General features: G+C 37.1%; 2 protein-coding genes across 8 annotated transcripts; one reads left to right on the plus strand and one right to left on the minus strand.

Annotated features, from left to right (window-relative positions):
• Positions 1 to 1,386: 1,386 nt before the first annotated feature.
• On the minus strand, positions 1,387 to 107,142 carry SDCCAG8 (SHH signaling and ciliogenesis regulator SDCCAG8). The gene is made up of 19 exons (XM_066315968.1): positions 106,590 to 107,142; positions 99,234 to 99,398; positions 99,043 to 99,125; positions 95,425 to 95,538; positions 94,895 to 95,020; positions 94,458 to 94,598; positions 93,037 to 93,101; positions 91,143 to 91,331; positions 88,957 to 89,095; positions 86,187 to 86,339; positions 83,697 to 83,831; positions 80,596 to 80,712; positions 68,574 to 68,716; positions 49,207 to 49,334; positions 47,014 to 47,122; positions 40,137 to 40,268; positions 7,766 to 7,892; positions 5,613 to 5,695; positions 1,387 to 1,728 (listed from the first exon to the last, which is right to left on the minus strand). Exons 1-18 carry the CDS (start codon positions 107,140 to 107,142, stop codon positions 5,645 to 5,647), a joined length of 2,670 nt encoding a protein of 889 aa, XP_066172065.1. The 3' UTR covers positions 1,387 to 1,728; positions 5,613 to 5,644.
• Positions 107,143 to 107,280: 138 nt separating this feature from the next.
• CEP170 (centrosomal protein 170) lies at positions 107,281 to 201,252 on the plus strand. 7 transcript variants are annotated; one of them, XM_066315972.1, is made up of 19 exons: positions 107,281 to 107,418; positions 131,718 to 131,863; positions 136,714 to 136,803; positions 140,977 to 141,055; positions 141,616 to 141,674; positions 141,791 to 141,953; positions 144,568 to 144,702; positions 152,906 to 153,382; positions 156,027 to 156,670; positions 169,429 to 169,578; positions 173,709 to 173,835; positions 176,645 to 178,453; positions 183,687 to 183,921; positions 188,467 to 188,644; positions 190,076 to 190,243; positions 190,526 to 190,614; positions 195,000 to 195,093; positions 197,889 to 197,940; positions 198,880 to 201,252. In XM_066315972.1, the coding sequence occupies exons 2-19, from the start codon at positions 131,759 to 131,761 to the stop codon at positions 199,164 to 199,166; spliced, it is 4,941 nt and encodes a 1,646-aa protein (XP_066172069.1). In that variant the 5' UTR covers positions 107,281 to 107,418; positions 131,718 to 131,758; the 3' UTR covers positions 199,167 to 201,252. The 7 variants fall into 7 exon arrangements, with proteins under 7 accessions (XP_066172069.1, XP_066172070.1, XP_066172071.1 ...); XM_066315973.1 differs by having other exon boundaries at positions 188,467 to 188,614; XM_066315974.1 differs by having other exon boundaries at positions 188,467 to 188,563.
• The last annotated feature ends 87,106 nt before the right edge of the window (positions 201,253 to 288,358 follow it).

Below are 288,358 nucleotides of genomic sequence, written 5' to 3' on the forward strand. Positions count from 1 at the left end.
GCACCTATGCCTGGGATGAGTATGAAAAACCTACTTCGAACTATCTCTACTGGCAGCCCAGGACCCTTTGTTGAAATCAGACTCGTACATGCACGGGGGTGGCTGGCAGCGTGGCCCTGCATGTGGCCACCAGAAGTCACCTGGTAGGTGAGGCAAGTCCAGAAAGGTTGAGGGTCCCACTGTGCTCCCGGGTCTCAGTGAAGCCTGAGTGTGAGGAATAGGTGCCTGAGTTCCTTTGCACGCGTAGCCTATAGGCACTGTCTCTTATTTAAACACAGATTTATGCTGTGGAATAATAAAAAAAAATGTTGAAGTTTGCATTTTCCTACATTTATAAATGTATATTCTTAACTGTGTAACCATTGACAAAGTAGTGACACTTAAAAAGCTGTCAGCCTGCTTACTGTGAAAAATCCCGAGTTTGACTACAGAGGGCTTGCTTTCAGCAGCCTTTCTTCTCCCTAAAGACCTGAGGCCTTTTTCAGCACGCTCAGTGTCATATCCGTGGAGCTGTTCAGGGAGGCAGTCAGATGTGTTTGGCAGTTTTATATGGCAGGAAATTGAAATAGGGAAGAAAAATCACTTTGATGTTAGGGCTGTACCACTAATAATTCTTAAAATATAAGAGAAGGAAGGATTGTGTTCCACACCCAATGGTAATTTATTGCACGTGTTGTTACTCTTATTTTTGTTACATTTTCTGTGTTCATGCTGGCTGAAGTAGCTTTAATGCTGGGGAACTGTTCTTTGTGCTTTTTTCACCCCCTTTACCAACTACATTGAAAAAAATAGATGTAGAAAGTTTTCTCTTGTGTGTGTAGCTTATCCTACACTAGATAGCAAAATACTCAGATAAATTCTTTCTCAAAAAGCTGGGTATTTGAAAAATAACCTTGAAAAACATGAGTGCACAGTTAACCAGAAAAAAGCCCTCCATCTCTAGCCTCCAAAGGTTCTGAGTTCAGTAATTTGAAGCCAGGTTCAGCTGGTGTCCTGAATATGTGCTGGTGGAAAAGTCCAGTTTCACCACCTCAGCTTGGAGCCCAGCACCTCTTGTCATGGCTCCTCTGCAAGGGCTCCTTTTTCTTAAAAGGCCTTGTTCAATGAATGTTTTAAAGGGGAACCTGACCCATGAAAATTCCTCCACATTAGGTGGAATATTTCTCAATCTTCTTACATTTTTCTGGTTAGTAAGCAGTTGTCAGGGCTCTCACTTTTTATTTAAAAGTGACAAATATCCTATAGAATAAAGTTCCCAGGTAAATTCTGGTACTGAGTTTGTAAAAAGGAGGGCAGTGTACATGTGCAGCACTTGCAAATAGCCCCCTACTCCCTCTTCCCCTGCACATGCTTTCCCTTGAATTCAGAAGGACAGAACAAGGAACCTAGAGATCCTATTAGGTTTATTGATATTTCAGTCTGTAAATAATATAGACATGTATGTTCAATTATGAAAATAGACAAAAACATTTTATAAAAATTGTACAAATTATTGACATCCACACAACATAACAGCTATTAAAACTGGCTTGCAAGCCTGGTTTTTTCAGAAGAGTCTCAGCTGTCGTCCTAGAAAGTTTGGTAGGCTGGTAAGGCTTCAAAATATTTGTGATTCTGTAGTTAAAACCAAATAGAAACCAGCTGAAATTAGCTAGCAAGTGTGCCTGTTTTCTGCAGAGGTGTCTTTGGGTGAGCCTCAGACAAGTTTCAGCCAGGTGCTGAGCAGACCTGAAAGATAAAAGGAAGAGATGGGTAGTCTGTATGGCAGTGCCTGTGTTTCTCATTTGTGTCATGTCAGCCTGCAGGCAAGTTCTTAGAAGAGAAATAAAAACTAGTTAAGACTGCAGTAAGGCAGAATAAACATGTAGAGTTTCAAAGCCTGCACTTCCTGTGGGCCTGCTGTCCTCACCTCTTTCTAAGCTCAGAAGTCTTACAGGTAGCAAGAACAAGAGGTATCTGATTTCTGAAAAACAGGATCTCCATGAGCTTTTGACATGGTGCCTATTTAGCAGTAAATAAGTGAGCTCTTGTTTTGGGGCACGTCTAAGATCCTGCCCCTTCTCCCTTCCAAGAAGAAGATGGCAGGGTTTTGCCAGAGGGTGTTTACTGTGCAGGGTTCAGCATGTGTCTGGGGTGGGCAGCTGTAGCAAAACAGGACACTGTTGCCTTGGTGCCGGTAGGAAACCTCTGGTGGGAGGGCTAATTCGCAGTTTTGAAGCTCTTGCATAGCTGTTGTTTGTGCTTCCTCGGTAGCACTTGAGGACTGAACTGAACAAGACATCAAACTATTACTGGAGCTGGGGGAGCTACCTCGAATTAAGCCACTGCAGTGCTAAAAATTGAATTTAAGAGATGTACATGACCTCAGAAATAAAAATAAACTTTCTACTTTGGCTGGTTTTGCATTAGAAGACTGAAGGGTTTTGTGCTTTTTTCCTTCCCTCCTTGGTTGGTTAGGCTGAATTAAAGAAAATTCATGAAGCTGCAGGTCACTAAAGAATTAAAAACAGTAACATGGTATTTTTTCCCCCCAAAATATGTGCACCAACACCAACTGCTACAATTGTGTCTGCAATCAGTGCAAGGATCTATGGCAACAGAAAGCCTTGGGGCTTAAATACCATGTCAGTGCCTGGGTAGTGACCCTCAGCATCAGAGTATGGGCAGAAGCTTAAAAGGACCTCAAACACTCAACTCCTGAAGAAGCCACTTGGAAATTTAATTTGTGGGTGTCTTTCCACATCAGGTACCCAGTGTTAGTTAATGCTTTGTATGATGCAGAACCTCAGCCTGATTGACAAAGTGGGCAAATCTCCTGACTCCAGCCTGGCCTGGACCTCTGCACAAGGCAAGCACCAATCCTGTCAGAGTGTTTGTACCCCACTGTCCAAGGGTCCAAGTATTAAAGCTGTCATTTAAGGTGTGCTGTTCTCTAACAAAATGGGCACAACTGTCACTGTCACATTCAGGTAATTGGTAAAGAAGTTGGTTACTGGATCAGGGGTAGGGGCCTTTCCAGTCTTAGTTTCTCCTCCTCCCAAGAATATTTTGGTTTTCAGTGCATAGAGCTCTGCAGCACAGAGCAGCACAATGCCCAGTTTCCTCTGGACACTCCCTCCTTACCTCAGTGGCATCTGCTTTAATGGGTTTGGTTTGGTATCAGATGTACAAGTTGGAAGGAGAGGAACCACAGACTGGTTTATTTTACTGCTGCCACCTATACTGGGAGGAGGGAAGAGCAACTGACTTCCTGTTTGATTAGAAAGCACTCAGGTGACTTTAGTGCCTCAATCCTCCATTGCATGGCTGTAAAACCCAAGGTGGAGCTCTCAGGAGGGCCAGGCTTAACTCCGCAGCTGGTGCCCAGCTTTTTCCAGTAGCCAGACACTGGATGGGATGTACAGGACTTCCACAGCTGCAGATTCACAAACACTGAGAAACCAAATACTTGAAGCCTCATGTCAGGGCAGTCAGACATCAAACAGAGGTCTATCTTTATCCCTTCCTCTCATAGTTTAAGTTGCATCACTTCTGATTAAATTCCATCCAAGTAGAAGTAAAGATTTTCATCTGCTTAAAAAATCCCACAACAATATCCACCATCTCCTATCTGTGGACTGTCACTGGCTGCTACAAACACCTGGCAGAGGCACCATCTTTGTGCATTAGGACTACACTAAAACAAAAACTCTCTCTCAATTACAAAAGCAATCTTGAGGTCTCCTGAGGTTGAGGGCCATGTAAGGATCAGCTCGAATCACTTTTGACAGCAGAGATGGATGACCTACCTGTTTGCTGGAAATAAGGCTCCCCTTCTGTGATATATAATAAAAAATAAAAAGCTAACAGGGCACTTGGGAGCACTGCTGCATTAACTGCTGGGACCTCACTGAGAATGTGAGCTGACACAAGAAAGGAAAGAAAACCCCTGCTCCAGAAAAGCTGCAATTTTGACAGTGCCTCCCACTGAGCGATGGGTGAGGACAGGAACACAGGCACGGGTGAGTGTACTTAACTTCCTTTAGAAGAAGGGTGATCAGCTCACAGACACACTCACTGTGACAAAGACATCTGTAAGGAGGGAGGGAGAGCTTTAGTGGCTCAGCCATACGGAGAGCACAGGGAGAGTGTGGGTTCCTGGCCAGGGAGGGGCTGCCTTGCAGGAGGAGATCTTCATGGGGAAGTCAGAGCAGCAGCACAGGATGACAGCCCTCGCTGGAAGTAATCCTCAAGGTCCAAATCCTGCCCGTCTGCTCTCACTAGCTCAGCTGGCCAGCAACCCCTTCTGGCAGCCGGGGTCTGTGAAGGGATTATCCACCGGGACAAATACTGATTTCTGTCAAACTGATGGACACCAAGGCAGATGCTGCAAGAGACAGGCGTCCCAGCTCTCACAAATACACTCGTGCCTGGTGGGGGGTGCTGAGGTTTCCAGCAATCTCTGTTTAGATGTTTGTTTGCTTTCTGTGCACATTTATTTAGTATTCTGTATTTCATGCTTATGTAGCGCAATTAAATATCTCTTACCCTCCTGCCTTTGGGTGAGTTGCAATACACAAGAGACTTTCAAAGGTAGAAATTCCAAACCTGAGTGTTCCAAAAATTTTCAAAACGAGAGGTGTAAATCCCATAATTAAAATTTGGTTACCTTTAAAAGGTCCTGAATATACTTATGTGGCCTGTAAAGGAATGCAGCGTTAACAGCAGGATCAGGTACTTCTTTTATGATTTCTTTTCCTTCACTTTAAAACCCTGAATTTTCCTTACAGTGTCAAATGAGTTTTCCAAGAAAAACAGGCTCTCAACACACCTGAATTTGAAGACTTTTTTTTCCTTTCTGCTGTCTTCCCCCCCTCAATACAACAAACATGTAACACTAGAAATAAAACCTAGAGTGGAATTAACCTGACTTTTGAAAACAAATCCTATCAAGACTCAGGGCTTGTTAGGGTTTGCTGACTAGGTCAGCTAGATTCAAGTAAATGATGCAATTTTAAATTCTTTAAAAGTTCAGTAACTCTTACAAGGCAGTAGGAACAGCTATAGCTATGTTGCATTACTGTAACTTGGACAGCTCTGCTCCCAATACAAATATTTAAATAATGTTTCTTTCAATGTGACACTAATTGCTATGATTTATTACAAAACCAGTTGCAGCCTTTCTAAAGAGAGAGGGATGACTCAAGCTTCCTCTAACAGAAAATACTGGAAGCAACAAAACTAAGTATTCCAAATTAAAAGGCAAACACCTATCCACACAAAAAGTACATGGATTAAATCTGCGATCATCCAGAAGTTCCCACCTAGCTAGAGTTGTACATCCCCCCTTTCCCTTCAACTTACGTAGTTAAGATTTTTTTTAAAATTCTATTAGGTAAACTTGTCTTCGCTATGGAGTGCTTGTCCTTAAATTTTAAGTACTTGAAAAGAAAAAATCAAAGCACCAAAAGCTTCAACAGTTTCCAACCCAAAAATGTTTCAAACACTTCCTTCTTCCTTTTGTCTTTAAGTGTTTGCCAGATTCAACTCACATCTGCAAATAGTTTTAGTTGTGCTCTCCTTTCCTCTCCCCCCCACTCTATATATAGGATATGGAAAAAAAAAATACCTACTTCTGCTCATTTCTCTTTATCCATCCAGGTTTTTACTTCATTCCATCTGTGTCCTGTTTGAGATCTGCATCCCATTTTTTCCCCTGAAATATGCAACTGCAGTTAGTGGAGGCTTATGTTCCAATATACAATAACACATTTAGGTTAGCATATTTTACATTGTCTTTAAAAAATTAGGTAATGGTTGGTTGCTTCCACCTCCCTCCCTCCCCCCCAAAAGAATCTCCAAAAACTTGGTTAATTATAAAGGAGAACTGTTGGACAATACAGTAAAATGTGGAATATGAGGTCACTTTAACCTTTGATCAACACTAACTCTGCAATTGTTTGGTTTTAATAGTTATTTCTATACTAATTACAGGCATCTTTCTGCAACGAGCTTCCATTTATGGTGAAATGTTCTTCAGTTTCCTTAAAACAATCGTCTGATATTCCAAGCAGCTCTTTTGGGCTGAATTCCAGTTTCCAGAGAACCACCATTGCTTTAAATAGCTGCAAATAGTTTTTCAGGGCTCATTTTGTAATAATTTTTTATATCATTCTTCTTTCCTGAGTGTTCTCAACTTAAAAAGGGTCCTCTGGAGCACAGTTAACTTGTAATGAACATAAAGAAGGCAGCTTTTGCCAGTCAAGTTTTGATAGAAGTGTAATATTTGAACGATTTTTTTTCCCTTTTGTATGATTTTTGTACTTCTGCCCAACTCCATAAAAACACAATCGCTTCCAGATAAAATAGATTATCAATAACAAAATCCCTGTGGACCATGTAAAGGCTGTTCTCATTACCAAGAGTGCTTTTCTTAAAGTAAAAATTTTAATTTAGTTTGGGAACGAACACCTCCTTAACCTCTCTTACAGAGAGAACACTATGGCTGCCCTAAAATTTGCCAGTAGTTACTACATGCTGATAACCTTACACTGTCATAAGCCACCGAGTTTGTCTACTAGAACAGGAAGTCCTGTAAAACCGAACACATGGACATGATTAGGGGCTTAACAAAGTATGGATTTTATTCTCCTAGGTTAAACATTTACTGACTTCTACAGATAAAAAGCCTACAAAAATAGTATGATTTAAGTACTTGAAAGTTCTAAGCCAATTCATGTTGTGTTTACTGCTAGGTGTGCTACTAGAATAAATTCCCTACACTGAATGTCCTTTGTTACTATGTTAAGGGAGCTCCAGCTATCCTGGGCAAACTCATGAGTTTGAAGGTTAGAAAGCATTCTAATTTGCTTTGTGCCTGAGTAAATACACTAATTCAACCTTGAATTTGATTATCTGATAGTTTTACTGAAAACATCATTCTGTGCTTGTTAGTTCTCTTCCTTTTTCTGAACAAAAATGAAAGAAGGAAAAAGAAAAAAACCCAGCCCTGCAGTCTTCTCCTTTATTTCCAAAGCACTTAGTGGCTGAAGAACAGTGGCCAAAACAAAAAAAGCCAGAACTGCCCATAAGAAGCCACAGCTTTCTAGGGACCACTGGAAGCAACAAACAGACCTGCTGGAGGAAGCAGTGCCATGATTAATGATCAGGCAAGATCGATTGGACATTCACCATCTCATACTTGGGTGCATGAATCACAGAGTATCTCAAGCTGAAAGAGACCCATTGGGATCATCAAAGCTGAACTAGTGGCTCTGCACAGGACAATCCCAGAAATCTCACCATGAGAGGTCACTGAGCAGCAAAAAAGATAAACTACTTTTGAAAATAAAGAGGAAAAAAAATCACAAAGTGATAGAAGGACTTTAGTCTCACAAATGGCAGCAAAACTTCTAAGCAATTATGAACATCAAGTTAACTGTTTAAACATTAATGATGTTAAAGAACAAATTTCCCTTTTCTCTGAAAAAGCAACACAAAAATCTTCAGATAAGAAAGCTAGGAACTGTCACTGAGAATAACTTCTGCTTTTTTATTGTCACTTCAAAACACTTTTTTCATTTAGTTGAGATTTAAGTGAGAGTCAGGTTCATCTACCTGTCTCTTTTCAGCTGCATGAATTTTTATTTTATTTTTTATAAGGTAATGCTGCATTTAAAAGAATAACAGCAACAAAATCCAGCAGTGGAAATCAGACTGCTGGCAGATTTCTCTGCTAAAGCTGCAGAATATTCCCCTCAGACATTCTTTTCTTTTGGCACAGTACCTGTGTTCGCAGAAACCGCACCTCCTCTGTAAGCAGGTGCTTCTCTTTGAAGAGCTGATTCTGTTTGTTGAGCAACTCCACTAACTGCTGGGCAGTGGCCTGGCAGTGCTTGTCAAGCTGCTGTAACCTGGAAAAGAAACAGATAAAAGGGTTGCAGAGCATCTGAAGTGGGAGTTCATGGAAGAAGCTTTGATGTTTGCACTGGTGGTGGCAGTGCCCAGAGCCCAGAGTTCAGGCTGCTGGTTGGGCTGAGACTAAAGTATTACTCCTAAGATGGGCATGAAATGTATTTTCACACTTTAAATTAGCACTTTTAAAGGCTTGCACTTTTGATTTAGAAGCTTTATGAGGACATGACAGCAAATCTGCTTTGCTGTGACATCAGTAAAGACTGCAGGACTGCATCTGTAGCTAAGCAAGCTGCACTCTCCATAGCTGCTTCAGTAACTGTCTTCCTGAAACACATACTGTAGCCCAGATTATAAAACCAAATACCCAAATTCCCTGACAAACTGGACCCCAAGTGACAAAAGCTTCTGTTTTCTGTCCACTGCTCTTTGCAAGCTGGTCAATGTCCAAAACTCATTATAGAACATAGCCCTTATTTCAAGTAAACCTAGTGTTAATTAAGCATGTCAGCATAGATCCTTTAACAGTGTAACAGGGATTCCTGGGGAAAGATGGAAAGAGCCCATCATTCCAAAGGTCCTCCTCATCAGGGGCTGCAAAACAGAGGGAAGAAGCTGGCAGGTATCAGAAGAAACATCCAGAGGCCTTCTGCTTACACCAGAGAACAAGTGCCTGAGTTGAGACAACAGTGCTGTAAGACAGGTCAACTGCACATCTTTTCCTTGATCATGAAAACAGGTATCAGTTGTTATTTCTCCAGTGAGTGTTTATTACTCCTGGCATCCAGTCAGAAGCCATTTCCAACTCATGTGAATTTTACATCAGAACAATATTTTTTAGTAATCACAGGTAGCCCATGCAAATTTCAAAAAATATTACTGGACACAAGCCCTAGTGTGCTCCACTGTGAAGCTCTATGTTCTTTCAAATAAACTGTAGTAAATGAAAAAATCTTTAATTATGGAAATACTCAGTTACACTTTCCTGCTTGTAACTTCACTATCCAGTGTTAGATTTAGACTAAAATGTCTCCTTGAGCAGAGGGAGAAAGATGACACAGGCACTGCGCGGGGTTTGACCAGCAGGCCACAACTTTTCCTTTATCATCTCTATCTCCAGTGCCTGACTACAGGTTTAATAACATTCCAATCTACAATTCTGGGCAACAATGGATGAAAAGGGTGCAGTTCTAGTCAGTGCTGATCTGGATCTATGAATTCCCAATTTCTGTCTGCCAGTCTGCTCTCCCAAAACTGCTGCCAAGCTGGCCCTTGGTCCACACACTGGGACTCCCAGCCTGCTCTGGTGCATTTAGCTCCTGAGGACAGGCTCTGGGCCCTCTCACAGTATCTGCTATTATGTGTGACATGTGCAGCACAGCCACACATTCCCATATGCATTGTATCTGGCCTGCCTGCTGATCTCGTAAATGATTCAAGATGAGAAATGAACAGCTCCACCCACATTCACTGTACTTCCCATATGTTACAACTGCACATCGATGCCTGCCATCATTTTTACAACTGGGTGACAGAACCTTCTGCACATTTTGCTAATACGAGTGAGGGAGGTTGCACGGTCGCCACGTTCACTTTGGCAACACCACCTACCAGGCAAATGTCCTGAGCATCTGAGTGACCACTGTGTCCTCAGTCTCCTGTCTAAACAAGATCATTTTCCCACCAAAGTGGCAAGATCTGTCCAGTTGGGATGGCATACCACTGCTCCCCCTTGGCCTGGCCATGTTGCAGGACAGAAACTGACTCCATGCTCTGTCACCTTACTTCGAGGCACAAGGTGAAAATGTAGCTCTTGAACCATGTTACATTTGGGCTACCCACAGGACAACCTGGCGCTAAGGAGAAAGCTCCCAGGGCAGCAGTAATAACAATACCCTTCAAATAATTTCCCATTACCCACTTTAAAGCAAAATCCCTATTTCTATATGTGGGCAAGAAAGAGACAGTTTCATGAGATGAGTAGTTCCACAGAAGGAGAACACAACCGAGGCATCACAAGCTGCAATGAAAGCTTCTGATTCTTTTGCTCTGATTCTCAGTACTGGGAACCCATAGGCAGCTTTATGTTAAAATGGCTCCAACCTACTTTGCTTTTTTGAGTAGTTACAACATGCAGAAGCCCTCACATGGCAATGAAATTTGGATCTAAGACTAGGCTATACCCCAGGCTGTCTAGAAATGAAGTGAAAAGGGTTAGATAAGGTTTTGTTACATTTTGACAGCTATGGCTAGACAATCACTGCAAGGCCCTGCAGAACTGAGGTGAAACATCAAACACAAAGCAGAGCTTTGGCACCAAGGTGAATTCCACCTGCAGAATAAACTTCCATTGCATCCAACAGCACAAAGCTGTACTAGCACCCACCATATTACACTCCTCCTTATGTGTGACCTACAGATAAAAGCTGCTTTCTGTTCTATAACAACACATTGCTAAACCAGGGGGCACCCACAGGACTCTGGCTGCAAGCTCCCTGCCCTGGGGGACTCAGGCCCATTAATCCACAGGCAATCCGCAATGAAGGTAAAAGCTGATATAACCTGTCAGCCCTCCTTTGGGTTTCAATGTTGATTTGAAGGAAATTAATATGCAAAGATCTGTGGGCAGTACCCATTCACCCTGCAGTGGGTATCGGTCAGTCCTTGACATAGTAGAGGCATTAAAAGGCTATTTACTCTTTCAGCATAGTCAGGTTACTGATGTAAAACGTTTTCACTTTACTCCACGGAGCTGGATTTGCTGAAATGGCGTGATTGGATTGCAGCAACCTGCAGCAGCTAAATCACCAAATCCAATAATCATGCTGCATTTACTGGCACACATCTTAATTAGGTTTTAATACAAGTAATCTGATAACTACTTCTGGCCAGCCAGAGCGGAGCTGTCAGTGCTGAAAGGGCTGTTGTTGAGCAGCTCGGCCAGCACACTGCCGCGGCTGCCTCCCCGCTGCCCCTGTTGAAGCCCCCCATCTGCCAGTTGCCACGGCAACACAAGCCAGCCCATCACCCCAGCAGTGGGTGCCACCACCCTCCGGCACCCCATGGCAAGGGCTGGGCCACCAGCCACCCAGGGGGGCCACCAGCACCAGGGCCACACCTCTGTGGGTGAGGGGTGCTGGGCCTGGCTCCTGCTGCACCCCCAAAATGACCAAAACCCAACACCATGAGCACAGGTCACTGTGCAGCAAACTGCCTTTAAAATGCATTTGTTCTGTCAGGGCAAGAGTGTTAAGCTATGAGTTTCTAAGGTTGCTCCTGCACTGCTCGTTTGCCTGTGGGGGATACAATGATCAGAGGTGGTTCCTGGTTCTGAGTGCGAGAACCAAAGACCACGCTGGAGACCTCTCCCATGCTGCAGAGGTGCAGCTGAAGGGTGATCACTACGGTGATCAGGCACTATCCAAGGTCATCCTGCTGAATACAAATCAGCGATCAGGCTTGCTTTGACTATATGATGATCTTGGTGCCAGACTTGCTGCCATCAAAGAGTTAAGGTGTATGGCTGATGGTCATGGTGAGCTTGTGTTTGCGGCCACAACTGCTCCAGCTGCTCTCCCCACTCCTCTCGTGGGCGTAGTAGGACAGGTCTCCTCTGCATTCTTTCCACTTCAACTCTGCTATGTTTCTGTCTTCCCTTTTCACAGCAGAAGTGACATTGTTGTTTTCATTAAGGCAGAAAAATTGAAGTTCACTACCTCTTTGTATCTTGAATCAGCTCTGTGAACAACTAGGATGTTGAAACCAGCAATAAAATTAGTACTCATGTGAGAAAATTGCATCTTCGCTGTGGTTTACAGCACTGACAAATTCACACAGTAACTTCTGAGGTAAAAAAATTAGAGTCTATGAATTTAGAAAGGCAGACAAATAGTAAATAAAACCCCCAAAGTTTCACTACTGTCCTAAATTACTGTTTACTTAGGATCTTGACCCATAAATCAGTGCCTGGAAACAACCTTAAGTGATGAGCGTCTCAGAGAAGCCCCTACATGCTCCCAAAATTTAAACAGGAATATCTATACATATGACCTATTCTTTAACTGAACTGCATTCTCCCATCTGGCTTCAAAAGCAAAATACTATGAAGCACCTTTTTCATGTTAATGAAATTTAAAAAAAGCGTAAGAGGAAAAACACATAGACCAAAGCACCACCCTGTAACAGTGAGTAGGAATTAAGGGTAGTGAATAAGCCTCCTCATTTCTGTCAAACTGGAAGTCCTGACTTCTAATAGGACACATGGAGGCAGTTCAGGGCATATTAAAAAAGCTTCCATGGAATTTCCCACCCTCTGGAATCCCTATCAGACTTCTGCTGCCACAAAAAGGCCAAGACTGTCATTTGCTCAGGCAGAGCAGATCTATACCACTTCTAGCTTAGTAAGGTAAGCACTTGCCCACGCTACATGCAGAACAAACTCATCCAACTGATGTTAATAGATGGTAACTAGAAGGTAATATCCCTTGCACAGTTTGGAATCGGACACCTAAGAAGCAAATGTCCACATTTCACCATGAACCCCTTGACCCAGGTGGCTTTGTATCATTTAATCATCTTTTTTTTTTTTTTTTTTTTTTTTTTTTTTTTTTTTTTTTTTAATTTATATCTATTGGGTAATATCTAAATTCCCTTTTACTAAAGATACTCTCAATTTTTCCACATACTTTTAAAGTGTCTACAGTATATCATCTCCAATAAGATAACAATGTTTACATTCCACAACAACACTTGCAAATAGGGTTGAATTAAAAGTTTACATAGGAGCTTCCCCTTTGTTTCAGATGTCACCACTGACTACTATTCGAATATGTCTTCACTTCCACAGCTGGCCAACCAGGTTAAACAAATAGATCATGTAGGAAACCTGAGCCTGGATCTATTCCTGGGCTTCCAATAGCTCATGTCTAACATCCTGAAGAGAACATTATCAGCCTGCTCTCCAGTAGGAGGGTGCAGCAGCTGGGCTTCGCTGCTGTGATGGCCACTTTTAGCCCCACTGGGTTTTGACAGGAAGGAAACAATGAAAGAGAGTGTACAGCAGGCTGGAAAAGATATGGGTGAAAGCTTCACTAATGTCTATTTGTGTCCGAATCCCCCGGCTGAAGATGAGGCTGTTCCTCCTTTAAAGGAATACAAAATGTAAGACCTTTGACAGGAATATGAACTCTGGATCAGGTTTGCTCTAGAGAAGAAATAGTTCTGCTTACTATTTTATGCTTTTAGTTGACAAGTATGAAGTGAAACAATTCTCCAGATCATTCAGGCTAGTAATTTAGAGTGCTGTAAAATACCTCAGAAAACAAACAAACAAACAAAAAAGGAGGCAGGGTTCAAAGCAGACAATATTAAAGAAATATACTGAATTGTCAGACTCTACGTTTCTTTTGTTTTTTAAAGATATTCGGCTCTCTGATTTTGTTATGTGCCAGACAGAACAGATTTTGCCCAATTTCTCAATCATAATGGTAGGAGACATATATCCCACTAAGGTTTCAAAAGTGGTCTCCTTATGTTTGTAAGATATATATTTGTATTACTGAAATAATTTTCCTGTGCTTGTGTCACTAGTTGCAACAATTTTTGTGGCTGGTTTCTTTTTATAAACGTGTGCTCAATTTCCCCTACTGCTTACTCCAGTTCCTCTTATTTCGTTTATTACCAGACAAACCTGAACCTGTACAAACTGCTAGCTACTGTCTACCTAAAGAATTCATTGTATTCAAGCTGGAGACACTGAGAATTTTTAATGCAATCTGCCCAATCTGAACTCTTTCCTTCACAAATACTTTGCCTTTAAAAAGAAATTCCCAGCATGAACCTCATCAGAAGCGACATGTAACAGACAGTACATGTGGTGTCTGGGCAGGCAGCAGAGAATTGAAAAAGAAGTCTTCACTTTTTCTATCCCATGGCATGTGCAGAATGTACATGTGGCCCAAGCTGACATCAGGCATTTGAAGCAAAAACCTGCTAAAAGCATCAGCTTCTGTTAATTTACTTTGTCAGATATTGTCTTAATTAAAAAAAACCAACAAAACCTTACCGCAAGAAAGGGCAGTGCAGCTGAGCTGCAACTGCTTCAGTTGTTCTGACAGTCGCAACTGCGGGAGAACAGAACAGCTTTGGGTTCAGCCCTGCTGTCCTCACTGAGCCCAGATCCTGGATGCAGCCAGCAAGGGCTGCAGGCACTGAGCTACTGAGCATAAAGCTTCTGTTTATGTCTCTCGCTATCAGTACCTGTGTTTGAAAGGTAAAATGTTTCTCACTAGTGACCACACAGGTGAGAGGCCAATAGTGCTGGATACAGTCCTTCTCATTTGCTTATCTGCAAGGGAGTCTTTCCAAGTTTAAGGACTATGTATTACAGTCCTTCAAAACTGTTCTGCAGCACAACCCCAAGGCTGCTATAGTGCATAGTTCGACCACTATGAAGAGAAACTCTAAAAATACCAAACACCAAGTGTTAAATATCTATGGAGGTGTCACTTGTTAGTTTTGTTGCACAATCCCCATTTCCCTTATTCTCCACTCTAGAGGTGCCCCTCCTTCCAGCTCATTTCAAAGAAAGGATTTTGCCTTTACGCTCTAGCAGGCAACACACATTTGCTTATTTTTCCGGGTTCACAGTGTAGTTTGCATAAATCATAGTCAAACTAATCATAGTTGTACGATTTGTACAGAGATAGATGAATTCCACACAAGGGCCCGTTGCTCTCCCTCCACACAGAGCAGATTGCTTCCATTTGAGAGCTTACCCCAAGCTTGGCCTATTGCCCTTCTATTACAGCTCTAACTTACTCTTCCTAGGAAACAAAAGGGAAAAGAGGGGCACATACACAGTAAGGATCTAAGGAATGTCTGGGAAGGAGGTCAAGGTGGGCAGAGGAGCCTAGGATGTGCGTGAGAGGTAAGAAAGATCTGTGCTCAAGACATGCATGGATACACCCAAGGGGCTTGAGGAGGGTTGGGTTGCTGCTTGCACTGGCTGGCCAAGCAAGCGTGCTCCCACCTCCCAGGGAGCTGCTGCTGGCACGCAACATTGCACTTTGGAGCAGGCCTGTAGCACTTGGGGCCAGCCCCATCTCCCCACACTCCCCAGTACACCCATAAACCAGTTCTGCCAAGACTGCTGGAGGGAGTCACAGCATGGCGGGTGTAACACAAGACTAAAGGTAGGGAAAATGGTAAGGTAATTTTGCATTGAAAAGGGCTCAGAGGAAAGCAGTTTCATCCCAAGAAACCACAGATTTTTAGAAAAAAGAGAAAAGCTGGAGAATCTGAGCAGTATTGTCAGCCCACCTTCATGAAGCTCAGCTCTTGTGAATAGAGTCCACTTGGTGTTTTGTTTAGGACTGTATTTTAAACAGTGAAACTACATGTGAAGTGAAACCTGGAGCTGCTTAGCAGCACTGCATTTCACAGAAAATACATCTTAAAAATGTATTAGTACATTATAGATAGTATTACACTCTCTGTAAGAGAGTGGCTATTTTGTAATTTATATGTGCACTAGTCCAACTGTGCTTTAATTTACTGCAAGGTGAACTTATTCACTGCTGTGAAATAAGAGAATTTCATTGTTGTTTTAGAGGCAAGTATCATTACAGTTATCTTTAGGAAAACCATTAACCCCCCCACAATAAAGAATATGACTGCAACCAGGCGTTTGGACATGAGTATCAACACACTCAGATCACAACCAGTGCAAAGGGTCAATTATGCCTTTCTGGTGATCGCAGCTTAGCTTGTGGATAAGAATAGGAGCTCTACAGTCCGTGCAATAGCAGCCCAGGGCTGTCAGCAATACCAGACAAAATGAACACAAAAGTGTCTCCAGGCCGGCTCTCCCATGTCACAGTTGAGCACATCAGTCAGTGGTCACTGGACCCTGCACAGACACCCCAGCTTGGTAACACCACCAGCACCCTCCAGCAGAAGGATTCCTTCTGTCCACAACTGTGTGTGTGCATGCACAGACTCCTCTGTTGCCACTGTATTTTAATTATAGTGAAAAATTCTAGCAAAACTATCAGCTTTTTCTTTGCTACAAGTTGAAATAAGTGTTAATAACTTTTCTGACACGTGTTCAATGTAACTATATGAGAAGAATACTTTTCCCCTTGGATTACATCAAAAGGTCTTCTTAGTTTTGTTAGGTAAATTATGCTTTTCTCATACTACGTCCCCGTGTCCTCATCTTTCAGTGGTAACTTTTATGAAGCAAAGACTTAAATAAGCAAGCTTAGAAAGTCTTGATATGCTTTGGAAACTGAACATTGTCAATTACATAAATGAAAATTAACTGCCTTAAATCACTAGTAGTAAATTAAGAAAACAAACCTGTGTCTCTTTGTTCAAAAATAAACCATGGGGTTTGTTCTTTTAAGTAGGGATAGAGAAGACAAACACATGCAAAATGAGAACAAGAGATCCACCTGCTATCAGTCAATTACTGTTTCTGTAGACGTGGCAACCTCCGATACTGTTGCTGCAGCACAAATATATCATTGCTGAAAATTTCTTATAAAAGAAGCCCAGAGAAAATGCACATTTCTCTGTTGGTGAACTCACACATGAACATGGGGCAGAAAGCAGCCCGGGTTTCTGAAAGGCAGTGAAAGCTCAGCAGGTCCCCCAAGAGAGCCCAAGGTCGCCGCTGGGGCTCACTGCTCCTCCTCAGCAGCCACAGCAAGAGCCTTCCAGGGAGATGCTGGTGGTCTTGGCACCACTCCTGGTGGACAACTGTCCACCTCACACCTGGCTCAGCTGAGGCGAGTAAATGAACAGGCCGACAAAATGAACCCAAGCCTCTCTCCCGAGGGAGGCTACTTTTGATCAGTGTTGAGCAACATATGCAGGCTTGAGCAGGGGGGCACGCAGGCAGCTCAGGAAAAAGCATGCTCTGCTGTAAGTAAACTGCAGATTAAGCTGAGTACTGCTGTTTCCTAAGCTCCAGATAAGGAGCCTTCTGGAGAGTATGAAAAAATTAAAGAGAAAAGAGAGCGGTAATTGTAATTTTACTTTTAAATTATTGTGAATCTAGCCTATATTAGAGCAGCATTTGTCCCAGTTGAAGATAGTGTATTTTTCAGCAAAGATTCTCAGTAGGGAAGATGTTTCTGTAGTTAATGGTTTGTTTCTAATGTCTCTGAAACCATAACATTACCTGCTCAGCAAGTATTTACCTACAAATGAAGGTCTGGGTGTCCCTCATGTTATCTCCTTACATAAAAATCATGATATTAGGATCATAATGTACTTAAAATCTCTTCAAATAAAATAATCTGAACTACTGAACTTCTGTGCTGCAGCATCACGGCTCAATTTCCTTTGAAGCAAATGTTAACAGGGAGAAAAACCTGCATTTACAGGTCTACTAAGAGACCTGATTTCATTGAAGCATACAGAGGAATTTAGAGTTCTATTGTGTGACAGTAGAGAAATGACTAAAATCTATTTCTGTTACAGATCTGGATACAAAAGCTTTCATCCTGATCCAGAATAACTCCTATGAGCTGTAACGTGAACTACAGACTCATGTAAGGCATACAAAACCCCATGAAATGACCAATCCTGTGTTGCTAAAAATTAAAGGAGTTCTGCCTTTAATAGAAGCAGGCCCCTTGTTTGCATAAAGAGCACCTTGTCAAATAGAATACAAATGCCAAGCTGGTACATTATAGCCACAAGCACAATAGCCCCACTCTTTTTAACTAAGCAAATCCTAGAGAGAGCAGTTGTCCCCCAAAATCTGGGCATCAGCTACAAATCCAGTGAACTGATGTCTCAAAGTATTCACGAAAGATGTGGGAAATTTGCAGAGGGACATGAGCTTTTCATTTCAAAGAGAAGGGAACTGTATGTTTTCATTATAAAAAATGAGAGTGTGAAAAAATCCTAAGCACACAATAGCTCTCTTTCAAGTATAAAGTTCAGAATTATATCTCCCAAGTTTCCTGTATGTTAAAAGAAGAACACATAATAACGATCTAAAAATCCTTCACAAAAAACCAACAAGCAAGGATGAAGCAGTACTCGCCTGGGGGCCAATTGCCTCTCCAGCAGCGGTAAGGCTGTTACTAGGCTTGCAGTACCATTTGTTCCATTACACAATCTCCTGAAGCCTTTTACAGAGAGCTAAAACAACTGCCTGTACCAACACGACACATGGCTTTCCATCCCGACTCTTTGCTAATCCAGACGCTCCAACCATCTTTCTTTAAGATGCCATATGGTTGGCAGAAGCCTGTAGATCTAGCAGCACATCTGCTTGTATGTTACTTCTCCCCTCCAACTCCCCCCTCCACACCACAAAAGAGAGAGCAAATAATTATTTTACATGTAACCAATTAAACTGCATTTAAAGAGGACGGGGATTATTTAGCTCTAGATATTTTAAAAATATAGATTGTCGCAGAAGATCATTTGTCTCTCAGTGATTTGGGAAATACAGAGAAACAAAACAAAGAAATGAAAGGCACATGGGCAAAATGATCGCTGCATTTGAATTATTTAAATGACTGCCATTCAGACCTTATGCCCGAAGATTTATTTCCCACATTAGTGTGCCACCGAAGAAGGGACTGAATTCGCTCCCTGCTTTTGTCAGAGGTGAATCAGACAAGCAGACTAGGAAACTATAATACACCATACCATGCTTTGTTAAGCAAGCAAGAGTGAGTCTGTATGCTAATGACTCTGCAGGAATACACTGAAACACTGATTTTTTTGGTGTGATGAGCAAAGATTATTGACACCATAAAAATCCTGGTTGCACTGGCATGCAGGCATCCAGGTTATCTCTCTAGAATCCAGACGCCAAGGAAGGCACGCTGCAAAAATAATTTTGCTTGTGATGAGTTATCATTTGTCCATTTATGACACAAAGGACTATAACAGAAAAGAAAATATACACTTTAGAGCCTGAAATTAAAAAAAAAAATTAAAAAAAAAGGAACCTAGAAATTATAAATAAGTGTTCCTATAAAACTCCCACTGACCACTCTGTGACGAATAACCATCTTAGCTAATGAAGGACAGGCAGAGATAGAAATATATAAGGACAGACTGCACAGTTCTGCAGTTCTGTCTGCTGACAATTTGCAGCACCTTTTGTTCAAAAACACTATTCCCTCGAACTTTTCCTGCATCACTAAAAGAAGAGATCAAAGAGATAAAAGATACCATTTCTACCTCAAATGCTGCTCACATGTATAGTTCGTGCAATTATCTGTGAAGCACTGTGGAGCACAGGAACATGCAGCACATGTGTCTGTCCTAGCAATTTTCCAGAAGTACAGAAACTAAACATGCATTTTGCTCCAAACAGTCTCCCTACACCAAGTCTCCATTGCAATGTGCACAGAACGTTCCTTTCCCTTCACAAAAACAGTTTTCCCTACAATATGGGAATGCTTGTGTTCAACTACACAGTGAACAAACTGTTTTTCCCCTCAGCTATTTAGGAGTTAGAGTTCCTACACAAATGATGAGGAGACTCCATCCTACCCTCAGAGAAAGAGCCAACAAATGTTGAAGGTATGGTAGAAACCAGCATTTTTGAGGACAATACTAGGTTTGCAAACTGTTTAAGGATAGTGCTTTCCTTTCCCCCACTACTCTCTGTCTCAAGGCTATTGAAAATTTCATCAACATTGCTTTGAACAGTTTTATACAAAACCAAAATTAAAAAGACATTTTCTCCTCCAATAATTACATTTTTTACTCTCTTTTTCTGAAGAAAAAGATGACAGAAGTTCAAAACATGCTTGTATTTCAAAATTTAAAATGTGGCAATGTATTCAATGACGTAGCATTTTAGCTCAGTTTAAATTCGATAGGGCTTGATTTTCCAGTTATAATAAAGAACTGTATAAAGGGTATTTACAGTAACAAGAAATATTTATAATTACAGATTAAGATTTCCATTAGTTCTATGCATAATATTCAAAACTTACAAACTATGAAATTATGCCAAAATATATATAATAAAAATTAAAAAAAACCAACCTCCCCAGCCTCTTGAGTTACTCTTTTCAGACCTTCTATGTTTCACCCATATTTCTGATCACCAACCAATTTTCATTTCAGGTATAAATGCTCAGGCTTGGTCCACTTGTCCCAATCCTAGAGGACTCTGGGAGATGAGAGAGAAAATTATTTCCAATTATCTGATTGTATATATTCACTTCCTTTGTTTTCCTAGATGAGGAGTGGCTGTGTATGTCTTTGCATTTTCCAGAAAGATTCTAGGTGACTCAGTAGCACTTAGGGTTGAAGGATGCCTATTTTACCCACTGTGTTGTTCTGGATAGCAAAGCAACAATCAATCCAGCAGGATGTCTCCTGTACTGATCAGGTTAAAACCAACTGTCTGTGAACACATTTGGTATCTCTGTGCACATCAGCTGTGACTGAAGTTCCAGAGGCAGCGTGCTTGGAGAGCTGTCACATCGACTCCCTTGCCCCATCCCAATCCCTCACCAGCAACATCCAGTGCTGCCCTCCTCTCAGTAAGAGTCTGCACAAACAGCAGATACAGAATTTCAGAAATAGAAGGAAGGCCTGGCCAACAGAAGTCCTTTGCACATGTGAAATGTGTATTTGATTAGGCACTCCAGAATTTCAATTTACTATTTAGGCAGAAAGTAGATATGAGAGAGAAAATTAAGTTTCTATATGTGCTATGACTTCTTGTCCAAGAACAGGTGAAAAGGAACCATGTGTGAAGTCTTCACCAAGACCTACTTCAAACTGACTTCCGTAGAAATAATGAAAATGCTGCACACTTTCTAACTGCTTGCAGGCTAAGAAAAAAAAAAAAAAAAAAAAAGATATATAGATATATAGTTTATTCTCTTGACAAGCAAGGGAAAATCATGAAGGTACAGTGTATGTCAAAAGCTTCTCCCTTGACTGCAGAGTGTAACTGAACTGCTGCTTACCCATGGCCACCATTAATGATTTCCAGTAGAAAGTGCCAACAGGTTCACTGGATTGCAGTTTGGAACACTTAAGAAGCAGGCTCGGTCTGATGAAGATTCTGCTACTGTATCTCGATCAGAGCTTTTTGGGCTTGGTTGGGAGGGGCTTTTTGCAATGTGGGGCATAGAGTGAGGTTTTTTTAAAGTTTGTAAAGAAATGACAGTTCTTATTATATGGAATAATAATAATAATTATAAAAATAAGTTTAAAGCTTTCTGTATTCATGTTCTAGGTATACCTGAAATGTTTGATATAATAACTGCAAATCATCTACCAAGTTTTATTGGATACTTCATTTCTAAGTTTTAGAAGCAATAGAATTTCTACAATGATTTGGAGAAATAACAGAATGCTTTTCCTCTTTTTGAGACAAAGAGAAACAGGGAATTGAATACAAAACCCCTTCAATTTGAAAAGGACACATAAGGATATTAGCAAGGGAATTGATTTCTTCATGAAATAACCACACGAACATCCTTAGATATCCATTATCAAAACAGAAAACATAGAATGACTACATTGAAAAATTTCACCCTGGCATTTTAATTTTGTGGCTCCTGTTTTTATATAATTTCTAGTTCTTGATGGTGACTTCATGCACTTAAGCTTAAGAGTAAAATAAGAAAATGTACCTTAAAGGGAAAATAAGCAAGATTTCAATTAAAATTTTGATGAGTTTCATGGTATGCAAACTACTCTAATGTAATCAGATTTTAGTAATTTAACTCCTTGAATATGAGAAAGCAAATAAATTACAAAAACATCCAAGATGCTCTGCAGTACTTAAGTTCCAAACTTCTACAAGTGTCAGCTCTGGAACCATTTTTTTGGCTCCTAAACTTTGCCTTCCTCATCTGACACACACAGATTCTGGAAGTATTCAGCCTCCACACTGCAGCTTGTAACACACCATGTGCACATGAACAATACATGCCTTGATGAATTATTTCTTATTCAATAATGACACGTATTTTACCATATACAACTATTGTGACCTATTAGTGCAAGTTGCACTTGCATTTATTTCTACAGTGTTTTGATTTCTGAAATTTTACTTGCAATCTGATGTCTCTGCCACCACAGCAATTTATAATCAAAATTAATAGGCCAAGATAGTTTTCTAAAAATAAATTCTGATCTGAAAGGTACATTTGATCATTTGGGGATCTCTCTTCAGATGCTGTCAGGGAGACAACTGAGCGGATGTAGAGAGAATCTGGATATATGGTTCACATATGGGCCTAACAAGAGCAATCTCTTCATATAAAGACACTATATCTCACGCTAAGTCTACCTTGTTTTCTAATCTCAGCTGAAAGGAATGTTGGAATCTGGGACAGTTTTCCACATCAGAGTCTGTTATTTAACTGTCTGATGTCAGAATTATTATATTTCACAGAACCTCTGTAGTTTGGGGTTGTTGTTTTGCTGTATTTTGGAGGGTGGGTTGGTTAAGACTATCAACACTACACCCTCAGGAAATCTTATTCTTCTTGGTTATTCTTCCGCTCAAGCACCCTGAAATTCAGGTACCCCAACTGATGCAGTATTTTTAATTTTGGGTGTTTTTTTTAGTGTTGTACTAGAACTAGGAGATTACCCCTGATTCAAGAAACCTGGTATTTGGTATTGCCAAGTACTGGATGTATTTAAGCACAAGTCCTTCATCTGAGTCTAGATCCAAAAATACAGGTCCCAAGCACTATGCTACACAAGTTGTCATCCAGGGTTTCCTTTTGTACAGCACAGAATCCAGTATGTCAGCATAAGACAAAAGCACTGAGTAGGAAGAAGAAAACAAATCTTGGTTGCTAAGTTAGCCTGTCACGTAGCAAACGTCTGTGTGAAGCCACACACCATATGACCCAAAGGCTCAGAAAGCTACAGCTAGGTTAAAAAAATAAAAGAACAGTACAAAGGAAATCCAGTTGCAAATATGAAGTAAGTAGGATGTGGACCATTTCTCACTGTGGGGAAATCTTTCACTTTACTCTGATCAACACACAGCCGCATCCTGAAATACCTGAGGTACAGAACTTTACTCAAGCAGATTTGGAAAGAAAAACCCCAACATTCATTGATGCCTATAACTCATAACAAACAATAATTTCATAGCTTTATCTTAGAAGATGTTAGAAAATATCAGTTCAGTACTAAATCCACACAGCACAGAGAAGCCCTGAATCCACCAATGTCAGGATCTATAGCACAGCATGGGTAAAACTGAAACACAACACTTAGAGAAAAACAGCCACAGCTCCCAACAAAGTGCTGAGAAGTCTCTGTTAGCTGCCACAGCTCAAAGCATTCATAGGATGGGGAAATGACCAGAACTCATGTTTAATGGATTTAAATAGCTGAGTAAAACCAAACACAGCAGCACCTCCAAGCTGTGCAATCCCAAACAACAACTTAAAGAAAAACTACTGGAACATAGAATAGGACATGTGAATGTGCGAGGTAATGTCCAAGCTTACCTCAATTTAAGGAAAGCCCTCAGAAGGGGAGGTTAAAGGCAAAAGTTGCCTCTTATGCTGCAAAATTATTTTGCAGCTAAGTCATTACAGCAACAAAGGGGCTTGAAGGTTTGCAGGTACCTGTAAGTCACAGGGTTCACAGACCATTCTTCATTTAGCTTCCCATGCCCAAAAGAAATGAAAAATTCTTTTTAATTCAGGGTCCTAATTAGGATGACAATTGGAAGGAGTCCCAAAGCATCCCACTTCACAATAAGAATCTATGTGTTTACATCCAGACTCTTTTGTAGCATATTATAAGGAGAAAACTAAGTAAACTGAACAAAGTATTCTACCTCACCTAGCTTGGGTCTGAACTTGATTCCAAGTTTTGAAGGAGTCCAAGCCTTTTGAGGGAACTCAGCCAGCAATTCAGGCAAAGATTTCTTCAAAGGAAAAAAGAGGCTTGATTTTTTTTTTCCTTTTCTTTGTCCTCCTCTTTTTAAATAAAAGCAACATCTCCAATTTGTGAGCACAGTTTTTTGAGAAAGGAAGGGAGAAAACACCATTCCACATAGCAAGCAAAGCTTTCAGTTTATGAATCTACTAATTCATCCATGAAATATCCAGGTTGCCTTCATCATCATTTCCAAAACACCATATTATATAAGGTAACAATGGAATACTAGGCTGGTCTGTTTCCCATATTTTCGGTTGGCTCAGCTGGAAAAGTGAATACAGGCTGTTGCCCCAGGATGAGTGAATAATTTAACTCAAACGCAATTTTGCACAAAATTACTTTCACAACTGGAGGGAAAAAAAAAGGGGAAAAAAAAAAAAAAAAGGGAAAAAAAAAAAAAAACCATGGCTAGTCAGACTACTTGCTAAACATAAGAAATTGAGTTTCTCCCTCCCTCAACTAAACTAGTATAACTCACAAAGTTTAGTTCACAGTGTTGCTGTTAAATCAGGGAGGTATAAATCTTGACATCAAAGCACCAAGTTTTTCTGTACTAGAGAGGAAATTGCCCCTACACAAAATGCCAAGTCCAAAACTTAGGCATTGCATCTCAGACAGTTCTGCATTGGCCTGGTTGAAATCTCTGCTCAGGAATAAAATTTATGCTGAAATAGATGCAAGACAAAATCCCAAATTGTAGACCGATAATTTAGAAGAGGTCTGTTGCATGTGGAAATGGTTTTGATCTTCAGATCATAAACTCCTGGAGGCACAGATCTTCTTTAATTACATGACTACAAAGCACCATGTGTTTCCATTATGCTATTTAAATAATAGATTTAATTTGAATTTACATTTGTTGATGTAAACATTACTGACTGTAACATTACCCTGCAATCTGATGCAGAAAGTCACTGAAGTATTAGAAAAAAAATTCCTTCCCAAAAAGATTACAAAGGAAAGAATCCCCAACTGTGCTATTTGAAAATATGAATAGAAATTAGCTAAATAGAACAGAATAAATTTTAGTGGAACAGAAATTTTAGGATGATATTTTCACACAAACAACACTAACATCTCGAGTAATTCTAATTTTTAATTCTGCTCTACAGTTCTCTGTTGTGTTTATGGGACCAAATGAATTCAGATGTTTCCAGCAACCAAAGTTCCACTGATTATTAAAAGGAAAGAAAGTAGCATGGGAAGGATCACTCATTTATCTTTCAACACTGCTTTAACCTAAGGGCAACTAGGGGACTCTGCTAATGAATTTAACTATCAGGATGCTAATCAGTTCTGTTTTTTACCAAAATTAATTTAACCTCTGTTTTCACATAAATAGTCCCTGTTGTTTAAAACTTTGAGGCTGCTTCTGTACATTGTGGGGAGGGGGGTGGGAGGGGGCTGTGCTCAAATGGAACAGGGTGTGCTGAGTCCAGAGAGAATTCAGTGAAGAACAGCTCAGAAGGAAGCATTTGAACACAGTAATACAGGGTAAGCTTTTCCCTTGCACTGTCAATAGAAAAAAAACCAAACCAAAACACCCTACCCAAAAAACCAGAGCTCACTATTGCTGTATGGAAAGGATTTTAGTTTTGTATAAATGACCTGCAAGCACTTCTAACAGATGCTGTAATTGTCCATTTGAGAGAACCTAGGCTGAAAGATGAAAAACATCCACGTATCACAAAGATGGAATGTATTGGTCATTTGATGCCATGATGCTATTAAAAAAATTGCTTAAGAATTGCTGAATTTGCAGATTACATCTAATCATAATATCAGCAATAATAATAACATTTAAGTCTAAAGTTTGCCAAAACAGGGCCAGTTGAAAGTGGAAGCAGACAGTAAGATAGAGAAAAAGTAATATTCTGTAAAGATTGTACTGGCTATCAGTTCTGAACTGATATATAACTCAAAAGACAACTAAGCAAACAAATAAATTGCATGAAAAATTTTGAACAAGCAGAGGTTTTTGTTCACTATGTTCAATCAAAATATATTTTTTTCAGAAGATCCAGAAATCTTCAGAACTTTTCCAGAAAATATTCTCTCCACATGTACTGTTGAAATATCTAAAATTACCTTAAACATAAGAAAAAAAAAACACAAAATGGTAAAGGAAAAAGAATACAAAACACCATTGCAAAAATATTTTTTGTATTTTGTCTTTGACATTTTTATCTCTTTCCATCTTAGTTGATGGGGTTTTTTGTCTGGTCATATGTGAGCCCTCTAACCCATTCTTTCTTTTCCTTTTGTCCTTGCACTAACCTGCAGAAAGAATGAGCAGAAATATAAGGCCTTCAGTCTGATCTAAAAACTCACAGACAGAAAAAAAAATCCTGGATGTAAGTAAAAAGATGATGGACAGACAAAAACTAAGTATTTCAGTGCTAGGTTTGAAAAAAGACCCCTTATTAGATCCAGATCACCATAAACAGCCCCATCAGTGGGGGAACACTCAACACTGTAGATGAAGGATCAACAGGAATTCACATCATCTTGGGGTTTTGATCACATCTTTAACAAATGCTCGTACTTACAGCAAGATACTCTAGAACGCAAAAATTTAATTTAAAAAATATGAGAAAAGCATAATATTGACAACTTTAATACATTGCAAATTGCAAAGACAGTCACTGTAAGACAGTAATTTTGCTGTTGATGCTGTTCACTTCTCCATCCCCAAATCTCAATTGTGCAACCCCTTAAGAGGGTCAAACTCTTTGTAACAATCTGATTTTCTTCACCTACTTGCAGTTTTGAAATCTTGTTCAGAAAAAATGCAGTGAATCTGTCAAAATTGTTACGCATGAGGGTACAGGCCTCCCACTTCAACTTACAGCAGCTACCAAAATGATTTTAACAGGAACTGACCATTTCCAATATGCAACACATAAACCTCTCCTTTTGGAGAGTGGGGGGAAAATAGCTGAAGGTGCTAGAAAAACTACGTTGGAAAACATACATGTTCCATCAGATGTGTGTTATCAAAACTGGATGACCAAACCATAGGCATTTTTTTTCCAAATATTAGATCAGACATTAACAGGGCTTTAAGGAATTATCACAATTTATTTACCATAAAAGCAGTTATTCCAAGACCTAGTAGATGGATGTTTACTGCAATACTTTGGTGACCTCTAAGAAGCCCATACAACTGCTCTGTCAGTAAGAAGGTGATGGGCCTTTACATTTGATGGTGTCTTTGTAGAACTGGGCTTCCATTAAAAAATAATGGAGCCCTTCTTCATTTAAACTGATACATGTAGGTACCAATTCTGGTCCAGCAGGTGTGTTATCAGCTCATGGATTAGTTACAGGAGTAACTATCAACATTCAGTCTCACAGATTATAATAAAATCATTATTTATGTTTATATAAAATATATATGAACATATATATATATGTGTGTGTATATATATGTAATATATATTAATGCAATAATTTATATTTTTATATAATATTATATATTTATGTTCATATTATAGAACAAAACTAAAAATGGTATTTGGAAATCTTTAAATACTTCAATTTAGTGTATATAGAGAAATTCTTACATTTCTGTTAATATGGAGAAGAAATGGTGTCTTGATCCTTGCCACAGACTATTGATTTTACACATATTTACATGAAAACTACTGTGGGAGCTTTTCTTGTCCCACTACCTTTCTTCATAACAATAAAAAAATACTTTTTTTTTTTTAATACAGTTTAAAAACAGTTCTGTAAATACAGGAGCAGCTAGTGACTTAACATCCTTCTTTTCCCTTTTTCTGCCTCAGTACAGAACACTGAAAACAGTATTTCAGTAGTACTGAATTTCACAAAGTGCTTTTCCCCCAGGAAATTTATGCTCATAAGATTAAGATCAATTTGATATTAAGGTAATTTCACTGTCCACTACAATTAAGTTCATCATCTGCTTCTTTCTTTGTCAACAAGACCATCTTCTAGGTTAGGACAAACATGGCTTTGTTCACCTTTGCCTAAGGCAATACAGATTTGGAAGCACAAGCCTTGAAGAACTAACTTCCACAGAACATGTAACTACCCCAAATACACATCGGGGTTAACCCAGAAACTGCTTCCATCATTCTCCTACAACAGACTTTCAAGCATTTACCAGTCATATTCTTTATCTGAGATGTACCACATAGAACACAGTAACTCAGAGAATGCAAAATAAGTCCAAAAAGTAGTGGTCAAAGCGCTCCTCCTACTAGAGGTGCCATGGGACTTATAACTTCAGAAGAACACAGGATTTTTTTCAAAAGAGTTTTGCCTGAAAGACTCCAAAGTATTGTAGGTTGCAATGTACTCATTTTATCTGAGTCAAACACTTACTGTCACTTGGATCTTCTCTTCCAGGAAACTTGGTATTTCAAACACAATCCTTGGATAACTGACTATCAATCCATTTTAGAACAACAAACTCAGTGAGGAGATCTGTACTCAGCTTTAATATATATTTTTCCATGTCAATCAAAACTGCAAAGAGTAGTAACTGTTGCCTCATTGTGATCATTATGGTGCCCTTTTATTTTCAGAGACAGTGCCACATACAGAAATGATAGATTTAATTTCCAAGTTGAATTATCTCACATAATTACCTACTCCTTGCAAAATGAGCAAAGAACTATGCCTTGGTTAGGAGAGTTCAACAGGGCACTATCACAAATAATTGCCTGCTACAATTACCCTTTCTGACATGAAGTTTAGACTTCAAGTCCTAATTCAGTGACTTCTACTTTTGTTATTCACTACCAATTCCCCTGCACCCAGCAATGTCAAGAGGTCAACAATTAAATTAATTCAGAATACACCATGAACGTAAGAGTGACCCTGTATTATATCTTCATTTTTTTTCCCTTTGATCATCCCTTTATTTGACTGCATTTCAGTAAATTATCCATGTAGTTTTTATTTTGACAGCTCTCTTTACAGCAGTAAAACAAAATGTGTGCATTGCAAATGGCAAAGATTCAAATTTCAGCTATGTTTATCCAAAATAGCACTGAACTGCTTCTGTACTTATGCTATACTGCCTACAGCCTTACGGAAGGGGAGACAGATGGGATGAATTTAGCAGGGAAACAGCTGTGGCTTGAAGAAGAGACAAGCAAAAGTTTTGCTATCAGGCTTCATTATGTATCAAGGTACCAGTAAAATGTGTATCCGTAAGGCAGCCAAAAAAGTGTTTTTCATTTGACTAGTGATAATTACCTTTTCTCAACAGCTGACAATGTTCTAAGCACCATTAAATAGGTATAATAATTAAGCAATAAGATAAGACAGGCAGTGCCTTGCTGGGGATTATTTCTTGCCTCGGGTGTGTTGTGAGGCACAAGGCTGAAGGGTGAGTGACTTCAGCCACCCGAGAAATGTAATAATCCCTCAGAAATGCACTGCCTGGAGTGTCTTCTTGCTATTAAAAATGGAAATTTAAGAAGAACAAAGTGCTAGACACATTTCCTGCGGATTTTATTGAAATGGGTTAACATTGCAGGAAGTCGATGCAGAAACTCCATTTCTGTCCAGTCTATGAAAGTCCTTTCCCAAGAACACATATGCCTCTGCTCAACTTGTTTGTGCATTTTATTCATAAAAATTATTTGAGAAGCACAAATATTTGCACCATCTAACACATGCGTGACAAGGCACAAAAGATTGTAACAGCCTTCACAATGGTAAAAGTTAAAGTCCTTTTAAGTCATGTGCTCCCAAACATTTATTCTGTGCAACTGTCTATATTTGATATCAATTTACAGACAATTTTTTTTTTAGTTCTGAAATGGTGTGTGTGCATATATGTGTGTGTGTATATATATATACACACACATATGTATTTTTAAATATTTGTATAAAAGGTCAGCCACTCAAATGATCCAAGCATTAGGGGAAAAAAAGCCAAACAAAACAACCCGAAAACCCCCTGAAACCCTTTTTGACTACATGCAAGTCACATAGCTAAAACTAGGGCTATATCCCTGATGTGGGAAGTGTAGGAAGTGCTAGAGCAGCACTCAAAAAAAAATTACAACGCTTTACATAAGCCGAGAAAAGTTTACTGTCATTTCAGCTGTGCCACTGAGACAACATTTTGAAACTGGAGACCTGAAACTATTTAGCAACCTTGACTGTAATCAAATCAGAATTCTAAAGACCACTGAGGATCAGGCCCCAAGTAATGAGAAATGTTTGGGACAAGGATCATCTTCCATCTGTATAACTAAAGGCAGTCTCTAAGACTAAAAAGAACTTTTAAAAAGTTTAAAATGTCCTTTCCCCTTTCTTCCACTCCACACATGACTTTAAAGTTCACAAAGAACAAGTTAAACAAACACAGAATAATCTTATTATCCTTTTCCATTTCTTTCATATTTTCCATCATCACTACTTTATTCCAGAACCAGACTGAGAAGCCTTGCTGAGAAGCACACACAACACTGCCTGGAGTACCCTAGAAATACAGATGCTAAGTAGGTGTTATCATACTGTCCTTCCTTATAGACCTTTCAGAATCTCTGCTTCACTAAAACTTTTGCTAGTAGCAGTTAAGGGATAATTCATTTAGGAAACTTAGAAACTAGAAACTAGCCCAGTGCCTGTTACTATTTGACTACTACAAATCAGCACTATCAAAAGGATTAATAATAACAATTATTTTTTAGCATTTAGTTTCTTTTAGGATGGCAATTTTTTTAGAGAGCACTCAGAAACTGACAATGAATATGATTGGAGCTCTGGAAGTTTAAGCTAGACAAGAAACAGGCAAAATAAAGTTCTATCTGTGTTTCAGCTGACAAAAATGCTGGAAAAAATTGGTCCCTGGTCTCATAATGCATAAATTAAGCACTTAGTGAAAGATGGAAACAAACAGCAGAATAAGAAAATATCCCACCTTCAAGTGCAACATTGGCATGGAACTAGTGGCACAAGACACATCAAGGCTAAACAGATTTAAGAACTAAAGGCTAAGGAGATTTAAGAACAGGTTAGATTTATATATGGCAAATGAGAGTATCCACAGTTAGATCAACTTCCAGAGGAACAATATTGGATGCTGCAGAAGCAATCAAAACACTGAAGTTATTGGGAAAATGCAGTCTTCCAATAACCTTGCAAAACTCCATCACTTATGATATTAAAACATAAATTATCATTAGTTTGTGCCTCCTTCTCTTACAATAACCTTGAAAGCAGGCAGGTGCATAGATTTTGTTACAGAGCTGGTAAATTTTCATGACATACTTGCAAAGCTCTTTAAATGTTACTCATCTGTCTTCATTTTCAGTTCTCCACTATATGGGAACAGAGGGTTTTAAATAGCCTTTGTCTGAAAATCTCACAATCATACACAGCGATCAAAACTGGAAGGAAATCTGCTACTGCTTAAAGTAATTTGCCAAATAGATTAATAGTTAAATTTTGCTGTAATTGTGAGTTCACGGAAGGCTTAATAAGAAGATACCAATTACAGTCAAATATCCCAGCTAGGTATTTGCTGCTGAACTACTGCATAGTGGCAGACTCACAGAGGCTGTTTGAAAAGGCTTTGGGTGGGTTTTTTTGTTTGGTTGTTTTTTTCTAATTTTTCTGACACATCACAAGGATATCACAGAAATACAGTATATATAATGAACTTTAAAAAATGCAGATGGAAAACAACATGGAAGAAAGAAAAGAAGGTGAGTATAACAGTCAGAGACTTGAACAATTTAAGTTTTTAGATGGTCTAAAAAAACCAAAACTTGTTAAAGATTGTTAACTGTTTTAGGAGAAATATGGATAGTTAGGGCTGTCCTCCAGAGCTTATACTACATTAGAAAGGCTATTACCCTTTTGGAAAGGTAGAAATCTCTGTTCTGCAGTTCTGGGTACATTGAGCAGGTAACTTAAATAAACTCAAGCTAACTTGAATGCACAAGACAGATACACTTCTTGGTGCCTTCTCTTGCCATTAAACCGCTATGTTTTTATGCACAAGACAGCAAAGGAGCACAGTGACCCAGCTTGCTCACTTCTTATTTCACATCTCTGGGGAAAGTGGTGAGAAAGACTGGTCCATAACTACCACCTTGGGCCAGAGGTGCTACTACCAGGCACTGAAAGCAAAGTGTTTCAAAGAAGATACGGTGGTGGTGGAAGCATAAATTAGTGGATTAACACAATCATGTATCACCACCAGAAGCAAACCCTACTCAAAATTACAATTCTTGCAGGTGTGTAGCAAATGTAGGAGAATAAAATGGGAAACAATGGGTGCACTTCTGTCCAATTATGCACATCTTTTTCAGTGTCGGTTATGATCTGCATAGCGACAAGAATTTCTAGATCTTGCCGAATCAAGGAGAGTCTGAGCTGAGCTGTCAAAGACATCACCTTTATCCACCTCCATTTTAGAGGAATCAAGAATGCTTCGTTAATGCTAAATTAACATTTAAATTTGAAAACCAACAACTGTGCTGACAACAGAAAGTAACAAGAACAGCCTGGAACCTTATGTTGTGCTGTTTTATATCACACATATTTCAGGGCTTTTTACATTCCTGGTAGACAAGAACACAAGCTTACTATTAGTGAGCTGTTAGGCTTTGACTCAGTTCATGATGGCATGAATATGAACTACTCTTTCTGTTTCGGGGAAGGCAGAATACATTAAAGCAGTAGGCTAGAAGATACTCTCAGAAGTGGACAATTACCGGACTTTTAGCAGAGAGGGTGTAAGTCAGAGAGTCGGCAGCTGTTGAACACAGGAATAAGCATACATGGCAGTTTTCTCACCTAACTTTTCTCTGAGACATGGACCAATATAACTTTCCCAGATGCCATCTTGCAGTTCCTCAAACAATTAAATTGTGGTGGCCAGCAGTTTTGATTTGCAAAGTGAACACCGAACCGTGACTTCCCCTCTACACCTTCTTCCTCATATTGACTGTATTGCTATACAATTAAGTCAAGTGCAGCATTAACTATTCCTTAAAGAAGGTAATTCAGATAATTATCAGCTCATTAACATAACCTCAAATACAAAAAAAGACTGCAACAAATTCAGAAATGAAAGGAATCTATAAGGACACGAAGAGGTAACTGGAGCATGAGAAACTGAAAGGTAAGTTATATCAAGCAGATTTGGTCACTCTAAACTCTTTGACAGCTCATTTTTTGATAAAGGAAATGCAATAAATCTTACCAACATTAACTTTAGCAAAAAGTTAAATATCATGCCCATCAGCAATTGTTAACTAAGTTGTTGACAAGTAACTGACTAAAACAAAGAGCACAGCCAACAGGAACAATTGAAAGAAAAGAAGAATTCTCAGAGAATTTCTTCATATTTAAACAGATTTTTGAATATTTTGAATTATGACTCAGCACAAAAAAAAAAAAAAAGGAGGAGTGGGCTGATAAATTTAAGAGATGTTATCAGCTTCTAGAAAGTCTGGGATATTGCACAGAAAGAAATAGATGACTCAGAAGATTGAAACAGCAGACATGAGAAGAAAGTCTTACACTATATACTCAATGCATTCTCAATTCATAGCACAAGTCTCTGCTGAAAACTTGAATTTACTTGGGGGAAACAGATCCTGGATGCACTTCTAAGTGCAGCTGTCAAAAAAGCAAATGTGACTGTAGGATTCATAAGTCAAGGAATTTCTAGTAAATATATCAATTCTATATATACAAATATATTCAAAAGGCCCCATCCAAGACCCAAGACAGTTTTGACTGCCCATACTTGAAAATAGATCAACAATCAGAACACCAAGGTGATGAAGAGCTTATTGCAAAAAGAACAAAGGAAGAAAGCTTTACTTATAATCAGAAGTAGGACATTCTTTTGAACAGCTACTCATCCAAATCTTGGCTCAAAGACAAGTAGGCACAAACCAAACAGAAATTAATTCAGACCAAAAATAAGACGGATTCCAATGAAAGATCAGTGGAAATAGGTGTCCAAATTTGAACAGCGAGGCCTATAGAGGAGCTCAATACATTCTTGAAGAAATATATGCGTGTATAAACTATATATATAGGTACATATATTTTAGATACACACACTTGGAAACAGATGAACACAGTACTCTGTGACCTAGAATACATCTTGCAGAGCATTATTAAGTTCCCTAAATATCTCTCTGGAAATTGGGTAGGATATTCCCCTCTGCTTCTTATTTGCTTCTTAAGGCTGAGAAATTATTTGCACACAATTTTGCTGCATTTTATGAAAATCTTGTATTTCACTCTTTGTATACTTCAATTTTTCAAACAACTAAGAAAATTTTTATTTTGTATGTCTACTTTTTGGGTAGTTGGGGAATAAATCTTTTTAAATAGTGTTTGGGGTCTTATAAACTTATACAATTTATTAACTATCTTGAATGGGAATATTAGACATATAAAAGCATAAATAATAGATATATTTATACCACACGATATATAGACATCTATTTAAACTGAGAAAGAGAAACAATAGTAAAAAGATACATAGCAAATAGACAAATGCTGAACGGCAGAGGAATAGGGAGGGAGAGATTCTGAACATCCAGTTTCTATTCCAGAGAATTTCAACGGTGAGCAAACACCTCAGTATTCAACAAAGGCCAAATACACATTCAGACTCTGACAGGATTTGCAACTTATATATGTGTGTATTGTCTATGCATTAGTCATTAATTATTTCCTAATAGCAGATCTCTGAAGTATACACTTCTCAATCTACAATATGAGTCTATTAAATAGTAATAACTGAATTAAGTAATAGCGGCAACCCCAACGTCTGGACAGAGCTGAGAGTTTTATCTGTCAGCACCACAGTGCTGACACATGGTGACCACAAAGCTTTTAACAAACTCCTTGCATGAAGGGCTGCACAAACCATTATGTATCTCCAATTGCTACAGCCATCCTGTTACACCAAAACCACGCCAAAAATATATGGATGTGAGTTAAAATGCTGAGGAAAAAGTGCAGCACACTGCTCTTTAGACATTGAGACAACATGAGTATCTTTAATATCAAAGGTTCTATAGACACTATGTATGTTAATCTCTATTTTCAATTTAAAAATTAATGCATTTTAAACTAAAAAGACACGATATAGTGCATTTTTAATCTATGATTGCATTGCAAAACAGCTGATTGGTCTAATAGAATATAGGAACAATTACCTCACTTTCACTTAAAAATATATACTAATCTATCAGTAGAATAAGGAAGACAATGTATTTAACTGAGAATGAACTGGACTGAAAAAAAATAAAAGGTCTTACAGGAAATGACATAACCTTAGTTCTTCCATCCATCATTATTTTTTGCAAACACACATACACACAAAAAGGTAGTAGAGTTTTAGGGAGAAAATGTAACATTTCAAATGCAACTTGATTACTCCAGTTATCAAAAAATAATTTGAATTAGTTGTTCCACTAAAGATTTGCCAAGAAATCTAAAATTTCTATTCAGCAGTGTAATAGTGACAGCAAAATTGCTATTGTGATTTTACATAGCAGATATTTGAAAATGCTGGTCTATTCTCCCTAGAAATGTCTCAATTCTCATAGATATGTGTTCTCTCAAGCATACATGATCTTGCATACACTATGACTTAGTAACAAAATAAAACAAAAAAAATTTAATGGCGGAAAAAAGCCTTTAAAATCCTTGTCAAATGGAGTATCACATTTTCACTTGAGTGGTCTGTTAAAAGATCCATTTTAGCTACCCTTCCAGATAAGCTTATCCATAAGAATCATACATTTTGCCATAGGTAGAAAACAAATATAATTTGTCACATGTTGTGCTATACAGACATTTCTGCACAGTTGCTGCACTACACTAGAATGTCTGAAGGGGAAGACACCCCAGGTAGTTGGCTGCAGACACATCTCAGCAACATGGCACGTAGCTACAATTTGACACATAGAGTCTTTATAAATCCAATGTCTATGAAGTCAAACAAATCTCCTTCTTATTTATAGTAACAGGCGAGAGCAGATCTCTGCCGTCTTGTTACACAGATGGTTGTAACATTTTTATAGTTAACTTACAACCACTGATGCCTAAGGAATAGACACACATCTGCCCCAAACTGCCAGTCCTGTAGGCTCTTCTTTTTAACTTTAGCTAGCAAAAATACAGTCGAAATACATCTAACAGTGTCACCTCCAAAAAGCTACCACAACAAAAAAGCCCCCCACAAATTTGCATAAAATGTATTGTTACTGTTACTGTTATACAGCTTGGACATTGATCACACACATTACGGCACAAATTACAGTAATATCAACTGTAACCACAAAATCGGAGAGAAAATTCACAGCCCTAAATTCCATATGTTTAACTTTGGAAAAATGTTTGGAAAGAATCTCATTAGAAGCTTCTAAATTTATGTTTTATTAAAAAGATTTTAAAAGAGCCTTATATTTCATATAAACAACTGTTCAAATGCCTTTTTTTTCCCCTTTAACTTCTTGATAAAAAGTAAAGGCATGTCTGGCTCATCTTGAAAAAAGAAATAAATTGCCTAGGATTTTCTTCTCCTGCTTGAAGATACTATACCATGTTTGCTGTATTTCCACATTTCACCTGGGTCTTCAGCAGGAAATGTACAGAAAAAGAGCTAAGCTACACAACTAAATGCTTCCAATTTTAAACACTGGCTGTCCACAGAAGCAATCCTCTAAATAGCTGACTTACAATCAAATGCTTGTTACACGTGAAGAACAGATGCAGAAAAGTAAAGACATAGTTGAACCTTGTACTATAAGAGTTGTTAAATAAGTTCAGGGAAAGCTTAAACAGCCTGATGAAATCCTAACTCATGACAGCTTGGGCAAATAATACTTATTCATAAATATGTTCAAACAATAATAGATCTAGGCAGGTTCTTGTCTTTTTCTTCTTACTCTTGAATTGGAAGAGAAAAGAGCTTGTGAGAAAGTGGATCTGCATTTACAGAACTGGTCCAACTACAGAGGTGAAAATGCATACCTGGTAATTCAGTTTGAAAACAGATTAAGGAAAGAATGAGCCAATTTTATGCAGACATTTATCCAATTCATTTGGCTTTGAATTTTTCCTTCATCTGGAATCTAATCAAATTATGTAGCGTGGAACACAAACCGCCCCCCCACCAAAACCCCCCCCCCCAAAAAAAACCAAAAAAACCAAAAACCACCCCAAAAGATAGAAACCTTTTCATTTTGCTGCATATTCTTTCTGTTCTTGACTAGTTTCTACCTTTAAAGCTGCCTTATAAGAAATTCTGCACTTTCTACTATCAGCTAATTTCTACTATGAACACCAATCTCCAGAATGGGAATTTGAAGAATTTAATAATAGAGTTTGCTTTGAGTTTGAAAAATCACAAAAATGGACTCTGCTACATAACAGACAAGAACTTATTTCTGGAAGATTCATATCCATGAAGTTACATATGATGACCAACTTCACTTGGACTCTTAACATGTCACCTCAGTCCTGCAAACTGTACATCTTTCTGTTAAATTTGCCTCAGCAGCATGTGGCAACTCTACCATTTAAGATGGACATCTACTTCTTTTAATGCCATACTTCACTGAGTAAAAACACACTGAAAGGATATTTCCATTACACTGAAAAGGCTGATTCCATATCCTGTTTAATGACTGCAACCTATATTAATCTCTTTCTTAGAAATTTGCTTATTTAATTTTGGACTATGTTCATTTGCAGCATATATACACACACAGATAGCAATGGCACTAAAACACTTATCTTGTTCACTTTCAGGAGTGCAGCTATGATGACTGCCAAACTACTTTTGCTCCAAAGAAATTCTACTGATCAATTAGGTATAGCTTCTTCCACAAAACAGTTATATCAGAGCCTGTCCTACTGTCCCTGGATAAAACAAGTACGAACAGAGATTTCTTCTCAAGCAAATATCACAATACCTTATTATGAAAATGCAAATATTAGGTTCCAAGTTTAGCCAAAATCATTTTTAATACAAGAAATTTTCTGAAGATCCAGAAAAACAGCAGCTGGAAAATTAGGTCAGAATGCACTTTGTGGGACTGTGTTGCAAAAAGACCACTGCTATTTGTAGCTGCGTACAAGGGAGAAACAAATGTGTTAAGAAGTAACCATCGTCAACAGTATTTTGCTGTGATTATTAGTATCTAAGTTATGGATGAAAATCTGAGGCAAAATACATTATCATTGTTTGTTGTTCTGCTTTTAATAAGTAGCATAGTCAGATCTCTATTTTCAAAAACAGAAGAGAAAAATTACTGGTTTTATTCAGTGAAAATCTTTCAACATAAATATATGGAACTGGGAGATTTATTTGCTGGAGTAGTTATTCCCTCTGCTTTTCTTCACCTACATTTGTAAACTTCATGACCAATTTACAGTATTTGGAATTCATCCTGAAAATCTACTACAGTTTTCACATGGAAATTAAAATTAGATTACACTGATTTTTTTAAAAGCAGTTTAGAGTATCAGTTTTCTCACTTATTAGTTGGATTTTACATAGAGTGCAAGATGACAATTAAAAATATGTTAAAAGAGTCGTCTCTTAAAATGCTGGTAAAATGTATTGTTCATGTTTAGAACACCTGATAATCTCTGCCATATTTACACATTCTAAAATATTAAATAAGACAAATGCTATTACTGCCCTGTTTTCTCTGTTGTCTGCAAAACAGCAGCAGAAGGTAAGGCATTGCCTGCAGCATGACCACTCTGCTTTCAAACCACTTTTGTGTTCTGGATTAATGCTTTCAGTCTTTTCTAGTGTATAATCATTGCTGCTGCAGCAGAGAATGAGCAACATTTTCCAGTAGATCTATTTTATTTACAAAAATAGATAGAGGAAAGGTTGCAAAGCATTTTAAATTCTACTAGATACTCATAATTCTACAGAGAAGCAGATAGGAGGAAAAAGAGGGGAAAATTTTTTTCTCCTGAAAGTAACCTCGAATCCTCAGTCCTACATACGGTAAGAATCTACCACAACTGAAGAAATCGAAAGGGAGGCAAGACAAATGGAAAGATTGTGTGATTACACAGATTAGGGGTGCAGTTGCAGCATTTTGAATTTCTTTGTTCTCTCAGCTATAAATGATGATGACAATCCAAGGTTACAGAAAAACAGGATGAGGTACAGACAGAAATCTGAAAGGGAAGAGAAAAAAGAAGTGGTTCTGGATGACTGAAATGAAGACATGAAGTGCTTGCAAGAAAGAAGATCACAGTCAGAGAGTAAAGATGGCAGCAAAAAAAAATTAAAAATCAATGCTTTAAAGAAATGAGGATACAGGACTGCCTGCCTTAATACATGCAAGCTCTGCTCCTCTCAGGTGGTCAATGATGAAAAAAAGCAAAGAGAATTTTTCCCAGTAAGGGCTGTCTAGTCCAAATAAAGTTAAACTGCATTTTCCCTTTGACTACTGACTAGAGGGAGCCTGCACAATTGGATTTGCAGAGTTGCCTCTCAGCCTCCTCTTTACTTCATCCTCTACCTCCACAAGCATGTCAAAACTCCCTCCAGTGCCTGTTACACTTAATGTGGAGTGGAAAACAGAACAAGAAAGCGTAGATGAACTTTCTGGAACCAAAAGAAAGGACTCCACAGTGATCTTTGAGGAAGTCTAATCCATATCACAGCACAAGTCATTATCAGTCTGGATACTCTGGCTAGAACAGTTAATTGATACTGGTGGAAATATTTCATACTAGTCTTGCTGCAGCTGCTCCCAGCTCATCCTGAGGAAGTCACTGCTTCTCTGAAAGGCTAGTGGTGCCTGGAAATTGTCAGTATTTCTCTGCTTACTGCTATTTTCAGTAAGATTTGACTGTTTATACAAGTTAAATGATGGTAACCCCCCAAAATACAACTATTACATGGCATAATGGAACCCACATCTGTACTCTAAATTCACATCACTGAATACTGAATTACTTCCTCCCTAGCTTCCCCCTGCTTTTTTTTTTTTTTTTTTTTTTTTTCTTTTAGTATGGTAAGACTATTCATACAAGTTAGAGCAGAGAACAGCCGAAGCAGCCCACACACATATGCACTAGGTTTAAATTCTTTGGAAGACTATGTTGTTCAAGCTTTCCTTTTATTTATCCAAAATGGCACAAGCAAAAGATGTTAAAAAAAAGAACTTGACAGAATGGTTGGGGAGGGGGAAGAGTGGTCATCTGATAAGAAAAGAATATTACTTTCACACAACCCTGTGTCATTTTTATGTTTACACAACACGACTGGTAGAGCTGAGCATATCACATACTGACAGATTAACAGGACCTCCTACCTTGACTTCATTCTCTCATGCATTCTCCCATGCTGGATACATTGTTGGTCCAATTCATCATTCCGTTTCTGCATCTTCTCCAATCTGCCATGGAGATACTCTTTTTCCTGACTAAGCTGGTTGACTTCAGATCTACAGAAGTAAAACAAAGCGATGATGGATGTTGTCAGATTTCATCCTGCAGTGTGCCATCAGTATGTGGCTTCAGCATTTATAAACTTTCATACATATATGTAAGGCATAAGCAAGCTATTACTAGAACTTACAGAAACAAAATGCTGTTTCAGAAAATCTTAAGACAAAAGAATACGATACTGGTGGGTACCTTCTAAATACGCTGGTGGCAAACACTCAGCTATAGGTTGGCTACACTAATTTCAGCCTAATTTAAACAGGCATGCCATTTGGCATTATGCATTGCTGTTAAGTAAGATCAATAAATGTAAGTTCATACTCATTAAGCAAGAATTTGGTTAACATTTTGAAAACACATTTCAATTTTTTTATTAGAAAAAGCTAACATTTAGTTTTAAAAAAAACAGCTACTTGTTCAACCTTTACTCCACTTTATACATTGAACTCTCAACTGTTACAGGTTGAACTCTCAATAGTTGTACTGTTTTAGAAACTTTAGTAACCTCCTATGTCTAAAATGACATTGCACAGATTACAAAAAAAAAAAAATCAACAACAAAACCCCCATTAAGACCTCTCCCACAAAAAACACCCGAGCCCAACCAAAAACCCAAAGCCTCACTAGGAGGAAAACTAACAAAACTTTAAGAAACAAGGGATAAATCATACAGGCACACATTAATCTACATAAAACTCAGCATAGCCTTTAAGAATATTAGTCACTTCTAAGCAATTCTTATTCTTCACGGGTGAGAAGAGACACCAGATCCATGAATGACCTGGGACTGCTACTTGCTACATCTCTAACCATCAGCCCATGGAGAAACAGGCATGAGCTGTTTCTTAATATCAGGAAAAGACCTCAGATTAAATTGTGATAAAATATACATTATGCACTTGTACAACTTTAACTCTTTGGAAAAGGTTAATGAGAACATGTCAGAATCTGCTATACCATCAGAAAGTACGAATCAAAAGCAAGCAAATTTGATTTATGGCATCTGCCACTTCATATCTCAAGGTTAAAAAGCTTCAGATATATCTTTAAATCATAAACTTAAATATGCTGCAATTACAGCAGAAATATACTTTACCTTCCTGGCTGTTATAGAATGCAACAACAACTGACATTCTGAAAAATACAACAAAGTGCAGGGAGGAAGGAATACTCCTCTTTCAAAAACATGTTGTTACATTGACAAGTCAAATCTAGAAATGACAACATGATCTTTTCATGTTTAAATAGAGAACAATGCATCGTATCATCTGTGAATCTAAAAGAACTTAGCAAGGGAAACTTTGGACCAAGACTGTATGTAATTGAATTTAGATTGAGAGTTACAGCTCCATTAAGGAAGATCACACACAAATACATCAAAATTGTGCTGATAGATTTGTATATCAAACTTCAGTGCACAGGAGTTTCCTGGATGGGTACATAATAGTGGGCAGGATGTTATCTGAAGGTAGCAGAAACTGAATTTTTCCACCAATCATTTTACAGAAATACTAGTAACTTAAATGTCAGCATTAACAAAGCCTTGCCAGCTGGACCAACTGTTATCACACAATGTGAATGCAGTCTGTACTCGATACTGATGCTGTAAGACAGACAACCAGTGGATAAAAGAAAAGGTTCACTGCAGAGCAGCTCAAAGAGACCTGACACAGGACTAAAGTCAATTCTGCGTTCCTTTTTTGCTAGCAAAATTCAGCAACAGCATTTGCCATGTAGTAATACTGTAAATTATCACATTTGTAGGGTTTCCCAACTGGGAGATCCTGTTTCTTTTTCTGTATTTATGTGACTGTTTCATTCATGGAAACAGCAGAAGCAACTTTCAAGGTGATAAAAGCCTCAGCTTTACAAGTTATTCATCTTGTTATCCATCACACTTGAAGGTGCCCAAAGTCATTCTGGAAAGATCAAGTAATTCAAATCAACCAAAACTAAAACACTACTGAAAATTAAAATTAATGAAACAAAATTAAGTGATGAATGAATTAAAAGCATGAGTACCATAATCTCCAGTCTCTAAAACAGAGCTCTAAATGCCTGATGCTTTGAAGCACATTACAACTGCTGTCTTTTCCTTAAACACCTTTTGTTAAACATAATCTTTTGTAATTACAGTTAAATACAGAAAAAAAAATTCTAATATGACATTATTTACACAATGTCCTTTCCATGTAACTATCTAAGAGTCTGACCATCAAGACTCATGTATTAAATGACAGTGAAGTTTTGAAGGACAGCACATATGAAGGACAGAATAGTTAGGTCCATGTGAAAAGGTTCATGTGTGCTGGCATTAAAGAGAGAACACCAGTCAAATACAGTACTGCATACTAAGTGTCTTCTATCATCACTTGTCAATGATTCCCTCTGCATCTTTAAACACACCTTTCATCCACCTCAGTTTCCAATCATTAAGATAAGACAGCTAATTCTATGTGATATTTAAGTAACTTCACACATTGATAGGTTAAAAAATATCTCCAAACCACTGTAATTGTAATAAAAGCCTAATAACTTCATTGAATGCTATAGCACATTTATATACGAATAGGAATTCCACCCAGCCAGAGGCAGGAGGAGTCCTGTGTTAATGCTTCTGAACTACTCTGCTCCCAAGGTATCATAGCAGGGAAAGAGAGAGGGGTTAAGTGTCAAAGCACTTGTTCACAGTACTGAACTTCAGAGATAATTCACTCATAATGCCGAAAACAGAGGCAAATTAAAGAAACCTATGCACTAATTACTGTGTCTGATGGATCCTGTGCAACTAAAGGGCACAGCATGGATGTGCTGATGTTGCTCCACCAGAGCTACTCTGGGTCCAACAGTGAGCAATAAGCTGTGGTGGACTCAGTAGAAACTGAAGCATGCAGGCATTTGGAGTGCTGCCATCAGAGCGGAACTCAGCAGGATGGGGCACTTCTGCAGACTCAAGCTGGCCCCACAAGTCAGGCAGTCAGGGGCCTGTGTGTGCTTCTGAGATCTGATACACTCAAATGACCTGTATGAAATCACTATTATTTTGAAATTGCACAGAGCAAAGCTAAAACATCACATGAAAATGTAAAATGTATGCCTGTAACTGGATGCATAATAGACTTTGCCAAATCTCATTTACTTGTCACTAGATCAAAACTAATTGATGGGGGCAAGAGGAACAACAGCAACAAAACTCCCTCTATGCTTCTGGATCCATTTAACTACCCCAACTTCTATTTAAAAATAACTTTATGGTTTGATCTACCATCTTTGCTGGAAGAATCTTGGAATAAACCCCAAAGAAGTTAGCCTCCAAAACACTTAAATACTAAAGGCAAAAAAAGAGGAAATGTTAAATCATCACAATTCAAAGTCAATCTTAGAGTATCTTTAGGATGAGCTGATTTTTGAACACAAAGGTGGCAATGCTGCCTTTACTCCTCTGAACTAGGCTTTGCATAACAGTGCTTTTTAAACATTGCCTTTTCCTGCTCTTAAAACCAATTGTTTACTTGCACAGAAATTAAATACACACTCTAAAATATTTTCTGCTGATGCAGTATTGTTGCATCTAATTTTAATGACTGAACCTTCAGACAGACTGTTCCCCATCTTCATACAGCCACCTTCAACAAACATTTCACTCCTGGTATTGAGTGCAACGACTGCAGTCAACCAAACATGCAGAAAAATAGTTCAGCCGGGTATGTGTTCTTTACTTCAATTAAACTCACACAGTTGGATGCCTACTGTTGCCAAACCAGTAATATAATTTATACATTATAGTCCAAACAGTAAAACTACACTAAAAGTCATTTAACAATATTTATAACACCATAAAATACAGTGTTAAAATATATGAACTGCAATATGTACCAAAATTATAAAATTTGTTTCTCATCATCAGTGATTAAAACCAGGATCATTGCTCTAGCTTCAATACTCACAACCCTGGTGACAGATTAGAATTCAAATCTTAATGATCAATTTACAATTAACAAGATAGAAGTGAAACAAATTAAACCAACCATTATATATAACGAGACCCAATGGACTCCCATTGTTCCCCTTAATTACAAAACGCAAATCACAAATACACAGTGGGTAGTGTTAAGCATTAATCTACAACCTAGAAACTCAGACAGTGACAATCTGAGGGAAAAAAAGAACAAAACAAGAGAGAAACAGAGAAGAAATCAACAAAGGGCTGTATTTTTAAACATGCCTATGCATACGAAAACCTTCACAGACACCATCTTCTTTCTGCACAGCTTGAGGGGTTTATAATTTGTCTGACATTGTCTTACTGACGCCTTTCTGTGTAGGGACTAGCTCAAAAAATGGTTCCAGCTTACATATAAACACAAAAACTTCAGTTTAAATTTCTCAGAAAACCTGCATTAAATATAAAAAATATGTGCCATTCAGATGCATTCCACAGAAATTGCAGAAATATGTAGTTGTCACAGATAAATTTGAAATGTCTCTTATTACAAATGGGTACTTCCTATTAAACCAAATAAAATTTAAATAAACTTACTGCATCTGTTATTAAAAGAGCTTGAGTGTTCCTCAAATTAGGTAATGGTATTGGTAGCATACAGTTATTTCTTAAACCCATGGAAATTAAGGCACAAAAATTCTAGAAGTACAGCAAGAAAATACACATCCAGGTCCAAAATTCAGTTTACAGTAACGTCAAAAATATGGGAAAAAAAAAAAGAAAAATATTTTCTGTGAAAATAGGGCACACTGCTGCTTTGTGATCTGCTTTTATTAATGTACATAAGAACTAAGTAAACTTCCCCAAATTATTGCTTTTTTCCAGAAGACAAAACTACATTATTCTGTCCCAGAATGTGGTTTTACATTACACTGAGCGACAATGAGCTGAAGGTTGCCATTCAGAGAGGTGCTACTGAGAGATACACGCCAATCATGCATTTAGAACTTGGCTAAAATAATCTGATTCTGGATCTTATCTCCCGATGACATCACTTTGTGAAGCCATTTATATTAGTCTGTCATTTTCCACCATCTCCAGTTCCACCTTGCTCTTCTCATTTTTACCTTCCTTATTTTGTCTCTACCTATTTCTCTATCCCTGTTACTGACTGCAGCAGCTCCCACTCCAATGAAGGCAAGCTCAAGCTATTTTAGGACCACTTCTCAGAACCACTTTCATGCATTCTTCCTTACAGTTTCTTTTGTAAAAAAATACCACTTCCTGGAGATGCAAGAGGGCTCCTTTTCCCATTTTCAGGTCCTTGACATAGTCAGCTAATGCTGCTAGGTGGAGAAACACTTGGCAATCTCTAGTATTTATTTTCAGAGAATAATGTGTTTTCACAGTATGTTTTCTGTCTTTCCTTCATCCTTTACAGTTACTAGTCTGTGACTGTGAGCTCTAGCAACAAAGTCTGTGTGCTTTTTTATTGCTGGAATAATAATATGATTTGAATCCATTTAGATTTTGCATTACCGTAGAAGAAGAGCTCTGCTTTTTCAGAGGAAAAATTTTGTTTGCTTCTCTCTGAAGTATCCCTCACAACATCTGCATGAGAAGATTGCTTACAGTCTCTCAAGTTTATCATTTCTTCCCCAAACACTCTGGATGGGATTCATCTCCCAAATTCAGCCACTTAACAGCTAGTCAACACTTTACATTCAGTGGGAAGTAAGATGGGCAGTGGAGGCAGTACCAGTGGGAAGCATCATATATTTATTACAGACATATATATATATATATATTTATGTATATATATGTCTGTCATCTACATAAATCATTCTCCTTTCACCATTCCTAGGAAGAGGGTACTGGGGTAAGTCTCTGAGTGAGTGTTGCCTCTTTTACATTACCTCCAGAAGATGTTTAAATCCACTCAGCAGAAGAAGAATCCTGTCTTGAAAACCAATTTTATCTTTGCTGAGTGTTTTCTTTACTTCCCATCGGCCACAAGATGAATACTAGCCTTAATTACCAAATTCATTTTGCATGCAATTCACAGAACCTACAGAATGCCCAGTCTCCACTGAAGTCCAGTTTACCACCCTAAATATGAACCCAAAAAAAGTTTCAACAGATACTCTTTTCACATTTAAAAATGTAAAATCAAATTATTTGCTACTAAAGAACTACAAAATTCATATTTCCTTTAGAAAATAGTTCTGTCTTATAGAACTTTCAAATAGATACCTCCATGGCTTTGTATTTCTTTATATTATTATTACTTCCAGGTTTTGCCCACTTCCTCAGTTTTTAATAGCTTTGAACTTAGATCTGCTATTGATTGATAACAAGCAGCAGCAGAATCAGAGCATCACGCACAAGAATTTTGATGACAATTATTTTATAGACAATATTCAGTGTGTAGTGTAGTAATGTGAAAAAACCTTAATTAAGTAATTAAAATGACAACAGTTTTGACATCACTGAATCTTTAGCGTTTTTCATACAACTTTAGATGAACTGTAGCTTTTTAAACAGTTTTCTACTCTTCATATTAAGGAAGGAAATACTATGCAATTTTTTACATTGGAATTGTTCAAGAAATTTGAAATAATAGTCAGAAACATAATCTTAAGCGGCATATATTATACTGAATTCTTAAGGGGCACATATTACATTGATATGATATGTAACACCTGGGACAAAATGAAAAACAATAAATATTAAAATACAAATAAAAAATAAAGAAGCATGTCCTAGTAATAAAAAGGTCAAGTTCAGAAAAATATACTAACCTGTATTTTTCTGACATTTGCTCCAACTTCCTTGCCAACACAAAACATTCTTCCTTTAATTTTGCTATGAATGTATTCTGGGAGGTCAGTAAGGAATCCATTTCTTCTACTAGAAACCACAAAATTATGATACTATAAAATTGCAATTATATAAATTTATAGATAACATAGAAACAATTTTATATATTCTTTATTTCTTTCTTCTAGTTCATTCTAGTCTTGAAATGTTATTTAAACTTCATCTACTTGGACATCATCACTTTCCAAATTAAGGCTCTATGTCAAAATTAGCTAAAGTGTTAAAGCAATGTTGCCACTGAATCTGGTCTTGTAAGAGAAGAATCACTGTGAATAGATATCTAATCTGGTGGGCTTGCTTTTTAGCTAGAAGTTCACTGACATTTCTAGGAAGAATAAAATTGGCAAGCCATGCTTTAGCAGACTTTTGCTTGCTCAACTGGTGCAGAGGATACACCAGCAACCCAAATGCTCACACTGTAGACTCATTTCAGTATCTCCTTAAAACAGCAATTCTTTTATTTGCTGTGTCCTGAGCTTACTAGGAATAATGTAATTTTTTATTCTCAAATGACAGGATTTAGACTTACTGCCCAGTGACAATTGAAGCTATTTTATAAAGTAATTTTCAGTTACTATCATTTTGCACTGCACCTAAACTCATGACCTAGAATACAGCTATCTTTATTATTTCAAAAGGAATATACTGCAAAATTATGTTTCTTGATTTCTGCTTTTAAAATCAGTGAAAGCACGACCACTCTTACCCAAATTCCTTGTATGTGTCTAGGGTCATAATAAACAAGGTTTTCTTTATAGACACTATAAATTGCTATAATTTTCTAATCCTACTAGAGGCGTATAAAAACAGACCCAGACATAACATTGTTCCATTTTTGTATACTGGGACAATTTATGCACCAGGAGGGTAAATTACACTTCCCTTGTGCAAAATTACACATGGTCATATGCAGATGTGCTGGCTAAAGGAGGAAAAAATTATTGAGAGCTTCTTTTCCTCTAAGTGTAGACAGTGGCCATAATGTAGCTGTTTGCATTCCCTGAACACATGGAAACGTCCTCTAATACTGTGATAATGCTAAAAAAAGGGGGGAAATTAACAGGAGATATAAACATGCCTGCTACTTACATATTATCCAATAGTCCTTATAATTAATATATGTTGTACAGTTTTCCTAAAAATATTGCATGGCTGGTGGGTAAATACGGTATTTTGTTAAACACATAAGTATATCATGTTCTTTAACAGCTGAAGCTCCTCCTCCTTTCCATGCTCATGGGTTGTGGATTTCATCTCTTAAGAATTCTTTTTTGTTTTGTTTATTTATAATATGCAATTCTACTAATGTTGTTGGCACAGTACTTCATAATACAAAAAAAAAAATCTTTTTTGTTTGTTGGAAAACCCATTTTACCTCCAGATTAAAGTTAGATGTTATTGATGGGCTCAGTCAATGCAATGAAGTCTCCTATTATGAGAACCTGAAGTATGCAAGGGATTAAACATCTTTCTTCTAGATTGAGGATGTTGGGGGGGGCACATGGTAATGCTAAAAATGTTTGAGGCTGCAAAGATTAAATAAAGGAACATATCAATTTGGAGCCAGTGAATTACATCCAGCTGCGACAGTGAATTAAGAACCGATTAATGGCTAAAGCTTTTCTCCAGTTTGGATGCCGAAGCAAACTCATTAAGCTTTTAGAGTAGCTATAATGTGTGTACTGTGGGAACTGTTCAATGCTATTCAGGAGACTTTAACTGTAAGCTCAGAGCATTTCCCGCAGAGCTTCTGATGCTATTTTCTTTATATAACATGTGTGCCTGAAAATCCAGCCAAAAACAAGCCCTTTGTTTTTCTACTTTGTTGTGGTCTCTCTCAGCTTTACGTTTCTTGAACACAGGTAAATAAACTCATAATCCAGATGGTGCAGCAGATGTGAGAGCAGCACTCTGAAATCAACAGACAGTGGGCAATACTTTCCATTTTCTCTTTTAAACGCTAACTAATATGTAATTCGGAATCTCCGGTGTAGTTAGCATCTGCTCCCTTCGGCCAGCCAAAGGTTACAGGTGTTCCTGATGTCATTTCACAGTAAGGCGTGGGCCTGGCTTGTGAGTGAGTGCCCAGGCTCTAATCTTTCCCTACCACCTACCAGTTTTCTCATGCTGGGCCTCCATTTGCTGCATCTTCTGTGTCAGCTCCTGCTCTCTTTGCTGGGCCTGAAGGGCTCGGGCCTTTGCTTCATTGCAAATGCTGTGCTGAATGCTCTCTTTCTCCAATCTACAAAAAAAACAACAAACAAATAGGAAATAAAGAATAATAAAAATCATATACTGAAGAAGATAAATTAAAAGGGTAAAACAGAACATTCAAATAGTAGTAATAACAAAAATCTGGCCAAGCTTTTCACATTAAACATTCTCCTCCCACTTCAGGTTATGCACACTGACCTTTCTTTTACAATGTCAAACATTCTCCAGTGACTAGTAGAAAATGGATAAAAAGTATGATCTATTTCCTGAGAGAATATTGGCCCTGCAGACAAAAATAGGGTTTTATTTTTAAAGAATTTTAACACGACCTCTTTTTCATAAGGAAGCATACCAACATTCACTTTGCACCGAACATATTATTTGCATTTTCTTTTAAATGCTATTTGTTTAATTCTGCGATGAAGCTTAGGGACCTGACCCTGAGATGGACTGGTTCCCAGTGAATCAGCAGGAGATAAGTCAATGGGAGCGACTGCACAGTGCTCGTGATACCGCTACTCTGAAAGCTTAATGAGTTTTCTTAAGCAACCAAACAAGTTTCAACTATTAATTTATGTAAATAGGAGATGAATGCATCCATTACAATAGAGTAGACTGCTAGCACCACACAGGCCCAGCCCCTTGTGGTTCTGCTCAGTGGGGGGTTGTACAGGAAGGTCTAAAGCCCAGGACTATTATTGAAGTATGCAGGCAAGAGAGCAATTTACTTGACCAGATATGCAAGATGAGGCAATCCACTCCTGAGGCAAAACAAATGCTAGACTACCACACTCCATTGAAGCATTTTATTTAATGCAAGCCAAGCAAAAAGAGCATGGAAAATAAAACCCCAAAAAGATACATGCATATAAATTAGAAAAGAGCTTGAACTACAAATTCAGATCTAAACTTTCCCAAAGGTCGTGAATATTTATCTGGTGCATGTTGGGATCCACATTTAAAACGTCAGTGAGTTCACGCATACAAGGACTGATTTCTAGATTTCAAATGACATAAGCAAACACCTTTCAACTGAAATGACATTTAATAGCTTGGGATAGGCTTCAAAAAAGTCTTATAAACATGTTTTATCTAGGGATATTACCTATTTCAGAAGACTACAAAACAGAACACGGGCACAGATCATGTAAGGATAAAGCCACATCTCATGTGGTTGCTGCACTTAACCTTTGGATTGGAGCCTAATAACCCATCCGAGATATTGCAATATCTCAGCATGACACACACAATGTTAAATCTTCTCTCTCAAATTTACCCCAAAGCAATACAAATGGTGGGTCACATTACACTAATTCCTGGTCCTGATGTTTCAAGCCCTACCTTAGGCAAAACTCCCTTGGAAATCACAGGCAGTTTCTTCTGAGGTAAGACAGCAAATATGTTTAGATAGCAAAAATATTAGAGCGTTAAGGAAACAAAGCACATTTTTAAAGGAAATTTCATATATTGAATAGCACTTTATCACATCACTCTCAGAATTGCTTTGTGATCATATTGGGGCTATCCTAAGGAGTGATGCTCCCATCATTTTTTCAGTGCAAGTTCCAAATATGGAAAGCATTACTAAGAATATTTTTCCCGTATTTGTTGGAAACCAGTCTGTGCAAAGCCCTTTATTTTACAAATGTTTTTTGTCTTCAGAAAGTCGTTATAAGCACTGGATTGCTCAAAAAACTAAAGGAAAAAGAAACCACTAGCTACTCTCACATTCCTCTGACACTTTCAGCTAAAGAAAGTGTCAGTAGCACAGTATTTTATTTAATAGTTCTCATGTGAGATGGCTTTGTGCAGTTGGGTGCTGTGCAGTCATCTGGCACACAGCTGGCTGGCTGGCCTTCTGCTGGAGGTAACCTTCAGCATGCAGCAAGCTGCAAAGCTCAAGCTACCAAGGCAAACCTGTGAAGGTCCATTCCTCATCATTAGGGCTCCTCACGATGAACTCATGCTAACCAGCATGAGTCAAAATAAATGGAGAATCTACTGCCACCACAAACACTCTCCTGTGTAGGGGACCCAACCAAAAGAACCACTCACCTGTGTCACTTACTGCATAGAACAAGCTAGCAGGAGCTCAGAAATCATGGAATTGTGGTGAATGCCCTATGGCTGAAGTATGTATGGGGTGGTTGAAGAGGAATTTATACAGTGCATAAAAGCTCAGTTGTAGAACTAGGAAAACACAGATAATTCTTACACAGAAAAGCAGCTTTTTAGAACTTAGAAGATTTTGTAATTAAAACACATCCAGTACCACATAAAGCAATATCTGAGATGCTTAGAACTGCTCAGGAGAAAAAAAAAAAAAAAAAAAAAATCCTGGAGCCAAATCTGTCTAAACAGAGTGGCAAGTCCTTCATCCACACCTTGAGTTGAACCTGCTCTCTAAGTTCAATCTTCCTACTGGAAATTTCCCCAACATATATATGGAGAAAAAAAAAAAGTATAAATTATGCAGAAGGCAGCCAAAGAGATTTCAGGATCTATTGGTAGCTTTCCTGCTACAAACAACAAATACTGCGGGAGTTCTAGAAGCTTTGTCCTGTCTGTCTGCCCAATTGCAATTTCTTAAACCAATTCTTTTACAGTTCAGAGTAAAATAAAATCTATGGACTGCAGACAGAAGGAAACAGTCTTTAGTCCCTCCAGCATTACTGTGACATCAGAGGCTTCCTCCTACAAAAACTTTGGAATTTCTTATATTCAGTAATGGAAAGCACAGAGACAATGTAAAGCAAAGCTACAACTGACTAATTCTGATGACATAGGTAATCAGAATTTTTAGCTATCATTTCTGAATCAGAAATGATAGCTAAAAATTAATTGTTCCAGAACTTTAAAAAACTTCATCTATAGAGGTCAAAAATAGGAGACAAGTGGTTAAATTGCACCAGCCTGTTCTCCACTCAAATTCAAACACTAGCTCCACTGAGTGCAAAACACTAAACACACTGAAATGCACATCTGATTGCTCACAACATGTTTTACTAAAGCAGACACATCAAACTCATGGAAACTTTCACTTCTGCGCAATAAAGTTGGAAGCAATCAAAGACTCAATTGTGGAGAAAGCTCAAGCTCTTCTTGAGCCTTGTTCTGAAGTACAGGTTTTCCACACTGATCTTAGTTCTAAATGCCTGTTTTAAGCCTGCATTGTGACTACCAAGAGCCATAGTTAACTCAAGTGAACTGGTTTGCATATCTCAATGAACTCAGTATTGGTTTGCAGTGCATCAAAGTTATGCTTTTCAAAAGTTCTTGACAAAACAAAAGGCAATGTGAACTGCAGCTTATAGCACAGGAAGAAGAAAATCACCATCTCTGGCAAACTTAAAAAATCCTTGCTGCAACTGAAGGAAAAATTCACTCTGATCTCAAAGCTAACATAAAAGTATGCTGACTGAATTTGAGCCATCAAATTAAAAAAACAAACAAACAAATAAATCCCCAAACCATAATAACCCCCCAAATCAAAACACCTTTCTCACCACTAACAAACAGAAAGTGGATTCACAGATCCATTTACAAGAGAAGTCCACTCTCTGCCAAAGGGTTTTGCAGTAAAGAAAAAGGAAGTATGTAAAGACTAGTGACATAAAAGTAATATTTGACATAACTAAAAGCTAATCTATTTCTGACTAGGGAAAAAAAAAACCAACAGAACTTAGATTGATAAAATTTTGAATTTCACTACACAGCTCAATAGTATGTATTTCTCAAGGAGTCTTTTCAGTTTGGTAACAGTAAAAATACAAAAATAGAAAAAGCAGGATGATTCTTAATGTAGAATCAGGCCTCTGACTAGAGATTGTCAGTAAACCTTCTGGCAAAGCAACTATGATTTGAAGCAACCACGCTTCTTACATTGACTACTTGATTTTTCCATGAGATCAACATGTGGCATTTTTAAAAAAGCTAATGGACCCATTAGTAAGGACTATGAACTTAATTGGACAAATTAAAATACTCTAGCAATCATCTCAGTTCAGTGATATACATGCGGTTATCAAAGCATTATTTTTGACAATTTCATTTAAAATTAATTATAGTTAAAATATAACTATAAAGCATTTTAGCTTTCATATATACTTGCTTTAACCTGAATTTCATAAATCATTAAGGAATAGCCAGAATTTCGTGTCCCAAATGCTTGAGCTATCCAAAATAACAAGACTTGTTAAAATGATGACCAGTCCTAGAACTCTGCACCCACACTCAGACTTGGGCAGCAGGAGGACCAGTCAAGCCTAACACTGATGCTTTTGCCACATGCCTCAGTGGTCCAGAACAGACCTCCTTCCTAGAGAATACGTGGCCAAGTGGGCCAGCCCTGTGAGCCACTGCACAACAAATTACCTCAGAAGAGAGAAAGGACTCAGCTGAAGGCTCCCTTAGCTCTTTCAGAGGAAACGAGATTTCTCGCCCAGTATTTTTGGAAATAAATGTATAGCAGAAGATTCTCTACCAAACTGGAAAAGTTTTGAGGAGTTACCCAAGCATTTTATTCCCAGTATCTTTAGTAAAATCTGTCATGAAATCACTCAAATCAATTAAAACACCTGAAAGTAGGACTTGAAAGACTACATGTATTAGGAGCTCTAAAGACCAAATAACTCTGGATACAAAGGCTCAGCAGTGTTCTATGTAGTCTGCTTTGCAAAATTTCCACAAAACAAGTCTAGTGGACTGCCCATTAGAAGCAGCTTTCTGAATCACCTTCTCATAGGCTATTTTATCTTATTATTTCAGCTCTAAGTGTCAAAGGAAGAACAGAAGATCAGAGCATATCCTTGCTCTTCTCTCAGCTATAGGAGGAGAAAAACCCAACCAAATGAACCACATATTCAAGATAAAAAGAAAAAAAGTATAAAAGCTGAAACAAAATGACACAATACCTGACTTACTCTCTAAGGGGAAACATTAGAAAATTTTTTGCTATCTCTAACTTTATTACCAGACACTATTCAAAACACACAATGATAAAGGTCATAAGAGAAGGTATACAGCATAAGATCACACTTCACAAACTTCATCTCCCTGTATTTTTTATGTATCTTTGCATGTATGTCATACACAGAAGGATAAGGGCTCATTTTCAGGTTAGTAGACAAGTCTAAAGGTTGGTCTACAAACATGGAAAAAACCCCCAATTTACCAAGAACTCATTCTCCCCAGGAATAGTCTTAAATAATTCTCTCTATTAATGTAAAACTTTTGTAACTCCTTTCAGACCAGCCTTTCAATTTAACAGCACTGCAGTACCCCATTCAGCTATTTACAATGGAGAATGTGTTTACTGAGTTTTACCATATGCCATCCAATCTCAGTATTTTCAAACATTTAAGTAAGAAAATGCAACACAGTAAGACCTGCAATTCTGCAGGTAAACAGGTACATGCTGGTTTTAAATGTAGCTACAATTCTAAATTACTGCTTTCCAAACCTTCTAAATCAATAGAGCTCTAGAGCGTGCGCCTTGCTCATATGTTTGCATCAACTCAATAAGGCGGCTCAGGGTCACAAGATTTCTCCCTTTCCTTTAAATCAAGCTTCTAGTAACCTTTCGTTTAGCACTGACTGTTTTGGTTATCCTCCTTTGTAAGGCCTATGAATTTTTATCTAACAGACCTTGTTGATACTCACAGTTGCTCTGAACGAGGAGTTAGCTGGACAGTGTTTAGTGGTTTCCTCTCATTAAACACAAGATATTTTCACCATCTGAAATTTTTCTTGTAAAGGTTTTGATTTTTTCAGTGTTTGCCTAAAACCACACTGGATTGGATTTTATGGCTTTTAGTGCTTTTGCAAGGCAAAAGAAAGGCATGACATAAATGTTCCTATGGCACCAAAAAAATAAAAAAGGGACATAGGAGTACATGCTTCCTCAAGAATTATGTAGAAATATCTTTTAAAAGCATCATGATCAGGTCATTCTTTAAACCTTTCCAAGGAGCTGAAAAATTGCCCTTCCTGTATCCCATTGAGGGAATTACCCACTGAGTTGCTCTTTTTGTCAGTTTCTGGGAGCTGACTGGATGCTGATTCTGGAGTCGGCTGCCAGGTCTTCTCAGCAGAAAGCTCAAGTTTCTGGAAACTGCCCCAGCCAGCACACTGTGTTTGGTGAGCTTCAGTAAAATCTATATTTGCATGGACAAATTTTGAAGAAACCAAAGTTTTAAATGAATTGGTGGATTTGAAGGACTGCATCATTTCTCAGGATACATGTGGGCCTATTCATGAGAACTGAGGCTCAAAAAAACTCAAACAAACAAACAAAACTTAAATCTTGTTTCTTCTGTTAGCTGAGAAATACAATTTCCTAAAATAGTGAAATGTCAGAGCTTTCTCCTCATAACCACGAGAAGAATTGAGAACCATGAGAAGCACTACAAGCAATTAGAAAAGTTATGTAAAGGTCAAGGGGTAAAAAATTCAGCATTCAAATTGGCCCAGCTCTTTAAATATAGATCTAGGAAGTTAGAAAGTGCTACAGAATTAGCTTGAAAGTAGAAATACATTTAAGGTATGTTAATGAAACTAAATGAAACTTCACTACCTTACTTGAGGTGAAAGGCTAGAAAAAATACCTCTTCCGGGCTGCTACTACAATTTCATAAAAACACGTCAAATAAAAAGAAACACTTTCGGGGGGGGCAAAAAAAGAAACTATTAAGCTCTGGACAGATTTCCAACCTCATCAAGAGACTACAATAAGTTGACAAATTAGCTGGAAACAATTTTCACAAAAGTAGGTAACTTGTCACCTGTATCCCCATTCCCAGAATTCAAATAAGGTCAACTTGTTACACTATTTTCTATTTTTTCTAAGAATCTATATTTTGCTGAAATAGAATCAGTGCATATAACCTTCTTGTACCCACTCATGTTTTTCCATATCTCTCTATTTAGAATGCAGCCACACCACCAAAACTGCTTTATAACTTCTATATATATTTCCACTTCATATAATAACAAGAAGTCTACAGAAACAATGAAACACTTTAGCCTAAAATTTCCACTTTGCCCTTTAAGCCCTACCGAGGCATCAGGAGAAAATATACATTAATGGCTGCATGTGAAAAAAATTTCTACTTCTGCTTGCCATACTTGAAATTAACTTAAAAGTTATTTCAACTAACTGGAGATATTAATGGCCATGAGACAGATGAAAAGCTGAAGGAGCACAGGAATAGACAGACACAGTGTTACTCCTATGGAAGTTTCTATGAAATAAAGCATCTTGAACACAGTTAACTTCTACATCTTTATCTGTGAGGTCAGTTAACAAAATGAAAGGACTGATTTCTTACTTTATATTTAACTGAACAGTAAGGATTGGCAAACACCTAGTCTACCACGTGATTTTACTCTTTTAGCATTATAACCTTCAAGATATATCCAGAAAATGACCAGTTCCTCAACAAACTCACTTCAATCTTGATAATCCTCTGCATATCAAGTCATAGCCAAATATTATCATTAGCTTCCCTATATTTCAATGTAAGATAAGACAAAAGTGCCTCTAACAATAATTAACATCTCACAGTAGGTCAAATATACTTACTTGGAGTTAAATTCTGATTTTTTGGGCACATTTATAAGCTTTTCCATCAAGATATGTAGCTTATAAGTAAACATCCATTCTCTCATGACTATTACCATTAGATTGTGAACTATTTGGCCCCGAAGTCCCTATAGACACACACAGTTAAATACAAAATAGAAGCTGCATGTGATTTTTGTGAACTCTTAGTCTGAGCACTTCCAATATTCCACGCGTTTCTCTAGAATATTCTTTGTTCCACCAGCCACTTTTACAAATGACTTTATGTTGAAATAATTGCCTAACACAGAAGATTTTTACAGGTATGTGTTTTTTATACACAAATTACTCTCCCTATATTTAAAATAGAGGAGTAATTTTCTTGATTTACGGTGATTCTTGAATTTGGTACCAGCAGTCTCTTACAATGCAGCTTCAGGACACATTTAAGGCAAACATTGTCAGTATAAGAGGTGTGGTGCTTCTTTTCATCCTCTAACAATGAGCACTCACACAACCTATTCTTCAAGAAATTATTCTTTTTCAATCTGAATAGCTCCCTGAATAACCTGATCGCACAGATGTCTGTCTTCCAGTGTCAGCAGAAGCAAGGACCTGGCAACATGTGGCCAGACATAGCCATATATTGCCACTCTAGGGACTTGCCTTTTCAGCACAGCATAGACCAGGTTCAAATAACTGTGACTGTACTCCAAGGCTCAGCTTGTTAATAAAGTAAATCCAACCACCAGGCTCCTACCATTGAATCAAAAAATGATGCAGCTAAATGATGCAGAGACCTGATCTGCTATGAACTCACTCTGCCAATTTAAATTTGTTCAAAAACCCAATGTTTTTGGTACGTTAATTTTGTACCAGCAAGCTTTATGCTGAATCAGGTATCATCTGTCCTTCCTGCAGCTGGCATAAAGTCAGCACAAACACGGCGTTGCATGCTCTAGCTAATTAAAAAGGAAAGTGCCTGTGTGCTCACACCTGATCCGGATCAGCTCAGCACAGCTGAACGATCCAGTAGATCACAGATGCACTGTGAGTGACTGCTCAACACCTACCTGCATTTTTCACACACCTCAGGTACATACACACAACCTGCACTTAAGGTGCCACAGGCCTTATATGTGGAACTTGACAACGATCCCCAACTATTGCTGAAGTTGAGAAGTCGTTGAGGAATGTTTTTTTCCTGCCTCACAGCAACAGCTTGGGAAGAAGCAGAACCATTTGACAGAACAAAGCATTCCTCAGGATGACAATTTGAAAGACAATATTTGATTTTCAGGGAATTTGATCTAGGGTAAGCTAGATTTCTACCCCATCCTACAGCAAGATACCACACGTTCCAGCAAACTGACAGACTTATGACCAAAAGCAAAAAAGATGAGAAATACTGCGCCAACATTACACTGTACTTGACTGTTGTTGATTTGCTCTAGATCTTACAAAAACATCCTAATGAAAACCATGCTCATCTACCCACATGTCAAAAGAGCTAGATACAAACAGGTAAGCTAAAAAAAAAAAAAAAATCCAGCCTTACATGCCTCTTATTCATTTGTTTAGCTGTGGCATAATTTTTGTATTATCCTGATTGTAACTGCCTGCAGTATTAGAAATAATGGACAGACAGTATAACAGTTGAGGTTTTTGGTGGTGGTTTTTTTTTTTGGACAGGTTATAAATCTCTTCCTTATGCTGTCAAGAGTAAGGGAATAACATATTTCAATAGCAACTTTAAAACGAAACTCACAAATTACTACCATTATGGTAAGTGCTAGATATCCCACTGTGCAGTTTTGCTTTGTGAATTTTTACCTTCTTCCATGCACACTTTTAGCCACTGATCGCACAGCCTTTCAGTGTTTTCTGCCTTTTCCTTTAAATAAACTGGCTCTGGCTCCTTCCATCTGGTTCCCCTTCCGTCAGCAACCCTGCACCTGTTCACACCTCCTCTCCTGTTGGATTCCACTGAACATTTCCTCCTCTGCCAGGGCTATTCTGGCACTCGCAACCTTTCTGTCATTCAATCCATCTGTCAGAAGTGAACTTTGTTTACCGCAAGCTTCTGCTTTCTTCTTCAAGAAGCAAAGCCCCTCAAGGTCATTGTCAAATGAACTGTCGGTGTAGATTTAAATCCACTTCTGCTAACCAGCAGCAGATGAAGTTCTTTACAGTCCTGTATTTGTGAAGATCAGTTCGGGGTATAGGAGAAATAGTAAGAAGCAAAAGAATAGCTTTTAATCATTATTTGTTAACTCCAACAGCTAACGTGTTTTTCTTCAAATACATGCATCCATTCCTTCTTTCTAGGGCTAGCACAGTCTGAGAAGGACTTTGCAGAGCTGTGCAAAGAAGTGAAAAGGCTCACAAACATATTACAAAAAAATAATAAATGAAGAATTTTGACTCTGACTTTAACAGTTGTAACAGAGCTATTGACTAAAAATGCAAAGACAAAATGGAACAGTTGAATGAGTAAGTTTACAATAAAACCTTAAAGTGGCCCACAGCACCCATTTTAAATTATTTAATCTGCAGGGGTTTTTTTTGCCTTACCTACTAATGTTTCAAATGCAACACTATTCAAAGAAAAAAATTTTTTTGTTTGTTTTCAACCCTTGTAAAACACACAAACACAACTCTTTGTTAGAACACTGCCTTCTACATTCAAGCAAATTGTTAAGATTCTTTGTCAGAGCTGAAACTAAATTCTTATTGTCAACAGGATACATTATTTTTAGCAATTCCTGTGTCCATATTTAATTCCATTTTCAGGAATACACTCTGATAACCAAAAGTTCCTGAATTATTAACTAACCTCCTTGACAGTCTTAGTCTTCTAAAATAAGAAATATCTTCAATTTCACTCCATACCTTTACAAAAAAAGATAACCTTTCACCACGATTAAATACAATACTAAAAAATAAAATACATATTTTAAGTTTAGTAAGCAATTATAATGAACTACCCATTTTATTACCCTTTTACCAAAAATGAATTTAAAGTAAAGCTTTCTGGGATCAAGTCCAGGAGGTAATCCAATCTCATTAGCAGAAATGCATTTATACTTATGTTAGGTCTGAATTTGACTTTAATGAAAATTGCATTGACAAATACTGCATAATTTTAGCTGAATAAAAACTTAATACTGGTCTATGCCTTATATGGGGATAAGTCCCTCCATTTCCAAGGAATTATTTTCTTATGCTATGATCTTCCATAGGAAATAAGATGCAGGTGAACAAACGCACTGGAAATAGAAGAGGAACCCTGGTACCAAAAGAGCACACAGCAGTGTCCCACCTGACTACAGAGACACTTTAATTCCCCAGGGATTTAAGCCCTGTAGAGGCCAACTGACCATCAAGGAGGAGCCAACCAAGAAGAGTTGCTCCTATTTCTACAAACTTATAGCTTGACATGCAAACCACCAAAGCCACAGGGGCAACCAAGAGCAGCACACAATTAACCTTGCCCTGCTGCCAGCACAGGCAGGGCAAGGAGCTCAGCCCTGTCAAGTGGCCGACGGCAGCTCATCTGCTCGCTCCGGACGGGCATCTCCCAGCTCAGCCTCTCCTGGCCAATCCCCGGCACAAGGGCTGAGGAAGGAGAGCAGCCAGGCGGCCAAGGCTGGCGTGCTCAGGTGATTTTTTTTTTGTTTTCTTCCTCCCTCCATCCACCAGCTACTTTCTCCAGCAATGACAACCCACAGGCTGATGCTCTTCAAAAGTGAAGTTGGATGAATTCTCCAGCTGAGGAACTTTTGGGTTCTCTGTTGAATTTTTTTTCTAGGCAAGAACTTCAGGAGCAGAAGTTCGCACAGCAAAGAAAAAATACCCATAAATCAACAACCGCTGTGACTGCACAAAATAAACAACTTTGAATATACTTCTGAAAGCACAAGACAGCTTTTAAAATTGTTGAAGTTCACAAATACCAAATGCTGACAGAAAAAGTACATTTTAGCTTATTGTAAAAACAAGCTTTCAATGTACTTGAGAGAAAAGCTTTAGAACAAGTCAGAAATAATGATAAAAATCAGAACCATTTTCCCAGTAGCAAATTCAGCAAAAAATCCAGCAGCCTTGAATACATGTATCTGAAAGACTTCTTTGGTTCAAAAAAATAAATCATTATCCTGTTGTCATTAGTCACACAAATAAAAAACCTAATTTGAATGAGACCAAAGTAAATATTTGATACACACTCATAAACTTATTACTGTTGGTGCTGAATAATAACTGCTCAAAACAAAGACCTTATAAAGATGTTTGTTTTCTACAGCAGTTAGTCTCTTCAGTGTTTCATCTGAATTCACCACTCGCTCCAAAGCGCTTTAAGTATTGTCACTGCTCCTGAACCACACTCTACATGGAGTAGCAATTTGGCTGCCTCAACAACCTGATGTGATCATTGATGTGACCAGTTGCAGTTAAAATGCCGTGAAGAAAAATTTAGATGAATCTAACACTAAAATCAGAAAATGCATTATCGTCTTTTCCTTAAGAAATATTTATTGTGGGACAATAAATACAATTGCTAACCATGCTAAAAAATAGTTTGAAATTAATAATAATTTATAAACAGTTTAATGGTCAAAATCAACATATGATTTTGTATTTATTCTTTAATCTTTCTCTTATAAATTTTATCAGTGGCCATTATATATTTCTACAATAATTTAAATATGTTTAAAATATTAAATAGAACGATATTTAAATAATTGTGTGTTATCTTGACACAAAGTGTATCAGCTTCGAAAATTTTACAACGCATTGCCAGAAGACGACAGAACCGATTTATTCCAAATCACTCAGTATCAGTCTTCATAAAGCAGCATATGGTCTTATCGTGGCAGGTAAAATATTTTACCTTCTATAATAACGCAGAGCAGCTAATTTATCTACATGCTGTATAATCAGATAAACAATTTCAGCTGCACTATGAAAACCTGTAGGCAAGGGAGAAATTTATCCCCCACCACTTTATTCATTTTTCCATATACATTCATATGATTGTTAACAATACAGGCTATTCTTTCTTTCACCTCCCTCTTCAATTGCCTTAAAGCAAGCCCTTCTTTTCAGTAGTGAAAATATTTGCAGTTTCTACAGCTGCAGGACAAAGAACTCAGATTTTCACAGAGTTGCTCAGGGGAAAAGGAAGGGGGAACAAAAAAAAAGCTCTGTAAGATTCAGTTGCAAGCAAAGCAGAGTGAATGACAACTTTCAAAGCTACCACAATCATTTACTAATGTGCTGCTATAGCAAATAAGTCTAATTTTTTTTGACAGCACCAAATTAGATTTATTGCAGAAACTGCCGCATAAATAGCATATGGTTATGTTATACTACCTATTTCAAATCCCTGTAATGTTTCCTCCCCTCCCTGTTTAAAATGGGTAATTGAGCCAAGCTATAAACCTTCTGCAGACAAGATACATACAAGTTCAAAAAGCAAATGCAGGACACGTAGGGTTTTTTTGTTAAAATTGTCTAAAAAAAGTATCACATATCGTGATGAAACAAAACCAGGTAATAAAAGGTCAAATCTTCCTTGCTACACTTCAGGATTTTATTTCCCCCTTTCCTCGATAAAATTTTGTTTTCATTTCTTTTTCAAGCTGACAGTCATCAACGCGGGGCATGACCCCGTAATCCTCTCACACATGACTACCTCTTACTTGCACAAGAAATCTTATTGATCTTTACTTCTTAAGCGAGTCAAATTATTCATGTGACTCAAGATCAGAAGGCTCGGACCTCCATTCATTCCTCTCAAGCTCTCATTTGTGACTAGGGAAGTGCCTCCTCCGAGCAAAAATAAAACATCAGAAAACTGGTTCCATTCATTGGAGGGGCCCAGCCCTGTGGGAAGGTGCCGACCCTACAGCTCTCCCGCCTTTCAACGGGAGCGAACTTTCCTTATCGTTTTCCTGGATCAGTCCCCGGACCCACGTGCTTTCGCATTTCTGTCACTCACTCGCCACATCCTCCGTTCGCTATACCGCTACGGTAAAATGCGAAACCGCGTAACCTTGTCACAGGGCAGGGCGAGAGCAGAGCCCCGCGCTTTTGAGGAGGGAGGGGGCGCGATGCCGCCGCTGCCGGCCCGGGCCCGTCCCCGCAAAGACCTTGGAAGGTGTCGCGTGTGGCCGGCGGGCACACCGCTGCACACATCGCGCACGGCTGCGGCCGCCCCGCCGCTCGCCTGGCGGTGGTCAGTCCTCCCAGCTGCCCTATCCGTTACTGTCTGATTAGCTCTGCGAAGGAGCCCCTCCCCGGCCAGCTTTCCCCGCCATCTGTTCCACACGCCATGGCTGCCGCCCAGCAGCCTCGCGCTGCCCTCCTACCTGGCACCCGGCTCCCGGCCTTACCCCAAAGTGCTAACACAGGTTCTCGCTGCTGGCAGAGTCAGGATTTCATTACTACTACTTTGACAAGTGCAGGGTTGTTTGTAATTTCTCTTTTATCCTGATTTTGATTGTACAACCACCTCCCACTGATTCAGTTTGCTTCAGTTTTGTTGCTCACAGATTTTACTCTCCACATTAATCTCCCTCTGGCATGTTACTGCATCTGTTCCCTTTTTTATTATTAATTTTCAAATTCCCACCATTTTTGACAAAAAGGAGGTAATCTACACTCTGCTTCTGCCCATTTCATTTTCTTTAATTTGGAAGATAAGTATGAAAGCGTGCCAAAGAAGTTAATTCTCCGTTAACAGTTTATTTTCTGGCATCCTGATGCCTTTGTATATGAAAACCAGATAGAAATAAATGTTGACTGAATCACAACAACATAGTCGAAACCGTCCCTAAATTTAATGAAAAGTAAACATATGAAGCAGAAACTAAAAAGTTTATTAGTTACCAGAGTTGTTTCATGTTATCACTCATCCCTGCATTTTAAAATAATGCTTTTGCATGTGATGAGCAGACTATAAAAAAATTAGAAATCAATCACTGGTTACACCTCATTTCTGCTTCCTCCCCCCACACCCCCCATTCTAGTGTTATTGGTCCTTTCATCAGTCAGTCAGTCTGAGAAGATTAAGCATATCTCAGTCATTTAATATTAGTAACAACATTTCTCCAAAACTCTTTCCTAGCATAGATGATGGACTCTAAGGTGCTAAAATTGTTGGAAAAGGCATGGTATTAAGCATGTTGCTAACTAATAGATACAAACAGAAAAAAAAACCCCAAACAATAAATACTAAGTATTGTGCCACTCCCTAGAAGGCTGTGTATAACCACCAGGAAGTTTATGTTTTATCATTTAATAATATAGCTTAAATAGGGAAAACAATGAATGAGGCAGGCTGCAAATTCTAACAAGGAACACTGGTGATGACATACAGCTCAACACCAGAGCTTCAGATATTAAATAATTCCACATTAACCTGGAAAGGTATGTGCTTTATTTATTTATTGTACATGTAATAGAAATTAGTCTTAATGGAGTCACTGAAACTAGCAAGAAGCACCAATGCACAATAGGATGACTGTGGAACTGCTAAAACCCAACTGGCATGTCCTTAGATACGCTGCTTTCTAGAGATCATATCACTGTCAAAAAGAGGGAAGAAGTATCACGTAACAGGGGAAAAACATAATCAAGAAAAACAACACTCACTTACTCACTGTAATATAAACTTTAGTCCTTCAAGAGAGTGACACAGGGATTTAGGGCAGGTTGGTGGCTCACCTGAACATGAAAGCACATGTTCATTTAGTAATTTTTCCTTACTTACCAGCTGACCTTCAGAAGTTCTCACAGTGTTTCATATGAGTGAACAAGAATAATAAAATTTAAACTAAACTAAATCTGCTTCTATTTTAGTTGGTTATATTTCCTAAAAGAATTCAGATGAATTTCAGTAAAAGATATCTTAAGCAATCTATTTATCTATCTTCATACCTGAGAAAATGCACAATGGCATAATAAAATTTCAATTTTGAAATTTGATGATTCCCTTGCTTCTTAGGATTTATTTAACTTGTTTGTTGGCATTTGTGAACAGGAACTGCATCTGGCTGCAACTGAAACAAATAATACCTCCAGATCGGGTTAGAAAAAAAAAAAAAAAGAGGAATTTTTAAAATAATGATTCTGTTACACAAGAACAGTGATTTTTTTTTTTTTTTTTTAATATTAGATGGCACACTAAGATCTGGACAAGCTGTTAACGTCTTGCATCTTTTATATGATCTTTTCCATGAGAATATTGACATGATTTTTAATGACTATTTTCTCATTAACTAAGAACAATAGACCTGTATGTTTTCTACTCTCTGAAGAAGGGTTTCAGCTGAGCTTAATTGCCAAGATCTAACCTTGCCAAAGTAAGAGCAATTTAACATTGACTTAAGAACTGATTTCATAAAATTCTCCTGCTACAATAACCTCAAAGCCGAAACTAGGGTCAAAGAAACCCCCAAGAAAACTTTAAACAATCATGGTCAGTCTCATACCATGGTGACATCTGCAAAGTTACATGACTGACAAGCAAAACTACACAGTAGAAGTTCTGTATTCCCCCAGTCTTTTGAAGATATACAAATTAGAATTACTAACTAGATTCAATAGCAGAAAGTGCATGTTAATAGCAAGTATTTCTAAGCAACATATTGCTCCAGGAAGAAAGGTGACAGGAAAAGGCAATTTTAAACTGTGTGGCAATGGTTTAGAATAGCTAATTGTAACCTTTTTTTCTTCATTTTTAACAAGTACATTTTGTTAACTTAGAAGCTGTTTAGTTGGTAATCAATCAACAGTGTCTGAAAACTAGGATACAGCAAAGAAGTGGGACTCCTGGAGAAGAGTGCTGCTCTGCAGAGTACTTTCTTTTCTTATTATGACACAGATTGCATGTTTTCTCTCATTTATTCCTTTCATATACATTTATCTCATTTTTGTACATTAAAATCCAAAGTGCTTGTATTCATTTTATAATCCTATTAACAATATGCAAACTTTGAATCAGTAGATTAGTGAAGCTTTTCTCCTTAGTAATACAATAATTCATACAAAACAAAGATTTCTTTCTGTATCTCCTCAGCTACCTCTAATATCTGCCAGAACAGCACAGACAGGTCATGCAAGGCAACAGAAAGACCATCCACAATGGTGTAACAGCAGTACAGGCCCTCCTCAACTCCAGTGTTGTGAGAAGACTTGGAGTGAACCAGCTGGCCCTCTCCTGAAAAGAAGAGAATCAGCAAGACGAGGCCAAGGCCAGAATACCCAAGAGATGCACTAAATCAGTGCAATTTCTGCAGCAACCTCCCACAGGCAGGACTCTAGAGCTTAAAATCTGTTTTCCTTGGCAAGCGCCACAGTGAATGAGTCTACAACCCCCATAGGACTGCTATTACCCCTACCCTTCAAGTATTTTCACTGACACAGTTGCCATTTGAGGTGAAGGGAATAAATGAAAGAAGGCAAACTGTAAGTGAATATAATTTACATGCAACAACTATGGATGTACCAATCCACGAAAAACATGCTGAGTTCAAAATGCAAAACTAATGCCACTAGAGACATGTAACTTTTATACCTTCACTAGCACAGAAAACCTGTTATGCCAGGAGGTGAGCTGAGAGGAAGAATAATGGCTAAGGACACGTGTCATTTCAGTAGGGGATATTTTCCTTTGCAAGGCAGGGAAAACAGGCGACACGAGAGCATTTCAAATCTTGCCCTAGGAATTTAAGTTCAAGGGGAAAACAGGTAACAGATCAGGAGCAACGATCACTCATCTCTTTTCCCCCCCTTCTCCAAGCAATGTCACTTAACATATTCCTAGAAAACAGACAGACACTCACAAAAATCTCCAAAATATTATAGAATCTGGGGAATGTCAAGAAAAAAAGATTTGAACCGCTTTCTCATGCCTCAAAATACACACTTTTCCAATAAATATATGTCAGCATAGAAAACATTTCAATTCTTGTAAGATGCCAAGCAGGAATACACAGTTAATACAAAAAAACTCCCAACCCAATCCCAAAAAGAGAAAACAAAACCCAACCAACCAAATACGCCAAACTCGCAAAAAATCCCCAAGCAACCAAAAAAACCCCAAGGAGATCAGGACCTTGCAGAAGAGTGTCTGCACTAGGTGAAAGGAGCCATGGCCGTACAGTATCTGTCTCAAAAAGGCAGATCTGTGAAATTGTATGAGAACAGGGCCAGCACAGAGCATTACTTGCCCAAAATACTGTTCCCAGCCTCTAATGATTCCATCTCAAAAACTTTCCAAGTTGGAGACCATACATCAAAAAACTACCTACATCATCTGTATGTTAGGTATCCAGCTTTAATTACTTTGCTATGTAAAAGCTGGCAATAGTTCTCATTTTTACATTTTGAGTATTTTCACAACAAAAAAAATTTAAAAATTATAAATTTGCTAGTCAGATTTCCTCCAAGATATCCAGAGCTTTATTGCATATAATCAGCCTTTGCTAAAAGGAGCGTGGTAAAGCCATTTGGTTAACTATCACAACAAATCATTATTAATAAAGTTCTGCTAAATCCAAACTTTAGATATCTTAACAACTCACCCAAAACTTTTTTCAAGTTCATTAACCTCTAGCATATTTTTTTCTCTAAATACAGGCTGTTAGAGTGGTACTTTCTTCCATCTGTTAAACAACCGTGCTCTGAATTACACAAAAATTTAGCTGAATAGAAAAATGATTCATTGAATTTAATAGTTTAGACAAGGCTCTATTTTATTTCCATTTACTCAATGGCAGAATTCTCACAAAGCCCAAAAAGTACAAGACTTGGATAAACACACAGACTTCTGTTAAGTGATAAAAATCGGAGCTTTTTTTTCCCCCCATGAAAAATTTAAACTAGCTTAACTTCTTTACTTAAGTACAGAGTAAAAGCTGCCAGATTTGTTTATGGATGTTCATTCTTGAGGGGAGCAAGGCAATGGAACAAAAAACTCACACATAACCAAAAGCCTGCAAACAGTTGGACAATAGCATTTTCCAAGGCAAAAGGAAAAAAGTTCTGCAGTTACCCAAACTCAAGTTGCAATGAATAATTGACATGTCAATCTTCTGGAGTTTTCTAGAAACATGAAATGAATAGTGCAGCAAAAGACATTGGGAACTATATCCAAGGATGGAATATGCTCAGGGGAAGTGAAGTCTCTCATCATACAATGCATTGTACTGTATCTTCACTGAGCAGCAGACTGAAACACCCTCCTCACATACCTGAGCTTACCTCATACAGAAAAAATTACGTTCATTTATACATTTATATACATATTCCTGGTCATTCTGCAGAAGAAATTTCAGGCTATTAATTTGAGAACTCCTATGCTCAAAGGTGCTCTCTACACTACAATCTCAAACAACATTTCAAATATATTTGTCCTACTAAACAGAAAAAAATGTAGCTGTAGCTTTCCTTGCTGTTCTTCCTGCCTAAAACCATGCCACCTCACCACCAGAGTTGAACATTGCCTCTTCTACACACTAATAATTCACTTTTATAAATTATAGTTCATAACTCACTTATTCAAATCTGCACTTCTAACACGACTGAGGGCTGCCCATGTAGCCAATGACTGCAAGTATCTACAACAACTGTGGGGAAGCCTGTGGCAAAAAATTAGCAGAATGAAATTGGTACTACAGCATGTAATAGGATAAGGGGTACCTGGTGAGGTGCAGTTGGTCCTCAGATTTACTCAGCAGTTCTGTCAGTTTTAGGCACTCCTCTCTGGCTCCTGTCACATCCTGCTGGGCTTGTTCCAAACGCTGTTTGTTTCCATTCAGCTCTAATCCCAGTTTTTCTATTTGCTTAGAAAATTATAGAACCAAAGAAAGTATATTTAGGAAATACATAGAGATTAATTTTAAGAAAAAAAAAAAAAGTGATCAAAGCACCTGAAAATAATGCACACTTCTGCTTTTGAAAAAAAAAAGTAGTTACTTGATAAAAACTGCAAAACAAGAAAATTGAAGTATTTGAAATTACATTCTCATGAAAAGCCAAAATGTGTTTCATATTTAAGTACTCTAATATACAATCAATGTTATTGTGTTCATGTGGCCTGAAAGTTTTAAGCATTCAAGCATTTTCCATTTTTCTCATGTGAAGGCTCCATATTTGTGGCCTCAATTCACTGTGCTAGACAGCCAGAAAGGTAGTGGAACAGTGGCCATCTTCAGAAGCTGCTTGACATGGTATTGGTCTTGTGATAATTAATTTATTTTTATCTTTAATGCCTACTACATAACCAGTGACAAGGGGCATTTAGCTTTGTCACCTAATATTACATAAGGGAATAAATGTAGTTTTGTTATTTACCATTATTGAAAAGAAGTATTTATGATTTCTATCTGAACCCTAAATGTACCAGCTGCTGTTAAGCCTATTATTTTGTTAATATCCTTAGTCCTTATATGTCAAAATAGTCACTGAAGTTGATGAGTCTATTAACTTATTTTACAAATAACCATAGTCAAGTTTGAATGACCAGCATCTTCTAGTTCTACATGGCTTGACTTATGTTACCCAATCATATTGTCAGCAATTTAAACATTTTTCATGGAAATTCTCAGAAACTATATATTTTTCTTCAAGTACATATACAACATACAAGTACCTGTAGGAATGCATCTGTAACACAAATACTACACTTTGTCCTAAGGATGCTTTTAAGAAGGCCAGTAGAGTACAGAATAACCTGACAATGTAGTTTTATCATGTAGTAATGGTTCTGCAGTAACTCCCTACGTAAATATTTATTTGTCTTTGGGGCTGGAGGGAACTTGCATGCTTTGCAGTCAACTAAACTGTGAAAGGTCAGTACTAGTGCAGAATAAAATTGTTTATATAAGGAGTTAGTGCTGAATAGCTATTATACTTTAAACTCACACCATAGCTTGTTTTTGATAGCTTCCTCATGTAGACAAGATGCAATATCTTCTTTAATTAATTAATGAAATTATTCATTCAAACATCCTACAAGAATAAATGAAAATAACCTCACCCTAATACAAACATTTGAAGCACCTTCGTAACAGCAGTCTCTTTTCCTCCCATAAAAGTGTTAAGTTAGACTACTTAGAGAAAGTTATGATGTCAGAGAAATAAAATCTCTTCATCCAGAAAAAGAACACCATTTCAGTACTGTTGGGTTTTTTTAAATTTTGCCATTTACTTAACTGTACACTTTTTTTGTCTGCAAAGAGCACTCAAAAAAGGTTCATGGAGGAAATTTTGATTAGAATTTAAATGTCACCTTGCTTTATCACATGCACCTCCTACCAAATTATACTGGGAATTCCAAGTTCACATGCAAAGACAGTAAAACTGTCCACAAAGTCGTTAATAGTCTTCCTTTCTAAAACATATAACAACTTATTACACTGACAGGATATTTTAAAATCAGTTAGTCAAAGATCTTCAGTTACAAATGCTTTGCATTTTCATGTTTCAGACTTTTGTGTATTTTTAATAGACATCTTAGTGGATTCTTTATTCTTCTTAACAGTAGCAGTTCATAAGTGTTATCTCTCCAGTCATAGTACACAGGGACATGAACTCTTCACTGTCTTCACAAGTTAAAGATAGGAAAGTTCTGCAACATTCCCAAAATCTACTTTCAAAGTACATCCATTCAGCACACCTTTAAACAAACCCAAACCACAAATTAGTCCAAAAGCATCAGCTAAGTACTTAAAAAAAGCACAACCACAGCTGAGAATATAAATACACTCTAGATCGCTCCTTCAGGGAAAAGTTTCAAGGAACAGATGGGCTTTACACCATTGCCTCGAGTTAAACAGGCTCAGTCAGGTTTTGACACAGACCCACAGAAGGAAGCAAATTCCAAGTGCAAGAACCTCTGGTGAAAATGTTTCTTTTCCATCAGCCAGATGTTGAACCTTCAGGGCTGAACTCAAGAACACATACATAGATTTTAGTTGTCATGAAAGTGCAGGGGGAAATTCTCAGATAGGGAAGTGTCACTTCATGACAGGATCTTTAAACATTCACAGGTGTCTTACAATTTTCTATTAGAAGTATTGAGAAAACAAAAATGTGGCTTAAAGAACAATTTTACTTGTGCTACTTTCATCAGTAATTCCAAAATCCAGTATCAGCTCCTTTACATTCATGCACACATATGTTTGTGCATGTGTGTAGGTATATACAGATATACATAACCATCTTAAAATATCAGTGTTTGGAGGTGCTCGCAGCATGACCTATATTCTAGAATTCTGGTAATGACCATAGCAGAAACAGCAGATAACCTCATGAGAATGGGATGGCAGAAAAATGCCACCCAGTATAACATGTTAACAGCAACTCAGAAACAGCCAATCCAGGTATATTTAGGCTTATCAACTAAATGATTCTTTTTGAAACACCAAATAATGTTCATTCAGAATAATTCAGTAGGAGCCACACACACCACACCATATTTACAAGCTGAAAACAGATCATACTCTCAACACTATGGGATACTTCGGTTTAAAAACTCAGGTAATAGTTTGAAATATGAACCCTCAGAATCTGAGACATGGTAATATAATTAAAAAAAAACCCCTCTTCTCTTTCCTGTTAACAATAATAGTCTCACAAATACACTCTGTCCTGAATTCTGAAATAGATCAAATCTAGTCCATCATTAGGTCATCACAATGTAATTGGGATTTAATCTACAAAGAAATTACAGAATCAATGAATCTTCTTCACTGTTCCTTCAGGGAATCATATCAGCAGCATTTTTCGCAACTTTTACTCAGAATAATTTGTGTTACTTAAGTTACCATTTCTTCTATCGGGAAGCTGTAAGTAGTTCTGTAGCTCCTATCCAGGCCACAGTGTAATTGTAGGGACAGAAACAGAAACAAGCCACCAACTAAAGCATTTTGCTGACAGCTCTGTTTCTCATGCAGTGTTAATTTGATCCCTCAGTGCCTATCACCTGTGATACAGCTTTTTACCACATGATCAGAAAGTTATTTCTTCAAGGTACTTAACTTTTCAATGTATGTGAGAGACAAGAGATGGAGCACAGAACTGCAAAAAGACAGATGACAATCTTGCATTTAAGAAAATCTGAAACAGATTTTCAGTATAACAAGGAACAGAATTATCATAATGTATACGTACAACAAGACTACATTAAGGTTAGAACAAGCAACTTCTGGTGCTTAACTCTGCAACTTTAATGTTATTACTTCTGCACATAACTTCAAAAGAACTATTTAATATGTCTTGTTCTGCAATTGCCCAAACTCTCAGGAATATCAACAGGCACTTTGCCATGAAAAGATGGCAGGCTAAGCCTCAGTAGGAGAAACACCATTATTAGTAAGCTGAAACACACTACATCATCCTGCATCCATATTCAGCTCAGTCACACAAAAGAAGTTTTCCTTAAACAAAAATGAAGCTTTGGTGAAGTATCACTGCAGTAAAATTTTATTCTAAATCAATTATTCTTTTTTCAGTATTACCACCAACCACCTTTTATATTTTAAGTTTTCCACTTCAGAGCACACAGGACCCTTTTGTATCTTTTCTTGACGCACTTAAGTGTTTCACTTCTCATTCATTAGTTTGTGAGGCATTTAAAAATTATCTTCAGATTTTTAAAATGCATTTTTAGGGGAACAGAGTAGAGATGCTCATTCAGTGACATAAATGCAACTTGCTGGAAAACATAAAAGATGATTTCTATAACACTGAATCAATCCTCAAATATCCTTTTCATAACCTATCTGACATTATCTTCACCTAACAATTCTTATGTATGTTGTAAAAATGCGCTTTTTAATTAACTAGATATCTCTATCTCTGTAAAATCTGATTACATGAAATAATAATTTCATTCAAAACAAGTCAAATTAAACGTTGTTTCTTTTTATACTAATGCTGATTCTATTGTATGCAAAAAATACAACTTTAAATTTTAAACTAGCGGATGTTTTTCACAGAATTTTACATAAGAGCAAACTGACAGAAAAGACATACTTTTTTTAACAAATGAGAATGATTAAGTGGTGATAAAAAAACTTACACTGAAGAAAATGCAAAAAACAACTTCAGAATACTTTTAACAAAATGAAAAATAAACTAAAACCAAATTTATTCTTAAGTCATTTATGACATTCACTCTTGTCTCAGTATGTTCATACATCAGGTAAAAAACCACACAGGATAACCTTAAAAGGAAATTCTGCACTGACTATATCATTGCCCAAATTCTTCAGTAAAATAATTCTGGAGAGTGAAATATTAATGTGAATTTACACTACATTTTTTTTGTTGTTGTTGTTTCATACTTCATTTGCCACCCTTACTAAAAGATTGAAGGGGCATAAAATAGAGCCAAAATTAGAAGAAAAAGTATAGAGTAATAAAAAGTGAAATATAATCACTGTGGTGGTTGTTATTTGAATGTACATCCCCAAAAGGCAATCAACATCTATAAAAATATACAGAGTTCAAATTAATACACTTTTACAGGCCATGATGCTCATAAGCTTAGCCTCATTTACTAAAGTAGTAAAGCAGAGAGAAAAGTGATAATGCTCAGGGCCAAGTCTTTCAAAGAGGCGCCTCCAGTATGGCCTTGCACATACATTTAAATACTATGTGTACCATTGACAGGGAATTTTTGCAGTCTTTCACACTCAATCCATGTTGCCTTCCATACCTAATAATATACTAATTTTTCAGGGACAGAACTAACTGATTTTTTTTTAATTAAAAACCCTCAACAAAAGAAGACTGGTTTTGCAGAAAGATTTCAAGTGTTTTACTTGGATTACTTCAGGCCATATGCAGCAGGGGTCATTTGCAGTCATTTCTATCCTAATCCTGATATCAATCAAGCAACTGTAGGTTCGGAGTGGTCTCTAAACCTCAGACCTCCCAGGCATGGCCATCTGACATAGCATATTGCACCTGAAGAACTATCCAACTTTGTCAAGAGTTAGGGCCATCACAAGGTTAACCCCCACCATATCCCAACAACAGCTCTCTCCCTTTTGCACTCTATTTGAATTACTGCTGCTTCCCATTCAAATCTAAATGAGGACACAAAGCACTCATGGAACCTGCACGTGGTTTCAAAGGGGAAAACTCCACTCTGGAAATAGATTTATTTTAAACTGTGAGAACATACAAATATGCATGTACACACAAGGCTTAAAGGAGTTCACAAAGGCCACCTCTTTCTAAGAGGCTAATTCACAAAACCACACAGGACTACTGCAAATTCTACAAATCATTTAGCCTAAAATCACAATGTGAAAAGCTTTCCTGACAGGAAGGGCAAATAACCTGAGCAGAAACATGAGAAGTAGTCCCGAGAAACACACATGGTTCCTGTGGAAAGTTTTTGGCTCACAAATCCACTGAGATCTGTAAAGACCAGAGGGACAAAAAAGATATAGCCTAGATAAGCAAAGCAGGCTGTGATTTCTTGGATGGCTATTACCCTAACCTGATCTGGTGGGATTGTTCAATTCCTCAAAGTAGTTTTGTAGCCCCTTTGCCACTTGTACTGCAAAGTGTGATGGCACCTGGCAGTACCACATACCTTTGTATGCTCCACTAAAGGGCAGAGCCTTAAGACAAGAGCCATCACCCAAGCAAAGGCCATCAGCCACAAACCCTCTACTGCTAAATTGATGGAGAATTAACAGACAGTTTCCTAGGAGGAGCAGGCGTGCTGGAAGAACTTTATGGGAATAGCATGGAGGATGGATGTGTTTAGAGGAAAACACTTTAAATCTCACTGAAGCAAACTTGTTACCTGGGTTATTAGCTGGGGCAAGAAAAAAAAATCTTGCAAAGTATAGATTTATGAATACACACACAATTTTTAAATTAAGAAATAATCTTTAAGGTCCGTTCTTGTGCAAACTCTTGAAGAGCAACATGGTCCCTGTGGATAAATATCCTGGGAAACGACATAACAGTGAATGGCTGAAACAGATTATACAAGGATTTTACCTCATAATTTCCATGAAAATATTTGCTTTTAATTTGCCAAAATATCTGATCTGCAATACTATTTCAGGAACAAAATTTCCAATCCCATAGAGATTACTATAGTCACATTTTAACAGGGAACATTGCTGTACTGCAGATTAGCTCAGCAGTCACCAGCAGAGATAAGGAAGTGATTTTGTTCACAGTGGAACAAGATGATTTTTCTGTTAATGGATTGCACAGGTGGGAGATGGGGGACAATGAGGTAGTGCGAAATACATGGTTCACTTGCTGATAAAAATGTCAGAAAAGGAAGGATGCATGTAGAAAGAAGGAAGGGGAAGATTACACCTACTTCATTATTGAAAAACAGGAGAGAACAAACCTGTTCCTTTTATCCTTTCAAACACTATTTAAGACTACTGATGTGAGATCGGTTCTGACTTCCTGGACAGCATAAAGGAATAGCTGAAAAGAAAACCTATACAATAACAACTGACAAGTGATATGGACTTTTACACACTTTTTCTTCTGATTGTTGACACAATCAGAAAGAATTGATAAAACAACCTTTTTTTTCTAGTCAGAGAAGACAAAAAAACCCAGCAGAAACCAAGTACTTTTTTAAGTATGTAAACATAGTATATCAAGAGATGTGCAATTCCTTTGCTATTTCAAATCATTTTTATTGCACATAAACAATTTTCTCTTTCCATATACTGTGGGGTGACATCACTGTGGATGACAGAACATGGATCAAGGTCAAACTACACCTATGAACAAACTACATGGGTCAAACTACACCTATGAACAATAAAATCCTGTGATCCTGATCCTGTGTTACTCCTTTTAGCAGGCTAGATGCTTAGGAGAAGCAGGCCTGTACAGAAAATGCAGACAAGTAAAGTCTACTACTGAGAATCCTAGTCCCAAGGATTTTTCTTAAGGAAATAGATAGGACTTCATGAAGGCAGCTCAAGCCACTGATCCTTGAGGAATGGATGGCTAACAGAGGACAGCTATGCCATAGCAGAGCAGCCACAGCCATATTATGATTTTATATATATTGCAGGGTTGTAGGTCAATGTTTCCCTCAAAAATCTTGAGATGAGCTAGTAAGTTCAGCTATTTAAAAAAAAAAAAAAAAAAAAAAGTTCCTTCTGAACAGGCCAGAAAATTCATATCGAAGCAAGGCTTAAAGTACTGCCATTTTACTCCTTATTTACTCATTTTCAAATTAATGTATTGAATGCCCAAAACACAAAATGATTCCTTAGGAAAGGTTCAGTTACAGTAAAGGTTATCACATTTCCTCAATACTTTCTTTTCCAACAGGAATTTGGGTTTGCTACTTTTAAGACGATTGTACTCAAGGCCAAAGAGTCAGGTGAGAAAATTTCATGCCGAAATTTTCAAGCTATCTCCTGAGTTTTGGGGCTTTTCCCCCATGCCAAATATTACTCAATTATAAGTTTACTGATTTAATAGAATTTCTTCTCAAAACAGAATTTCCAGAGCATCTTTATAACTAATGAGGAAACAGAGTATAAGATATAGATACAGACTGTTACAATAATATACATAACACATAATCCTAACCCATCTTCGCCACTTATTAAAACTTGCAAGTTTCAAACATCTGGTGATATGCTGAATGTCACAGCTGTTGAAAACTAGTATTTTAAAGCCTCACTCATGAAAGCTTGATATCTATTCATAAAAAGGCATTTCAGTGAATCAGGGTCTTTAGAAGGTGTTACTGGTCTTGCTTTGGATCTCTGAAGCATTTCCAGGATATATACCCAAATTCTTGGCCTGAACTATTTTTGATGAAGACAGAGTCAGTAATCTCTGCTCTTATAACATCTAAATTAGGTTACTATAAATCACGGATTTATGACAAATGAGATAAACATTCCCAAAATACCCTTTGGCAAAATGCTTTTGGACTGCAATTTTGCCAGATTTTTATTTGTCTGCAAAATTGTCAGTCTATAATGTACAGAGGCATCATTTAGGTTCTGTCATACTGCACAAAAATACTTTGGTATGTAGCTTTTCCTACTTGTATAGGTTATGCATGTCAGTGAGTCTCAATTTCTTTTAATTGGACTTATGAATTGCAATGCAGGCCACTCTTAAAAATCTGTGGGTTTTGGTACAATGTTTCTGGACCTTTTAATTCTCTTGCCTACAAGGTAGGCAATCCCCCCTTCAAACTATATCTGCCCAAATTTAAAGACTTTTTACAGGTTAAGATTACTAGCTTGAATTTATTTCTACACAAAGTATTTATCTGATTCCACAAAACATGATAAAACAAAATTGAAAAGCAGTTAGTTTCTGGAGTTCAATTTAACGTGTCCTATTACTTTATTGCAAGGACACCACAACTTTCAGTGGAGCCATGCTACTGGTAAGAACTATCTAATAAGGAGGATACCCAAATTGGCTTGGACTGTAAAACTCAATATTAAAAACTGTTTTCACTTCTACATGCTGAAGCTTGCAAGATTTTATAAGCCAAATATAAATTATTTCAAACAAACAGAAAGCAAATTATTAACAGAGAACTTCATTTTTATTTTTATAAGGCAGAGCAGAAAAGAGCAAGTGATGTTAATCTGAGGAACAATTTCATAGTGTGTCAGAAGTATGATTTCTGTTAGAAATGCATAAATTATGCCATGCAGTGCCTACAAATTAACAAAAAAAGTATTACAAAAGTGATGCCCTGCTGTGTCAAATATGCCACACAATTTTTGTTCTAATAACAGCAATTTAGGTTAGGGCGTGACTTCTCTCTGATATAGCTGTGCTAGTACAACCCCTAGTGTGGACACAGTTTACTGCCACGTAGGCATTATATTCATATAATTTATAAAGCTTGTTCCTAAGCAGTAAAATTATTAAGTAATGCACTGTTATTTCAGCACTGCTACATCCACAATGGGAGGGCTGGCTGAAAGAGAAAAAGAGAGGGCAGTAGGTTATGCTACTTTACAACATATCGGGCCAGATGAACAGATGTGGGTTTTGTGTAGAGAAAACTGTGTGGTACTTGTCTTTCCCCCACCTCCCTCCGTAATCCTGATGTTAATCAGGATCATGATGGATGATATTACAGAACAGTTATTCAATTTAAATGATAGCATTGCTCCTTGCATCTTAATTTTTAAGAAATATTCATGTTAAATGTTAATAACAGAGAGTTATAATGGATATTGACACGTGGTTATCAGTCCTAACCGAACAATAAATACAGGGAAAAAGTAAAAGGGAGAAAGACCAAAGAGTTATACTCTTTTTAGGTTTCCTAAACAATACAAGTTCAATTTTGAATAACATTTATAAATACCAGCATATGATAAATACCAACCTGTATTTCTTTGACATACAGATATATGTATCTGGTGAGCCTAAATTGCACACGTGGGGCTTTCTCCTTATGTTTACATATCTGAATAATTTTAATCCTTTTTTAAAAGTCATTCCATGTAAAGTAAAAAATATCTTCAAAACTGAAATTTATCTACAGCACAATTAAAAATACAATTATACCTCAAGAAACAGTAAACTTGCTCTCAATATGTTAAAAGGCAATCCAAAACATGATCCTTTTCTTTTAAAAAAGAAAAAAACCATCATTTAATACAGAATAGCATGAAAATACTCATACATTATTGTCTCTCTACTTTAAAAAAATAAATATGTATTTATTATGAACAGATGGTGGCCAAGGAAGGAATCAGCTCTGTCTCTTAGCCAGAAGGTCAGGTCATGGCTGAGAGACCAAAGAACAATTATTATTTGCTATTCAGTGCTACATAGGATAAAACATTTCAAGTTTTCTCTATATATGAAGATAGATGTGATTGAACTGTTTTCATTTTTTAAAACAAAATAATTTGCAATACCTTATTAACATTTGTTAAAATGTTTAAAAATCCCCAGCCAATAAGCAAAGAACAAGGCACTCTAACACTCTTCTTGGGTTGCCATTAATGTGTTAAATAATCCTAGGACCTATACAGAACTTTTTGGGTTACTGGAACCACATCTATAAAACAGCTTCTAGATACTGAGTCTGAAAATTTCAAAATTGTTTGTTTTCATTTTTTTTGAGGAACCAACAGTCATATTTGAACATTATAATTACATAATGATCTAATTATCTAATAATTTTTGTTGATAGGAACCCTCCCTCACATCATTTCACTTTATATCAAATTATAAATCACCACATTTCAGTGCATTCAACCCCACACTGATTAAAATACCAGTATGTCATCACATGAGGTTAAAATATTTTGTTAAATTTTGTAATTTGTTCAAAAGGCAATCCTCAAGCAAGTTGGAGAACAGGATTCAAAATCCAAGATACTTCTTCAAGTATCTTATTAAACACATCCTGTTTTATTTGTATGCCAAGATTATGCCAACTCTTTTATCTGTGATATCTGTCAAGACACAGACGACAAGCCTGTTTTTTGTTTTTCAGTGTCCTTAGGCCTAAAGGATGTAGGAGTGAAAAAAAAAAAAAGCAAACCTTGAGAAAAAGAATACTTTAAGACCTCTCTTCTGCGCTGTATAATTCTGTGCTGGGTTATTTCACCTAATAAGCTCCTCCCTTGGATTTTACATAAATTTTCATTATAACTTGAATTAATATTGCTTCCAGAGGAAGCTTGTACTATTAAGTTTATAAATTTACTCTCCTACATGCACCTTTAGAGGAAATGGTAATTAAAAAATTAATTTTTTAAATACTTTCCCCCTACATTTATTCTTATACAGGGAATGATTTGTTCAGTTATTTAAAAGAAAAAGAATGGTTCAAAACCTCTTGGACAGGCTGCTCAAATAACAAAAATCATATTTAAAAAATCATCCTCACGTGCATCTTATATATCTGTGTATTCAGAAGACTCTTATGTGCAAATCACAACTTAGGAAGGAATACTGAAAGTTTGAAGTCCTAGAGAAAAATGGATAGAACCTCAAGTAAAAGGCCACTTCAAAAGATGCAGATTACACCTGTTCAAGCTGTTTGCCAAGTATGTTGAAGGTTACTCTAATAATCTTTCTTACTGCATGGGATGTTTTCTCACAGACTATCTGTAAGGCATATTCTTTTTTTTTTTGTATTAATATAAAATCCAGTTTTAAATAAGCAGCAGTTAATGCCAAGTGATTTTTTTTTCTATTTTTTTTCTAGAAGGTTACTTTTGTTTTGGTTTTGTTTTCTTTAAACTTTTCTATGAATCCCAGCATTCAGCAACATTGAATTTTTTAAAAAAAATGGAAGATAAATGATTTTCATTTTTTGTATCATTAGGCTATGCTTAGAGTCTTTAATGTTCTGTTAGGCTGGATGTATAGGTAATTATGTGTGGATTTATTTGTGAGAAAAAGTGTATAAACACATGTATACAGTACACAGAATTTAAGTAGCTGGTATGAATAATATGATAGAGTAATTCTATATGAAAGCATGGAATGAGTGATGCGCAAAACTGAACATACTAGGGCTGAAAACAAGATTAAGATAACCAAGAGGTATTTATTTAGCAGTAAAAGCTGGCTTTTTGCCATTAATTTAAACCATTTAACAGTAATAAATGACCACTATTAGAAAAATGAATCATTCGAGCTTCTGAAAAAACCCTACTTAGGCTACTAATAACTGCAAAGTTATAGCAGTATTGTCTCTTACCTGGTCCTTAATTTCAAGCTCCCTTATAGTTTTTGTTCTGTACTCTCTGAGCTCCTTTTCTGCCTCATCCTTCTTCATTTTGGTTTGATTCAACTGATAGCGCATTTCTCCACACACCTGTTAGATTACACAGACAACATGATCTGTTAGCTTGAAGAATCCATAGACCAGGGTTTGCAATTAGATCTTTTGGTGCCCTCTACAGGTCATTGAAATACACCATATTTTTAATTTAGAGATATTTTAGGTCTACAAATGGTAAATGTTTTTACAGAGAAAGGTGGATCTGAATTCTATATTTAGTCACTAACTTTGACACATGCAGTATCTTCTAGATTCAAATATATTCGGATCAAGATTTTGCTAAGTATAAATGCTTATGTTGTAAATATATATCACTACAGTTAAATGACAGTTGCTGGTTTGATACTCTCCTCTCATTCCCTGTAAAATCCCAAGAAAGTCTATGTCAACACTTCCAAAACGTAGAAATAAAGCATCTATCACACTCCTAAATAAAGGTGTATTTTCACTTGCCAATTTGATACTGTTGAGAAAAATTGTTTAAATGTTAACACAATGATCTTCAAAGTTTGATCAGAGCATTACAAACTTATTGCAAACTGAAGATAAATTATTTTTTTAAAAAGTCTAATTTAAATAGATACATGGTCCAGAAGAAATGGATCAAAGCAACATTTCAGGAAATCACTTCAACCCAGAACAATTATTCTCTGCTGTTGGAGTATTTGTTATATTACCCCCTCAATCCTTTCATTTTGGCAGCTCAACTTCAGAGAACATGTGAAGGGGTTAGCAGTGAAAGAAAGAAAGTGAAAGAAAGAAAAAAACAAACCAACAAACAAAAAAAACCCAGAAGATCACTAATTCCTTTCACATAACTCTACTGCTGTGCAGGGTTGTTATTCTTCCAATTTTCAATCTAAGCTGTCCATTTTTGTCCTTATCCTGTGCCATCACCTCCAATTTGTGCCTGTTCATTTCACCTTAATTAACCAACCAAATACATGCACATTCCTTAGTGAGAATGCAAATATGTTTACTCACAGCTCCTCTTAGTCAACTTTCTTTCTAACTCACTCTACTTCCCTGCCTTGCTTATATTCTTTCAGCACTTGCTCCTTAAATGTACACCCTTTTAATTTGCTGCTACAATCCTCTGTGCTTTTCAAAAACGTTCTCACATATTCTACAACGCCAACTAATTTCTGTTTTTCAGTCTTATACCTCTTCTCATTTACACTTTTTTTTCTTCTCCTTAAAAAAAGGTAGGGAAAAAGTAAATATGCATGCTGCAGTGAAATCACTCTAGGAAAAAACTAAACCAACTGTCATAACTTTTATGAAGTAGCATCACTTATGAATTCAAAGGAGAGCTTGTGAATTTAGCCATACCAAATAATGCAAAGCAGCAAATGCTCTGAAAAATGGCAAAGTTCTGAAGCATTTTTTTAAACACTAAAATACTATATGCAGCTAAATAAATCTTGAGATGCAACTGCATAGCCTGAAAACCCTGGATTTCTACCTCCTCTTTCCTTTATCTGAAGGATGTAATAAAATGCAATATGTCACTTCCTCCAAGTGAAATTAAAAAAATACAGCAATCCTTGCCTTCAGCTCCTCCACACACTGCACAAAGGGAATAACACGAAAGAATCAGCAGATGGTGCTGTCCTAATAATGGATCTTTCAGTCTCCTCAAGAATGAAGGAAATAGATCCTTACTCCATATTTTCTTTCCCTGACTTCTCATGCATGAGGAAAAACAGTATTTTGGATAAAACCTCAAAACAAGAAGTGTTGCTATTTGCTGTTTTGAATGGCAAACTGAGTCTGGAAACAAGGAGTCAGATTCACAAGCAAAGATGTCATATAGCCAGTGAAAATGTCACGGTGATGCATGTAGTCCCGTCAGCTCAGTGGTTCCTCCAGGGTTTTCAAGACTTCTCAGTTTAGTACAGGGACACAAATAAAGTTTTCCAGTCTCTCAGGACAGTGCATTTAATAGACTATTGCAAGGTGACCACCTATTCAACTGTGTATTAAGATGAACTGAAGCAGGAACTGGCACCAGAGTATCATCTCCAGGAGGTAACTTCAAATTGGTATGGTACAAAACTATTCTTTTCAGACCAATGAATATTTGTATCTCCTGTCTCTTTCATCATCTCCTCACTCCTGCAAGTGGTGCCAGTCATTTGTGAACCCAGCCAAAAGTTTGTTTCAGAATTGGTAAATCAAACCATTCTGACATTTTTAAAACACTCATTTGTCTTTCAGTTAAAAATAAAATAAACTTTCTAGTAAGTTGGGATGACTTTTTGCTGTGAATTTTTTGCCATAGTTTTGCCTCTTTCTATCAGCCAGGGCAGCAGGAGAAGACAGGAACTGTTGAAAACCTCTCCTGAAATTTCTAAAGCCCAAAGAATAAATTGCTCCTCAAATCCTTGCAGTTAACAACTGGGGAGGTAGGATGAGCCCTGAGATTATTGGTAAGGAATATAGATATTTCAAAAGGCTGTAATAAATTTTTTTTCTTTCTCATGTTATGACCCTCATTAAGGTTCTAATTGACTGAGAAACGTGTAAAAGAAAGCATCCAAGAGCGATACAGCTACATATGATGCATATTAAGCTGTAATTCTTAACTACAAGATGTCTCTGTAAGAGTTCTACTATCAATAGTACTGAATTAAGCAGTATACTAGATGAAAGGTCTAAAGGAAAGAATTTGAAAACCAGTGATTTGATATAGCTTCCTTAATTTTAGCACTGCAAGTCCCACAGGTAGCAATTAAGGACTGTTTGAATATATACTGTTGAATTTTATGTTGTCTCATTCAGAGCAAACTCAATTCTTTACTGAAACACTGGGATAGTGTTTTAAATAGTCTCATAGGCTGCAAAGTAGAAAAGATAGCTTCTGCATGACAAGGTGACTCGGAAATGGAAAAAGTTGGGTTTTTATTCCTGCAATTGGGAAAGGTGTAGGAAAATGGATAAGGTAAAAACTCTCTTCTTTCAGGTTAAAATGATAAGGAAAACGAAGCTCAATACTCCTCTATAAATGTGCTTACTTTATTCATCTCCATTTCATGAGATGCAAGCTGGCACTGTGATTCTTCTAACTGGTTAACCAGAGAATTCTTTTCCCTTGTAATTCTCTCTATTTGAGCCTCCAAAACAGCCACATCCTTAGACAAAGCTGTCACCTGAAAAAGTCCAAGAACACTGTAAAGATGCAATTTGACCAGCCACAGATAAAACTCTTGGGGAACTTTCTCCTCGAAAGCAACTGTATGTAGACAAAATACGTTACATTAAAAATGTAATAAAAAGACCAAGTTTGTACAATAAAAATATATGCTATATTATTAATAACAGAATACAGCAACATTATTTTATTATTAGGTTCACTCTTTTTAATTTATTTATCATACAGTCGTCTATTTGAAACTTTTCATCAACTGCACTAGTCTCCAGGACTTGTTAATATGGACACAAGGTGTCAGAAGCAGCTGGCTACATTAGTTTTGCAATATAAGAGTACTATTTAACGCCACCTTATCCATCCTTATGTAGATTGGTTCAAACCAAATCATGTTCCTCCGGCTAAAGAAAACTGTTGTTGCAAGCACAGATCTTAAATTAATTTCAAGTTCAGAAAACATTTCAACACTATAGAACTATTTTGTTCTATAACTAACAACTATTTTGTTGTGCAAAACTCATACAGAAATAGTATATTAAAAATTCTAATGCAATGAAATTTTGCTGAATGATTAAAAAATGTAACAAAAAAACAGAGACAGTGCACCTTCAGATACTTAGCCCTGAAGCTTACTAATATATAAGTGGAAATAATGGTGTCTGACAGTTCTAGGTTAACTTGCAGAAATTCAAAGCCAAACCTAGAGAATTATATATCTGTAACTATTTTTCGCTCTTTACACATCCACCTGATTCATGTATCATCCCAATTCTCCCCTTCAAACAAACCATTACATAAAGTAAACAATAAAATATTCAGATGAATCATGATTTGATCCCTAGTATACCATTTCTACCTCCTCATAATTGTAAAACATAAAAGTAGTTAATCATATGTAGGTATAAATCATTAACATAGATCATAATTTTCTACAGTCATCCCATATCTTTAATTACCAGGCATGACATCATCATAGTACCACTTTATGTTCTTTAATCTACATGCAGGATTTAAAAAATGACTACAACTACTTCAAGTGGGAATTGGTTCCAGTAAAATACATCTCAGTGGGTGATGAAATACAAACTGATGTGATGACATGGAGTGAAATATTCTACCAAAAAAAAAGCATGAAATGCTTGTCTAATAGGCTGTATTTTGGAGTGAATACATTGCTTTAAAGCAATGCTGTAACAAAACAACTAACTTCTTAAAAGGGATAATTTCTAATAGATAGCAAGGAGTCAAACAAGGAATTGCTTAATGATGTCTCCAGTGAAAGGTTATTTTCTTAATTTCAGTTTCCCTGGCAACAGATCACTGATTATCTATCAGTTCACATACTTAAATATCACTTATTCCCTATCACTGTGCTTAATACCCATTTCTGTATCTGGAACTGGAGTCAAAGAGGTTTTTTTATACACACTTAAATGGTTTATTTTGCTCAGTCTGTGCTCTCCGGATTTTTAGAAGTAAGCCATCCAACTTGTAAAAGAGTCCCAAAAATAAGAAAAAGTCTACAATGAGGAGAGAAATTCACTCTATTGTTTCCAAACTTCCACCAGAAATGGTTGAAGACGTTGCAGATCAAACAAGCGTGAAAACTGCTAATTCATGAAGTATTTATCTCTCTACTTTTCTTCCCATTTCAATCACCTTAGAAATGCCTCCTCTATCACAGGCTTACTGCTGTTAGCTTGAACTTTCCTCTCTAGACTCCATTGGGCAGAAACCACTCATGTTTTATATTCAAATTACAGCAGCATCTAGAAGTCTAAACAAAGGTTATCAAGACTATCACAATGGTCATAGCATAAATGATGAGACAGATTCTGTCTCAGAGAGTTTATAAACATTAGTAAAAGTGAGAAAAGAGATTCCAAAACATTTCTGCAGGTGGGAAAACTAAACATATGATAAGATCACTTTGAAATTATGATATTGTAACATTAATGTATATGTAAGGTCAAAGTAGCAAAGAATCCTAAATTTGACATGTGCTAACTTCTGAATGCTTGCCTTGGCAAACTAAATAATAATTTTTACAAAAGAGCTAGGTACAAACCTTGCATCACATATTACTTAACCCTTTCTTACTCTGACACGGTGCATTAAAATACTATGCTAACTAAAATAAAGTGCATAACATCAACAACCTAGTACATGTCTAGTGACATAGGACAAAACACAGTTGTTCAAGCTCAAAGGATCACTTATCTACCACTGCTCTAAAGAAATGATAGAAGTGACTCAGACTCACATCTAAAACTAAAAATAAAAGACAAGCAAACAGAGTTTCAAGAGGATGATACACTCATTGTAATACACAAAGAGAAAAAGAACCAAATCATACCATTGCTGCCAAGTCCTCCCTTTCCTTCTTCATTTCTTGCCTCAATGCTTCTTTTTCATCAGCCCTCTTATTTAGCTGGGCAGTCAACTCCTTTTCAAGACAATTTTTCTGTCGTTCCATCTCACTTTTCAGTTGCTCGCAGTGGACTAGAGCCTAAAAAACCCCAATTTGCTTAAGTGAAAGAAACCTAAAATTTTTAAGCAAATATGGTATTTATCTAATACCTTCAAAGTAACCAGTTTGCTACTAGAAATGCCTTGCAGTTATTATGATGTTTATACGTATCCTATTGTGTTAACATCTAGAGTAGGACTAACAAAATGAAAATGGATGTGTATGTTTGTAGGTATATACATGCCCTACTGTAACTGAGAAATTTAATTGCTTCTAGTAATCATGGCAATGATGGAAGCATTTTCCTGTGTGTATTTTCCAAATAAATAGCTGTTCTTCTAAAACTATGATTATTTGCCTTACATTTAAAATGGGAAATTTCTGAATGCACATCACTAGAATCAGCCTCCAGTATTTGACTCCTTGCAAATACATTGGTTACTGTCTAACTAAAGAACTGAAGGAAACATTAATAAATGTATGTACACTTCCACTTAGTCCTCTCCTGAGTGAATTACTGAGTGCAGAATGCTAAAAAAACCTGAAAACAGACAGTAAAGATACAAAAAAAAAAAAAAAAGTTAGACAAGTAAGTTTCATGTTTGTCAAAAATTAATTCTATTAAATACCTAATAAAGTACTACTTAACTTCAGATACTAAAACACAGGGTTATAGATGGGTTCTCTATCAAAAAAGAAGAAACATTAGTTCAAGAACACTCTCAAAACAGTGACTTCAGTATCTTCTGAAAATGCTGGGGGAAAAAGAAGATATTTATCCAATTATGCTGCTGTTATCTCTGACAAAGTGTAGAATTTGAGTGTTATGTCAGTTTAAATCAGAAATACACTACTCCATTACAAGTAAATCCAAGTATTCAAAGCACCCTGAGGGGAGCTTTGCTAGTCTACAAGTAAACTAGATTTAATTTCAACATTTCACTGATGTCCGGCATATCCTGTTTCAAAGAAGCTAGAGTAACATCCCTTTAGGAATTCTAACTTATTATCCTTTATTTTCAAATTATTTTTTTAACTGCTTATTTTTCCTTTACTTAAAGCTAATCCCATCTATGTTTTTGGCTTTGGACTGTTCATGAGGGGAGCAAGTTAAACCATGTTTTTTTAGAGAATGTTTTACCAGTCTCCATTAATTTTATGGCAATTATGTGGAACCCTCCTATTCACAAGTTTGTCATGGAGAGAGAATCCCTCTGTTATGGCATTGAAACCTTTTGTGTAGGAAAGAATCATCAACTTCAGCAAACAACTGTCTGCATTAAACTGCTGTAGTTTGGTAGGCATCTAAACCATCTAAATGCCAGTCTAGAAGAAAGTAGTTACATTAGTTGCATTTCAAGAAGAATGTGTATTTTGTTAGCTCCACTGTTCTGACTACACAATGAGCAGTTCAAATGATTTCAATTTTTCTTGATTAATTAATTAATTAAATTATTCTTTTATGACATTTGTGTCGAAAATATATTCTTGATTTTGCTTCAACTATGTAAACTTAAACAATAACAGATCTCCTTCCTGCTCTATGCAAATAAGCAAGAGGCCACAAACAACAGAGACAACCAAAACACAAGAAGAAATGGTGGTTTTAAATGATAAGCACCTGAGGTTAGACCTCGGGTCAACAGGCTGATAAAATTGCAATTATAGTATTTGAAAGCTTAATGTGTTAACTTTTATTTCATGGACTGTGCTATGGGATTCTATGCCAGTTATCAAGAAAAACAGTACTTAAGAGTAGAATAGGACTGGGGGAAAAAAAGAATGGTTTGTACTTACCAAGAGGCATACTTGTAAAAAGGCAAAATTAACGCAGTGTAAGTAAGAACATTTTTTTCCTGTTCCTTCATATTAAAACAGTTTTGGAGCATGAAGAAAACTCAGAGCACTATTCAGCCTTGTAAACAAACAGGTAGCACTTTACACAAGCCTACAAGCATACACTTCTCTTACAGCACTATATTAGTAATACCAATTTTATCAATAGAACAATTATATCAATCTTGTTTGCATTCAATTACAAAAACCAAACCAAAGCAACACTGTCTCAATTCCATAGTAATTCACTAACAGTACAGTAGATGTCACTAACTATCAAGGAAATAATTTAGGTCAATATAGGTTGACTGTGTACAGAACTAGGGCTAACACAAGCATTAGATCAAAACTGGTTTTATCATTATTATTTACATAAAACCAGAAGCTTCCTGCAGGTAGCATTAAACAAGACTTCTGATGTTCAAATTGTTCTGATAGACAATCAGTTCTTGCACTGCTCTCATCTGAGGCAAAAAAGAATTGTTTGTAAGCATTTTAACTGTTCTTTCCAGAGTAGGTCAGAAATGTGATGTCAGAATTATCCTCTTACATACAATGAATATATTTGAAAATTCTACAACCCAATTTGTATCACCTAGCTTGTGAAACTACATCAGTTAAGAAATGCAGCACTCCTCATAGTGTTGATGAGAATTTAAGAATTCATATTACTGCTCAGAAACAGTGCAGTTGTTTTAAATCTACATCATATCAACATATGAAAAAGATCTTATGCATGTGTTCTCTCATTAGCATGAAAACTAATTAACATTTGCATTAGTTCTGAACACTAAAAGCTCTAATTTCATTATGGATTTACCTTTGTTTTTTCAAAATTGGCCTCTTCTGCCATTTGCACAGCATGTTCAACTTGCTTACAAGCATTAGATTCTCTTTGCTGCATCTCTTTCATGCTTTGTCTCACTGAAACAAGTGCATCCATCAAGTCATCTCTTTCTCTGCATATTTAAAAAAAAAAACCCAGATACTTCTATATCTTTTTCTAAGAAAAAAACCCCCAAACAACAGGTATACCAAATATAAAATATAAACAGGTGAAAGAGTTAAGACTGGTAACCAAAGCACGACTAAAACTCATGAGTGAAAGACAGCATGCTGCAAACTTAGCAGATACTGAAAATATCATTTTCTTGACTACCTGTCCTTCATTTCAGCATTTGCCATTAGAGAAGCTGCCAGTAAAGAGTGCTGATCTCAAGTCACTGATATACTGAAGCTGAGTGCATTCTGTTGACATAATAAAAGGGGATCCATGCATAGTAAAAAAAAAAGGGGCAATATGGAATTAAACTATCATTAATAAATGTAAAAGAAGGAAAAAAATAATTAAAACAAAAGGTTAGGCTCAGCAAGTAATCGCTAAATGTACCAAATGACAACGTAAATCCATTTGCTGCAAACTGAAACTAAGCCAAATAATAGGACACCTGGATTCTACAACTCTTCTGAACTTTCGCTAACTAAGACACTAAAATCTGTACGAAATGGTAAAGGAGAGTTGGTAAAACTGTAATAGTTAACTTCACCTTTTCATTATTTTGAAATATTAAAAGCTTTTAAATTAAGTTTAGTTGTCTGTGGTTTAGGTGCAGCTCAAGACTCTGGCTGAAAACTGTAGTGTTGTTAATGTTGTGTGAAATGCTAACACATTTTTTGTTTTAATTTGCCAGAGACCTAGCAGTCAGGAATTTCATTTAAGTTTTGAATTGGAAAAAGTTCCTTTGAAAATTCTTACTGAAATACCCTTGTTTTTAAAAACTGCACCACAAATAGAGGTAGCTTCCAGATTTTTTTCAACCTCCAAATGAAATAACGGTTTAAGATAAAGAGGTCAGTTCAAATCTTTTATTTCAAGCTAAGTATAATATAAGAGGACAAGAATGTACTGATTTACAGTTTGTTCATATTTTCCAACATCTGTGACAGATGATTACTTTAGTTACAAAAGCAGATTTTGAAACATGACTTCTCAGCAAGAGAGCCTTGCCAGAAAATTTTTGGACTAGATAATAGAAAAAAATACATAAATCGTGGCAATAACCATCTAGTGCAGAGGAATAGTGCCCACTTGACTGAGTGCATGTATGTTCTATATCCCTTCAGTCTCCCTGCTTCTAATTCACCCACTAGTATCAGCTCAGGCTGATTCTAATACTTCAGAAATTCTAAGAAGCTTGAGATATCTGACAATAAATAGATGGCTGTTAAACAAACTTAGCGAAAGTTGCAGTATCCTATCATTATTACCAGCAAGTAGAAAGGGAGAGGTTTTTTTAAGATGATTAACTGGCGGGATTACTTAAGAAAAAGCATTTAAAGTTGGGATCCCTGAATTACATATAGTCAGCCTGTATACCTGTGATTTTAAAAAATATTGAAATAAAAGGTAGAATTAAAAAAAAGTTATACCAAATAATTTCATTTCTTTTTATCCAATGGCACTTCTTTTCCCTGTCTCATTGTAGTCAGGTAGGAACTACTAAAGGTGTTTGGGGTAGGAAATGCATCCTACCCTAAGCACATGACCTACTGTTGATATACCTGAAAAGTTCCCCATATGTAAGGAGAATAAAGCGGAGCCAGAAAAACATCCAACTGCAGAAGTATAATAAATTTTTGCAAGAAATAATCAATCAAAATGCATGGACTTGCACAGTATTTGTGTTGACAGAGTGAAGGACTAGTTTGTACAAAAAGTGCAGGAAACAAACTAAATAGTCTCATTATCTGGTCAGCCTAAGGTATCATAATTACATGATAACAACTAAAATTCTTTCCCACTAGAAATAAGTAGCAAAGCTATTGTGGATTTTGAAGTGGTTGGGACCTGTATCCACTGATTTCAGCATTATGACTGCAGCTTGGGAGTGCATTGTTCCATGAATGCACATCTCTCTACAAATGTAACCCAAGACACTGAGACTTCAATGGTTTAATGCAAGCAGCCATAGTTCCACTCACAAAGTACACAGCCCCATAACTTACCTCATCAGCCTCTCGATGGTCTGCACATGAACATTGCAGTGAGTCTGTGCAAGAACAGCCTCGTGCTGGGCACAGTTCAGGCACAGACCACCAACCCGGCTAGAATTTTGGGCTGAAAACAGTGACTTCTGGTGTTTCAGCCTTCCTTCCAAATCTTTGCATGTCTTCTGAGATTCTGACAGGTCTTTTCTAGAAAGAAGAAATAAAAAATATTATTTTTGAAATTATATATTTCTACAAGTCATATTCATGTATCATTTATAACTACAAATGTAACCTAAAGAGAACTGTAAGAATCCCTGTAGTGAACATTATTTTACACATTTCAGTAGGCTAAGGAAGACTTTAGCAGAGAAATAACAGCAGAACTGCTCAATCAAAATTATTAATAGACAAAACAATACTGTGTTAATTTGTTTCTTCCCCCATAGTATCAGAAAATATTGAAGTTAAACAGAAAATTATTAGAGGAAAAACTTGTAGGCTAACATTTTGTCTGAACAGGTTATAAGATTCATTAGCAAAAAACACTATCAGCTGTATAAGTATTTCAATACTCTAACAATTTTTTGTTGTTTTTATTAATATTATCACTAACTTCATATTTATTCTCTACTCCCTAAACAAGAATCCAGATGTAATCAGCACATTCACTCAGATCCAGCAATATACACAACTTGAGGTCAAACACATGTACAGAAAAACAGGCTAAGGTTTTTACTTGTCTCCAAAATTTTTGCCAGGTGCTCGGAAGAATTTTCTCCAGAATTTCCAAGCATGTGTCAGCCTGGGGAGATCGCAAGCCATAGGAATGTTCTCATCAGGAAGTTCCAGACAAATGCACACTGTGCACATATAGATCAATTTGACAAATTGTGCAATGAATCCAAAGCTTTGGGTTTGTTATGCAGGCCATCTGGGCAGCACACACATAGGAAGTCTGACACATTCTGGTTGCATCGGATTTACTGTGCACATGATATATACACTGCATGCATTCTTATTTCCATCTGGAAAATCTTCTGTGCACTTTTTCCAATTTTAGTACTTGGTCTATTACATATAACCCACTATAACCTGAACAGAATTAGCTCTGCATAAATCCTTAGACAGTCCTGGTCCAGCACACCTATTGTTGGCAAGTCTTTGTTAGAAATAAGCAAGTCCTGTGTACATTCATCCTTGAAGTTAAAAGGGAAGACAGTCCCACTGAAAGTGATATAATTTCTCACTTCAATAAAATCTAGCTTTTCAGAACTTCCTGTTTGCAAGGTCATGCGTCTTAGGAGAAATCAGGGGCTGAATAATATGCTTGAGGAGCTTCTAAGCAAGCTTAGCCTCCAAAAATTATTTTGGAGTAAATATAACACTTGAGGCAAAGGGGAAAAAAAGTTAGATTATACAGCTGAAATTAAATATCCTTCTTTATATTCACTAACTGGCTTTGCACATTGCAGGTTTCACCAATGCAGAGAGCTTTCTTTTCACTTGTCTCCCTAGCATTAACTTTTTTTTACACACAGAACACTCTAGCATTTTCAAATATATGAAACCACGATTTATTTAGGAAAAAACATTATTAAACAGTGGTAGAAAGTAGCTAATTATGGAATTTGTCACACAAGTTAAAATTTTAACTTCTCTTTTTTCTTTGACTGGTCTATTTTACATGACCTTTTTTATGGGAAACAGGGTAAAAAAGATGCTTTATATTGCTACTATTTCTATAAAGTAGCAGTACAATCAATTTTGCTACAATTTTATTTGAGAGAACTTAATAGAAAACCAGTTTTCAGGGACACTATCAGGAGACACAACATTCTCTTTGTTAAATTCAGATTAAGAGTGGTTCCTGCTGTTATGCAATGACAATTTATGAAAAAATTCACTTTACCTTAGAGACTGTACTTGAGCATCAAGGATATTGACTTTTTCTTGATAAAGAAGTTTTAGATTCTCCTTTAGAAAAGATGAGAGACAAGATATGTCTTGCTTTCTTCATAACAGTCTTTACAAATAAACCTAGACTTTACTCACATTCTTTTCCCCTGAGGACATAAACCTGTTGATATACTAGTGGCAGAGAAACCTAAATATTTCACATTTCTGGAAGTCTAAAAAGTGAACAACTCTCCCATTTTTTGTTTCTAAATAAGTTTTTTTGCCAGATCCTCATATGGTAAATTGTTTCAATTCCAACTGCAGTCCTCAGTTCTCTACAATGATCCACAGAAACTGATGGTCATGACTTGAGTTTGCTCTTGCTCTGCCACAGACAGCAGATATTAATACAGAATTATTGAGAACTTCAAGTACACAAGGTATTTATTTATAATACAATGAGCTACTCTGATTACCTGGTCAAGATTTAGGTACATGAATCAACCACATCCATGTTAAATACAATGGTGGTAACAAATCAGATAAAGCACTACAAATTTAGCTCACTGTGATGCTTAGAGAGAAGTTACAATCAAGATTATTCTCCTGATTTAAATGTGGCAGATGAAGAGAAGAGCAATTACTGTAAAAAATAGCTTCCAAACAACTGCAGGCATCAGCGACCACTGAGGTCTTCAGCTCTAAAATAACAGCACGAAAAACCCAAAACTATATTTTTCTATGAAAAACCCCAAATTCCATATAATTAAAGAATTAAAGTAACGTATAAATTCCAGAGTACACAAATGCAAATGGATAAAATATATCAAAAATTTTCAACTAGCCAAATGTTTTCCCAAAAGATAGTAACACTACCCCACTACTTCAGAGCACAAGGAAAATTAATATCCTCTGAAACTAAAAGTACAGGAAGAGACAACTTCACCTCTAAATTACTAGGACTCCTTTGTATCTCTAAATACACGAGGTGTGTAATTCAGCTAAGGGAAAGCAGATGGTTCAAAGTTCATTTTGTAGCTTACTGAGCCTGTGCTGCTCCAGGAGCAGAACAACTCATTATGAAAAGAGTTTGTGTGGAGGGCTACATAAATCACACCAGTTAGTTTCCATCTGCTTGGGCCTTGTGTTACTCCTAAGAATCTCCAAAGTACAGTGAAGCCATCATGGTTAAAAAAGAATTATCACTGGGAAGTCATGATCTGCAGATACAACCTGCCATCTGTGTCTAACTGTACAATAATATTAATTAATGAGAAGATGAGGTTTAAGAGAATAAAATTTGAGCTCAGATTAAGGTTCAGTCAACTAAAACTTCTCCTATGTCTGTTACCAAGCTGATCATCAGAACTGGAACAACAACAACACTGAACTGTTTTGCAAAGGTAGGACTCTGTGAAGAAAGGTAATACCAACCAGTTCTAGAGGCCATTTTGCTTTGTCTCCAGAAGCTGCTGTAGCAAAAGCCTGATCTTTGGTATGTGCTGGTGATGAGGTGACAGGCTGGTGCGTGCTACAGTCTTTACCACCTATAGCCCAGGAGTTCTGAGTATTTGCCTAAAATAAAAGTATTAATGCTTCGATTATCGTTATGTAGGCTGGTTTTTTAAACAAATGTACTTACTTAAGTATTGAATCATATAATCTTCAGTAGAATACAAGAACCAATACACAAGTTAAGTAGGCTAGCAACCTACAATAATGATGTTACCCAAGGAAATCTATGTTCACAAATTCTCATTAAATTTTGACTAAAATTCCGTTTGTGGACAACCATTTGTATATTCTTCCATAAAAAAAATGTGACCAGATCCTTCAGCACTGATTGAAGCAACAAAAAAATAAAAACTTACTGAGGCATCTAGAAGAGTTTGTTCTCTCAACATGTATTCTGCAGTTAAGAATTTCAGCTTCTGATGGAGTTCCTCATTTTGAAGTAAAACTGCCTGTTCTCGATCTTTCACCCCACACAACTCCTCCTATAGGATAAAAGAATTGCATTTAAAAGGCTCTTTAAGATGGCCATCAATATTGAAATGTATCTTGAGACCAAGAGTCAAGACTAACATTTTCAAATATTTTAACCCTTTTAGAGATACTAAGAATACTCAAAAGACAGATTTTGTATTTTTGCAGCATAAATTCCCATAAATCTTCTTTTAAAAAAATGCTGATTTATATTTATGATAGGACATAAAAAATTCTTTAAAGACCCTTAAACACCAGATACCAAGACACAGAGTAAGAGATCTACTGAACTGCATTTGGCTCATTTTTGGTCATTACAGCAATCAATCTTAAGTCCAAGTGTAAGCAGCTTTTAATGCAGTTCTTCACATCTGGGGGACCAGGGTTTTAGTAGGTCAAATATGTTGTCTGCTACCTTGTAAAACTTCACTTCTGCTTCCAAATGGTTAATGTACTGTGACTGATCATTGATTATAGGAACAAGATCAGATAGGGCTGGTAAGTCTGCAGGCACAGCTTCTGGGGTTTTCTGAAGAAAGTAAAGAACAGCACATGTTATGTTCTGATTTTCCATTATTGCAGTAAGATGTTGCTTGCACACAGAATACAACCTACAGTTAGTTTTCTGGTAAGGCTTCAAAATGCACACAGTTGTTAGTGGAGTCTTCTCAGAGGAACAACAGATTCATTTCTAGCATTAGTTCACACTTCTGAAGGAAAGTAAGTATCTTTATGCATATCCCTATTTTTGAAACTCGCACAATTTTAACACCTATGATTTTGGGTCAGAAACACACCTTTTTGTGCAAAAAATATTCCATGATATACTTCTGAAATATAACTGAAGTCTAAAAAAGATCAAAGATTCAGAAACCCCACACCTCTGTTTAGAAATATTACTTTTGAAATATTCACCATTCAAAAAAAAACCCATAAAAAAACCAAACAACAAAACAGACCCAAACAAAACCCCCACAAAGCAAAATAAAAAAAAAAAAAAAAAAAAAGGGCAAACCAAGCTCCTAATGGCTAGCTATTACATCTACTAGTTATCTTATCTACAGGTTCTGCCAATAATGCATTAAAATTCCTTGTCCAATCCTTATAAAGGTATAATCCTTCAATTAGGATGAAGTGAAAGTTTCTAGCAACAAAAACCTTTACAGTCCAATTGTACCAAATATAAGTATTGGCTGTTTTAAAGGGGTGGAGGGGTGGACAGTCTTGAAATATCTGGAACCAGGACTGCAGGGACAAATGGAAGATATCCAGAACCATCTGAAAAAAACATTCCTTTAGAGAAGGAATTCCAAATGTGCAACACATTCTGCCTGGCTCAGTAGACATAAGCCCCATGTTCTATTGACTCAGAATTCACCTTGATTTAAATTCTTAATCCTAAATACTTTATAGATTCTTTGAAAAAAGGAACCACACTTGTTAAAATATACATAATATAGCCTTGATAATATTTGTAAGTCATCTGTTGCTCTGGCTCCTATTCATCTGCCCCTCTTCTCTGAAAGCATATTAAACACCTCATAGCTTAGACCTCCAGCTGCCTCCCTCGACAAGATTACACCACAGGAGTGTTAGAAAATGTGGAAAACCTCCATTTCTATTCAAAATTTTTTCACTGAAAACAGTTCTAATGCTTAAACTAAGAAACATCATTGTAATGTAAACAAAGACTAAGGAATTTTTCATTAAAAAGAAAATAACAGGTAGTATATTTTCTCAACACAAAAAAACCAGATGACCTCTGTGACTTCTTTTACCTTTTTAAAAACATAATTGTTATAAATTGATTATAAATTGACATAGGATTTTTTAATTAATGTTCTCACAATATAACATGTAACAAGGTGGAAGAACAGAGGTCAGGAAAGCATGCATTTAAATTAGGCCAAATATTAAAATCGGAACTGAAAGACACATCTGATCAGTACAAATAACCAAATAATTATGCCTGAGTCTCAGAAATGTTGTTCACATTCAAATACTTAATACTACTGAAAAGAATTTATAACATATAAATGCTTAGCAGCTTTAGAAGCCAGCATTCTAAACGGTGACAGTTTTGCCAACATCACAAAAAATATGGCCCAGCTTGTACGTTTCCAAAATGCCTCAAATTTCAAGCATCTAAACCATAGAATGAGAGAAACTTTGCCACCCTATAAACTAGCAGGAAACAATAGGAATCCATCACATCTTCAGCTATAACAACAGTGTTAGGAACAGAGGCTGGGTGCAGCTAGGTAAGCCAAAACCCAGCCTGCAGAACTCCAGTTGTTATATGAAGAAATCTTGCTGGGTCTTGACCTCAGGTGATGAAGTGTAGAGCAAAAGGAAAATTTCTGCCCAGCCATCTGGGTGCAATCAAAGAAAGGATGTACTCATTCCATGTCTATTGCAACTTTAATCAATGGGCAAGAAAAGAGAATTTTGTTGTGACAATATTACTTATATGTACAAAGTGTGGTAAAGGTTACTGAAGAGTATAGTTTTTGTGAGATGTTATACTTAGCTATAGATCCTGCAGTCATTTACTATTCAGCAGTCATCAGGTATTTCAGCATCACTCAAGGCAAAAGGTTAAGGTTACTACTCATAATCTAAGTATGCTTTGCTTGACCTTTGGGAAATTGGATACTTCTTATACAAGAAGCATTTCTGCAGTGTCCAGTAAATCAGCAGACAAGTTTGTGTTTTATGAGGGTTTGGGCTTTTTTTTTGGCATGTGTGCACTTCTGCAGTTCAGCATTTTTTTGAGCTTTACACGTTGTCTGCCTTCAGAACACTTTCATATCTTCAAGCAGATGGAGAACAGCTGCAGAGAATAAAGCCACCACTTCATAGAATGTCTCTCACTGGAAACCTCAAGAGGAAGAAATGGGACAATGCTATACAAACACAGTAAATTCCCATTTTTTCTCTGTTTTTTCCTCCATTCTTTGATCCACTCCCTGAATGCACTATCCCAAGTATCTTAGATAAAAGCGTTCCTTTTTCTAAATTTTCCGCTGTACTAAAACTTCCCAATGTAAGTAGAAAATTGCACCAAAGATGGAATAAAAGATTATTTCCCTCCTTTCCAAAGCTAAATACAAACTGATACTGATACATGTCATGCCAAAGTCAACCAATGAACCAATGATGCATCAATCCCTTGAGCTACAAAACACTAACTCTTTCCTATGACATTAAGAGGCAAAATACCTGGCAGGACAACCACACTAAACTCGTGGATCTTAGAACACTCAAACATGTTAACTTTAAATAAAATTCCTTAACCTCAGGACAGCAGAGCTGCACTCATTACACAGGCTGAAAGTGACACAGTAAGAATACAGGCTTCAGATTGTTCTGCTGTTAACTTTGACAGCAAAGAGCTGCTTTTCTTGCTTAGTATAAATCAAAAATATTCAGTGTAGGCCATCAAAAGACAAAACTGCAACAGTGCCTTTGAATTATTTTCTGTAGAGATTCTAGCAACTGGCAGCTGCTCTGTAACTGAACGGTGTATCACATGTACTTTGGTGCAGTTCTGCTTCAATGAAGCAGCATCTGAGAAGCCCTTGTAAGGGCATAAACAAACTTTGACAGAGACCACTGCATTTTGGCAGAGAACTTCAAAACCTGTTTTTGCTTGAACGCCTCTAACTCTTTCAAGAAAAAGTGTAAAGCATAAGAAGGACACTGAGAATTCTTAATGTACAGTCAAAGGAAAACAGAGGCTGCTTTTTCAGAAATTTTTCCTTGTTGTCCATCCCAAGTGTTTTCAAAACAAAAAGGATGGACAACCACACTGCATGGTCAACAAAAAGAGGACAATAGTCTAAACCCCGTATTATAGATTCCTTTTTCTTCCATTATGGTCTAAGGATACCAAATTCTGGTCATAGCCTCAGAAAGCTCCTGTATTTAAGATTGTAAAAATTATCCATGTTTCTTTTTTTCTCTGTATACTATAAAATCAACATGCATGCCATTTATTCAAACAACACAACTGAAACCAGAAGAAACATACATGGAATGACTTCTTCCTACTTGAGGGAGACTCTTCACTTTGCATTCTTTCTTGGTGTTCCAACAAAATTTTAAGTTGGTTAACTAGGAAGAGATAAAAACCATTATAACCAAGAAATAATTACTTTTTTTCATTGAAATTAGTGTAGTTTCTAACATTGTTTAAACCATTTGCTTTCAGAGTAATCTTACCCGTGTGACTTTGCTGCAGTTCCTGAGCGGCTGTGTTCCCACAGTCAGGACTGGCCCTGTCTGCATTGTCACTGCCCTCATCCACAGAGGACTGGTCAATTCCAGGGCCATCATCACCTTTTGCCAAGGCATGTTTCAGTTGAGAGATGCTTTCACTGGCACGTTCTAAAAAAACACCCAACCACATCATTAGCCACAATAAACAACATAAAAGAAAGGATTTACTGGCTGATATTGTAAATGGGAAAAAACATGAGAGTACTACAAGCATTCAGCATGTGTTTAGCTTGACTACTTGACCTAAACTCAGCACTGGAAGCAATTATCTAATGCAAACAGCCAAAAAAAATGACTATATTTGCAAAATATTTACTAAATATTAGTTTTTCAGAGAAGAGCTATACATAGCATCTTAGCCCCTCAATACATTAGGACACTGAAGGAGCACAAGTAATAATATACTTGACCCTAAAGTATTTCCTAGCATATGCACCTTCCATACTTTTCAATGAACCTAAAGGTCATGCTACATTTTCTACAATAGGCCGGACTGGAAACCAAGAAGAATATTTTTGCATTTTAGTGATGCCACCACACATTATTACAAAGCAACGTGCCACACAATGAGACAAATACCTATGTAAATGAAGTAATAACTCAGCAAACCAAGCCACCATAAATCAATTATTTAATAAAGACCAATGACTTCTGAACAGGTGTGAAAAATAAATAACAACACACAGTATTCTAGGAAAAAAAGACCCAACAAACACAAAAGAAAACCTCTATTCAGAAAAAGATAAATATTTTCAGGAACTGACTTACTGACAGATGATATAGTGAAGGTCTTATATAATGTTAAATATATTTTTCCTTATATTTCTTTCTTTTTTTTTATTTGATTCAGCTGACTTCACAAAAATCATAAACAGCCATCATAACAGTCATATCTCTCTGATAAAGCTGAACATTTTCAATATGCCAAAAAAAAAATGGAGAGATTTGCAGCTAATGGATGACAACCGAATTACAAACCACAAAATATGGGCTTAGTTTTAGATAAGCATAAATCTAGTTTGCACCACTGGACCTCAGATAACTCACTTATTACTTCTTTTAGGTATAAATGCCCACAGAGCAGCAATTTCACTCTTGAGAGCCAAGCTTACAAGGAAACATCTTCTATTGGAGTAACTGCTACAATTAGAAAAATGGTAACCTTTCTAACAGATGTCCTTATGTAATTTTTACATGCTTGTAATTTCTAAATTGATATGTTGCATAAATAACTAAAAATATTTCTTGTCAGTGGCAAAAAAACCCTTTAAATAATAATCACGGTGTTTGCTAGCTAGAATTCAGAAGACATGCCTCAGAGTATAGGTTGCTGTAAAAAAGTTAATAGTTCTTTTTTTCCAAATAGAAACGTAAATAGCAGTTTAAATCAGAAAACAAAGGCTAGATAAGCATTTCTGTCTTCACTTTATGTTTTTCAAGTTCACATCATCTTGACTGAAGATCTGAAATTGATTTTTTCCCATTTTAATGGTTTTCACCATTTTTCCAGTCTTCTCTACTTGGTTGTAATTTACCAACAACTTATAAAATATAAATAACCCCCCCAAAAAAGGATTATATTTAGGAATATGTTCTCAGTCCAGTAACACCCTCTTTTTAACCATGCTAATTTTTAATAATAACTTGGCCCATTTCTGACCTATTAATCTTCTCTCAGCACTTATTTTTAAAGCCCAGTCATCTTAGGGCTCACACTGCTGTTTCTGGTTACTTCATCTTTTAATGAATTTAATGTAAAAGAAGACATAAAAAGCATATTTTAAACAGTTACAATTTAGTAAAACCAACCCAAATACCATTCATAAGGCAATGAATCCAAAAAGAAGGGTTTAGGTCAAATATTTCACTTCTGGCATATTTAGGCTCTTCATCTTTCTTGAGCATTCCAGGATGCTTATGAGGGTGGAAGAACTAATTGAGAAATGGCAGAAGTATCTCACTGATGCAATGGCTTAGTCATTTAGCAAACTATGCTGCAACCATTTGCTGCCAAGAAGTGTTCAATGTCATTTAAGTTGTCATGTGGTGTGTCATCCGATAGCAATAAAGTTCCTTCATTTCCCCATTCCCTGTAGATGTCGGCCAGAGAACCCCAGAGCGCCAGCATCTGCTCCCTAGCCAAGGGACAAACAACAAAACAAACCAGACCACAACCAACCAAGCCCACATATATTGCTTTTCCCAGAACTTGTCTCTCTCTCCTTTGTAGTATTACAGCTTCTGAACTCCAAGCTATTACTTCATCCACAAAGATAACATAGATCTTCTTACACTCTGGCCTCTTTTCCCATAAACATATAGGGCAGTAGTAGCGCAACACATTAAAACCATTATCAATGGCACACTGATGCCAATTTTTTTTTACTACACTTTCCTGCCTCTGAAATAACACCACCACATCCTGGAAAGCATCATCAAGTATTTGCTTAAATTTCTTAAAAGCTTGCCTATTTCCAAATTACTCATGTTGCTGTCATAAGGCAAAACACTCACCACTGGGAAACTGGGAATTAGGAGGTCCCAGTGGTGTGGCTTTACATTCACCAGATACAAAAGATCCAACACTTCAGTAGGGGTTGAACTGGATGCCTAAAAGGGAATAAGTACATTACAGCATTTTGTATTTCCAAAGTAAGGAACATAATTTTGGGTTTTAGGATAAAAGACAATGCACCAATGAGTGAAGAGACTATATTTGTTGTTTCTTAGAGTGTAAAAATATTCTTTTTAAATACAAAAGAAATTTAAAAAACACTCTGGATGCAAACTACAGGACAAGAAAGAACATTCGCATTAAGACAACATGATTAATTTTTTAATTAATTCAGATGCAATTAATTTTTAAGTGCTCTCACATTCAAATTTAACTTTTTCAGTTAAGCTACTCCTGTAGTAGTACATTTTATATAAATGTGGCCTCAGTGAAAACATACTGTAAAAACTGCTCACATGCAGCTCTATGATCTGCGTATCAAAATCAATCAGCGTCTTTCTTTTTGACATCTTAACAAGACTCCACAAATAAAATCCAAACACGTATTCCTGTTCTATGATAAAACATCAGTGAAGTGCTATTTCCTACTGGAAGAGCTCAGGATATAATTGAAATTGGACTCATGTGGATTGAAACTTCAAAAAATAAAATTTACAATTAAGGTCTTTGGTTTTCAGTGTTTAAAGGATCTGAAACGATTATGAAAAATGACAAGCTAACACACAAATCTGATGGATCAAACTCAATACATTAAAAAATCAGTGTAAGAACAATTTGCTATTGAAGTCAAAACAGGAAAAAACCTCAGAAGGCATTGAACCAGGTTAGCATTGCCTGAACAAGAGAGGTTTTCTCAGGCACTGCACAGAACTCTTTTTAAAGAGTACTCCTTTAAATGAAAGCACCAAAGCTACCTCATTCATGGACTCGGAAATGCCATAGAAAATACTCTGGGAGGAAAGAACCAATCATCCAAAACAACAGAATTGCCTGAAAGACATGGAAAATAACTCCAGTTGGTAGAATCATTAAGCTGCATAAATTGAAAAAAACAAATGGTAGCTCTATGAAAAAGTTGTTGTAAGCCTGTCAACCAAACCTGACAGTCCAGTTCTAATAATGTCTACAAGAACATGAAGTTACTGGCTGTAAATTCAACAAACAGCAGCATTTTCTGATATCTCACAGCTCCAAATCAGAAAACAGGCTTAGAAAATTAGAGAAGGAATTAAACTGATTCTTTAGGTCTTAAAAAAACCCAAACCAAACCACTGCAGAATTTTTGTGAAACAGTAACTGACAAAACAGATAGTTAGACACACTAGTGAAAATACAAAGATTATGTCCAACTAAGGAAAACTTTCCTGTCCAAAATTGGATCAACATTTGCTTCTACCAATAGCAAAAAATCTAAAATATTACATCATATACCTCTTCAGTCAAGCAACTGCTGAAAAATACTGAAACTGGGATTTTGGTTATAGGGTTTTTTGTGTTTAGCATATCTTGGAACTTACTTTATTCCCATTCTGACATCCAGCTATTCTTTTTTGGCTGTCAAACACAGGTATGCTACCATGGAAGTAACACACTATATGGCAGTTTTGAGACTAAAAGTATTCTATCACTACCTGTGTTGTTAGGATTTTACATGAAGCATGAGCAATACCAGGCTGTTCAATAGTCAGGCCTCAAAAGATCCCAAGATGTGTGAAATGCTCAGTTGTTTCAAAATGACAAATCCCTCTGAATTGGTTTCTTGGTCTCTTTTTTTGCTTTGCATTATATGAGAAATAAGTAGTTTTCAGCACAACTTTTACCAAGCTATCATCTTTAAAAGCACAGGCTTCTCTGGCGCTGCAACAGTCATTGTCACAAGTTCCTAAAGCAGCCCTTTCTGCAGAGCATAAAGCATTTGCCTAACGTCTAGAAATCCTCACATGTGAAGTTTTTTTTTTTCTAAGTTCTAGAAACCCTCATTGCCCAGTTCCTTTTGACAGATTCTCCACCCTTAGAAGAACATTTTATGTTCTTCTTTTTGAATACCTGGAAACAACTGCCAAATAAAAATAAAAAGGCTAAGTAAAAAAAAAATAAATTAGAATTTAATTCTAAGCTGTTTCAGTGTCACAGCTAACTTGTAGTGATGGAAACTGGGCCACATTTTTCCTAAGATGGCTTTGACTTGCCATCTCTCCTGTTTTATTTTTGGAACCATATGAAACAGCCTCAAAATGCAACTTTCTTTGTAGAAGTCTTAGATTTTCATCTATTTCTCTTAGAGTTTGCATCCCCATTCTTTGAAATTATGTAGGACACTGCACTCAGCAATGCAATGGAATACAGAATATAATTTCCACAATATCCTAAGACAGACTTGAGGCAGACAAGTGTATCAGGTTCCTAAAGAGGATGGTTTGCTCCTCCTTTGCTCCAGCTCCTATACTGTCTCAAGTCCAACAGTGAGCCAGTGCGCTTTACTCAAGAGGCAGAAAACTCAACATAAAAAAAAAGTTCTCTGTTCAAGAAACCAGAAATATGCTAGAAATAAAGAACTGGATAGTAAAATAGTAATAGCCTAAATAGCCTTCTATTAGTCTAAAATAATAATAGTCTAGTCCTCTCAATTTACTGCTGTTAGGAGAAAAGGGGAAAGTCACGGGAAAGCATCAAGCTCTGCTCTAGGCAGTGGTGTAGTTGAAGGCCCATTGGACATTCACATTATGCCTGTCAATTTTCTGTTATTAATATGAATACACCACACCACTTATTCTCCTTTACAAAATACCTCTACTCCCTTGGGAAGAAATTTTTTATCTCCTAAAGTTTTTAAGGTTCATTTGAAATGGCCTCAATTATATGAAGGTTTACACAGTAACCTAATAACCCCAACTGTACAAATACCACCCTCTTAACTTAGTATTACACATAGCACTAAAGACTTTCATTATACAAGGTCAGGAAAAGCTACATTATAGAACCTTTGTTATTTTATCAAAGGCCCTCTGTTTGGCTCTAAGACCAGTTAGGTCTTAATCAGGTTTTTTTGGTCCAGCTTTATGTCCTCTGGCCACCAGACTCAGTTTACTGAACACTCAGGCTCCCTGTCTTCCGAGGGATTTCCCTTTGCAACAAAAGATACTGCACTGAAATAATCAGTTACTCTTTGAGAACTTATTCACCCTTCCATCAAACTGAGTAAGGCTGTAAAGTGATTCTTCTGGTGACCAGCATGGGTGGTGAAAACCTGTTGCCATGAGTTTGCCCAGCCTGCATCCAGATAATGTCAAGCATTAGAGGCAGGTTAAGAATGCTCTACTTCAAAAACATCAAATAATGCACAAAGCATGCCACCTAAAATTGTAGAACCCTGATGACAGGAATGATCTCAATGGGGAGAAAAATTTCAAGCTGTATAACTATATTTTTGAACTATATTATTGAAATAGGTAAAGCATTAGATTTGACAACTTTGAGAGTATTGAGGACCTTAATGTGAATTCCTAACACTGGTAGCAAAGATGTGGAAAATTCTGTACAGCTCAAAGGAGTTTAAAAAATTGTACCTCACTGAGAAATACAGAGCTTCTTCGAGAAATATAATGGAACTTAAGTTATATTGCCCTGTACTGCGGCTGTTTGTGCATCATCATATTGATTTTGACTGAGAGGCACCCCTGGATGTATGAAATCAAAACCACCTTGGCATTTTATGAACAGAAAATTCTTGCTTCCAAGAATGCAAAGGGGAAAGGTTCACCAGAAATTCAGGTCATAAAATTATTTAATAAATATAATGGATTCAGTGTAAGGGGATCTAGTCAGAAAAAAAAATAAAATGGAAGTAAGTTGTATGAAGAGAATACATGCGTCCAATAAATCCATTAGATAGGAGCAGCTCTAACAGTCTTACACACAGCCCTGATATTTGTCATCCTAATTGTTCTGCAACAACTGTTAACAGCAAGTGTCAAGTAGCATTACCATGTCCATCTCCTCTACAGGAAAAGAAATAGAAATTATTCCTCGAAGTTCTATCTTCTGGAACAAAAGAAATCTATTGCTGATGTAAAGAACCGATGCTCTTTTGAGAAGGGAGTAAAAAAATACTTGCTGAGAATCAAGTATCGAGTAGCTATAAGAGCTATTTGAAAATGTTTCCATTGTTTTATCTTTTTTTTTTTTTTATTTTTTTTTTTTTTTTTAGTGCTGTTTCCACAGGAAACATCCCAACAGGCCATATGGGGGTGCTGTGCTCAGAACACAACTTCCCGAACCAAAAGGTTCGCGTACGCACAAGGTATCCACTGGCTTTCTTCAGCATCCGGACATTCACTTTGCCCAGCCAGGGGCAGTGTGAAGGCTGGTACAGCCCAGGTGTCACGGCTGACAGACTCAGGTGCCCTCTGTCAGGCTCTGTACCACGCTTCTTGGACAAGGCGGCAGGTATGAAAACAACTCAAACTACTCTCATCAGAATCCATTTGTACCCTCATCTTTACCACGACTGGAATCCGATGCTTGCAAAGACGGCCAAAACCCTCACACGAACCCAAACCGCACCCGAAGCAGCATCGGTCCTGCCCGAGCCGAGTTACGGAGAGAGAGGCGCGCAAGAACGGCGCCTGCCATCGGCTGCGGGGAGAACCGGGAGCACCTTCCCGGCTGCGCGGCCGTCCCAGCCCGGCCGGGGCGCTCCGCGGGGCGGGGACGGCCGGAGCCCGCCCGCAGACACGGGCGGCGGCTGGGGCGGCCCGTCCTCACTCCGCGCCGGTGCCGCTCACCTCGGAGCCGCCTCCGGTACCGCTCCAGGGACTCCTCCAGGGCGCGCTCCCCACGGGGCGCCCGCATCAGGACGCCGCTGGCTCCCGGGGAGCAGGCGGCGCTGTCCCCCGACACCGGGGACTCCCCGCGGGGAGGCTGGGGGATAGAAGTTCCACCCGTTCTGCCTTCCCGCGTTGGGCTGTCGGAGGAGCCACCCGCGGTGATCCCTCCGTCTCCCGATGGCCGGCTGTTGTGGCCGGCCGCCGCAGCTGAGACTAGCAACGCCAGGGGTCCGTCGCGCTTCCCGAGGGCGGGAATCCCGCCGCCAGGACTACAAGTCCCGGCATGCACGGCGCCGCTGGAGGCAGAGCCCCCGCCCATCGCCCACCCCCGGCAACTGAGGAAGGGTGGTCGCCGCAACCCGTCTCCCCTTTGTTGTGGATCGCGGCCGCAGTCGCGCCTGCGCACAGCACAGCCCGTCCGCCTACGCCCTCGGGCCTGCAGCGGGCTCGGCGCCGGTTCCGTCACGGCCGGGGCGGATCGGGGCGGGAAGCGCGGTTCACCTCCCGCCATCGCCCGCGCGGGGAGCGCCCGCAGCCCGGGGAGCGCTATTGTCTGAGGGCGGCGCAGGCGCAGCGCGGCCCCGCCGCCGCTCGGCCCGGGCGCGTGCGCAGTGCGGCGCGGTGCCGCGGTGCCGTTACCCGCCGCTATGTGCAGGGAATAACGCCGGGGCCGTTGCCAGAGGGACACCGCGCGCTCCGCCCTCGCTCCCGCATCCCGCGGGATGCCGGCTCGCTGAGCACCCGCTAGCGACGGCCCCTCCCCGGCGCGGCGAGCCTCCTCGGAGGGGTGAGTGAGGATGATCCTGCCGTCGCCGCCCTGGGCTGCGGGTCGGGCGGGAGCCGCGACGGGAAGAGGGGCCGCGGTGGCGCCGTGCGTCCACCCGGTGCCTATTGTGTCAGGAGGTGGCCGCCCGTCGGGACCCGGGCGGGCTGCGGCCGGCGGAGGGGGAGGCAGCACGGGCTGGACACAGCCCGCTCCCCCTCCCGTCCCCGCAGGGCCCGTAGCTTACTCCGCGCCCCCGCCTCCCTTTCCCCTCGTCAGCGCGGGGGGATCGATGGTGCCAGGGGGCATCGGCTCAGGCGGGACACGGACGGCATCCCGCATCTGGCATTTGATGCTGCTGGATGCCGCTGTCCGCGTCTCCTGCCCCTTTCCGCCCGCGGGGCGCCCCGGCACACCCACCCATCCACCCAACCCCGGGGCTGCGCAGCCTCCCCTCCCGCCGGCGGATTTCCACGGTTCCAGCGGAGACCTTTCCAGAGGTTCAATTTTTTTTTGGGTGACCCTCTTTCACTGAATGCCCCGGGGCTGGATGTGGCATGTTCCTCCAGATTTAAAAATCAGTGACGCCCTTCGTCTGGGATGCGGCGTCCCCCCCCCCCCCCCCCCTCCCCCCCCTTAAAATAATGTCTTCTGTGAAAGGGTGATGGAGAAAATCTGCGGGTTTCGCCTTTTCTCATATTGCGTTATTTCCACCCGACGAGTCAGGTCCCCTGTTTCCGAAAATATCCTCCCGAAGGCGTGAGCTTTTCCTTTTTCGAGGCGCTTCCCGGGAAAAACATGAAATCGGGGGGTTTTTTTGTCCGCCGTGGCGAGGAGCAGCCCGGGCCCACTGCGTGCCCGCCGCGGGGACGAACGGGTTACTGCGCTAACAAAAACCCGATGGCGATTTTCGAGCAGAAAGCGGCGTCGCAGCGGAGGAAGCGGGCGGGGCGGGGGCGCTCCCCGGGCCCCCTGCGCCCCGCCGGGCAGCGGGGCCGGCAGCCGGGAGCTGCCTGCCGGCGCCTGCCGCCGCCTTCGGAGCGCTGTCTGAGCGGGAGACGGCAATTAGCCCATCGGTGCTCGCGGCTTGATGGAGGAAAATGAGATGGAGATGGTATGCTGATGAGTGGCGGATACATAACGATTGCGTTCTTGTGACAAGAGATTAGATAGCATCCACTGATCTGCACTTGGAGGAAATTATTTTCTTCCCTGTGAAAGCAAAGGTACTCATAAAATATTTACGTACTTTGAAAGAATAAAGCCTGTTCTAGCACTGCGATGATCATCTTTTCTCCTTTGGAATGCCATTCAAGGCATTGTGACAGCGTTCTTGGCCCTAGGCTTGCGTCTGTAAAATGATATGTGGGATGGGACAGTTTTTGTAAAATGAACGGAGACATGATTACATATACTGTGATTTCCTATGATTAATTTCCTCTGGGAATTACTTTATGTCCAGATGCTAAGAAATCTGTCTTGCTAAACTCTGCTGATATGAAAGCTCCTCAACTTTAAGTTCTATTTAACGAAGAAAAAGTTAAACATAAACACTGCTAAGAATGTCCTTTCACTCTTCGATCATCACTTTTTTAAACATTTTTTTCACCTTCGTGTAAATGTTCTGTTCTCATAGGCTTTATTTTTTTCCTTTGTCTGATGGAGGTTAGGAAGGCTGGCTGAATAGAGAGAGTAGTGCAGCTGGGGATACAAAGAATTTTGTCAAAATCTGAAGAATCTAGAAGTTATTTGTAATGGATCAGATTAAAATGCTTATTTTAATTCTTCTGAAGAGAAACCTTCTGACATATGAGCTGTTAACAAACTTTGGCATGACAGTGCATTGTTTCAGGAGTGGTTTTCACATATGGGTATTTCCCATATCTAATCTGACTTATGAAAAAAACAGTGGGTTCTTCCTATATTGAATTTCATCTGCTGTAATGGATTTGACATGCAAAATTTCTTAAAAATTCTGGTAAATAACATACAAGCCAGAAAAGATCTAGGTTATGAAAATGAACTGGAACAGTCTATGTTCAGTTGTAGGTGAGAGCTTGGAAGCTTCCTCATATGCCTGGAATGAAACCTAAGGCATGAGTAGTTGCAGAAATGGATTTTGTGGTACCATTTTCAGTTCTTGGCATTGCAAAGAGAAGGTATTTAATGTATATTGATACCACAGTATCTCCTTGAGACTCCTAACAGGACAGTTTCCATGTTAGCACTGCTTTTCTTAGCTTTGCAAGCAGAATGGATCTGTGATACAACAGATTGTTTTTACTTTAGCTAGAAAGCAAAGGAAAGCTGTGAGATTCTGGTTTTCCTTTACAAAATTCTGAACTGGGGTGTCAGATATGGAATACTAGCAGATAGGAGGTTTTCTACAAGTAAATTCTCTCTGCTTCTAGCACTTTTGAGATTGTAAAGGGACACAATGGCACTTCCCCCTCTTTGAAGAATATGTGTAATGTTGTAAAAATTGATTCTGTTGTGACCAAGGGACTGCAAATTGAGAAAAGGAAGTTGTTGGTGACGGAGGGGTGGAGCTTCATCCAGCTGGAAGCTGGGGTTAGCTCTGTGTGTCTCCTCTAAGGTGCAGAGATTCACTATGCTGATTGAGCCTGTGGAGGCCTTTCATTGTCTCTTAGGTTTGTACTGCTCTCACCAAAATGCCTGCGTATCTTCCCTTCTAGTATTGATCCTTGCATGTATCCGTGCATTTTCGAGGGACAGCTCTACAGAGAGCAGCTTCCTTCAGTGCTCGATGCTAATGTTTCCTTGGATCACAGTCCAGCTAGGGCACTGAACGGGGCAGTTGTCATAGGGAAAAGTAGTATGTGATTAGGTGACTTAAACTGTAACTTCATGCAGGCAAATAGGAGTGGGAAGATAATTGTTCAAACTGTCTTCATGTATGTTTCATGTATGTCTGCTGTACAGTTATACATTCATTAAAATATTTAAAAATACTAAAATAAATTGCAAATGGCTTGTTCTGTCTTGTAGTTTAGTTTCTCTGACTCTATCACCAAAGAGCTGGGAGGCTGTTTTTATTCTACAGGTGCATTTGCGGGTAGAGTGATCTTTTTAGTAAAATTGGTTTTGACCTTCAAAAACCCCTTATATTTTAAATTAGTATATATAATTTTCATCATATGTCAAAACCAGCTTGTCCTAGAGGTTTCAAATAAAAGCCACAATTATATGTTATTAGATTGTTGACGTAATTAGATTTCAGATGGGGAGACCTGTGTTTGGGAATGTACTCAGTGCATCACTGGGATTGAAGTGTGTCCTGCCAGCTCTTACATTGTGGGGGAGAAGTAAGGGAGTGGGGTGGATATTAAAGTGGCTGACTGGACATTCTCGTATATTAATGGCTCAGCATGGAGTATTCCCAGTTACTCCCTCTTCTTTGGGTTTGGTACAGCTTGGCTGCACTGCTTTGTTGCAGTGACTCTGGTAGTTTACGAAGTACATGAGAAGTTAATTCACTCCACTAACCCAGGAGAACACTATTTCTTTTCTTTTTGTTCTGCTCTCTTTTTTTTTGCCTATCGCCCTTGGATTAGCAAATTGAATTATCTTATTGTGTGGCCAGATGAGTGCCAGAGCAAGTACACAGAACGGGGACAGCAGTATCAAGCCAGGAAGAAAGGAAGACTCATTTTTCCAGTAGCAAAGGTAGATTTCATCTACTTTACTGTACTATATGGCTGTCCCCTGCACCAGTGCAGGCTACTGTGGTCAGACTGGAGGTGAGTTATGTAATTAAACAAAGAAAACAAAAAGTTAAGATACTGGGTTTGTTCTGTTAAGTCTTTATTTGAGGTCCTTGATATGTAAAATGTCCATGGCCACAGACTAAACATTCAGAACCTATCACTGGAAGGAAAAAAAGTTTCTCTGGAAAGTAAGTGTGAAAAGAGAGAGGACCAGTAATTCTGTTAAGCATTGTGGCCTTTGTACTAGGATAAGCAGGCTTATGTTGCTGTCTTCTTATTTATGAAATTTAGGGATGTAAATTTTCAAGTATTTTCATAGTTTTTTTCTCTCCTATTTACTAGTTTTGAACTATGTGGGTTTTGTGAATTGTAGGAAGGTGCAAGTAGGTAGGAGTTCAGAGAAATGGTGGGGTTTTTAATTCAAAACAGAGATAAAAACATAGTTTTTCCTTTTTATTCCTTGAAGAGAATATGATAAATTTTTCAGATGTGAACGTAGCAATTCTGTCAGCTTTTTTTCTCCTTCTCTTTTTCTCCTCTGGAAAACTGTTAGTGGAAAAAATGGACCTTTCCTTAGCTAGGTGCTTTTCAGAGCTTCAGCATCATTCACTGGTGGGTCTGGTGGGCTGATTCAGATCCAACAACTGCAACCCTCTTACTGTCTAGCTTTTATGGTTGGTTCTGCTGCTTTTGTTGCAAGGTTTGGTGTTCTTGTAATAGGGTCCTCTGTTTGCATGTTTCCATTCTTTTGAACTAAAATGTTTTATATTCTGATCTAGTCAGTGAAACTTAAGAGGATATTGTCCTTTTCAAACAGCTGAGTCTTCTGAAGTCTGTGTCATGCATTTTCCAGATCTCATTTTGTACTTAATTCCAAATAAAATTCTGTTTCTGCTCATTTTGTTTCTTTCCAGGAAGAACTGCAATTATTGAGCTTTTCAGAGATACAATAACAGAAGTGGTGCCACTCCCTGGCATTTCCAAGATGGTTCTTTGTGCATGGAGTATTTAGTTAGTCTTCAGCTGTGGTATATGAAAAACTTGTAATCAATCCATTAGCAAGTCATTATAGTCTGAAAGTAGTAATAAACTCAGTGCATTAAATCAGATGTACTTGCAACTTTTCCCTCAAAATTACATGCCCGAATAATTTTTGTTGATGATCTTTCTATTCATTTGCAAACACTTGGCCATCTAAATATGCATTCCATTCTGTGTTCAAAACCAAAGCCTTTTCAATTTTGTCTTATTCATCTTTCCAAAGTGGATTGCATTTCAGAATTAGGAAAAAATGCAGGAAGTAGTGTCATGATACCTTTTCAGTTTTCTTATTAACATGCTTATTTCCTGCTTACATTAATCTTACCTTCTCTCCTCTCTACACTGTGACCTAGCTGATTATTTAGTCCTGTGGAACCGTTTCATCACAGGAATCTTGATTATTCTACTTCATAACTTGATTTACTAAACAGATAACATTTAATGATAATATTGTAGTGTTACTTTTTTTTTTTTTCCCCCCTTTGGAATTTTCCTAAAAATGGCCACACAGATGGACTTTTCTTCTGACTTGTACCCCATATCTTTTCTCCAAGAATAGATATAACCTGGTGCCAAGGGAGAGTTGAAAAAGGTGCAAGCAATATTTCTTGCTTTCTGCTGGGGCATTTCTAGCATCCCATCTATTTTCTGCTTCAGACTTTTGAGTCAGGTGTAGTTTCTGTTAAGGATTGTTCCTTCCACTTGTTCTTCATTTCTTCAAAAGAGTCTTGAAAAGGCAATTCAGTAAAAATAACCTAATTTTTTATTCATGTTCAGCAATATATGAAGTTAGTTAAATAATTAAAATCTTGGTTTTCTACTTTTTTTTATTGCAGAAAAGCTGTCCCAGTTTTGTGAGATTAATGATGATTACTCTTCTGGTCATTCATCTCCTCTTTCCTTTAATGGTCGCGTTTTCTTTTTACTGTACTTGGTTTGGTTTGCAGAGGATACAGTCAGGTAAAATTAAGGTAAAATGAAACCCTCCTTGTAGGAACAACTTTTTGAGGTGATTCACCAGTCAGGAAACACAGCTTGAATTTTAGCTTTGACTCTGACGCTAGCTATTACAAATATTTATTTGATTTTAAGCAGAAATTAGTCAGGAAGCCTTTGAGGATCCACTGAGAACTCAGAACTTGTTGTTTAGCTTTTGCACTAGCAAAGAGTTTTGAAGAATGATGTCAACTTGTTGACATAAGAATTATGGAACCTGTACATTTTTTTCGTGTTACAGATAATACTGCCCTTGGTGGTAATTTTGTGCTTGTTTTACTATTACAGTTCTTGCTGATAAACATAATAAAAGGGCTTTTTCAAAAACTGTTTTCCTTCTACATGTTGCTCAGTCATCATGCTCTCATATTCATTTAAGCATCATGCTGGTAATTTTATTGGGCCAGATTGGTGATAATTGGGTAGAGCCTTTATTTTGATGAAGTAATTGTAGACTTGAATCTTTTACAGCCTTAGTAAAATTAATTAGTTCTATGTATGCCATAATTCCTGCCTGTTTGTTTAAATAAAGGTTTTTAGTTCCAATTCTTAGCATTTTCATCACATTTTGTTAGCACATTTTTGATTAATCAAATCTTAATTAATTAGCTTTTAAATTCACCTTGTGAACTCTTTTTAGACAAGCTCCAGTCCTAATATATTACAAGGAATCCTATGCCTAGCTCTTTGTTGGTGATTGCTCTTCTGAGAGGTGCAATTGCGTGCCCACTCTCGGTCCTACAGATACATATTATAGCATGTCAGAAAGAGGCACAAACTCCTCAAGGTCTGAAATGAAGATTGAAAGCATATGGCTGTTTTTCATCAGTCATATCTGAAAACAGATTCCTGATGGAGAGAATTGTCTCCAGTTGTTTTATGGGGAGCTGCAGCAAGGTTTCTGGTGAGCATGCTTGTGTTTTTTGTTTTTTTCTTCTTGTTCTGTAGATAATACTGTGTGGCTTTGTTCTCTCCAGTTTTTGTCCTAGTTGGAGAACAGTAAGAAAGATAATGTTGCTGGCGCAGAACTGGAATTAGTGAAAAGGAATAGTTAGGATATTGTCAGTAGGAGTATTATGGAAAAGAATAAGTGTTTAAAAGAAAAACCCTGCCCAAAACCAGAACAAAACTAAAAAAAAAAAAAAAACCAAAAAAACAAAAAAAAAACAAAAAAAAACAAAAAAAAAAACAACAAGAATGAGCAATGGAAAAATACATTCACACAAAACAAATATCAGGTTGAACTTAAGCTTCATCTTAGATTGAGTCAATCACTTGAAGGCTCAGATACAAGTTTGTGACGTGAAGGTCACAAACCTTTTTTAAATTATTTTTTAAGTTTGGCAATAAAAATATTTGAAATAAGGTAGTCATTGCAGAAAATGTAGCATTGTTTCCATAATCATAGTTTGTCAGTTTGTGCTGAATCTTTATACCCTGTTTGTTTTGTTGGCTCTTTTTCTCATTCAGAATTTTATTTTTGGCTTCCTTGAGCTTGGTAAGTTTCTGTCTGCCCCAGGTCTTAGTGCAGTCAATGCATCTTGAGGTGATATCTGTGTATGACAGGATCTGTTTTTACACAACAATACAGAGCTCAGTATAATTCTGTTGCATTATATTCTTTAGCTTGCTGTAGGAAGTTTATTGCTTGTCATTAACCAATATTGCCTTTTTCTATTTTCCTGAAATAAATACGACTTTCTCTAGCATTTGAAACTTTTCAATAATATGTAGTTGTCGTGCATACTGGATGTGTGTTTTCCTACTGTTCCCAAAAGAAACACACCTTGCCTTTCTCCATTTTTGTGACCTGATTGCATTTGCTTTAGCACATTGGCAACATTTTGCTTTTGCTTCATTGGCAACTTCAGCTGTCAAAGTTAAAAGTGCTAGGTGTCGCCTTGTTGAAGCTGCAAATAGCAACAGTCACTTCCCCCTTAGGGCAGACTGATACTCCAGGGTCTGGTTTGTATTGAACTCTTGGAGGATTGTCGTTGTGCGTGGCTTGTTTCAAAATGCTGCCTGGTTACTGGCTTTGAGGAGGTCGCTGTTTGTAACAGAACTAGGAGCTAAGTTATGCAACAATCACCTTTCAATATCTGCACATAGTTGAAGTGTTTTTAAACAGGCCTAGTTTGTTAAGAAGTGAGATTTTTTTTTTTTTTTCTACCAGAGTTTCTGATGTTGCTTTTGGTCTCAACTTTTACTTTATGTACTCCACTCAAAAACCATTTTCAATTGGTTTGGTTAATATGGCTGGGTATTTACTTGAATGTCTAACAAAATGAATTCCTTTTGATGTTGTCCGGACAAACTACAGAATATAGTTAAGTTTTTTTAAATTGTGGCAATAAAAATAAAGGATGAATCATCACCACATGGAAGTGAACTGGGAAGTGAACCATTCATTGTCCAGTGGAGGCAAATGGAACCCTTTAATTTCATTTCAAAGTATGAATATTATCAAACCTACTATTTTTTAGTATAGTTAATGAAATAAATTCAAAGCGCACTGTGGGACAAGACTGATTTTAAGAGATTAAGATCCTTGAGTTCTTGGATTTTGTGAGTGTTTCCGTTGGTGCAGTTTCATTCCAAAACCAAGGAATGCATTATGCCTTGCTATTTTTATCTGTTGTGGTTTTTGAGGGACAATGCCATTGACTTAAAAAAAACTTACTCAATAATGTCCATGTATTGTTTTATTTATATAGTTACTTCCATAGGAATTCTTCCTTTCCTTCTACTCAATATACTATTCATACTAGGGGTCACTGATCTAAAACATATTTAGGAGACTGACTGCATTAGTGCATCATGAGGTGAGAGACTAAATATTTGATCCATGAGTGGATTAGAAAACATGGTTGAGCAAGTGAAAAAAAGAATAAAATTACGCACTAAAACATTTTACAAAGAATAAAGTTTTAATCTGTAATGGATAAATACAAAAACCTACTTTATATTTGAATAGGAGTTATGGTGAAGCACTGGAGCAGGTTGCCCAGGGAAGTGGTGGATGTCCCATCCCTGGAGGTGTTCAAGGCCAGGTGGGGCCCTGAGCAACCTGGGCTAGTGGAACATGCCCCTGCCCCTGACAGGGGGATTGATGGTATTGAAGATCCCTTCCAACCCAAGCCATTCTGTGATTCTGTATTAATAGTCCTTACAGTTCCTACAGATTTGACTAATTATAAGAAGTCCTGTGTGGCTAAGGGGGATTTGGTGTAATTGCCTTGTGTTCTCGTAGCAGCCTAAGCAGAGCTTGCTACTGGCTGTCCTGGTCCTGCCCTGTTCTTCTCTTTTCTCCCACCCCCACGTGCACAGCCTCACCCCTTTTGCTTTGGTCCAACAGTGGTGTGAAGCTTCTGGGCACTATTCATTTGTTTATGGTGGTGGTGAAGAGCACAGGAGTTACTCTGCTGCGAGTTGAACATTGAAATAGCCCAGCTCGTCTGCAGGGGCACCTGAGGCCGGCAGCCGCCGCGAAGGGCAGAGTCCTGACCTGGTGGCTGGGGCGGGGCGAGAGGATTGGGATCCTGGCAGCAGAGAAACTGGCCTGAGCTAACATGGAACTGCAGCTTCTTCACTTCAGCAGTGTTGTGCTGAGGCTTAAAACTGCCCCTTTGCCTGTCCACTGAATCTTCAACACTAGATTCGAAAATAAATGCATACAGTGACGTTCTGGACTTGCAAGCAGCTTATGATATCTTAATCTGTGTATTAGTGTTGTTACTAGATATTAATTAGGTAGTATATATTAATTTTGCATGGTCTCCTATTCCATGGCAGATGCAGGGAACACAAGGGACTTCACACAAAGTAGGCTGCCTGAGATTTGCTGCAATGCAAGTGTGTATGCAGGAGCTGCTAATAAGGAAGAGGTGCCATGCTATAAATTTCACATGCTGTACTGCTCCTGTATTTACATCTTTAAGTTTAATTAAGCTACCTTCCGCATTTCAGCTAGTAAAATCTAGGCACAGGCTGCTTCACTCTCATAAATTCTGGATACACTGGAATTTTACCAAGTATTAAAAGCTGTTCAGAATCTGAAAATCTGTATTTTCTTTCTAACCAAACCTGCAAAAATATCTGAAAAACACTTTGAAGTTGAGGATAAAATTTGAATAAAAGTCAGTCTTTGGAGCTCTGTTATTCATAGAGGGTTTTTTTATACTTAAAATGAAAATACAAATAATAAAGAATAATGGTTTTGTTGTGATTATTCAGTATTGTTTTATTTTTAGCTGCCTTTCTGTCTGCAAAAGATTTCAAGTTGATAGTTTCTTGTATATTCTAGAACAGCTGTTTTCTAACTGTAGAGTTCAACTTCTGTGGATGTATTTATTGGTGGACAGTTGGACCATTATTAATGAAACATCTCTTTAATCCATTATGGTGCTTGTGTGTTTATCTTGCAGTCCTGTGAGAATGCACTCATTTTGTTAAAAATGCTTGTGTTTCTTGATGGGGTGGCCCTTAACCAGTTCGTCTTAGGGACCAGGTACAGGGAACGTTTGTATTTTTTCTCTACCTCCCTCTAGCTTGCAATAGTACATGGCTTGTATGTTCAAGGCTAAAGGGGAAAAAAAAACTTCTGAAATTTTGGCATCATTGGGTAAGCGCTTTGCCTTTGATTTGAAGTGAAGCAGTCCTATTAAGATAAAATAAAGAAAAACATATGGAGCAGAACAAGTAATGTCTGGTTTCTTAGGGATGTGTCCTGTATCCTATACTGTACTGAATCTCAACATGCTCATGAGCTCACTTTTGTGTGGGGAAAACAGCTTGTTCTGTTCCCCACAATGTTCCGTGGGGAAAATAACTTGAGTGGTAAATGCCCTTCAAAGGGCCATGTGAGCACAGGTCAGCCAGCAGGCTGTCAGGAGCTGGGAATTGTCAAATTTATAGCACAGTGTTTCTAGTGGGATGGACAGTGGACTTGTTCTTTTGAACTTGTTCTGCTCAGCTCTCTGTTTTCCTCAAACTTTTAGGAGCCTTGTAACTCTGAAATTTCCAGCTCTAAAGCTTTCTCTTGGGAGGAGCGACTGGTGCAAACAAAATGTTTGCTTGAGCCTTATTTCCTCAAGTAACTAAAAATGGTTTCATAAGAGTTTTCATTGCTAATGGTGTGGTAGAAAATAATGCATTTTAAAAAGACCTCTGATGCACAGGAACTTCCACCTTAACACAAGGAAGAACTTCTTCATTGTTCAGGTACCTCACACTGGAACAGATTGCCTGGAGAGGTTATGGAGTCTCTGTCACTGGAGGTACCCATGAAGTGTCTGGGCACAATCCTGTGCCATGTGCTTTAGGATCACCCTGCTTGAGCCGGGTGGTTCGACCAGATGACCCGCTCTTAAGTCCTTCCAATCTTACCCATTCCAAGATTCTATGAAACACAGAATAATTTAAATAGCACAGGATATGAATTGTTCCTTTAAAAATGGAACTCATAATGATCTATCTTAATCAAGTTCTTATGCTCTTGACCATATTTAGTTCCATCTTAAAATGTTGTAAAATAATTGTTGGTAAACCAGTAGATTATTTCTCTTTTGCAGAAGGGTGGTCAGTGTTGCTTAACATAGCTTTTTATGCAGCTGAGCTTAACTGAGTTTGAAGTCTAATCTTTTTGTTGGAGACATAAAATGAATGACTTCCATAGTAACTGTGGGTAGTTCTTAAAGTAATCAAAATCCAAGCCTTCAAACTTGTTCACTAAAGTACAAACAAAAAGCATGACTTGATCCCTTTTTGTGGATGGGGTTACAGTACCACTTCCTCTTGTTTGGTTTGGTGCCTGGAGAAGTATGTGTAATTTGAGTTCTTCCCATTTGGCCTTCCCTTTCACATCTCTTCCTCCATTGCTGTTGGGTTTTTTTGTTTGTTTGGGCTTTGTTGTTGTTTTTGTTTGGTTGGTTTTGGTTTCTTTGGTTTTTGTTGGGTTTTTTCGGTGGTTTGTTTTCTTTTTTGGCAAAAAATTACTGAACTTGCAACAGAAAATCTGTATAGGTTTCCTCCTATAGAATGACTTGAATTCCAGATTTCTGTCCATTGAAAGACATACTTGCATTCATTTAATAACCTTAAAAAGTATTTGTAGTATGATAGTAATAAAAGCACTTTCCAAAGGTCTCCAAGTATTCTAAATTTAATCAGATTTTTGTTGTAGCATTCTGCAAAATATATACTAGTGTACTGAATCAAGTTTAATTCCCCAGTCATTGTTAAACCAGCTTATAAAGTCCACATGAAAATAGTCTTCTCTACTTAGCAGTGAAGACTTCTGATTTTGATGTAGTTGAGGGGTTGTAATCTACCTGCTCGAACAAGTTGTTGCATAAAAACGTTCTAAAAAGAGCTCTAAATGCACTCCATGTGTTAATTCTGAAAGTTTATTTTCATAATTCATTCATAACTTTTTAATCATATTTAGGAAATAAGGGAAGAAATGAAGACTTACTAGTAGCTATATTCCTGTTTGTTCACTGCACACAGGAAAGGATTGAGTAGGCATCACAAGCAGATGTGAAATAGCTTCTCTGTGGGGAAGCCATTTAGTAGGTACTAATTACAGACTAGTTGAAAATCTTTGCAATAAGTAGAATTGATCGTTAAAACCACAAGTATTCTTAGCATTTGTGTAAGTGTCTTACCCTGGTTTCTATCATGCTAAATTTCTAATACTGTTGTTATGACAGCTGTTTTCATATGATCACACATTGAGAAAGTCTTACATTTGGTACCTTTCATTTCATGGGAAGGAGAGAGATAGGAGGACACAAACATTAAAGAAATGCCATACTCCAAACTGCAAGATAAGATTTCTTTTGGACTGTTTGGCTTCTGATTAAAGTACCAAACAAAAAATTAAAAAGTAAGACTTTTTAAGCCTTGTTCTAGTCAGTTTTTATATGAATCTCCAGAAAGAGGACTTCCTATCAGGAAAAGATCTAAAAATCGAGTCTAATGTTTTTGTCTGATATTGAAAAATGCTGGGGAAAAAAGTAGACTCTTTACATCAGAGGTACTGTGCTAATTTTTAAATAATTTTGATTTTAAGCTTGTCTTGATGTTAATTGCTTCATAGAGTACCCATGTACCTCAACATAATTATGGCATAAAATTATTTTTATGCCTTGAGCATGCACACATGCTCTGCCTCTCTTCAGAGAGTAAAGATTGCCTAGAGCAAACATCTCTTGCAACTTTAAGGCAAAAGTTTGAGCTTTTGCTTGCTTTGTAGAGTAAGTTCATCCAACTTTTTTTTTCTTTTTTTTTCTTTTTTTTTCTTTTTTTTTTTTTTTAATGTAAGGCTTGTGTTACTGATCTTGGAACAAACAACTCAGTGTATTTCCAAGAAAAATACATCTGTGGACTTGGCTGTTGAGGGTGATTGTAAAAAGCTCCAAAGCATTCAGTAAGGGAGAGGATAGAATGTGTCAAATATTCTGTGTGGAGCATAATAAATGTTTATCATGTTACAATGGAGATATAGCAAAGAATAATAATTGAATACTGCTTTGAAGTTGTATTTCTTTATTGCTATGAACGGATGTGGAGATCAGTAACATAAAGAATTGTCCTCCATCACTTCCACTTTCATATTCTGTGTGCTCATGCATTGTGTCAAGAAGTAAAGTGTAATTGGAAGGAGAAAAGTGGATATTAATAATACTTCAATACATTCTTTTCTTTGGAAAGTAAACTTACCTTCATATCCACAAAATAAATAATTCCTACTGTGAAGGAAGAAAGTAATTGCATTGCCTTGAATATAATTTAATCTTACTAAGTATCTTGAGTCACAAGCTAAACTCCATATATTTCACAATTTTGGGGAAAATGAAATCACCACCCTTGGGAAGTGAAGAGGTCCAGTTTTATTTGCAAAATGCTGTTTGTTTTTTCAGTAGTGCTCAGGGCTGTGGTCAGTACTTGGCCAGTGCAAATAAAACCACCTCATCACACACAGCCTACAGAATCACTTGAAATATGCCACCATGGAGGCACTGAGAATACGAAGTCGAAGAGAAAGACTTGACTGCTTCTTTTAAGATTGCATTGTGCATGGGTGCAATGTCTGATTTGTACTTGTTTGTTTTCCTGTTTGCTTATCTCAGCAGTAGTGTAGTGTGATACTGAATAGAGGGAAAGGAAGGATTTCTGTAGCTTTCATCACAGGGAGCTTTTTCTCAAAGTTGGTTTGGTTATGATTTCTTTGACTGGCTGGCCACAATTGTTTCTGAAGGCTATTTAACAGATATACTGTTTGATTAGCATACTTGGTATGCTAATCTCTCCAGAGATGACCTCTTTTGACCATGTGAAATAGGGAATTTTTAAAATAATTTCTTTTATGCAATTCCTTAATCTGAGTGAGAGTGATGGACGAGAAATGAACTCTTGATTGTTTGAACATAAATTAAGCTACTCTTACAAGCAGTTATTAGCCTTTATTTTAGAAGTTTATTGAAAGCAGCTTTTGAAAAGTATTGCTGTTCAGTGTGGGGAGGCTGCAGAGAAGTACATTCACAAGAAATGATTTTTGTTAATGATTGCAAAGATTGGGAATGCAAAATGAGCTATTCCTTTAAAAAATGAAAAATGTCGTTGTTGTCTGGTATCAAAGAATAAAACAGGATCATTCTTTGAACTTTATCTTAGTGACCAATAATGAAGTAGGTTTTAATGTTTACATAGGATAACTTAAAAGGAAAAATTAAATTTTTAGGTACTTCTCATTACTATAAGAAAATGTATGTATTAAAAGGCTGATGATTGTTGTGTAAGACTGTATTCATGTACAATACCAGTCCTAAGCAAAGTTTTATAATCCGTCTTTTAAGGATTTGCTTGTTTACTGATATTCTCTGTAAAGGGAATCCAGTATTTTTTTTTTTTTTGTCAAGTTGGTACAGGACTTTGTTTCAGTCTGCTGTTCTAAATACAATTTGATCTCTTAGCTTCAACTAGGGATTGTGATACGTTGTTTCTTTTCCTCTTTAATAGCATCACAGTTTTTGGAGGGGGAAGGGGTGGCGACTGTGGATATTTTTTTAGCCACTTCACCTGCCAGTTCCCTCTGGACCTGTGTGTCTCTCATCAGATCCAACAGACTTGTGCACCTTCAGGTTCTTGAGGTGGTTTTGACCCTGATCTCCTACAGTGGATGGTTCTTCCTTCTCCCAGTCTCTGCCTTTGTCCTCTGTGACTTGTGTGGCTGGAGCTTTTGCTGCTGAAGAGCAGGGCAAAAAAGTGGTTGAATGCCTCAGCCTTCTCCATATCCCAGGTAACTAGGTAACTAAGTCACTCTTGTCCTTCTAGAGAGGGCCCACATTTTCTCTAGTATTTCTTTTTTCTCAACATACCCAAAGAAACTTTTCTTGCTGCCCTTGGCATCACTGGCCAGATTATTCTATTTGGGCACCAGCTTTTCTCACTCAATCCATGGCTGTTCATATGGAATTTCTGCCAAGCTACTTGTCCTTGTTTCAGTCCTCTGGAGGCTTCTTTTTTTAACGAGTTTGAGTCTGTCCAGAAGCTATTTTTCATCTATGCAGGCCTCCTGGCAAATCTGCCCAACTTCCTCTCTGTTGGGCGGCATCTCTTCTGAACTTGGAAGATGTGATCCTTTCTTGAATGAGCTTTCTTGAACCCCTCTTCTCTTCAGGGCTCTATCGTAGTGTAAGGAAGAGACTGAAGATCCTTGAAGAGGCCAAAGTCTGCTTTCCTGAAGTCCAGGGCAGTGAGCTTTCTGTCCATCTTTCTTGCTGCCCTAAGGATCTAAAACGCCTCCACGGAGTCACTGCAGCTAAGGTTGTCCTTGAGCTTCATATTCCCCACCAGCCTCTCTCCTTGCTGGTGAGAGCAAGGTCCACCAGCTGCTCTTTGCTAGCTCCTCTAGCACTTGCAGAATGAAGTTATGATCAGTGGGTTCCAGGAACTTCCTGCACTGCATATACCCTGCCGTGTTATCTCTCCAACAGATACTGGGGTGGTTTGAAGTCCTCAATGAGGACATGGACTTCTGAATGTGAGGACACTCCTGGAGTGTCATCAAGGGCCTTTTCTGCTCAGTCTTCACATGTTAAGTGAAGCAGATACCCACTATAATGACACCTGTCCCTGCCCTCCTTTTAATCCTGATCCATAAGCTCTCAGTCAGCTCCTCATCCATCCCCAGCTGGAGCTCCATGCTGGTTACTGATATGGAGGGTGATGCTTTCTGCCTTGCCTGTCATTCCTAAATACCCTGTATTTTTCCATTCCAGCACTCCAGTCACAGAAGCCATCCTACCACATCTCTCTGATGCCTTCTTGGCAACTGAGGTTCAAAGGCCCCTTCACCAGCTTGGCAAACCTCTGTCCCAAGATACTCTTTCCCCTTCTCTCATAGATAAACCCCAGCAGTGCCCCAGCAGACCAGGTTTTTCAAAGTGAGCCCCATGGTCTAAGTAGCCAAACTTCTGCGTGTGCCATACTCCTGTAGCCGTTTATTGATTCTCTAGATTCAACTGGCCCTTTCAAACCCTTCCCCTTTGACTGGGAAGATTGATATGAAAACTGCCTGTATTCCAGAGTGTTTTATCACTGCTCTGTAATCCTTGGTACTCCTCTGGTTGCTCCTGGCTGTACCACTGGTACCCACATGAAATAATAGCAGCAGGCAATTGTCACTGATCCAGATCTTTTTACATACTGTGACATTCAAACGACTGATAGCCATCAGGTAAGCCTTGTGTTTAGTACATTCCTTTGCAGTATTTGTATGTTGATACTGGTGTAATAACAAAGGGTGTGATCTCAGGATTCATGTTTTTTAGTCATTATTATGTAAAAAACAGAGTAGGATATGGTCTTTAGGTCACTGTCCCTCAAAAGCAAAACCCCAAAGCAACTTTGACTGCAGCTGCACTGTTGGCAGAAAAAGAAGTCTATTTCAATGCCGTTCTGACAGCTATTCCTGTGTGTCACAGCAGTAAAGTACACATGGATCTAATTCTGACCTGGACCAGAGGGAGAGGATGCTTGTGCAGTCCCAGAGCTGCAGCACTGTTACAGGACAGCTTTGCTGCGTGACAGAGGGCAACACCCTCCTGAGCTGCTTTCTTGTCCTTATTCCATCAGATGCATGGAGTGACCTGTAGGGCAAGAAGAATATCTGGATCCCTTCTGCAGAGATCTCAAACTCCTTGAATGCAGGAAAAAGATCTCTCTTTATGCGTAGTAATATTCACAGCTGGAAGGCCTTTTTTATTTATTTCTTTTTTTTTTTTTTTTTTTAATAAAATATGAGGAAGAAATGCTTCTTCCCTCAAATGCTGCTGAGGAGTCTGCAGCCTACCTGTGTCAGGGCCAGCCTGTTGCACCATTGTATAGCTGAAGGTGTGGCTGGCTGTCTCTTCTTCCCCACCCTCCCCTTCTCATCTGTTCCTTTTTCCTTTCTCTCCTGGTCAGAGACTGCCTGGGAAATACACTGCTGTTGCTTTATAGATTTGATACAACTCTGTAACTCTTCTTGTTTTAGTTTTTTATGGTCGGCAGTACAGGTAATATGTATATCTACTGATGTAGGATTGTACTAATTAAAGAAGTAAGGGGCATGACTAAGCTTGATGTCCTGATGCTTTATAAAGGCAGTTTCTTATCTGTTCGTTATATTTAACTATATTTTTTTCTTTTTAAAATAGGCTTTAGAAAAAAATTTTTAATAATAGTGGATCTAGCAGATGTTCTCTGTCTTTAAACAAAGATTCTGGGGATTTTTCAGATGTAAGATACAAGGAGGTTTACATATTTTTATTTTGCCTTCTTTCCTCCTCCATCTCTCTGTAGAAGAACATCAACCACAAGACTGAAAGCATGGAGGGCAAAGAAGGTGAAAGAGAATGTGTTGCTGAGTAGTGATTAAGAAGGTTTCTTTGCACTGAGTATTTCTTGTGTACTGTAAAATTTTGTCATGTCTACATCTTTGGGTCCATGCTGGAAATGATGTCTTTTAGACATAGTGTAAGGCTTCAGTATTAATTTTTACATCTGTTTTTCAAGAAATTGTGGCCAAATTCAGGTATTTGAGCTGAGGTGGAACAGGATGAATACTTCAGAAGCAGAATACTCAAGGGTATCATTCCAAGCCCTGTCAGTTACATCTTAATAATTTTAGGAGAGAAGCCAACAGACAAAGAAGGACTGAGATTCTTATGAGATATTCTGATTTAGTAATAAGGCAGTTATCCTAATTGCACTCCTGTTCTCCATTTGAGAGGACAAGTTAAATTGAATGGATTAAGTCCCTTTTCTTTGGCTTGAGTTACCTGTTCTCTTCCAGTTTACCTATTTGTATGCTTGTTATCCAGTTCCACTCTTATGCAATAATTTAATAAAATTTTTATGAACTTTTTAACTAATATCATTATATCATTGAGAATGACAACAGTTTAATGTTCAGGGCTGTATGTAGCATTTGAATGTTTCTAGAGGTATGTGTTCAGGTGAATTTTCCAGTCAGTGAAGTAATTGAAACTAAAAATATTACCTTGTTCAGTTGCTGAAAATTAGGAATTTTTGGTCATTTTTCCTAAGTATGTGAGTTCATCTTCTCATTTTGATGAAGAATTTCAGTGGTTTTAAGCATAAAGTATCTTATTTATGCTTCCTTTACCTTTTATTTTAACAGCCTTTATAAGGAATATTTTGATTAACCTTTATGGCCAACACTTGTGAAGTACACTTGAGTGTACGAAAGGTCCATAAATACTTGGAATACATATTTTTATTGATTTTATTGATCATTGCCCTAAGCCATTTAAATTTAGATGGGTATTTATTTAAGGGTTTTGAGGAGCAACATTACACACTACTGTGGCATGACATATGGCTTCTGTAGATTGAATTCCAGCTCTCAGTGGAAGGTTCTTCAGTCCTGCAACTTTCCTTTTTTGTTTTTGTTTTTCTTTTTTTTTTTTTTTTTTTTTTTTTGTGGGTTTTTTTGTGGCTTGTTTTTTTTTCTTAATTTATTTTTTGTTTTGTTCTGTTTGAGTTTGCTGTTTTTGTTGATTTTTTTCCTGCACAAGATACACCCTTTGTTAACAAAACCCCTTGGTGTACTAGCCTTAGGAACTGATAAGAATAGCTTCAGTGAGGAGGCTGTTGTCTGTGCAGCCCTCTGTCTCCCTTTCTGGGATGACAGCAATGTGAGCAGTGACGGCAGCAGAGAATTACGAAAGCACCAAGGATAGTTTTGTGAGTTTCATGGTCAAACATTTAGAAGCCATCCTAGAGCAGGACTTATTTTCTTGTTTTTATAGTCCCTATGAAGGCAAATGAGCCCTTTGCTTTACTTTGGAAAAGTGGTCTTAATTTTCTAGCCACTCTATGTGTGGCTTTAAGCTTACTTTGTTAAAGAATTAGGCATTCAGAGATGTAACAGAAATAAATGAGACCATTTGAATACCAGAATATTCTGTGAGACTAGGTACTTTACAATGAAGTGCTGATGAGTTTGAAACGTAAATATTCAAGACTAATATATTTCAGTGTTGAAAAAGGCTCTCTACAGCTCCCCATTTACATGAAACCCTCTCTACAACTACTTTAGGAGGTTTACCGTAAGTGTTAATGAATTTCTCATGTGGTAGTGTTGAGCATGGCAGATGAAGTCAGGATGAAGTTAATAATTCAGGAAAGGTTTTTAGTGATGTGCAGTAAATAAGGCATAGGCTTATCAAATGAGGAGAAGAAAAAGAACACTGATTAAATGACTGTTAAGCTCTTTATTTTAACCTGAGGTGGAGTCCTGATTAAAATATGTGGTGATGTAGTTAAAGGTTGTTTTCTAATGCATGTATGTAAGTAGGTTAATTATGATCACCCACAGAACACTTTATGTGTTACCCTACCCCACTTCAGAAGGTTTTACAGAGTAGACAATATTGCTGTGCTGTTTACCACTTACACCTTCCTAGGTTTAAATGAATTCTCTTTGTAGATTTCTTTTAATATCAATTATATGGGTACGATAATCTTCTCAGGGTTGAAGTTACCTTCAGTTTGGTCTTTTCTTTCTTTGGCATAGATTTCTCCATTTCAGTCAAAATTAGGACTGCTGGCACTGGTATTTTTTATTACGTTGAGTAGTCAATAAAGGAGTTATGGGAGGCACTTCTCCAGTGGGTGCTGTTTGCTGACAGCATTTCTTTGTGATTTGGTCACCACCTTCAGCTTCAGTCATTACTGGCTCCATCACTGCACTCATTTCTGATTTCTTTCTTGTCATAGCTTACTTCTGACATTTACCTTTCTTGAGTCCTGATTCCAGAATCTGTCTAGGTCTGATTCAGGTGTCTTATCCTTGTGTGGTGATGTTCTCTCTTCTGTGTCTTGTACCCCTCATGTTTGTTTCAATGTAGGATGAGTTGAAAGTACCAGGAAAAAGATGCCTTATTTTTACTTCTGACTGGCACTATAATACTAAAGGAGCATGCTCCACAAATTTATTTAACTACCTCCGTGCAGACAGATGTGTTGAGAGAATTTATCTCTGTCCTTGTTGAATGAATATACATGACAAAGCTTTTGGAAAGCCTCTTGCTTGTCTTTGTCCATTTGGATGGATTTGCACAGGAGCAATAATACAAGATACAAACTGAAACTCGCACCTCCTGCCACAATTCCATTTCAACTGGTATTTCAATACCAATTTCCATGTATGAGGCGCAGGTAATATTTTTTAAAGGTAGTGGCATAGAATATTCTTCTCTAACTTTGTTTTAGAAATATTTTAATAATTTCTTCAGAAATTTCCCCAGATTTACTAGGCAATTATATGAGAAGGTAAACTTAATTCTAGCAAATACTTCACCAGCTGGAAACAGAAACTTATAAGGGCAAATAATGGGCAACAAAGGGCTTCCGGCTTTGTCAGTACTGTGTCTCAGCTTGGTGCAGGGCTTTTTTTAATGTCATTTTAAAATATTTATAAGTAGAATTTGTTGTGCAGTAATAGGATAATTATATACCATTAAAATTACATTATTTTCAGTCTTAATGTGGAGGACTACAGTGCTTAAAAGTTGGAATTTCAGACATATATTATGTTTAATTTAAAATTTTTAGGTTTAATTTAAAAACATAGCCTTTGTTTCTCTTTAGCATTATTGTCTCAGTGTTCACTAACTTTAATTGGAGCTGTTTCCAGTTACAGGAAAGTACAAAAATGTAGACTGTAAAATGCTCAAATTTCAGATTATTAAAGATTTTTATTTGCAATAACATGACTATCAAAACTAGTCTTGGCAGTGTCTCTTTAGACATTTGCAATTGGTTACATCCATCTTTTGGCTGCATACTACAGGATCTTAGGAGTGAAGTATATTTAAAGGGATGATGCAGCCAATTTCCTTGTTGCTGCATCATCTGTTTCAAATAATTTATTACCCACATGTTCATTCCAACACACTGGTTGCTGCCTTTTTAAAGTCGTAGTCCTTCACCATAAAATGCTGTTTTTTCTGCAGACAAGGAAATATTTTGCAGCTGCCATAGATGTCTCAGCCACTGACTTGCAGGTATCTAGAACAAAGCTTTGAATGATCAAGTCTTGATGAAATGTTTGCTAGTTTGGTTAAAGACTACAACACAATGCTGCCATTTTAGGAAACACTAATAAAACCAAATGCTTCATTAAAGCATTTAGAATTCTTTATTCTAGGGTAGAAATATTTTTGGTAAATATTTCATCTGAAAAGTATAGTCTGTACTGGAGTAAGATGGGTCCACCTGAGGCAATATCCTGTCATGCATAAAGAAAGGCTGGTAAGGAAGAGGGTGTTTTGTGTAGGATAGTGAAACCTCACTAGAGCATCCTCCCAGCCCCTCAAAATGCACAGTGCATGCACTTTCTGAGCTGTAAGTGTCATCAGTCCATGTAACAGGACTGATTGTAGGCATTCATGAAAGAAAAAAACTTATTTTTGAACCCTATGTAACTTTGTAGTATCCATAAATTTCAATGCAAGAATTGTCATGACCTAAATTTACACTCTGTAAAAGAGCCACTTCTGGTGATGATTTTGCACCTGTCATATAGTAATTTAATTTGGTATCTCCTAGGCAGTGAAGCACCTTTCATCCTTGCATTGTTCAGAACACTACCGCCAGAGTACTTGAGACAGCTGTGTATTCAAAACATTGCCAGCTTTCATGAAGCTTTTGGGATGCAATATAATTGTCCACATACTGTCTGTATGACTAATAATTGCAGTTCCATATCCAATTTTGAATGCACTTTTTTTGTTCTAACACTAAACAACTGTTGATATTGGATCCTGTTTTCAGCCAGTTTTGCTATGCAGATTCCAGCATAGCTCTGATCAAAGGCATTGGTTTGTTTATTCTAAAGAATACTTTAAAATAAAATATGTATCTAGGTTGATGGTTTCTTGCAGTTGAGACAGCAACTGTTTCAAAAGAACAACATTATTAAGTTTGATAGAACTGGTGATGGACTTTTAACTACAAATGTGCCGCCAAGCTGTGTGGCAGTGATTGCTTTGTATAATACATTTTTAAAAATTATTTCAGATAGCTTAATTTAATCTGTTTGTTGTCAGGCTTTATCACATGTAGGAAGTTCAGAGTGTTGGGGTTTTTTTTTCTCTAGCTCTAGTTGCTGACCTACTTGTCTGTTTTATAAATAAAAATAGTTTTACTCTTTTACAGTCAGTCTACCTGTGTAAACTGCAACATAGTTTTTACTAAGAAATTTTTCCAATTTTCCAATTTTTTCTGTATCATGGAAATTTTCATATGAATTTCCAGTTAGGGCAGGAAGGCCAAATGGTGCAAATGCAATTAGGATAAACAGATGGGATATTGTAAATGATAGTAAAATATAAATAGAACGAGGAGCTTTGATATTGAACAGCATGTTTGCTGTCAAACATCCAGTTAATTTACCTTTTAAAAGCTGGAATGTAGGCTGGCCATTTATGATACTTTCTTTTCCTCTCATAAAGGGAACGGAAAATGTCATTTGATTGACCCAGTTTATCTTCTCATTTTAAACTAGATTAGATTTGAAATACAAATAATAATTTCCTTCAAAGGTGCTGAATAATCATTTTTAATTATTAAAACATGTATTTAGTACATGTACTTAAAACATATACGTCACTTTAAATTTTAGTTCAGCAAGTTCTTATTGCAGATGTAATTTTTAATCTTTGTAGTTTCTAGGAAGAAAATATGTTAGAGATGCTGTATTACTTCTGTTGAGTCAGATATCATTAAGTGGACATATGTTTCACTTGAATGTGTTGTGATACAGCTGTGGAAAAATAATTCCATTGTAAGTATTACTATAGAGTACTGTTACAATACATACTTACTTTTTTGTTCAGTTTCACTGAACTTAACATACTCACTTTTTTGTTCAATTCATACTTACTTTTGTTTTGTAACTCTTTAGCACATTAAGTCACTCTAAATTCTTCCATATTAATTGCATTACTTTTTTTAAACTGGATTGACATCTCTGCTGCTACAATTTACCACTTGAGAAGGGATGCTTTTGACTAGCTGTTTTGTAAAAATCTGCTTTGCCATTGTCACGTGCAGTTTTGACTTCAACTTAGTTATCTTTACATGTCTTAGTAATTTGTGGTGTCTCCTTGATTGTAATTTGTCTGATGGCATAGTGCTTCCATTGTCATTTTATTCAGTGTTTCCATGTTAGCCCTCATTTTGAGGACCTCACTGAATTCTTGGTATTGTTCAAGAGTATGCTCAAGTCCACTACAGACCTATGTCTACTTACAGTACATTTGCTAACCTTGCAGAAATTCACTAATTGACATATAAATAGAAGAGAAGAGAAATGCCAGCTATTTGGTACTGAGGGAAAAGCTGGCTGGTTGCTATTGATTTTCTTTAGCTTCTCTTTTAATGAATGCAGTGGTTATGAATGAGTGAAATAATTGCTTTGGTTTGCGTTTTTAAGAGAGATTTTGAATGCTCCTAAAGCTTTTTTCAACTGTTAGCCAGTGAATTACTCTAAAGAGAAATTTAGTAAGTTTTTTGTCCAGTTTGAAGTAAATCATGTGATGTGAAGAAGTTCTCCATAGAAGATTTTGCTCTGCTTTGTTTGCAATACTAAATGCAAGTTACTTCCTGTATTTTTTGTGGGTGTTTGCTACATTGTTTTTTGGTTGTGATAGTGAAGCATTATTGTAGCAATTATCTTGATAATAAGTGGTCAAATGCTAAAAGCTTTTTGACAACTTGACATACAACTTTGGCATTAGCTAGCTGCTTGTTCCTTTTGCAGAGGGTTACCAATTAAATCTGCCTAGCTGCATGAAGCAGAGCCTGAGAGTATGCAAATCTGAAGCCTGTCGTTTCCTGTAATTGCTGGATTCAGTACATGCTATTGAGAATGCTGTATTTTCAGAGGCTTTTTATATTCTGCTCACAGTGTTTGCTGAGCAGAAACTGTAGCTAAAAATAACTAAAATGAATTTCTCTGTCTCTCTTTCTTTCTCACTGCAGGATGACGTAGCTTTGCCAAGGATTTATCAGCTAAGCAGAAAATGAGCTTAACATCCTGGTTTTTGGTGAGCAGTGGAGGCACCCGACATAGGCTGCCACGAGAAATGATTTTTGTTGGAAGAGATGACTGTGAGCTGATGTTACAGGTAATTGCTTCAGTCTTCCATATGCATCTGCTCGAATTGTGAACTTAATGCACCAGTTTCAGTCATTCCTTTTGAAAATTAAATTCCCCAGATGAGGGAGGAGCAACTGTTTTGAAGAATCTTTTGTGTCCTTAGGAAAAAAAATAAGTTTAAATGTGTGTCAAACATGCAGTTACTGCTTAAGTACAGAGAACCACATTTTCTTCATATAAGTCAAATGCAGAATGCAAGGATAGAAGATGGAATAAATTTTGCAATATGATTTGCAGTAAAGTAAGCAGACTGTGTTCCATAAAATGTGATAATGTTAGGAGAGCTGGATGGTTTTGAAAGGAGCCTTTTCTTTTTCGGCAGCTTGTAATCTAATTTCATCACATGATTTGATGTAACTCTGTCCCCATGCCCTGATTGTGTTGTACAAAGGAAAATGAAATTAGTAGAGAAGAGTATTTCTTTATCTATAAGGAAGTTGAATGACTCAGTTTCAGTAGAATTGAAAATATGCAAGTCAGAATAGCTTGATCCTTCAGTAACTTCAACTTTGAGGATCACTCTGTGGAGCTCTTAGATGGGTGTAGCTGTGTGGTTATGTGGCCATATTGCATGCATCTTGCCCTGTTAAAGCTGTAGTCCTCTCATCTGCCTTTTTCTATTTTTTTAATGACTATTTTGGGAGTTTCTTTTTAAATTTTTGTCATTTACTGTAGAGCTCTTATGAAGATTGAACTTGAAAACTAATATTCTCAACCCTTCCTACTGTTAAGTAAAACATTTGTTTTGGAGTTTTGTTCCCAAAAGTTGTGTATGTAGCCATTATTGGCCAAGTTAGAACCTTACTTGCAAATGAAGTGCTTAGAGATGTAATCCTACATTTATTACTCAGAATGTAGTATCTCTAATAAACTGCATTTGGTGCTCAGCCTCAGAAGGCACTCAGATATTTTATTTATTGGTGATGTTAGAAAGCAGTTGAAAATACTCTTAATTTCTTTTTAACAACAGCTAGGATGACATCTTGGTAATTTATGGGGGAAGTATTTAAAAGACCCCAAACAAACAACATGCACACAGATGAAATAGCAAAAGAAAAGCAACCAGAAAGCCCCACCCCACTGGTTCCTGCCCAGTAGGTTACAATCAAAAAATGTTTTTCTTTTACTAGTAACTTGTTTTAGAGGATTCTTGTCTGTAAATAAGGGAGTCTTCTTTCTTTGGTATGCCATCCATAGTAGATCAGTCCTTAGAGTGAAGCATTTATTCTTTTGTGTCACAGAACTTCACTTTCAAAGGTAGCTGCCTCTTTGATTAATACTGTGAATAGATTTGAGTTATTTACAAACATTATTTGTTGCATATTTACTCAGAGTTAGTGAAGAAAAATCAAGGGGCCTGGTGATTTTCAAGAACGTTCTTTTTAGCCTGCTGCTGTGTTAGGTCTACATGCCAGCATGACTGTAACACTACATAGTGCTGCAGGGGGAGGAACCCACCAAAAGAGAAGCTAATAATGTGTTCTTGTTCTGTATGTATAGCTCTTTGTGCAAGACCTTCCTTTCCACTCTTGACAACTTGGTTGTTCTCTTATTGCAAAGCATGTGGACAATGCATGAGAAAGAAAGCAGAATTTAATGCTTTTAATCATAATCGCTTGACAGAAAACATATTATAAAGGCCTTAATGAAAAGAATTTTGACTCTGTTTCATGCTTAATAGACTTCAGATCTCTACCTGTAAGCACTGTTGTTCTAAGAGGTTTTGTTCACATCTGGGAATACTGATCTGCAATTTTCGTAATTATGTTCAAACATAATGTGAAGTCTTCCTATGTAGCTAGATGCTCCATTGCATCAGCCTGCTTGTGGATAAATACTACATTTTCCCCTTATTTCACCTTTATGGTTAGAAATCTTTTTGAATGTTGATGAAGAAGTTGGCTCCAAGAAAAAAAAAATTACATTATTCTCAATATCAGAATTATTTGCAAAGAAGAATGCATTTATTTCCTGTATTCTGAATATTTTCTTAGTAGTCTGGATTGAATTGAAGAGTATATATCTAAAATAACACCAATTATGTGGGTTTTTTGTTTGGTTGGTTTTTTTTGTTTGTTTGTTTGTTTTTTTTTTTTTTTTTTACTGAGGATGGAGTCTCCTCTTTATGTTTGTATGGCTCTTACTGCAGTTTTGCTGTGATTCTTACGTCTGTAGTCATGTATAAATCTTTGTACTGGATCTAGCTGATTGGTGGGGGATTTTTTATAGAAGCCATTATGGTACTGTGTTTTGGATTTGTGACCAAAACCCTGTTGATAACACACCACTCTTTGGGCTGTTGTTGAACAGCGTGTGCAGTTTCAAGGCATTCTCTCCTGCTCGGCTCCTCCTACTCACACTTGGCTGAGGGGGTGCACAAAATGTGAAGAGGGAACAGAACCAGGACAGCTGACCCAAAGTGACCAAAGGGATGTTTTTTGACAAATAACGTGTTGTGCTTGGCAATTAAAACTGAGGGAGGGGCTTTGGGGAAGATCCCCAGTGCTCAAAGACTGTCTGGGCACTGGCCTGCTTGTGGGAGATGGGAAGTGATTGCCTTGTCAAAACTTGATTTGTTTTACTTCTTCCTCTTTGCTGCTGAAACTTGACCCATGAGTTCTTTCCTTTTCTCTTCCTGTTCTATCCCACATCCTGCTGGGGCAGCAGAGGGTGAGTGAGCAGCTGTGTGGCGTTTAGCTGCCAGCCAGGGCACTAAAGTCTTACAAGAAGGAGATTTAAATGCCTTTAAATTTGAATGGAAGGCTGCAATAACAAAGCCAAAGGAAAAGAGGCATTCAAAAGACTTCCACAGTCTTTGCACTTGTAAAGATCAGCTGAACTCAATAAAAAGTCCAATTATATGCAAGTTGCAACTCCTGAAGCTGAGGAGAACTGTTATGTTCTGTAGAATTTCAGGTGTTTCTGTAAAAGCCACCGACTTGAGTAATCATTCTTAGAATTTCAGATGATGTGACACAGTGTCATGAAGCTTTGAGGATCTTTTTGCGTCCTTTCTGTTTTAACTTATTTTTAATAGGATGTAGCACATAAAGTTAATTAAATAAATAATTAGTAATACAGTATGTATATGAATAACAACATGAGAGAAGTTCAAAATTTTTTTCAATAGCTTAGGTAAAAATAGGGTAGTTCTTGCTGCAGTGATTCCACTTGAGTGTGGAAAAATGTAATCTGTGCTTGATACTGTAGGCTCAACAGAGCATGCACATCAATGAATTTCATTGTATTGAGATTTTTTTCACTTGAAAGGTTATTAAGTTAGTAGAAAATGAACCGTGTTGCTGTGTCTTCATCTGCCATTAAAAACACTTCGCTGATGTAGTATATTAGTGCAGCTTAGATTGGCAGGGAACTTGTTCATTTTTCTGTCTCTTCCTTATTCTCCACTTTGATATCCTGCCCTCTCTCATTATACGCCTCAAAAATGCAGAGCAAAATAAAATGTCTAAAATAATAAGTATCAGCAGAAGACCACTGATCTCACTTCTTTGAGGTGAAAGCAAAGCAGTCATAAGATTAAATGGAAAGGAAGAATAAGAAAAGAAATTGAAGATAAGGGAAATAATAGTAGTAAGTCTTAAGCAATGGAGAAAGAGTGAGGTGATAACCATGGGATTACAACAGGAGAAAACATTTCCTTAGGAGTACTAGTTGTGTATGCTGATGCCTTGAACTGTCCAGTGCACTTGGTAAGGCAGGACTCTTAGAACTGACAGACTACAAACGCTGGTACACAGAAGTCATGGAAGTCTCAGACAAAAATGTACCATTCCCTGTGCAATATAGTCCTAAAAAATGAGTTGAGTAGCAAGGATAGAAGATGCAAACCTGAAATTAGGAAGAATGCTGGTGGAAGGAATTTGCTACTATGCAGTCGTGTTGTGACAGTGCACTAGCAGAATGACTGGCAAATGTAAGATTGAGTGTGGGCTGATGGAAAAGATGAGCTGTGCTCTCCATTCTCTTGGGAACTCTTGAAGATGTCCAGGTGCTGACCATATGCATGCATGGAGAGACATGAGCCCCATCTCCCTTGCTTGCCATCAGCACCTCAGGCTGCAAACACTTGGCTGGGAGTGCGTGCTGAAAGAGGGACTTGGCTGCTAGGGAGCTGCTGTTCTTGGATGAAATAGTAGCAAGGATTGTTTCTCGTGTGTGGTGATGTTTGGATGTGAAATAAAGAATTCATTAAATAAATAAATGCATGCTGAAGTGCTTAAGGAAGGACCGAGAAAGTCAGAACTGATGGGAATAGTAATTTAGGAACTGCTCAGACATTTAGTGAAGAGGGTATAGCTAATTGGTTCAGGAAATTGAGATCAAGAAGAAACACTTTGACTGCTTGTATACTGTGGTAATTATCCCAGATGTGTGACAGGAAATGGTGTGTTTGAGAGAGAACAGCAACACCCTGGGATCATAGTCATATCTTCAAGATGCATGTAATTAACGGGGGAGAGAGAGAGAGTAAGAAATAAAGTGAAGTTGATGATATTAGATTAAACATCAGTGATACTAAAGTGGACTGACAAAAAAACCCTTTGGATAAGATATATCTGGATCTGACCTATCATATTTAGGGGAACATTAAGAAAATAATAATTTTGAATTAATTTTAGGATTCTGATATGGGTGCCTGGAGTTGGGTTAGAGGTTGTCTTTTTCATATGTGGGACTGTCTTTTTTATATAATTTGAATAAATAAGAAAGAAGATAATCACACTGCTCTAAGAAATAGTCATAATCATTTTATGTGGTTTTCAAATACCTTATTTTATTTTCTTTAATACATTTTAGTCACGGAGTGTGGACAAACAACATGCTGTACTCAACTATGATGCCTCTACAGATGAACACTTGGTGAAGGATTTGGGCAGCTTGAATGGGGTAAGTTAATACCAGATACAGATAGCTCTCCTTAGCATTCTGTGTCTTTGTTTTAGGGTTTCTTCAAGCCATTATTAATTGTACATTATTAATTGTAATTAATAATACCTTTGTAATGCAGGACTGGAAATGAGGAAACATTCAAACGGAAAGTATAGCCTTTGCAGGGGTTTTCCACTGCATGTTTTTTAAAGTACTGTGGTTAGTTCCAGTTGTTAGAGGGCTTTGGCAGTAGGAAAAGTTCAGAACAATAAAAAGGAGTATGTTATACTTATGTATTTCAGGCTTGTACAAAACCATAGAATCTTGCTTATAATGTCTAAAAACCCCGATGTATTTCAATCTGTAAGATGTACAATTATGATAATGGATTTTATTTCACATGCTATTATTTTTTCTGCTGTTATCATAGAGAAAAGAATGTTAAGCTGTACTTCATATGTGGAAGAAACTAATTATGCAACAATCATGTCATATGAAAATCTATTTAGTACCATATTTGCATCTAGTTTTTCAGAATAATTTTTATTAAAATGTCTATGAATAATTTGTGTCAGTAATTGCAAAATAATACAGGAGAAATCCAAAGCTATGGGAAAAGTAAAGTTTCATATGACATTTTATGTTCTAAGGCTTTTCTAGGAGTTGCATATTCAGAAATCTGGCTAAGCATCACTTTTTATAAATTTTTTGATATTACAGCAAATTATTAAAATCTTAATAACTTTGTCTTAATGTAGCGCTTTAGATACTTCTTTATGATTTGTGTATTTGCACTAATTATGGTTGTTATTTTATAACTTTAAATGTTTGGCTCTGTTGTGAATACATACAGAATAAAATCATGAATAATACTTAGAAAGCTACTGATAGTGAATAGTTTTGTCAATTGCTTAAATAAATAGAAGATGAAGAAAAACTCTGAAGTTACTGCGTTTTGATCTTGAAGCGTATTTCAAAATAAAACTCGGTCACTGTCTCTGTTAGCTTTTCTGTATTTTAAGGTGTATTTTAACTGAGCGTTCCAAAGAGTCAGTCTCAACTCCATGTGAAACCACTGAGGGGCTATATCCTTTGAACAATTTTAGACATACAAGGACTTTGGTCCTTAAATATTTAATATACCTCTGTATTTTCAAAGGCAGTGTGCTGTTTCAAGGCAATGATGAAAAATAAGTTCAGCACATAGAATATTTTTGCTGAGACATTTGATTTTATTCCCTGGTTATTCTGTAACTCCTATAGTCCATAGGCATATCTTCAGATTTTGTTGCCTTGTCACGAAACTGGAATTTAATAGAAATGTATGTTAAAAGGCTTTCAATTCCCTTTTTTTTTTTTTTTTTTTTTTTTTTTTTGCCTCTGATAAAGAGCTTTCAGTGATTCGCTTCACTTGATCTAATTCATTCTCAAGTTTGAGGTGAAGCTTCAGTTGCTTTAGAGCTGTTTACTCAGAGACATCAAAGAAACTCTTTCTTCCCACTGTTTTGGGACAAGGAATATTAAGTCTCAGGAGTTCAGTCCTTGCTCTTTGTCTTCACAGTGTTTTTCTTACTATCACTTTCCCACTGTGCTTTTCTTTCGTACCTCTGCTTACCTGGTTTCAGGTAATGGAGAAAACACATGATTTTTTTGTAACAGCATACTTAATGATGTGTAGCAGAACAATGCTTCAGTACCATATGGTGAACTAGGTAATAATTCTTCTAGTTTAGCTGCTGTTTCCAATGAGAACACCACCTCCCTAGCAGCCAAGTGCCTCTTCCAGTGCTTCAGCTTCTACCCTTTCTTGTTTTCCATACTTCATCAAAAGATTTATTTTGCATCTCTCCAGTTGGTCCCATCTCTTTTGAGAACAGATACATACTTTTCTTAGTATAAAGGACTACTCCATTCATGATGTAATGCATTTTAACTACTCAATAGTTCAGAGTTCAAGGGGAGGTGGCTAATACCAGTATTTCGGTTTTGAGTGTTGTGTGTGTTATAATTTCACAACCTGAACTGTAATCGCACCGGATGCCCTAGTGCCTGAGTATTCTTATATGTATGGTTGATTCACATTCATGTCAGTGAAAAGGTTACAGGGGTCTTTTTCCTGGACTTACAAATCTAGCAGTCTTTATTCTGGACATCTAGATTAAAAAAAAAAAAAAAAAGGCAAAAGTGAATTTTAATCTGTTTTGCATGAAGCAAAATTTTATTCTGATAGTCTGTTAGATTCTGGACAGTCCTGTTTTTCTATATAAAAAAGATGAAGGAATTTCTTTTTTCTGAAGGAATTGTGTGCAGTTGCTGGTATGTAATTATTATTTTTCTAATATCAGTAGAATTCAACTGTACTTTCTCCTTTGACTTGTGGACTCAAAAACATACCAGAAGAAGTATTAACAGTCCATGTCCCTGTTGAATAACATTCTTCTCAGGAGTATTTACAGGATAGCAAAGTGCTTTCACACTGATGTTCCAGGACTGGATTTTGAAAAGCTTAGCAAACTTTATGAAGGTTTAAAGACAGTTGACTCTCACTGTTTGAAGAATAAACTTTAGAAATCATGTGAATGGAATGATTTAAAGAGGCAAAGGATTCCTTATTTACATAGTAACTAGCTTTTTCAAGCTAGCTTTGTCTTGCATCCCAAAGCATGTGATGAGATTTTTAAAGCTCCAGTGGCAAAGTAACTAAGACTTGGTTGTTCTATGCCATCACTTCAGTAAAGAACGTGAGACTGTCAGTAGACTGCACACATAGCCTTTGGAGTTCTCTGCACTGGGTGTGCTGTGCGTGCACATGAATTGCAGACCTGGGAGGAAAAATGCATGCATACATATATACATACATGTCTGCAAAGTGGCCTAAATTCTGTTTGCTAAAATTCATATGCCTTGAGGACAGCCTTCACAGAGGTTTTTGCCCTGGACTCTCAAAATGTTAAAGTGTAATAAATATGCCTGAAAGATTACTGAAAGTTTCATTTGTACCTTTTATTCTTGTTGCCCTGGAAGATGTTTTCTACAAAGTAGGTAAACAATTATTTAAATAATGAAATAAACATTCTTTTCCATTAGAAAAATAAAATTAAATGGAAGATCCTCTTACTATTCTGGGGAAGGAGATTGTTTCTCTCTAACCACAGTTCATTTAATACTAGACTCATGAGCAACACAACCATTTGGACTTTTGTCTTATTTATTATTCAAGTTTTTTCAACTTCAGAGTGCTTATAAAATGTCGTATTTCAACTGTTTCTTTCTTTAGAATCATGTAGATGTTGTAGATGTGTTAAGTTAGAAGTAGGACAATCCTGTAGCGTTGCCATATACTGAATTCTTAGCCTTGATTTTTGGTATTATTTAGATGCACTAACTTGGTTCATGTTTTCCTTAAGTTCTTTTACAATGATTAGAAATAGGTTGCCTCAGAACTCTCATATCCAATGGTAAGTGCTGTACAAATATGATGATTAATGAATTCTGACAGTTAATTTGGATTGAAAAAGAGAATCACAAGAAAAATAGTAAGTGGAGGTGCTAATTCAAGGGAACATTAATCAACACTTCCATGAATATTGCTAACAAGATTAAACGTGCAAGGAATTCTTCAAGGCCAGTGTGCTATCATTGTTAGGGCAGACACAACATACAGAGTGACATGATAGAATCTCTGCAGAAGGCTCTTTATTATGGCCACATGCTGTCTTTTATACAGTTTTTACAAACCTCAAGGGCAACTTCTAATTGATTAGTCACTTTCTTGTTAATTATTCTATTGGTTAGTGCGAGGTATTTCACTTGTCCATCAAATCAATGTATTCTTGGATTGTTTATATATTTTCTTTGCCGATTCTCATGGGACAAATCCCTTGTGCACTTACCAGGTGCACTTACTTTTCACCCTCAGAATAGATTGTTGTGTTAAAGGAACTCCTTGCTTGTTAGCTGCACTTAGAAGAAATGACACCTTTCTTACAGTGTGCAACTTAGTTATCAACTGGTGCTTAACCTTCCTTTTGACATAGTTTATTAAATAGCTGGCAGTTTGAGCTTAAGGTTTCCTTGTGAATCATGAGTAGAAAATTCGTGATGCTGAAGACTTCCTTATAGAATTATTTAAATGGTTTAATTTTATTGTTTTGGAATTTAATGGTATTTCTTTCCATTTTGTTTCTGCAGACATTTGTGAATGATGTGAGGATTCCAGAACAGACATACATCACTCTGAAGTTAGAAGATAAATTGAGATTTGGATATGATATCCTTGCCATAAAAATGCAGCATCAGAACGCACTTGCCTTGTTAGAAATATGATTGCGTTAAGTGTTCTTATTGCTACAAAAAATGCCTATATTAGAGAAGATCTCAGGGTTTAGGATATTCTGCCTTGGTCTGAACTACTGATAAAGTACATTTTATTGTCTCTCACTGCAAGAAACCTCAACATTCAATCAGTATTTAGAACATAATGTCTATCTTCCGTGTTGCTAGAAAGTACTACTTTTCTTTCAGGCAAATACACAAATATTTGTGTCATATGCAGTTGTATACTAACAGATAAGATTACAGCAAACTGCTGAATGAAAAAAAATTGTATTATTAAAACACTAAGGTTCTGTTTTATTAAAACACTCAATGTTCTGTTTACAAATAGCTTCATTTGCTTTGATGGGTATGATAGTGCATGGTATCCTAACAGTGACATATTTTGAAAGCTATCACCATTCTAGTGGCATGTTAGGCTGCAAAATTGTCACTTTTCTGTAAAATCTCTTGTGAATTCAGAGATTTTTCAGTATTTTCCTTATAATTTCCTACATACTAATCTTTTTACTGTGGTCAGGGGAGAGATGAGAGTCCCCGAAGAAGCACTTAAGGTAACAATGTGCAGTTCATGGATTTTTTTTGTCATTGTATAATTATTATAGCATAGAATCTTTTTTTCCCACTCTTTGAGGATTTGTGGTTTTTTTCTCTATTTAATGTCATATAGCATGAAAAATTCACAAGCCAACTCCAGTTATCCCAAAAATCTTCGGAGGCAGAAGGATCAAAACAAAGCAGCTCCAAAAGTTCAGAGTCCAAGGTAACAGACTCCACAGCTGAAGTGCACCACAAAACTACAGAAGCACTGAAATCTGAAGAAAAATCAATGGGTAAGGTTTTTCTTTTTTGTTGCAGAAGCACAAAAACTTGGAAAGGATGTTAATTTGCTTCCGTAGGATGATTGTGAAATTCTGTAGACAGTAAAAATTCCACATATATGAGCATTTAACCATAGTTTAGGTGTAAGTAATAATTTTGGCAGGTAATTTCTACCTTTTTTACCGTAACATCCACATGTTAAGAAAACTTTTAAAGAGAGATTTAATTGGAATTTATAAGATTTATGCATGTCTCTTTGCCCAAATCACAAACTTGCAGCATTTGTGGCAGGAAATTGCTTTTTACAGTTCAAGTGAAAGTATTTCTTCAAAAATGGTTTGTACTTTTTGCCATCACCATTACCAAGTGCACTATTTTTCCTTTGGTTGGTTTGGGGTTTTTTCACTTTTTAAATGGCTGGAAGTTTTGTTTGTTTGTTTCATAGTTCCTAGCATTCACTCTTTGATGTGTCAGGGTATAACTTAAGTGTTCTATTGTGGTTTAAATATTTGTAGATACTGTGGTTTCGGGCTTGTTTCTACACCATCATTCATATTTAGTTAATGTGTCATGGTGGCTCTGCTATGGTTGTCTTAATTTCTTATGGGTGGTACTGCACCCAGCTCTGGGCCCCAGATTTGGGGATTTGGACCTGTTGGAGTGAGGCCAGAGGAGGGCCAAAAAGATGTGCAGAGGGTTGGAGCAGACAGGTTGTGAAGTGGAGTTGTTCAGCCTAGAGAAGAAAATGCCCCAGGGAGACCTCATAGCAGCCTTTCAGTACCTAAAGGGAGCTGGTATAAAAAGAGGGAGAGCGTATTTTACGCAAGCAAAGAGTGATAAAACACTAGGTGCAGTGGTTTTAAACTGAGGGAAGAAAGTGTGATCAGATGTTAGGAAGAAATTTTTTACTGTGAGAGTTGTGAGCCACTTGAATGGGTTGTCCAGAGAGTTTGTGGATGTCCCATCCCTGGAAGTGTTCAAGGCTTTGAGCAAACTGGTCCTTTCCCACTCAAACCATTCTCTGATTCTGTGATGAAATTCAGCATGAGGCTTGCTGAAGTGTAGTGGAGATAACCAAAAGAATGAAAAAGAGATCAGGTATTATTGTTTCCTTAATATGGAACTGTCTAAGTCTGATTTCCTCAGGTCAAGGCTCTACAGTTTTGTTTAAGTTTCATCTATTCTTCTGAAAGACTCGCTACAAAGAATTCCCTTCCCACATAGAGGATTCTGTGGTGTACTTAATTAGCCTGTTTTTTTGTTGTCTAATCGAGCATCTTGTTAAGGGTACATAAAGTAACAAAGTGGGGGAGTTTTATGCTCATCGTATCTTTTCCTTTTCACTCTTCCAAAAATAACAGTCAAAGATAGGGATTTGTATTTGAGTGCAACTCTCAGAAGGTTTTTGGAGATTGATTCTTTCGCTGTTGTTATATAAATGCATGTCTGTTCACTATTGCTAGTTCAGTGCACAGGAAGAGTATTATGGAATGGTTTGGGTTGGGACAGAGCTGAAACGTCACTTAGGTTGCACCCCCTTGCCATGGCTAGGGACACCTTTCACCAGACCAGGCTCAAAGCCTCATCCAGCCTGTCCTGGAGCACTTCACGGATGGGGCATCCACAAATTCTGTGTAACCATCAAGTTTTAAAAAACAATTTAGTATTGACTAAGGCATAATGCTGTGAAAAAAGGAAGTACTTAATATCTTAAAATCATGTTCAATCTTTGGCATGGCTATGAAATCATCTTTGAAATGCAAGTGTATAAAATACTGAAAAAAATGTTGATATTCCTAATGGGTAAAGTAACAGACAAGATCCTAAGATAGATTTTAACAGAATTTTTTTTTTATATAAAGACTTTAAAATATATTCAGAACATCTGTATGACACTAGAATAGCTAAATCTCTGTAGGGTGAGGTATTCTTCAAAAAGGTCAGATCAAACCTAACCCAGCCAATTTATCAAGTTAAAAATCTCAACTATATCAGTGGTTTTTTTCTTAATTTTTGCATTTAAATATATTTAACCATATGTATAGCCCTTTCAGTTGCACTATAATTTAACTAATACCTTTTAAAAAATCCCAACCTACAAAATTGATTGTGCTCAGTAATGTTTTACACACAAGGTAACTTTCAGCACTCTGTAGTAGCTGTCAGCAATTTGGAACCTTGGCAACATTGCAAAATTTGATCAGTTTTTCATGCAGTGAGTTCAGATTTCAGTGAAAGGTCAGTGTGGGTAAGAATGAGAATCTTCTCATAGAAATAGCAGCAAACAGCTTTTAGGAATGTACTGCTATCTTGATGACTTCAAGCTGTAAGAAGAAATAATATTTACAGATATATCAGGGTAACAATAAGAGATGCCAGCTGCCTTTGCATAAACATTTGTGCCAGAAGTTTTGATCAGGTCATTAGTAAGCTTTTATATTTAGAACACAGATCAGTTGTCTGGCCTCCAAGTTTGTTTTGTATTTAGGCAAATGCATGCAACCATTTCACTTCAGCTTCCAGGAGAAATGATCCAAGCAAATTACTTTATCTTCATGTGATTTTAACCTAAATATCACAGCTAAACAGAAAAGCTATTTCCTGTGTTTTGGGCTGACTTGATAGATATTTCTGCCATGCCTCGTGGGACACCTTTGTACGGACAGCCAGCCTGGTGGGGTGAAGATGAAGCTGATGAAAAAGGTGGTTGTAAGCCAGATAGCAAGCATGAAGAAAAAATGCCTGAGACAGGGGCTTCAGGTAAGTGTATTGTCTTGTTTTTGTTGGAGGTTTTTGTTTTTCTCACTACTGAACTGCATGTATTCTTAGCTAGGGAACTAAGCAGATATTGTTTGGAGGTTCACAGTTTGCATAAATGAAAGCCTATTAAAAGGTAAAGTAGTTGAAGTATATATTCTTGTGGGAAAGTATGCATTTACAGATACCACTTTCACTTCTAATGTGTCGGTTTTCTAGTATATAACACAATTTTTTATCAGTAAGTATATAGCAAATAACATTACCTGAACCAGTGTGTCTTTTTTTTTCCCAGTTCAATCCATATCTGTCATTTTATATGCATAGGAGTATTTTATTGGAATAATTTCTGAAAATAAATGGTGGTTTTATATATTTGTGTCTGATTTTTAGCTATATAAAGTTATCTGTACTAAAATTCTCTTCTGTAATTCAATAATGCTGTATTAGTGGGAAATTGCATGTCATAGTTCTTGAAGTAAAGATTTGTGTAGTCTAAAGTTAAACTGGTAATGTTTATTATCCCATAATACAGACCTTTTTATTAGTTAGCTTGTCTAGACACACTATGTATTGCCAGAACTTCAATCTCAGTACCTATAATTAGGCTTTTATATCTATCGTCAGGCATATAAATAAAGTGACTGCTATTCTAATAGAGACAGTAACTTAAAACTTACTCAAGTTAGGACAAAATTCAACTATGTTTGTTTAGCTCTTCGGACACACATTAAAGGTCTAACAGTTTTAAATTTGCAGGTTTTTAAAGTACTTTAATTGAGGTCAGAATTTATCTTTTCCTTTCATAGTACTTGCCTTGGTTAACATAAATCATATTTTGCAGGAGCTGGAGTGAAATCTGAAAATGTGTAAGTCAAACTAAATGAACACTTCAGTGTAATGAAAGCAATGTCTTTGGAATTAACTTTTTACCGTAGCCTTTTAATGACCTTTTTCATATTATTCTAAAGTTATCATTATTCAGACAGTAGAGTAGGTCTATTAAGATTTGGACTAGTATAAAAAAACAGATTAAAACATTTTAAATTAGTTTTCCCTCATTAAATATAGGATTATTGAAAAGTAATATGCTAAAGTCTGTGTTTTTGATGCATTGCCATACCATAAACAAGGTGTGACAGTAGATGCCAGCTTATATTTAGTAGTGTGCCAGTTCTTATTTTTTATTATTTTTAATTGCTTTTTCACAAGCATCAAATTGCATCAAATAGTGTACATGCTCTTGCATTTATTTTATCAAGAGATTTTTCAGTAAGTGATCAGTGCTTCTATCTTAGTTCCTGAGTTCCCAGAAAAATATGATTCCAACTTTCACTCAGACTAATCATGGAGATGCCATCTGTTTTGGTAGTAGACAAAAATAAGTTTGTTCTAGACTGAACCTCAGAAATGGGGATATTTTTTACATGATTTGCTTTAGTGAAGTCATCATAAGGTAAATGATGAGTAGAGAAAATAGATAAGTATTTTCTAAATTATTTAAGTTTGTTTGTTTTCCATATATATGCTATACAAAAACTAAATTTGGGCCCAAAGCCTTCTTAGCGAATACATTTTTTCCTTTTTTTTTTTTTTAATATATTACAAATCCTTTTTATCTATGTTGATTCTTTTGTTTAGCCATTAATGTATCTCGTATGAATACTATTGATCTAACAAGAGTGTAAGAATAGCTCTTATTTCCTTAAACTGACTCATAAATCTACAGGAAAGGAATTCAGTTTGAAAAAGTACATACTAAACAAAAGCTTATGTGAAAGGAAGACACTGTTGAGAAAAATCCAAAGCCTGACATTTTTTGCAAAACCATTTAATTTGTGAGGATGTAGAATTAAAATCCCATGTCTAGCCAAATTATTTGTTTACTGTGATCGCCTCATCTCCGAGTAGACATTAATTGTATGTTCTGCTAGTCTAGTTTTTGACTTTTGTAGATAAATTTTGGTAGTGTTGGCAGAGAGTCTGAGAAGACAAACCATATGAGAGTTGACATTTGCTTCTATGGACAGTCACAGAACACTGTGTCTGTGTAAAAGTGTGCAAAAGACATTCTGAATGTTTTCATGCAATTATAAAATCATACGATTTTTGGGCTGCTTTGGCCTACAATTATGCTGTATGAAAAGATGAACTTTTCAACAAGTTTATTATGTATTTTCTTTAAGCATTTAGGTTTTATAATATAGATGAATTTAATAAAAATCAATATAAGTATTTATAATATACTAATATAAACTATTATATTTAATATTATATAATATAGTAACATAATAATACTTTTATTTCATATAATAATGTTTAAGTATATAAATAGAATAATAGGAAATCAATATATATACACTTGTATGAAGGAAAATTGGAAACTTCAGAAGACTGTCATGCTTGGATATTTTTAAAATATAAGCAAACTTTAATAAAAATGTTCAAGATTGGTGCAGCTAATTACTTTTTCATGGGTTAAATTCTATTAAGTGTTTAAAACACTCATCTGGGACATGCTTTTTAATATAAATTACCTAAAAGCAAGTACATTACAGGTGAATTCTTAAACAAACTCAAATCTGTAGTCAGATAGCATTTAAACAAAATAATCCTATTAAAACCTGTGTCATGCTTTATTGATTTGTTACATTATTATTTACTGAATAGAAAAGAAGACTTGGATTCTAAGAGATGGGCTAAGGTTTAATGAGGAGATTGAAGTGGGAGATTTATTTCTGTTAAGCCAACTATAGACAATTAGTCTTTAGAGTCTCAAGTTAATAAGATTATTTCAGTGTTACTGTATTTCTAATAAAACAGAAATTCACTAATGAAAATTATTTACAAACAGAGCAGAATAGCCTGAAAAACTTCTAAAAGAACAATCCTTTCTACATTTTTCAGACATATGTAATGCTTTAATTCAATGATCCATAGATCTACTAGTCTCTATTAAAATGAGCAGTTTTGCATACACCTCTGGCATGACTTTGTGCTGCAGCTGTTAAATGTCCATGTTATTGGCAAGTTTATTGGGTGTGTAATTATTATTACTGCCATATGTTACGTTCTCACTTCCTGGGAAAGCAAAAACTGCATCTGCATTCTCTACTAATCTTAGTAGTAGTTGTAGAATTTTATGTCATCAATGCATTTACCAGAAATCTAAAAAAAGAGAGAAATAAGTTTTTAGGAAGACTTCAGGAATTTGAAGTAATTCTTTCCACTTGGCATGAATTTTAATTCCAGCATTGCATAAGAATATGTCAGAATAAACATTCCTTGGACTTCCAAAACAGTGTCATTTTCAGGTAAAACAGGCTGACAGTTGAGAAATACCAGTGTAATCAGTGTGTGTAGGAGTTTACACACATTGTAATGTGTGATGCTTAATCAGCAGTATTAGCAGTTAAGTTCCTAGAAGTTTGTTCTAGAATTCTGATGAGTTTTTTCATGAAATATGTGCAAGTGCTGTGTATAAGGCTTGCTTTGCAAAGCTCTAGCAGCAGATGTGCACAGTATGTCATGGGGAGCTTACAGAACTCTATAGACCCATCACAGCAATATATTTAAGTAAGATTCATTTTGTCCTTCTTTCACTTTAACTCCTTTAAATCAGGTAGTTTGAGAGATGAGAGATGGGGATTTATATACAGTGCTGGTTTGTACTTTTATTTTGAGAGAGTAAGTCTGATATTTTTTTGTAAGACTGGTTATGAAAGCATTAAAAGACAAAGATCTTCTTTTCTCAATACTAGGTGAATTATTATATGTATTTATTGAAATCTCATCTTTAAATAAAAAATGAAAAGTTTACTTCGGCTAAAAAAAAAAAAAAAGCAGGAAAAACCACCTAAAATGTAAGTGCGAAATAAAAAGTAGGAATATGAAAAGAAAGAGGAAGAAAAAAAAAAGAAATTATATTAAGCATTTGAAAGCACTAAATTCAGCTGCTTTTATTATGCATACCGTTGCACAGTGCCAAATATGGAGCTAACATTAAACATATTTGGGGGTATTGTGTAAATGTGGTATTTTGACTGTTTCTTATACCTACTTAAAATAAATATATTTCTTCAGATTTACAGACTTTTTTTACAGGAAGTTCTTTGTAAATTCCAGATGATTTTCTTTTACACGTTTCATTCTTCAAATTGTGTTTTTAAGACGGAAAGAAAAGAACATTACTAAAAATCTGAAGATTATGCAAAATATTTTCTGAGATTTCTTATCATTGCAGATGATGATATATTAATATACAGAGGCATTTTTTGCATGTCTGAATAGCACAGACACCTATGATTTTTCTTGTCCAGATTAGCAAGTAAAATGTTGAGATTCTGATTATTTGTGTCTGTAACTTGAGAAATAAGACTTTAAAAAGCCCAAAAAGTTGTAGAAAGTGTAATTGATTCTGCCAATGTCACAAAGTCAATGTTGCATTTCTGATGGTCATCTCTGAATAGGATAGGATAGGATAAGATAGGAGAATAGAATAGAATAGAATAGAATAGAATAGAATAGAATAGAATAGAATAGAATAGAATAGAATAGAATAGAAATCAGTGAGGTTGGAAGATACTTTTAAGATCATCCAGTTAAACCATCCACCCAGCACTGTAACCCCTAAATCACTAAAACATCCCCCAGTGCCACATCCAGATGCCTCTTGCACACCTCCAGGGATGGTGACTCCACCATATCCCTGGGCAATCTATTCCAATACTTGACCACCCTGACAGTGAAAAAAATTCTTTCCAGTGTCTAATCTTAATCTCCCTTACCTCAGTTTAAGGCCATTTCCTCTGGTCCTCTCACTGTAGAAGAAACCAGACTCACCTCACTACAGGCTCCTTCCAGGTGATGGTAGAGAGTGATGAGATCCCATCTGAGCTTCCTCTTCTCAAGGCTAAGCAAACCCAGCTCCCCCAATCATTCCTCACAAAGGATATCTCTGAATCTCCCTTTTGTTAAGCCTGTGGTTTCCCAAATATCCCATAGTTTCCCTCCTAGCTGCTCCTAGAATCATTTCAGTAATATTATCCTTACACCTGGGTGGCAGCTACCAATTATTGCTTCCTTGCTTGCCTTGTAGAAACAGTTGCTCTGTTTTTTTGCTCAGCATCTTTGAAGAGTGAGAGCTCCCTTTTTACAGATAATCCTGCTATTTTTTCTGCTTCTTTCCTTTTAGTCTTGCCAGTTATGAAGTCCCTTCAGTCCCTGAAGAGGTTGAAATTCACAACCTACTCGTCCTTTCGTTTTCCCAAAACTCACTTGCAGTTTCCTTTTGTGCTATACATAGACTGTGCTTGTTCAGTTTTAAAAATTACAGAGCAGTGACAACCACTATCTTCAGTATTTGCTTGAAGGTTTTCTCTTAAAGGTGTCTGTATTTAGTCTGATATATAATTTCCTTCATCTTGGCAGATGACATTTTGTAATAGGATTTCAAAGGTAAGACTGTTTTATAGATCACTCTCTGTAATATTTACAAGTGTAAGGGCTTGCGTACAGAGTCTGTGAGAAAAATATTGAAGGGTGGTTCAAATCAAGATCTATTAATTTTTTGCTTCCTGGTTTTCTGTTTCTTATTCTAATCAATTCTGATGCATTTAACTTTTCTAAAAATGCAAATACTTCTGACTGAAAATTCGATTTTTAAAGAATTAAAATTAACTTATACTTTGAATATTTTTATTTATAGAATTGTTCAAGATTTTTCTAGTTTAGTAAAATCTACAATTTAGTTTGTGTTAGTTTCTTGCTTCTTTTGATTAAACTCTTAGTTTAGATTCAAACTATATACAAGCATCTGTTTAATAAAAAATATTGGAATCAAATACTTTGCATATTATTATAATATAAACAGTTGATTTGAAATGTTAAATTTGGTGGAGACAAGTTTCACGCAGAATTTTTTTTTATGGAGTTCTTCATCAACTCTGACAAACCAGTGTGAGAAGTCCTTATTGCTGTACATCTGATGCAATTTGCTTACGGTCTTATTATTTTCAAAAGATGGTGATAAAGCAGCTATACCATAATTACTGAAAAATACTGTGTGCTGTGTAACCAGGAGATTGCTCCTGCCTTGACCAAAATTAGAAATGTTTCTCAAAACTGAGCATTAGCCAGTTACCTTCTTTAAAATAGCGTTGACTGGCGCAATTATTTGCTACAGGAGTTGCATGATGTTGTTAACTTGAAGTTCTGACCAGAACCGTGTGGGGGAGGAAAAGGTTGTCTATGAATTGGCTGTGTGGTGGATTACTCTCCTTTTCAGTGACTGTGTTTCATATTGTAAGCATCCAAGCTCTAGATTTGATCCTACCAGAGCTTGATCCATTCCAGCTTGTTACCTGCATGAAACAAATGGAGTGTGTTGGTAGTTTACCCAAAGTCTAGGACCTGCAAAGTATGATTTTTTAAAAAATTCCTGTACATTTCCTATATAAACAGAGAAGATTTTTAATAACCTTTGCATCACTGATGTAGAATAATTCTGTACTGTGTCTGCGGGCACAAATGTTTTCAGGAAGGGTGTTAAAAAGGCGTTCTGTTTCCCAGGGATGGATGCAGTAAGGTGCTGTTGTAGTACCTGAAAACTCCCCCACAGACATAAGGTAGCTGATAATGGAATGAAAAGCATTAGCTAGGGGATTCTTGGGATCCAACAGCATAAGAGAAAAACCTGTCTGAATTCTAAACATGTTTTGTGTTTGTAGCAGCTACTGGTAGAAAAAATAAATTAGAACTGCTTTGTTACCTGCACTGGAATAATTGTATCCAGTGGATAACCAAACATGGCAAAAATAAAGTATGTGTACTGTTCTCTACTGTTCTTGTTTCCATCTAGTAGCACCTTTCTTTTTTTTTACTTTTCCGTGTATTATTCTTTCCCTTAAATAGTTTATTTCTCTGTATCACACTACCATCGTTTTTCATTTTTTTTTAAACCTTTTCATAAAGCCTCACAAGAAGCATGTGTTTGTGAGGAACAGCATAGGTGCACTGTTTCATTCTGCATCCTTTACCCCTTAAATTCCTAACTTCAGTATAAATGTTTCTGCTGCTATCTTATTGCATAATAGTTTCATACACAAATATTAACTTCCTCAGCTGATGTAGGGTGGCTTTTTTCAGTACCTAAAATCAATTAGTTGCAGTCTTAATTCTTTACTTGGCAACCTGAAATGGTGTGTTAAACATCTTAATATGGTCCATGATAAATTGCTTCGAAACTATTCAGAATTCTTTTGCTGGAATCTAATCTGCCCCTGCTGCTGAGGTCTCAAGCTTCTGTTGCTTTAACACATCTCTGCACCAGGTATTTTGACTGAGTAGTTCATAAAATGCAATCAGAAAGTTTAGCTTCTTAAAGGCATATTGGTAGCTTTGCTGCAACCACAGGAAACCTTAGCCTTCATTTAGGCTGTACAGTGGAACTTGGAATTACTACCATGTGCTTTTACTACTTTCTGCTTTTTTTAGCCAGTGAGAGCATGGCTAATGTTCTGCATGCTTCCAGCTATTGTTCCTTTTTCTGTTCATCTGCAAACTATGACAACAAGTAAAATAAGAGGACGTGACTGTAAGATTTAGCTTGATTCTTTGGTTTTATCTTTTGTAGAAACCTAGTTTTTCCATTCCAAAACACTTTCCAGGGCATAGCGGTGTTTAACTTTTTGAGCCAGAATTAATGTTCATCTTGCATTAACATGTGAATTGTTTTTCTGAAGAATTTGGCCAAACAAAATTATGCTTTCTATCCACTGCAGGAGCTGGAAGATCATTAGCTCTTGATCCGGGAGCACCCTGATTTAATGTTTTTTTCCAGTAGTTTGGAATTGCAATAATGATCATCTCAACAATTTTCACCACTGTGATTTACCTGTTTCTCATGTTCAAATAACTCATCTGACCTTTACGCATTCTAAAAATCCTTCACATGCACTTTGACAAATTCTAAGGGAGCTTTTTTGCTAGTTTACACTTCTCACAGCTGAAGTTCAAACTGCCTTTTCATTAATACTTTTTATATGTAATTCTGGAAGTATTTCTCCAGAAGGTGCTCAGTCTGCTCCACAATATTACTGTTTATTCCAGCAATTACTCAAATAGCCTTTACAGGAGTTCAGAAAATTCTTGAAGAGCCTGAAGTTCCGAAGTATTGTGAAATCTGTTTTTTTATTTTTCCTAATAGGATGCAGCACAGATGCCAAGCAATCTGAGGAGCGATCTGCATCTGCAAGTGAAGAACTTTATCCTTTCTGTAGAGAGCCCAGTTATTTTGAAATCCCTACTAAAGAATGCCAGCAAGCTTCACAGGTAGCAGAGAGCACTATTCATGAAATTCCCACAAAAGATACCCAAAGCTCCCACGCAGCAGCTTCAGGGCACGCTTCCTTTACCATTGAATTTGATGACAACACTCCAGGAAAAGTAAAGATCAAAGATCATGTGACGAAGTTCACATCGGAGCAGCGTCACAAGTCAAAAAAGCCTTCTTCTTCCAGTGGTCAGGACCTGCCGGGGCTTCAGACGGTGATGATGGCTGCAGAGAGCAAAGTAGCAGATTGGCTTGCACAGAACAATCCTCCGAGAATGATCTGGGAACCAACAGAGGAGGATTCCAAAAGTATTAAGAGTGATGTTCCAGTGTACTTGAAGAGACTGAAAGGTAAAGTGAATAATTCCAACTATGCTTAATTCTGAAAGCAGCGATTCCTCCAGTGTGCAGTCAGAGGATCCCTGAGCTGTCACAGAGTTCAAATGAAATCACAGATACTCCACAAGTGTGCTAGGATTTGGGCTGGGAAATTTTATTGCTCAATTAAATCTTAAAAAGAGCGTAAAAAATGTTATGCTGAATCATTTTACAATCAATATGCTAATTGGAAGTGTTCTAGTGTGGCTGAAAACATCAGGTATTTAAACAGTGATCTTAGAAAAGAAAAGGAAAAAACCCGAACTTTAGTTAAATTTTATATATTTTACTTTTTCTCATGAATTACTTTAAAAACTGAATTGCTTTTTAGAATCAAGGCTCTGAAGTTCAATTTATGCTTTTAGCAACTCTTTCAATAGCATATCGTCTGTGAATATTTGTGTTCTTAGAAAATCATTTATGGCAAACAATACATCATATACTCCTTCTTTTTATATGGTTCATGTTTGGTGGAGTCAAGTTTGAGTCAGGAGTCAGAAATAAAGGAAGAGCTTCAATTTTTATACTCAGCTTGTGGGCTATTGTATTCATATGAATACTGCTGTTGAATGGAGTTCCAGGTGATCATGTATGTTCATTTATTGCAGATAGTGACATTTCAAATAAAATTAAAATCAGATGTCACACATGGTAAGTGTACTTTCTCTTGAGTGTCACTTAACTGAATAGAGAGGTAGATAGTCTTGAAGTTCAGATGAAGATTCCAGTACCATTCAAACTTTCAGAATCTGATGAACTTTTTCAAGTCTCTCTTATTTTCCATTTTTAATTTCAACAGGTTAACCCTACAGTTCTCATTTTCCTCGGCTCTGCAACGTTATCATGTCTAGTTCTTAAACCAACTGGGACTGAATACAACATTCTTTGCCTTATTGATCTAGAATCTGCTTTCTAAGGCTGACTCTTTCAAATTAAGCTAAAAATAGAATTCTGAAAGCAGATTAATATGCTAGCATAAAGATACTAGTATATTATTTCTTCCGGTGTAAATCACATTCTTTGGCCTTCATGTAAATTTATTATATTCATTAATCTTCTTAAGGATACTAGCCATGACATTTCGATAAATAGAAGAGACTGTGTTTATAAGACTTTTTCTGGCAGAAACTCCTCAGAGTCTGATTCATTTTCATCTGAAAGAGGTGTAAGTTATGGGATGCATATGGCCATAATAAATATCTGAATTTTGTAGTATTCTATGGCCTGTTTGTATTTTCATTCATTAATTGTACTTTTAGGTAGTAAATATACCTAGTGCTTTAAAAGTTTGATTTTTAAAAAAAAGCTCAAAACTTTTTTTTCTCCTCAGCTTTTTCTTATAATATTGTGTACTAAAGTCTCACTGCTAAAATTAGATTATATGACTTCTATTGTGTTGTTGCTATTGCTTTATTGGTATTTGGAAATATATGAGTCATCACATAATTTTTGTAGGCACTGTTCTAACAAATAGAAGACAGGAATGTAAGTTGGAATTTCAGCTGTGTTTTTAGTGGTATTAGTCTGATAAGTAAGATTAGCCAATATGTAATTACTATTTAACTGAATAGTAGCTGCAGATCCTAGCTATTTAAATGAGAAAACCTTAAAGAAGGTAACCTCTTGAGAATCAAAAATACAGAAATTTTACATTATATATATACATGCACGCGCGCACACACACACATATACATATCTATAGATATAGATATAGATATAGATATAGATATAGATATAGATATATGAGCAAAATTTTATTTAAAAGAGCTCAAAGAGAAAGAAACTGTTCCTTCCCAGGAACTGAGCTAAAACTTGAGAGCATTGACACTTTCCTTGTACATGAAATTGCTCTGTAAATACACTTACTATGTGTAAATATCCAGCCTTCCATACATTTTCAGATATCATTGCAAAGTAGGTGTATGTGTGATTTGTAGGTGTATGTATGATTTATGAAATATGTAATCTTTATTCAGAGTAGTTTGTAGAATGAATAAGTAATAACAGCCATTTCACATGCACACATCAGATGCTGAGTGGAGTGAATTATGGAAAAACTCATTGCTCTTCTTGGAAGAGTAATAAAGAATTCAATCCAATTTTTAGTAGACATTTCTCAAGATAAGCTGTCGTAAATGCGAGCAGAATCCAGCAATATGAACTATGGCTCTCTTTCCACTGTGGAAGGACTTTATTGAAGTTTTCTTTTTCCTCTTAACCCTGCCTGGAATGTGTCAGTAGTCATTTGTAATCAACTGGCTCTCTAACAGAACTAATATAATTCAAAAACATACTATAGTACAGATGGTAAAATAACGGCTTTTGTATGTCACTGGTAAGTATTCACAGATGAGAATATTGGGGAAAAGATACTTCAAATGCCCTGCTGTTACTGATCAGCTTCTAAAATGTTTCATTGTTTGACTTGTCGCAAGTTGATTGCATTTCCAGGACCTGTACCAAATTTGGAGAGCCAGGTACAGTAAGCTGTTGGAGTTTCGACAGAAATCCAGTTTGAAATAATTTTCTTCCTAGTTTGCCACTTGTCTTTTTTGTCTGTTATGTTGGGGTCTTTCTTTGTTTCACTGTGCTATCTATTGTTTTGCTTTGCTTGTAGGGAATAAGCATGATGATGGCACACAAAGCGATTCAGAAAATATTGGCGCACACCGGCATTACAGTAAACGGGCGGCACTTGAAGAACACTTAAGGCATCATCATACAGAGCTGAAGAAGTCACAGCAGAAAGTCCATTCAACCGAAAAACAGCAAGAGCAATCTGGTTTGAGTCAGACTGCCTTTATGATTGAGTTTTTTGATGAAGACCATCCACGCAAGAGACGTTCTTACTCGTTTTCTCAGAACGTAGGAGCTTTATGCCCAGAATCTCCATCTCCAACATCTCACACACGAGCTGAGAGAGTGAAACCTGCATCAGGAGAGAAAGTCCCTTCACCTGTGCAAGCTAGCTCATCACATCACAGAGCAGTACATGGTGTTCATGCCAAACTTCTAAACCAGAAATCGGAAGAAGCCTCTGCTGCAATACCTGCCTTACAAGCTGCGTTGTTAAGGAGTTCAGGAAGCCTTGGCCATAGGCCTAATCAGAACCAGGAGATGGATAAAAAGTTGAAGAGCCAACATATTTCTGCTGCTACTGAAAAGGACAATGAGGATGACCAGAGTGACAAAGGTACTTACACTATTGAGTTGGAAAATCCCAATCCTGAAGAAATAGAAGCCCGCAAAATGATTGACAAGGTGAGAAACCTGATATGCATTCTGTTGTTACAAGCGTTATGGGATGTGTGGGCAGCTGTCCAGCACTTCAGTTCTGCTTATTAAAACTGCTGCAATAACACAAGTTTTTAAAACTGTCTATAATGTTGAAATATGAAATGTCATAAGAGCAGCAGCAGGCATTTGGCTAAACATTATTCCTTGTTTCATGCTGCTGTTCTCTTAAAGTTTGGTAGTTTTAATGTATTTTCAAATTACTTCAATACTGTAAAAATATGAGGCACCAAAAATCATTTGACTGGTATTTTATTGAGGGTGGATTATGTCCCTGTGGAAATACTCATTAGTTCTTGAAAACCTATTGTCTCTAGTTTTCATTATATAAGTTGCTTCGATCCAAATGATCGTATAGATATAGATTGCAAGTGTTTTTTAAAAGTATTAAAAAAGTATATTCACTAACAATAACTTAAATTTCAGTGTCAGCTACAAAGAGTAAGTACAAAAATGCTTTGATATTCCAAAAGTGTTTATATGATAGCAATGTAAATTTCCTAGTTTGCTTGTTGGTAGCTGTAGAACTATCAATAACAATACAAATTGTATTTGCAGTTTAAAAACTTCAATAACTGTTCTTTGGATTCAACAGGAAAATATGGGTAGCAGAAGCGGTGTTTAATAAATTCACTTGACATTACTTGAAATGGATTTTTTTTCTGGTTTTGTTGTGTTTTCTTAGATGATCATGGTAGAATGCCTACATCCAATTCTAGGCTAGGGTTTTCCTAATTTAACAGGAAAATAATCATTTAACTTGCTTTAGAATTATCTAAGGATTCATTTGCATGTCTAAAACTTTTCAGAGCAGAACAAATATATTAATACATTTAGAATTAATTTTGGCTAGTGTTGAAAACTTTTTTTCAATACAAGCTAGCTTCACTGGTTTGATTTTGGAAAAAAAGTCTGAAGTAGTGGGGAAATGGGACATTTTATTATAGATAGCTTTCTTTTTAAAAAAATGTTTATGGAGCATTTGGAGATAGGGATTAAAGGGTGTCACCTTCAATAAAATAATAAAGATAATAGTTTCACCTCATATGGATTCTGTAAAGGAAATTTTTTACTTCCTTGAATCAATATTCAAAAAGCAACTGGGAACTAAAAGCATTCCAAATGAAGCAAGTAAATATTAAGGAACTACATTTCCATGTTTTATTCTTAAATTATAAATCTTCAACTAAATTGCATCAGAAAATTAAGTTGAATTTTAGCTAAATACAGTAGTTCAACAGGGCTTTTTTGGAAACCACGCAAAGTAATAACATTTGAAAATAGACAATTTATGTACTTGATAAAAATGTTAGTACTATCTAATATTTATAATCATAGAATATGCTGAGTTGGAAGGGACCCATTATGATCATTGAGTCAAACCCTTGGCCCTACACAGGACATTCCAAGAATTACACCATGTGCCTGTGAGTTGATAAAATTTCAAGTTTTTTGTGGCCTTCCAGACCCATTCAGATTATCTAAAGTCATTTTTTTGTTTGAAATATATCTCTCCTGCTACACGGGAGACAGGAAGTGAATGGAAGCCTTAAGGATGGTAGTAAAGTACTGCCTAATAATCTTAATTTTGGGTATCATAAATTTCCCTTACTGGTAACTTTAAAGGTGTCACCAGTAGGTATTAAAGATTTACTATGAAGTAAAGCAGAGATGTTTTTTTTCTTCAAGGTCTTCTGTATCATTTCACTTAGCATCTGTGTTGAAATCTTACGAATGCTGTATTTTACACCCAGTTCAAAGAGCCCTGCTATGCAAGGCTTATTTCATTTGGTAATATGAAGTAGTCTGATACTATTTTTATGAAGTGCAGAAAAACAGCCAGTGAAGAAAATCTAAACCAAATGGAAGCCAAAGTTTTGTCTTTGAACTGAGCTTAGCCTTGCTTCCCTTCTCTTTTAAATTGCTAATGCTTTGGATAATCGTACTTTGCCAAAATACGGTAAGTAAGGTATAAGACAAAGACTTTTGTTAGCCTGTGGACTCCTGTGCTACTTTATTGAGGATTTAAGGTATTACTGGTATGCATCTTATAAATTATTTCAGTATAACCACTTTTCATTGTTGCCAAGTCTGTCTTTTTTCTGAGTAGTTACTATGCCTGCTCAATTGAGTCTTAATTTAAGGGTGTCTCTTGGGTCAAAAGTTTAATTGAAATTCAAGAGTTTAATTTGCTAGGATTAGGATGAAAATGCATTACAAATAGCAAGGTTCACTTTCCTAAACATTTGCACAAATAATGCATCCTTGCTAGTAGCAATTTACATTAGAATGGTGCTAAAATCTGTGTGTGGTTTACCTGGAGAATTTCCAATGGAATAAAGTACTTGTTTTGGGTATTTTTTCCCTTTTATTGGAGGAAAGGATAAGAATGGCCCAAATATCCAAAGATAACTCCCAACTGTGACTCATTCTTAGCCTTAGCCTTACTTCTGTTTTCTCTGGAAAGGAACATAAGAGCAAACCACAAATGCAAGAGTAGTATTAACTTGTAAAAAATCAATGTGGGATTATTAATGTTTCTTTGCATTAAAAATCCAGGAGAAACATGCAGGAAGTCAAAATTAAAATTCTTGGGGAAAAAAAAAAAAAAGATAACACCCATTTCTCTATGTAATTCTGAGAAAAGGGGAGCAATAATCTTAATTTTGAGCTGTATTACTACCTTCAAAAGTACTATTTTTGCTTAGTAGCCTTTTACTACAGATTCTAGAAAATAATCTCAAGAAGAATAGTGGCTTGTGTTAAATGATTTTAAAAAGCCAGAAGCTATGCTGTCTTGCTTATTCAGCATCTTTATTTCATTTAGATTGCTATGGATCCCTTTCTTCCTCTGATGCTCTTTCAGCCTCTAAGAAAAACGAATTGTCACTATAGCAGAAAAGGAGTAGAATAGCAAATGACAGAAGCTTTGTTCTCCACCATTTTAAAGCCTGACTTTTGAGAAGAGAATGTGAGAAAAATGCATAATCAGAAAGCAGAAGGAAAACATTTCATAAGTAACAGAGAAAAGCTTTTTAATTTTGATTCTTTCTCTAACAGAGTCATGACTCTCAGAGTGAATGTTTGCCACTTACCTAAAATGCAAATTTTCAAATACATTATGGCTTGTGTCATATACAACTTTCAAATTTGTTTTCAAATAATGTTTTTTAAAAGAAGATTTTATTTTAAGATTGAAAAATAGAGTACATATGCACATAGTTTTCAGTTGTAAATGTTAAAAGAAGATGCAAGTAGAAATTCATAGTTATGTCTTTATGTTCTTTATTAATAGAGAATACTTGAAAAATAGCAATAAACTTTGCTTCCTAAAAGTCCTTTCATTGGCCATTTCTGCATCCGGGTGTTCAAATATCACTTACATTCATAGAGAAGTATGAATTTGTTAGTAGGTGAAGGTTTAGAAAATAAGTATATTAATAACATGAGGAAAAAATAGATGATGGCTCTCTTTTTATACTTGTAGAGCTCTTTTTAAAATCACCATTGTGAGCAATTTGATTAATGGGTCAAGGAAGCAAGCTGCTTTTATACACCACAAAGCCCACCTTGAACATGTGTGACATAAAATATCCTCTACACAAACAGCATCAGAAAGACACAACTTTTTCTAGCAGAATAATGGTCTTATTGTTGTAGCTAACAGATAAGTACAAAATAAAACAAATTTAAGATCTTGATCTAGTTTAGAAATTTATATTTCAGTGTTAAGTTCACCATATAAAACACACAAGTAAATGGGACACAGTTGTAGGATTTGTTTTTGATTTACACCAGCCTTTATGCTCTTTAGATGGGTTCAGTGCTTTCTTCTGTTAACACTTAGCAGTTGCTTTCTTTTTATCTCTGAGTTGTAAATTTTCTGTCCATTTTATGTTTCTTAAATAAATCAAATTTATTAGAAGAAAGTTATTCTCAGCAGTCATATCACATTAAAAAATCTTCATAGGCCACAGAAAAGGTAAGTCTGCCAGTGGATGAAAGAACTCAAAATGATGCTTCTGCAGTTCATCTTCCTTTTTTGTAGATATAAAGAGACCAAATTATCATGCTAATGACTTTCTTTTTTTTCACTAAAGCTAAGTACTGCCAGTAATAAATATTAATAAATGAATGTGCAAATAATTCTGCATGTGTTTGGAATATTAAATACATTGAGGATATTGCAGTAAATAAAAAGCAACTCAGTGGGTTTTTTGCAAGTTCTTTGGGGAATTTCTTGAAGGCTCTCTTTCTGTTTGTTTTGTCTAGGGTTTTTTGCTGTCTTTCTTCTTCAGCCAGCTTCATTTTAGGAAATTTAAAAATTGAAAGATTTTGTAGAACTTACTGTAGTGGGACATAAGCTCTTCTATGCATGTGTGGGAAGGGAAGGGATGGAATAGAGCTGAGACTGTATGGGTGTTTGAAGTCCTGTGAGATAACCAGGAAATCTGGAATGTTACAGGAGTTCATATGCATATGGAAATATTTGGCCTAAAATTCTGTTTGCTCCCCAGATTTTTTACTTGATCCATGTTATTTTCATTTAATTTTCCTAAAAGATAATTGATTTTTTCATCAGCAGAGTAAATTTAGATTGCAAATTCAGCTGATTCATACTGATTCCCAAACAGAAGACTTGAAAAAATGTACCAAAAGCAAATCTCTATCCGTCCTTCTGCCACCTTCAGAAAGACTTAATGTGACCATGTAATGATTTTGTTTTCAGTGCAGTCTCCATATTCTAGATGTTTTAAAGTCCTTATTTATGTAGATAGACGGGCCCTAATAGTAATTATCTTGTTTTTAATGTAAATCTATGACCTTGAATTTTATTTGATTATATACTGTGCAATGAGTATATAATCAAAAAAAATTAAAATCTTACACTATTGACACAATTCTGAGAGAGATTATTTTTTTCTCTTCAAATTTTTGGAATAGTAGTTACGGTAGGAAAACTGAATTGGTGTTCATTGTAGACAACACATTTTCTCAGTTTATTTTCTAGATCTTTCTGCTTATAATGATACTTACTTGTTTGATTTGACTTTTTTTTTGAGTATTGGTATGAATGGGACTCTCTTTTGAAAGATGATTGTTATAAAATGGAACCTCCTTATTCTTTTTACTCCCAGGATATATCTGTTCATACCACGTTATAATATTGGCTAATGTGTTTTTGAAGGACTGTTTACTTTTGAATGATTTAGTGTTGTTGCTTTAAATGTTTATAAATTTGTATACTAGATTTGTCTTCTCTCTTACAAACATTAAAAAATTATCAATAATCTTGCAGATTGTTGCTGTTATAATTCCTTTGTTTGTGGAGTTAATATATATATGTTATGGCACTGCTCTCAGCAATTTTTCAGTATTGTGAATGGAAAAACTACCTGGAAAGAATTGATGGTCAAGGAGTAAGTTAAGAGGAAAAAAAAAAAAAAAGAAACAACTTCAGCATATTTCAGTGACTGTTCAAGGAACTGAGGTAGATGTATCTATTTTCAGAAAATCACCTTCAGGTCTCCTGTGTTTTTACACTCTGTGGGTTTAATTGCTTTTACCATTGCTTCAGCAGTCCCTTTGAGAGAAATACCTTGAGCCCCACAGAGCGTTTTGCTTGCAGAATGACTATTTTATGAGTACAGTGCTGAAAAAGCAGTAGACTACTTGAAGCCTTTCCAATCATCTGAGCTGATAAATTTTGTCAGGAGTTCAGAGGATGTTTATAATCTTTTCTTCTTAAGGGGAGAAGAGCTTTACAACCTCTAAACTTGGTGTTTCCTTTTTAATTCGGAATCCTAAAGAAAATGATTTCACAGTAGCAAACGAGCAAAATATGTAGGCATGTAAATATGTAACTGGTGTCTGGTAAGCTCTTAGACTTGGCACGTTGATCCTTTTCATTTGCTTCTGTGGCTTTTTTTATACCAGAGCATCTTGCATCTGATTCTATATCTTCAGTATAGAGTTAAAATGACGTAAACAGCTTCTGTGAAAATCCATAGCTATTCATGAGACATGCTCTGCACAGAGCACAGTCTGTTTGCCTCGGATGGCTGGGATAACTGCCAAGAACAAGCAAAAACTATTAAAATGAAACTCCTCAGAAGCAGCTTGGTTAAACACAGTTCATGCAGTAGCTAAACACTAAGTGAGCTGAGGTGTTGTAATCTTATCTCACTTTGTGAAAGGTGGGGAAAATGTTTGCCTTTTGTCTTTTCTCTGTGATCAATAACTAACTTTTAATGACCAATTTACTGTGTATTATGAATGTCTGAACTACTTGGTGTGGAAGAATTGTCAGGAGCTCAGTCTGAACACCAAAAGCAGCATTACCAAGATGATCTGAAACCTCTTCCATTTCCTTGCTCTCTGGAATCCTCTCTTGTCATCAATCAGTCATCCTCTGAGTGTGGTTTATTTACAATTTCTTCTTTCTTGGTACACCCAAACTGTGCTTAAATCCCAAAATCCTGCTTGTATTTCCAAAATCATATTTCGGGGTTGGTTTGTTATTTTTTTTTAATCTATTTGGGTTTTGCTGGTCTGACTGTCAGTTCACAACTTAGTTTCTGAAATCTACTTTTGACTTCTGTGACAAACAAGTATGCTCATCATCCTCCTTTCCCCTAAAAGGTTATGAAACAAAATCACTATAATAATTTACATTTCCATCACTTTACAATGTCAAATACCTTATTTCAAATTAAATCATTTGCTCCTAGTTTATTTTTGCATGATCCTCCTTTAATGCCCTGTACAGTGTAGCCCCTTGTTCCTTACCATTGCTCTGCTTTGTTTTTATTTTTTAAACTTCTCATCTTTGAATTCACTTTTGTTTTTCTTGTCACTGAGTTTTATTCTGTTCCTTTTATACAGATTGCCTACACTAAAATTAATAGCATTCAGATCATGATCTTTTAAAAATGTGTTTCTAGATTCCATCCCTGACTGTTGATAGAATCTGAAAAAGAGTTACTGAAATAATTTTGCTTTTCAAATAGCATTGTTAATGAATAGGAATTGCAGCTAGAATTCTTAATTTTTTTTTTGTTTTCTGTTAATTTTATCGATGTTATTTGTAATTACTGTATATTCCTTTCATTAAGACTTCTGCAGTAAGATTACTGGGGAAACTTCATAAATTAAAATTTTAAAACAAGGTAGGATTCTTCAGATTTTACCATTCTAATTTACATAATTTGCTTAAAACTGAGTGAACATGTCTATTAGAAGTCTCAAATTGTACTTTTTTCCATTTATATCAGTATCTTCTGTAATGATTTGGATGAGGAACTAGCTCTGTGGTAATTAAGTAATGAATAATTACAGTATTGTAGAACTGCTGTGTGATCTTACACCATGAAACAATCTAAAGGTAAAGCAAATATAAAGTCCAGATATTATGAACTTTGAAAAGCATCTAAATGAGATACAACTGGAAACACTTCAAGTTTATGAAAAGCACATAAGAACATCAGGTGAGGGTTGTGGGTGTGCAGGAGGAGGTTAGCAAACCATTGTCTTCCTTCTTATTCAGAAAAGAATGGTTCCTGTTGCCATTATTTTTTTTATCAGTTTTTATTTAATTTCTTGAAAGTATTGCATATATCAAGAAATAAAATTGACTTCTATGGTTTTAAAGAATTTCCTAGATAGTTAATTCTAAAGACATTATATTCACCTCTAATACAGTACATTTCTGCTAGAAAAAGTATTAATTCATCTACTTTGGGGCAGGAGATGATCAAGACCAATTTCTGATCACTAAAGCTAGCTTGTGTTAGAGCTGTATTGCAGCTATGGTAATGAGCAGGTGAACTCTGAGTCATGAGCTGTTTTCACAGAAAAGTGTGTATGACCTGCCAAAAAGAGTATTCTGCTTTCTACAAAATTAGCCCTTGCCAAAGAGACCAAGGCGCGGTCTCAAGCTGTCTCCGAAAATATGCCAGTACCCTTTGCAAGATTTCCATCTTTCTTTTATTGTGTTAGATTTTTTTAATTCTTGGATTTGGTTGGATAAAGAATTTTAACAATTACTGGTTGACGTAGATAAGATTATATTCTCAGAATACTGGAAAAACTGCTGCTGCTATCAAGTGATGACATTTGTGAATATTCTCATTAAGCTACAATTTTTTCTCCATTAGTTATTACATATTTTCCTTCTGTATTTTTTCAGGGTGGGTTTGCATTCCAGCAGTTAACATGGTAGTGCTTTGAGACTTGCTATAGTTCTAGCCTGATGTTTTGTCCCTTTGTTTTACTGGGTGAACTGCAGAATGTAAATGGATTATCATAGTAGATCCTTGGAGGACTTACTTCCCTGCTTTGAAATTGAAAAATATGTGCCAGGAGCTCCCCTTTTCCCTGCTCTGAGATACGTGGGGCTTTCTCAGTTCTTTGCACTAGGAGACCTGAGATGCTAAGTTATTATGTAAGATCACTATTATTATGGAACTTAGAATCACATAAGCGGGAAAGAATCTGGAAAGGAGATGTTTAGTCCAGCCCCCTGTTCAAAGAGGCTTTGAGGTCAGCCAGGTTGCTCAGGACTTTATCCGTTTGGTCTTCATGCCCTACATGGGCAGAGACTGGGCAAGCTTGCTTGACTGTCCTCAGAGTGAAAAAGCTTTTCTTCATAACCTGTCTCATCTTAAATGAGTTGTCCCTTGTCCTCCTGCAGTGTAGCACTGTGAAGAGCCTGGCTGTCATCTTGATATGCTCCCCATTGTACTTGAGGGGCTGCTGTTAGGCAACCCCAACCACAAAGCCATCCCAAAGGGATCAAATCCAGCTTCCCCAGACTCAGAGCACTGGTAAAATGCTCTAGTCTTGGCCATCTTGGTGGCCTCTGCTGAGCTACCCAGTTAGACAGTGTCTCTCTTGTATCACCTGTTAATCTATTTGCTTAAGAGGCCAGCTGAATTGCAGGTTGAATAAAATTACGTTAAGAACATTTCTTACACAGGTCTTGACTTTCTACAGCTTCCATGCCTTCATTCCATGCCACTTAAAATGTCCTGAAATTGTTTCATGCTTCATAGCAATAAAATACTTACTTTTAAGCACCACCACCCACCACGGTTTACACCATGTTTATGTCTGTTCTGCCATTACAGCCATGTGGTGTGGAACCTGCAAGAACCCCATGAAATGATGCAGATTGGTGGGGTGTCTAGATTTTTCTCTGTCAATCAACTTTCAGAGTTTCCTGTGAAAATGTTTATCCTGTTTTTTGTTCTGTAACTCCATGAAACTTGAAGCAGTCAGGATGGAGCAATGTAATCTCCCTGCTAAAATATTTCAGAAAAGCAAACAGTAGGACAGAGCAGGGCAAAAAAACTTAAAGCTTTCTGGAATGATTGCTTATATAGGAAGCTGATACTTTGGAAATATCTTTCTTTGTTTTTTTTCAGTTTTAAATTACACCTGTTTTTAAAAATGGATTAGTATTGTTGAGATTTTTTGTATTTCTAGGAATTGTTCTTTATATTTGTTTATTCTTTTTACATTACTCCTCATTCCCCAGATTACCTAAAAAAATTTAAGATGAGAATATTGTGAAAGTCCATGTTGTTTACAGTACTACTAAAAAAGGGAAAATGATTTAGGAAAGTTTTTTTTCATTGACATCTGTTGGTAGATATGTGTGATTTGTGATAGTTAGTCACATAGAATACATAGAATTATTTTACTTACTTTATCAAAAATAAATGCTTGCGTCTCATTTTTCAAACAGCTCAATATGTCCAAATCTGTATTGATTGTGGAACCTAGATTCATCTTTTTCTTCCCCAAAATACAGTTAATCAAAATATGTTGCATAGTTGCTTCTGACAGCTCCAAGCTTTACAGAAATAAACTTCAGTCTTTTTGTCTAAATAGGTGAGAGATGGCAGCAATATGTGTCATCAGCATTTCTTCAGAATTCTCTTGGTTTCATTAAGTTATCTCCTAGACCTCCCTTAAATGGCTGTGCAGTCATGAAGGTATTTAAAGAACAGAGAAGCATCTAAAGAATTGGCAACCTTGAAAAATGTCATCTAGTCTTTGTAGGAAGATGCAAGTCTCTATCCATTCAGACTTCAGTCACAGCAGGCCACTGCTTGCACATGTATCATATTGTAGCAGCCCAGAAAGTACAAAATGCATTCTCTGGATGCTAGAATGTTTCCAGCAGCAATATTCGGGTTGTTTCATGGCTGTTGCTGCTCATTAATTGATAAATGGAGTATGTGCATTGGTTAACCCTGAAATTCTGATAGTATTGCTTTTCTGCAGGTGTGTGACAGGTGTGTAAGTAATGATCTACAATTTGTCAAATACATGAGTTGTTCTGTCTTTTGAAGAGTTTTAATGTTTGAATTCTTAATTATGTGTTAGTAACAGTCTTTTCAAGGGGTTTTATATATCACAAGTCTGACATTTAGTCTTTGGGCTGGACCACAGTTACGTGCATCTCTTCTTTCTTGTGAGAAAAAGAGCTTTGCAGTTGTATAGCTGTGGAACTTAAGACAGGGTCATGCACATATCAACTGTAGAATGACATTGGCATGCAAAAATAGACTTTTATTGAAGATGATGTTTTGCTTTTATTTCTAATAGTACTGTCCCCAAATATTTTGTTTTTCTCTTCTGATATTACCACTGGATAGAGACAAAGAACATTAGGAGTGCTATTGCTTGAGTCCTAGTGATATCCATATTACCTTTCACAGAAAAGAATAGGCAATATTCACATTTGGTTTTGCAGTAATTTTAGTAATAGAAGAAGAAGAACAGAATTTGCCTAAACATGAGTTCAATACTAGAAAAGGTAAGACTGAAAGAAGTATTTCTGATACAAGTAAAGAAATTTGACATGGTAAATTAATGTGCTGTCAGAGAAAATGAAGCAATTTACAGGCAGCAATTTGCTGCTGTAGTTCCAATTAGATATGGAAGTGTGGAATTCATATTTTCCTTCTGGTGCTTATGTGATAGTACCAGAATTTAGTTCCATTTAAAAGAACATGTAAAATTCTTTAATCAGTGAATCTGTGGTACACAAAGAAGAAAGTCTCTGTAGAATAGTGATATTTTCAAAGGAAGGTGTCAGTAGATGGTAGCTAGTTTCTATCTTCAAAAATTGCTACAACTAAACAAAACAAAATTATATCATGAAAGCAAAAAATTAAGTTTCAACACTATTTCTATAAAAAGAAAATAAATATTTTGTAAATACTGTTAAGCAACTTCTAATCCAGAGACTCTATTATTATTATTATCTATATTATTTGTGTATAAATTAAAATTTGGGGAGTACTGCCTGAATTTTAATATGTCAGGAAAGCAGGCATTTCTCCTGCAAGCAAAATACAAATTCAGTGCATTTGAGAAAATTTTCTAAGGTCTAAATGTACTCATACTGTAGCAAGGTCATCCTGTACAGTTAGAAGAGCATAAGGAGTTGAATGACAGGGTGCTTAACTATTGTTTTTTCCTTTGTCTGCTTCTCAGAAGCTGGCAACATTATGGTTTGTGGCCATCTAGTGGTGAATCCATTTTGAAGACACTAACCTTGTTCAGAATTGTAATAAACAAGCCCTCTAGAGTTGCCGTGCAAAACTGAATTACAGCACACTTCTGGAGAAAAAATAATCCTGTACACCTTTTCCTTTTCGATCTAATTAAAAATAATTCTATACACCTTTTCTGCACTAGTAGTGTTTGTTACAGGAGGATAACATTGTGAAGATGACAAAATTTTTGATGTTACTTTCTGGCAGCCAGTTTTAATGTGTGTGGGAGGTTCATTTTATTCTGTAATTTTTTAATATCTAAGTTATAGTAGTAAAGTAGTGAATTTATTTCTTAGGCAGAAATTTGCAAGTTTTATAAATTACATGTTTCCAAGATACAGATATTTTCTAAAATGTCTCTGTTTATACATCAATTCTGAACGCAATTGATATTCCCTGTTTTCTGTGACTCATGAGAAATTTGACAAACAATATAGTGATGCTCCTGCTACAGTTATTATTACTAAATTGCCTTGGTAATAATGTTTTTCTAATATTTTTTTTTCCGAGCAATGTTTTTAAAATGTCATGGGAAAATTGTTCTGGCATAAGCAGAAGAGATTAATATAAGCATCATTAGGAAACAGAGTAGTAAAAGAACTATGCCAAGTCACATCTTGGATGAGATGAGTCTACATGATTTGTGAGACCTGGTGGACTTTCAACATGTGCCAAGTCTCTAACTGTGGAAAAACTGAAATTTTGTTTGTATTAGAGAAATAGTTTGATAAGCATATGAATAGCAAATGCAAGAATTTGTATTTCTTATTCTCATTAGATAATAGCAAAAATCTGAAAATTGGGTGATTCTAGTTAATGGTTTTTTTCCCTTAATTGGTAAAATGCATTTTGAAATGATTTTGCTTTTATTTTCTGTTCCTTTCATCAGTGCCATTTTTTCATATCTGACCATTCCAACTAGCAGTTTTTTAAATTTTCACAATGTTGACGTAGACTTCCCCCTTTTTTTTTTTTTTTTTAATTCCTGTAGATTTTCCTTCTATTTAATTTGTAGATTGCACTAAGGTGACAGATCAGCATAATACACTAAAACCTATACTCGCTATCCAGCATGCTACCATCCATCCATTAACATTGAACATTGTATCAGGATGGTATTGGGTTAATGAATGTAATGGTTTGTTTCATTTTCAGGTATTTGGAGTGGATGACAGCCAGGATTATAATAGGCCTGTTATCAACGAGAACCAGAAAGATTTAGTAAAAGATTGGGCTATAAATTCTGCTACAGTAGTGCTGGAAGAAAAAAGACCACTGAGTACAACTGGATTTCTTGACACAGAGGTAGAATTTAATTTTTGACGGTCTTCTTTTTTCTTCCACTAAAAAGAGAGCACTAAGAACTGACCAGTAAGTGTTAAACAGGAATCAAAACCTTACCTGGAAAATATTAACTCAGATCTATAAGTATTTTATTTCTCCTAGGCCTTTATTGCATTATCAAAGCTTCTTTGTCAGAGACAGGCATAATTCACTGTGGAGGTGTTTTAATACTTGGCTACTTTTCTATGTGCACTGACACCAGTGTATTGGAAATGTAGCAGAAGTTTCCTTACAACAACATAACATTGCATAGTATATAATGTAAGTTCATCATGTGAGTTCTTCAGCAGAACTGAGGAAAAGCTGTTTATGTTTTATAGCCCAAAGCAAGTAACAATATCAAATATCAGAAATAAGATGTGTGCACTTGCATGATATAAAGTCATCTAGGAAAATAATGATGGATAATATTTCTCAGATTTTTCTCTTAAGCCAGAGGACTTCAGGTTTTTACATTTGTGGTTTAAGTTCTCCAGTGAGATGTCACTCATGACAAGTCACTTACATTAGTTTAGTTGATTCAGATGCAGTATAACCTTATCAGTTGGTGAAAGATTAAACAGAGGGAAATGTCTGGCTTTATATATGACTTAGAATATACACACAAGCTAGATATTGATCATATTTCATATTGAAATCTTGGGAGGTATTCTGATACCATCGTGATGGATAAACTAGCTTGAAATGTGTCTGGAACAGAACAGGATCACAATGGAGCAGAATCGACTGGTAACAGTAAGGAAGAACTTAACATGTCTGCTTCCCTTGGCAAACTGTTTCTGAAGTATCTGTAATTAAGCAAACTTGATTTTTTGGGAAGATATCAAGAACTTAAACTATTATTTAGTGCAAATACATGCAAATACATGGATTTTAGTATCTACAAATCTGTTTTTCCTAGAGGTGTGTTTTCTTGTTGTGTTTTAGCTCCTGTGAAGCCTTGAGACACTATGTATGTCACTATGTCTAGATTAGTACCTTTGACTAGTTTTTCAAAGGCTAAACCTTCAAGTGCAGTATTGCCACACAGCATAGGCTTATCCTGTGGAAGGTTTTTCACTTTGCTTCTTTGCACAAATCTGTAACCATGTTCTTTCTCTCTTTTTTTAATGCCTTTTGCAGCACTCAGCATTTTTGTGCCTTGTCAGTTTTCAAGAATATTGATATTTTTCCACTTTTATAATTCCATAAGCAGAACTGATTTATTGATAACAATGATTTATTTTATTAACATAATTGGGCTTTTCAGATGTCAACTTTGCAAATCAAAGGCTTTGTTTCTAGAAGACTGAGACTACTTCTGCAACCATACGGCGGGTTTAAGAAACCTCCTGGCAACAACATACTAAAACTCACTTTGATTTAGGTGGAAATTACAAGAATTATGCTGTTTTATTACTGTGACTGCTTTGCTGCATTAAAAGGTCTTTATATAGTGGGAGAAAATAGGTTATTAGCATAATTTAAAATATTACAAGGCATGATGGGGGAAAAGATGAAAATTATTCAGTAAGTCAGAGCAAAACTGAGGTAAGTAACGTGGATAGAGCAAGGATTAATGTAAGAAGAGTTGAGGAAAGATGAAGGTGGAAGAAAGTTTGCTAGAGAAAGTTAAAAGTAGAAGTTGATTGATAGATATGTAGAAGTAAAAGAGAAGCTAGTTCAGAAAATTAGAAGTGTCTTTTATAGGGAGATGATGGGAAAAGAATCATGAGGATAAACACTGAGAGAAGATTATTCCATTTAGAAGTCTCATTACCAAAACTTGCACTCAGGTTTTTTTGTCAGTAGGAAAGGGAGAGGCAAATGTCTTTGATTTGTAAAATATGTGGGTCATGTTTTCATATACAAACTTTCCTGCTTGTGGGTTTTGGAAGACTTACTGCATTACTGAGCTGCAGATCATAAGTTTATAAACCCTACTGAAGATCTTGGCTGAATAGTCAGGTAACTTCAGGGTAGCTCACTGTTCCAGTTTTACATCCACTCAGATTGCAGGTGGGCCTTTTTTCAGCTGTCCATCACAGTTACTCCTGTACATGATTAGCAGAATGAGGTGAATTCAAATCATGATTGGCATAGAAAAAGCAAAGAATAAAAATCTAAGATATTTCTGTTCAAGAAGACGGAAAAGATGGCCTGGGAAATAATAAAGATTTTATAAAAAGATTGTATAATAAAGATTTTATAAAAATTTTATAGAAATTTTACAGAATTGCAAGCATAATTAGGGTTGGAAGACAATTCTGGAGACCATGCAGTCCAACCCTACTGCCAAGGCAGGAAAGGGTCATGTAGAATCACTTTAGGGGTTGAAAGCTTAATCTGGACTTAAATATCTGAGCTTTACAGGGCTTTTGAAGTATCATTAATAAAATGCTTGGAAATGCTTCTCTTGTTAAAGAAGTTCTCAGCCTTTTCTTTGATACAACAATATTTAAATATTTTTTAATAGTGTGTGTCATAAGTAAAATAAAATGCAGAATGAGTGTCTTGGGCTGAATACAGTGGTTCTTGCCCTTTTCAATGATTACATATAGGTAATGAAAATATTAAATCCATCTATTTAAAATATTTAAATGTTTTTATTTTCTATATTATAAGCTGCCACTTGCCAACCAAGGTAAATGTGATTAAGGAACAAAAACAAAATAAATAGAGAACAAAGAGAATATTGTTATTATTTATTCTTACCCTATGAGTTTCATTAATAAAAATACTGCAGACATTTGGACTATAGTCTATCCATCTTCCATTTAATTTTCAGTGGTCATTTGTCTGTGCTAAACACTATTCTTAAATAATGGTTTATCAGCATTGTGTTCGATATGCTTCGGGTTTCGTTGATTTGGGGTTTGTTTGGAGGTATAGTTTTTTGGGGGGTTTTTTGTAAGACTAAAGCTCTATTAGAAACCTGGTTCTTCATCTGCAGGGTCATCAATGCCATTGATTACATTGTTTCTTTTGCTGTTTTGAGTGCCTACTTTATGCCTTTCCCTCTGAAGATCAGATAAATAATACTACTGACATTCTGAATATTGAATCACTTCATTCATGTAAATATTTGCTATATTGCTTCTTAAAAGAGGAGTATTCAGAGGCTGTATTTCCTTTTGTTTGTCTTCTCAAGTTACTCTAATTTCCTGTCCTGTAGAACAATCCATTTAGTTTGAAGTCTGATACTTACTTTTTCTTTGAATTTAGATGCTATACTGACATGTAGGCTGATGTATCACCAATATCACAGGGTTGTGAATAGGCAAATAGGACCCTTGAACACCCAGGAAATGTATTATCAGCAGAAAAGAGCAGTGTTATTGCCGCTGTGCAGCTTCCCCTGTCATGACAGCACTAGAACTGTTACTATTCTTGGTCAAGAAGGGTGGATACAAGTCTAGAGAAGGTAATAAGTCTACTGAGATTGTTACAGGAATGGAGATTTATCTTAAAAGAACAGATCAGTGCTGTTCAATTAGCCTGGCAGAGTAATAGCTGAGGTGGATGCTATTGCTGGGTTTTCATGTGTAAAGGGAGTAACCATAATAGAAGAGATAAAGAACTGTTTAAGATAGGTGTCAGTGTTGTTCCAGCAATCACTTGAAGACATTGGCTGTAAATAAATCATGTATGGAAATCTGTAAAATGATCAGCAGCACCCCAGAGACATACAGTTGTGAAGCAGATAGAATGAGGAGGGAAGAACTGCTTTCAAGACAGCAATTTATGAAAAGATGAAATAATAAGTTTCTTGTAACTTAAACTGAATGGCGTTATGAGTCTGAAAACATATTCAATTTTTGTATTAATTTTATTTACCTTGTTTATATGGGTTCTGGTGTTTAATAAAAGTTCACTGCACTAGAAACTGTTGTCTATTTGGTATTGATTCAGCAGCTGTATAGATTTTGTTTGTTATTTGCTATTCCACAGCTGAAGACTCTAAAATTTATTGAGGTAAACTATTTTTTCAACTTTCTCCAGGAAAATAGTGTCTGACATACCTATTCAGAAAATACCTGAAAAGATGGCATGCTTTTTATCAAACAATTATAATGTTTCTTCTGCCTTTTTTTTTTTTCTTTCTTTCTTAGGAAGGTTCTACTAACCTTGGAAGTAAACGTTGGGTATCGCAGTGGGCCAGTTTGGCTGCTAATCACACACGTCATGACCAAGATGACATGAGACTGGAGTCCTCTGTGCCTGCTCCATTAGAAAATGGTATTAAAAACTGTTCTTATTGTCATAGTTTATGCTGAAAAACCTGTGAAAGGGAGAAAAGAATGGTTGCATACTGTACTTAATCAGCTTTTTTACTCCTTATACCTCATCTTCACATTAAATTCTTCTGTTTCATAGAGCAGAAGCAGTGTAAAAACAAGCTTAGCAGTAGTGGTGTCTGCATGGCAGTTGAGTGCCAGTATTATACTGAATGTTACTGAAACTGGAGAGTTTATAAACTGTTTAATATTTAGTAGACAACCTTTCACTTAAATACAGTTTGGGTTGGTCTGCAAAGTAAGTTTCTTCCCTACATCTTTCTTAGTCTAAATGGACTTCAGTGTAATGATTATTAAGCAATCCAACCTGAGACACTTCAGCTGAAGCATAGAATTTTCCTTATCTTGGAAATACAGAAGTCCTTTTGTATTTCTTGAAAAACTCTTTAGTCATGAACAACCTTATCTCCCTTTCTTGTGAGTGCCAGATGTTCAGGGTATGTCTCTCCATAGTGCAGTTTTTTCACATTTCTGATTTTGAAAAGATTTATTCTTTAACATCTGCACTCCTAACTATAAATGAGTTACTTGCCTTACTTCTCTTCTGCTTTTTTCTTCATGCCTATTTCACTTTAGCGGTTGTGATCATAATTGGGAGAAGTTTTACAAAGATGTTTTGCTTTTGATGTTGCATAATACATATATCTATAGCAGTGCATGAAAAAATTCTTACCAGTGACTGCTGCTTCTGTTGTAGCTTTTTCTCCTCTCATAAGCATTGAACTTTGCCTAAGATGCTAAAAATCAAAAGAGATGGAAAAGGGAAAAATTAAATTATCTGATACACATAGAATAATGGAAATAAAGAGCAAATTTTGCACCATTTGAAAGGATTTAGTGCATATGTTTTAAGGACACTTAAAATTGTTGTTATTGAGACTGATCATTTGGGTGGGTATTTGAGAGCTTTGGTGGTCTTTCGAGTTCTGAAGTTTTTTAAATGGTCACTTTCAGGTGAGGCACTACCTAGGATTTTCTTTGGTGAGGTAAAGGCTTTTTTTACCATTGTAAGAACTAAGGAAGGAGATAAAATGAAGTAACAACTGTGTAGTGCATACACGTGCTGCAAGAGTTCTAAAATAAGTAAAGGGGAGATAAAGCATTCAAAGCACCTTTAGCGTACCAAATGTGTAATGAAAATAAAATTTAATAGGTCCATGTAAAAGCCAACACATGCCTTGTTGACTTAGCTGCCTGTATCATCTTTAGAAATCTTAGTGTTTAAAATTCACATAACACATATATAGCCAAATATGATGCTGAACAACTCCATACTTTTTTTTTTACTAAAGGTTGTTTGAAATTCACCAAGAAGCAAGCTACATGCTTTTATATATGTATAAAATACCTGTTCTGGTAGGCATATCTGAGAGAAGTCAATCTTCACAGATGGCAATCATACTGATTTTCATTAAACCTTCAATTTGTTTCATAATTTTCAAGAAAAAATAATCCTAGAATTAGAAAACTTTGCTGAGATTTCAGAGGTACTTACGGTTTCTCAAATCAGTGTCTTAACACAGATTATAGAAAAAAATGCTGAGAGTCCTTTTGCATTCTTCATCAAAGGTTTGACACTGCAAAGAGAAAAGATAGATTGAAAAGCATGGATAGAAAGTAGCAGGTATACATACAGCATGAATGTTGATATTCAATTAATTGCTTAGAGGATTCTTGCAGAGAGAGAAACCCTATATTTCAGTTCTTACTCCTGGAGCACCCAATGTTGGTGACAAGCTGTGATCGGAAGGTCCCAACAGAGTATGCAGAGCAGTTGTTTATAGATCTCTCCTGGCAAAAAGGGAATTGACAGATGTGTATATTGCAATAGCAGACAAATGAACTGCATAAAGAACTTTTTCTATCTGAATATTCAAAGTTAGAGCAATCCAGACAGCAATTTCTATCATCTTTGACTAATAAAGGTTTGTTTTTGACAGCACTGTGTTAAATGGGCAATAAGGGCACAGTCACCATCACTGTGGAGAAAAAAAAAAAGTTTGGTTTCTAAAACAGTTATTCTTTGCCACAGTCCATGGGATGGCCATGCTTTTCTGCCGAAGGCATATTCATTCTGTGTACACTAAGAATTCAGTGAAGGTGCTTTAGCACTAGTACTGCATTCTTTAGATGCTTTGTATATATTTTCTATATGTTTTTATGTTACAGTGTCTTGTTTGAGATAAAAACATTCTTTTTGCTTTCTCTGCCATAGTAAGTTCTATGTTCATGAGTGGGGATTTTCAGTATTGCTGAGAAGTGTCTCCCAGCGCTGCAGATTCTTGCCCTGAGTGTGGCGAGGCCTTGCAGGGAGAGGCTGTAGTCTGTCCATGAGACAGACCTCGAGCTGTGGAACAGGCAAGTAGGAAGGGAGAAGGAGGATCTTACTGTTTTTGGTAGTTTAGAAATCTGGTCCTAAAGGTGTTTAGAAATCTGGTCCTAAAGGTGTAAGACTTGCTTTCCACTTCCGGTTGTAATGGTGTTCTGATTGATATAATAGTGATTTCTTACCTATTTTAACCTGCTGTGAGATCACAAAAACTTTGTATATGTGATTCAGCTGTTAAAAACAGTTTGTTAAATGTTTTTCTACTTGTCTAAATATAATAGGTCTTGCCACAGAACAGCTGGATGAACTGATGATTTTCAGTTCTGTTTGATGTTGTATTAGTCTTATGTAGTCTTAAACATTAAATCTATTTGCCTTGCTGTTGAACGTCTTCTCAAATATTTTTTTCACTTATTTTTAGACACAGACATCAGTGAGTCTGGCATTTCTGTTAGAAGTGCTGGTTCAGCTGCTTCTATGACCAGCCAAGGTGAGCGAAAGAGGAGGACACTTCCACAGCTTCCCATAGAGGAGAAGGTGAATGAAAATTCAAAACCAAAAACTGTATCTCATCAGAGGTCAGAAATAGGTGAAAAGCAAGACACCGAACTTCAGGAGAAAGAAACTCCAGCTCGTGCCTCTGATGCTAAGTCAAGCAGAACAATGAATGGCCTTTCACCCAAAGCTACTGGAGACAAAGTTTTTTCTTTTCCCAGCTCTTCTAGTAAAGAGAGAGTTGAAACTGGCAGAGAAACTTCTGTGGTGAAACAAGCTTTAGCAAAAATTCAACAACAAGAAAGAAAGGAGCAAGGTCACTGGACATCCTCAAAATTAGCCTCTACAAAATCAGCTGCAAACCAGGTTGAGAAAGGTAGGGAGGAAATTGTTATGTCACCCAAAACTATGGATAATCAAGACAATGCTCCTGGACATGCTACAGATAGAGCAGAAATTAAGTTGGCGCAGATTGAGGGAAAAAGAAGAAGAAATGAGGAAATCATTAGAGGACAAAGTCCTAAAGTACTTGGAGGAGAAAAAAAGGAATCTTCAAAACCATTAGTGAGGCAAGGTAGCTTTACTATAGATAAGCCTAGCACAAATATACCTATAGAACTTATTCCTCACATTAATAAGCAGAGTGGTTCTGCTGCCCCTTTAATATCTGCAAACAGGTTGCGTGACAGAAGTGATTCAATGGACACTGATTCCAGTATAGATACAACACTCATTTTAAAAGACACAGAAGCTGTAATGGCTTTCCTTGAAGCTAAATTGCGTGAAGAAAATAAAACTGATGAAGGTCCTGACACTCCTAGTTATAACAGAGATAATTCCATATCACCAGAATCAGATGTCGATACAGCCAGCACAATCAGTCTTGTTACTGGTGACACTGAAAGAAAATCCACACAGAAGCGGAAGAGCTTTACAAACTTATATAAAGATAGATGTTCCACTGGTTCCCCTTCAAAGGATGTTTTAAAATCTTCTACAAGTGCCAGAGAAAAGATGGAAAAGAAAACTAAGAGTCGATCTTCAGATGGTGGGTCTAGAGCTGATGCTCGCAAAACTGTGCAATCCAGTGGAAGAATGAGACAACCTTCAGTAGATTTGACAGATGATGACCAAACGTCCAGCGTACCTCATTCTGCCATTTCTGACATCTTGTCATCTGACCAGGAAACCTACTCTGGCAAATCACATGGAAGGGTTCCTTTTGCCTCAGCAGATGAGCTTGTACATTCCAAGATGGAAGGAAAGTCCGCTAAATCAAAATCCTCTCCTGTTGGACTTGGGCAGTCTAGTAAATCTACCACTCTTCCAAGACCTCGTCCCACAAGGACTTCTCTCTTGCGCAGAGCACGCCTTGGGGAAGTCTCCGATAGCGAGCTTGCGGATGCCGATAAGGCTTCAGTAGCGTCCGAAGTGTCCACCACAAGTTCTACATCAAAACCTCCATCAGGGAGGAGAAATATTTCCAGAATAGACTTACTCGCTCAGCCTCGCAGGAATCGACTGGGCTCTTTATCAGCACGTAGCGATTCTGAAGCAACAATAACCAGAAGCACTGCCTCATCGCGAACCCCAGAGGCAATTATCAGAAGCGGTTCAAGGCTGCTCACAGGAGGAGACAGCACTAAAGTTTCTGCTAGAACTCGAGCCAATAGCATTTCTCGACTTTCAGATTCCAAATCCAAATCTTTGGCTTCAGCTCATAATTCTCCCTCAGGTATGTGAGGTTATTTGAAATACTTTTGTGCAATACTAAATGTTTTTAACGTGATTTTTTAAAGAAATTATTCAAGAAAGATCTCTTACAAAACTGTTGAGTTTTAGTTGATGCAGTCTTTTTTTTGGAGTAAGAGGCTTCCATGGCAGGTCTTGTGGGGATTTCTCATTTAAAACTATAAAGACAAGAAACTGTAATCCTTTAACTCTTTGGATGTGTTTCCATCTTGAAACCAGTAAAACAGAGCTGAATCAGGACAGTCAAAGACATCAGCAATCATTTGTTTTAGTGCAAAAACAGACTCAAGATCTCTTCGCTCAAACCATGGTAGTTGAAGTTCAGAAGGTCAGCAAAACTATTTAGTACATAGAAAACATAGTATTTATTTACAAGGTAGGCTTGTAAATAGGCAAACAGAGATTTTTTTGTTAAGAATAATAACCTTGAAGTAATTAATTCAGAAGCTATGCACTATCTGCCTAAATATCGTAAAGTAATTTGTTTTAAAGGGTTTGCCTTATCTTGGATTATTTCCTACATTTTTGATGTCCTTCTGTTACTTGTATATCATAAGTGGGCCATGACAGGATTCTCAGCATTGTGTATTCCCCAGGTAGTTACTTTTGGCCGTGTCATTTATTAGCTTAATAGAAATTTCTGCTGAGATACAAAGGAGGTGTTTGCTGAACTGCAGAGTTGACTCTGGTACTGTGACGGGTAGAAAGGTAGCCAAAGGTACCCAAGTCTACAAAGGTACCCAATACAGGTGACACTTCAAATAAAAATTTGGTCTTTTCCTTGTAAGAGATAATTGGAAAAGCAGCATGTTTTCAATATTGATCAAAATTTTGAATTGACAATGCTGCGTGAAAGGTGGCAATGGTAGGGTAGGGAAGTGTCAAGTTAAGACTTCCTTATGTTTATTTTAATAGTGAATACTAGTTCACATTATGATAATGCTGATTTTTGAGAAGTTAAAGCCCAGATGTTGTTTGCCACTTCACTGCTTTTGCTTTTCACAAAACACTACATGAATTTTGAGTTTTGTGTCCGTGTGAAGTACCACAGGCTTCCTAGACTTTTCCCAGGTTGCTGCATTGTTTTGCTGCTTCTGTTAAGGGAAGCAAGTGTTATCTTTCTCTTCTCACTCTATTAGTACTGTCACATTGTAGTCTTTGCTAAATGTTCATTTCCCGTCACACAGTCAAGCTTGTCTAAAACAGTTTTCAAGAGATAAAAGATGCCATCTTCTAATGGGTACCCCAACATAATAATCTAGGTAATTTTAAAAGACCATTGTTAGAAAAATCTACAGTAGTAATAGTTTCTGTCTCATAAAACTTTATCAGTTAATATATATCAGTGGAGAAATCTTTACATGTCAGTGTAAAGGCCAGAATCTGAAAATTAAAGAGGCAGCCAGATACTTTCAAAACAAAATCATCGCTAAATACCAATTAAGTCTTGTTACTATATAAGTAAGAAGGATTTAGAGTTCAAAATTTTTCTGTATCAGTAACATTACTATGTTATTTTTTTATTGATTTATTTAGAATATACTTTAGGAAAATCTGAATTGCATTGAAAATGGTATAGTCTTCTAGTGTCTATAGTAGTGTATGTATAAAAGCCTCTCCAACTACATATAGGCCACTTTTAGTTCCTCAATTCAGTTTTGTTTCTAGAAAAGTCAACAATTCAATTAATTTTAACACTTTTGGAAAGTACTAATGAAGTGCTTGACCGAAGTGCCTCAACTGTTTGAATATGTTTTACTTCGGCACATTTAATTAAGGTTTCACAGGAATGGATTTTCTTCTCTCCCTGGACATAGAAAGACTGGAAAATGAATTATTATTACCAGTATTGGGTTTGGGGTTTTGTTTCATTTACCAGAGGACTAGCTGCTCTCAAAATGTTAAATATGTTCATTCAATGGGTTATCTCATCAGAGGTCAGTTAACACTACCACATTGTAGATCAGTAAATATTGGCAGCGTCTTAAATCCAGCCTACAAAGAGAAAGTTACTTCTGTGCTTTCCAAATCAATGTTCAGACATTTATACCTGCAAAAAGAGAGCGAGAATAAGATGTACTTTCTGGATTTTTTTTTATTGTCTTGTACTTCATGTGGACTAATTGCATCATGATAGGGTTAAAATTGTCAAAGCTAGCAGCAAATCTGTAATTTCAAGAATCATATCTAATCCTTGATGGAATGAAGGATTGCTTACTTCTGTATGAAGGGGCAAGCAGATAAATGGAACATATTGGGTGAGAACTGTCAGGATTCAAGTCATTACCAGTCTTTCTGTGGTAGGAAGCTTGATAACTGACAACACTGTGAAGACACGTGAAGCAGAATTAGTAACTTTATAGCACAAGCAGTGAAAGGTCTCATCAAGGCACTTCATCATCAAACAGTAGAGTCTGATGAATAATAACAGAGGAGACAAAAGACCTATTTTCACAGCAACGGAGGAAAATTGAAGGTGATGTTACAGAAGGCCTCCTGCAAAAAGTGCTAAGCTGCAACTGTAACATTGAGTCAGAACAGAGAGACCTTGAGCAGCCAGTTGTGTCTGGCTTGCTTGACCTAGCTGTCATCACAAATAGCTGGCAGGTAGTTTGATCAAAGATGTTGAGGTAACTGTGGGGAAAAAGAAACTGATAATGGAGAATTGATAATGGAGAAAAAACAGCACTTACTAAGTACATTTTAGTAGTAGGAGCTTGGAAATGGATGCACCTTGAGAAGTCAATGCATCAATGAGAGTAGAATTTTTTTAAGGAATATATTCAATAACAGTTATTCTCAGATCATTGAAGTGACAGTATGTTGTCCAAATCACCAAACTTGCTGGCATAATGATTTTCAAGACATTATCCTTCTCACAGAGCAGTCACTAAATTAGGTTTGAATGCTGATTATTTTAGTTAGGGTTTAGGAGGATTTTCTAGGTAGTGGTACTGATATTCACAGTCTTTGGTGTCTGAGATAACTGCACAACAGCTTTCAGAAATGTACATAAACTACAATGACATTTTGGGCCTGCATAATTTAAAGATAATATTAAAAGCATATATACGTAGATGTATAGCTACCTAACTGGGAAACATGCTTGGATATGCTTGTCATGAATTACACAACTTTTGACATTTTTACTGCTAGGCCTACAGTAACTTTGTCCTCATATTAAAGAGAAACACACTGATAATATATAACACCCCAACATTTCAAGGCCTTAAAATTTAATGGTCTTAAAAATAGGGCTTTTATGATACTAAGTAATGTTACAGATGATTGTTATTGATGTCATTTCAGTTAGTATCTCTGAAATGTTTAAGCCTCTGCAAAATTCAGTTTTTTTGATTGAAAGTATAATCTTTTCCTAAAAAAAGTGTGGGTGGAAAAGAGGACGTAAGACTAATTTCATCAATATATTTTATTTAAGCAAATGCTTCTAATCTGAATGTTTTAAATCGAATTAACATGATAAAACACTATTTTGTACACAGAGAAATCCAAGCTTCTCCCAGACCCAGACCCTGATGTTGAAACTTACAGTGGTAGAGTACTAGAAATCAAATCTGTTTCTGATATTTCACTTCTCATTCAATTTTTAGTTTTTAAATATATTATTACATATGCTCATTGTACAGTGCTGAGTTGCTGAACTATCTCACTTGAGAGATTTTAAGATAAATTTTATGATTATTTTGAAGAATATAATTTGAACTGGGACAAAGATTTTAAATAAAAATGGATGAAAAAATGTGGGCCCAACTCATAAATCACTTTGGACTTTGGTCACACTTTGCTTGCATGCTGTTGGTGGGAAAATGTACTTTTTCTGCTCATATTTTACTTCCCTAAGATCAAACAACTTTGAAACCTCCAAAAAGAGATCAAAAATTATTAAGGAGACAATATAATGCAATATTTTAAAGTCAGAATTTTTTTTAAAGTAGAACTGGACATAATTTGAAATCCACATTTAAACCTGAAAAAATTACAGAAGCATATTTTTATTTTCAGCAATTGAAACGTCATTTTTTATATGAGGGAAGGAATGTAAGCTTATACATCAATATCATATTCTACATGCCATAATCTTTGCATTACGCAAAAAATACTTCCATTATTCCTTACTTAAATTCATATTGGTGTACACTTCATTTGTAATGTTGGCTTTTTTAATGTATCAGGAGGAAATAATTTTTAGTTCTTACATTTTTTAATACTAAAAAACAATTTACATGATTCAATTCTATTATTTTTCAATCACCAATAGATGGTCACACACTTATTTCATTTTCTGCAGTACTTACAGAGCCTCATGAATGTCAATGAATTTGGGGTATTAATCCTCTGCAACATTTTAGCAGGTTCTGGCTATGGAGATTTCTTTACACTTGGTGTTATCTCTTCTGCTGGAAATGTTGAGGACAGCACATCTGAAATCCATTTTCTAGACTTCAGTAATTCATTAAGGAACAAGAGCCTCCTACTTAGCTTTAGTTCTCTTGTAGATCAGGCTGTCCTCAGCAATATGGCTGTATGATGCTTTATGTACTGCATGTCAGAATATATACTTCTTTCTCTGAGCCTGCTTTTCTTATGGATGTACTGCAGGTTTTCATAACACAATATTAATTTTGCGTATTCTTTTTCTGTACTAAACACATAATCATAGAATCATTGAGGTTGGAAAAGACCTATGCATCAAAGAGGAGTTTTATGTTTCCTTACATAAGCATGCATTCCAGGCTTGGTGACAGCTCCATCCTTCCTTCATATCTTTTTTTTTTTTTTTTTTTTTTTTTTTTTTTTTTTTTTTTTTTGTGTGTGTGCAACATAAACCTTGAATGAAATTTGGGGGGAAAATCTGCAGAAAAAGTGCAATCTGACTATATACTTTAATGTTAATGAATTGGGCCCTTGTTTTGTAGTACAGTTTGTTTGAGCTCATATGCAATCACTGGCTTTTACATTTTACTTCACTCATCACTATACAAAGAGCATTAGTTTTATGTTTTTATTAATCAATATTTTTTATTTAACACAAATTCTGTAGCTTTCTTTTAAAGATGTAGTAAATAAAACTTTTGTGAGGTACTTGGGGATGGATAATGAATAGCTGTGTATTTTTGTGATGTTACTGAAATAATGCTGCTTTTTCTTATTGAAGATACCATAATAATTCTTTTTTAATAATTAAACTAATTTAGTAAGTGCAAGATGGAGGCGCTTTCCTACAGATTATGCTTCCACCTCAGAAGATGAATTCGGATCAAACCGTAATTCCCCTAAACATACCCGTCTACGTACCTCTCCAGCCCTGAAAACCACGCGACTGCAGAGCGCTGGGACAGCAGCTCAAAGCAGCAACACATTCAAGCACAGGATAAAGGAGCAGGAAGACTACATTCGTGACTGGACTGCCCACCGGGAAGAGATAGCAAGGTGGGTTTGAAAGGAGTTTTTACCCAACCACTTGTACAGGTGCACACAGAGAACAAGGAGAGTTGATGGATTTTCTGTGTCACTACTTACTGCTTTCCTTCAACCACTGAATGGGTAACTTAAAATTCTTCTTATGAGAGACTGGCAGGCAGAACATTCACATTACCAGCACATGTTTTTTTAGTGGAAAATGGTTGTAACTTCTGATTTATGATAGCCAAATCCCTGAAGATGAACTTTCAGTTGTATTATTGGGACTTGCTGGGGTACTTTGTGTATTTCCTGAAGCTGTAGTGTATGTGATTTTGTACTGCCGTTACATATTGAGATAAAATTTCAGATCAGTACCACGTGACAAAGAGAAAAAATAAGCTTTGGAATGTGAGAGACCATGTTCTCATTTTAATTTTTGATTTATCAAGACATTGTTTCATATTAGGTACTTTCTGATTTAAGTCATGCGTATTCACCAGAAAGTAATTTTTTTTTGTTCCAAGTCTGTGAGATCAGTATGTCATATACCTCTGTTGTTGCTGGTACCACTCTGCTTCAAGTGAACCAAGGAAAAGTTAGTTGCACATCCTGGTTACCAGTTATTCCCATATCATGCAACACACAGGCAGTGAAAACTTCAGAGAGCTTGCACAGGCATATAACTGTTATTTAATACTTAGATGTCAGTGTCAGGTTCCAAAGATTTTCACAGAACTTAATTGGGAAGCCTAAACAAGAAATACGTTTTCATTTAGGATTGATTTTAGTAGTGTGGATAATTTTCTTAATACTGTGGAAGTCTTTTGCTTAGTGTGATTTTTTTTGTTTCCTGATCTAGGTAATATTTTTCAACATTTTTTTTCTAGTGTAATTGTGCAAAGGGAAGATGTAGAGGCTTGAGAGGCACACAGAAGATGCCTCAGGGAGTCTCATAGTATTTGGATAAATAATGAAAGAAACATTTTCAAAATCATCTTCCTAGAACATCTTTTTTTTTTTTCATAAGTCTGAAGTTAGAGATAGTTATAGAAATGAGTGTGTATATGGGAAAAATAATTGATAGCCACAGCATATTAGTTCCTCCTGGTTAAATAGTACTGCTGAACCTCTACTTCAGTGAAACTTTTTGATATGTTTGGCTAATCTAGGAGTTTGACACTAAGAGTAATTAATAATTCAGTCTAAACTCACTTGATACTTAGGTTTGCAGGTTTTTCTCTTCGCATGGGATTCTTACCCTTTCCTACATTGATGTTTTCGCTTTAAAATTTGGTTTAAAGGCTGTGTACTTGTCCTACCCCTCCAGCTTTATTTTCAGTGGAAGTGCTGGGAGGCTCAAATCAGTACTGCAAAATTTTTAGGTTTATGTAGAGATTTCACACAGCCTGCATTAAATGAGCTTATTTAAGGTCAAGAAAAGTAGTGTTTAGCATCTGAGATATTTCAGGTTACTCTCATGTGTTGTCACTGCTTCCAGTACCAGTTTTAGCCTCTGCTGAGAGCACTTGCTGTAGGTCACTAGTTCATGGTTTCTGTGTCTCCATATCTTTGTAGTGACTCACATTTTTGCTCCCTAACTTTAATAGGCTTTTTGACTTCTGTCCTCTATAGGATACCTTTTGTCTCTGCTCTTATTTCCTTGCTAACCACAGGCTCTATTATTGCCTGCCTGGGTTTTTGCCTGTTTCCAGTCCAACCTCTGTGTTCAGGGTCCCTTCAATTCTCTTTAGAGTTTTTAAAAAAAAAAAAAAAATAGATGGTTATATGCTCTCATTAAAATCAGTTGATTTTTTTGTTGTTGTTGTTGAATAACTGATTAAGGTGTAAGGATAAGCCTTTAAGAAAATACATATATAGCAGAAAGTAGAGTTGAAACTGTATGGCAAACTTTTTGTTGGATCTGTGTTACTGATTTTTCATGACTGATCCAGTTTGCACTTTTCACAGACCTCACAATTTACAGATGTTAATAAAATTGAAAATTTGAAAGCCTTGTTTAGAGAAACTTCCTTGAATAACTAAACTTGATTTAAGGCCACTTTGACATGAGGGAATTTACACCCTTGGAATAACAGGAACTTCACAATATTTTATTTTAGGATGTTAAAGTATAGGTATGAAATCCACTGGCATGGTATAGGGAGTGTAACAGTAGACTAAGCATAAAAATGTTTTTAGTAATTCAGTAGTTTAGCACTATTACAGATATCTTAGACGTATCCTATTTCCTTGTGGTTTCTTTCTAACAATGGGCGTTCTTTCATACAGATAAATAAGAACTAGACTTCCAGGCTTTTGAAAAAGGTGGTCATGCTCTCTCCCACCCAAGCCCTGTGTTCTCACCTTTTCCTATGTGTTGGAAACTGAGTCTGTTCCCTATGTAGCTGTGTAGCTGCCTGAGTCTGCTCACCGAGTGAATCTAAAGCAGTATTTCCTGGAGTGGCCTGAGGGATTTAGAGAATTTGAGGTTTATTATTTTTGCCTCTGTGAATTGATTTGCCTTGTATGATTGCTAGGTCTGATGCAGGAAGCAGCAGAGATCTGCAAGGCAGCCTACAGTTGTAGTAAAGCAAATAGTGTGCACCTAAAGCACACTATTGTCCCTGTCTCTTGTCCCTGATTACACAGAACATACTCCTTACACTTAAGCAAAAATTCTTCCTTTTGAAAGTCAATGTAGAATTACTTGGAAACTTCATAAGTCAGGCTCAGCTCTCAGCTGGTTCCTGATATTCTTCTTCACAGTGCTTCTTGTTTAGTGCTCCATATTGTTTCTGTACAGAAATACAATTGAATACTGGACTGTAGCTTACTGTTGCATAGAAAATGACTCCAGATTTTGTTCACATGACTGATATTTGACTGTGGTAATTATCTACCAAGTTGCTTGCCATTGGTGCTAGAATTGTTTATTCTGCTACTTCTGCGATTCATTTGAATTAATTTTTATATAGAGATCTGACACTTTATGCAATTTTGGTTTTGTGGTAAGAACTCAGATGAAGTGGTTGTGTCATGTTGAGGCATTGCTAATTTCTGTGAAGAGTTAAGTCTTCGTTAATTCATGCCACTTTTGATTATGATGTTTAATGACATTTCTCTTCTGGAAAATTTGCTGATAATTGAAATCTCCTGTTTTTTTCTTCACAATTACTCATTAAATACCAGAATTTGTTCCAGAAAATCAAATGTGAATAGTAGCAACTTCTCTGTTTAAAGAAAAAGTTAGATGATTGTATGAAACAAAGAATGTAGCTGTTTTAGTATCTCTGTTACTAAGAATATTGGACTTTTAATGGCATATGTCAATTGCCACATATTTGTCTACAGCCTTCTTCCAATTATATGTGTATCTAAGCTGTACTTCACTGGGGCTTGCTGATGGTTAGCCACAGAACCCAGTGTTGGAATTTGGCTGGATATTTCTCGAGTTATGTTTGCCTTTCTAGTTGAAATGCTGTTCACTTAGCCCTGTTCACTTAGCCCTGTTCACTTAGCCTTAAGCTATCTCTAGGCCATTGGTGTCCATTGGTTTTGACTTGAAGACAAAGTGAAAATTAAAAGCAGAAGGAGGATCACCTTGAACAATCAGTCTCTGTGAAGCCCAGGGTGTGTCACTGTCACCTGGCTGTGAACCTCCTTCCACTCGAGGGGCGGGTGCTGCGTGTCTCAGAGTCCTCAGTGGCACTGTTGGCTTCTGTGCCTTCAGTTCTCTCAGGCAGAAGTGTGAAAGGGGATCACTTGGCAGTCTGCTCTTCTCAGCTTCTGTGATCCAAGCTGGAGATTCAAGGTGCCATAATTAGTAAGGGCTTTTAGCTTTTGCTTTGTGGGTTTTTTTTTGTCTTGTTCCCTCTTTCTTTTGGAGCGTCCTAGGGAGGACAAGCAGAGCAAGCCAGAGCAAAGCTGTTTTTTTGATGTGGTGAATCAGAAGAAAAGGAATCTTTGGCTGAGAATTCAGCTGTATTTTTGTAATGCTATCATATCCAGGTTTTTAAAGGTATATTCTATTTTTGCCACTGAAAAACTTGTCTTGAATATGTTTGAGGATTTAGGGTATTCATCTGGAATTTCAGACCTATAAACAGCTTGATCTGAGCAAGTTGCACAATTGCTAGAAGATCAGTAGTCCTGAAAACATTTTTTTCAAGTAGGCAAACTAAGGTACAAATTAAATGTTTTCTGGACATTTCAGATTTAGTGCCATGTTACACAGCTCATTTGTGCAGTATTTTCAGCATATTTCCTGTGCATCCTCTGTGTTGGAGATACTGCATATTGCACGCATCTGTCTGAGTCCTAGGAAGAAAACAAGGATACTCTGTCCTTTGAGATCACCTTCCACCTTCTTCCTCTAGAAAGGCATGCTATTAAAAGCTTCAGTCAAAATTTGCTTTTGCAGCTCTACAAATAATCTTTCTGTTTAGAAAGGCATGCATGTTTTCATAGCATGGTTATCAGGAGCTAGAACTTACAACCTCAAAGGCTGCAGACTGGGCTCTACTGGCTGAAAAGTATTTGTAGGGGAGAATGTAACACTCTCTTTATTACTAGGATCAGTCAAGATCTGGCTCTCATCGCACGGGAAATCAACGATGTAGCAGGAGAGATAGATTCAGTGACTTCATCAGGCACTGCCCCCAGTACCACAGTAAGCACTGCTGCCACCACCCCTGGCTCTGCCATAGACACTAGAGAAGAGGTAGGAGATCTTCATGGAGAAATGCATAAGGTTCTTCCTTTTCTTTATTTCTTTTGCTTTTAGCATTTTGCATAGCCTTTTTAGTTACTTCCACTCAACCTGTATGCATGATCTCTACATTATTTTTTTGATTTGAAGTTCCTTTACATTTCAACAAACAACCCAGAAGTTATTTTGTGAGCACAGCTTGTCAAAAGGATGCATACTATCTGTCTGTCTCTTTTTTTCCACGAAACATAGGACAAGATAGTCATTTGTTTCTTGCTTGTCTGTAGCCTTAGATACTGGTGGATGGTATCTAAGTGCTTTTAAAGATACTAGTGTGTGTGCACAACTATATGTAAATGGATACGTTTAATTCTTTGCTTAGCTATTAAAAACAAAAAAGTCCCTCTTTTCACAGGTGACGTAAAACTTTCATCTTCTGAATACTGAAATACTTAGGTACCATCAGTTAACTTTAGATTTTCTTTCTTAATAACATTGTCAAAAACTGCCTTGAAGTAAGTTTGCTTTATGCTTCTAATATGCTTCTAATAATTCTTATTTTCTTTGCCTATCTCTGGTGTGCTATTCTATGAATATATTGACTAACGTGTTCTAGTAACCATCACAGGTCTAATGCTGGTAAACGTGTTAATCTGAATTTAAATCATCACTTTCTACCATGTTACAATTCACCATAATAATGTGTTGTAAATGTTTAATGCTTTTTTTTCTTCATAGTACTCCTTTCAAAATGTGTTTTATTCATTTCTTTGTGTATAAATTTTGGTTAATACACTTAGTTTAATAATGTCTCTTTCTGTGGAAAAAAAGATATGAACAGCAATAAGAAATCTCTGAGCTGGGTACTCAGAAAAATTATAAGTGCACTCACATAGATATTGGGTTTAATTCTCATAGACTATGGCTAAACTTTAAAGAAGTAAAATGCTCTTTTTCTCAGATCCAATTAGATCATTCCAATTTTTTTAAATTATTAAATAATTATTTTCTTCTTCAAAAAATACGGTGCATTGTGTACAGACTGCAGGTGGCAGTATCTCCTTTAGGTGGTGTAGGTCTTTCTGTAACGCTATGACTAATTTGGAAAAAAATCCTAAATCTCATAGTACTCTTCTTAATTCCACAGATATGTTCCATTAATCAAAGGAATAAATTATTCAGTACCGATTTATAGGTAGCTATTACATTACTTGCCCATAAACAGAATTTCAGCGGGGTAGTCTAAATTTGCCATGTATGTCTAGTATTTTAAAAAAACCCAACTCTTGTTCATTTGTACAAGATAGTCTTACATAAGAGATGCAGCATTTTATACTATAGAAGACAACAGAATTATGATTATTATTTGATAGGCATCTTATAAACTGTTTCGGGACAAAAAAAACCCCAGTAATCTGATTTTTGGATGTATCCAGTAGATTTCATGAACTTCATTTTTCTTTTATCCTGCAGTTGGTGGACCGAGTATTTGATGAAAGTCTCAATTTTAGAAAAATCCCTCCAATAGTGCATGCGAAACCCCCGGAAGGGAATGGTCGGCCTAGTGATGCCAGACCTCAGCTGACAGAGGCCCTCGATCCCCCAACAATTACCCGCAGAAGGACTTGGAGCAGAGATGAAGTGAGCACACAACAGGATTCTCTCTAAGAATGTGTCAATTTAAAGCTTTGACAATTATTCCCCACTTAATATTCTAGACATTATCCTGTCTCTCCTACCTCTAGCAGGTGGCATGAGCATTGGAAAAAATTGTGTATTATTTTATTGGCAAAACGTTCCAATATCATTGTACATGATACTAATTAAAACATAAGTAAGATTTTTTTTTGGTTAAAGATACCAAAATATATGGAATTGTTACTATTAAACTAATAATATTTTTTTATTAAAAACTTATTGCAGGTTATGGGGGACAGTTTGCTGTTGTCCTCAGTCTTCCAGTTTTCTCGAAAGATAAGACAATCCATAGACAAAACAGCTGGCAAAATCAGGTGGGTTGTTAAAAATTGCTGTTATTGCTGAAAATGTCTGCTCCTACTGCTCCAGCAGTAAAAAAGAGATATACAATAGTCACCGAGGAAAATCTACATAGCAGAAACTTGTCTTTGAAAAAAGCACTGTCACCTATGGCATTTTTAGCATTCAGAATGGTTTTTGGAATGAATACTTTTTCCATTATTCCTGTTTATTTCACTTTGTATGAAGAAGAGTGTCAGGAAAGTTTACATGGACAGTGCAGCATCCAGCAGAGGAACTGTTCCAACATATGCAATACTGTGCACAATCTGCACAACCTCTGTGCAAGTCTTGTAAAACACTCTTCCTTAAAAGATAAGGGTAAAATGTTGCTGAACTGTAAAATTTGGCCCTGTAGGTTTGCCAAGTTGCTGTAGGGATATTGCATTTTAGGAAGAAGAAACGAATTGGGCAGAGGAGAGCTGTTTCGGTAAATCCTTCTGTAAAACAGCCTGTTCCGGAGACAATGTGATCCCTATTGATGTCTAAAAACAACAGATGTAGCCACCTGTCATTTTTTTAATTGAAAATTCCTGCTTAAATAGTTAGAGTCCCTCATAAGATGCCATTGTAGCTAAGAGAAAGTGTAGACATTTCAAAAATGGTAACGTGTTACTCTACTGACAGTTCCATTTAACTTGAATATGTGAGTGTACAACCAGTTGGTGACCACTTTGGTTGACAAGAATAAAAGAAAATCCTTAATACAAAGTTCAGGATTGTGTATTTCATGGGTTCTTCTTCATATCTTTGTGGAGTTAAAAACAGAGAACACTAAAAATAAATCTTTTGGCTGAACTCAATGCATAATTTTCTGAATGTGAGAAAATAGTAGGTCTGTAATTGATTGGTTTAGAAAGTGTCAAGTATTGGAATATTAGATGAGTGACAGATTAAACTACAAAAATTTATGTCAGTATAGGGTGATATAACCAGTAAAAGCAGCAAAATACGAACATGTCTGAAGATTCTATTCTCATGAGAATACCAAAAAAGATTTGACCATAGAAATCAAGAAGAAAAATAATAATCTATATGAATTGGTTAAAACTGTAAATTAAGTTCCATTTCGAGTCCTGCTGTTTCTTGTAGGAAGAGTATCACCAAATGAAGAATCAATTCTGTAAAAGCCTGTAACTCATTTTTATTATCCTCTCTTAAGGATTTTTGTGTGTTGTTTTTACTGGTGATTAGCAGGTGATGTTAAATTCAGATCTTACACATTTCTGATTAATTTGCTGACCTTAAAAGGCAAGTCAGCTACTAATGAATGTAATAATATATGTATCATGTATGATATAAATACGAGCATACTTACAAATATTTTATACATAATTAAAGAAAGGAGAATTGCTTTGTTTATAAAAATGCAGTAAACCTCCATTGTTTAGCATATTCCCCAGGGCTCTGTTCAAATAATACCATGTTGTTCATAATATCAGTAATATTTTGAATCAGAACAACAGCACTACTTCTAATACTGTATTTTAGGGAACATACAAGGCAGCTAGTACCTATTACAGTTTTTTATCTTAGCTTTGTTTTGAAATACGAGAGTTTTGAAATACGTGAGTATTTCAATAGCAACACAACTGGTGTACTGCTATTCCTCTTTCTGGAATTAAGCCAGTTAAAATTTCTGCACAGAATAGTTACAATGCCTTCATAAGAGAGGTGCTCCAGCCCTGTGATGATCTTCATGGCCTTTCTCTGGACTCACTCCAACAGGTCCATGTCTTTCTTCTGTTGTGCACTCCAGAGCTGGATGCAGTGTTCCAGGTGGGGTTGCAGCAGAGCAGAATCTCTTCCCCTGCCCTGCTAGCCACTCTGTTTGATGCAGCTCAGGATAAAATTGGGTGCTCATTGCCTCTCATCCCCCAGCACCCCCATCCCCGTCCCTCTAGGGCTGCTCTCCATCCATTTTCTACCTGGCCTGTGTTTGTGGTTTTGTATGTTACAATGAGCTTGTGGGAGTTTTCAGAGATTGTGAAGGGAAGAGGTAAGTAGGTTTTGTGGTGAGCAACACCTGCCTGTTGGCCTCTGCTGTTTGCTGTGCATCCTGCAAAGTGCACCAGAAGAAAAATGGAGATTGAGCACAATCAATTAGGGTTTGCCTCAGAGAGTAGGGAGAAGCAAGAGAAGGCAACAGGCATTTATAAATATATGCTTTTAACTTGAAAAGTATGGTTAGAAAGAAGAAGAGCAAAGAAGACATAGATGATGACCCTCCAGGAAGTAAAAAAAAAAAAAATAGCTAAATGAAGTGTTCAAGAAGATGAAGTAAAATGAAACAGGTTTTCCTAAGTTTATAGTAAAAGCAAATTGGCTGTCCACTTTATGGTTTAAATAGTAGCAGTTTTAGCATTTCTAATTAATGCTTTCATTTTGTTCCATTCTTTTTTAATAAAGTGATTAGTGAAATGAGAACCTTTTAAATTTTAGAAGTAAGAATGTTAGCTCTAAAAACATCACATAGAGAAGCAAAGGCACATACGTCAGGATAGAACTAATTTAACATGACAAGAAGGTAAATGAAAAATCACACAATATCACGATAGCATTTTTTTTCCTAGTGCTGTTTACTGCTAAATAAAGCCTTATTTTCTATGTTCCTGCTGATTTCCAGGGTGATATAAATGCTATTATGTTAGAGAAAGTATAGCTGCATAAGATTGTCTGTATACTAAATCAAATATTTCCAGAAGTTGCCTTTTTTAAAAAATTATGATCCCATAAAGGACTCTGCTTTATTTTCTTCATTTTTTTTTTAATGCATACTTAAACTCCTCAGTGACAAGCAAATACAAAATTTGCCATTGCATTTGAAATTTCTGGTATCCAGGTTGTATGGCTTTGCAAGCTTTTTCACTCCCTTCCAGAACATAAGAAAAGTTTGCCACACTTCTGATGATGAACTTTTGAAAAAGCTGATGACCCTAGTAAAGGCCATCTTCACTAAAGCTTTCTGCACTGCAGTTCTGATTATTTTTAATTCATTTATTCCTTCCCCAAGAAAAAGTATGCATTAATGTTCACTCTTTGTATGCTTTGTATGTGAATACACCCAAGTCTGGCAGAAGTGGTCACTTGCCTCCATCCCGTGACATTGTGTCATCAAAGCAGCACTTCCTCACAGTGAAACCTCTGACCCAAATGCATTCCAAAGCAGCAGTGAGGGAAGACTTCAAAGACAGAAGAGCTAAAGTAGCTTCTGGATGAGTTGACTACAGACATCTGTGTACTAATAAAATAAGGCAGGCTACATATTTTGCAAAATTAGATATTCTTAATGGGATAATAATGGAGAATGAAATTCCCCATAGGATATACATAAATGAAGAAACGTGAACAGAAATGCAGTGCTAAGGCACACAGCTTTCTTTCAAATTCTTAGTCTTTGTGACATTCACTGTGTCATGAACTTCCAACTTAAAAGTTACTTCCTTAGAGACCTAGTTACAGTAATAGCTTTTGTTTAAATATGCTGCTCTTGGACCATGATTTGAAATTGTGTGGTTTGTTTGCTTAGCAGTTTTACTGCAGCTATTTTTGAATTTTGAACTCTGAAATACCAATTAGAGAAGAAATGGATTTGGATTCCTCTGTGTCATCATGATGTCACTTCACAGACCTTAAATATCTGCACTCCCCCCCCCGCTTTTCTTTCCCAATTGGACCAGTAGAGAAAGTTTAAATTATGTTTATTATATGACAGTGAAAACAAAATTTTTATCAAGCAGGGAAGCAAAACATAAAAAATTTGGAATCTCCCAGTATGCTTTGGGGTTTGACAATTAGAAGTAACTTCTTTAAACATGTAATACAAGTGATACTCATACTACATATAGAACATATAGATGTATATAAAATGTACATATCGAGACTTCTCAATGAAAACTTTTTCTAGGAAATGCATTTTTTAAATTTCCTGAAGTATTTTATTTTTTTAATTAATATAAAATACAAATGTAAAAGTTGAATTCCTTTATCTTATGTTTTGCTATTATTGCAAACTGCAGTATTAATGGGGAATTTTCTCACCACAGTAAAATAGTTGGCTTTTAAAAAATTGTGTCTGTGCTGGAGGAAAGAACCAACTGTGTCTGGTATATATACCATAAGCAAGTATTTAGCTACAATATTTAGCTGCCATTTTAATGTCAATAATAATGATTTTGCTGAAAGCCTGTATGCTTCCCTGGAAATTTAAACTGTGTAGATTCCACCAGGTTCCAGTATTTTACTTTCATTTAGTACTCCTTATGCTGTGTTCTTCTATCATATTATTTAATCTTTCAGTTTATTCTGTGAGGGTTTTTTTTTCCTATTTTAAACATACTATTGGATTTCTTTCTTCTAGAATATTATTTAAGGACAAAGACAGAAATTGGGAAGAAATTGAAAACAAGTTACGAGCTGAAAGTGAAGTTCCTATTGTGAAAACATCAAGCATGGTATGAATAGTTACCTTTTCTGGGACTTATTATAGTGCTCATCCCATGGCTAAGTAATCAGTAGAGGAATGGACTGTTTTCAGTGACGTAAGGGCAAAAATTCTCAAAAGCCCTTATTTAGACATTAAGTATGTTTCAAGAATAAACCTAGTCTTCAGTAATCACTAAGACTTACTGTCTCATTAAGAAACAAGTAATTGTTCTGAAGAAATTTTCAGATGAAGAATGCAGTAAGAAGGGATTCAAACTATACATAGACCATCAGTATGCTTGTTCAACAAAAGGTAACAACCGTTAGTTTGAATGTTAGATTACTTTTGAATGAACTTGTTTTACAATTTAAAACCTACTTTACCTACTAGTTGTTAATACTTAATATGTAATACATAACAGTATTAATACTGGTTATTAATATTGAGAGAAATTGTTGTGTTTTAATGTATATAAGGAAAATAATTCATAGGCACATTGCAATAAAAGGACTTTTCAGTGAAAAATAATCCTGTTGATTTTGTCTGGAAGTGGTAACCATAGGTTGCCCACTAGAACTCCAGCTGTTTTATGTAATTGCCTAATTACATAAATCAGCTATGATTTAAGCCCTAATTCAGGCCGTTTCAAGATCAGACTGTGTGACAGTGTGAGGGGACAGACCACATGTTTTGTCTCAGTACATTTCTCCTCTGATTCTAAACACAGAGCAGAGGGTCTGCAAAACATCCTTGCAGGAGGCAGCAGGCAGAGCTGAGCTGCATTATCCATCTGAGTCTGCTGGTAAAAATATCTGTTTACAGAAGCAGATTCTTTTGTAGGGGAGAAAACTGCTCAAATATGAATACTTTTCCTCTGGCATTGAACAGGCTAAAACTTCTCTGTTAGCTCATCATCAGTTAGTAAACTCCTCCAGATTGATTCTTCTGGAAGTATAAAAGACATGGCCTGTAATTTCTGCAGAATGGTGTATTTATCAAGAGCAATCACCAGTAACTCAATATTATTTAATAGATCTGCTGATAGTTTTTGTTAGGATTTTTCAAAGATTAATTAAGCAATTTCTTCAAGGAAGTATCTAATTTTAGAAATATTGTAATATAAGGAGTTTCTCTTATCCTAGTCCAGAATAAGATCCAAATATAGGTTTTTATATTCTAAAATATGGGGGTTTAAGATACTCTTTAAAAATGAAAAAGGTTAGTTGTGTATTTATTCCTAAGTTCACCATTTTACTGAATTGTTTTCAGTCTATTAAAACATCTCCCACTGCTTGAAAGTTTATGGGTTTTTCGTTTTTTGGGTTTTTTTGGGTTTTTTTTGGTTTTTTTTTGTCTATGCGCTCTTTTTCAAGTTTCTGCATAGTTTTCAGAGAAATATGTTTGTCAAATGCAGTGCCTTTTTTACCACAGAACACTGAAAGTTAAGAGAAGACAGTTTTAAGTGTTGTTTGTTTTGTCCTTGGAACATTTATGTCCAGCTCAGATGTGAAATCTGCTTAAAGACAATAACTTCTTAAAGATAATCAATCTCTTTGCCACCCATGAAAATGACACTACTTAGTACACAACACTTTTCTGAAATGGATTAATGGTTTTCTGAAATCACTGCCTTTGAAAAGTCTCAGCTTTAGAATACCACTGACAGCTTTTCTCAGCAGCTGGGTTAACACCATTCTTCTGTGTAGAATCCTTCAATTGTAGGATTTACATATTTATACTAATATAAATATGCTAATTCTGTAACCAGGAAAATTACTCAGGGAAGTGGTCACTGCACCAAGCCTGCCAGAGTTCAAGAATCCTTTGGAAAATGCTCTCAGGCACATCCTTGGGGTGTCCTGTGCAGGGCCAGGAGTTGGTCTCAATGATCCATGTGGGTCCCTCCCAGCTCAGGATATTCTGTGATCCTGCAGCTTAAGATGTGGTACATGTAATGATCGCTGTGTTTCTGTGTGCATTGCTGTGGCTGTGTTAGCAAGTGGTGCAGCACAGTGGGGAAAAAACCCGTAAGGAGAGTGCTGAGGCCCCAGCACTGGGTTGCTGTGCAGGGTCTCATGGGCACAGGGTCAGTGAGTGCAGACAGAACCTTGATGCAGTCATCTCACTCTGACTCCCATCTCTGCAACCTTAGAAGTGACTCTGTTCCATGAATACTGAGTGCATCCTGTAACCTCCTGTTCAAGTTCTGCTGTTACTTTGCCTGATCTCTACAGAGCTGTGGTGTCTGAGTCTGTGCTTGAGCAGAGGTGGCACAGGCAGATGAACAAGGGCCAGAATGTGGGGATGGTAGTGAGCAGTCGGTGCAGAGGGCTCTGGGTATCTGAGTGAAATATGGCTCTCCAGCCTCCAGCACTGCCACCCATGATCACCCATCCAGCAGGGATGTTTCTGATGCCAGGAGGGACAATCCAAATAGCATAATGCAATTGGACAGGTTTGGGAGGAGGATTGTTCACTCCTGAGAGGTAATTTAAATCTCTTTTTCCATACTGGAAATTTCCTTTATTTTTCCATCATGGCCTTAAGATGGGATAGGGAAGATTCAGATTAGGTATTAGAAAAATATTTTTCCCTGTTAGAGTGGTCAGGTATTGGAACAGATTGCCCAGGGGTGTGGTGGAGTCACTGTCCCTGGAGGTGTTCAGGAGGCATCTGGATCTGGCACTGGATGATGGTTCAGTGGTATAAGAGGTGCAGTGGCAGTGCTGGGTAGACAGCTGGGCTTAAAGCTTAAGGGTCTCTTCTGTCTCTTCTGACCTCTTCTGATTCTGTGGTAATGAAACATGGTTGTTTGTTTTCTAGGAAATATCATCAATCTTACAGGAACTGAAGCGAGTTGAGAAGCAGCTGCAAGGTACAAATCTTTCTTCACTTTTCTCTTCTGTGGTTGCTTGCTTCTATTTTTTAAATGGGTATCTATATGTGCATATATATAACATGAAACAAAGTTGCTGTGATTTATTAAAATACATTCACAGTATCAGTTATGTACATTATTATATAACTGTTGATACATTTGATAAACAAACATGGCTGGTTTCAAAAGAAGAGTGATCATATCTTTCTATATGGGATTAGTAGTCCATGCTTATCATCATTATGTTAGTTATAAATTCCCTTTTTTTTTATTTATAGTATTCAGATTTAATCTGAGAGCAAATCATTTTTTAAAAAAGAATGTTTCAGGAGGAGTAATTAGCCACTTTTAGAGACAAATTAGTAATAAGTGTTAGTACATTTTTGGAAATAAAAGAGATAAGTTCTGTTACATGTCACAGATATGTTAACAGTATGATAAAACGAAATGGTACTAGGTACTTCAGTTTGCCCTCACTGTGTAGATAAATGACTGCTCTTTTATACAAATTTCATTCAATCATGGAATCAGCAACTATGGCTATTTTCTGGGGGTGGGGTGGAACAAAGCATAATATAATGGGAACATCATGAGGAAATGCCACTTAAATTAAAACCATCCTTCAGTCCCTATAACCTAATTGTAGATGGTTTATCATTTCTGTTTCCGTCCATGCATCAGTTTGTGTTTAGTTTGTGCAGTTTCATTTCATCTAGAGTTTCAATGCATGCAACTGCTTTTGAGTATATGTATAGGTTTACATCTATATAGGTTTGGATATACCATTTCTTTGTCATGGGCAGCGCACATAAAAATTCATATCTGTCAATGTAAAAATAAAAATGTGAGATAAGGATTTCCATATTTTTATAGTAACAGAAAATCTTTTTTTAATGGCTTCTTCCCTATCCTCCTCTTCTCTTCTTGACTGCTTAGCAATTAATGCCATGATTGACCCTGATGGTACCCTGGATGCTCTGAGCAACTTGGGATTCGCCAGCCCCATCTTACCAGCTCAGCCGAAGGCGAAGTCCAGCCCTGTTTCCCAAGGCCCCCGTGTGCCAGTGCAGCCAAACTGCCAGCCCGAGTCTCGGGCTGCTCGTCCCACCACAGGCCCAGTGGCAGCTGAATTGGAAAATGCTGAATCCGAAGCAGATTTCAGCATACATTTCAACAGGTTTAACCCAGATGGGGAAGAAGAAGATGCCACCGTGCGTGAGTGACATCTCAGTGTTTGATACGAAAACCCTTTCATGTGGAATGTTTAGAAATCAAGGAAAACTTATAATGTTTGTTTTTATAATTAAAAAAAAAAAAAAAAGGCTTGGTCAAACAGCAGTTGTTTTATTAAACCAGTTTTTCTTTAATTGTGATGCTTTGATTGTCACACAAATCCTTTACAAATCATAAAGATATGCATAGATACCAGTGTAGGAAAGCAGATTGTGGCAGGTTTGCCCTTTGTGGTTGTGTGCTTTGCAAAAGAATTATTATATCAGCAGTTTTCCCTTAATAGATTTATTTCTTTTTAAAAGCCATGCAAGCAGTCTAACATTTACTGAAAACCCCAAATCTCTTTGCCAAGCTGCTCTGATGAACAGACTTCCTCCTCTAAAGCTTGTACAGAACTGTTGAACAGTTAGGTTTGATTCTGAATTAGATGATTTATATAGGAAACATTATCTTTGACTACAGTGACACATTACTGCAAAAGTAAGACAGATTTCAGAAAGCATTCATTCTCATATACTGGAAAATCTCAAACAGTTCTGTGGTTCATGTAAGCTTGTTGCTGCGTAAATTGTCTTGGGGTTTACAAATAAGTTCACATATTATGTTTGCACTAAGATTTGCTGGGAGTGGTAGGTGAACATATCAATATCATTGAACAGCAAGCAGTGTTTTGGTGTACATAGAAAACTGATAATACTGTCCCTTGTATTATCATTACAGTGTTTTAATCCACTTTCTGAAAAGACTATTTGGCACTTTTTGATCTTCTTTAAAAGTCCTTTTGATGTTAATGAAAGTAGAAGTATTTCTCATTTCTGTCCAAATCTTCGTTGAAACTATCTAGAAACCAATTTGAACATATAGCAATGTGGGGCATATTAAAGCATATTGAGGCAAATGGGCTCTCACCCATCCAAATGCAATGTAAGCTTACAGAAGAAATTACTGTTTATTTGGAATGATCGTGAGATGTAAAATTTTCTTTAGGGAACTTGGAAATTGAGTTGTCATGATTTGCTTGATCGATAGATGCACTCCCAAGCAAATGATTTTATTTGCTTCTGTATATTTTCCTGTAGTCTTGCTAGTAAAGCTGTCCCTGTCTTACATATTTAAAAGGATTCTGGACGACGACTGCTAACATGGACATTTTGCTTATACCACTGAAAAGCAAGTCTATTTAAAGTTTCCTATATAAGCGTATTTTCCTTATCAGTTGTCCCAGTAATTTAACATTTGGAAATAATAAAAAAATAAAGTAAATTACTTTGTATTTCCAGAACACTGTAACTTGGAGGAATGTTTTTTCTGTTAAATGTAACTAATAGACTGGAATTTTCTTATGTTTGCATCAGTCTCTATATATTAAGGTTAAAGATACAGTTTTGCAGCTTTTATGAAATGGTCTTTAATATTTCAGCAATAATCCTATATGAGATTTGTTTTTAAAAAACCTACTTTCTGTACGCTTTTAAACTGTACAGGCTTTCAGAAATCAGTAAAAGTTGGACCAGTTAATAAAGATGCAAAAACTTTTTTTGTAGAGATGTAAAAACAAAACCACTAATCTGTTGTATAATGGATTTCATATTTTCTTTAAAAAAAATTAAAAACAAACAGTCTTCATGTATGACTCAATATGCTCTACTCCAGCTAACTGTGGGAGCCTGAATGACACTAGTTTACAGAGGCTACAGGAAAACTTTTTGAAGGTGAAGAAGGGCAAAAATAAATGGAAACTAGAGCTAGGTGTTAAAAAACTGAGTGTACCAAACCATCACCATAATTCTTTCTTTTGTTTAATGCTTAGGAACATAATTTTTCTGCAGATACAAGTGGAAAGTAGGAAATGGCTAGGAAGGATTAAAGGTGCAGGCTCTTCATACGAGATTCTGTTTGTGTTATTTCAGGCGTTTTTACCTTTATGTTGTGAAATAAGCATTTTGCATTACTATGTTATTATTTTGTATGGACATGTTCTCCTTATTTATTTTTGTTACATTTATTATGTATGTTATTTTGTTATATGCATTTACAACTCCATTTTTAAATAAAGTGTTTCTGGAACTTTACAAATGTGTGAATATGTAATTGAGAGCTGGGAAGTTCACACAATCTTTCTGCAGACTAACTCACCTTTACTGAAATAGGAAATTACATTTTTTCATAATTATCTTCTCTCCAGAAAAAGTTCTGTCATTGCCACCACTGCATCATTTATTCTGTGCTGACAGTATTGGCTCGCTTTCCTGTACTCAGGTTCTTTTCCACACTTCAATTGATTTTGTGTGCAAAGCTAGAGGCAAAAATAATCCAGCATGCCAGTCACTGAACAGTGGCTCTGTTTTCCCTTTGTAGAATCAAAGGGAGTTTTAATGCACCTGCCAGCTGCAACAGTAGATGGCTCTCAGACTGTTTCCCCTCTGCTTCACGTATTGGAAAACTTTACTGAACATGCTGATTTGGCTCCGGACTGATGCCTTTTTTTCTTCTGTCCCAGGTTTGACTGTATGCATGCTTTTCCTGCAAGACACTAAATGGCCTTTCCTTACTGGCTTCATGCAGGAACCAAACCTTGAATTTTGTCAGAGCTCCAAGAATTTCTTCCCAGGTTAAGCATTTCGGTGTTGCTGAGCTTTGCTGTGACTCAGCATCAGCCGCTCTAATCTTGCTTCTGTGTATGTATTTTTCCTTTATATCCCAGCCTGCTGGCATTAAGATAGCACTAATGGCACACAGTAACACTCACTAGCACTCAGCTCTGCAGGGGCAGGAGGTTTTTACTGCTCTCCAGAGATCTCAGTTTGGTACAGTCAAAATTGTGAGAAAGTTACAAAGGCTTTCCCACTTGCAACAGGACTTCTTTATACCTCCAGCTTCATTCTCTGCTATCATTTCCTCACTTCTTGCCAGCATCCCTCTGTCATTGCAGAGGATAGAGGAATGCACTTCTGGGCTTATATTCTCATCTACAGACTCCCTGATGTTTGAGCAGAAGTGTAACTCTTCCTCTACAGATTTTTATAGGACTCCTCTACTTGTAGCCAAGGTGATGCAGGGTTGTTATTCAGAAGTATTTAGGAAATCCAGGCAGATGGCAGCAGGCATGTGCTCCCTTTAGACACCACCAAGTGGTGCTGATTTGCCAGGACGCAGGAAAAGCAGAAATCAAGCCTTTTCTCATCAGCATTGGTGGCTCCTCCCATGGCTACATGCACTGCTCGAATTCTACACCCAACAGCTTCTTGTAATGACACTCACTTCTGGCTGTAAACAGACAGAAATAAAGCTAAGGGAATGATTTGTGTGCCTGACCTGGCAACAGCAAGGTGGTGTTTCACCACAGGATGTGCATTATACCCAAGCAACTGGTACTGCAGTCTCAGAAGAGAACACTGCTTCATACCAAAAACTGACTTCCAGTCAATGCCTGTTAGAAGGCCTTTGTAATTTGAACTGGGAAGATTTTAAGCATAGGAAGGATCTACAATTACTGCTTTGGCATGCAGCCATGAAAAGCAAGGGTGTTCCTTCATGCAGAAGTGCATGAAGCATCGATGACATGGTGTGTACAGTAAAAGGAGGCCACTCACTGCCTGCCAAGGACGTTTTATACCACTGAGTCGTTTGTTTCTGAAAAGAATTCCAAGGAAGAAACTTGGCCACTCACCATACAAGTTGCTTTTCTTCATCTTGGTGAATAATCAGAATTTTTCAAGTGTGAGAATGTCACCTCTGACTTGAAATTGTGCTAGATCCGTAAATGCTGAGAGTTACAATCCTGGTAGTTCAGCCGTGATTGCCAGATGTTAAATACCTGCAACAACATCTATCTTGGCAATACTGTCAAAGGACAACTGCCTGATGCTGAAGAGCATTTCAAGCTGCACTAGCTCAGTAATCTTGTAAAAACAATTTTTGTTTTCAACTTGGTATGCCTTAGCCTTAGTCAGTGCTGTTCCTGCCAGTGACAGCCAAAAGAGCACTGGCTGGGGAGCAAGGCAAATCCTTTTCAGATTCTTTTCTCACTACACATATTTGGGGAGGAAAAATGCATTTAGCAAACAATTGGGATAATGCATCCCTGGAAATATTTTAAAGCAGGATAAGAGAACTGGAAGCCTGTTGTCAAAGATCATTACCTGTTCCAATGAGACTGCAGTTAACAGTGAAAACTTGTCTTGCTGACAGCTTCACCAGCAGTTAGCATTTTTTGAAACACTTCTTGCCTCATGTCTGGGGAGAGCTCTTAAAATGAGAGGGTGTTAGAAAATGCACCCTCTGGGGAGACTTTTTTTATTAAAACAGGTAGTTATTGATTACCCTTATGGCAACATAGGGTAACATTTTCAAGTAACACTTGCCAAAATTATTCAAACACTAAGGCCTTGGGGATGGTGTGAGGGGATATAGAGATTTGTTCCTTTCAAGGTTAGTCCTACATTTCCACTTGCCAATTACCATGTCCTCGCTAAGTTTGCTGCTTTGTCTATCAATTCCTTAGAACTAGAATTTTTAGACCTATTTCAAAAGATTAATAGATGCGTTGGTGAAGCTTTCTGCTACTATGGAATAGCTAAAAGTATCAGAAATTGAAAGATTTGTATTTTTTTAAATAAATATTTTAATAAAAATAACAGAAGCAGAATTAATTATCTTTTAATCAAACTGTGATCTTAAGAGAAAATTTATTATTAAAATTAATTAATGTTTTAAACAAAAATGGGCTGCATGAGATTTCTAAGCTCTGTATGGAAATGTGGCCCTTTATGAAGCCAAGCACAAAGAACAAGGATTATATATAAACCTAAAAAAGTTACTGGGTGACTTCACATTTCGTTTTCAGCATCACTTCTGGGGTAATGTGATTTATAAGTCAAGAAAAATTCATTGAGGAAAGAGGCCAGATGTGGATGTGAGTTGTGGTTTGGTTATCCATGATTTTGTTGAGAGATGAGGGAAATGACTCCAGATAATTCAGGATGTTTTAAAAATATTTAGACATTAAATACCTTAATAAAGCTATTGCGGAAAATGTCATAAATGGTATTCCCCGGTATAGCAACTGATTCATAAATGATCAGGCAGGATACCATACTCTGAGCAGACATTACTGGATTAGGAGACTCAATGATGTGCAGAAAGTTAAGCAAACTTTAAAAAGAGCTTTTGAAAGAAACCAACTGACAGAGATGAACAGAAGTGAAGGGGAGTGGGGAGGGAACACACTGTCCCCAGCCATGGCAGTAGGTGTGACAGAACCATGCAGTTGGTTCAAGGCTGCTTTAACACAAAGGAGAACTGTAAGATGCAGGAGGTACGTAAGAATTTGTCTGCAAGAATGGTACTTCCAGTGATGCTGTTTTACACTACAATGACACAGACTGTGAACTTTAGAAGGCTGAAAATTATTTTTTTATTTTTTTGGAGTGTGTCTCCCTTATATGCTTTTTTACACTGACCAGTTTGATTGGTGACAAGAAGACAAACCTCTTCAATCACATTGGTCAGACCAGACGGACATCAAGAAGAAGTCCCTCCTAGGAAAAGGAATGGAAACAAAGTACAGTTTACAAAAACACTTCTCTTGTTTACAGAAAATCCCCTGGGAAAAGAATTTCAGAAAACCATCAAAAACATCTCAGGCACAAAACCAGGGCTATGCTTCCGGAGCTGGTAAGAAGCTGTGTAGGAAAATATTTTTCTTGCTCCCAAGGTGTGCCTCAGGTGCAAGAGAGACTACAGCCCCCCTGCTCCCCGGCAGGGGATGGCAGCTGACAGTATGTGAGAGTTACTGCACACATCACTAATCAGGTAATTTTTCACTCTGCAGAATAGCTGGAGTTTCTCAAATAAACTGGGTGAACCAACAGACAGCACTTTCCATACAATGGAATGAAACCCTCCAAACAAATTCATGTCCTCCAGTGTAGTTTGTTTTGTTTTCCTGAAATCATTTTTAGGCTTCACAGACAAAATTTCAGTAACTGACAAAAGATGTGCAGGTGTATAATACTGTAATCTTGTTACCTGCACACTCGGAAACTCAAGTGCTAGCAAAATATTTGCTGCACAATCATGTCCATTCTTCCTTTTTGTTTTCATACATGCAAGGAATTTACACAAACCAGGCTCCTCATGTGATTGCTGCTGTCAGTATGATGGGCAGCTGAGCAGATGGTTGGTAAGAAAAATCCGCTTCTTTAGATGCAATTTATGCAGTATTCTGAGCACCTGATAAGTTGCTTTCTTCCCATCACAAGTCTGAGGTAAAAGTGTTGCTGTAGTAATATCTTGAGTTGATTTTCTAAGTGTACATCTCCTCAAATTCAGATGCTCTTCAACACCTTTGCAGGTTTAAAAACAATATGTTTCAATATAACATATTGAAAGTCACATCTGAGGCTTCACTGAAGTTATTACTCCAGGGGCAGCAGAAGTTCAAACACAAAATTGAAAACACAGCTCAGTGGCTTATATCAGACCTAACATGAGCCCCAGGCATACAGAATTCAGAGCCATGTTTCAAGCTGCATGAGTAGGGTTTGCTCTTTAGCGCAAATAACATTTGTTGCTTGTAGTTTTGAGAATGTGATTTTAGGCTTCCAAGGTGTTTGAGTATCTATATTCCTAACTTTGGCCAATTTAAGTATTTTATCACAGAATCATAGAATAATGGACTGGCTTGGGTCCTAAGAGCTTAAAGATCTAGTTTCAACGGGCAGGGAATCTGCAACCAGAGCAGGTTGCTCAAAGCCCCATCCAACCTGATCCAACCTTGAACACTTCCAGGGGTGGGGCATTTAAAATTTCTCTGTGCAAGTTGTTACAGTACATCACCATGCTTACAGTAAAGATGTTTTTCCTGTTTAATCTAAAACTACTCTTCAGGTTCAAGCCACTTCCCCTTGTCCTATCACTGTATGTCCTTGTAAAAGGTCTCTGTCCATCTTTCCTGCAGGCTTACTTTAGGTGCTGAAAGGCTGCACTTAGGTTACCCTGAAACCTACTCTTCTCCGGGGTGAACAATCCCAATTCTCTTAGCCTTTCCATGTAGGAGAGTAAAAAGCATTTTCAAAGTTAAAGGTGACATGAATAAAGAAATCCATCATTTCCCTTTTAATGATGAAGAGATTTGCTTTGGAAAATACATGGATTTTATGTCACTGGAAGAAAACTGTCAGTTAAATTATGCACTTTTCCCTGAATGCTCTAGCAGTGAATTACAAGTTAATTCAGACAGAACTGGTCTTCATGAAGTCAATGGAAAGGTTCATCCAGCCAAAATTTTGCTAATCTGAGTGCAAACCCAGATCACTACATTTTGGTTTTCACTTGTACGCAGTTATGTAAAATTCAGAGGAACTGCCCCCAGCACAAGTACTTTTAAATTAGTTGGTTATAAGCTTTAGCCTGACATTGCAAAAGCAATGATTTTAAAATTACTAGGGAAAATTAATCCTGACTGACATCAATGATTTCTCTTAATTGATATTTAAATTTCCTCCAGATGAGGAAACACACTGGAACTTGTCTTACTGCTTAAAATGCAATGAGTGAAAAAAAGGCAGGCATAGGATAGTTGGAAAAAATCCACAGAATAATAGGTATGATTAAAAAGCATATCTGAATGGAATTTCTAATTAAAGATTTTCTCCAGGGAGACACAGTGAAAAGCCTGATGCTAAATGAGTTTTGGAGAATCACTGCAAGTCCATGAACTGGTCTTAGCACTTTCTGGAGCCTCCCAGATGGTGGTGCTGAGGACTAGCACATAATTTTACAAACATCAATGTTGCTTGCAGACTTTCACTGCAGTATTGAAGCCAAATAAACAGTAACAAGATTTTACCTTTCCAGCGGTGCTTTTCTGCTGAAATCTTTCAAGCACTTCACAAACATTCATTCTTTTACAAAATTTCTGTGAGGAAATATTTCATCCTGGTCTTATAGATGGGAGAAGGGACTCAGAAAAATCTTGTTTTCTCCCTCTTGCTGAGAAGGCTCTGCCATCGCCAAAATTTCAGTAAGTGACGGCATATAGCCTGGTGGTACTAATAATGTGCCACTTGATCTGACAGAGCTCATATTTAATATCAAAGTTATCCCCAACTTTTGAGTCACTGTGACAGAGCCAGAGACCTGTGTCTTTCCAGCCAGGTCAGTTTTGCTCACTTCTCTTTCCCCAGTGCACCTTGCTGGCATCTTTGGAGCTGCTGAGATGTCAGTACCTATCCCAGTGAGCTGCATTAGCTGATCTTGGCAGCCTCCCCAGCAGCTGGTTTTAGCAGGAAGCTAACTTGGCATTTTGGGATAGTCCCTTATTTCTGTTAACCATGGAGCTGTCACACATGTAACCCTCATATCTCAGAATTTCCATGTCTCCTGAAAGTTCTTTTTTTCAGGTTAATCCCTGTTTCTTTACCAAACCAGATGCAACGATGTGTATCAGTTTTATTTGAATTAATATGGTCTGCCTGTGCTTGAAGTGTTCTAATTCTCCATGCAAATTATCTTGGTTTATGTGCATGTGTTTAAAAATGTCCAATTATTTTATTCTCAACATTTAACAGACCAACAGAGATCATATCAGTAGGTATGTTCAGCCACTGGTATCTGGGGTCTTGGATTTGCTGCTACTTCTGCAGCACTGCAGGAGCACTGATGCAGCCATTTATTTTAGTTTCCTAATGTGTGGATTCCATTTCTAAATACTTGCAGAAGCCCAGAGTGAACGGCATCTACTCAAGTGGTTTTTGTTCAATTGTCCTAAAAGTATCAGCAGTATTTGAGAGATAATCACAAAGCAGTTTCCTGAAGGACACAGCTGCAGACCCCAGGTGTTTCTGGGGGGTTCTGTAGAAACACTGTGGTCTAGAGGCTCAGTTACTGATTGTACATGTTTTCTTCATATATGTTAAATGTCCTATCAATATATCAGAAAAAAGGGAAAGCATGGTGATGTGCCTTGTTGAGTATATGGATACATCTAGAAGAAAAAAAAAAGTCTCTAAAGATTTCTAGTTAAGCTGCCATTTTACCAAGAATTTAAGTGTTAGCTCTTGAGAAAGGCCACATGGCCCATTAGATCTGCCTTCCTTCAAAAAGTTTTCTAATTTCTTCATCATAGCCACCACTGAGCTATATGAAGTTAGTGTTTCAAGGATTGCAAGCTTTTGTTTTCTCAATGATCTGGAAGGTTAGAGCTATGTGGATAATCCTGCATTCTGTACAAGTTTTTTTAGCACTGCTGTCAAAGGAGAAACCAGAGGTGGGAGAGTGGTTATTTCAAGACAGTCAAGTTCTCCCTGTCCCATTCTGACTCTGGCATCCTGTGAGATAATTTCACCATGGGATATACTAGATTTATCTTACTGATTTTCTCTCTAATAGAAACCAGTGCACTGGCCTGACATGTGGATAATAAAGACAAAGCAGTGCTGCTGTTTGTAGCAGCAGAGCTTCTAAGGAAAGCTGATACTCCTGCTGAACCAAGCTGCAACAAATACTGCACTGGACTCAAAGCTTGTCAACATGCATTTCCATCAGGACCAGAAATTCCTCAAATAAATAGAATGAAGGGGAATAAAATTCCCATAAAACATATTTTAAAAGGAATTTAGGTTTCACAGAAAGAATGGAGAAAAGTAAACCTCTATCAAATTTTCAGGCAAACCTGCATATCCAGCAACAACTTTCCCAGTCTGGGTTTCAGCAACTAATGAGTCATGCTGCAAAGAAATTCAAGGTGTCAGAGATTTCTCAGAGGTTGATTGTCTGGATGGAAAATCAGGCTGTCCAGAGGAGACACTCTCCTTACCCAGGAGGACTCAGGTAAGAGGCCATGTTAAGATCTGAGTATTAAAAATTTCAGAGAGATGCCTTTGCCTGAATTAAGGTGCAAACAAGACCATGTGCCAAAATCAGTAGTGTGAATTTAATTTAACAGTAAAGTGGGGCAGGTTAGGGGCAGGAAGAGAGACCAGAGGGGCTGAGGAGAGAGAAAGGGGAGGGAGAGAAAGAGGGTGACAGAGACTGATTAAATAGAAAATATCACCACTCCATGGCTCCCAATGTTGTTCTGTTGATCCTCTTTTTCTGGTCTTCTTGGTGGTGAAGGTTCCACAAAATGCAGAGTTCAGTGGGTTAATCTACATCCAGGCCAGGTGGGAATGCCCAGATCCCTTTCCTGGGGGAGAGAGGGTGGTGCAAGTTCAACACAGTCTCTTGTAGCAGACTCTGGATCTGTTGCATCACTTGGATCATGGCAGTGCTCTGGGGCCGGGCCTCAGCAGTGAGTCTGGGAGCACTTCGGGGGTCTTTGATGGATTCTGACACCCCTCAGCTGCCTCTCAGTGAGTGGGGCCTTCCTGGAGTGAGGAGGGGGTCACAGCTGAGCCCTTTGTGTGAGGCAGGTGGGTGTTTGCTCCCCCTGACCAGAGGGGACGCCACACACCAAAACCCTCCTCCCGCCGCGGCGGGGCAAAGCCGCCCTCAGCAGACGGCTCTGTGGGCTGTGGGCTCCCCCGCCCAAACTGAGCCAGGCTTCAATTTCAACACAGCTGCTGCCTTCGGCTCTCTCCTGGATACACTCTTTCCCCTCAGCCTTGTTTACTTCTCCCTAGGCCTGAGACGATTGGATTGTAGTGTCACCTTTATCTCATCTCAAGTACCCTCAGGGCTTTACTCACAGCCCGAACTTCCCCTCAGGAGGCCTGTTCAGGGAAGGGTGGCCTTTAGTAGTCGCAGCTCCTTCATACAGTTCTGCCATAATGGGCCAAAAGTCCTTCATAACAATGTCTAAGCCATTAACCATAACATTTCAGTCTCTCAGGGGGCACTGTCCTGGTTTTGGTTGGTGTCTTGGTTTAGATAGACAGGTGTCTGCCAGGGAAGACTGAGGTCTCCCTTGGAATGTAACCTCCCCCTTTCCAAATGATTATAAATTTGCAATTAAAAAGCTGTCAGGCAAAGATTTTTGAGAATAGGTATAGCAGTTCTTTACTAGGGATATAAAAAATACAAATGTAGTACAGAAGAATAAGCAAGCAAGCAAACAAACAGGAAATCCTAGAAAACCCTGAGTCAGAAATAGAACGTGACGCCCTGTTGGTCAGGGTGTTGGAAGCTGTCCAAAATAAGCCCTTCTGGAGTGGCAGATGTGGTTCTGTTGGAGTAGAGAGGGTCCCATAGGAAAAGGGTCCAGTAATGGTGAGATGGGCCTGGCCTTCCTCCAGGAATCCTGTGGAAAATTAGATGACTGGTGACATTTGTGGCTCCTTTTATCTAGGTGAAGATGGTTTGGCACCTCCTCCCTGGGTAGCACATGTCAGCACATGACCTACACATGCATAGCAAAGAGAAAAACTTCGGCCATGACTTATTTTTTGTGAGTACCTTTTTTTTTTTGGCGTGCTGACAGATATTCAGAAGAAAATTGTGTAAAGCATGAATGAACAGTTTCAGACTTTTACCAGATGGAGAGACTGCTGTACAATCTATTACTAATGCAGATTGAAAATTGCTTGCTCAGTTAGTGCCGTGAAAAACATGCCCCAGCACTTTTAGGGACTAAAGCTCCTGTTTTAGCTCTCTGGACTGTCCTCCTCATTCTCCAGCTGAGTTTATGAGGGTAACAACAGATGTGAGGAGATTTGGAGAGCCACCAGCACTGCAGTGTTACACTAAAAGCCAGTGGGACCACCACAACAATGACATGTTTGTAGAACTACTTGCATGATTGATACTTTCTCATCACCTCTTTGTGTTTTTGGCTGCCCCTGGCCTGGCCAGCAAGATTTAACACAGAGGAAATAAGGAGAATCTTCTTTCCACCAAAAAATGGGATTATAAAAAGATCCTGTGCTTTGCAGAGAATTCAAGTCAAAATAAAGCTGAGGATCTGGCTATCAAAACCTTAAAATTAACATTACAACTGAGCAAAGAAAAAGTTTTCCACTGACTACACAAAACTGGATTAGATTGATTGGTCTCTATCCCTCACAGGATTATTAAAAAAACTGTGGCTCATGCCTGGTTAACCATGTCATTCCAGCTCTGAATATCACTGTACTGAAAGGATTTTCAGCATATTGAGACCTGTTTGAAGAGGACTTTATGGTCCTTTCAGTGCTCTCACAGTCTCATCACAGCATCCATCCCACTAGGGAGATCCATGTGCTTATCAGAAAATTACCAAGCTCCAAAACCCCTGCCGTGGGCACTCCGCTATTTTAATTCCCAACACTTAACGAACACTCACTGAGTATGCAACATTACCCGTAAAGGCAGTAAGAGGAGGACAGCAATGTGCTGGGTGCATGGAGCACAGCACCAGGAGCCAGTTCAGATGTGGACACAGTTTATCTGTGCAAGAGATACTTTCAAGAGGCAAATGTAAAGCTGGAAGGAATATCAAGCAGCTGCTTTCCTATGCCAAAGCACAACAGAATAAGGATGTGTGCACAGTGAACTGCTGCATTGCAAGGTATGTCAGCAAATTTTCCCATCTTTATTACAATGAACTTAAAAGAGTTTGACCAGATTTTCACTGATAGTTGAATCTGTATCTTTCTCAGACTGCTATATTTTTACTTTGGTCTACCATAATTAGTAATTATTGTGTTTTGTAATGAGAGGAGCTTGTGACAAAAAGTAAAATCTGTCTTAGAAGGTTCATGAGAACTTTCCTTGGCTGTTTTTCTTTATGTTGTTTTAAACCATTTCTTAGATTAACACAGATTATTAATTTATTTTACTTTTACTATCACACAGCTTTCTGAAGAGCAGAGCAGGACCATGTATTTCCATCTGGGTTTTCTAAGAGTTCTTTCTAATAGCAAAGTTCAAGATAAATAAATTCTTATCTGCAGAATAGAGATGGATTTAACTTAATTCTGCAGTCCCGAAATTCTGGATGTGTCTGCCAACTCCATGGTGATCCCTGAGTTTTTCTAAGGAGTCAGAAAAGTAGCTCCTTTTGTCAAGAATAAGCATTTTGCAATTATTTAACAAGCAAAGAATTCCTGTATCCTGTACAACAAATCCTCTAAGTTCACTGCCTCTCAAATTTCAGTCAAATGATGACAGCTCAGAGTGCATTTGCCAGGCTGGCCTCTATGTTTAAACTAAAATTGAATGAATCAGGGTTGTTTTTTTTTCTCCTAGACTAAATGAACAAATGACAGAGAACATCTCAAGAGGTTAAACAACCCACTGGTCTTTATTCCATTCACAGAAAACAGAACAGAAGCCACAAAGTGTCTGTCCCAGTGAGGCAGGCAGCTTCTGCCACCTTCTCCTGAAGAAGGTCAGGAAAGGCCATTTGAGTGCCATGTTCGTTAGATACCCCCTTCTGCATTTTCTATTACTTGACATGATGAAAAAAGTCTGATTTTATACTGTTTTGTTGTGAGTCTGAGATCAGTTATGAACATTCAGGGTTTTTCCTTTTGTCGTCTGGTGTGTGAGCAAATCTTGTTATGGATTTGACCACCATGAGCCTCACTTATTTGACACTTTTCATCTGTTTGTGGGCTGTCTCTAAGTGATACATTTTCCAGCAGCTCAGGCTCCGTGTTTTCTTGCAATTTAATATCCTTTCTTCTCCCTGTCTCTGCTTGTTGGGAGCCTTTCCAGCCAGTCACTTCTAAAAAATTCCACAACAGAGCTATTCAAGCTTTCCTCTCTCTCAGCATCCATTACATTGGTACAGTGAAAGAAACACCATCCCCACAGACAACACACAAGGAGCAAAAGCAGTATTTCAGCTTGATATTTTTGTGCCTGTACTTATTTCCTAATTCTCTGTGTTTTCCAGGGGACGTCAATAAGAATTAATGCATGTCAGCTGTGCTGAGGAGTGCAGTTAAGTGCTCATGTTGGGAAGCTAACACTTTGCTGCAAAATGGCATTTGGGGCTTGTTGTGGTTTCCAGATTTTTCATGCTCTCAGTAGCATGCATGATTATTTACAGAAAAAATTAAATCAGTGACCTATAACTGAGCCTTCAAAAATTTTAAGTCATCATATTTGACTGCTTCTAGGAGTTTGAGTTACCTGAGCAGTGATGAACAATAGCTATTAGATGACAAATGACCAAGCAGAATTAATTTTAACTAGCTTGAGATAGTTTTAATAAACTGCTGTAAATAAGCGATTTGTGCTATGTAATCTCAGCAGTGAAACACAGCAAGAGATTGTGCATCAACTGCTTAAATAATGCTGTTATTGTTATTGCTACTGCCAGATGCTTACAAGGGCTGAGCAACAACTCTTCTTGGTTTAAGTGCAGTTGTGGATAGCCAGCTGTAAACAACCAGCTAGTGAGAGCTGAAGCAAGTCTGGCTCACTCAGGGAAGAGCAGCTGTAGCAAAGGTCAGGTTTTGGCATGGGCGGGATGAAGGCTGGCCAGCACCATCCAGGTCACATAACAAAACTCCTGGTGCTGCAGATTGCCATGCTTTAGTGTACTTCAGAGTGGTGGAGGAGGGGGGAGTTTGAACTTGAAAGTCTTGAAAGAAGTTCTCTGCAGGCAGGATACTTATTGTCAGTGGAATGAGAAGGAAAAACATGTAAAGCAACAACATCTCCTACCTTGACACTGAAAGAAGCTCGAGAATTGACTATTGGTGTTTTGGCTCTGCCTCCACCATTTTCTTTTGAAATGTAAGTTTTGGTTTTCCTTCACCTTTCAACTCATCTAGAAAGGTCCTAAATATGAGGGGACTAGGCAGCAGGACTATCTGGTCTAATGGTCTGAGAATGAGAGGCCTTTTTATATGAGAAGAGAGTACTGGATCAGTCTCCTAGTCTGGCTTTTCTTCACCTTGAAGGGAACCCCTTTCCCTCAGAGAAATAAAACCAAGACAGTTACATCTTTCTCCTATTTTACACTTAATGTTATAATCTTGATAGTAGTGGCCTTTGATTTCTGCTATTCACATTTACACTTCAGAACAGTGTGACACAAGGAAGTTTCTGGTTTTGAGTGCTGTGCTGTCATCCCCTACAGGGTACTTTTCTCGTGGTCTCATGTATCTCATAACATTTTCCTGAACTTGGAGAAAAGAATGTGATTAAAGTGGTTTGTAAGAAAGCTGTGGGGTTTTTTCCTTATAACTCCTTAGGTATTTCCATCACACAACTGAAGGATTAAATCTGCCTTTGTAACATTTACATCTCCCATGCACATCTGAGGAATGGCACAGTGTCTAAAGTGATCATTAGGGAGTAAAGCTTGAGTCCATGAGAAACAGCCCTTACTATTTCAGTGTTAGTCATAGTGCACAGTTAATGATATCAAATTAAAGTTCAAACTACAGCATAGCTTTTCTCAAGTGACATTAAAACCACCTTCTGATTCACAGTGCAGTATGCAATAGCTCCTCCTAAATTTCAGCTCTCCTGTCTCAGCTGCATGACCAAATGGAGCAGTTCAGACACAGGTAATTGAGGGAAGCTGTGTAAATGACTGACTTAAAAAATCACTTGTGTTGGGCTGCAAATTTTGGGCATGCAAGGCAAATTGACAAAACCATTACTTGGTTTTGTGTGGGAAGACAGAACTAGTGCTAAAGGCAATCTTGCCTCCAATATATTGCAGGTGTGTTAATTACCAAAAAGTTGGAACAGCCTGGCCCTCACAGCCATGGGTGTGATAGAAGAGTGACTTAGGTGGTACAGAGCTCAGCTGGAGTCTGCTGGCTGTGCTGCGAGGAGGAAGGGACAGGAGGTTGTGCGAGGGACAGACAGGGTTAGGTGGCCGGGCTAGGGATAGGAAGGAGTGAGCTGGAACTGCAGAAGAAACAGAGAAAGAGAGCTGTGTGGAGTTGCCCATGAGAAGCTCCATAGAAAAGGTATGAAAGATTCTAGATTACAAGTAGCTGATGCTTGAAGGTCTCTTAAGTTTTACCAAAACAGTCTCGCTGTTGTGGCCATCTCTGCAATGACTATTTTGTATTTAATATCACTACAGTATGCACTGAATTACTGCCAGTTCCTTCAGATTGTGCAAATGATGGTTGATGTCTTAAAGAATGTTTGATGTATTTTACAATTAAGGAAAGGAAATGAAATCTTGTGATTTCAAGGAGGGTTGATTGGGCAAGCTTCAGTTCCTTTCCTTTCACTGTGCTTCTTCTCATCCCATTCACTTTTATTGTTTTCACTCATTTTGGGGATTTTTTTTTTAAAAACATTTCCTTTCTTGCAATTCTTCTCCTCTCTCTTTATTTACATTTCTTCCCTGATTTCAGGATCTGAGTTGGAGTAATATTGGCAAGTTTTGGTCCTTTCTGCTGCCCCTCATTTCTTCTCCTTCCATTTGGTTGTAATCGCCCCATTTAAAATTTTTCGGTATTTTTTGAATTAATTTTTCTTTTTATCAAACCTCTTTTCTAGAGCATTTATAAGACTTTTTTTATCTGATTTTAAGATTTACTTGTGTTTCCTGGATTTCATAACATCTGTCATCTTTTTCCTTTTTAAGCCAATATGTCTTATTATGAAATATTATGGCTTAATAAATAATTCTCTGTATAAGCTTATTTCAGTCATCGGTGGAATTCCCTGGTAAACTCTTGCAACCTCTAGGTAATATTTGGAAGAAACTTCTTGTAAGAAAATCCCTGCCCCTTTGCCAATGCTCTTTGCTGATAATTTGGAATGTGAGATAGGATTGCAAACCTTGCTTACATATGTATTTTTGGTACTAATGAAGGAATCAAGTCTTCTGCTAGGTGTGAAAAAAACTGAACATATCACACTCATTTCACACGTGACTGACATCTGGAAAATAAATGCTTTCACCACATTTCTGATGAGCACACTTCTGTGATTTGAAGCCTTATATTTTATTTCATAGACATTTAGATATAACACATGTGGTAAAAGAAAACATGCGATCCCATGTCTAAAATAATTTTTCATATATTAAATGAAATCATCATTTTGGATCTTTCAAATCTAAAGGACTTGAAATTTTTCAGTTTCCTAATTTCTTTTTTTTTTTTTTGGTTTTTGCTTGAGCTTCTGTGCATCTCTGGAGAGTATGCTGAGGCTCAAAGCTGAAGTGCAAAGTGATTAGGAAGATTTGTGTTCTATTGTTTTACATTCTTCTTCTTAAACCAAGGGTTCACACTCCTGCATTTATCTGTGTGACACTTACTCCATTACCAGGCATACAGGTAATGAGAACTGCTGAAAATCAGCTCAATTATTCTAGAATGAGTGCCTGCACTATGCTCTATCAAGTCAAAATGTTGCCTGTGTCAGCCCACATCCCTTCTGAGGCTTTTCTATACATTTGTAAAGTTATTATGGCTATTTACCATAGATGGACTCTGAGACAACAGTTGCTGGGATTCCTGGCACAGATGCTTTGCTTCTCTTCCTTCTCCATAATTCCCAGCTCAGCAGGAGAGGAAGCCTTAGAAACAAAGTGCAGATGCTTGGGTTTTCTGTTTCTATGCCATCTATTTCAAATATTCAGCAACTGTTTTTCTAGAAAGTTCTTTGTCTCAATTCCAAACAAGTAATCCTTCTGCTCACCCTCCACACATCACCAATTAGCAAACTAAGGTGCTGTTGTCTTGGGAAAGAATATACAGATAGACAACACATGTACATTGATGGAAGGATTTCTACACTTACGTATCTTCCAACACAAACATGTCCGGAACTTAAGCACTAATTCTAACTGAAATGAGAGAGTCAGCAGACTGTGGTGTTTGCTGTCGTCTCTGTCCCCTCCACTGTGTGCATCTCTCCAGTACAGACTCTTGTTTCTCATCGAAGATGAGAACTGCTGCTGAGTGAGCACCTGGGAAGTGCTGAAATCTCACATTGTTGAGGAAAATAGAAAAGCAAACATAAACTAGGAAAGACCCTACACTAGTGTTTCTTCTCTTCTCCCTATCTCTGCTTTTTGCTCCTTCTTTATTTCACAAAATCTACACCTGTCAGCCAGCATGTGACACAAGCCATCCAGCTGTGTGGCAGATGGCTGAACTGTGCTTTGCCCTATATACATCCACGCAGAATTATTTATAAATACCAAACCTGATAGAGTAAGAGACTCAGCCTGGTTTTATAATTGGTATATGGATAATTCTGGGCTTTTTAAAACTGCAAAATTGCCTTGCTTGACTCAAATTGGCATCAAAATTCTTAAAAACAGCTCTTGGATTTAAAAGCCTTTGAAGCTGCTGCTCATGTAGCAACATGCACTAAAACTTCAGTGTTGTCTCCTTCTTCTAAATCCTGGAATCTAGTAGGTCTGTGGTCCTCCATGTATGATGTTTCCTCATCCTTACTAATGCACTTGCCCTGGCTCAGTCTCTAGCCATTATTATTACCTTTTGCTGCTATTAGGGAGCTACCCCAAGTCTGTTAGATATGCAAATAACTCCAAACTTTTTTGCTGGACTCCAGCTGAGCTCAGTGGGGTATCTGCTTGTCCTTCTGTACAGCACTAGTAGTTTCACAAGTCTGGGTAAGAGAAATCATGGGAGAGAACATAAGTGGGATCTGACTAACCCCCTGTAGTCTGATTCAAGGATGCTCTTGGTGTTTTGGGACACTTCTTGGAGTACATTACTTCAGCTTGTGCAGCACTGTAAACTGAAAAACTGCAGTCAGCAAGTCAAGCCACAGCTTTACTGGGAATGCAAATCTTACAGTTATATTAAAATTATGTTCCTGTCTGAACCTATGCTATTGAAAAATGTATTTCCCAAAGGGAAACAGAAATAATAGATGCAAATCTGACCTTCTTTATTGCCTATCTACAAATAGATTCATGGCAAATTGTACAGCTCTTTTGCTGCTCTTTGCTGCAGTGATGTCTGAAGTTCCCCTGCAGCTGTCCACTTTCACAGGTCTAACTCCTTTCCAGGAGAGATACCAACTATGATGAGGTATTTTCACCTCCATGCTGCTCCTGTCAGGTTTAATAACTTGCTGTGTTCACTCAATCTCATCCTATTACACCTTGAGAGAAGGTGAAGCAGGTGAGAGGAGGGGGTTGGTTCATCATGTCTGAGTCCTAGCAAAAGACCTGGCTGAGACAATGAACCTTGGCTGGCTGCTCTAGACTGTCCCAGAGCAGGGAGAGAGCCCTACAAGAAATCATGGTGTATCACATAGTTGTCAAAGAATGTGCTATCATGACCATTTCTGCCTATTTTTCTGCCCATGGCTCTGGAATAGGTCACTTTCTGTGGGCATGTCTGTAAAGCTCTGCATTCTGTGACTGAAGTATGCATTCTGAAGTATTCAGGCTAGAGACTGACTAAATACAGTGTCCTTTTAGTGCTCCAAGTCATCCTTGGAAGGGAAAACTTCTATAGACTATAAATATCTTTCTGTATCTTCACTGCTAAACATCCCCATCTAGAAACATCAGCTCAGAAGATGAAACAATGTTTTTTCTTTTATGGATGTTATACTCATGAAAGCTTGTGAGGGAGCAGTTTTGCTTCTGCTCCGCTGCCTTTTTAACTGCAGGCTTGGAACCGGTATCACTTGTCACCCCAAACAGTGCTCTGCTTGCTGTTTTATTTTTAAGTTTGATGGTATCAACTGAGAAATGATAGCAAAAGACAGCAAACAAATCCATCTAGTCTGGTCCATGAAGCTTGTCTTAGATATGCATCAATTTGTCAGGTTCACTTTTAAAAGATATTGTTTATTTTTGTTTTAGAATTACTTGTGGATTTTCAAATTCTCTTGCTGCTTGTTCTGGACCTATTACTAAAAGGATAATGTGTTTAAAAATATGTGATTTTTTTTAGTGTATTCAAAATTTGGATTGTGGCAAAAACTGGCATATTAAGTGGAGCTGATCAGTGCATTGCCCTCTGTAACAAAAAACCCAAACCCAAAATGCCATATAGATCTATGGTGAAATTTTCAAAAATGACAAAGCTAAGTACATCCTGCGAAGTGTAGTCTTTGGATGCCAAAATTAAAGGTAACCAAAGTCACTGGTCACTTCAAAACCTTTGTGGCAGTAGAAACCAATTATAATGGTCACTTCTTTATACATCATTGCTCTGGGTCCTGACTTTGACATTAACTGAGATGAATTAACTTATTCTTTAGGCAAAACAGCATCTAGAATGAAAACTGCATTGCTGAGATAATGGCCACTTCTATTACCAGAGCAGACCATTAATTGTTTCTCTGTTAATTGTTTCTTTTTTTGAGCTTCTCAGGTACTTTCCAGCTTGGATCAGCTTCTCTTCTGATCTTGTTCTGCTTTAGTAGTAGCTGAGTGAGTGACTTCAATTAAAAAAAAGTTTGAATAGCGATTATCTTCTTATGATTGCAAACACTTGATTTTTTTTCTTGACCTTTATCCATGCTGAAGTGACTTTTAGTCAATTCCTCTGTTGGTAGAATGTTCAGTGTGATAACATCCCAGTTCTGACCCACACGAGCTTTCTTGTACTGATACATGCCTGGCACTGCTATGTTCTGCCCCTCTCTCTTGCATTCACCAATTAAAAACCTCCTCTCAAGAGTTCATGTGATTCATTAATCTTTATTTAGACATTAATTTGACAGGTATCTATTTTTACACACATACACGCACACGTTACACACATGTATATGTATATATGGACATGTATTTAATTGAACACATACAGAACTCGTATTTAACTATGTTGATAAATATTACATGTAAAAGAAATCCCCATGCAAGCAAAAAATAAAAAAAGCAGCTAAATTAAACTCACGGACTTCTGTCAACTTTCTGGTATCTTTTTACTGTCCTTCAGATATGTTGCAGTGCAGATGATGGTATTGCTCTGCTGAATGATATCCACTTGCTAATGTTTAAATTAAGGGCATTTTTCAGAATAAAATGTTAATCTCTCTTTCATCATCTGCTTTCCCTGCACCAATTTCCTGGCAATTGGACATTTTCAAATATAAATGAACACCATTATAAACTAATCAAGCTTTTCTAACTGCAGACGGGAAAAGGAGAACAAAAGGAAAGAACTCTTATAAAAAAATCATAAAATCACAGAGTTGTAGAATGGCTAAGGTTGGAAGGGACATTAAAGATCATCTCATTCCAATGATCCTGCCATGGGACACCGGGGACAGCATCTACTAAACTAGGTTGCTCCAAGGCCCATCCAGCCTGGCCTCGAACACTTCCAGGAATGAACACCCGCAACTCTTTTAGGCAACCTGTTTCAATGCCTCACCTCTCTCATAATGAAGAATTTCTTCCTAATATCTAACCTAAATTTGCCCTCCTTCATCTTAAGACCATTCTCCCCTTGTCCTGTCACTACATGCCAATGTAAAACTCTCTCCTATTATCTTTTAGGACCCCTTTAGATACTGGAAGGCTGCTATAACATCTCCCTGGAGCCTTCTTTTCTCCAGACTGGAAAACACTGATTCTCTCAGCCTTTCCTAAGAGGTACTCCATCTCTCTAATTATCTTGCTGGTCCTCCTCTGGACTTGCTCCAAGAGTTCCATGTCCTTCCTGTGCTGAAAACCCCAGAGCTGGGGTCTCACAAAAGCAGAGTGGCAGAACCCTCTTCCTCAACCTGCTGGACACACTGCTTTGAATGCAGCCCAGGATATGGTTGCCTTTCTGGGATGCAAGCACACAACTTTCATAGCCGCACATCTGGCATACCCTCATGAATACCTGTGAGATTCATGGACGAATATAAAGCAGGATTTCCTAAGAGTATGGGTATTTAACAGAACTTGAAATGCTGGAAATAAGAGTTACAGGGTTGTCTGTTGCAGGCTAAACATTATTTCAAAACAATCAAGTTTGTGTGGAAATTCATGACTACAGAGTCCACAGATTCTCCTGCAGCACCAAGTAGAATCCAGAAAACACAAATCTCTTGAAGGAGAATTGGGCTCCTGTGGCAGACGGCAGTGATTTCTATTTCACTGCCTGATAAAATGGTTAAAATCTGAGTCTGGTTTTCAGAATCATCTGCATTGTCACTAGATGGCACATTGGTCTAAAGTTTCAGATCATAGTTAGAACTAATGCACAGACAAACAGCAATTATAGATGGGAACCAGATAGTAATTACATAGTTAATTGCTCTGTGTGTGCATGTGTGTATGTACACATGCCAGTGTATACAAGGCCTGACATACAGCATTAGAGTTGTGTGGATGCTTTTTCTGAGGCTTTTTCTCTGTGCATAGTACAGTTATATTAGATACAGACACACAATATTTATGTACTGGTATTCAAGGCAGGGATGGAGAGAGAAAAACATCAAGATGTGTGTCTGACTACCATCTCTATGTTCTTATCTGTTTTGTGCTTGAAGCAAGTGAAGGTCAGGCCAGACTGTGCACTTCAGTGCCTCTTTGGAGCAGTTTTTGTTATCTAGGACCTCATATTTAAAAGAATGTCCAATGTACCTTAGGAATGCTACTCTTAAATGACTAAGAAACTGATCTGTGCAGAATAGAAAATAAGGGGTTTAGTTTGCAGGTAGAGAGGGGTAGGCTTCCTCCAGTGGCTCAATAAGGTGCTTTCAGATGTTATTTTAGATGTCTTTTTCTGAAATTTGGGAAAAGGCAATGAGTCAGAGCCCAGAACATTCTTTTGTGTGTTGGGTCGTGTATCTATAGTCTTTATTTTAAACCATGAATAAGTGCCTCATATTCATAGCTACTGCCATTTCCCCCTGCCCTGTCCCTTCTCCTGCCATTCTTTATGAATAAACCATTTGCTGGCTGAGAAACCCATTGCAACTTAGAGAAATAGGTACATTGCACATGAATTTCTGCAATGCATAGTCACAGCAACACATTTCAGAGATCTACTTTCTTGTTTTTATGAAGCACCTTTTTTTTCAACAATTTCCAGTACAGTCACTTTCTTTTCTGAGATTTTTTGCCTTCATGCTGAGATTTTTGCCACATGCAGAGATTATCTTACATGTTCTCTTTTGCTGATAACTATTTTTCTCTTTACCTATTTTCAGCTGTTGTTTACCCCATTAGTCTGGTATTTGTACACTGAAAAAGTGCTTGGTTTGGGGATTTGAAACTACTGGGAACTTTTTTTATTAGAAGTAATTTCAAATTCTGAATTCTCAAAAGAAAACAGAGGGCAAATACATATTAAAAACATAGGATTGAAGATAGGATCTCCTCCTATCTATAGAGAAGGTGTTGCATTTCTTTAATTAACAGTGTAAGCACTCAATTTATCCTAACTTCTCAGCTCACTGGAAAAAGGTAGGCATGTTGAGAAGCTTATTGAAGTATAGAAATAATTTTTGTTCTTGGTAAAGCTGTTCTGTACAGAAGCAGAAAAATCATGGGAGGCTCAGCACATCAGGTTCATTTTGAATTCTACTGTGCAGTAAAACTGATCTTGATCTTAGAATTAAGTGGTTTTCCATTCCCCCCATTACTTGTATCCTTTATGTATTATGTATTTTTGTCCTGAGATGCAGGACTAGGCATTTATAATAGCATATATTAAGTGGGAATCCAGATTCAGATAAAATCCAGGGAGAAAAGGTTATTAATTCAACAACTGTTCTTTTTCTTTCACATTACAGAAATTGATTTTTGTAAAAGACCTTTACAGTTAGTGTGGCTTTAAAATTAAAGGCACATCTCTGCAGTTGGATTAATTCTTCTCCTTAATTCTGAAATATGACTTGATTTTACCAAGTCTGGGATAGTCTTGAATTTTTCACCTTCAGGAATTAGGTATGTTCTTTGGGTAGGAGTTAAAAGGGCTGTCCCAGTTCTTGAAGCAGGGAAAAGCTGTAGGAACAGCCATTGGTAGTGTCTTTTTAACAGAGATTTTTTTTAAAGATGGGCTGAACCTTGCTGAGGGTAATTCTCTCATTTTATATACTCATGAGAAAAGGAAATCAGATGGAGGTGACCATATGGTGCAGGTTGGGATAAACAAAAGGATGTGTAAATGTTCCTTTCTTGGATCAGTGGAGAGTTTGTCCTTTGTCCTCTGGAAGAGAAACCTAAGAGGAATCTAGCTTGTCATCTGTATCTGAGCATGGGAAGGAGTCAAGATTTGTTAGTTTGTGTTTTACAGGCTGCTTCTACTTGGGATGAAGAACATTAGTTACATGAGATTTCTTGTTCTGTTCAGTGGGACAAAATTAGCCAGAAAGAAAAGTCAATCATGAGTAGCCTACAAGGAACCCTGACAACATGGAGGTAATCTGTCTGTTTTAGGCTGTTTGTCCATTTTTCTTATACTCCTCAAAAATTCTCTGAAGCCAGTGGAAGATTTGGTCAAGGAATTTAAGATCAAATCTTAGATCCCTTCTAAAAGACATTAATCTGATCCCTTTTCAGGAATCTGAAAAATGGCATACTTATGGTTTTGCTCCACTTATTTGTTGATAATAGATGTTTTCACTCTGGTGAAATAATAAAATTCTACACCTTTATCAGTAAAGAAAAATCATAGAGGATAAAGAGAACACCCAGACAGATGAAAATCACAATGAAGAATGACTCTAAAGGCTAAGGGGCTTTTTTTGCCTCTATAGGCAACTTAAAATACAGACAACTTAAACATTCCTCATAGATGATAAATAATGCCAGCCAAAATCCTTTCCAAAACTATTATTTTGGAATTAGCTATCAAATATATCAATAGTTTCACTCCAGTACTTTTCATTACTGCAAAGTTAATAGAAAAATTATTGATTGGTAGTTCAAGCCATGCAAATTAACTGTGTGCAACAGTAGCATACAGAATTTTACTACCCGTGAGGAAGTAAATGGAGATTGCCATTTCAGGTAACACAGCCACAGCAATATCTTTCACACACTCTGTCATTCTACAGCGTAGGCTTTGTTGACAATATTTCTTATTTAATTTGCAATCTGTGAAATGATGTCACTGGTAAGGACTATTTTATATGAGGAAAACCTTTGCTACCTCTGTGCTGAAATTGTGACCCAAATGCCTCAAAGAAGGTTCAGACTGGAGAGAAAAAGATGGCTTATTCTGATGTTAAACTTACTTGATGCAACACTTTTCCTCATTCTCATTGCTATCAGCAACTCACAGAAGCTCTGTGTGGCTTGGGCAATAGCTTGTAACAGCTTGTAATAAGTTAGAACTTATTTCAAGGCAGTAGCCCAGCTTAGTAAGTTTCCCATCGTGTGAGTCTGCTGTGTTTTATTGTGTTTATTCCTTGATGGTAGCATTTGCATAGATTAGGAGTTCTGGGAACAGACTTATATTTCTTAGATTTTGAAGACAGTTTTCCAAAATCTTTGTATCAGTCACATCACCCAAAGTATTTCCTTCAATATACCTAAAAAGAAAAATTTTTCTAACCGAGATGAGTTCAAATATGTTAGCTGAAGTTTAGAAAAGGATGCAAGTGGAATAGTGGCAAATGCAGGGTTTTAGGAATCATGCAGTGTAGGCGAGTCCGCGGATGGCTGGGACAAGGAATTCTGCCAACCTGTATTTTCCAGAACATGTGGTTTTATTGCAAGGGTCGTGGGTAAAAAGGCCTTGCCTTCAGCCACCAGCCTCAGCTGAAGGGAAGTCCCAAAGAGAGAGGGAGAAAGAACAGGAGAGTGTGGGCTAAGTGGGAAGGGAGCGAGAGAGCAAGGGGGCAGGGGGGAAGAGAGCAGGAGAGAGCAAGAGTAGGGGGAAGAGCAAGGGTAAGAGTGAGCTAAGACAAGTGGGAAGGAGAGGAGGAAGAGGTAAGGGCGTTAAGAGGTAAGAGGACGAGGTCTTTGTTACAATACATTATATCTCCTTTTGTGATGAATATTCTAATTTTCAGTGACCAACCAACACAAGACACAAAATCCCATAGAATCTACATAGGGCCTATAAGAACTACTATATTACCATACTGTGTTATATTTTAAATTCTAAAAACTACTCTTTAAACTTCTGTTTTGCTACATTGATCTTTGGATCCCTTAGCCAGTAGAAAGGGTTCTGCTGAATCCGAAGGGATTCTCCTCCAGCTAGCTAGACTATTGTTTTCAGGTTATATAGTAACTAAAACTTAGTATCCTACAACTCAAAGTAAGCTTTCATTCCTATCCTGATTATAGGTTTCATATTTTCAGAATCTTTTGCTAAGAATCATATTTATAAGGTTTCCCTGATTCATCCTCCCCAACAATGCAGGTTCTTCAGTTGCATTAGCTACTTTCTCACTAGTCTGATTCTTGGGAAAACTATAACTGTGAAATAATACGTAAACTTTTTCCTGCTCCCTGTTTACTTAGGAAAAAGCCCCATGGCAATATTCTGTATCAATATGCTTATCCCATTTAAACTGTCATATAAGCAATGAGGACTTTGCATCTTGAGTTTCTTTTTGTCTTTGAAGAATGCCCAGTGTCTGAGCAGTCATCTACAGAGAAAATACTTCAGCATAGGATCACCAGCAGACCAGCCACATGTCAACATGAGAAAGAAATTCTCAGATGGCCAATTCCAGCTTAACAGCAGAGCATACTTGTCACTTGATCCTCTTTTGCTCAAAACATCTACTTCATATTATCACATGGATTATGCGACATTTTAGGTGATAGTTGATTTACAAACACAGATGTTCAGACAAATTTTATGTGCTGTTTGGCTGCAGCATTAGTTTTGTCTTTACTTTGAGCTGTTTATTACAAGCTGGTCATTAATCACAGATAATGACTGATACCCTGAAGGTTAATGCTTGAATGCATTTTTCTAAAATTTAAAAATGCTTCTGTGTTGATGCATATCCCACTGCTGTGCAAGATAGAATTAAACAAATGTTGTGATTCTGATATAAGGGTACTGCTGATATATGTCTAATTAACGTACTCCAGATGTCAGCACTATTAAAATCTGTCTGTGATCTGCATAATGGGTAATTTTTTACACCAAGCAAAATACCTGGTTTTCAGATAACCAGATTTTAAAAAACAGAACAGATCTATTTTCATCCCAAAGCATAATGAATACTCTAGAAGAGTCATACTGTCAGTAAGATTCATTCCACTGGGGAAAGTCAATGTTTTTTTTCTGTCATTTATATAAAGAAATACCTGATTTGTGTTTCAACACTATAGAGCCTGGCATTAACTCTCTCCTTGCAACCTGAAAACTTCCAAACACTTGTTTTTATCGAATATCACCACCTGTAAAATATTCATGCTTCATAGCAGCAATAATTCATTACTCCTCACCACATAAATTCAGTTAAACCATCAGCTGCAGGCTCTCATGCCCCAAGGAACACTTTAACATAAGTTTTATTAGGATGCCTTGATGTATGTGCAGTGCTGTTTGGTGATATCATGGCCATGTTTGAAGCCTCTAACAAGGCAATTCACGGCAGGAGAGTGCAGTGGAGGGATTGTCAGGCTGTCTCCTGCAGGACCTCTGTACAGGGTGCCATGGTGTAGGCCATTTGCTGAGTCTGAATGCTCTGGGATGTAACCATGCTTATCTTCTTTCTGCTGACAGTACTACAAGCTCCAGAGCTTCTGGAGGAATCTGGCTGATTATCTCTCAGCTATGAGAATATAAAAATACAATGAAAACTAGCTTTCAGATCTGTTCTCATGCCATAGACTGGAAAAAAACCCCTAAATTAGCATAGTGTGTCTAAGCTTGTCGTACACAATGAGGAGTAAACAAGGAACTTCAAAGATAAGCAAGAGGAATATCTCTAAATAGCTGAAAGGTGGATGAAGTAAACATCTGCTGATTAAATACTGATGTCATTAATAAAAGAAGGTTCTTGAATTAGTTATCCCCTTCCTGTCTTTAGGATATTAAACAGTTGCAAAGCTAAATGCAGAGGCAGCATGAGGTGACTAAGGATCATCTCTGAGTTGAGGTACTCTCAACCTGTACTCACTGTGCTCTTCCTCATGGTAGTTTTGTGGTGGTGCAACCCCACTGAAATTTTACCTTTCTCTTGGTTCCAAACCAACAATTTAATCTCACAAATGCAAATTAGGGATCTGATGCTCTTCCTGTACAGTCTAGTAACCAGACTCTAGACTGGGTTGCAGGATGGAGACATGCCCTGCTTTTAAGTAAAGTGAATTGATTCCAACTGTATACATTGTACATTGTAACTGTGGATAAAATAAAATTTGCCAAATCAGAAGGGAGTTAAAATTATTTAAGACAAAGAGAGCAATGAATATTTGCATATCAAAGGGATTAGTGTTCTTCTCTTTAAAAATAATTGAATAATAATTATTTTAATAAAATAATAATTAAAATAATTTAAAATAATTTTTCACTGCATGTATCTCTTCACCCGTTCAAGCTAAGGAGGTCAAAGACATGGGAGCACTAGACTTACCCCTCTACCGAATTTATCTGTAAAATTGTATAAGGGGACTTTTCTCCTCAAAGTCACTTCTCAAGGAACAGGCTGGGTAGCACTTAAAATATGCCAATAATGTAGCAATGATGTTTCAGGCTCTGTAGTGAGGCTTTTCCCTCAAGTCTCAAGTACACGCCAGTCTCTTACTTTCATTTCTGTACACATTCAGCTTCCAATAAGACTGTCAAGAAGATGAAAGTGACTGCCTCAAGGACAGACAACCTCAGCCCTTATTATCCCTATAGATTCTTGGTTGTGTGTCTTCTGACCACTCTGTCCCTCTTCTTAGTGAAAGATGGATGCCATTTTAGAAAGCCTTGCCTACAGAGTACCAGAACCTGCCGATTTCTGACGTCCAGGTAACACCCATTATAGAAAGCTAAGGATGTGTTCCTAAGCAGATAATTGCTCTGAAAGGGATACTTATCTCTGGTGAAGAGATGAAAAGAATGGGCTAAGCACAGTAATTTTGGCTTCAGTAACAAAACAATCAATCTTCATAATGCAATCTCACTAAGCTGGGCTTTCATAGGTTTGGGTAACAATGCCAAGTGAACAATCATGAAAGACAAAAGACATTAGCCAGCAGTCCAACAAGGCCTCCTATTTGTGCAATTCGAAGATGTGATTGACAGTGCTCCCAGCATCTGATGTTCAGCAACAATTCCCAACTGAATGATGATGCATTAAGGCTGTTTTTACATTTATTAAGTACCAGTACATTTAGTGCTTGGACTGTTTTTTTTCCAGTTTCTTTTATCATGGGGAGTGACCACCTTGGGGTGGGTCATGCTGGAGATACAGTGCTGGGAAAGAGATGCAAAATAATATAGCTAAACACATCTGGCAAAACACAGACTTTCCCCTTCTACTGAATTCAGTACTCATCGACCAGGAAATCCTCCTTTCTTTCTACCAAAGATTCCTTCATGTTTATTTTTTAATTACAGGTTGAAGCTTGTTTAATGATTGAAGTGCGTTTCCTTGTCATCAAGATTTTCCTAAGTTACCATGTTTAGGCACATGTTCTCAGTACTTTAAATGCAAGAAAGAGGAAGCCTCTGATCTGAAAAAGTTTTTATTAAAATGTGCAGACACACACAAAAGCTCACACAATTTACATGAACCAGTTAAATGACACACTATGCCCTTAATAAGCAAGGTTGAAGATAAAATTAAATGATATTATATTTGATAAATGAATTGACCTTTGCCAACACAAACTATGAAATCAATTTAGTATATTGTAACCCCTGCAGTTTGGCAGTCCTTTCACACCAGGAGTCTAAAATAAGCCCAACAGGCATTTCAGTACCCAGTAATGTATCATTAAAACATGTCCCAAGGCATTTCACAACCCATAAACAGTACAAGCATTAGCAAGTGATTGCTCATTATAACTACCACATGGCCTAGATGTTATCTCACACAGCATCTTCATTTTCCTTGACCCTAGCTCCATACTGCTCAGGAGAGGCCCTTGGTGAACTGGTGAAAAATTCCTTCAGTAGAGAACTATAGCATGCCATATATTTCTCTTTACTTTTGGAGACGTGGTATCTCGGTGTAACTTGCAGTTCTGTAAAATGTTTGCAATATTTGAATTTTGTGTTTCTGAATCAAGTGGCAATTTTTCCTTCAGCTTCACAAATAGCTCCAAATGCTGAAAGCATATTTGAATTTCTTTGCAGTTGTATGGTTTGTAGACAGGCTTTTGCTAGCACCTGGGAAAGAGAGAAAGTCACAAAACAAAGGTTGTCAAAAGCACCTTCATGATTGCTTCATCACTGACAAAATCAAAGAATATAAATGCCAGATGTTCTGACAACCCTGTGCTACATCTTGGCAGTGCTCTGCAGTGACGTTTACGTGGTTTCCCAAATCCACAACACAGTACTTCTCTCGATTAACAAGCCTCTTGGCTTTTGTCTGAGCATAAACTACATCCATCTGACTTATGCTACAGTGGGAAGGCTACTTCATCTGAAAACCATAATTAATTTCAGGTACATTCCTAAAATAAGAGTTGCCGATTGACAATAGCTGTGTAACTCTTCATCCCTAACAATGAAAAAGTTGTTTGCCAGTGGTTTGTTAGCCATGCAGCTGTAGTGGTCTGGAAAGGCTGTTTCTCAGATGGCAAGGGAAACCCACATTTGTGTGCTGGGGTGCAAAAGGTCTTTTTCAGGCCCTGTAGCCTTGTCTCTGGGGCAAAATCATTCTGGGTTATAACATGAAATTGAGTAAGGTGTAATTTATCCTTCCCACGGCTTAGCTCCTGACATAATTTTGATTTGTGACAGCTAGCACTCTCTGAGATAATGCCTAGGAAGAGTCCAGGGAAAAGCATGTGCCAGAGGCCATTTTCAATGCATTGTGTGAACAACACTGCTCTAGGTTTACTTCCTTTATACCTTCACTATCCTTCAGCACTGTCCAGCAAGCTTTGTCAGATGCTCCTACCTCAGAGAGGTAGGAAGAGACATATTTTGCCTTGTCCTACAAAAACACTTCTCTGAAGTGTGGCAGTATGGCCTCTGAGAACTGAAAATTGAACTCCTCATAGAAGCCAGAGGTGAATAGTGGTCAGATGCTAGTCAGTGTGAATGTAGCCCAAGTTGCTAGAATTCTGGACCAAGGAATCATTCACTGTCTTTGTTTTATTTACAAGACTAGAAGATAGCCTGCCCATCTAATTTCTTGGAAGAAGCAACTGCTTTTAGCCAACTTCTGTCTACAGATGAGTGTGACTCTACTATGCTGCAGTCCTTCAGTGAAAAGAAAGATTGACAGGACAGGGAGAAGCACTTCATATTTTTCAGCCAAGTCTTTTAATGACCACTCTTTCCATTTTGTTTCTATTTTCTAATATCAGAGATTCTTTATTTTTTTGACTGATTACTGTCACAAACAGAAATATTAAGACTGTGCTTAAGCAGAATATCACCAAAACACACCAGGTTTTGGCCAGTGAAATATCCTCAGTGTATTAAGCCAAAAAATCTACACACAGTAGAAGGTGGAATGAAACAAATTCTGCCCTTGGGGTTGTTCAGGAAAAACTATGCATGCTCATTTCTTGAAAAGCACTATTCTGGGTTTTTCTGGGAAGGAGATAATTCCTTTTCACAGCAGTCTATTTGGTACTGTATTTTAAAAGATTGACTAAAACAGTGTTTTAGATGCTGCTGAAAAATTTTTAGAGTGCTGAATTCTTCTCTGTTTCTCACTTTGTGATCCCGGTGGAGAAGGCTGAGGGTGAACAAGAGGTTGGGAAGGGACACAGCTCCAGAACAGCTGGACCAGAACAGACCAAAGGGATGTTCTAGACCATATAGTATCATGCTAAGCAGCAAAATAGAGAGGAGTTTTTCCAAAATAACTTTTTCTTAGTGACTATTTGGGCATTAGCGTGTTAGTAGTGAGTGCTTGCATTTGTATCACTTGGGTAGAATTCTGTTTTAGTATTTATTGTGTTTGTTTTCTTGGTTTTTTCCCATTTCCTTCAGTTATTGCATTGTCCTTATTTCGACCTTTGGGGTTTTTAATCTCACTTCTGTCTTTTTTGATTGTCTCCCTGGGTCCTCTGGGGGAAGTGAGCAAGTGACTGGGTGGGGGCTTATGGTCAGTGGGGATCAACCCACCGCAGACATAATTATCTGTCTGTTAGTCTGTCCGTCTCTTAGGAATCCTTCATGTTTGAATCCTGACACCAGACAATACCCACAGGCACAGAACGGAACAGGTGTTTGTGGCTTGGGTACTCTACACAAGACAGCAAGGATGAAAGAATAGCAATTTTCCTTGTGTGAGTTTGCAGACCACACACCTGAGTATGCAAATACTTGTTTCTAAAAGTTGTGACTCCATTTGGTGTTTGAGTTCAGAAATACCTACCTGAAAAAAAAAAAAACAAAAGCAAACAAAAAACCCCCAAGAAACAAAAAACCCCAAAACAAAGCAAAACAAAACACCAAAAAAGCCCCAGTCTGTATTAGTGAAAAGAATGCAAGTACAACAAGGTAATTTAGAAAAAGACAGGATAAACTTCCCATTGACAGTCCACAAGAAGTAAACTTGACAGAGAAGAGTCAACAATCTCCGCAGACTCATAAAAATGCCAGGGAATGGAATTTTTTAACATATCCTGTGGCTGTTTTGCAAGTTGGACAGGTATTATACTTTGAAAAATTACCCATATCTCAGTAAGGGACAGTCAGAGCTATTCTATACTTACCAATATTGGCTTGTGGAATTGAAAATGATTAATTGCTTAAATTTGATTCCATTCATTCTTAACCATACTTAATAGTGCTTTTAATCAAAGAGGCTTGTTATAAAAAACTGTAAATTCAGGACAAAAAATCTTTAGAGAGCAGGAAAATTATTTATTAAAGAAAATTCTGGGCATAGTGCCAAAACCTATTAAGCGGATCAATAACATTTTGGGGGAAGTAACTGGGGATATAATCTTGTCATCCATACAAGTGTTGGGAAGGCTGCCATGTTGATGACAGTAGAAAACATTAAAAAAAGGTGTAAGTACTAGAACTTTCCAGGTCTCCAGACTGAAGTCCACAAAGTTACTCAGACTCATACTTCAAAAATTTTAATGGAATTTGACCTAATTCTGTAAGACAGTATATACAGAGAAAATATTTAATTTTTAGAGATATCAGTTGTTTCAGATGGTAGAATTCAATTATCTTCCAGACTGAGGGACTTGTGTTCACCATACAGCCAACCAATATTTTAAAAAACTGTTTATACCTCCACATGGGAAGTATTAAATATCACCAAATCATACAAAAAATTTCAAAATGCAAAATATTCAATTTCATTCTACTTCTGGTTTGGTTTTTCAAAACCATATATCTCATATAATGGTTAAAGTAAAACATGCTAGAGCAGTACCATAATTTGAAGTAAAATGATACAGCACTTTTTTCCCAGGTTTCCAGGTAAGAGTTATAAATACCAAGTTTCCAAGATACAGACTTTTTCTAATGCTGATAAGATTTCCCACTGACTGAATATACCATGAATGACTATCTTCCTTTGTATGGCTCTATACCAACAACTAAGGACATGAAGAAAAAGTGAGGATGACAACATGCAGCTGCATGTCACAAAAAACTACAAATATACCAAACCAAACAGAACAGAAACCAGGCCTTCATTTTAGCTTTTATTTCCCCCACAGATCTGATTCACAGAGAGAGCTTTGAGGGAAGGTAGTTTTGCCATGTCCAGGCGCATGTGTGCTGGCTGCTCCTGGCATCCCAGGGAACTAGGAGCTGCAGGAGCTTCCTGGGCTGGCAGGGTAGGGCATGGCCAGTCAGAGCCTGTCCTGCTGCTCATCAGAGAGCAGGGCAGGCAGGACAGCCTGGCTGGGCCATCAGCTCATGAATGAGGGCAAGCTTCGGGGGAGGCAAACAGGGTCAGAGACAGGCTCAGCATGTTGACAGGGTCAGGATGAGCCCAGGTCAGGAAATCAGTCCATGAGATACAGCCTGAATGAGTGGGCTTCATGGCCAGCCACACACATGGTCTTAGGTGAGGAGAGATGACAAAAACCAATATTCTGAGATCAACAGCTGTCATCCTATGGAAAGTGAAAGTACATGTCTCTTCCAAGAGACTGTTTCTAAATAGTGTTTTAATATCTGTATAGAAAATAAATTAAACTCATGGTTAACCTACATGTACGATTGACATGAATTTGTAGGTCTTTATGAACTTAGAAGTTGTCTCTGATACACAGCAGTGGTAGGAAGAAATTAGATACATTCACAGCTTGAGACACATGAAAATGACATTTCTGTTTACAAAATGATAGCGAACAGATGTATTTTAAGTAAGAATACATACTGATACATTTTCTATAATAACTTGAAAATCTACATAAACCTACATTCACGTATCTATGGCAGGCAAATTTAAAAAGTAGTATTCAACAAGAACATTGTCATCTACTTCACTTTGCATTGAGGTAGATAAGTACAACTTTTTAAAGATGATAGAATCATTTAGGTTGGAAAAGACCTGTAAAATCATAGAGTGAAACTATAAACCTAACACTGCCAAGTCCACCACTAGACCATGTCCCTATGTGCCACATCTATATATCTTTTAAATGCCTCCAGAGACGGTGACTCAACCACTTCCCTGATGGCACAGTAAATTTGTGGATTTATCACCAGCCTGTCTGTCAGATCCAGCCATGCATGATGGATGCTGAAGGAAGCAAATGAGATGACAAAATGGCAAGAATTTGGAGGAACTGTCACAACAGTGTCTGGTTTTGTTAAAGAACATTAATCAAGAGAGGTTGCAGTTGGGAATTAGAGCTTTTTGTTTACTAACCATGGATTCAAACATTTGGATTATCCCTTTTGTGTGGTTATAGTTTCGGGATTTCTAGGATAAATAATTTGCTTTAAAAGATTTTACTTGACTTTTTAAAATGGTGACCAAATTTACGTTGAGTTTTTGAGATAGGGTGTTGACCTTTTACCTTTCTTTCTGGCTTTATTCAGATATATAGCCAAAGTAATCTAATCAGGAATCTAATTCTTACTGAGACCCTTGATATTAGGTGGATTAACTAAACAACTTTAAATCGGTGTGATATTTGCTTTATTCATCTTACCTTATACAGATTTTGGGTAATTGTTTAATCTCTGTGGTTCTTTATTTTGTTAACTTCAAAGGTACAATGCTGGATTACTATGGCATTATTAATGGGTCTGTTCACTGTTTTCTGCTCAAAAAAACCTTCTTACTGTGCTTCTGTCATCTACAGTTTGAATGCCTGATGCTTCAAAGAATGTTGCAAAAGACATGAACTTGCATGGTTCCGCTGCAATACCATTCTTTATTATTCGCATCTTCTTCCACATTTGTTATACTAAAGAAATTTACTGTCTAAGGGATCATCTTAGCATTCAGCAAATCATCATGAATATTTTCTCCCTGAAATCACGATCTGAGCATTGCTACAACAATTGAAACAGAAACACAAAAAAATATAGGTAAGCAGCAGTTTAGGACAAATTCATGAGAGGTTGCTGAAGTTTAAAGCTATGAACAATTTAGAGACACTAAATGTCAGGACTTTAACTGTATAATTAGGAATATTTTCATTCTGAAGGGGAAAAGAAAGTTGTAATTCAAAGCATATAGTCTGAAATATGTGCCTTGAATTAGTAAGATGAGCCAAAGGGGCTCTCTGAGATAACTGAAAAAGCTATCTGCATATATTATGTTTCTGCTGCACAAAGTTCTTTTGCTGTGTGAGTCATCAGCCACTGGGAGGTCTTAAAAAGCAGGTTTTTTCTTGAGAGAATGGGCTGGAGAATTAGAGAAACATAAAACCTAATTAAATGTAGTTGATGCTATACATAAGCAAGTTCCAGTGTTCAACTAGACTTTACTGGATTAAAAGATACAGTTATCTCAGAGACATGGTGACATTTTCACCCTCATGTAAAGCAGAGAGTTCCTCTCTTTTTTGGTAGCAGCTGAAAGTCTTCCATTGTAAGGAACATTTTCCACATCTTGGTTATCTTTGTGATTCATTTTCTCTAAATCTTCTGTGATTTCTCTCCTACTCTTCCAGTTATTAGAACTAGACACATGATCCCAGTGGCATTAACATCGATACATCGAAAAAGTAGTAATGTTTAACCTACAGCCGTAACCTCCAGGCTGTTAGAGGGATTGTTTCCATACTGGTCTGGGACAGTTTCACAGTGTGCTTATATTGATCTGACCATACAGTGCAGGACAGAGTTGTCTTAAGACATAACATACTATTTCCTGTTTGGCAAGTAAAATGTCCCATACTCTCTTACTGAGTGTGGGTTGTTGATTTGATTGCTTACCTTTTTTCCCCCTCACTTATGGACCATTTACCCAGTAACCTGGTATGACTTTTGTCAGTAATCTGTTCTATTAATTAGTGTCCAGCTCTCCAGTCTCATATCTTATATGTTATTTTTTTCCATTCAGATTGAGGGATGAAAACCTGAATAAATTAATTATAAATGCTACTGATGTATCCTGGCTTAAGCATAAAGATTCTATAACTGTAATTTAAATTCTGTCAAAGTTGTTTCTATTTTCTAATTATTATTAAAATGTCACAAAGCAATTTATGACATCAATGCTTTTAGGGTGTTTGCATCCCAAAATACAATGCCATTAAATAACTAGGGTAATGAAAATATCCACTGCTTGCACCCATAATGTTTAGCTGTTATTACACTCTCATATTTAATTCCCCACTTTTCAACTCTTTTCCAGCTATTCTACTATCTTGGTCAAGATAGATATTTTCTAATAGGTGTTTTATTATTGTCATAGCATAAATTTTCTTCTATTATCTAGAATTCTGCTAGTGTTCCAAGAATTACCAAGCATCAGCATTAATGATTCAGAGCACTCATAATCAGATCACAAAAACACAGAATGGCTGAGTTGGAAGGGACCTCAGGACTGTTCAGTCTCACTGCAGAGACACCAAGAGAAGCCTGTCCATGACAGTGTCCAAACAGCTTTTGAATATCTCCAAGATGGAGACTCTACCACCTCGCCAGGCAACCTGTGCCGGTCAACTGCACAGTAAAGAAAGAGTTTCCTAATGTTCAGAAAATACCTCCTGTGTTCCATTGACTCTTGGTCTGTCACTGGATACTACTGAGAAGAGCTTGGATCCATATTCTCTATATCCTCCCTTCAGGTATTTGTACACACTGATAAGTTCCTTCCTGAACTTTCTCTTCCCAGGCTGAACAGCTCCAGCTCACTCAGCCTTTCCTTGCAGGAGAGATTCTCCAGTCTCTTAGCCATCTTCATTGCCCTCTGCTTGATTTTCTTCCAATAACTCTGCACTTCTGTTGTACCAGGAAGCACAAACCCAGACACAGCACTGCAGCTATGGCCTCACCAGTGACAGGGAAGGATCATCTCCATCTACCTGCTGGCAGAGCTCCTCCCATGGTAGCCCAGGACAAGCCTTTTTTGCCACAAGGGCATATTGCTGGCTCATGTTCCCCTTGGTGTTCACCAGCACCTGCAGGTCTTTTTCTGTAAAGCAACTTCGCTTTTCTGACTCTGCTGGACCTCACAAAATTCTCAGAATTCCATCAACCAGATATGAGAAAAAAGACCCCCTAACTTTAGTACCTACAGGTGACTATTTTTCTGGATTACTTACTGATGGAATTAAAATTATTTAATTATCATATAAGAGATACTTATATTTAAGTTTAAGTATCACTAAAGTGTGTCTCTAAGCACCACATCTATACTCCTTTTAAATACCTTCAGGGTGGTGACTCAGTCACATCCTGGGCTGCCTGTTCCAATGCTTGACAACTCTTTCAGTGAAGAAATTATTCCTAATCTAAAAATTTTTCCCATCTCCAACTCCCCTGACATAACTTGAGGCCATTTCCTCTCCTCCTGACACTTGTTAACTGGGAGAAGGGAGGAGAACTATGAGAAGAAAAGACAACCACCTTGCCACAATCTCCTCTCAGGTAGTTGTAGAGAACAGTAAAATGTCCTCTGATTCTCCTTTTCTCTAGATTAAACAATCCCAGCTCCCTCAGCTGCTCCTCACAAGACTTTTACTCTAGACCATTTATCAGCTCTGTTATTCTATATACTTAGTAATCAGAATAGCTAAAAATATGTGGTGCCTATAAAATATTTGAATCATTCCTCCATAGACACATCTAAAAAATGTAGTAAAATGTAGTAATGAGAAAATGCTTATTTACTAACTGGTATTTTCATTATGCAGTTTCACAGGGATCATTTGCCTACTGGTCCTAGGCAACATCTACATGCTTTGAGTAAAGGAAGTAAGTGGCATGACCTTGAACATCTTCAATAAGCAAATGTCTCTCTGCTGTTTCCTGTTTTAAAGCACATATATACACATTGCCTTTATTGGGATGGCTCATTGTTTAAAAAAGGTCTGCCTTTGTAGGGTAAATATTGCAAACACCTTTTTGCAAATCTGAGCAAAAGAGGTGATAATGAACCTTTTAGGGATCCATTTGGGAGAAGCTGTGATGCTATGGTTAAAAATCTACACCCACACTTCAGTAATTTAGGTTTTTTAATCATGAGAGTCCCAGCAGACACCTAGAAATCTGAGCAGTGGTAACGCTTCCTGGGAATTCTTGTGGGCTAGGAGGCTTACCTCACCCTGAAGTTATAACCTGACTTCAGTTATTCATGTCTTTGGTAGATCTTCTGAAGTGTAATGAGATTATAAATGAGCAAGAAACCTTAAGTACTCTGGAAAATTTATCTTTTGCAGCATGAGGCACTATTTCTCTTTAGCAGTACAGCTTGCCACAAACTCTTCAGATCTGTTGTTGATTTCACAGACTTTTCTCCAAGCGGAAAACCCAAGGTCAGATTCGTATCTTCAAGTGGTTGCTAACTAGAGCACAGGAAATCTGAGACATCAACTAGCAGTGATATAAACAAGACTAAGTTCACTCCTCTGATGCAATGCAGCTGTCTTCAAGAAGCTAAAGCATATTTTCTTTTTGTGCTCTCTGAGGAGTGATTTCCCCATTGTTTTTAAAAGGACATTGTAATAAACCAGGCAGGTCTAAGATGAGGAGTAGCTGCTCACAACTAACTGCTGGAGCTGCCATATCTCACCTGCCCTGAGTTCTCAGCTTTCACTCATATCTCTGTCAGCCTTACTGGGAACTTTCACTGCTGGGAAAGGACAATTAGGTGCATTGATATGCAAATCTCTTTCAAACCTTGCAACAGAATTATCAAAGGGAAATTTGTGAGTCTCCACTTAAGAGTAATTGCTGCAACAGATCCAATTATGTTTTGCAAGGCAGAACTTGTCTTACAAAAATCCTAAACTTGCCCTCTAGCTTTATTTTGGTGTCAATAGCAAAATCAAAAAATATGCTATGTTTCTCTACTCAGTGTTACCTTTAACACCCAGATGGTGTCAAATCCAAGCAGTCAATTTTCTTTGGTTTTTTTGTACTGTCATGTGCAATCTCTTTTGTTGTTTATCTTATTTTTGCTGAATGTGCTCATATTTATTCACTGTACCTATAGACTTTAATTTAAGCCCTGACATTGCCACACTTCTGCTGTACAAACACTCAATAAAAGCCCTCGTCTCTCAGGGACTGCTATCTAACCTCATACAACCAGCACAAAGTTTTTAAGGGAATGAAAGGCACATGGTGTGGGTTCTCCAAAGTCATACAGGAAATTTGTGTGAGAGTTTGAAACAGAATTCAGTTTTTCATTGTCCCTGTTTTGTTCTCTATTTTCTGGATACACGTCTCTCAACATAAGCCAAAAACTGGGAAGAGAAAGTTTGGGTTTTTTTTAACATGATCTCTGGATGTTGCTCTGTGTCAAACACATAAATTCCATTTGCCCGAGGCAGTGTATCCATATTTCTTTTTATTTCAACTTAATAGTGGAAATGGACTAGAAATGTCTAGTAGGATATGGATATTTTTCCAGTCTCATGCCTAAATTAACTAGAAGAATCCTGTTGCTTAGAACAGTCTTGTTTTCCATTGCCCTGTAGAGTGGTTTTATTCCTTATACATTTGTCATCACTTAGATGGAATATGTTTTGACTGAGCACAATTTTTGAAGACAGTCTTCTAGATTCATAAACACTATGGCTTTTATTAGCCTTTCCTGCTATGCACATCTCTTTTTTTTTTTTTTTTTTTTTTTTTTTTTTTTTTGTCAAATACAATATTCTAAAAGCTAGACAGATTTATTCTTTATCCTTTCAATTCTGAAATATAAAAAATCTGATTTAAGTCACTTATTCTGCTAATGGAAGAATAATATATATATAAACAGACCTAATAAGTTGCTTGTTCCTTTGCAATATATCAGGATATAATGGTCAAATTCTTACTGTCTGTTGCAGATAAACCATTTTTATATTCATTACTCACATAACCTCAATCACTGATAGGAAATACATGATCTCTTTATTTAATAATATTTTTCTTTTTGCCATGTACATAGTTAAAGTGTATCTTCACATTCCTTTGATTAAAAACTCCTTAGGATTATTATATTGAGTCTCTTGTCAGACCAGGCAAAGTTTTAAGCACATATTGCATCTTGTTTCATTAGGTTAACTTCAACTGTTTATTCTCATAAATGAAAAAAGTACAGATATTTGTAGAATCAAAGTCTGGAAATTAATCTTCTGGAAGACATTTTTTGAGAGAAACAAATTTGTGTTCACTCAAAGTTCATACCAGATTTTTTAACCTGACATCAAGAGCACAATAGTATCTTCTGCTTTTAAATGTCTGCATTGGCAAACTGGAACTTGGCATAATAATTTCAAATATTTCGTTGCTAAGACTGGAAGCCTGTTTGCCTCAGTTAAATTCTAATCTGTCTTATGTATGTATTTTCCTTTTCTTTGTGTGAGGAGAAACACAAGTAGGAAAAGAAATGGGTTTCCCTGACTTTGGTATTGCAGTCATTTTTCCATATTGTTCTCTTAAACAGTACAGAAACTACCCAAACATCATCTTCAATATGACACACGTGGACAGACCTAACCCTGAGTATAATGTTTACAGTATCTAAGCCACAAGTTTCAGAGCTCCTATTGATGGACAAGAAATAGACAGGCAGTCATTAATTTGGATTTTTTTCCTTCAGTTCTTTCAGTGTTCTGAGTAATTTGACTTCTTATTTAAAAAGCAGAAATCATAAATCTGGAAAATATTTGACTGTGGTACCTGATTTTAGCATACAATTCAAACCTATTGACTTCAGTTGTTCTGCTGGAATTAAAAAGCAGACTCTAATGTCTGGTGTAGTCTCTGGCCTAATCTTGTTTACTTGCAGAAAGTCATGTTTCTCTACACACAGTGTGAAACTGCTTTATTTTAAAATTGACATCTCTCTTGTATCTTACCCTCTACAGCTTGTGTCTGTGCTCTCAATTAGTCACCCTTGCAATTGTTGCTTCTGGCTTTCTCCTTCAAGCTGCACAGGCTGCAATCAGTGACTCAGAACCCTTACAAAGGCAATCAGTACACCCATGACTGACATAGGAGGTTCTTCCCTGCACCGGTTGTGTAGCCAAACGTACTTGGGCTGTAGCTCCCCAGGGTTAATATAAGCCATACTGGTTATGAATCTAGAAGATTGACTTCAAAAATTGTGCTTGGTCAAAACATGTTCTGTCAAACTGATAATGAAGGTGTCAAAACTAAATTTTTTATTCTTTCTAGAGAATGGAACTGGATTGCTCCAGCTGAGCCAGAAAGTGCTAACAGCAACCACCAGCCTCAGTGAAGCTTGTAATTCACTTTGGATCCCAAACCATAACTCTACTCCTCCCAGTCTTGCTAGAATTTTACAGGATAACTTACAGGATAGTTAACAGATAACTTACAGATATTTAACAGGATAACCCTGTTTAATAAATTCTCCATGGCACATTTCATTGAAAATCTACTAATATTTTTGAGAAATACCACTGCCAGTAAAGAAAGATGTGCACTGACTTCTTTTAAGTGTAGGAGGGAGTATTTTGTGCATGTCCTCTAACTTCACACTTCTCTTGATGAGGGGAAGATAAGAGTCCTGGCATTTGTCCCAACAGCTTACATATGAAAAAGCTGCAGAATGAAATGCATGAATATTCTTTAAAGTAGGGACAGAAGCGGAGAGCTCCCTCCTTTGATCAATTCTTCTAATCCTAAGACCTCACTAGCAAAGCCATATTCACTGTGTTTTCCAAGCTATACTTCAATTAGTTTCAAAAACCAGAGCAGTTTCACAAGTGGATATTGGTTGTCTCCACTGCAGAAATCCACGTACCGTGATAGATGAAGTGTTTTGGAGGAGATTTGCCAGGAAGCCAGAAAAGAATTTCATTCCTGCTGCTAAGCTGCTATAAAATCTGAGTGTTATCGCAGCCTTATTTTGTTTCTGTGTTCAGGAGACCCGTTTCTGCACAAAAAATCTGGCAGTACTTGAGTCTGGAAGCAAGATAATGGTTTCACACTCATGTACTTAGAGGTAGTGTCATGTAACTTAGATTTAGGTACCCCAATAATGTAGAAATAACCCTTTTATGGCCTGAAATTGCAGTCTTGAAGAGTGAAAATCTAAGTTCACCCAGATCTAGTATTTCTATGTGATACTGCCTTGAACTCCCCTGTACAGAGTATAAATATTAGTTAGAGGCTGTAGTGTTGAGTATGAAAGCATTTCAGTTTGATGACAGCACTTTATTTTACCTGAATTCCATCTGTAAGATAACTCAAAGTGCACATGGTTCTGATAGAATGAGTTGAACAAGTAGTTGAAGGGTAAATGTTCTTTGAAAGAATGTTGGTTCTCCAGCAATGGTAATTCTGTGTCTGCAGGCGCAGGTATATGGTAGGTTATGTCGAAGGATGAGAGTTGGGGGTTAGAACAGTGGGAACTGAAGAATTTATGATTATGGCTGCATACTGCAAGATATAAAGATGCTGAAGCCAGCAAGACAATTCCTTCGTGATTTATTCTCCGGATAAGGTTAAGGCTAGTCATTAAATCCTGCAAGATAGATAGGAAAACAATGAGAAATGCTACTGTGATTTCATGGGATGTAACTTTTTGTTCTGAGGTAAGACTTTGCCTAAGACAGGACAAAATGGAATTAGGTAAAAGTTTGGCTGGAGAACCTACCAGATCCTTCAGAGCAAAAGTACAAACCAAATTGGAGAACTCTGTTTACAGTTGGGTCATGTATTAAGAGTTTGATTATGGATGAAAGTAGGAGGTAAGGAAGCTTTAGTTTGATTCACAAGTCATGCAAAATCCCCATCAGTAAGATAACAATTGGCAAAAAAATTGGTCAAGAGTTTTTCTGTTTTGTTACAGGCTGGGTCAGCATATAGGTTTAGCTCTGGTGTAGGGTGGAGATTCACAACAGTAGGAACCAAAAGGATTGCTCTTCTGGTGGAATCTGAAAACCACTCACATGCTGCATTGAGGCAGTAGGTTCTAGAATAAGTAAAAAATGGTTCTACCAGTGGGTCTATGAATATATGCATCCATTGAAACTGTGGCCTAAATGAACCCACTCCTAACAAATTGTACTTCATTGTACTTCTGCAGTCTACATCTTGTTTCAGAAATATTTCAAAATGCAGCAACAGTTTTGCCCTTCACTGCTGGTTACTCAAATTCTAGCTGCTAACCTACCATCCATCTTAGCCTAGTTTCTCAAAACTTCTCCAGAAATATCCATGAGAAGTTGCCCAGCTGGTATCAGCCCTCATCTTTGTTGTCTTTGTTCACCTAATAATAAACTGAACCTTTATCATCTTTCTACTTATCCCGAGAGCAATCTAAGCTTGACTTGAATGGCAGCTCAGAAACAGCAGCAAGGCATGCAGCTGTCCAGATTGTCATATTGTTCATTTGGGCTGTTCTTAGGATGAGGATGTTAGGTGTGGTAAAAAGGGCTAAACCCTTTGCTTCTTCAGGGTATCCTATGGAATGAAGGCTAGCTATGAATTACTGCTGCCAGCATATGCCCATGCTAGTACAGTTCCTCAGGTTAGCTTTCTATTGTAGGTTCCAAATCCCAAAATTTTCCACTGAGAACTTTGTAACTATTTGGGAACTAGCCTTAATTCTTTTGATAACAGACACTGTCCTGCTATTTCAGGCCTTTCAGAACTCATGCAAGATCCTTGATCTGTTATGTTTTGGGTCCTGTAAATTTTATTATTTGCAGTCCTGTACTTAGTTCTGGATATGGCCAACATGCAATGAACTATAACAGCCTGCAGGTAATCGGAAGCTATTTGTTCATGTCACATAATTCTTCCTGCTCTTGAAGGCCAACAAAAACGCCAAATCCCAAACCTGCTTATTTTTGAACCCTTGTGCTACCTCAGATACAACTTAGCAGCTAGCACCAGTGCAATTGCTACATATAAAGTTCATGCCAAAGCTACTACCGCCTAGCATCCAGGCTGTGGATGTCACATTCAATTTACCAGCAATTCAATTTACCACTGTGGGTAATATTACTGTAAAGGTAGGACAGACTGTGTTAGGTTCTGCTGAGAAAAGCCCAGACACAGGAACCAGAAAAAAAATGACTGAAAAAAACTTCCATCATTTATCTAGTATGGGAATCCATAATGCAATGGCAATCTTGATACTTTCTGGGTCCATATTTACTGCTTATATAGTAGAATTGGAAGAAAACGTTTGGTTTAAAATGACTATAATTCTAGAATTTTGACTTCCTTATTTTCTATTACTGACACTTCTGAAAGGGGGAGCTGCTGCAAAATTGACTGCCCATGTTGAAACTCAAGAGAATGAGGAACATCACAGCTGAAAAGACTACTGAAAAAGGGTCAGTAAAATAGATAGATATGGACAAATATATTATGAATTTATTGCTAATGAAGAAGGACTAAAAGCTAAAATGTGAAAGTACTAAGTTCCTGATTCACGGTAACTCATATAATTCAAAGAAAATCTACTTACATCCTAGTGATTAAATATTTAAATAAAACCAATATAAAATCTTGATTAATATTACAGAAAAGTGATTCAACCTGTTTATTTATGTCAGAATGAAATGAATAATCAATGAAATCCAGCTTACAGGCAGCTGGAAATTCACATTTCTTTTTCAGTTTGTAATTTGTTTAATTTAGTTTTTTACTGGTCAAATCATTAGCAGCTCTTTGCCCAGGCAGCAGACTTGTTGAGACTTACCTCCTGTAATATTTTTTCACACATACTCCAGCTTAACAAATTTTGGGAATCTAGGCCAGACACGTTTTATTTGCATTTAAATTAAATGAAAATCTGCAAACGTTTTGCTTTTATCCTAATGCTTTACCTATAGTGGGTTTGTGCAGTTATTAAAAAAAAAAAATCCACATACTCCAAGTCTAAATCCAGAACTTGCTGTTGGATAAAGTCTCCTGTTTTACATCAAATACATACAAGACACATTTTTTCCCTGTAATTGCAAATAAAATAGGCTATTTATGGTAAAACTGTATGAGTCAGGACAGTGTAGATCCCTTTTGTGTCAGGAAGAACAGTTAGCCTGTGCAAAGCACATCAGTGGTGGAGTTAGCTGCATTTGCAACATCAGAATAGAATACAGTACCAACATTTTCATTGCTATTGCAGCAAATAGTATTTATTTTAACTTAGCTATCTAGATTTCAGAACTGTGGTCACCTTTATTTGTTTTCACGTGCTTGAACTAGTCTGTAGGATAAAATCCAGTGGAAATACTAAGTGATTCAAAAATTTCTAATTTCATGTGTAAAGTGATGGGCCCTGAGCTATCTTTTGCTCTGAATGAAATCTAGGAACTATCATTGAGGGTTCTAAGACAATGTCAGATTAATGCTCTTATCAATCAAAAGAGGAAATTGAACACTAGGAATTTTTAGTAATGGGTCTCTGACATTATGGACATCGATAGTGTGCATGTATCTCTAATCCTGTAAGGCATTTCCCTCTTTCCCCCATCTCAGAAACAATGCAATAACAAGATTTGAGGAAGGGCATCAGGAAAAAAACATGGAAATGACTAAATAAAACAACAATAAAATTATGACCAGTGTGTCAACATTATGTAATTATGTATAACTTGTGTACAAAAACTAAGGACATGGAAAAAACTATGTTTCTGAAAATGAAAGGTGACCTTTAGCACAGTAGGTGTCTGAGCTGTTGAGGTAGAAATTTTTTTGGGTCGAAAGGTTTGTGTGGAGGAATCCTCCATAGGAGGATTGGCCAAGTGCATTTATTAATGGTTACTACAAGGACATATATAACCCCTGTGGTGAAAGTGTCTGGAGGGTGTAGAAACACTGTTGAGATGTAACATTTTGGCTTGCCTTATTCTTCTGCTGCTCCTGAGTACCCTGCTCTTGGTCTCTGCTGGAGCTCGTCCTGGGTTTTGTCTGACTTTATGCAGTTATGCTATTTATTCTCAGAATCAACAAAGAAAATACCTACCAGTAGTACTCATATCTAAGTATATATATATATATATTTATATTTATATATATATATGTACACACACATTTTTAGCAAGTCCGTGGAGCTGTATAATTAATGATTTTATTAAGTGCATTTTGAAAACATCACAGAAGTGGTTAGCTGGACCAAATACAGGATGGTTCCTCGGAACTGCATTATTAATGGAATTGCAATTGCTTGCACTTTCTGAGGAAAAATCAAGTAAATAGTGAGTCTAGTCTATAGAAAACATGCCTTAACTACCTGAAGTAATTTGAAGGTATCATAAGCTTGTGGCAGATGGTGAGTTTGGGAGAAGAAATGTTCTTATTTATTTTTGTTCACTGGTAGGCTTTTCTGTAGCTATATCAATTTAGTAACAGTGTGACTCATACGAAAACTAATGAACATAACCTGTCAACAACCTTCTGGGGCGAATGAGTACCATCATGTGATATGTGCAGATCTCCAAGGTACATCTTTACCCTCCATTGCCTGGAGCTACAGACATGGATTCATGACTAGAAGCGTGGATTAATTTTCATGTTCCCAGAGAGAAAGGGCATAGGTCATAATGTGGGGGTTTTGTGGACCTTGCAGGTGAGGTTGTCTTCCCTCAGCTTCACATACCTGCAAAAAATTAATCTGAGTTTCAAGGTGATCTGAATTTCTCCTTTAGGCTAATGACCTAGCACAGGAAATTGTAAGGCAGAGAGCTATAGTCACAGAAATTTTGTTATTATTATTGCAGATATTTTCCACTGGCATCCCCTTCCTGACTTCTATTCAGTCTTAGTCTCACAGCCCTTTCCCACAGGAAGCTGATAATTTTAAACCCCCTTACACAGATTTGGAATTATCTGCACTCTGTGGGCCACACAGTGGATGTGAGATCCTTTGATGGAGGAGCTTTGAGGCATCAAACCACGACATTCCATGTAAAGCTGGATGCAGCTTGGAGGAAGGACCACAGTTTTCCCTTGTTCCCTGAAAGCTGTGAGCCCCAGGACCCCCTAAATATCCCACTGAGTGGGGGAATGAATGGTAGCCACTGAAGCTGCTGTTCCAGCTGTTCTTATGGGCTTGTACTCTGCTTTCCAGCCACTCACTCCTATGGTTTGTTTGGGATAGAATGACCAGGGAGTGAGGTCCAGGGCCACAAATGCCTCTGCAGAAGTGTTCCCTCTACCAAGGGATGGGACATGAGGCAAATGGGCAGCCTGAGGAAGGTGAGCCTTCTTTCACTGCTCATACACATCAGAGCCATTGTTAGCAGTCTGATGTCTAATAAGCTGCAAACATAGATGATGTGTTAAGGCCTGCCTCATCTAGAGGGGACGCTTTGTTACTGGATATGCAAACTGTGCTTAAGAACAAAAACTAAGTTCAAACTTCCTGTGAACTGTGTAGGGAAGGGAAAGTGCATGTTGGAAACATTGACAAGTCTTGATTAAAAAATATAAAAGACTAATACTTTTGGCATAAATTGTTTTGGGAAAGTTGAACATCAGTATATTTTAAATAAATTGCTACCAACATCATTTCAACCAAATCTTTGTCTAAAATAGCATAAGAATGACCATACCATATGAAGAAAAACAGTAACCACAAAGTCAATCCACAGCCTATGGATGAATAGAAAGACTGTAATGAATATTGGAGTATGTAAGTAGATTGTGATATATGACCTCATCTGTTATTTAATCCTAAAATATAGAAAGGCATGGCAGCCAATAACATTGTGACCTGCAAATTTGTTAAAAAGCAAACATAGGGCTTAATATTTAAATAAATTATTACCTGATACATTGTAGTGCCCATACATACTGTATGGCCCCCAGTCCCTGACAAGATCGTTAAGAAGGTCTGGTATACCATAGTATATAAAATGTATACCACTGTAATACTCAATGGTACATGACAATGCACCACTGAGTATTCAAGTATTTTCAGTATATTTTTGTACAAAGTACAAAACCAAACAACTAAATAAAAGTTTAGAAGCAGAATTTTTGGTAAGTTTCGACATGATTGGTGTGAAAATGTGGTCTTCAACTTGATTGCTTCAAACATTTGCTCTTGGCATGGTAAAAAAAATTATGTTTATACTAAATATGAATTATCATATAGAGAGCTATGGTTTACTGAGTGTGCAAAAGCTTTTTTTTTGTTTGCTGGTACAAAATCATGACTGATGTAAAAAATATAAAGAAACATTCATCGAAGGGCTACTTTTCATTTACCTCAAAAGAAAAAAGATTGGGAAAGAACAATGTGAACAGAGACAGAAGAAGATAGATAGGCTGTACAAGTAACTGTTGTCCAACAAAATATATTTAAATATATTGGTACATTAAGCTGGGTAAAAAATTGAAGAAAATTAGTTCTTCAAGGATTTACAAGTCAGATTTTTTTTTAATGTGAGTGCATGCTCATGTTTATTACAGAAAGGAGACCTAAATGTTAAAGAAACATCCTTACAGTACTTTTCCCCAACACTTCATTTAACAATTTTAATGATTTTTTTAAAATTATTTATTATTTCAGAAGTGGGAATGTTTTGATGTTACCCTTCTCTTAAAATTTTTTCTCATTGTTCAGATAAAAAATAAACTATATTGGTGTTTGGTAGTGCCAGGTCAAGAACTGAATAGGAATATATTTTTATCTATCTATTGACCCTTCAGGTTTGTCACTTCATTAAGTGCAATACACTGTATAGGAGGTTTATTTTCATTATCTATACTGAATTTTTTATGTTAATAGACAAGCAGCTCTTTTTGTCATTTGCAAGAGGCATCTGAATGAAAGGGTGTGACTCCCTGACTGCACATATAGACTTTATTTTAATTTGAGTGGCAAAAAAAAATGCAGAAAGGAAAAAAGAGATAATTGAATGGTGAAGTCTTTGTGTTAATCTGAGAAGGAATCTGTATTTGTGATGGACAAAAGGGGTGGCTTTCAGCAGTCTAAGGAGGTGCAGTTCAGTAAGTGCTCTGGTGTTGCAGATGGGACACAGTGCCACATTACCGGAAAGATATCATCTGAGTATCAGATACTTGGAGAGTACATGCTCCACCAAATGCAAATAAATTTAACTGTCATGATCCATTATTTTGATACTGAAAGTAATCTGTCAGCTTTATCAGCTTTTCTGTTCTCCTTCCTCTATCATTTTTCTTCTTTTGTTGCTTCACCTATTTCTGCCTTCTATTTTCTGCCCTATTTTCTGCCTTTTTTTCTCTGTATGCCTGGTGTTACACATCACCTTGTGCTCATCATGTGAGGAATGCGTATGATTTCTGTCCAGCACTAACACTCTTCGTTACTTTTGCTTGGATAATTGTTGCTATTGGTCACATTTCGTCCAGATTCCCTTGCATTAACTGGGGATTTTATTAACTATTGGAGCAAGTGTTCTCCCTGTGCTGTTATAAACTAAATTTCATTTCTTGGTTCCTGAGATGTCTTCTATTGTATGTGGACTTTAGGTCTGAAATAATTTGAAATATTTATGCTTTGTTAAGACATACTGTAGGAGGAGTATAAGTGGGATGTTGTATGTTTTTATGGAGGTTATTCCAAGCATAAATTGGTGGTCTAAGGATTAACAGGAGGAAGAATGCGAGAAAAATACAGAAGAAGTAGACCAAAGGGGAGAGGTCAGAAAGCAAAAATAACTGGGAAATTATTGATAAGATCTTTTGTCTAAGGAGAAAATGAGATGGGAAGTTATTTCTTCTGGTTTTTATTTTCAGCATTTAGGAGGCAACTTGATCATCTATAAATAAGCTTGATGCTCAGAGAGTTAGACAGTCTATTAACATCTAATCCTTTTAAAGTGTTTGGATTTGGGTGGCCAAGAACCTTAGTGAAGAGAATAAATGAGTTATGTGGAAACACTAGAACATTTATTTTGAAACTGAGAAAAACAGTACTAGTAGTCCATGCTGATGGACAACACTGGCCATGCATGCAAGTTTTCTTCAACTTAATCCATGATGTAATGGGTCCATTAAATAATGGAGTCACAGGTTTAAACCAGGTTTGGGTTATTGCCATTGCTTCCAGTCAAACCAAACGGCTAGAGATAGGCACTCTAGTGAATTGAGCACTGATACATTCTTTGTGCTAAAGAAACTTTGCTACCTTAAGCTTATAACAAGTATTTCTTATTTCTGTCTCATTCATATCCTCTATAACCTTCTCCCCCAACACTTATAGTAAAGCAAAGCTGTGCCAATGCTCCCTATTGCTTTTTTTGTGCGCATTTGTTCATGAGGTAAAAAAGAACATGTACAAAGACTCTGTCAAAATTTGATTATGTGCCTAAAAGCCAAGTCAAATCATACAGGCACCAAGAGCTGCTTTCTACTGGCAAGGAGTTGAAAAAAAAAAAAAAAAGCTAATTTATCCATATCTTTCATTCAGAAAAGTGCCTTCTAATCAGTTACTTTTTCTTCAATCAATTGACATATTTCTTGAGTTTCTCAGAACTTCCTTCTGAATACCTTCTGTTGAAAATTTAGCCCACGGATACCTGCAAGGGAAAAGCAACCAATAAAATCTCATTTAATAAATGAGTAGACCAAAGCTAGATTCAGGACCATATTTCAGGGAAAAACGTAGATTTCTTTTTAAATACTGACATTAGTAAGTTAGTCCTTAGTTGAAGCAGCACCTTATAAAATCCATGTGCAGATAAAGACCCATCAAGAAAAAATAAAAATTGATAGCACCTCTATGATTTCCAGGAGACTTGCATTTGTATAAGAAAAAGGATTCTAAAGAGTAAGAAGTGACACTATGTTCTGCTGCTGAAACAAATAAAAGTGGTTTATTTATTCAGTTAATAAATAAAACACAAATGCATTGTCAAAGATTTAGTTTTCTTCCTAAACATACCCAAAGAGAAAATCTGTTGATGACCTCAATGCATAACATCTGTCCTCTTTTTTTGCGTTGATCTTTCATACATTCTTTTAAAAATTATTTTATTTCTTCTTTTATTGAGAAGAAGACGTACACCATTGGTGTGTATGTTAACATTTTCATTACAGGTTTCATAAAAATAACACCGCATCATATTAATTTGTGCTGGTATCAGCAGTGTCTGCACATGCCTGGTACCAAACAGCCTTTAAAGAAATCAGTCATACAACCTGCCTTGTTCTTACTTGTACTACCTGAGATGAGATGCTGGGCATAAGACTTAGTGCTTTTCCTGCTTTGCTTTTTCTCTCCTTTTACTCACAGTCATGCAAGTATGGTTTCAAATTAAATTAAAAAAGAGCTCTTTGGTTTCTTACACTTTTTTAAAAAGAGGTTAATAAGATTCTAATGAGGTATTAATAAACCAGTTTAAAGTGCAGTTTTAAGAATCCTCTATGGGAAGTATAATATAATTCACAGAGAGCTAAGATGCACATTGCTTATCAATAAGCAGTTTCAACTGAGTCATTAAGCCTCCAAATTTGTGCCAGTCTTTCTAATAGAATATTTAAAAATAGCAGTTCAGTAAGACATCTCTTCAGCATAGAGAATCTCCAGGCTGTCTCATGCTTTTTGAACGTATTTCACCCCACCCTGCTTTTATGGCACAGTAAAAAAGGTATCTTGCTGCTGGGATCACTTGGAGAATCAGCAGCATAATTTAGGTGGCTGTGTGATTGCTTAAGTTCCACTGGGGACAAAAGCAGCATGAACCTATTTGAGACAGAATGGTTATGTATACTTCTCTTTTGCAATATCTTTGCTTCTGCCTGGTGCTCATGGAGTAAAGGAATGAAACAGTGCCTGTTAACTTAATCGAGCCACAATCTTGTTTTACTTCCATGTTTCTACTGCAAAGGTAAATCTAACTCAGGGAACACATGGAAGAAAAAATTAGAGAGGTCAGAAAAAGAGGTCATTGATAGTTTTCTTATTTCCTTTAGATTCAGCTCTGAACTGGATCCATTGTCTTAAGTGCAACTAGATAGCAATATAAAAATTACATGATTGGCATGATACAAGCATGGAATGTGCATTCCCCTAAATAAAAAAGGAAAAAAAGGATTAATTACACCTCTAGAATATTAAAAATTTTAAACTGTCCAGAATATAATAAGTTAGGAAGTATGGGAAAGAGTGAAGCCCTCTAATTGTACAACAATATAGCCCACTAATAAATCAAAGCCTTTCTCAAGAACAATTCATTATTAATGCCATTTGCTTACTGATGAAAATGAAAAATGCTTGAAAAATCAATTAGGACATTGATTTTTCACCATTTAAAAAATCTGGAAAGTAGGGATATTGAATGAGATCACCATTTAAAGAATCATTTGACTCTGCTTGTTTCTCAAGAGTTGTACAGAGTGGCTTGAACCCTCCTTCCCTGGCTCACTGAGTGATGGATTTTATTTCTTTTGTCTGTAGAGAACTTCTACAGGTGAAACTCTTCAGTGTGTGCTTTGTTGGGTTTTAAGCATGTGAATCTGTGATACTAAGACGGGCCCCAAACTAAAGATTTTTTCAGTACTTTGTTAATTTGTATCCTAAATACTTATTCCCTCTTGAGAACATATTTTAAATACAGTTGCTGAGCATTTGGAACAAGAAGATTGAGATGATGTCTGGGTTTTCCGCCTGCCTCTCTCACTCATGACAATCTTAGTTCTGCAGTGAGAAGAGTCTTCATGTTGAATTCAAGGTAGTCTATTAGCCATTGTAGAAGAAAGGAATAAAGGTGACCTTATCTCTGATAAGTAACAGCTGTGTTAATTACCCAATACAGCCTCACTCCTGATGAGTGACAGCTACAGCCAATAAAGATAAGTCATAAAAAGGAGTGGGTTAGCTGGGGAAGGGATCATCATGGAGGATCATGAATGTGAGGAACATGAAGAAGGATCCTGGGGAGAGAGGATCACTGCTGTGAGGTCAGTCTGGGTCGGCAGTTAGAGGCTGTTGTTGGAACCTGCAGTCACAGTCTAGCTGGGTAAAAGCCTGCAGTCAGAGTCTGCAAACTAATACCTGCAGTCATAGTTTAGCTGGAGATAACCAGCAGTCAGAAGCTGCAAGGGAAACCAACAGTAGGAGCTTGCTGCAGCCAGTCAGTGAATAGTTGGAGTCAGGATGGCTGAGCTGTAAAGCGGAGTAAACCAGGACTCTTTTCACACTGTGGTAGATAAGAGGTCTGTGTCTTGGTTCATTTCCACCCTCTAGCAAGAGGGGTGCTGCAACAAACCATCACAAGCCTCAAAACCTTTTGTTTGGCATGAAAGAGAAGGATATTAATGAGATATCAAAAGGAAAATGAGCCATATTGGATTAGTTTACTAGAAGGCAGAGTTAAACATGTAGGCCACAGGTATCTTGCATCTTAAGTTTCTGAACCCTTTTCCTACCTCAGCAATGTTGAAGTCAGGAGGGAGAGACCTGATGGCTTAATTAGGAGAGGACAGATGGACCTTATATTCACAAAAAAATATATTTGTATTCCTCTCCACAGAGGTCACACTGTTGGCCCAGTCAAGTGTTTATATTATCTGAGCTAGATGAGCAACTTTAGACAGGAGACCTGCATCCTTGCTCAGATCCATGCTTCTGTAGCTCTATTAATAAGTATAACTGTAAAAATACTCAAAACAATACCCAAGCATCTAGATCCTGCCTTATTAAGCTCTTTCACCATATATTTTATTAGAACTGAAAAAATCTGCCTATCCCTATACTTTCTGATAGGCATGTCGATAGGCATGCTAGTGTTGTATATATCTGCAAACTCTCATCAGTTCTTGAGTAAAATGTTTATTTGAAATGGTTAGTTTATTATTTTTGTCCAGTGTACGTATTCTAGGGTAGTTTTGTTTATTTGTTGGCAGTGAAAGCTGATATGACTATACTATTTCTAATGGAATCTGAGTTTTCTTATCTGTAACAGAAATAGAAAAATCCCAACAAGCTATGAAGCATCACAGGGTGCTTCATAAAGGTATTTTATATTTATACTGTAAGCCTGAATGCTGAACTGCAGTTCAGTGAAGTTTATCCATTTATTCTTTCAAGAAGAAATTAACTCCTCTTTCTTATTAGTAAAAGTTAGTTCTAGTAAGTTAATTCTAAAACCTGGTTTTTAACATTTCTGTGGCATGCTAAATTCAAACAATTTAAGCTATTCATAGCTGTGAAACCTTCATACTGAGCTGTAATCTACCCATAATTACAATAAATACTACTAGATTCTAATATAATTATTACCATAAGAAAGCAAACATCTTATGAAAACCAGAGCCTTTCTTTGCTTAACATTGCACAGGTCACAGAGTAGTCAAATTGACTGCTTGCATCATATTTCTTAGCTTTGCTATTGTTTCTGGGGTATTTTTTTTTCTTTTTATGGTACTAGAAAAAAGTTATAATCTTTGCTTGGTTATTTTTCACTTGGGGAAAAAAAAAAGATATTTCATGCTATCTGCTTTTGTAAAATATCCTGCAAATTTTTTATCCTCCAAAAAATGAGGAAAAGACTACAAATAGCTTTTAGGCACGAATATCTATAAGAAATTGTGTATGAGACCTGGTAGCAGATTGCAAGCAAAGCAGCAGGAGAGAGCAGGATATGTGAAACAAAGGGCTCTGTCTCAGAGGAATGCTTTGTGCATGGCTGAGGTTTGGGAGTGGCACTCTAGAAGCTTTAACGTCAGAGCAGGCATGTATGGTACATGGCACATTAAAGGAAAGGTGAATTGTATTGCAGCCCCCTTGAATCTGAAGAATGTAATACTTTTTATTTTAAATTTAAGAAATTGAGCCGCAATTGGTATGAACATTAAATCTATGGCTAAACAAGGATTTCATCCATAATCTAAGGTGCACGGATAAAAGAGGCACAGTGCAGCTGTATTGTTTCAAGCAGGTCTCAATACAGGAGCAAATGCTGTACTGGGTAGGGCTTATGAGAGTGAAACAAGCACCTGTCTCTGCTGGTAATTTCCTGCTTAGACTATATTCAATGCAAAGTAGCTGAGAGATTACAGATGGCAAATGATGTAGTTTATGTGGAGTGAGCTAGGCACAACACTTTTGTATCTATAGATAGGAGAAGCCTAATTTATGAAATGTGCCAGTGCAATGTTAGTGTGTTTGGAGAGCATTTCTCAGCATGAGATAGCAGCCAAACATCTGTGCAAGAGCAGTGCAGCTTAATAGGTGGAATTTTTTAGGAGACCAAATGGAAGTGATGATGCTGCAGGTTACTCTGATAGACAAATGACATACACTGTGGAAGTGTGGCTGTGTGTAATGTGGAATCTTTGGACATGTTCTCAGGGTAAAAAGATTATTCTGAAAGGAGCTATCTCCTCATCCTATGACTGCTGAGAGATCAGTATTGTACTCTTGTCAGCTGCAGCTCTTTATGCCTGAGCTGGTGCAGACACTAAACAATACCCAAAAGGCTGCAGTATGCCATAGATAAATTTGAGATGTCAGGGAATATTTAATTGGTTTTATAAATAGTTTGATTTTTCTTGTACACAGATATAATTGTGCTTCTTAGCATTAAGTATTCAAAGGTCTGTAGATGTCATTTACTTCTTTCTCTGTCTTCATTTCCTCCCTCCATTTTGGGCAAGACTTACACAAATGGCACTTGCTTGCACAAATGTGAAAGTTACAATTCAACTGTATTAACTTTTCCCAAATGACTACTTTAACCATGTCTAGGTCAGAATTAGTGAACTGATCAGGATGTTCTGAGATTTAGAATTCACAATGAAGTTCTCTACCTAGCAGTACACCAAGTCCTCTACCTTGGTGCACTGCTAGGCACGAGCTGCAGGATTAGATCTGTCATCCTCTGAACAGGAAGCCTGAGTTGCTGCAGCAGCTGTTACATGAGGAAGTGACAATCTAAACAATGCACTATCTTTTGCAAAAGAAGTAGAGAGAAATTTCCTTGGGCTTTGTTACAGGCTACCTAAGATAATTTTGGGAACTACTTTCCTTTGTGAGGTTGTAATCCTGTTCCACTATGTTTTTTCAAGCTTTACAAGCATCCTTGGCATATCTGATTATATCCTTTATTCTAACAACAAAAAAAGGTGCTCAGGATCACCAATTAAACTCAGAATAATTATTTGAGAACCCGTATATCAACTGACTTTATTTCCTTCTAACATATACTGCAATGACTTATCCAAATTTGTGAGTGAGGTATTGTGCAATGTTTAATCACCACCACAGTTACATGCAGAGCTTGCATTGTTAAGTGGTTTCTCACTGCCCCAGGGATATCTGGAAATGGAAAGGCACAATATTGAACATATTGTCTTCTCTTTGGTTCTATTTTATTTTTGAAAGGACTTTGGCAAAGAAGAAATAGTGTGATAGCACTACTTTGAGAAAAATCGTCAGGTAACTCATTTAAAAAGGTAGGGTATGTGGAATCAATTTAGTGAGACTGCAGAAGAAAGAAAGGTCAGCTGCTTGGGAATCCAGGTAAATACGCAGTCACAGATGAAATCTATTCTAAACACCAAAGAAAGATGCATGTCCTAATATAGTTTTTTCTCAGTTCACACCATCCATTTACTTTGTCACTTACTGATTGTGAAGCTGCTGAAGGTATAATCTACAGGTTTTTAAGTGGTATCTGGTAATTGGAAATAATACTTTTAAAATAGTAAATAATATATGTCAATGATCCCTTAAGATGCGCTTCAATAATATAGGCACTTTTGACATTTTTAAAAGCAGGAGATCTGATTTATGTTTTCCTCAAATGGTACCATGGCCTTGTATCCCCAGAATTCTCCTTTGGGGGCAGATTCCTTTCTAATAGGATAGATGGGTAATAAATGAACTGAAACCTGCTGTTCCCCCTCTTACTTAGACCCCAGAATGTTGCAGGTAGGCATGACAGAGAGGCAGCCACACAACTTCTCCATCCAGCTTGTGAGTGCTTTTGCTGGACCTATCCCCATGCTGTGTTTCTAAATATCACTGTTTTCATACTGAATGTATAACAGCAGCTACATGATTTCTGATGAATAACTTTTATTGTCAAAGCAGATTGACAGAGAAATGAGAGGAAAATCATTATTACCTGTATGCTGTAACAATTCAGTTGCTTTGCAAAATTCTGGCCCTAATGCGGAGATGGTTGTTACCTTGAGAGATTCTTTTTCTGTCAGTAGAAAAAAGCAGTACATCCATATTCTGGTGAATTTAGCGTATTTTATGCTGTTCTATACCAGAACTCCTGGTTTATGTTCAGACACTAGTCAGATAATGGGCCATTTGGAAAGATTTTGTTCTTGTAGGAGATATAAGTCAAATTTCCAACAATCACTTAATAAACAAGTATTGCTGTGAAGTAGAAGTTGACCTGTAGACTGAAAGAGATGATGCTGAGAACTTGATATTGAGTGTCTTTCAGGGGTTTGTTCAGGCTAACTCTGTGGTAGCCCTGCCCAATGGCAGATCTTCCACTTCAGACTTGTATTTGGAAGTCCTAGTTTCAGTGGGGTCAGGAAAGATCCATATTTAATTGGAAAACCATTTCTTTGGTGATTGCTATTACAAAATTCCATTCAAACATGCTAGAATTATTTTGTAAACATGTAATCAATTTTTAAAATAGTTTTGTATAATTGTTCTTAAACATTTTCTGCTATTGGGACTACTTAGCCTCTAAAATACAGAAATAGAAAAATGCTGTATTGTAATGACTATATTGGTGATTATATGCCAAAATAGTTACAAAGTCCATTGACTTTTCTAATAATTTTCTGATTTCCTGCTGAGCACAGTGTAAATGCATTTACTGCCACTACTGGCCATTCCAGTATTTCAGAACCATTACAGATACTCACGGCTGTAGTGAAAGTGAACTACTTGACTTGGATGGTGAAAAACACAAGGAGATACTTGCAAGCTGCTGTCTGTGGGACAAATTCATGCTAATACAAGTACTTTATGTGTGTGTGGTAGGGTGAGAGAAACAACTTGCAAATATGATTAAATCATTCTTTTGAATGCTGCACATCTGTATCAGTGTCCCCAGGAGTACTGCTTGATATCTTGACAAGGTTGGTCTTTGCTGTTAACATAGTCCTACACCTCCTCTGTCACTCCCATCTGTTCTTGCAATTTCTTTGTTACTTATACTTTGTTGCTCTTGCTTGATCTTGTGATGAGTTAGTTCATGCACCTAACAGCCACCTGAAACAACTGATTATTTTGCTGGCTGTTTATATCATTGAAATAAGTTAATTTAATTTAACATTAAGCTGAACTTAAGTCTCCATTTTTGCTTCTGGATGCATACAACCTGAAGTACTTCAACTATGAAGCTATCTTCTAGCATTTACTTTTGTATAGTGAGTAGATTTTAAACACACTGAAATACTGTTTGCTTCCTCAGCCAGAATTTCAGAATTTATTATTTGCACATTAGGTCATAACATTCTCACTTTTCTTTTTCTTCATTTTTTAAACTCGATGCCGGTTCTGGCTGGGTAAACTTAATTTTCTTCACAGTAGCTAGAATGGGCATATGTTTTGGATTTGTGCTGAAAACAGGATTGATAATATAGAGATTTTTTTTATTATTGCTGAGAAGGGATTACACAGATCATTGTGGTTCCTTGCAAAACAATTTAAAGTCCAATATATAGCCATTTTATATAGAATGTAGAAGAAAAGAATGTGGAGGAAAGAACAAAATGTAGTTTGAGCTAGGAAATTCAGAGTTCTGTTTCAGAGCTCTGCCCTGAAACTCTGGAATTGCTTTATATGAAGAGATTTTAATCAAAATCAGATTTCTCTTGATGTTTTCCCTTGTGGATTTAATCTTCATTTCCACCTGGCAGATCCCTTGCAGCTCTGATTGATTGAACTGAATTCTGAGCTATAATCCAGATGGGATCTCTGTTTTTTCTTCTCACCCTGCTGCCTTTTTCTCAGCTGTGCTATCTGGGGCATTTCTGCAGACAATTCCAACTTCAGAATGGAGTTCCATTCAAATGCAAGGAGAATATAAAATGGCAACTCCATCAAGTGATCAGCCTGCTTTCTCCATACAGCTTCTATATATAGGGAAGCTCTTTTCTTATCACTTTTAGTGTTTTGTGAGGGAAATGTGTACACTGCTTAGCTCTAACATTCCAACTCACTGGCATAATCTGTCTTTCAATATGCTTAGCTCTTTCTATTGCATTTTATCAAAACTTAAGGCTCCTGCAGAGCAGTTGTCTTAAGTATATCTTAGGAACCTACTTCAAGAAGACAAAGGTAAAAATTTGTATGCTCTCCTGTACCTCTTTTTGTCCACTCTGTTGGCCTACTCTGGTAATTGAACGTTTTTGATGTGGTTTGCATATTACCACGTTTAGATGTCAAATTATATTTCTGTATTTCAAAATACATCTCTAGACTGAATTATTATCAGAGATTTCTGAAAATGTCTAAGAATTTATATCAAAATACCACTTAATTGTGGGGCTTTGATATGCTGAGTGCATTAGTTTCCTTGTGCAGATTAGGGCTTCCTTAATTTTCCAGTATTGCTTCTACATGTCCTTGAAATAGACTTTTCCTGCAGTGAGTCCAGGTGTTTCTTAAAACATTTTATACCTCCTCCCACTCAGGCTGGCTTTGAGTCTGAAACTGTGTTTCATTGTTTCCTACATCATGGAGTGTTGGCATATACTATTTAATATATTGCTTTTTTTTTTTTTTTTTTTTTTTTTTTTTTTTTTTTTTTTTTCTTGTATCTGCCAGTATCTCACACATATATCTCAGTGCTTAATAAAACAAGGAGAATGAAAAGAGACAATTGCCATAATACAGAAGCGGAACACAGAAGACCTCAGGAATAATAAAAAGTTAATCAGTTCAATTCCTTTAATGAAATTAAACTCACATTTTGTGACCTATTTCAATCAAATTCTCAGATGGCTCTTTATTAAGCAGTTTATTAGTATTTCCATGAATATCACAAGAATATGTTGGAGTGCAAAATATCAGAAATCAGGATTATCTTTGAGGCAGAGTCAAAACCATAGGTTGTTGATATTGTCTTCCTTGCTGCATGAGCCAAACTGATTCAGAAAGTGAATTTGTAAGGAATTTCTTTAACAATGGAATAAGACTACATTTCCTGAAGTCAAATTAAATCTTGAAGAAAAACAGTGGTAGTAATCATGTGAAACAGGAGAATAGAAATATACTGTACAATTGACCCCTTGCTATAGAGAGGCCACTAAACACCAGTCCTGATTGAAATGAGTTAAGTAGACTCAAATTACAAATATTTGCTTTTAATTTAAAAAATATTTTTATGTAAAACTCTTATGTACAGGAAATAGGGTACTACATAAAACTTTTACTATAGCTAAAAATAAAATTTGAACAAGTTCAGTATCACCAAATCAGCTGCAACCCAACCACATTTTATTAGTCAAAACCATCTGTTACTGGCAGTTCCAGCATTTTTTCTATTGTCTTGTGAAAAACAAAGTAAGCATATTTAAAAGTGTCTTTTTAATTTTCATTACTGTCTCTCTTTTTACTTGCTTTAAATATCTAAGCCATTTTTCAGTTCTGAAATGTATGTATCTGTGTTGTTTCCATGATTTGTGGATGAGCTAAAATTTGAAAGGATCTTTGTTTGAAGGATGACACCTTCAAACTGATTTCATAGTTGGTTTGTTTTTGAGTTTTTGTTGATGCTGCTTTTAACTAGGCAGCCTCTCCTGAATACAAACTTCTTTCATATTCTTAAGTGATAAAATAATTGTGATGGGGTATAGCCTTTGAGGGTGTCATAGACCTTATGAGGTTTTTGCAGAAGGATTAGATTTTACGGTGTGTTTGTCCTAGGAAGTATTGGATAAATTTGCAGTCTTTCAGCTCATAAATGAATCAGCCCAGTGACAAACTGATAAAATTTCTCATAACATGTGCTAGACCTCGGGTAAAGTGGAGTTTTTGTTGTGCTTGTTAAAGTGAAATCAGGTGCTGATTCTGGACATAACACATACAAACAGGATGTGCTGTAAAGAGCCTGAAATCTCAGCTGGCTTCTTCTTCCAAGCTGTCACACACTGATTTTTATTCTTACAAAGCCATATGTGTTATTTAAATAATGGGCCTTTGGAGGAGCTTAGCTTAGAAACAGGCACAGAGAAGCACCTGCAAGTTTTGAGTCAGTGAACAGATTCTGCTGTATTCTTGAGCTGGTATTTGGAACTGGAATCCTGTTTTCCCATTCTACCCCCTTCTAGCCTTGGAGCTTTCTTGCTGCTACTGCATATAATACTGTGGGATTTTCAATATTGCAGTGTCTTCTGGATGATAAAGTAATTCAAGTCATTGATAAAATAGCCTATAATATTTACTGTGCTGAAAGCTGTTGCCAACATTGCAAAATAATTTTGTTGGGAACAAAGACTTTAAATTGTGTCAAATCCCCATTTTCTTCCAAATGGCTGAAAGATATTTTTATGTAGCTATTTTCACTTAAAATTTGAAAAACAAAGTTGTGAAAAGTACAGCAAAATTCGGAGAATGTCATAATTCTTTTAGATATGGTGGAATTTTTTGTGTTATTCTTAAGTGTAGGGTAGGCCTTGAGACTCTTATTAGCACCGCCTTTGTAGTTAGTGCAACGTGGAGGAGAGAGGACCCTGAGAGAAAAGGTAGTTTTGCCTTTGGCTTGGAATCCCTGTGAACTCAGAACCTCTTTGTCCCCATTTTTCCTAGCAATTAATAAGGTTGTTAGTCCTATTTATCTAGTCTGTAAGCACTCCTTGAGGACTCATTGAGTAGCAGTGCTCTATATCTGTACTACAGATGTGTCTGTGTGTGTACAGAGTCATAATAATATGCAAAAACCCTGTGAAGAAAGTGTAAGGGACAGATGGGAACTTCTCCAATTACATCCAAGCTTTTCTGGGAGCACATTTTCCCTTCCATTCTGGTAGGCAGGGAAAGGAAAGATGAGCATTGGCAGAGGGTAGAAATCATGAAAGCTGTTGTGGGCAGGATTCTTTTCCCAGATTACAGAAGACTAGTCAGCTAAAGTTTAATGACAGTTTGCTGGAAGGCAAGAAGTGAAGCACACCACACAGCAAGGAAGTATTCTTCCATAAGAGAACAAGTTATAAGAGAACATGTCTCATTCCAGTAAATTTTCATTTGGTTTCTCCTCTTTGGCCCTTTGGCAAAATATTTTATTATCACAGCCCATCTCATGCAAGTGCTGAGCATTCTGGGATTTCTGAGTGAAAGCTTAGTGTCAGGGTATTTGCATGATCTTGGTGATGATGTTACTTCAATTTTAAAAAGTCAATACTTCACATGAACTTGGGTCAAATCAATATTTATGGTAGCCTGAGAAAAGGCATCAGTAGGGAAAGAAACATTTTCTAGACATGCTTCAGCAATCTTCCTTTCTTTCACCTGTGCTGTAGTTTTATAACACAGAGTTGAAGTGTCATTTAATATGTAATCATAACTGTGGTTTTTATCATAGCACTTGAGGGATGATCAGTTGTCACTGTTAGCTGTCACTATTAGCTGTCCACTATTAGTCATCCATGTGAGATAAAGTCCTAATATAAATGGAAGGATGCAGCAGCTGTGTTGCCAGAACATGAGACAGGAATACACACCATGTCTTCTTTTAAGAAACAAAAGTTGTTTTAGGACTTCTTCCTTCTTGACTCAAATCCCTCCAGTTCCTGAGTGTTTGGCAAAGCACAGAATGGGGGGAGGTTCCTGTTGTGAAGCATCTACCAGCTGCTTTGGCTAAAAGGCACAGGGGACACAACCAGAACTGGTAAAATGAGCAGCCTTTTGTTACCGCATCTTTGTGACTGGAAGGATGGGGAGATTGAGGTGGATGTGGAACAAAAGTGAGGATTATCGGGATACAAATGTAGTGGATATACTGTCAAGAAAGGAAATACAGGCTAGAACTGGTTCAGTGAAACCTGAAGGCAGTCACATCCAGTCTGAGAATCCTGCTTCAGGCTGGTCCCCGTATGATCCCTCATTGAACTGTTTTTCACTTGAACAGTATCTTTTACTTCCTAAAATGTATTATACTTTGATTCAGCTTATTGAGGTTATGGAGGGAGTCTTTGTTTACAGTTATTTAAGCCTGCAGATTTTAAACCCATTTAAAGCTGATGACAAAGAATTATAGGTATTTATGCTCCTGTCCAAGGGAAAGATACTCTCACATGGATTCTTCATTGCATTAGTTACTCATACCATTGCACATTTCCAAACATGCTTCTAAGTTTGTAGAGAAGTTTTTCTATGCAACTGATAGAACTTAATTTCAACACACATAAAAATGTAATAGGTTTTAAGGACACATGTTCTTTTGTACTTCTATAAACAAAAAGAAGGGCTATTTTAATGGTAGCTCCAATTGCTCAGCTCACTAAGTATTAAATCAACTGTTGTTTTTCTTAGCTTTATTCAATTTTAAGTCTACCAGTTGTCATGATTACTTTGCATATGTAATACAACTGAACAGCTGAAATCTGTAGCAGAATTTTTTATATTTACAAAATATTACAGATACTGTATGCATGCAGTTTTGTGTTGAGAAATGAAAATATTTTTGCTTTTCATTTAAAATTAGAAAAAAGAAAGATTTTTTTATAAATGCTGGGCTCTCTTAAAATTAGAGAACAGTCACAGAATATCCTGAGCTGGAAGGGACCATAAGGATCCAAGTCCAACTCCTGGCCCTGCACAAGATACCCCAGAAGTCACACCCTGTGCCTGAGAGTCTTCAAATGCTTCTTGAAGTCTGCTGGGTTTGGTGCTGTGACCACTGCCCTGGGGAGCCTGTTCCAGAGCCCAGCCGCCCTCTGGGTGAAGAACCTTTTCCTGATATCCAAGCTATACCTCCCTTGACTCAGCTCCATGGCATTCCCTCGGGTCCTGTCACTGGGCACCAGAGAGAAAAGCTCAGTGCCTGCTGCTCCTCTTCCTCTCATAAGGAAGTTGGAGATTGTGATGAGGTCTCCCCTCAGTCTCCTCCAGGCTGAACAGACCAAGTGTCCTCAGCTGCCCCTCGTATGGCTGTCATGGAATGTTTGGCTTTGAGATATTGCTGAGACAGTGAACACTGTCCACAACCATATGCTTTGACTCTGTTACCTAGCATAGAGTGCAGATTTGAGAGGTTTGAAAAATTGCTTTTAATGGTTGGACACAGGGTTCCTGCAGATACCAGCCTCTTTAAATTAAGTAACTAACTCTGTGAACATGGGTTATTGCCTTGTGGAAAACTTCCTAGTGTTTAAAATTTCAGTAACTGTAAAGGCTTTTTATTCTGGTGGTAGACACCTCCTAGTAGTTATGATGTAACTATGTATTCAAGCTGTAATTTTTTATATGCACCTGATCAAAACCAGATCAGTTTCAGGCCACAGATTGTCTTAGCAGCCTGGAGTTCCCATGTTCACATGTTTAAATTTGTACCCTTCTAGCTTCAAAGAATGGATTAACAGCACTGGGGATTTCAGATTTAGAAATATAAAGTAAAACCTGCAAATTTACATGGCAGACTTGGTTGTTGTCGTGACACAGCCCTATGGATTCCTGTACAAACTCAGTTTCTCTTCAGGGCCTTGAAACAATTTTCTTCCCATTTCTTAGGAGGCTCTCTGCACAGGACCTCACCAGACCTTTGTTCTTACTGTCAGTTTCCTTTGCACAAATATTCCTTGCTCACTGCAAGAGATTTACAGACCATGTCAGCAGTCAATTTTCAAGTATGCTGATATTTAAGAATTCTGAAAAATGGCATACAGAAGAGTTTGAAAGCTGTAAGGAATTTAAACTATCTCTGCCTATTTCAATTTTCAGTGTTGGATAGATAGTTACAAATACTTCAGGTAACCTTCTTTTTTGGGTTTTTTTAGATCAGAGATCATCACTATTTATTTGCCTCAAGAGGGTACAGAATGCAGAGCAGAAAAAAAAAATCAAAATCCTGAATCCTCTGAAACAACAGAGCCTTCACCTTCAGAAGAATATGACTATGTGGAATTTTACCAGCTGGTTTTGCAGCTGGCTATGAATTGCAGACTGTTTGTTTGCTTCCAGCACAATGTCTCCAGTCAGTGAACAGAAACAGCAATCTTCTCTGGGGATTTTATATCCAAAACAGATTCAGAGTACTTGTTCAATGATGACTGAAGGCACAGATTTGTCTGCTGTCATCTGAGATGCGTGAAGAGTGTAAGACTACTTCTGCACTGAGTATTCTTCGCACGTCTTGCTACCCTAGTCTATTTTTTAGAAAAATAGTTATATACAGTCCTTGTTTTCCCTCTGAGAATTACTCTTTCATCACTGCCCTTCTCTCAGTCCTTGGAAAATGTCTCCTGTTCAGCAGCAGATTTCTACATGGAAAGCTTATTGGGAGAGTCCCTGCAAAACATATTCAAAAGTCTTGGATATGCTTGAAGTAGCTGAAAAACATTTATCCATTAAGATAATATAAGTTACCATACTGAGAAAAACTGGGAAAAGGGAAACCTGCCGGGTATCAATATGTCACCCAGAATAGAAAGAATGCTCTTATTTAGGAATACCAAGTGCACTTATTAAGGGATATTTTAGCAGTAAGAGAACTTTCCAGCAGGGGAGGAGGAAATGCTGCTGTTCTGTCAAGTTATTCCACATGCAGGCAGGCTTCCTATGTGAACATTCAACTTAGTGATGCAATTGTAGGCAGTCACTGTAAAAGAAAGAGGTATCCAATGTATACGAAGAAAAAACCCTGAATCAACCACCAACCAAAACCCCAAACATGAGTAGTAGGTTTAACAACAGCAAGAAAACCAATAAGACCATCAGGCAAGCATGATGTAACCATTAGCTTAGTGAGCAGTAGCTTTAATGTGTCAGGGTATCATCTTTTTTCAGGTCCAATGACTCCCTGGTTCCATTTCCTCCTCTAACTGTTCACTTGCAGAGTAAAATTGGTGCTGCCACCTTCTTTAACTGCATTCACCTAAAACTGTTTTTGCAGACACATTTTAAAGGATTTCAAGCACATTATTTAATCTGTTTTGGAAGAGATATGAGATACTGCAGCTAACATCCTGTGCAGTCATATGGACTAGCCTTGCTTCACCACTTGTTTTATCCATCTGGTTGCAGGTCACAAATGTGACCTCTCTTCTGTGTTAGAGCATGCTTGGCTTCAGCTGACATTCAAAAATTAACAAAAGGCAGCTACTTGATTTAAAAACCCATGTTTTTTCTATTGTTTCTTGTATAAAAGGAAAATATTTAAAATTGCAGTGGGAAAAAAACAGCATCCCATGATTTTTAGCAATGATTCAGGACCAGAGCCTGTAATTAGGTGGCTCATTCTTGCTGATTTCCCACCTCCTTGAATATGCTGGATGTAGGAGGTTAGTCTGTAGGAAGAAAAGATATTCAGAAGTACAAGAATCCTTACCTTAAACAAGCCAGGAATACTCTGTCTCATATTTTAGAAATGTTCTTTAAAGTTATTTCTTGTATCTTCCTTCTACTAAATATCTGCTAGAAAAACTCAATCAAATGGGAGAGAAATATCTTGTCTACAAAAATAACATATTAACCCCTCGCAGTTTCGACAAGTGTTAGTGTAAGCAGGGATCGATTGCACATTTTCAGCAGCATAATAAGCAGTGACTGGATCAGAGTTTTTTCAAAGCAGAATATAAACAATTGCCTTAATAACTGTTTTTCCCTTTCTGAGTTGTCAGAGACACTATTTACCCCTTCAGTATAAACCATGAGCCCCATCAAAGACCTTATTTGCTTCTTTGTTTCAGGATTCAGAGAGATGTATGATCAAGTGGATTGCTTATATACCAAATATGTCGCACAGCTTTCTCATTATTGCCTTGGTTTGAATAATTAACTTGAAAAAAAAGGAGAGGGAAAAATCCCAAACCTGAGAAAGATTTGTTGATCTGTTTTAAATAAGAGTCTGAGAGAAAGATGTCTGCTCATCACCATTTAGAGTCACTATTACATACCTATAAATCGATCTTTTGATCTGTAGAAGGATTAATCATTTGATTGTATGGATTATCAGCCAAGCTTGTAGTCAGTTCTTGTACACTGTTCATGCAAATACCTACAATATCTTTTTGAAAATAATATTTTGCATTCTTAAGCATTTTATGACAAAATTATACTTGAGGAACTTAGCTTATTGCATTTGTCCTTCTAAAACTTATGCTTTATGAAACCTACAAGTAAGGAGGCTAATCAAAAAGAATTTCACTTTTTGATTTATTTTTTTTTTTCAGTGAGAACGCTTGTCCTCTGGTGTGTGAACTGAGAAAGACTGATTTTCTGTAGGTCATTGGACAGGGAGAACCCAGTGGCCTCCTGTTAAAAGCCTTCATATCTCATGACTAATCCTCTTAGCCATTCTGTCTGAGTTTATCTCCTGGCAGCAGCCAGAACAGAAAACCGCTGGAGATCAGAATAGGAAATATTAATAGTAACAGAAGCATATGTGTTCTTGCTATAGGTAAAGAGAGGCTACTATGGAAAAAGGATTGGCTAATCATTAGATTTTTCTATGAATACCTGGAAGTAAAATCAAACTTTTAGTCCTGCTTAAGATAGATCGAATGCAAGACACAATAGAAATTCAGTGTGCTCTGCCTAGAAGTGTTTAGGATGACATGGGAATTTAGGATTTGGAACACCACCAGTTAGTAATGGGAAGCTATGCACGTATCTTGAGTTACACTCTTAATTCTCTTTAAGTGTGTTAGCTAAACAAGTAATGGAATAATGGTGTTCCATGGCAAGCTGCCATCCATATCTGCCTTAACTGTATTATATAATTAAATGAAATCTTACAGTAAATATTTCCATTCTGGGTAGCTGCCCACAAGTCAGAAACAGTTTTGTAAAAGGAGCATTTTAGTTAATTAGCCTTCTGTAAGTGAATCTGCTATCTCATGACTTCTGAATAATAAAATTTATGAGTAATGGAATGCATAAAATAATTATTATAATGATTGTTTCTTTCAATAGATGTACAAATATGGGGCAATTAAGGGAAAATTTTAAATGGACCATTATATTAAAATTAACTGTAATCCAGGGGTGCAGTTGTTATTAATCTTCCACTACATGAGTATGAGTGGAATAAATAAATAAATTTTTCCTTTAATTTAATGATCAGAATGAAATTCACTGGAAAGTTTTCCAAAGAAGTTTTATATTGATGTGGAGCTGTCTGTGCCTAGGTAGGCAAAGTTGAATGACATGTGAATGCTCATGCCACACAGAGGATACCAAAATGCAGCTATCATAGCACTGAAAGTCTAGTTAGGATTCAAAGAAATGAAGTAAATAGAACCTTAAATCACTCTGTTTAACTGAGGTAATATTCTCTGAAGTGAACTTCTGCAAGGCTAGACAAGACAGCCCACAGCAAGTCTTAGTGCTGTAAGAGAATTTGAGATTTTCGTACTTCTTGAAGTTGCTTTACGGATCTTTGGACTCCCAAAGTAGAAAAATAACTAAAGCAACTAACACTAGCTAAGGTCTCACACTGGAAAATTCAGTGTCTTGTCAAAATTCACTGCATTCCTTCTTAAAACTGTGGAGTGTCTTTGTGGTTTTTTTTTTTTTTTTTTTTTTTTTTTTTGTGGTGGTGGTTTTGGTTTGGGGATTTTTTTGTGTTTGTTGGTTTGGTTTGGTTTTTTGGGGGGAGGTTGTGTTTTGGTTTTGTTTTGGTTTTTTTTTCCCCCCCACAAAGAGTCTCAGCTGACTCTCAACTGTGGAACTCTATCTCCAGAACTTAAAGTAACCACAAGCCAGTGCTTCAAGCAGAAATATTTTATTACAAGCTGTGATAACAAGTGAGCTACATTGCTGATCCAGTGAAAGACTGGTGAGTTAGAAAGGCACACATGAGCATATTTATTCAATTAGTATGAGGAGAATGGAGCACAAATTATTCTTAAAATCTGAGTGCCTGAAATGCACACAAAATATAGTGTCACCTACCTTGCATTTGTTGTTTTCTTTTTGAGGCACTCTACCCTCTACTCAAGATCAGAACCAGAAATGCAGAGCTGAGTATTTAGCTGGGGTGCCCTTGCTGCTTTTGTGCTAAAAGCCCACCTGACAACAATCTGAGTGCTTTTACTGAAGCCATAGGGAAAATGCTGAGAAAGATCTGTTATATTTGCAATTCTCCATTGCTGAAAGCTAGTGAGAGACATGCTGCTGTAACCCTATGGCACCTCAGTGTCTAGGAACAGCCATACCACGGAGCTGTGCCTAAGGTAGAATATCTCAGTATGAGAAGTTTGGTTCTCCTTCCCATTCACTATCATTTTTCTGTCTTTCACTGTAAGAGGTTCTGCACTTTGCATCTGTAAGTAATTTAATACCCTTACTTAGTGAAGAGAGAAAATGATTTTGCTGTATCTACAGGATGTGTTCTGCAAAAAGATATAAATGCTACTGTAGCAGTCATTACCCTAAGGAGGTAGCAAAAATAGAGTATATATGCTAGTTTATCTTGAAAGACCATTTAAAAATTAATTTGATGTTCTAGCTAAACGACTCCTGCAGTGAAGCTCTCCTCCTTCCTTTGGGAGACTTACACTGCCTTAGAGAACTGAGCATTGGAAATCTGTTTCTGACAGGAATGCTTAAATATTCTTTATCTTATTTAATCCTTTTACTCCTAGACACATTTTTTCTTTGTACCGCACTGATAATTTTCTTCTTTCATATAATCTTTATAATAATTTTTAGGAATAGTCATTATGCTTGCTTTTAATTTTTCATTTAATGTAAACATTCTTGGTTTTTTAGTATTTTGTCATATCTAGGCTTCAGATTAGCAATTATTTCAGCTGTGAGTTGTTGAATTCCTTCTATTAAACAATGTCATGTTCTTTTCATTCCCAACCGCCTCTCCTTTTTCTATCTGCAATTGCAAGAGATCCATAATAACAAAAAGCAAGACTTCTTATTGAGACTGGTTTCAGTATGAGATCGGAATGTCTCATACATTCTTGCCTGCTTGTGTCTAATTTGCAGTTAGCTTTGTCTGAGGACTCCTGCTGTTTTACCTGTTTAATTCTTGCTGCATGGGGTTTTTTCCTCCCCTGTCTGTATCAGGGTCTGAAATTATTTTCCTTATAGTTGTGCTTGTGAGCATTTACCTACTGTAATGTATTTTAAGAGTCCATGAAGTAGCAGACTATGGCTTATAGAATGTGGATTCTATTTCTAGCTCTCCCACTGGCCTGCTGTGTGATGTGAGACCTGTGATCCTATTTTCCTCTTTAAAACGAGAGTATGTTCCACCTTTCTCTTGGAATCATAAATCTCTGTTGACGCTATAATGGTAGGACAAAAAATGAAAACAAAGAGCTCACAGAATCAGAGTTCTATGGAAAATCCAACAGACTAAAACCAAAAGGTTAAAAAGGCAAGATTAAGAAGGTTGCAAACTCAATTTTTTCGTATATTACTTTAAAGCCTAGTTTGAACTAACTAAACATTTTTAATATTGCTAAATTTTCTATTCACTTTTCTATCCATTTAACTGCTTTTGTGAGAAAAAAAATTTATTCCTTTGGCTAATCATATCTCTGTTGTTTTTCTCCAGGTGTGTATTAAGCCTCTGCATAGTGCTCAATAGGCTGTGTGTTTGACTTGTCTCTATTTCTATGGTTCAGACCTTTTTTGAGAAAATGATTACATTCTTTATTATTATATTCTTTATTAGCTATATATACTAGATAGAAATAGACAACAGCAGGTAGTAAACTCAGAAAATTTGTGTTTTCTTTTTTCTTCCTCTAGAGCTACTACAAAATGCCTCTCTAAATACGTGGAGTCTGTTTAAGAATACAAGCACCTTTAGTATTACAAAGTTATAGCATTAAAAGTATTACTTTAATACTCCCTCACTTAGGTGGAAGAGTCCAGTGTGAAATCAGTTACACCAGTTTTATATGACTGAGCCACATCCCAGCATGATTTTTTTTATTGTTGTCATTGGTTTTATTTTCCTTCCTTAAGCAACCCCCTTGAAAGTCAGAAAACAAATACATCCTGATATCACCTGAACCAGAAGCAGGCATAACCACTCAAAACTTAATTTCTTTAAGCCTTAGGAGCTTTTTAGGGAGCTTGCTGTTTATGTTCACATAAATAACATGGAGAATAGGCAAACAAATACTTTGTGGTACATTTGTCTCTTAACCTCTATGAAATATTTGCTGATTTAACTCTCAATGGAGAAATAAAGATAGCAATCCTAATTTTTTTGTCTGTTTTGGCACAGAGGCTCAAAGAAAAAAGAGGAAATGGCTCTCCTAAGTATGTGCTTGGGCATTGCTTTGATTAAATTACCAGTTAGTTCACACAGGTCAAGGCTTGTTTTGATGTATGGGAAGGTCTTGACATTCCACTGATTATAAGATTGTGTCAGGGTACCTAAACTCTCATTTAGCTGTGTTTTGTTTTGGATTTTCTTTCCTCTGGAGCAATAATTGATTTAAATTTCTCTTTTAGTCGCATAAAGGTTTAGCACGGCTAAAGGACAGCATTTTCAATTTGAACTGGTCACAGTGATATCTAACACAGGGTGATGTTTTACATCTCTGAAACAAGATTATTTCAGCAGTACAAGTAAGGACTTAAAGTGGAGACAGAAAATTGCTAAATTTTCAGCTGTTCTTATGTAACCCAAGAAATTTTAGAGCACCTCCTGCTCCTCTTTCTTATAGAAAGTGTTCAGTTTTAAGAGTTCAGATGTTTTAAAAATAAGGTCCTTTGTGTTGAATGAAGTTATACAGAAATTTTGGGACAAAACAGCTTTCTGGCTAGTGCAGTAGTCACAAGACTGTCCTTTCTTAAAATATAAGACTGCAAAGGATCTGGGGTATCAATGCAACTTTCCACAGTAGATTATCTCATTATGTAATTTCTTTCATCAAAGGATTTGCCTTCATCTTGAAACTGGTCACTTATCTCTTCCTTTTCCATGTTCCTTTCTGATTTCCATAGAACACTCTGGGTAACAGATGTGTTCTGATCTACACTTCTCTTTCCTGTGATTGTTAGTTTAAATGTCTCTTAAACAATACATTTGGAAGTCTATCAGGAGTCTGGACCATTGTGTGCATTCATTTGTTTCTTTTTTTATTGCCTTTTTGAATTCAGTGTAATAGCTCTATTTTATTCATCCCTAACACAGAATTTAAGATGTTCATCCTGGGAGTAGGTAGGAAAACTGATAGAATAAACCATTTTTCATAGTGGAAAACTGGGCTCTATTTCCAACTGTACTAGAACTGACCTTGTCCAACCTCAGTGCCCCAAACATTCATTTACTCATAAATCAAGGGGCTGTGGCTTGTCCACCACTTCAGATGAAGTCAGATCTTCCTGAGGGATGGAGACAGGACCTATTAAATATTGGAAGAGATAACAGAGGTCAAGCAAACACATACTTCAACCAAGTACTAAGGATGCTTTAACATAGGTCAGTACAAAAAAAAGCAGAAATGACAATGTGTGTAAAGTTTTTCTTGTATCTTTTCCCTTCTATTCTTGTGAATATATATTTTAGCAATGCTCTTGATTCATTAGGCACTTTTCACATCATGGAGATATTCTCTAGAACTAAGCACATTCTCTGGTACTTCACCAGACACTGCCTATACATTTGGTAAATCTCATTTTCAGATTTGGCAGGGTTTTTAGTGCCACTTGAACACAGGAATGTTTTTTGTCCTAGCCAGGGGCACTTCAGAAATGATGGAATTTCATTGCTTGACAGCCAGGATCCCATGAGGGTGCAGCAATGTTACAGGCTCTTATAAATATCTGAAGAGATCTGAAAGACCAAAAGTGGTTAGCATCAGTGTGACCCTTTTAAGGACAGACTAAACTGATATATGAAGAGGTCACACTTCTCTATTCTACAGGATAAAGTAGAAGCAGGCAGAAGAGCCTTTTTAATCATCAGTGCTGTAGGCAATAGACCAGTAGTGTGTGTCATTTTCCTTTATAATAAAACTGATTTACTGAAAGAATTTTGCAGTTAAATTTACAAGTGGAAATAGCAAATTTCTGTCTTTCAATGCTGCCTTCTATCATCTGCAGAGCAACTGCTCATTACAGGATATTCATTTGTATCTTAAACCTCTAAGGACAGTTAGGTAATAAAACAAGAGCCCAAAGAAAACTGCTGAACTACCCTTTTCTAGAACACATACACATTCACTGAAAGTGAGTTAGGTTAAAAGAAATCTGTTCTGGCAGAATAGAAAAAATGGTCTTCACTTTCTCAATAATTCTGTACAAATGGCCAAGTGAGGATAAGGACATCCTATTTATGTGGTGTTTGCTCTGTTTTACAATATCACAGAAATGTTTAGGGTGCAGAGTTTTAGAGTTCTATGGTGTAACTAATTGTTCATGGGTGTGCAGCAGGGTCGTGCTTAATCTTTGATCCAGCAGCTAGTCTGATGATAAAATAGCTCACTGAATCTCTTACTCAGGTTTCCCCAGTTGCTTATTTCCAGAAGAAGAAGACTATTTATTGTGTTCCAACTGTTACAGCAGTTACATGTTTATTGAAGAGGGCAGAGGGATTTAGAAAGCTGTAGCCCAATCACATTTTCTGTTAGCACCATCTGGAACTGCATGTGTTCTTCACCACATGGTGCAAGAGAAAAGGTAAGCATCCCTTCTTTGTCAGCATCCGGCTGTATCCACTCCTTTTCAGACGAGCTATCTTTAATAGGAGCAAAGAAAACACAAAACCCAGTGATGACAGGATAATGGAAGACACAGAAAACGTTTTTGACTATGACAGAGGGGCGAGGTAATGATCTATTCTGCTGTACTCCATTTCTTGTTACAAACACCACTCTGAAGCTTTTTAACTAGATCCCCCTCAAAGAGACAATTTTTGCAGCGTGAAATGCTTTGGTATCTAAGCATGAAACACCGTGAAACTTCGATTCTAAAAGGATCTATGAATTCCAAGGGAACAAACAAGTCTGAGCCCACCCCCCCTCCCATACTCTCTAGTGTCAAAAAGACCTAATACACAGAGGCAGAGAAAATAAGAGGGAAGTGATCTTGCTTCTGTGCATGGCTTTGGTGATGGAAAACTTTGTCTGGTTCTCTTTTCCAAATCTGAATATGGATTTTTTTTTAAAATAGTATGGAATACCATAATAAATCTTACATGTTCTTAGGATCATAGAAATTGTTTCACAACAAGGATTTTGTAGCTTTTGCTGCTTAGTTTATCAAAAGAAAGAAATTTGCTGAAGTTAGGCTGGGCAAGAACTTGTGCAGAGATAAAATAATAGATGCAAAGGAGGTGGCCCAAAGCCATGTCAAAGCAAATAGCTAGAAGTTCGATTGAATAGGAAATAAAGACACGTTTCAGCTAGGTAGATTTAATGGTGGAATATAATTGATCCTTCTTGATCTTAGGATGTATATAACCCCAAAAGCAAATAATAAGCTGAAGAGGAAGAAAGCATAGTTGCAAATTTATATCACTTTTACTACTTATGTACGTGTATGGCATGTTGCTCAGTGTATAAAGCTAGGGGAGGAAGAAGAAAATGGAGGCATTCATAGTGATGGTGTTTGTCTTCCCTAGTCACCTTCACTTGTGATGGGGCCCTGCTCTACTGGAGGTGGCTGAACACCTGCCTGCCTGTGGAAAGTGATGAACTAATTCCTTGTTTCTTTGCTTGTGTGTGTGGCTTTTTCTTTTCCTATTAAACTATGTTTATCTCAACATATGAGATCTCCAGCTTTTACCCTTCCAATTATTTCCCTAGTCCCACTAGTGGGGTCGTGACTGAGTGGCTTCCTCCAGCTTGATTGGTGTCTGGAGCAGAACAACAACAATATTATAATTAAATACCGAACTTCTAGGCCATAAAAAACAAATTATGTGGAATGCAGGAAACCACAAACTGAGTAGTGAGCTTGCCATGCAATGACTGAAGTGTTCTACATCAAGTTACGGAATTATCTGAGTACTTTTCATCTTAATTAGATGTTTCTGGTATATTTATTGCACAGTGTTTTCACAGGATCATGGATGTCATGTCTATGATGAGTCAGCTATATAACTTCAGATCTGGAATTTATGCCTTTAGTATAGAATATCCTAGATCCAGAAGAATATTTAAATAAAAATCTGAAATGTTATTTATCCAGTGATAAGTCTCTGTCTGTGGTCTGTGGCACAGACACTTCAATTTTGAATGCACACCATTTTAGAATTATCAGAATTTATGGTGACAGTAAAGGTCTTTCAGTGGCTTAATTGGTGCTCAACAAGGAAATAATTCCCTACACCTTCATTATTATTGCATTGAAAGCCCTTATTAAAGCAAAAAGATGAAATAGGAAATAGTCCAAACTGGACCACTGAGACTGTGTTCATTATGGCTGCCAAATGACAGACTAACCCTGCTTGTTCTGGGTGTTTTATGGAAACCTCCTTTGGAGAGATAGAGAAAAAGCAAGTTAAATAATTGTCATCTTTAGCAATGATGGAGAGACTCTTGTCTTTATGTGATTAGCTAATGGACTGTCAGATAAACCTAAACTTACAAGAATCAGTTTAAATCAAAGTTTAAAATTTATCAGACTGAAGGGTATATTCAAGAAAGCTGTAGGAAAGCTGTGAAGGTGAAACCGTTCACTCATGTACTGAGGTGTTCCTTAACACCAGCATGTGTACTGGCATTTTTGATGTTAATAGTGATTTTGTTTTATATTGTGGTGGACTAGGCAGTGCTAGGTTACTGATTGGACTCAAGAATCTTGAAGGCCTTTTCCAGCCTTAACTCTGTGGCTCTATTCTGTAAATAAGATTGGTTCTTGTTATTTTTGATGTATTATTGTAGGAGAAGGAAATACAAGTGATGTTGGCCCTGATAAGTAACAGCTGTGTTAATTAGGCAATACAGCCTCACCCCTGATGAGTGACAGCTACAGGCAATAAAGATAAGTGATAAAAGGGAGTGGGTTAGCTGGGGAAGGGATCATCATGGAGGATCATGAACGTGAGGAACATGAAGAAGGATCCTGGGGAGAGAGGATCACTGCTGTGAGGTCAGTCTGGGTCTGCAGTTAGAGGCTGTTGTTGGAACCTGCAGTCACAGTCTAGCTGGGTAAAAGCCTGCAGTCAGAGTCTGCAAACTAATACCTGCAGTCATAGTTTAGCTGGAGATAACCAGCAGTCAGAAGCTGCAAGGGAAACCAACAGTAGGAGCTTGCTGCAGCCAGTCAGTGAATAGTTGGAGTCAGGATGGCTGAGCTGTAAAGCGGAGTAAACCAGGACTCTTTTCATGCTGTATTGAACAACAAGTCTGTGTTGGTTCATTTCTACTCTCTAACAAGAGAGCTGCTGCAACATATTTTCACCTTTGTCTTTCTTTCCTCTCTTCAAATAATCTGTAAATCCACTTTGTAATTCCTCTTGTACACATGGGTGTCCAGTTAGGGAAAGCTTAGTGAAACAGAAACAGAATGCACATTATGGAGAAGCAGCAACAGCATTTCAAAATCTTCTAGCTTTGGGATGAGACAAGCAATGTGGTGCAAAGTACACTTTTTGATTATGCATTTCTGGATGTTCTGTTTTACTGAAATTCATTTTGATTTTACTTTAAAGTGTAAATGGACACAGAGTCTGATTCCTTTAGCTCATTGCTTGAATTGTGTAATTTGTAAGTTTCTCAGTAACATAAACTAAGCTATATTTAATTTGCAGTAAGGAATGATCTGTCTTACTGTGTGACTGAGACATATGTTTCAAGCGCATTTTGTTTATAAATATGCTGTGATAATATGCCATCTACTTGCAAATGGTGATTACTGCTTACACTTTAAGCTATCATAGTCACAGCAACCTAAGGGAAGAGGTTGCAGAATACAGGCTTTAAAAAAAAGTTTGTTATATTGTTGCAAAAAACTGTTTGGGATGGTTTTTTTGACAAAGGGACACAAGGGTAGAATTACAAAAGATTTATTTCAAGATCATGAGATGCCCCCTGCCACCACCATATGGGAAGGATGGTATTTCTTGGAGTTTTTGATGAGTTTATACTCAGCTAAAATAAACTGTTAAACATGATTATTCAATAGTACATAGACGTCCTTTAGCCTCTCCAATCACATTTGCTTCCTTTGAAGTATTCTTAGGTAACCTGGTGTAGTCTGGTTGTTAACACATGACCTTCTGAGGTCCAAAAGTTTCCGTTCACTTACCAAAAATAAAGAATTGGGATTTTCTTTGTCTTCTTAGGGTGTCCTGCTTATGTCACTTCTCAGGTTTGCTATTCAGCTGTCTAAGCTCAGCAGTTAACTCTTTTAGCACATGTTATCTGAAACCTACCCAGTTTCAAATAAGTAAATTTATTTATGGGCTTATTGGTTTCTGTAAACTAATTTTACAGAAGGGTTGCAGGAAGTAATTAAGAAAAATGAGTCTGTACATACCATTCTGTAGCATGCAATATGTGTGAAAGAGTCCTAGAAAATATTTTTCACTTTTTGCAGATAGATAAAATGTACTATTTTAGAAACAAATAACTATAAGTGAACCCACTATCTGAAGGCATTCCTCACTAGCAAAAGGCAGTGGTTTGCACAAAGAGTTCCCAGAGCACATTGTTCTGCTACCAGCTGGCAATCAGTAGTACTTTGGTCCAGCAGTGCGGTGTAGTAGTCTCACAGTCTAAACTTCTTAGGCACAGAGATGTCCTTCTGCACTGGGCAGCCCAGTGAATCTCAGATACACAGATCTGCTTTATCCCTGTGGGACTTTCACAGAGGAGTTTGAAGGTTGCATTTATTGAGTTTAATTATTGCAGGAAAAATTCACACCAACATAGTGACACTGCCATGCCATTAGAAGATGAAGAGAGGGAGCTTTTATAGGTGGAAATCAGAATTTTTCATCCCATTTCAGTAATTTCTGTTACTTGGAAGTTTCTGTTGCTGCTAAACCTAACATGGAAATTCAGACCTATTGATATTCGCATTCTTTTTAAAGATGAAATATTTAGCTAATCCTCCAGTATTGCTTAGTATAAAAACTCTGCAGCAGATATGATTCTCTGTGAATCTGGATAGACTGAACTGTGTGACCTGGATATAAAAAGAGTAAAATTAGATTGAACAACTGATTGCAGTCAGAGAGACAGTCTGATTAGCAGAAACAAAGAACAGCTGTACTGCTTTAACTAACATCAGAACAAAGAGTGAATAATTGAATATATATTTTTTTCTTGGCTATGCTTACATGGCATTGCCTTTTTATCAAAAACCCCTTTTTTGAAAAATAATTTTATAATGTAACAAGACATAAATATCATTTGTCAGTCTTTCAGGCCTAATCTGAGATCTGAAATTTATGGAAAATTTATACCAAATATAATAGTACTGGATTTTTTTTTAAAGGGACTTCATATTTTTTAGCATTTTGATAGAACAGGTGTCTGGATAGGGGAAACTAGTTGGTGTATCCATGATAGAAAAAAATTTTTAACCTGGATTTTATAACAAATCCTCTAGCCATAGAAATTTTTTAATTTTTTTTTGCTACAAGGAGAGTTTCAGCTGGATTTCACTTATTTTGTTCTGACCTTTCCTTTTATTCTTTTTTGCTCACTGTATCTGTTAATCTTACTGTCTTTGGAATATGTATGTTGCTGTCACCTCATTTTGCCAGATGATACCATTGTGGAGTTTAATTGTCCCTTTAACATTGCTAAATGAAGGGCAAACTCTCTTTTACAGGACCGACTTCTTTCTGCAGTGTTGTTTTTGTGTGTCTGTTGTTTTTTTTTTTTTTTTTTTTTTTTTGTAAGATTTGAAGGAAGTATCTGCTCTACACAGATACCTTCTACGAACTTTGTCTCTTTTTTGCTAAGAGCATTAATGTGGTCTAAGGAGCCATGCTGATGGGACTGATATTCCAGCATCTACTGTCCACCATTATTCCTCTTCTGTTGTGTTTAATTCCGCACACTTGTGTATTGCTTGCTCAGTCAGGTGAAGTCTTTGCAGTTGATGATGTCTGTTGTAATTAGCACACAGATCTGTCAGCAACATTTCCTTTGTTGTTGAGAAAATATTTCATCCTCTAAAAGAATAAGACGTTTCATTAGAAGCACTGTGCTTTGAAGTAATAATGTTCAATGATACATTTAATTATGAACCATAACATTAAATAAGGCATAGTTGAAGATGCATTTTTCTTGTGAAAATTTTTAGCATCCCAAGACCTACTTACACATTCTTGACCTGATTATTTGGCTGACTTTGAAATGGATGATCAGATTTTTTTCTTCAACAACATATCTTGCAATCAAGAAGCAAAATGTCTTGGCTTAGATAGACAGGTATCTGCCAGGGAAGACTGGAGTCTCTCTTGGAATGTAAGCCCCTCCTTCCCTTCCAAATTATTATAAATTTGCAATTAAAAGGCTGTTAGGCAAAGATTTTTGGGAATAGGTATAGCAGTTCTTTACTAGGGATATAAAAAAATACAAATGTAGTACAGAAGAATAAGCAAGCAAACAAAAAAACAAGAAATCCTAGAAAACCCTGACTGAGTCAGAAATACAACCTGAGGCTCTATTGGTCAGGGTGTTGGAAGCTGTCCAAAATAAGCCCTTCTGGAGTGGCAGATGTGGTTCTGTTGGAGTAGAGATGGTCTTGTAGAAAAAGGGTCTAGTAATGGTGAGATGGGTCTGGCCTTCCTCCAGGAATCCAGTGGAAAACTGGATGACTGGTGACATTTGTGGCTCCTTTTATCAAGGTGAACATGGTTTGGCTCCTTCTCCCTGGGTAAAGCATCTTACAGTAGTATGATGTAATATGTCAAGTCATTGGTGAGTTTTAATGGTCCATTAGCAGAAGATATTCCCATGGGGGTAGTGGAAGAATGAACAGAGATGAGCAATGCAGACCCATCTGAGCAACACTGCCCTGTCTGAGCAGAGATAAGTATCACTGCTCCACCTGGTTTTTAACAGCTGGCTTGTTATCAGAGAAAGCAGTTACCCCCCTCCCTTCTGCAGTTACAACACATAAAGAAAAATCTCCCCAGCAGGGTTTCAATATATGGAATAGAATAAACTTTATTTTTGGTTACAAAACCCAAGAGAAAAATCAGCAAAAAAGCTGAATACCTCAGTATTTTTTTTTTCTAATTAGGAAACAGAGGAAAATTAAGATTTGTAAGGAAGATTTATAAGCAGAATTTGCGCACCTCTGCTGCTCAGCTAGTCAGCCTGCAGTATGATTGAGACAAAGAATGGATTTTCTGATGTCTGTTATGTCAATTTAATCCTAAACCCTCTGATGTTCAGTTTGTGTTTTTCTGTATTTGAAGGTCCTTTTTGAAAACGGTATTTTTTAGATTCTTACCTATGAGTTATCCTCTTCCAACATCCTCTCTAATTTTTAACTGAGTATTCATAGATTTCATTTGGAATTCCCCTCTTTATCAATAGAATTTGAAGGTGCTTAGCATGATTTTCCATGCTGTTGAGAGATAGGCAGCAAATGCAGCAAACCTTTAGTATCACATTTTCTTCAGTTTCAGATGCTTTTAAATACAGAGCCAAGACCTGCAGATGAAGTATTAAATATTTTAATCCCTTTGGATAGTCTTACTAACTGTGCAGATTACATCAGGTGAAAAATTAATTTCAGACATCTGAAATGGTTGTACAATCAGGACAACAAATTGCAAGACATTAATTTATTTGTAAAAAACTAATTGTTTGCTTACCATGAGAGAGTCGGAATAGAAATTGTCAGAAGGAATCATGTCTCATTTACTCTCTCAGCTGGATAATTTTCTATAACATCTGCTAAATGGAAGGAATATTCTTCAAACTTCGACTTCTGTTTCCACTGAGACTCTGACCCCATTTATTCCCCTAGGAGAGGAATAAGAGAGAGAACTGGGATGCTTCACCTTGAGAATAAGCTTTGTGCCTCTGACATCAGTATTCTAAGAATGGACTCAAAAGAACAATAATCTCCCAAAAGGAAAGAAAAATGGGGAGAAGTGTGTCCAAAATATACAACCTCTGTATTAATTTAAGAGAACCTACATGCTGATCTGAAAGCATCTTATGAAACTGCTCTGACCTTCCTTCTGTGGGGACGTCAGAGTAAGAACAACTATGCTAGTGTAAGAGTGTTTCTCCTACTAAGATATATCTTGCTTCAGTTTCTGTTTTGAGTTCTAGGTAATGTTTCGTCGTCTTTGACATATCAAGTGGTGATTTCCTAACACTCAGGAAAAAAAAGGCGATGTACAGAACCAGTCCTTCTGCTGCATTCAGTTTTGTCATACAAACTCAGCCTGTTCATGCCTGTACTAAAGGTTGGGATAGAATTCACCATCCTTCCTACTCATTCTCTTTTCATCTTATACATTACAACAAACACTCCTTAGCTAAATTATGCAAGAATACTTAGTACATGCCTTTATCTTTCTGTGTGATACTCCATACTAAAAACTTCCAGTATGCTCCTATTGATTCATACAGGCTCCTGCAATGATGAGTGAGAGGAAACAAATTTAAACAATGATTTTGACAGCAATGCCAGCAATTTGTCACTACCATTTATCTGATCATGTTGTTCTGTCCTAGTGATATAATCTCTTGGGCAAATAGCTCTAGACAGGTTGCTAGAAGTCAATATTACAGTTATAGGGAAAGAATATGAACAAGAAAAGAGATATTCCTTGCCATTTCCTGTCTTTCAGCTCCAATTCTGCCTGTTAGAATTGGTCATCTCCAAATCTGGTTCAAAACAATATTTGGTGGGTTTTTTTGCATGTAATACTGTGAGAATAAGAGGAGTTTTTCTATTAGGGCACTTTCAGTATCACCTGGTTAGAAAATAGGGGGTCTTTTAGTACTCTGAAGTGATAATTTGTTATTTAAAGTACAACAGCAACAAACCCAAACCAACTAAATGACATTATTTGTATGTTTTTAATGTAGTTGTGTGAAAGCAGGGCACAATGGAACGTGAATGTTAGTGATTGCTGTTACAAAGGTCTTACAAGGATCAGCAGACTGAGTTTTGTAAGCTTTTCCCCATGCTGAGGTTGTCACCATCATTAGCTGCAGTCAGGTCTTCTGGAAATTCCCTTGATGTCCAAGTCTATTTTGAATCAAGGCTGTATTCTAATTTTTTTATTCTTGCTTAACTCTTTCATATATTTCTTCTTGCTGTTTTTGTAACTAAGCAAGCCTTTCTCCCTGTACTGGTTCCAGATTTGCAGGTATAATGGAACACATGGAATAAGCCAAAAGTTGATGTGGCAGAAAATCACTGCTTCATGTTATGGTAGCGTGTAAAAAGATGTGGTTTATAGTTGCCTCTTGTGTGTTTGGTACTAGCAAGGTTGTAGAAAACATGCTGTAATCAGTACAAGCTTTTGAGTCAGAGCTCATGGAAATTGAGAGGGATCTTCCAACTTATTTAAATAGCTTTCAGGAAGGCTTATGTTTCAAATAGTCATGATACAAATGTTTTACAAACATTTAACCTGTCTTACATAATTAAAGGTTTTTATTCATAATTGTATTTTTTACATCCACAGTCTTTGAGGATAAAGAATGTATGTGCTCTGTTCCAAAAAACCTTTCTGTTACATTCTACTACTACTTAGAGTTGTATCAACCAATGCATTAGCCATAGATAAAATAGTGGGCACCTTTTAGTTCAGTCACTAGCAAAATTCCAAGAGGATTTTTTTTCTGATGAAATATTGTCTCTGATGTTTTTGCTCCAGTATGCATTTTGTTTTAAATATTCACCTTGGTCTGAATAACCAGCTCAGAACAGCTTGGATGCATATAAAGCTAATGACAAAACTTTTCTGTAAGTTCCATTTTCAATTCGTAAGAGTTCAAGCTATCAATTAAAATTATTTTCATGTGTCTACAGAAGGTTATAAGAAGTTCCATAACTGTCATTAATGCACCAATTGATATTCCAATATATAATTAGAGCTCTACTGAGTCTTGGAGCTGACAGCAGCTAGTCAACATACTTCCTGCATTCTGACACTTTCACGAGCTCTTAAAAAACATACTTATCTATTTATAAAAATACCAATTGTGTGCTGTTGTAGATATGAGCATTAAGGGAAGGACTAGTGCAAATTATTTATTCTAGTTCTGTATTAATGAGCAGAATGACTGACTTGGTTTATCCATTCACTTGATTTCCTGAATTTGTTGTGTCTTCTCATCTTTGGTTTTGGAGCAACAGCACGAAATAATGACAACTATTCCTCTAGATGTTGCATTAGCATGTTTTATAGTAGACTAAACAATCCCTAATTTATTTAGTGTTCCATGCTTAAAAGAGAGCCATGAAATTTAATAGCACTGTGCTTTGCCATTTATAGCTGAAGATGGTATATCAGGGTCAGGTATGTTAAGAGCTGCAGTTTTTTCCAACTTTTTGTTTTTATTGAATTTGCCAGCTTGTAAAGATTTAGTTGCTTTCCCCAGTTCTCTGAAATAAAAAGAGTTATTTAAATTCTCTTACGCTCTTTGTAATTCAGGACCCAAAATAAGATAACAGCAAGTCTGGAACAAGATTCTGCTGCTGCTCCAAAAGCTTGGCCTGAGTCTCTGCAATCATTTAGAATCATTCAGAAGTGCTATGGAGTCAGGATTATAGCAATAGTACCTCACATTGCAGTGAAAAATTGCTCAACACACGTTTTAGATGAGGACTAAGACAGTTTATTGCTTTATTAGACATCTAGTTAATGAAAAATCAGTGAACTGCATCTTTAGGATCAGTGCTAGTGATGCAATAGATAAACCACAATAATAGGTATTTTAAAATATTAAAGTATAGGTACCATTTTCTAAGCACCTTTCTATACTGCATCTTGGAAAGTTCTATCTCTACTCCACCATCGTGCAGCTTCCCCTGTTTATGCAGGACTCCTGTTGGAGATGATCGTATTCCAACTTTCTGTCAACCTTAGCCACTTCCCACAATGCCTTGGCACACACATTGGTGAAAGCACAGCACATGTGCACTTGTGTCCCCCTGGCAGGTGGGTCTCTACTGCTTCTACTCTGTATTGCCTGTCCATTATCTGAGTGCAGGCTGCTGTCAGCACTCAATGGCAACGATTCTGCCACACCCCTGTGGAGAACACAATGTAGATTTTTTTTTCTGACAAAAAACTGAGTTTTGACTTTGTTCATGTGTTGCAAGCATTCATGCTGCTTTTGTAACTATTTACACTTACACTCTTACCTTGCCAGATGTTGTTACCCAGACCATGTTACTGAAGAATTCTAGGATGGGACTGCACAGTTTCACCCACAACTTGCTTTGGAATATGTGGTAGGGATACAATGTGTTGGCAGCTATAGAAGAACCTGCTGCTCAAGTATTTTTATCAGAGTCCAATTGTGGGACCAAGGACACTGTGTATTGAGTTGAGAATAAGGGAATATACCTCTCGGTTGCTAACGTTTTAACAACTCCAGTTGCACGATTTTGAGCCCCTTCCCACTGGCACATTAAGGTTTCCTTTTGGGCTTATTGCCCTTCTTCATTTTGTACTTCCTTTTGCTGATTTTATGGAGTGGAACTTCTGTTACTGCAAAGCCAGGAATCAGGTCGCTGTACTACACAAAGGTGTTATTTCTAGCAGCATAATATACTTAGGACCATGCTGAGTTGCTAATCCTGCTGCTTACTTGTAGTCAGTGGTAATAGTATCACATAACAAACCATTATCATGAAACATTCTTGGAAATTTCAGCATCACCTGTCAATCACAGGTGTCTCAAAAGTACATGAAAATTTTCAGTCCAGTTATTTTTTCAACATCCTTATCAGGTATGAATTTTCTTTGTTGAAGTGATAATCTTGTTTACCTTTATCTCATTAGTAGTGTATGTGTACAAGCATTCATACTCATTTCTAGCCCTTGTAGTGCCTACAGGCACATATTCATATTTTATTTTTTTCCTGTTAAGTATGCATGGTATAAAATGTCAGGGTGCAGCTCTAAATCCTCCAGCTCCTTTCAGTCCTCTGGATAATTTTAAATACTTCCTCAGCGCCTTACACAGGTAACGGCATACTCTTCTACATGTTTGTCCTATTATTTCTTATTTTGGGAAGTTTAGTACTTCTTGATGTTTGCTTCAGGTGGGAAGTTGTTCTTGTTTTTATTGCTTTTTTATTTTTAAAAAATTCTTATCTTGATTCTGTGTTTTCCTTGGAGCTTGCAAGGTTGAAGGTGTGCTCTTCAGTCATGAGGAACCACAGGTACTCTTCCTAGAAGTTATGAAACTCAGTGCATGGTCTAAGATAGTTCATGTAACACCAGGCTGTGACTTGCCAAATAAAATATCTTTTTTGTTCTAGGATAAAGGGAAAGTTATCTTATACTGCTTTGTTGGATGATTTTAGAATGCACCTTGGCCTTTTCTGGCAGATAAGTACATGGCAATTTTCTGTGAATTTGGCACCCAACCTTCTTATTGTTAAACTAACTCCTTGACCTGTAGCAATAGTGTAAACTATAGATTTACATGGCTACCTAGGAATCAGCCCATTCACCCTGGAAAAATCTTTCTTGTGGAATTTTGATCTAATGACATGTCTGTGTTAGGGTTGAACTGCTTTCTTTAGACTTTTCCATGAATAGAGAAAACAGTCTGAAATTGTGCAGCTGTGCTAAGGGAGAGGTTAGAACTGCCCTGCCTTCATCATATAATTGCAGAAGAATATGAATAATCTGAACCTCATATAGAATTTGATAAACACCGAACATTCCAGTCCTAATCAGTGTGGCTGGTGATACAGGACATGCAGAGTGATACAGGACTCCCTACATCTGGAGAGATGGCAGATGTCTTCAGAAATTTGAAAGTGAATCTTCATTCACTGACTTTATAATCCATGCTGTTAGGAAAAAGCATGGAATTGGCTCTGTAGAAAAAAGAATATGAATTAATCATTCAGATGCCTTATTTAATATGAAATAATGGAGATTGGGAATTTAGATGTCAGCCATTCATCAAGTATAAGCTAGAACCAATCTATCGATATGAATGTAGGTATATAAATACATAGACATATGCAAACATTTTCCAAGTCAGTTTTCTCAACTAAAGTTTGTCAAAAACAGTAATTATGAAATAAACTAAGCTTTGTAAGGAAAGGATATTCTGGGGTTTTGTTGTTGCTGTAGTTTGTGGTTTGGAGGTTTTTTGGTTGGTTGGTTACTTTTGGGGTTTTTTCCCTTTAGGTATGTTCTTTTAAAATTGTTACAAAGCAGAATCCTTAAATGAATGTTTGCAAGAATAGAAATCTTGGATTTTCAGCTGTGATGATATTTACTGAGAGGGGAATAGTCCTGGCCCATTCTTAGTCTTCTCAGTAGAGGTTTTTCATACAATAAAACTGTCTCTACTGTTTTATGTTTGTACATAAAATCTGCCAGACAATATAATATTTGTCTGGAAGACAGAACTATGAATGTGCAGAAAATTTTTATTGCTCTAGGAACATATGCATATTAGCGTGGGAGTGATAGTTGTCTTCTATCCCTCTAAGTCGCAAATGGCTCTACAAGCTAAATTAAACTTCAGCAGAATTACTGAAGACCCACAGATGCTTCCTCTTGAGTTTGTTGAGATTTGGTTCATATTCAAAGGATAAAATGGACATATATTTCAGTTTTACTGGAATTTCTGTTTATGTAGGGCAAATTAGGACTCCAGAAATACTCTAAGTGAACATACATTTGTAGGCCTTTGTTAATTGCAAAATATTGTTAATAAATATCTACTTAGGGTTGAATTTTCTATGTACTTGTTGTGGAATAAATCACACAGTATAATAACATTTATTGCATGGAAAAACATTTTGCTTGATATGTTTTGGAGTGGAAAAGAAAAGCCAGTTCTCTCTCTTGTTCTTATGTATTGAAAACTTGTTAATGTTGTTGTTCAAAGCAAAATTTTGTTGGCTGATGGTTCATGTTTGAACTTAATGAGGATATTAAGCTACCATGAGGAGAAAAGTTGAGCATATTATGATTAATGTGATTCATGGCATTCTAAAATTTTTCCATTTATTTATTTACATAGAGAAATGACAGAAAGAAAAACACTTCAATTATTAGTCTAGAGCTTTAATAAATCTTGTGCTCAAAGGAGTGCTAAGCATTGGAAAGTTAAACTTGAAAGAAACTATATGGACATTAGCAGAGAAATCTGCCTGTAAAAGTGAACCAAAGTCAGGCTGACAGTGTGGATAAACAAAGGCAAACTGGATGCACATTATTCTATGCTGCATTCATTACTTTAGACAGTTCAATTACAATCTGAAAGACATATAGAGTAGTTGCCACAGTCGTTGTCCACTGACTTTGGAGATCTATGCAAAATGCCTCTTTTGTTGATAAACCTGTGCAGCAGAATCTTTTAACATGTTAAGAATTTTGGGTGAAAGTAATTTCACCACCTCCAGAAGAGTGACATCATACAAATATCTGTATTTTCATTTGGTTCTTTGTGCAATTATCCTTTAAGATCTCTTGGATATAAAATGGAATTTCACTTCTCCAGCAAGATTATAGCTATTAGTCTGTGGAAACATGATTTTTGCCTATATACAAATGGTGAATTTAATTGCAAATATTCTTCTATCCTCTTCATCGTCCCTGGTTTTGAAATGCTCGAAATTTAGTCTTAAGTTACAATTTTGTAATTTGTACAGGAAAGAATAGGTCTGCTTCATTTTACGCATTTTGCATGAAATTCACTTTTGGATACATCCTGGAGTGCTGTCATGACCTTCTCTCCTTGTCAGGAGAGAGGCCTCTGCACTCGTTCTCCAGGAACCCAACTTCTTGATGCAACTGATTAATTCAGTCAGGTCTTGCCCAGGCTAGTGGGAATGTTTCTTGCGGAAGGCTTCACTTTCAAAGAGGCAGCATTAAACTCTTCACATCTCATTCTTGAGCTGTAGCTCCACCCCACTGCCTGGCCTGCTCCCCAGAAACACCTTAACTCCCGGACCAGAAAAGAACTCTCTTGTCCTGCCTTCTTCCCACTCCACCCCTGACCACAATTCCTTCTGCACCAAAGAAAAAGTAATTCAGTGTTCTTCAGATAAGTGCAGTTAGTGAAATATCCCTTTGTGTTTGCTGATAAAGGCAGGTTACTTATATGGATTAAATAAATCAAAAAAGAAAAATTACTTGAAGTGTAAGTTGTTTAGGGTTTTTTTAATATAGACAAGTTTGTTGTCCTAGTAGATCAATAATCCTGTTTCTGGTAAGATCTAAAATTCTGAGAGAACTACAGTGACTGAAGTCAAAGATTTGCTTTTAAATACAGAAAATGTAAGAGTCTGATAAAGGTTAAAAAACTTCTATGATTAATATGGGCATTTAGTACAAAAATTCGGCTCTCAAAGTGAATTAGTCTGAAAAATGATGGCAATGAAACAGTCTTCTCATATAACTATACTATTTTTACAGTAGCCTTAATTTCTTATTCACCAGTGACTGTTCCAGAGCTAAATACCCAGCTAGCTCTTGGCACATAAGAATGCATCAGCCTTTGGAATTAATCTTAGATGAATTTAACACTGGAGACTT

This window comes from Sylvia atricapilla, chromosome 3 (assembly GCF_009819655.1).
Source record: "Sylvia atricapilla isolate bSylAtr1 chromosome 3, bSylAtr1.pri, whole genome shotgun sequence".
NCBI classification, from domain to species: Eukaryota; Metazoa; Chordata; class Aves; order Passeriformes; family Sylviidae; genus Sylvia; species Sylvia atricapilla.

Coding starts and splice junctions, on each gene's coding strand:
- CEP170 (XM_066315972.1), top strand. CDS start 131,759: ATGAGCTTAACATCCTGGTTTTTGGTGAGCAGTGGAGGCACCCGACAT. Junction 141,056..141,615: donor TAAATTGAGATTTGGATATG/ATATCCTTGCCA, acceptor ATAATTTCCTAC/ATACTAATCTTTTTACTGTG. Junction 195,094..197,888: donor TTGTGAAAACATCAAGCATG/GTATGAATAGTT, acceptor TTTGTTTTCTAG/GAAATATCATCAATCTTACA.
- SDCCAG8 (XM_066315968.1), bottom strand. CDS start 107,142: ATGGCGGGAGGTGAACCGCGCTTCCCGCCCCGATCCGCCCCGGCCGTG. Junction 89,096..91,142: donor ACCATCGAGAGGCTGATGAG/GTAAGTTATGGG, acceptor TTAAATATGCAG/AGAAAGAGATGACTTGATGG. Junction 86,340..88,956: donor CCAATTTTGAAAAAACAAAG/GTAAATCCATAA, acceptor GGGGTTTTTTAG/GCTCTAGTCCACTGCGAGCA.